At 43.9% G+C, this 222,106-nt stretch overlaps 10 protein-coding genes across 12 annotated transcripts; 8 read left to right on the top strand and 2 right to left on the bottom strand.

Annotated features, from left to right (window-relative positions):
• The first annotated feature begins 6,411 nt into the window (after positions 1-6,411).
• On the top strand, positions 6,412-15,624 carry ccnf (cyclin F). Of its 2 annotated transcripts, XM_084571080.1 has the most exons (17): positions 6,412-6,546; positions 7,352-7,506; positions 7,642-7,748; positions 7,839-7,906; positions 8,035-8,231; positions 8,393-8,446; positions 9,048-9,152; positions 9,298-9,375; positions 9,791-9,945; positions 10,264-10,428; positions 10,572-10,695; positions 10,782-10,962; positions 11,099-11,186; positions 12,774-12,873; positions 12,961-13,094; positions 13,855-14,042; positions 14,571-15,624. In XM_084571080.1, the coding sequence occupies exons 1-17, from the start codon at positions 6,534-6,536 to the stop codon at positions 15,029-15,031; spliced, it is 2,373 nt and encodes a 790-aa protein (XP_084427206.1). In that variant the 5' UTR covers positions 6,412-6,533; the 3' UTR covers positions 15,032-15,624. The 2 variants fall into 2 exon arrangements, with proteins under 2 accessions (XP_084427206.1, XP_084427205.1); XM_084571079.1 differs by having other exon boundaries at positions 7,642-7,906.
• A 5,235-nt stretch (positions 15,625-20,859) lies between these two features.
• Positions 20,860-48,589, top strand: abca3b (ATP-binding cassette, sub-family A (ABC1), member 3b). The gene is made up of 31 exons (XM_084569941.1): positions 20,860-21,215; positions 22,265-22,347; positions 24,407-24,659; positions 28,268-28,395; positions 29,920-30,085; positions 31,959-32,218; positions 32,306-32,422; positions 32,524-32,644; positions 34,519-34,692; positions 34,801-34,982; positions 36,314-36,460; positions 36,580-36,709; positions 36,788-36,942; positions 37,116-37,271; positions 37,364-37,574; positions 38,207-38,357; positions 38,507-38,605; positions 40,271-40,469; positions 41,141-41,447; positions 41,550-41,817; positions 42,202-42,406; positions 42,491-42,710; positions 43,478-43,636; positions 43,996-44,168; positions 45,483-45,617; positions 45,708-45,902; positions 45,987-46,174; positions 46,256-46,426; positions 46,529-46,725; positions 46,844-46,917; positions 47,181-48,589. Exons 2-31 carry the CDS (start codon positions 22,294-22,296, stop codon positions 47,310-47,312), a joined length of 5,127 nt encoding a protein of 1,708 aa, XP_084426067.1. The 5' UTR covers positions 20,860-21,215; positions 22,265-22,293; the 3' UTR covers positions 47,313-48,589.
• A 2,581-nt stretch (positions 48,590-51,170) lies between these two features.
• LOC311506065 (cytochrome P450 2K1-like) lies at positions 51,171-57,502 on the top strand. Its single transcript, XM_084569944.1, has 9 exons — positions 51,171-51,538; positions 51,615-51,777; positions 51,944-52,093; positions 52,218-52,378; positions 55,623-55,802; positions 55,882-56,023; positions 56,263-56,447; positions 56,542-56,683; positions 56,768-57,502. The coding sequence occupies exons 1-9, from the start codon at positions 51,326-51,328 to the stop codon at positions 56,953-56,955; spliced, it is 1,524 nt and encodes a 507-aa protein (XP_084426070.1). The 5' UTR covers positions 51,171-51,325; the 3' UTR covers positions 56,956-57,502.
• A 2,917-nt stretch (positions 57,503-60,419) lies between these two features.
• Positions 60,420-66,020, top strand: LOC311506066 (cytochrome P450 2K1-like). Its single transcript, XM_084569945.1, has 9 exons — positions 60,420-60,655; positions 60,732-60,894; positions 61,061-61,210; positions 61,335-61,495; positions 64,685-64,864; positions 64,944-65,085; positions 65,325-65,509; positions 65,604-65,745; positions 65,827-66,020. Exons 1-9 carry the CDS (start codon positions 60,443-60,445, stop codon positions 66,012-66,014), a joined length of 1,524 nt encoding a protein of 507 aa, XP_084426071.1. The 5' UTR covers positions 60,420-60,442; the 3' UTR covers positions 66,015-66,020.
• A 3,395-nt stretch (positions 66,021-69,415) lies between these two features.
• On the top strand, positions 69,416-83,875 carry LOC311506168 (uncharacterized protein; the record flags this gene model as incomplete). The annotated part of the gene is made up of 20 exons (XM_084570047.1): positions 69,416-69,628; positions 69,705-69,867; positions 70,034-70,183; positions 70,308-70,468; positions 73,386-73,565; positions 73,645-73,786; positions 74,020-74,204; positions 74,299-74,440; positions 74,522-74,705; positions 76,913-77,198; positions 77,275-77,437; positions 77,681-77,864; positions 80,540-80,822; positions 81,039-81,201; positions 81,276-81,425; positions 82,369-82,529; positions 82,638-82,817; positions 82,906-83,319; positions 83,443-83,584; positions 83,688-83,875. The coding sequence occupies 20 exons, from the start codon at positions 69,416-69,418 to the stop codon at positions 83,873-83,875; spliced, it is 3,834 nt and encodes a 1,277-aa protein (XP_084426173.1).
• A 4,037-nt stretch (positions 83,876-87,912) lies between these two features.
• Positions 87,913-92,693, bottom strand: LOC311506064 (uncharacterized protein). Of its 2 annotated transcripts, none has more exons than XM_084569942.1 (4): positions 92,547-92,693; positions 91,144-91,815; positions 89,760-89,873; positions 87,913-89,565 (listed from the first exon to the last, which is right to left on the bottom strand). In XM_084569942.1, exons 2-4 carry the CDS (start codon positions 91,789-91,791, stop codon positions 88,636-88,638), a joined length of 1,692 nt encoding a protein of 563 aa, XP_084426068.1. In that variant the 5' UTR covers positions 91,792-91,815; positions 92,547-92,693; the 3' UTR covers positions 87,913-88,635. The 2 variants fall into 2 exon arrangements, with proteins under 2 accessions (XP_084426068.1, XP_084426069.1); XM_084569943.1 differs by lacking the exon at positions 92,547-92,693 and adding an exon at positions 91,930-92,269.
• Positions 92,694-92,703: 10 nt separating this feature from the next.
• Positions 92,704-96,325, top strand: rnps1 (RNA binding protein S1, serine-rich domain). The gene is made up of 7 exons (XM_084569946.1): positions 92,704-92,812; positions 94,583-94,729; positions 94,818-95,003; positions 95,113-95,218; positions 95,390-95,543; positions 95,648-95,789; positions 95,883-96,325. Coding segments are annotated over exons 1-7 (843 nt in total). The 5' UTR covers positions 92,704-92,810; the 3' UTR covers positions 95,989-96,325.
• A 982-nt stretch (positions 96,326-97,307) lies between these two features.
• On the top strand, positions 97,308-109,086 carry LOC311506499 (arf-GAP with dual PH domain-containing protein 1-like). Its single transcript, XM_084570476.1, has 11 exons — positions 97,308-97,965; positions 99,398-99,528; positions 100,145-100,236; positions 101,003-101,085; positions 106,000-106,112; positions 106,332-106,478; positions 106,811-106,894; positions 108,144-108,206; positions 108,317-108,388; positions 108,642-108,870; positions 108,951-109,086. Exons 1-11 carry the CDS (start codon positions 97,881-97,883, stop codon positions 108,977-108,979), a joined length of 1,128 nt encoding a protein of 375 aa, XP_084426602.1. The 5' UTR covers positions 97,308-97,880; the 3' UTR covers positions 108,980-109,086.
• A 2,200-nt stretch (positions 109,087-111,286) lies between these two features.
• Positions 111,287-165,681, bottom strand: LOC311506500 (ras-related protein Rab-26-like). The gene is made up of 9 exons (XM_084570477.1): positions 165,298-165,681; positions 163,777-163,887; positions 141,831-141,872; positions 140,185-140,251; positions 133,634-133,686; positions 115,599-115,664; positions 114,181-114,237; positions 113,342-113,418; positions 111,287-111,426 (listed from the first exon to the last, which is right to left on the bottom strand). Exons 1-9 carry the CDS (start codon positions 165,481-165,483, stop codon positions 111,327-111,329), a joined length of 759 nt encoding a protein of 252 aa, XP_084426603.1. The 5' UTR covers positions 165,484-165,681; the 3' UTR covers positions 111,287-111,326.
• Positions 165,682-209,087: 43,406 nt separating this feature from the next.
• Positions 209,088-213,445, top strand: LOC311506576 (transcription factor Sox-8). Its single transcript, XM_084570582.1, has 3 exons — positions 209,088-209,744; positions 210,100-210,335; positions 210,465-213,445. The coding sequence occupies exons 1-3, from the start codon at positions 209,329-209,331 to the stop codon at positions 211,217-211,219; spliced, it is 1,407 nt and encodes a 468-aa protein (XP_084426708.1). The 5' UTR covers positions 209,088-209,328; the 3' UTR covers positions 211,220-213,445.
• The last annotated feature ends 8,661 nt before the right edge of the window (positions 213,446-222,106 follow it).

Raw genomic sequence — 222,106 nt, 5'->3', positions numbered from 1 at the left:
GGAGTGGACCTGCTGGGGGAATACGAGGTGTTTGTGTGTGCTCAAAAAATAAAAAATAAAAATAGAAATCAGGTGATCTGAGAGACTTTTAGAACTTCACCACTAAGGAACAAAAGATTTGCACATTTGGCCGCGTCAGTGCCGAGCAAGAAAACCTTTTAGAAAACTTCTAAAAGGCTTCTTGTAGCCTCAGCCTTCGTTACAAAAACAGTGGGGCGCTGACTTTCTGAAAGCATTTACGCCCAGCCTTGTGTCTATGTAGGGCACCACGACTCCACGCAAAGCAGGTCAGGTTTACTGAAGGACACTGGCCCGAGAGGACATGCCACTGCAGGGACACTTTGGCTGATCCTGCTCCTTTGCCCGGCCCCTCCCGCTCCGGTGCCTTGAGCAAGCACTCATGGAAAAAAGCTCTGACACATTCCCCCGTTTCCATCTGAACTCCGGAGAATTTCCCCCTTGCTCTCCTGCTCGCTTCTCTCCGAATCCCTCCATCCTTTGCATTCTCCATCCCCGGTTTCTGACTTGATCGCGCCCGCTTCCCCCCCCATTCGTCCGGGAGGCGTGCGCCCGGCCTTTTGACGTAGTCCACAGACGTTCATATCTCCCTCTTTGCCAAAGAAATTGTGTAAAAGATACTGACTAAAAGTGAACGCCTTTTTTTTTGTTGTTGTTTTTAGGGGTGCAAGCCCATTCTCTTACGAATTCTGACTCAAGTTCACTCTCCATGGGACTCTGGGGTTTCCCTTTCCTACACGTTTTCTTTCAGAGAGGGTGCGCTCGGCTCCACATCTGTGAATAGGTGCTTTCTTGTCGCGGTGTGGCCTCACAGGATGAGACACACAATGAGCTTTTATTCCCGTCTTAAACATTCTCCATTCTCGCGCGTCAGACGATTCACAAAGTCAAGTCAAGTCAAGGGAAGGGAGTGAATACGAAACGTATGGAAAGGGACACGCTGTAACGGCCCTCCTTTACCCTTGAGAGCGATTATCGATCACCGCCGCATTGATCCCGGCTACCAGTAAAGTGCCGCTTGCAGAAAGAAAATGTATTTATACATCCAGGGGGTAGCACTCCACACTCAATGCCAAAGAACTTTTTAAAGGCCAGACATCTAATTACAAGGCTGTATTAAACCTCCTGCTCTGTATTTTTTTTTCTGCTCATATTTTGCATTTAGAAGTTGTTTTGCATACCGAGTGCCATCCGCACTGGAAGTGAACCAAGGGGGAGAAGATGGGAGGTAGCGGTTGAATACAGAAGCAGACCCTGGGAAGGCTTTTTATTTCGTAGTGGGGAGTACCCCCTGCGGTCAGATTGTCATCAGCCCCTTTTGCTCAAGGGGAAAAAGAACCTTTATCTACTAAGGCCAACGTCAACCCTTATTGATTTCAAGTTAAACATCAGAGAAAATGCTCGTAGGCGTATTTACGAGTGCTCTCATTTTGCTATATGCTGTACTATCTCCAGATCTGTTCGTTAGGGCTTAGGCTCGCCCTAACCTAAGCAAAGGTTATAGGGGCTCCAACATATCCTCAGCGAGGGTTGCATGAGAAGAAACTCTACCTTTTGTTAATGTTGCTTGTGTCTGAGCTGCCGAGACACAGACGCAGAAGAGGAAAATACATTGTGGCACAAAGAAATACAGAAAGAGTAAAGAGAGAGAGAGCGCAAAGGGTGATGGAGAATTTAATTTAGGAGACAGAGAGCTAGAAAAACAAGCCGGGCGAGGCGCATACTGTCAGTGCCGCTCTCACGTGTATACTACACACTGACTATGTTGTACCTTTTCTTTGCATAGTTGGATTTTTAAGCTAAATCGTGCCAGTATGTATGTTACCGCTAAAAAAATAAATAATAATAATGATGACGATAATAATAATGGAATGTGACCAGATATTGTTTGTTAGAGACGTGAAGTGATTTCCCTTCTGCCTTCTGAACAATTCAAGGGAAAATCTACCTCTCTCTGCTGCGGGGAAACAAATCCCTCTCCCAGAAGACAGCCACGCTGTCCGCCTATGCTGTTCGTCGCTCCAACGGGTGACGCAAAAAAACAAAAACAAACAAAAAAAAAAAAAAAAAACGTGTTGGTTTGTGTGGCCCTCTAATATTTGGTGCTGTACATACGACTTATTTTTTATTTCTACTGTATATTTCTACTTACGTGTCAATTCTAATTCTTTATGTATGTGGTATAAATGTAAATAAATGTCACGTGAACACCTTCTGTTTGTCTGGTGCAAATGTTTTCTTGAAGAAACCCCCGCGTGACGTTGAATTTCATGGGAAATCATCCAGAATCGTCTAAAAAGGGTTGCGGCATTTGTCCTGACGGATCTGAGAGAATCTCTGGACAGGGCTAAAAATACAGAAGACAAATGGGGGGCGGCGGACAGTGAGTAAACAATAAACAAACTCTGTTTTCAACTGCGTGCGCTTTAGATTATACATTTAGCTCCGCTGAGGCTTTTTCCTTAAAGCGCAATCACACGTCTGTGATTGGCGACGCCACCTGAACCGTCCCTTCGCTTGAAATTGAGATGCTGTATATAGACGCTTAGATGCCATGTGCTGCCCTGCCAGCTTGGATGACTTGTTCAGATACTCAGAGACATGTGGGATCCTTTGGTTGTTAGGAAAACAGACTGGTCACTGTCGGCCAGAATGAATGACACCCCCTACTGGCAAAAAACAGGCAAACCTCCCTCAGCTTGACATGCTCAGAGGTGCAGGCCATAGGTGAAATAAGAAGGGTTGGGTTAAGGGGGTTCCCAAATGACTACCTTTAGGCACTCACTGAGCAGCCACAACATTAAAACCACTGTCAGGAGAAGTAAATAACATTGACCACCTGGTGACAATGCAATGTCCTGCTGGGAAACTTTTGGACCTGGCTTTCATGTTGATGATAATAAGACATGTAGCACCCACCTAGACCAGACCAGGAACCCACACCCCATAGCAATGACACACCTTGATGGCAGCATGGTTTAGGAACAACAACAAAAAAAAACGGCACAAGGTGTTGACCTGGCCTCCAAATTCACTAGATCCCAAACTGATCAAGTATCTGTGGGATGATCCACAGAGGCCCCTCCCCTCAACCCATAGGAACCAAAAGCCCCCCACTAACAACATTCTGTTGACACCACAGGACACCCTCAGAAGGTAAATGTCCATTCTCTGATGAGTCACAGCTGCTTTGGAGGCACAAGGGAGACCTACACAATATTAGGAAGGTGGTCATATTTTGCATAAACCCCACTTAAACGTCCGAAGGCTCCACAGAACATCAACAATACTCCACAACCTCTCCAGGGGCCCCTTTCTATTTATCCCATGACAGATTTCATTGGTTTAGGACTGCCTATGTTCCCTACGTTTGGTTTGGACTCATCTTGTTGTGGAAACTAGTTCATATGTCACTACTGGACATTCTGCACGTAAATATGAATATCTGCTCCGTTCAGCAGGAGTTTATTTTTGAGCATATTTCAGTTTACACTGGTAACTGCTGGGAAACTGCTGTGGGTGTGGAGGGAACCGTGTTTAGGTCTGGATAAAGGGTGGGGAGGCCAACGGGGGCAAAGTGCAGATGGGGTGGAAGCGGTCAGTCGGACTGCTAGGGTCAGCACGGATTGCAGGAAACCAGATGGGAGCAACTCATCCGCCTCTCTATCTCCAGGACTTGGCTTCAAACCCAAGCATTCAGCACTATTTGGCTTTTATTAGACTTTGAATTATACAAATCTGACATCAGTTCGGCATGCAAGGCCAGAAGGACAAAACAGGCAGCACGAAGTGACATTACGAAATTTGGAGTTGAGCCAGCGGAGGCCTGATGGCCCCATTAATGTTTTATTCAGATTCCCAAGTCAACAGCATCTGTGAATGCAAACGACAAATCTGCCTCTATTAATTTAGTCTCTGCTTGCCTGTCTGCCTGCGTTGGGTCCTGAATGATGCCTTCACGGCAGGATGCGGTTACATTCAGTTGTTCTGGCAGCGGTTTTGGAGACAGGTGTTGAGGGAAAATTACACATGTGCCTGGGCTGAACAGTTACAATTACATCATGAGCAAAGTGACAATAATATGCAGTCTGGTTATTGTAACACAATAAAAAGTGATGAGAGGATATTGGATTTAATCCACCAGGGACTTGAGAGTACAAAAACTGAGCTCAAGAGACGCTGCAAAGCGCCAAAAGTGAAAAGAAAACAAAAGGAATTGCTTTTTTTCTTAATTATCTAACGTACTTTGCTTAATTATTACTTATCTCCATGAAATTAAAGCTCTCAGGTCCTTCTGTAATGACACATCTTCCTCACCGGCAAACAATGGATACCTACGGGAGGAAATTATAGACCTGGTTGTTTTGTGAGCCCATGGCGCACACGCCGCTTTAATTATTTCCGGTTTGGGTTACGCGCACATGTCTAATTTCTTTTCCCCAGCCATTACTGGCCACTTTGTGTTTTGCTGAGAAAATGGCCGAGATTGGTTGGAGTTTCTATGGTAACAGTGCATCCAGTTGAGGATGTCACCGCTCCTGCCCCGTCTGAGGTCACTCAGCCACCGGATAATTTGATCATGCCGCACCTCCAGTATCAAATGGAGCAAGAATGACATGCCCTAATGAGGAAGAAGGGGAAATAAGATAAACGCGACGTACTTTATTCGTGATCCCGCATGCGAGTTGCCGCTTATAGAAGAAGAATGCCAACAAGTGTTGATTTAATCATTGCAAATCACATGAAACGTTAGAATAAGCTTGGGTTTTTCTTCTGTTCCTCTGAGGTAGAGGTATTATCGGGGACTGGTTCTTGTAGGTGATGATGAGACTGGGTGAGCAGATGATGTGCAGATCAATAGGGAGCCTGAAAGGTACAAATGATTACTTCTGGTAGTGCACTCTTCAAAAGACAAGCAATCAGGAAGACACTATTCAGTAAAGAGTTATCCATTTATTCACAGTGGCGGTCCAACAATGGTCATAATCATCGTGTAATTTCCTCAAAGGCTGCAGCTTCAGCGGCTGCACTGATCGGCTGCCTTATTCATTTACATCTGCTCGGCCGCTGATGAATGAATATGTTGTGTGTGTCGGTGCGCCGTGCAAAAGGGACAAGGCGACCGGGATAATGATTTCTTGCTGTGCTTATTTACGAGGAACTCGTCGATAATCTTGTCTGCTCCACCGGCCTTTTCACTTTTTTGTGCTCATGCTTTTCATTGCACATGCTTGGGTTTGCTTTGGACATCTCTCGATTAACCTTTAAACCTGCTCCAGAGTGAATAACGTATCTTTTAACGAGGGTCTGGCCTCATGTGACCATCCCCTGCTCCCACACCAGCCACTAATCACATGATCAGACATGATCAAAACAGACCCACCCCCCCCCCCCCCACCCCCCAATTACAGGTGAGTATCTGGTCACAACAGGTCATGTGAGTTTCAGGTGGGCACCACCCACTGATGTACCTAATAAAAACCTACACTGGTCCCCACTGGCCATGAGACGTTCTAACAAGTCCAGATGCCTTTGCTTCAGCTTTGTTATTTACTGCACATGCTGTACACAGTGCTACAATTATATTTCGATGACTTTTCATTAAAATAGTAAAACAGGACCCGAGAGCAAACAACATTAGGCAAAATTAAAATTGGTTTTCTGATACAGAACCAGTTTCAAGCACTTTTCTCTGCTTCATTTACATGCTTTATTGAAAAAAAAGAACAAAAACAGTTTGCAAAATTCAGCCATACTGGTTCATAAACAGAAATTAAATACTGGACAAAAATCAGGGAAGATATAAAGAAAAAATATTAATTAAAATAATAATTTGCAGAGAATAAATAAAATAATTATTACATTTACTTAAATCATTTTGTTTATAGGTTCACTGTTGAGATTAATTTTTTGTTTGTAGCACTTTCTTAAGGAATCAATCTGTCCCTTTAAACATGGTACCTTTAAAAGGTATTTCCGGTCCAACTACATTTCCCAGAGGTAGTTGCGAAAAGTGGGCTCTCCGGACGTTCCTCACAATCAGGTCAACCAATCGCATACGTGAGAGCGCGAGCGCGTACTTCGAAATGGCGTTACTTCACCCAATGAGCTCCCTGCATTTCGCAGTTCATAACAGCTGGCCAATCGGCGCGACTGTTGTTCACGGCGACCAATCAGACGGCTGCCGTGTCTCGGATGGGCGTCATCGCTCCTCGCCAATCAGATTGAATGTAGAGTTTAAACGGGTGAGCGCGGGCGGTGCTACAGCAACTTTGGGGCGGGTCCAACAAGTGAGGACGCGTGCTTGAATTTGAATTCGAGCAGGAGCTAATAAGTTGTTAAACTAATAGGCAGCTACCGCTTCTGCTGGGGCACAAACAGACACGGGAAGCAGTATTTTAACACTTAATAATATTAATTGTTTGTAAATTTTGTATGTGCGTAACGTTAGCCAGCGCCGCCTCAACGTTTAAATCGCTACTCATCGCTGTTCGAGGAGAGATCACTACAGTGCAATGAAAGCGGGTGGTAAGTAACTTTATTTAAAGTATTCTTGCTACCAAAACGCATTAATTGCTAATTGTAAAATAAGTTTTTTGTAAACATGCTGTAAGGTGATGCAGTTTCACTAATAAAACTGGAAACTAGCTTCTAGCAACGCAAACGGTGTATTTCACGGATCCCTCCTGGAAGTTAAGCTGACGTTAAGTCAAATTTTCAACATTTCTGTGGGTTTAATGTGTCTCCCCTCTCAGTGACAAGGGTTTATGGTAATAAAAAACTAAAATAAAACGTCCTACTTTGCGACATTTGCTTATAACTTAACGTTACTTTCGCTGAACCACAGGAGGGAAATTTGGGCGCTCACTCGATTTGACTTCTCCTGACGAGATACTCATCGTCGTTAGCTAGCGGTTGAAGCTCACAGCAGCTTATCATAAGAGCATGGATGCTTTTAGTTTAGTATTTTAATGTTATTGTGTATACAGGAACTTAAAAACTTGTTTTTGTACTCGGGAAGAGGGTTTTACGTGAGCGGAGGTGCCTTTACGTTAGTCGTTTTGAATGTGGAGCCCCAACCTTCAACTTGGTGTCCCTGTCTGCCTGTCTGCCAACATGCTAACCCCAGAGCCACTGTCCTGCTTTTTAAATTGAAGCACAAATATTTGTCTGGCATTAATGTGAGAATGAGCCGGGCCAGCCTTGCATTCAGATGTGAAATTCTTTTATGTGTGTGTTTATGTGTGTGTGTGTGTTTCTTGGGACACCAAATATGTGGAAGAGCTGCTCATTGAGAAGCTTTTTAATTTGTAAATTCCCCTTGTCTTTCCAGTCGTCCACTGCCGTTGTTCAAAATGCTACTCGGTTCCGGCTCGGAAGCGGGTCCGTAAGCGATCTCCGGCCCTGACCGTGCTGTCCCTGCCTGAGGAGATCCTCCTCTGCGTGCTCCAGTGTCTCTCTGCGGAGGACCTCCTGTCTGTCCGAGCGGTGGGTAGACACAGTAGTAACACTACCGCACGACCTCTGCCGTGTATGTGACATGTCACCCTGACATGTATTTGTTCTGGCTCAGCATCTTGTGACCACCTGCTTTGGACTGAGTTGTGCTGACCTCCCTTACAGGTTCACTCCCAGCTGCGGGACATTGTCGACAACCATTCCAGCCTGTGGGCCCGGGTCAGCTTCAGAGACACATGGCCATGTCCCAACACCTTATGGCTCTTTGAAAGGTACTACTCCTTGAGTCAAATAAAAAAAATAAAGTTTTACTTTTATTATTTCTGTTTGGATTCTAAGTTGAATTCTCTGTGCACTTTCAGAGCTGCTGAAAAAGGGAATTTTGAAGCTTCCGTGAAGCTCGGGATTGCATATTTGTACAATGAAGGACGTAAGTTGAACTGTTTTTCCTTCTCCCACAGTTGCACACTTACACAGGGGTCAAATAAATATAGAGGATATAACACCCCCTTGATGATTACTGCCTTTTCTCTATCTCTCTCTCTCTCTCTCCTCCAGCGCTCCTGAGCGACGAGGGCCGAGCGGACGTGTGTGGTCGAAAGGCCTCGCACTTTTTCAGCCTGGCCGAGAGCCTGCGCTCTCCCGCGGCGGATCCCTTCATCTGGGTGTTCATCCGTCCGCCATGGTCGCCCACCGGCAGCTGCTGCAAGGCCGTGGTGTTCGATCGTCTCAAGGCCGAGTGCGATGACAACGTGGTGGGTTTTGTTTCTGCCAGTTTAGACAAACGGCTAATGCGCTTCATTGTTCGCAGACCTTGAAGGGAACTCGGCCTCACTGGAATTTTATTTCGGTAAAAGTGGTAAATTTAACAGAAGAAAGGTTCATAAATGTGTTTTTTTTGTTTGTTTCTGTGTAGAAGAAGAGGGGACCCTTGCTGCACTGCTTGGCCAGAGTTTTGCAGCTGTTTGAAGTGAGTATGAAAGTGATCTTTATTCTAGCGGTCTGGGTGTGGTTGGTCCAGTTTCTATTAGCCTTTTAATCAAAGTATAAAGCAACGGAGGATCTGTTGGGTTTGTAATAATAGTTCTCTCTCTCTCTCTCTCTTAATATAGCTGCTGTTGTCTTAGGATCCTTCACATTGTTCTTTTTACTCACACCCCTAGTGCGCTTTATTTACCAGTATGACAAATCGGTATCATGAAACAAGCCTTTCATACGATCACTTTCCAGTTCGTTAGGTACACTAGTGAAAACGAATGCATTCTAATATCACAGTCCTGCACTAAATCCCCCTCTGTGACTGTCACAATGTGCAGTTCGCGCTGAAACGGGGTGGTTAAACTGCACTGAATGAAGTGTTTCTGTTATTTAACTCAGCCCACTGACTGAAAATGGGGTCGTCAAGATGGCAGAAACACATGCTGGTGCAATAGTCCTACAAACCACAGCCTCTAAAATGAAAACGCAGCTGAAACGACAGTATTTTATTTAAATTTTTTTGGTAGTGTACTAACCGAGTGTTTTTTCGGTTAAGATGCGCCATTAACATCTGGAGCTGCGTTTTTTTCCAGGGGGACGAAAGACGTTCAGATGCCATATCTATGCTGGAGGAGTCGTCAAAAGCTGGATGCCTGCAGAGCTCCTACCTGTTGTGGGAGCATAGCCGTAAAGCAGCGGTGAGTCCATGTCTCTCATTTCCTTTTCTCGGAAACATCTTTTTTTTTTTTTTTTTTCTCTCTCTCTTTCTACAAGCCCAAACACAGATGTTAATCACATTAATTGAATCATGCACTAAAACTGACCGGCTAATTTGAATTTCAGCTGGCAGATCCAGGAAGATACCTCCAGTGCATGCGAACCCTCAGGGACTACGCTGGCAAAGGATGCTGGGAGGCACAGGTGTGTGATTTAGAACAATATTAACTGATTAAACTAGTTCTTTCCAGAATTTTCAGCCTTGCGACGTCTTTCTTTATCAGTCTGCGACTTTATTCTTCTCTCCTCAAACACTTCCCTGTAATAAAACAAAAAAAGTGTTTGTCTTTTGACAGCTTATCTGTCAAGTTATTGTTTCCCTTCTGACTTCTTCATTTGTGCTGAGTTGGACGCTTTTCAGTAGCGCTCCCAGGCAATGTTTCGGGGACTTGACAATTAATCCCAATCACCGAATCACAAAACTATGACTCATTTGAATCACTTGCTCTGTAATTACGACTCAGCCGTATTGTTGTTGTAGCGCTATTCAACCAGCTGTCAAGCCTGTTTAAGCTATTTGGAAGAATTTATTTCCAATACGTTTGTCTTCTTTCTGTAGTTGTCTCTGGCCAAAGTGTGCAGCAGCGGGAATCCGCTGGGTCTGGAGCCAAAAGCCTGCTCCGAACTGGTGGCCCAGCTCTTCAGTTCCTCTAATCCAGGGTCGCGACACTGCGACACTCAGGGCATGAGACGAGGCATCAAGGACACCATGAGGTACGCAGGAACAGAAACTGCGCTGTGAAAAATGTATATAAATATCTTTGCATGCAGTCATGTGTTGCTGTTGGTGAAGATCGTCGTGAGTTGCTGTCTTCTGCTCATCCTGAGCTCCTTTTTTAGTTTTTATTATGTACAATATTACTAAGCAGCAGATGATGCAGAACACTGGCACCATTATGCAAATAAAGGTTTCTCAAGCGAGTAAATTTACCACACAATCTTCACCGTTCACTATCACGACTGATTCATTCATGTTAGCGTGACACTGCACATTAATCTTTACATCGTATTTGTCCCTCGTTCTGTGACTAGGTACATCCTGGTGGACTGGCTCGTGGAGGTGACCACCATGAAGGACTTCTCCAGCCTCACGCTGCACGTGACAGTGGGCTGCGTGGACCGCTACTTGTCTCTGCGCTCTGTCCCCAAGGCGCGTCTTCAGTTGTTAGGAATCGCCTGTATGGTAGTCTGCACACGGTGAGGATGCACACGTTGTTTTCTTAATACACTTCTGTTTTTAGCCGCATATAACAATATTTTATGATGTGTAGCTTTGGAGGGATCTCTTTTAAAAATAAAATGTAATGTATGTTAACGTAATGTTATTCGGTTCTTTTCAGCTACATCAGTAAAGAAATCCTGACTATACGTGAAGCCGTTTGGCTCACGGACAACACCTACAAATACGAGGACCTGGTTCGAATGATGGGAGAGGTCGTCTCCGTGCTGGAGGGAAAGATCAGGGTGAGTACAGCAACCACTCTAACACCTAACGGTAGGTTATTTAAATGCAAATGTATGGTTGTTGTAAATGATTTTTCTGCCTTCAGAGCCCCACTCTGCTGGACTACGGGGAGGTGCTGCTCTCCCTCCTCCCCCTGGAGAGGAGAACCACTCACCTATTCAGCTACATCTGCGAGCTGTCGCTGCTCTACTCTGCTCTCGCCGCGCCGCAGCCCGGCAGATTAGCGTGCGCTGCACTCCTGCTTACACGGGCGCTACATCGCTATGGTAATGACACTCTCATGCGTCATTTCGCGGCTTCAACGCGCCGCTGCGGTGCAGATTTCAAACAAACCGAATTTACAGCTTTAGCGTGGCGTTTACGTTCACGTTGACTTATGGCGGTGTTTTCGTCTCTCTGCAGCTCCCCTCTGGCCCTCCCAGTTAGCCGACTACACGGGCTTCTCCAAGCAAGACCTCGTCCCCCTCTCCGTTCTCCTCTTTGTCAAGTGGTGAGTTTCACACTCTCTGTGTTTACGCTGGATTTGTAGCCAAGACACTACATCGTATTTCTTCTCTTGCACAGCCGTCTCGCATTCTGACAGAGCGCATCAACACAGACGCTCGCGTCTTGCCAAAACATTAGGTACGCTTGCCAAAAAGCACGTATTCTGATAACACTCCATAATTTAATCCCCTGCAATTTAAATTCCTCTCATCTGTTTTAGCTAATTATTTATTGAATACATTCCTGTTTACTGTATCTTAGAAAACTTGCTGTCATCTCCTATGACTAGCAACATGTTTAGTCCACGTGTGCGTGCATCCAAAACGCGACGCAGAGCACCGTCAGGCCTGAAAGCTGATGTTTTTCAGCATTTTAGATTTAAAAACTTATGTCGACTGATAACAGCTGGACAGAAGCAAAGCCGTACGCAAGCTGTGCCAACTCGAGGCGAAATATTGTAATACCTCAAAGCTCTGATGCCAATTTTCAGGTTTTCTGAAAATCTCTTGTCATAACTAAGCAAAATATCTCTCTTTTTAGAAATGCATATTATTTTAGATCGCTTTAGTTTTTTCTAATATACTTAACGGCTCGCAAGTGATAAGCTCGCCTCTAATCAGAATGATATGAGTTATCGTGACACGTGTAAGGTTAAGTCTCCCCGCGATAAAAGGTTAAAGAACAAAACACAAGGTTGTCATATGTGTAGAAAAGGCATTTTCTGCCATGAATAGGTGCTGTTTCTTTTGAACCTGCCCTCCTATAGCTTTGCTTTGGGCCTGATTACGTAGTTAAGTTCTGATTGGTGCATTGAGTTTATCATAGGAAACACCTACAGCACAACTTCCTACCAAGCCGTAGCATTATGTAGCTCACATATTTTGGTCTGCGACAAAAGCATCTAATGAATTATGGGTAATTTAGCTGTAGGTTGCTCGTGTGCCTAAGTGACTATTATTTTAAAGCCCCTGCTGGTCAAAAACTGCCACTAATCACCATCCATACTGTTCATACAAAAGCCAAGTGCCAATGTTGATAAAGGGAGTTATTATGCCTCCCTTGACTTTATGTCAATATGTCGTTTCTGTCTTTCGCAGCAGGCTTAACTGATTGTGAGCACAATTTAGCAAATAAACACATTCTCCCGTCTCTTTCCTGGTATTTGCGCCATGGCTCATACATGACCACGCTGTGCTTCCCTCCCCCGAAAAGAGATAACAAGGATTGATTGTTGGTTGCGTCTGGCTGTTTTTCAGCCTTCCCACGTAGCCACATTGATTAAATATAAGGCCGTTCATAACATCTGGTGACCGAGAAGATGGATGCACGGACAGCTGCAGAGTCATAAAAACAGTATGAGGCATGGTGTGTGTTAGTGTGTGTTAGTGTGTGTGTGCGCTCATCGGCTAATCACCGGGTGAGTCACTTTGATAGGTGAGCGTTGCATCGACAAACCGTAATTCTCAAATGGGCGTGTAACAAGATTTGTCCCCAAGAGATAATTATAATGATGCATAAAACAAAGTGGATCAAACTCAATTATATATTTATTTATAATTTTTCCCCTCTCTCTCTCTCTCTCTTTCTCCAGCTTCAGTCAAGATATTCCCAAAGATTACAGGCACGTGTCTCTTACTGGCGTCAAGCAGCGGTTTGAAGATGAGGCCTACCAGCACATCAGCAAAGAAACGGTAGTTTATTTTAGTCGTTTGTCTTGATCACGTGTCTTCCTGCGGCTTGTCCGAGTCTGTGTAGTGACTGGTTTTTATTTCCACAAGGTGATGGATTTTAAAGAGCTCTGTCAGATCTTTGAAATCCCCGAGGTGGTGCCTCAGATGGAGCCTCCCAGTCCTACCGGTCAACCAGCCGACATCCACACCTTCCTGGCCTCTCCGTCCAGCACCAGCAAGAGGTAAGGCCAGCTGCTGACACACAGGCTGCCCGCTGCGGAGTAGAGCGTGGATTGTTTTCTGTCCAGCTAATTCATTTTTGTTGAGACTAGTGCAGTGCCCGTCGGAAGTATGTATTCCTATAGTGGGAGCCTACAGGTGCTGTGTATGAGGATTAGTGGAAATATTAGAGCGGAGAAAACCTATTTTACCGATATATTTTACATTTCTTATCCAAACAACGTCAAACTTAGCAGTGCACATCTTCGTGCCCGTAGCGAGACACCTGCCCAGTTTCAAATCAATCGGGCCAACGGTTCGCGAGATATGCGTGCCACAGACAGACACACAGACGCTTCTTGATTTATAGATAGATAATTTGTGTTTGGGAGTGTTGTATTGCATTTATTCTCTACTGGCATTCTACCTGCTGCTATCCTGCAGTATGGAAACACTCAAGCGGTCAAAAGATTTTAGGTAATTGTAAATGCTAAAGCTACAGGAGCACGTCAACACTGAGACATATTTTAATTCTGCTCAGATTTTGTTGCTGCCAGCTTTGCAACACACGCCGCACACAAGAAACGAGTCCCTGACAGAAACACGACCGCTGCCCCCGCCTCTCATTGCTCATTTAGCGTTGCTCATTGTGGCCCGAGCGTCCTGAGCGCCGCGACGAACGGAGCGGCCGACAGTTCTGACCAGAAGGTGTTTTTGTTCGTGCCATCTGTGAGAAGCTCTCGTGACTCACGGCCCTCCTTGTGTGCGCTTTTTCTCTCAAAGGAGACGTGACGACGGCATGCAGGCCCGCAGAAGCAGCTTCGTGGCCACGCCCACGGCCGAGCTGTCCAATCAGGAGGAGTCGCTGCTGGGCGACATCCTGGACTGGAGTCTGGACACTTCCTGTTCTGGCTACGAGGGGGACCAGGAGGGGGAGAGCGAGGGAGAGAAGGACGAAGAGGACGGTGACGGTGAGTGGAACAAAGAGAGTGGGGCAGGGCACGGTTATTCCGGTGTGATTTACGTCGTCTGTAACGCATATACACCGATCAGCCACAACATTATGACCACTGCACTGACAAGAGAAGTAAATAACATTGACCATCTTGTGATAATACAATGTTCTGCTGGGAAACCTTTGGACCTTAGACATGTAGCACCCACCTAGACCAGACCAGACACCCCCACCCCATAGCAATGACACTCCTCGATGTACAGCAGCCATCCCCAGCAGGATGCAGCCACAGGCACACACACAAAAACCCTGAAGAACAGCTCAAGGTGTTGACCTGGCCTCCAAATTCACTGGATCCCAAATTGATCAAGTATCTGTGGGATGCACTGGAACAAGCCTTTCCCTCAACCTATAGGACTCGAAGACCCCGCACTAACTAATATTAGGAAGGTCATAATGTTATGCCTGATCGGTGGAAGAGGAGAATGATGCATGGGTGGTTTCTTCCAAACATTCACACCATTTTGTTTCTTTTCTTCAACAGTTTCTATGATATCCGTCACGCTGCACCCGCTGACGGACGCGGACAAAATACAAGACCACTGCAGAGCCCTGTCCAGCGACGAAGACAGCTTCTGTGAAGCAGAGAGCGAGGGGAATAAGGACTGCCAAGGCCCATCCTTCTCCTCAGACCCTCACAGTTCAGGATATTCCTCCGTGCAGAGCGTCAGTCCCTCGTCCACGTGCTCCTCTTCCTCCCTCATCTCCCGCCTGCCCTGCACGTTCAAGACCATCACGACATCCCTGGCGCCGGCCTCCGCCAGCGCCCAGCCGGGCTTCCGCCTTCTCGTGCCCATGCAGAGGCCCCGGGGCACCTCCAGCAAGCAGGTGAAAAGGAAGAACGTGGCGGCTCACAGCGGAGGCGAGGTGGAGAGAGAGGAGGAGGAGCAGGAGGATATGGAAGGAGAGGCGTATTCCACCAGCGCGGGGTTTCTGAGCCTATAGACGGCCCCAGGTTGTTCAAGCCCATCTGCTCAGTCAGTCGTTGACCTCCAGCACTTTTTGTTTGTTCCTCACTCCTGCTAAGTCCGCACTGATCTCCGTCAAGATCAAGAGAGCTTAAAAGACGACTAAGGGATATGAATTGACTAGAAGCTTGCCTTTGTGTTAGGTTACATTTCATTTACATGTTTACAGGCATGGAGCAATAGAAATACCTCCCATCAACTCAAATCGGCTCTGAAACCACTGGAACATGGACTTGACTTTCCTCAGGACCCTGGTACAATAGTTGCCACTTCACTCATTTTTTTTACAGCCTTCTACAACAACCTATCTCAGATTAGATAGTTGTGAAAGAAATTAAACCGTATGGACTTGTTGTTTTTTTTCAGGGGGAGGGGAGAGAAAAAAAAAGTATTCATCGTTCAGATCATATTTTTGAAAAAACAGCATATTTATGTGATTACTCTGGTTATCATAGTCTCTGAAATGCACTGTACGTACAAGAATCTGTCTTGTATTAGGGGGATTTCATCAAAAGGCCGCTAATGTCGTTTAATGAAAGCGTCACGAAGCCTAAAGAAAAAAAAGAAAAATATGATTGTATATGAATTCTTGTTCAGTTTTGTTCTATGTACGTTTGCCAAAGGTACTGTGGTGGTGTCATTTGTGTTTTTATGTGGCATCTACTTAAAAAAGAGCTGTGAACTAAGTCATTTAGTAGTCTGTATCTTTTGTAGTTTTGTAACTCTACGTCGGTTGTGCTGTTAAATGATTTAATCGATATCGCTTAAAGACCTATGGCACACTAATCCCATCAGGAAGTTGGAGGAGGCTTTTGTTTATTAAGCCGTGCTGATAATCCGACTAAGAGCCGCCAAGCATTACACGAGCCTCGATACATCCTCCGAACGTCATAATTATTCATCCCACACGTCGCGGAGCGCCGGTGAAACTCTAAACACGCTGATAAGTCGTACTTTACCCACTTTTCCTCCCATCTGAATTAGGTCGAGCACTTTTATCATCACAGACGGAGCGCAATCCAAAACCTGTTTTCTGAGCTAGAACAATCAATACTAAAGCATTTTAGAATGGATTTGCGCTTCCTCCTCGGACACGAACGGAAGTTCAGACACTAAAGGAAAATGATTACTTGATGGGGTTTTTCAAAGTACTGTAGGCCTCATCCAGGACGCAGAGTACACGATGTTTAAATGATTGTGACTGACTGTAAATACGTTTTTTTTATTATTTTTTTATTTTTAAACTGTTACTCCAGACTGGTTATCGCCTGTGTTTTTATATGTACATAATGCTATATGTATAAATTGAAATTAGACAAAAGACGCCACTTCTACTTGAAATTGCTTCATTCCAAAAAAAAAAAGGCAGTTTTCTACGTGAAACAGTTTCTATTTTCTACAGTGCAGTGTTTTCTCAATAGACCTGTGATGTGAATATATCATTTTTTTTGTACCGAGTTCCAACAATAAATAATGTTTTAAAAGCCGCGTGTGATATTTTGCCGCCGTGCAGGCGCGCAGATTGATTGGATTTGCGTTTCGATCACGGTTGCCCATTAGCGAGGCAGAGTCTGGGACTAATCCCCTGGCTCGCTCCAGTGTGCTGTATTCTTTGCCCAACCAATCCATTTCTCCTGGGCCCCCCCGGAGTAGACGAAGGGTTTTCTACAATAAATTAATTAGCTGAACTGGAGATTCCCAGTCGCTAGGAGCTTGAGTTGAAGCCAGGGGTTTAGAAATGCAGAGCTCTTATGCTGTGGTCTATAGAGGAGGAAAAGGCCACTGTAATAAAACGGCTAGGATCGTTTTTTGTTTTTCTTACCCCCAAAAAACCTTATTTGGGTTATGTCAATTATGACAAACCGATATAAACCCCTCAAGTGGTCATATTTCTAACCTCTAAGACAAAAGTTACGATTCTTAGATTCAAGTAATCTCTCTTAAAATAATTTTAAACAGTGGCTTTATATTATGGAAGAGGATTGGGGCCACTAGGGGCATTATGATTTCTTCTTTTCATAATCCTAACTTTAAAAAAAGACTTTATTCTCAGACTTCTGAGACAAAACTCACAATTTTGAATAACAAATCACAACCCCAAACTTTTATTTCTTCATTTTTTTACACTCCCTCTTGCTGCAATAGCCTTGATGCCTTAAAACATCGATTTCCAAGCTGTGGTTTGGTTTGTCATTTCCAGTCCAGTGCAGTATCACAAGCACACCATGTGCTCATCATCATATTATTATTATCCAGTTAAATAACAGGTTTCGCTCTCAGTCTGTCAGGATAAAATCCAGCATGTGTTCTGCAGATTTATGGCACCAACGCCACAAAACCGAGGGATGAAACCGAGCTGCATCATGGAAATGATGGGATCCAGCCGTTCTGGAGCTTGGCATTGGCGACTAATGCAACATCTCGGCCTCTGCTGCGTTGATTTTGACCCTAATTTTTCCTCTTCCGCTTTTTTTATGCGTTTATTTTGGGAGGAGCTGTTGACTTGGTGGTTGGAAAAGCAGATTTGGGACCCTAAGGCCACTGGTTTGAATATCCTCTATGTTAATAACCGAGGTGCCTTAAGCAAGAACCTAACAAATGGATGGGTTACATGCAGAAAGCTAATTCCCTGTATGTGTGCATGTATTCGTAGCAAATAAATCGGACTGACGTTTCTTTATTGTTAACCTCTTTCCGCTGCCTCTCTCTAGGAAGTGCTACTGAGCAATCAAAGCTAGTGCCTCATAAAGGCTCATAAACACAAGCAATAAGGCAGCTAAAAGCTTGAGACGCTGGACCGTGCAATCGATTGGTGCAATTCAGCGTGCAATATCTGGTAAATACTTGGCACTGTTACCGTGCAAAATATGTCTTTAAAAATAAATTTAAAAAATAATCTAGGTCACTTATACACACACATACACACACACACAGATCTACTCCTGCTGCTAGACCTATTTGTTACTGTTGAGTTATTGTTTGAGTTATTTTTACATGCTTTATTTCTCTTATCTGCATCTTATTGTTTTTTTTATATCGTGTTTACTTCTATAGTGTTTTTTTATAGTGTTTTTTATAGTGTTTTTATACTTTAGCCCATACACACAAGAGATATGATGACAATAAAGGCATTCCGAGTCTGATATATGAAATATGCACCACAAAAATAATAATGCTTTAGGGTCAGTGCCCATTGAATTAGAGTGAAATTAATTAAACATAGCTAAGAGATTGAAAAGGTCATCTCATCAAAGCTTACTTTTACAGGCAAATAAGGACACCTTGTGCAGTTTTTCATGTTTTTTGAGTTGTTACTAAACAGTTTGTGTGCGTCAGGCTGCATCCTGCTGGGGATGGCTGCTGTACATCAAGGAGTGTCATTGCTATGGGGTGGGGGTGCCTGGTCTGGTCTGGTCTAGGTGGGGCGCTGCATGTCTAAGTAACATCCACACGAATGAACGCCAGGTAGAAAAGTTTCCCAGCAGAATGTTATTACCTTCTCCTGTCAGTGGTTTTATTGTTGTGGCTGATTGCTGTATATGCATAGTAAAGAAACCTGATTTACATTTACTTATTTTAATATGAAACGTGAATACGCACCATAAAAAAAATAATGCATGAGGGCAGTACCCACTGATCATAAAAGTCAAATTGATTCGAGATAGCTTAGAGATTAAAAATGTCACCTCATCAGTGTCGACTTTTATAGACATAAGGACACCTTGTGCAGTTTTTCATCTTGTTTGAGTAGTTCCTAAACAGTTTTTGTGTGTGTCAGGCTGCATCCTGCTGGGGATGGCTGCTGCCATCAAGGAGTGTCATTGCTACGGGGTGGGGGTGCCTGGTCTGGTCTGGTCTAGGTGGGTACTACATGTGTAAGTAACATCCACACGAATGAACGCCAGGTGGGAAAGTTTCCCCGCAGAATGTTATTACCTTCTCCTCTCAGTGGTTTTATTGTTGCGGCTGATCGGTGTATATGCACAGAAAATAAACCTGATTTGCATTTATTTTGGCTTCACACATTAATGTGAGACATGATTACGCATCATAAAAAAAAAAAAATAATGCATGAGGGCAGTGTCCATTGATCATAAAAGTCAAATTGATTAGAGATAGCTCAGAGATTAAAAATGTCACCTCGTCAATGTTTACTTTTATAGACATATAGGGACACCTTGTGCAGTTTTTCATGTTTTTTTGAGTTGTTCCTAAACAGTTTTTGTGTGTGTCGGGCTGCATCCTACTGGGGATGGCTGCTGTACATCAAGGAGTGTCATTGCTCCAGGTCTCAGGGCCAGCCATGTCTCTCTCTAACGTGTACAGTGGGTGTGAGCCTTCGTGTGTGTGCGTGTGTATGTGTTTCTACGTGTGTGTGTGTGTGTGTGTGGGGGGGGGGTGTATCTGTGTATCTCTGTGTTTTTACGGGGGTGGGAGGGTTGGGTTTTGTCCTTAGTGTTTTTAGCCTGTGTTTTGTCTTTGCTGATTTTAGCCTCTGTGAGGCACTTTGTATTGCTTTTAGTATGAAAAGTGCCATACAAATAAAATTTGATTTGATTTGATTTGATTGCTATGGGGTGGGGGTGCCTGGTCTGGTCTGGTCTAAGTGGGGTGCTACATGTTTAAGTAACATCCACACGAATGAACGCCAGGTAGAAAAGTTTCCCAACAGAATGTTATTACCTTCTCCTCTCAGTGGTTTTATTGTTGTGGCTGATCGCTGTATATGCATAGTAAAGAAACCGGATTTACATTTATTTGTTTTTTTTATTTTAATATGAAACGTGAATATGCACCATAAAAAAATAATGCATGAGGGCAGTGTCCATTGATCATAAAAGTCAAATTGATTAGAGATAGCTTAGAGATTAAAAATGTCACCTCGTCAATGTTTACTTTTATAGACAAATAAGGATAGAGAAAAATATTCTACTAAATAACCAGTGATTAAACGATGTAGAAGCATAATACCTTCTAAAAATAAATAAAAATACATAAATCAAAGTCATCTTTGACAGTAACCTCTCCTTTGATCATCACACCAATCAAATCACCAGAACTGCCTTCTTCCACCTCAAGAACATTGCCCGACTCCGTCCATCACTCTCCTTCTCTGCTGCTGAAACCCTCATTCACGCCTTCATCACTTCCAGAATTGACTACTGCAACAGCATCCTCTATGGCACACCATCCAAAACTTTAAATAAACTTCAGTACATCCAAAATTCTGCTGCACGTCTGCTCACCCACACCCGCTCCCGTGATCACATCACTCCTGTCCTCCAGAAACTCCACTGGCTCCCAGTTCCACAGCGTATTCAGTTCAAAATCCTCCTCCTCACACACAAAGCCCTCCATAACCAGGCCCCTTCCTATCTCACTGACCTGCTCCATCGCCACAATCCATCCCGCAGCCTCCGTTCATGTGACGCAAACCTCCTTACTCCACCACTCAAGACCAAGCATCGAACCTGGGGCGACAGAGCCTTCTCTGCAGCTGCCCCCTCCCTCTGGAACTCTCTCCCCAAACACATCCGCGACTGTACCGACCTTCCTACCTTCAAATCTCTGACAAAAACACACCTTTTTAAAATTGCTTTTAATGTTTAGCTCAGTTTATTGTGTTTTTGATGTTATATTTCACATTGTTTTGCTAATTTGATGTCCTTTTCATGTAAAGTGTCTTTGAGTATCTTGAAAAGCGCTTTTAAATAAAATGTATTATTATTATTATTATTATAAATGTGTCAGTGTGAGAACCCCCAGCTGTTTGGAGTCACGTGACACGCTGCTCCAGCTGGGGTCACGTGACTTGTTTTGTTGACGTTCGTCGCTGCGTTCCGAGCGTTGGTGGTGAGTTCACGAGCTTTATCCGGCTGGCTGGCTTGGCTGGTGCAATGTCATCACATCGCTAGCGAGCGGGCAGCAAACTTAAAGAAAAAGGGGGACAGAACCCGCGCAGGGGCTTGCCGACGTCCGTCCTCGCCTTCACTCATGCTACCGGGCGTCTGCGGCGTCGGCGACGGAAAGAGGGCCCGCGGTGATGCTACTTTCGTCGCCGCTGTAGGACAATAAGGAGGAACTGTTTTCACCTCACCGACACGAGCAGCGAGACAGCAGCTCGCGAAGTTCATGTGCCGAACGCCTCTTTTGTTTTTCAGGTAACTGAACAAATTCACAAAATAAAAAATAAAAAAGTCACTTTCTTTTTGATATATTATCAGCGGGATAGTGCAAACTGACAACGTGTCAGTGAGTCAGCGCACAGTATTTCTGTAATTCCTAGCTTTGTGCCTTAGATCCATTAATTTGCATTCATCGGACTCCCCCATAGGGATTGACGAGCAGCTCGATTGTCCAATCAGGAGAGAGCGAGTGCCGCGGTGGGCCAATCAGAGAAGAGGAAATTCAGTTTCTTGTGGAAAAGGGTCTCTCCCCCCAGAAACGGCTAATGTTTGCTAGCAGAAAACAAAAAAATGGTTGCTCTAAATAACATGACCTAATTTACAGAGGAAATACGTACAGTTATTTTTGTGAAATTCAGACTATCCCAGTTTAATTACATTTCTGGATTCGGGATATGTTGGAAAAAGGGACAAAAATGAGAAGGAAATACGTGAGACTCCATAGAGGCTAACATGGTTCCTGTGGCTTTACTAGTTCATATTTATTGATCACTCTCAGTGCACTGTTTCTATTTATATATATATATATATGTTAAAATGCACAGATTCTCTTGGTACTTATCTTTAATGACACTGATTATTCTTAAAAAGCTGTGTAGGTGCTTTCCATTGGCTATGTCTGCATATTAGTGGTTTGTTTTTAACCCCTTTTTTTGTTTATTTGCATGTGGTTGAGCTAAAATCAAATGAATTTAAGTGCCAGCGTGCCCCCATCCTTTTAAAATCTTAGTGTATCTATCACACCTTATTCTTTGTTCCTTACTCAACTCGTGGGTTTTTTTCTTTTTCTATCTTGTGGGAACAGTTTCTGAACGTAGCGCATGCAAAAGATGATACCGATGATTGCTCAATTTCACTTCTCTTTTCTTTTGTTTTTCTCTATTATTTTAAGAGAAACTGAGAGATCGAAGGCCTCCTACTGCCACTGTCACTGCAGCTGTTTTTTGTTTTTGCTTCATCAAACATTTATGTCTAACCTGAAATTAAAAAAATGTCTCTCTCTCTTTGTCTGTCGACCACTTTAGAAGTCTCCCCGGACTGTGTCCTGTCAAAAATGGCTATCGCAAGACAATTTGGACTCCTCTTGTGGAAAAACTATCTACAGCAGGTCAGTTGAAAGAAAGTGCACCTTCACCCCCCCTTTGGCCTGTGTGTGACCTTATTAGGTGCAGACACGGTTTGCAACTGTGTATTGTCAAGATACTGGTTCCGTTCGGTGCTAAAGTTATATGCTCACGGGGAATCATAAATACAGTACGCTGACACTTAACATTTTAGTGTCAACAACAACCTCGAGATGTTACCCAGGTACTCGAAAACGGCCTGATCCCAGCAGGTCAGTGCTGTGTTAGTGTGTCACATGCTCTAGCAGGGTCAACGTGTTGGTTGCTGACACACGTTTTTTTTTTTTTTGTACTTAAAAGGCTATATTTAATTGAAGTCACTCATTTTTACCTTTTGTCGTTTTCATTTTTTTTTTTTTTTTTTTTTACATTGCTGCGGCACGGATCACGAGACAGATTTCTTTATAGCGTACGTGTCAAACATACGGCCCGGGGGCCAAAACCGGCCCGCCAGAGGGTCCAATCTGGCCCGCGGGATGAATTTGTGAATTGCAAAAATTACACTGAAGACATTAAATGCAGGTTTTTCACAGATTTAGTAAGAGTTGTGGACATAAACCAACACTGAGACCTAGAACTAAACAGAAATTGCATTTCTTTTTCTTAAGAAATGTCCAAGTCACTAAATGTAAATTGTTAATGGTCTGGCTCCCTTGATGCCAAACTGGGCTGCATGTGGCCCCTTGAACTAAAATGAGTTTCACGTTTACTCCTACACAAAGCCTGATTTCTGCTGATATAGAGTATTGGCACATTTCTAGCTGTGTATTAGAGTCATATTGCATAATTTAGAAAACTTATATCAGCTGATGATTTCACAATGCCGCAGGCGGCTATTGAGAAATGGAATAAGCAGCCTGGTGTTCATCATGGTGGTGTTGTTTCCCCATCGCTGTCTACACTGTCTTCCTCTGGCTGCTCCAGTTGTTGTGTGGTCTTTGTACTCGCGTTTCCATCTGCAAAACACAGACCCACAGTATAAATTAATTAAGTAATCTGCTGTCTCAGAATGTAACGTAACATTTTACCTTCACAAGGAGGTTGCTGAGAGTGTAATTTGGGCCCGTACGAGCTTGTTATGAAAACGTCACGTTTATTTGGTGGTTTCCTGCTGTAAATCCGAAACCAGGTCAGTCCTCAGCGAAATGTGAGTCTGGTGACACGCGCCGTTTGGATTTCATAATGGGGTGGTTTTATGACTTGGTGTCAACCAATACAGAGAAAAATATACTTCTTCATGCAGCTGGGTAGTCCTGCCACGACTCAACAAACTCAACAAATGGTTTAGTTGCTGTTTAAAGTTATTTTTCTGTTCAAATCTTTTACATCAGACTCAGCAGTGGAATTTAAACATCCAGCAGTTTTATTGTGAACGAAATCTACTCCATGGCGCGCTCATGACGTAAAGACTATTACTATGTTGTCCCAGATGATTGATTACTCCCTGCAAATCTTTACCAGGCATGATAAATTTAATTCGGAGCGACTCTTAACCGGAATTCCTCCATTAAAAGTTTTTGGGAGAGTAACTATGGTTCCTATGAGCACAGAATTAGAATAAAATTTAAAAAAAGGCTTGAATTGGAGATTCAATAAAATCAGTCTTCAGTATTATCTACCAGCAACTCTTTTAAGAAATACTTTGTCTATAATTCGAACACTATTGCTATTTAGATGAAGTTGGAGCTTATCAAAATCAACTAGACTGACCAAGCATTCATTTCAAACTGGGCAGGTTTTAACACACAGCGCCACTGAAACAATTCAGTCAATATCCAGCAAGCATTCATGCTAAGATCGGCTACTTATTGTCCTGAAACTGTCCCATTAATCTGTAAAATAATCTATTATCCACTGTGTAAAACAATACCCAGTCATTAATGGCATAATGTCACACTATATCTATGTACTGTATTTCCGTTCGTGTTCAGTTTTCAGCGATGGTTCACAAAATTAAAAAAAAAACATTCTTTGACTCAGTTTCATCTCCAGTTTTCCTTGTTGTCTACATCAAACGTATCCCTCTCTGTTTCCGCTATGCAGAAACGTCAGATCCTGGTAACTTTGGTGGAGATACTCCTGCCCCTGCTCTTCTCTGGCATCCTCATCGTGCTGCGTCAGAAGGTTTCTTTCAAGGTCTACCCGAATGACACGATCTACGAGAGCTTCGCCGTCGACACGCTGCCGGACCAGTACATGTACATGAAGTTCATGCAGCTGGCCTACGTGCCCAGTAACTCCAGCGTGGTGCGGCAGGTGGCAGAGGACGTGCGAGGCAGCCTCGAACTCCGCTCAGGTGGGTAATAAGCTAGAATAGAATAGAAGAATAGAAATAGAAAGCCTTTATTGTCATTATACACAGTACAATGAGATTTAAGCAGCTCCTTAAAAGTGCACCCAGCGCAGCTACCGTACGGTGGAGAGGAAATGAGGCGGCATGTTCAGTAAAACAATGTGAGAAATTCAAATCTATGGAAAATCAGCAAATAACTGGAAATATTTGACTTAAATGTGAGGTTTTGTGTTCTTTTTGAGTGTAATTGCCCAACAGCACACATGTTTTATTAAAATAATAGTTTGACATTTAGGTAAATTAGATTTATTTGCTCTCTTTCCAAGAGTTTGAGCAGTTTGACTCTGGTATCTGGTTGGTATACAAGAGGTAGATGTTAGCTAACAGGTAGCCGACCGATTATCTGCGTCCCTGTTTTGTTGTTGTTTGGCTTAACGGTCTGTTCAGTCGCTCAGATCTGATGGAGAATGGAAAACATAGAATGTTAATCGTAGTCCGTTACTGGGAGTTATTAAAAAGTTGCTTTAAAATCACGATTGTATTGCTGCACAAGCTTAAGAGGGCGTTCACACAGACAGAGACCAGCAGCAGTGTGAACAGATGGACCTTGGAATTTGAATGAAAAAAATCTTTGGCCAAGCGAAGCGGGAAGGTAATAGGCTGAACTAATCTCAAAGCGATTGACACATGATGCAGCACAGAGTTTTCTCCCAACATTTACGAAAGACTTTGGTTCCTACCACCAAAGTCACCATGTTGATAGAAGGTTTTAAGCTATGGGTGAACCCAGATGAACCCAGCAAGACTGTAAGAGTCGACTAAGTCCATACATAAAGTTTCCCTCAAAAACATGTAGGTTGGTAAATATACCAGATTATTACCCAGGCAACCAGAGCCTGGACGTCCAATATTGACCAACCGTCAACTACCAGCGAATGGTTTTATATCTGGACGGGGCTTTTAAAAGTCCAGTGTGTTGGATTTAGTGGCGTCTAGCTGCGAACCTTAGTGTAAAAACCTGAAAGGCCTCTCTAGAGCTGGTGGACGACTGCAGAATCATTGTGGTGCAACATGTTGTGCACTGTGGACGAGGAAGTTCTCCTTATTTACAAAGCAGCCGCTCCTCCTAAGCTGGCAAAGGCACAAAAGTTTCTAATTGCAGGAGATTATACACCAATAAATTATCAACTATGAATACTAGAATTCATTTCTGCTTGTAGATCCACCTAAATGCTACACGCTAGCCCTTTAAAGTTAGCATTCCCAAGTCGAGCTGTTGTATCCAGTGGAAAAAAACCACCACAAGCCTTGACGACGACAACAACAGGACACTCAAGTGGGAATACTGGTTTCTCCAGAAACGGGAGACGGGCAAACAGGCCGCACCTTGCTCCTGTGGCATACTGTATCAGATGGGGATTTAGATAAGGAAACACAGGAAGTGGATACACTGAAGCATGCCAGTCGTCTCCCTCGGGGCACCTACGTTTTAATTTAATCCGCACACTCCGCGAGACACCCCTTTTTCCTCTGTGTGACGTTATCCGGTTAAACACGGGCAGAGATAGACAGGTTAGACAGGTCTGTGTCACTGCAGGTGGGTCCTGGAACGTCCGTGTCAGATCCCAGCTCAGCCATGAATGAATAATTTAACTGGTCTCAGTGTTCAGAGGGAAAGGTGGAGCGGAATCGGAAGATCACCAAACTCTGTCAAACTCAGTGTTGTAATGTTGCAGCGTTACACCCAGAATAAGGGATTACGGTTAGGATTAAAGGATAGGGCGCAGTGAAACGGCGATGTTTTTGCTGTTAATACGTTACAACAGAATTATAAATGTCTTTCAAACATCATTTTGAAATGTTGCAAAACGAGATTTCCTGTGTGAACTATATTTCATGCACATTTTAACAGATGGGTGTTTAATAAGTTCTGTAGACTGGATTGCACATGTTAGACAAACAATAGCCAAACCTGTAATAGTCGAGTGTAGAAGTAACGTGGGAGGTGAGACGGGTGATGCTAGCAACCATGCTAACGTCTCCAAACACTGGTAAAATTGCTCGTCTCGTCCGAAGGTTTGGTTTGGTTGTTTCCTCTGTTGTATCAGCCCTTGTCAATTGTACGTTTTGTTTTTTAAAAGATTTTGCAGAATCACATTTACAAGGTTTGATGCAAACTAAGTCTGTTTTCAACGTTTTTCTTTAGGAATGGACGCCAGCAATCAAAAGACCAACCAAGAATCTAATTATTTAAACAATTTAGCCGCTAGTTTCTGATCAGTATTTAACTGTCCGTCCATTATGTTAGATAATTATTTCAAAAGCTAAACGGTTAAACCACTGAATGCTTCAACCTAATAAACCGTATATTCAGTATTTGCTACAAATTCGTTATTATTACTAATTATTTACACTTTTCTCTTTAATATTTAGCCCGCAGTTTAGCTAAAAATGAGCTCATCCATTACTTTAGCTGATTATTCATCTTTATGTTTTTATACTGGTTAATGACTATGTCGAGCAAACTAACTTGGCTAGCCTTTTAATTATACTATTCTTGTTGTTGTTACTGGTTAACCATTACCTTCATCCAAATATTTCAACTGTATTTCAAGTTAACCATTAACAAAGTATCTGTTATGTGGCTATAATTTGAAATATCCACATGTAAATGGCTTTAATTCTGCATATAACTTTATATGCAGAATACTATGAGGGTGTCGTATAGTTGTTATTTGTCTTTTATGTGTTTTTTTATGTATCTGCCTAGGGACAATAGATGAAAACTAGCTATGGTGCTAATTCTAGCATATTTACATTGTGTACTTGTACTGATGTCCATCAATATGCACTGTCCCTATCTAAATAAACAATTAAATATCTAAATATTAGTTTGAACTCTCTGCTAACTAGTTGCTAACATGCGCTGTCGAATGGCATAATGCATAATATCGAGCTTATTGCTTAGTACCGTACTAAATTCACTAAAGACATGAAAATGTCTTATACTCCCCCCCCAATGCAGAACTATCCCTTTTGTGTAAGATCCCCTGTTGCTTTTTAAACTAGCACTGAACCTGTGTTTTTGGCAGCTGTTTGCTCTTTCCTCTCTGCTCTTGGCATATCTCCGTTCAAGTGTTTATTTTATGACTGTGACCCAGATTTAACCCTGCAGCCAGTGTGTCATGCTGACGCTCTTTGCCAGAATACCTGCATGCGTTCTCGATAAGTGGAATAAAACGTGGCGGTGAGAAAAACAGGAGAAAGGCTCAGTCACAAAGCAAAACAGTTATCTATTATTGACTTCCTCCTTGTGTTCATTCTCATTTCGACTGTTCAAGTTGTTTTATCGTGTTTAGGATTCGCATGTACCTCTTCCCCTTTTTTTTAAATAACCCAGCACACCTGTGTTTTTAGTTGCACTGTTTTCCCTTTAGGGTTTGACTAGTTACATAGATAATTTTGGTCACAACATTAAGTATGCTGGCCACATTTCCACCAACATCCTGCCTGTCGGTGAGAATAGCGAGCCTGCAAAGTCGGGCGGTGACAGTGTGCACAGAAATACCCCACCGCAACTAATGTCACCTTTGTCTCGGTTTCTGTTCCAGTGCGTGGCTTCGAGACGGAGGAGCAGTTTGAGAACTTCGTGAGAAATAACACCCTGTCATCGACACTTCTGGCTGCGGTGGTGTTTGAGCACCGCTTCACCCGTGACGACGAGCCTCTGCCGCTACAGGTAAAAGGCAGCATGCACGCTGTCATGCTCTGAAGCTGGTACACGGTTTAGTCTTCCTCTGAAGACCAGTGCAAGAGTCATTTTGCTAAATAGGCCACATTTGGATAGTGTTACCGGTAATACCTGTCTGTGCAGTTTTATCTGCTTCCTGAAATCCTGTTGGTTTACTTGTTTACTGGTGGTAGTTTGAAAAAAAAAAAAAAATGTCCCAACAAACATGCTTCTTCTCTTGGTGAATATATCAGCTGAGGTGAAACGTATCCTCTCCGTCCAGCAGGAAAAACCTGACTTAAGACACTAATACACAGGCTCATGCAGTCTACAGTCATGCAGTCAATCTTAATCTGTGTGTGATGGACAGGCCTTGAAGCTTTTAGATATCCCAGAGCACTCTGCAGGACAAGGAGGAGTGATGTTTTTCTACAGTTTAGGTTGAACCGTGATTCTAAGCAAATTTCTGCTCAGTTTTAATAGGCGGTTTATACTTCTGTGTTAAGTTGATGCAGAAGCTACGGCCAGAAATGTAACTATGTACGGCAGCGACGCAGAACGCAAGAGCTGCGACTGGTCCGCTTGGCAGTGGCGTGTTTCCGCTTTAGTATTTCCGCCTGCTTCTCCAGCTCCGCAATTCTCAAATCGATTGCTCTGGATCAATAAAGACTGAACACGTCGAGGAAAGATTAACTGAGAAGGTCCAGAGATACAAACATTTGTGTGACTCGTCTTATGCAAATCTTCAGCGAAAGTTTTGGCAAAAGGTTCTGTCGCCATTGTTGAAAGTGAAGCAGGAAGTGGAAAGTCGAGCGCTGCCTCCGGCACTGGCTACGTGCGTAACCTTCGGCGTCTGTGTCCCGCAGTGGCCTAAAAGAGCCTTTACTGCATTATCGCAGCCGTGCACCTGCATTCCTTTTGTCGCTTTTTCACAACACAAATGCACAAAAAGGCGATAAAAATGAACCGTTGGACGTGCACGATTCTTTGTTTGCTGACGTTTTCCTGACGCTTTTTTCTCCGCTCTGTGGACCGGTCGTTCTCAACACTTGTGTTTCACAACGTGTTTGAATGAAATGGTTTCTTGAAACTGTTCCGTAATCAAGGCGGCGAACTGCTGAGCTCAAGAAAGTGGCCTCAGATACCCCTCATCAATCAATCCAGTCTATTGTTGCACAGAATTAATGCAAATGGATGCAAATGGATTTGTGCACGAAATAGATGAATTGTACGTGCCTCCCTATTTAATAGGCTTGCTTTTAATGTTTTCAGTGACAGTCTGAAACATTTTGGTCCTGGTTGGTTTGGTCACACTATAGTTATCCATGTCTATATACATAAATAACATTTAAAAGACAGTATGGACCTATTTATTGCTTTATTTGAATAACAGCCAGTGACCAGGTGAGAGCCGCTTGCACAAATAGCAGCAAAATACATTTAGAAACCCAGTGTCGATGGCATTTCCTCTACCCCCCGCGTCTCCGGACAGCTCTGCTAGTTCTGTTCTCATTTTTTCTCTCTGATACACAGGTGAGCTACCACCTGCGTTTCCCCTTCACCCCGCGCAATGCACCGACCAGGGAGCAGTCGGAGCTGAACCCGAACAGCGACCTGGACTGGCACACGCTCAGCCTCTTCCCCCTTTTTCAAATGCCCGGCCCGAGGGAGAAGCATGAAAGGACGGGGGGCACACCGGGTCAGTGTTTTAAATGATGTATTTAACTTCTACTTGTGAAATTAGGATTCCTGTAAACCTTTTTCATTTTAACTGCGTCTCTATGACAACTACATTGAATTGTTTAGTTATATTTGTATGTTAAAAGCATTACTGCTATTCAGACAAACCAATATATATGTTTTATCTTTATTTTATTGCCATCCTGACTCTGGAGTTGTTGTTACCAACATGTCAGGGCATATGATCCCTTATCCAGTTTTAATGGTGTTTTAGCTTAAGTACACTTAATTGTCTTTTTCTGTGATTTGTCATGTTTAAAATATGCAACGATGACGACAGTGGGATTAGAAAAGACGTGGTTCTCCAAATGATGAAATCATCCTGACAGGATAATCAAGTGATGAGTTTTTAGTAGAGATGCACCGATTACAATTTTCCCGGCCGATTCCGATTTCCGATTTTTCATTGAGTTTGACCTGCCGGTACCGATTTTAGCCGATTCCGATTTCATTTTTTCTAACCACTTTACAACACACACAAAGATTTATTTTCTCTTCTTTAATAGAATATTATTATCTTTTCTTTAATAGAACATTTTTTGAACAGATAATCCCTATCACTATAAACATAGAACTATATAAATTACTCCTGGTGTGGGAAAAAAAATTAAAATAGGCCTATTTGTGGAAAAGAAAAATGTAATATTTGAGTTACATAAAAGCCTTTTTTTTTTTTTTTTTTCTTCCTAATTGTCCTTGAAATAGTGGTCAAGAACCCCCCCACCCCCAACACAAAAATGGTTTGGTCCACTGATCAAAATTTGATGTTGCCGTTTGATTTGAATATATATAAAAATATTTAAAAAAAAAGGTGGTGACGGTGAAGCTGGGACTAGTAAAGTGAACGTAGGTTAGAAACAGCGCAGCCAACGTTTACCAGCCTTGTAACGTAACCTAACAGGCTAGCTCTAATGCTAACGTCCAAAGCTTGTATAAAAGCCTGACACAACACGTTATCTTTGACAGAAACAGTTGAGTTTGGTCGCTCCGTCAGAGAGGATGAGACAGAGAGGAGAGAGATCCGGCTGCAGTCAGGTGACAGAGAGAGTGATGCGGGAGGGGCCCGCTGTCTCGGGACAGAGTCAGGCTACCGTTGAGAGAAGAGAGAGAAGATCATCTAAGATTATCTCGTCCAGGGCCCAGGCAAGACTTGTCAGCTGGTCTGCGTGTGATGCTGATGTTGCGCGATGTAAATGCGAGTGCATTTGACCGGCAAAAAATCGGCATATGTCAGACTGACCGGCCGGTCTCCGGTCATGGCCGATCACGTGAAAATTGGCCGATTCCGGTCACCAGCCGATAAATCGGTGCATCTCTAGTTTTTAGAATAACTTAACCCTCGTGCTACCCTCTTGCATGATCTCTATCTGTCTGTCCATTCGCTTGGGGTCCCAGAGACCCCAAAGGTAGCACGAGGGTTAAATATGGATTTGTGTAAGAAGGTTCTGGGTTCTAAAACATTGTCTGACTTAAACCTTTCTGTGTGGAGTTTGCATGTTCTCCCTGTGTCTGTGTGGGTTCTCTCTGGGTACTCCGGCTTCCTCCCACCGTCCAGAGACATGCTGGTTAGGTTAACTGGTGATTCTGAATTGGTCGTAGGTGTGAATGTGAGTGTGAATGGTTGTCTGTCCTCTGCGATAGACTGGCGACCTGTGCAGGGTGTACCCCGCCTCTCTCCCAGTGACAGCTGGGCTAGGCTCCAGCCCCCCCTGTAACCCTCCAGAGGACGAGCAGTTACAGAAAATGAATGAATGAATGAATCACGTCTTCCTTTAGTTACCAAACGGGTGCTATTAACAAATTCTATTATAATAATGTTGTTTTCTTTCTAGGCTATTTCCGTGAGGGCTTTCTGGCAGTGCAGCATGCAGTGGACCGAGCCATCATGCACTCGTACAACAGGACGGCCGCGTCGTCTCTGCTGCGGCACGTCAGAGTGCTCCTGTCGCGGTTTCCCTTCCCCGCCTTTATAAACGACGTCTTCGTCCTGGCCATTCAGAACCAACTGCCCTTACTACTGGTGCTCAGCTTCACCTACACCTCCCTCAACATAGTACGATCCGTGGTGCAGGAGAAGGAGAGGAAGCTCAGGGTGCGTATGTGGGCCTCTGTGTGAGCTGCAGAGAAATGAGTCATAAAACTGTCTGGCTTGTCTATTAACTGTACTTGTGTCATGCAGGAGTACATGAGGATGATGGGCCTCAGCAACTGGCTGCACTGGAGCGCTTGGTTCCTCATGTTCTTCCTTTTCCTCTCCATTTCTGTGTTTTTTGTAACTGTGCTCCTGTGCGTACGGGTGAGTTTGTATTGCAAATCATAAGCTCAGAACCGAGCAGATTTGTAAATGTGCTCGAGCAAGTCGTAACCGATCTCTGGCAATCACTCTTGTTGTTTTAGGTGAGCCCCAACGGAGCGGTGCTGACCTACAGCGACCCAACGTTGGTCTTCGTCTTCCTGCTCGTCTTCACCGTGGCCACCATCAGCTTCAGCTTCATGATCAGTGCCTTCTTCTCACGAGGTGCGTGCGTGCGTGCGGGCGTGCGCGCTCTTTCGGCTCGTCCGCTGTCTTTCTGAATGAAAATACTGTCTCTTCTTGACTGACGCTCCCTCCTCGCTGTGTGCTGTGCGCGTGGGCAGATCCCTTTTTACGCTCTGCTCTATTTTTAGACGCACAGTACGTGCAACAGTTTGCGATTTCTGAGATGTGTGTCGGGACAGGTTTTGGTCTTCTCTGTTGCTGTGAGGCACAAAAGCTGCAATGAACGGCACTGTAGCTGTAAAAAAAAGATAAATACTATTAATACTACTAATGGTGAATTGATAATAATGTTGTATGTTCATGCTACCCTGAATGCAGCGAGCACGATGTCTGCCTAAGTCGGATAGAAGTACATCAGCAGTGGTGGGGAACCTCCACGATCCCATGCCGCTTCACAAATTATTGACGTTGCATTGAGTGTGTTCACACAATCCCTGGCTTATAAAAGTATTTTTTATTTTTTTCCACTCTGTAGCAAAGCACTTACAGTTCAGAAATTCTCTCTCCGTCTCCAGCCGTGTGAAATTCGAGCCCTCTTTCTGGCCCGGACAACCCAGGCGATAAAGAAAACTATTTAAATCTCTCCTTTCTCATGTTCCTCCTCTTTTTCCCCTCCCTCGTCGCTCTCTTGCCCATTCAAAGCCTCTAATTCAAACCAGCAGCAGTCTTTCACCCTTCCAGCTTTCCCCCCCAAACAAAGCAGCTCAGATTGCAAATACTTCTCAGGCTCGGTTTCGTGCGGGCCTTCCAAAGCGGTCGCGTACAGTATAAGCTCGTAGCTTGTAGCTCTGGCCTTTTGATTGTGAGTGGTTATGATTAAGCCTTAAACCTCTTTTGTCCGCGGAGGGGGTTAAGTTAAAAGGACGAGGCTTTTAGCGGCTTCAGTGTTGTTGTTGAAAGGTGTTGACTTCCTCTCGCGTTCGGACACAGTGTGCTTCTGTTCTCTCAGTTTTGTCACCTGCACGGGCGGTTTTATATTTAATGCTTTGACGTAACGCCACCGACACTTGTTGATCTCACCCTGCTCTTCCTTTCTTCATTCTGCTTTCTTCTGCGCAGCTGCGTTGCCTCAGTGCTCACAGGCCTGGCTAAAATCATTTAAATAGCGCCAAATGTTGTTGATCTCCATGAACTGGATCCGCTAAGGGAACTGCATCGTGGTGTTATTCACCCTCTGACCTTGTTCTTAAAACATAAAGACCTCATTATGAATTGTACACAGAACTGGGTTAAGGGTTTTTGCTTATAAACGGTGATTTGTAAGAGGAGTGACGGGGGAGATGAGGGGCTTTTACGGAAAATGGGCCAAGCCGAAAGAAAGGATCATTCAGCGACCTCCTTGGCCATTTTGGAACAAAGACGGGCTATTTTCCTCCCCTCGCTGTCTTTGTGTATGCAGCTGTCTGAATGCTTCTCGCCACCCACTGATGTTCTTTTAAGCGACAGATAATGGCATTGAGTCAGAGCGTGTTCGAAGCGGGCTCAAAATGTCACATTGTCTGCAACGAGTGGTCTTCGGCGAGGTCACGCTGCTTAGAAATAGAAGCAAAAAAAAAGAAAACAACAAAACGGGACCAAGTGTCTTTTCATTCCCCTCGTTCACATCACCCATGTGTCCTCCTCCGTCTCACAGGCTTGTCCCGTCAATCAGGGAAATGTTTTTTTCCCATTAAAATAGTTATCCTCGACCTCATCAGATAACTTCATCTATAACCGTGACAACAAAAAGCGAAAAGGGCCGCGGTTGCCCGGTGCATTTCGCGTTTTTTCATACTTTACTTGTTAAACCTCCCCGTATTTGAGGCTACACGAGTCGAGGGACCTTCATTCTTTCTCTTTCTGTCTAATTTTAGCCAACGTGGCGGCGGCGGCGGGCGGCTTCATCTATTTCCTCAGCTATCTGCCTTATTTGTTCCTGTGGCCGCGCTACGACCTGCTGAGCCATGCCCAGAAGGTGTCGGCCTGCCTTATTTCCAACGTGGCCATGGCCATGGGAGCACAGCTCATAGGAATGTTTGAAGGCAAAGGTGAGAGAGAACTGGGGTTACAACCAAGTTATAGCCGCCAAACCAGTCTACACATGTGTTTTTTTTTTTTTTTTTTGTGGTTAATTGTGCGCATCTCTCCCTCTTCAGGCACGGGCATCCAGTGGTCGAACTTGTTTGACTCTGTGACGGTGGATGATGATTTCTCCATGGCCCAGGTTCTGGCCTTGCTGGTGTTTGACTCTGTGCTGTACGGGCTGGTGGCCTGGTACATGGAAGCAGTCTTTCCTGGGGAGTACGGAGTCCCTCTGCCCTCTTACTTCTTTTTACTGGTATGCTTTGAGCTCTTCTCTTAAGGCTCAGATTCAGATTCACAGGATTTCGTGAGACCCTGGCGTGGGGATTCTACCGTCTTAATAAAATCCCCTGATTATGATGCTATCTCAACTATAAAAAAACAATTTATACAGGATATAAAAAGCCTGTGTTTTCTATCAGTCACCATAATAGCGCGGATATTGGATTTAGCGTTAGCAGCTAGTTCACGTTACGTCTGAAGTCGTTTCCTCCGGGTTTTGACCAGCTCTCTGTAAATAATTGTAAATCTCCATGGTCTAAAAATCAAGAGCACAAACATCGGGTTTTAAAACGTGTGTGTAATGTCAATTTTGAGAGCAAGGTTTTCTCCGTCAGGTTAATTAAGCACAGATCAGGTGAGCGTCTGGTGTGTGTTGAGGGGAGAAGAGGGGAGGGAGGGAGCGATGCTTTCGGGAGCAATAGGAAAAACAACGAGTGCACAACGTTGTTTGAAATATTTCCTGGGAAATATGCATGGGAACCATTCATTGTATTTAAAGCCTACAAGTAGTATACCAAATAAGGGAATGGTAAATAATTCATCTAAATAGCTTCCCACCCCCAAACGCTGACAATTGTTTGTGTTCAAAAGCTTGAACTCCCGCTGCACAGGATTAAACCTGAGCTGGAAGGTGTGTCGAGGTCAAGGTTTGAGGTCTCCTCCGTCAGAGAAATGTCTTGCGTTAAAGGCATAGCTGCGCTCAGAGAAAGTGTCTGTGATACGGTGGGAGCGGAGTAGATTACGAACGAGAGGTTGCAACTAATTGGCCAGAGGAAGTCGTCGGGTTCAGCTAGTTAGAATAACAGGAAATGTCCGAGTCTGTCCCGCCAGCATAAATAAGGTTTATCTGTGTAGCAGCCACGGACGATCACGGCATGGCGTGCCGTGGTGTACACACACACACACACACACACACACACACACACACACACACACACACACACACGCGTGCGCTTTACACAAAAATAAACTGCTGCTTACACATTTCCCAGTCGCCAGGAATTCAAGAGACTGCCAACAGGGTGTGGATTAGATGTTGACGCACTCCACTCTGTGTCCATTGTGAGTGTGGGGTGTGAGATGCTGATTCTACAGCACTACAAAGTGGTGGTCTGACTCTGATTGTTAAGTGCCAAGAGGGTGGTTTGGTCTGGAAACAATCCCCTCCTAATGTAGAGTGTGCATGAATAACAGTAACAACGTCAGCCCACTTTCTCCTTCCTGTGTTTTAAAGAGTTACTGTGTGTTTCTGCTTCCCTTGTTTCCCCGTCGTGTTTGACCTTCTCTCAATCTCCTCGTCTGCAGCCTTCGTATTGGTGCAGCAGCCCTCGCATGGCTTTGGTGAATGAAAAGGAGGAAGAGGAGGATGCAGAAAAGGCTCTGAAAGGAGAGTTTATAGAGGAGGAGCCGTCTGGGCTAGTCTCTGGAATAAAAATTAAACATCTCGCTAAGGTGAGCAGCAAATCGCTGTTACTACTGCAGTGGATTATTCAGACGCTAAAGCGGCCGCTGAGTTTCTTGTTTATTTCAACTTCTGCTATTTATACTCAGGTATTTTTCTTTTTTGACAGGAATTCAAAGTGGGCAACAAGACTCGACAGGCAGTACGGGATCTAACACTAAACATGTTCGAAGGACAGATCACAGTGGTGCTAGGACACAACGGTGCTGGGAAGACGACCACACTGTCAATGCTAACAGGTTACCAATCTAAAAACACACGCACACATTAAACCTGGCACTTAAAAGTTTATTAACCCACCCGCCGTCATGTTCCAGGTCTGTTTCCCCCGACCAGTGGCAGGGCCTATATCAGTGGGTACGACATCTGTCAGGACATGTCTCTGATCCGACGCAGTCTGGGACTCTGCCCCCAGCACGACGTGTTGTTTGATAACCTGACAGTGAGAGAGCACCTGCTCTTCTATGCACAGGTATTCTCACAGTTATGCACTTACACACAAAAACACACACATATACAGTTAATTTACATCTTCTTCTGATTAATCTTTACTGAAGCTTGAATCTTTCCAGACCAGGCAAAATAGATGCTAGTGGTATGGAGGAGAGTACAATCTGTTTAGTTTATTATCTGCCTTGTATTCAGCTGAAAGGCTACGCCAAAGAAAAGATTCCAGACGAGGTGGACAGGATCATCCGTATCCTGAACCTCGAGGACAAGCGGCAGGCTCGCTCCAAGACCCTCTCTGGTGGCATGAAGAGAAAACTTTCTATCGGCATTGCTCTCATCGGAGACTCAAAGGTCTGGATTTTCTCCTTTATTTCTCCTTTATTTTTTTATTTGCCCGATCTGTGATTTATCCTCTCTTTCTTCCACCTTATACCCATCTCCAGGTTGTCATGTTAGATGAGCCCACGTCGGGTATGGATCCATCGGCGCGACGTGCCACCTGGGACCTTCTGCAGGGGGAGAAGCGCGGTCGCACCATCATGCTCACCACACACTTCATGGACGAGGCCGACCTGCTCGGCGATCGTATTGCCATCCTGGCGGGAGGAGAGCTGCAGTGCTGCGGGTCGCCGCTCTTCCTTAAGAACAAATATGGTGAGTTGCAGTAAGGGTTGCACAAGCTCAGATGTTTTACAGTCACTGTTGTGCGATGAAAGTCTAGTCGCTGATGACGCCGACTGATAAAAACAGGGTAGAATATGTAATCAGGTCAAGAATTGACCTGAATACATGAATATGCTGAGAACAGACCGCTCATGTGCTACATACTGCAGATATGTATAACCTGTATAAAAACAGGCAGCAACTCGGCACCATCAATAGCATTTAATAGTAAAATGATGCTTACAGCGTCATGGCACAGCAGTGAACAGTCAAAAAACATTACAATTAACAAAATAATACTCTAAGAAAGAACATATTAACTTCACCAACTATACTTAAAGCTGCACAGCTATGACAAAAGTATATTCTTAGTTAGTTTTTAAAGAAACTTTGCACTTTTATGCTTCAGCTTTTCATATAATCTCACTTTTTTTGAGTCTACTTCCACCAAGAGAACACAGTGCTTACATATTTAATTAGTCTTACATAGTATAAAGGCTTTATATAACATACATGGACATTAAGTGGACCTGGCAGTTTCAGTATGAATTAACTTTCTGTGAATACTGTGAGGAATTACTGCCATTAAGCATACATGCCTGTTCCTTTCATCTGCTCGTCAGGTGCTGGATACCACATGGTGATAGTGAAGGATGCTCTTTGCAACGTGTCCGAGATCACCCGCCTTGTCCACATGTACGTTCCCAATGCCACGCTGGAGAGCAGCGCCGGAGCCGAGCTCTCTTATATTCTGCCCAAAGAAAGCACCAGCAGGTGAGTGAGCCCGGTCTCTGATCAATTGTGCGACACAGCGTGTGAAGCGGCCTAATGGTTGATGTGGAAGTGTGTTGAAAAAGGGGACAACAAATTATAGAACGTATTGTCATATTTACTGACAATCAGACACGGTGGCTTCTTCTCAGGTTTGAGTTGCTGTTTGCCGAGTTGGAGATGAACAGAGAGGAGCTCGGCATCGCCAGCTACGGAGCTTCAGTGACTACTATGGAGGAGGTTTTCCTCAGGTATGAGATACATGACGTGGGTACATGTGCACCAGTGTGATCTGACTGTGAAAGAAACTCTCCTACTGCTCGGCGCATTTTCAACTAAGCAGCAGCTCCGTGCGAGGAGCAATGTGAATCGTTGTCCTGTACTGCAGGGTGGACATTTTAATATTCAAATTAAAACACGCCATTTCATGCACTGCGCAAACAAATACCCCTCCCTTTAGATGTTTAGCTTTATAACCATGTTTGAAAGCATCCTCGCTTAAGTTCTAAACAAACAAACAATTTTTTAACTTGCGAACCAAATCTTCAGTTGATATATTCCGCTTCTCACCTTTGCTCGTACATCTCGGTCCCAGCTGCCTGCTGCTCACCGATCAGTTATGTCTGATTCCCTGCGGATTCGATGTGTGTATCTGTGGCAACGAGCGCAAGAGCGCTTCCAGTCCAGACGGCTAACGCTGCATGCTGCTTCGAGTGGCGCGAGTGCAAACTCTTCTAATTGGTGCTGCCGAGGCCCCATTACTTACAAGTCACACTGAGAGTCCAGCAGTATGTCCTGGCAAATTACGCTTTGCTTCAAAGTTCATACGTGGCATCTCGAAAAGCTGCTGCTGAAAAGCACAGATAGATAGTAAGAGTTATGCCATTAAAGCTACTGTACGTTATTTAACAATTTATTTCGTTGTGATTATTAACAAGAAAGGAAACACTCGGAACAGTATTAGATCTTATTAGTCTACATTAATGCATATATAGGTATACCAATTAATGTACCCCAATGCACAAGGCTTTAAAAAGCAGTTTCTGTGTTTTCTAAAACAAATAAATCCCAACGTTTGTATGCTTTAGTTCCAGGGTTACGAGATGGAGGATGGATAGCTAGTCTGAATGTATCTGAAACTACAGTACAGGCTAAAAATGGCAGAGGGTGTGAACCTGGTTGGATCTGTCCTGCTGTGTTAAGGGGCCTTGGTCTCACTGAGAATTGAATTGTAACGCCTCGAAATAGTTTCCGTTTTTATAGATTTTCCTCTTCTCACACAACATCTATATTTCGTGTTTTATTTTTTTTAAAATGTAGACGTTCTTCTTTCGGAATCTTTTATGGAGCGTTTATACACCGATCAGCCACAACATTAAAACCACTGACAGGAGAAGGGAATAACATTGATGATCTTGTGACCATACAATGTTCTGCTGGGAAACTTCTGGACCTGGCATTCATTCATGTGGATGTTACTTAGACATGTAGCACCCACCTAGACTAGACCAGGCACCTCCACCCTATACAATGACACTCCTTGATGGCAGCAGCCATCCCCAGCAGGATGCAGCCTGACACAGGAGCACACACAAAAACGGTTTAGGAACAACTAAAAGAACCATGAAAAAAAGTGTTGACCTGGCCTCCAAATTCACAGAGGCCCCTCCCCTCAACCCATAGGACCTAAAGCCAGACACCACAGGACACCCTCAGAAGGCCAATGTCCACTCTTTGATGAGTCACAACTGTTTTGGAGGCACAAGGGAGGCCTACACAATATTAGGAAGGTGGTCATAATGTTATACCTGATCGGTGTATATAGTTTGTTTTAATTTTGCGATTTTTAGGAACCTTGTGTAACTCTTTTAGTTTTAGCCCGTGGATAAACTGATTGTGACAACCTGTGTTCACAGGGTTGGAAAGCTGGTGGACTCTAGTTTGGACATCCAGGCTATCCAGCTGCCTGCCCTACAGTACCAACACGAGAGACGCTCTCACGACTGGACCACGGACGACGCCAGCAGCATCAGCGGCCTCACCGATGTCACTGACTTCACGGACAGCGGCACGCTCATCTCAGAGGACTGCTCCAACATTAAGCTGAACACCGGGGTAAGGGGAAGTAGTGGTAAAACTGATGCTTGTGATCAGCGGCGGCTCCTGTCAAACCTCTCAGAGAGGGCGACTTCCGCAGTAATGGATAAGGTGGCCCGTTCAGTGGGTAAATTAGCAGCAGGTCCACTAGACATTGTACCGCTCACAATTACCTGGTTCATTTACTAATTAGCGTGTATTTACGATTGCACTTAGTATAAAAGAAATGGAATGGTATAACTCGCTATTTAAGTCACATTACTTTCTTTTTGATTTTACTCCCCCTCTGAGTGAACTTCGGCATGTTCCTCAGTAGTTCCCTCTCTTGGGGCAACATGGCCAGTGCTGGGGAATTTCCGATGAATAACTTGATCCCTAGCTAACTAGTTATTTTGACAGGAAGTCCTCATAGATTTCATTAGAATTTTATTATAGCATCTGCAGGTTGAAAAAATTACTCTCACGGACTCTCTCCATACTGAAATCGCCCTAGGGGACTGGCCAAGCCTGGACGCCAGCCCGAACTTCGCCCCCCTACAATCTTTTTTTTTCATATGCTTTATATCCTTTATATGGTGATGAACAGAAAAGTAACGGCAGCGTATTCATAAACATCATATAAACCTGTGGAGTTGAATTTGTTTCCCTCACACCGCTCGTGTTCCGGTTGCCGTTTTCTCCTCCACCAGGTCCGACTACACCTGCAGCAGTTTTATGCCATGTTCCTTAAGAGGGCGCTGTACAGCTGGAGAAACTGGAAAGTCATGGTGGCTCAGTTCCTGGTCCCTTTGGTCTTCACGATTGTGGCCTTATTTGTGGCGCGCACCTTCCCCAATCACCAGAACTCTCCTCCGCTGAAACTGGATCTCGGTCGCTACGGTCCCACCAGGGTCCCTGTGGCCGTGCTGCCCCGGGCAGGTCCTCTGGCCGTGGCCTTGGCGGATACGTACAGCTCCCAACTCCTTGCGCAGCTAGGTCAACGAATCAACATCACTGGTAAGCACAGTAAGAAAAACAAGGACGTGGCATTGATGAATATTTGAGTATTTACCGCCCGTATGTCTTTGTTCTCTCTCTCTTTCTCTTTCTCCCTGTTAGACTTTACTGATTACATCCTGACCCACGCAAAGAAAGAAGGCGGCAGCTTCAACGAGCACTGCGTGGTGGGCGCCGCCTTCCGTGGCATCAGATACGAAGAAGCGACGGCGTACTTCAACAACGAGGGCTACCACACGCCGGCCACAGCCCTCATGATGGTGGACAATGCTCTGTTCAAATATCTAGCTGGGCCGAACGCTTCCATCCAGACGGGAAATTACCCCATGCCACGCGACCTGTCCGAGGCAGCCCAGAGCCAGCTCACAGAGTGAGTGGAGGAACTTAACCCGTGAAAACAAGCTCCAAACTGCAAGAATGTGCTCTATTAAAGTGCAGACTTCAGAATCTCGTCAGGACAAGCAGTAGTTTTCTGCAAAAAAAAATGTCTTAAACCCAGCTGTGCACTATGTAACGTCACTAAATGTAATGCAGGCATAGTTGGAGAGCAGCTGGTGAACATAATGGAGCGTTTCATAGCTGAAGAGGCAGATATAAACCCTCAGGAATAGTTAGAGAACTAAAACAGAGTCACAAATGAGTGAAAATTGTACTCCAGGTGATTTATAATGTCGCTCTAACTTCTGGATGCATTGACACAGCGTGGTTTGGCGTGATCTGATCCGTTAATGTCACTCTTTTCTTCCGTCTGTAGGAGTAAGACAGGGTTTGCCATTGCCATCAACCTGATGTATGGCATGGCCTCCCTGTCCAGCACTTTCGCCCTGCTGCTCGTCATAGAGTCCTCCATCAAGTCCAAGCACGTGCAGAAGGTCAGCGGCGTCTACCTGTGCAACTTCTGGTTTTCGGCCCTGCTGTGGGACCTCTTCAACTTCCTGCTGCCGTGTCTCCTCATGCTGGTCAGTGTGACATCTGGATATGGAGTCAGATTGATTTTCCGTTGTGCAACTTCATGTCTTAACGTGTTTCTTTTTCTCTCTCAGGTGGTGTTCCAGGCTTTTGGAGTCAAGGCTTTCGTAGAGGACAACCACCTCGTAGACGTGCTGTTGTTGCTTCTGCTGTACGGCTGGGCTGTCGTGCCGCTCATGTACCTGCTCAGCTTCTTCTTCTCCACTGCCGCCACCGCCTACACGCGCCTCACCATCTTCAACATGATCTCCGGCACGGCCACCTTTCTGGCCGTCACCATCATGGCCATCCCAGGTGAGAGGGGACAGAATGTAAAACGGCTCCTTCCTTTCGTGCGGCGATTGTTGGAGGAATGCTACACTGTCAGACTGGTTTTCTGGTATTTCTACAACTAGTGCAAAAACAAGGAAGGTCTGATCTTTAAAGCCTTTTCTAATGTTTAAGTAAAACATGAAATGCTTCCTGAAAAACAAAACTAATCATCTGTGTAGCTTATGCACCAGTCGGCCACAACATTAAAACCACTGACAGGAGAAGTAAATAACATTGACCATCTTGTGACAATGCAATGTTCTGCTGAGAAACCTTTGGACCTGCTCTAAGTAATAGGCACAACTCCAAGAAACATGAAAAACAGCACAAGGTGTTGACCTGGCCTCCAAATTCACTAGATCCTAAGCTGATCAAGTATCTGTGGGATGATTCACAGAGGCCCCTCCCCTCAACCCATAGGACCCAAAGGCCTAACAACAATCCAGAAACCACAGGACACCCTCAGAAGGCCCATTCTCTGATCAGTCACAGCTGTTTTGGAGGCACAAGGAGGCACAAGGGAGATCTAAACAAAATGATCTCAGCAAATTCCAGTCCAAGATGTTATGTGTTCGTTTGAAGATTAACACTGCTTCTGGCATTTGAGTATTTGAGTGTGGGAAGCTGGTGAGGGATCACATTCTTATAGTTCCTGTTGCTTGTCAGCGGTGCTTAGGTGTCCTCATGGAATAAAGACTGTGAAACATGTCCTTTGTGTTGACTGCATCTTTGTCATTTTTCTCCTACAGAGTTGAAGCTGCAGGACCTGTCCCACCTACTGGACAAGGTGTTCCTCATCTTCCCAAACTACTGCTTGGGCATGTCCTTCAGCCAGTTCTACCAGAACTACGAGTTCATCACATTTTGCACCTCCAACTTTTTCACCGAGAGGATCTGCGAAACATTTAGTAAGTACTAGAATAAAAAGAGAATATAAAGGTCTTTGCTGTTTGATTAGAGGTGGTACAGTCAGTTTTTGACCGTTTTCATTATATAAGACCCAGGATAAGTAGAATTGGGTAAGATTAAGTTATTAAAACTGTTTTCTCTTCATGTACTTGTGTATTTTTTATTTTCTTCTGCATGTTGACAGTATTCTCTAGTAGAGAAGGTCCTCTTGAGACAGTGTCAACTAATGGAAGGTGAAGAGAAAAGTGGGGTTAAACACATGAATAATGCAGCCTGATGAAGCTGCAAATTGTGTTTTCATTATCCAGTTTTTGCTCAGATTTGTATCGTTTCTAACGCTGTGTTTCTCTGTTTCTAGACGTCACATACCAGCTAAACTACTTCTCAATGTCAGAGCCCGGCGTGGGGCGCTTTGTCGTAGCCTTCGCGGTGCAGGGCGTCGCTTACATCACCCTGCTGTTGGTCATCGAGCTGCAGTGCATCCGCACTCTGTGGCGACTCCTCACCTCGCTGTGCAGGAGGCGCAAGCAGGTCGGTGAACTGTCTGACTGTCTCTGTGAAGGAATTTGCAAGCAGTTTTGCAGTTGTCAAAGCAGGTTACCCTACGCCACTGTTGCAGACAGAGCTCATCGTCCTGCAGCTTAAGAAAACACATGCACGTAGACAAAACACAAGCAAGTTAGGAAAACATCTTCATCGATTTGACTGCACGTGCGCTGCAAATTAATTCTGTAACTGATACAGAAACTCAGCGAAGGGAGTGCAAATGACAACAGAACTGTTTCCAGGTAACACTAAAAAGTGTTGATCCTGACTGAGACGCGCTTGTTGTGCAAAGATTCGCGACTTTGGAAGTTTCTGACATTTAGCTTCTCATCAGTGATGTTGCAAATTAGCTTAAATGTACGTTTTGGTTGCTTCTGTTTTTCTATTTTAAACTGCCATGCTGACTCATCCTCTTTTTCAACTTTTCTGAGAACTTCACGGAAATATTGTTGTTTGTGTTACTTTGTCTGTTTGCGCATGTTGGGCTCTCTCCGCCACCTCAGATAACCCAGACACAAAAAAAAGAGCTTCTTCAGTAGTACAGGGAACAAAATAAACACTGACTAATAAAACGGCTAACTACGCCTGAGTAATTTCTGCCGCAGTCTCCTACGAGGGTGCTCCCAGTCGTCGGTTATAGGAGAAATCTAACAATTAACATTTTGATTTGTGTTTTGTGACGCATGAGACCAATGCCGAAGCCAGATGATCCGTCCCTAAGCGCAGAAGCATGCGTTGATACGTCTGTAAACTGATTATTATATCAAGGGAACAGTCATCAGCCAAAACGAACTTGATATTTACAAATCTGTTTTCCTAGAATCGATGCAGACCATTTCACGTACGGTACTCCGCCTTGTAGTCTCACTTCCTCAAGCAGAAGGAGCAGCGAGGGTCACATATCTACATCTGCATGAATCGGCAATAAGACTTTAACATTTGTAAAACAGAGTATTGGAAGCATGCATTTAGATCTAAATTAATCAGTAACTCTTTTAATAATCAAATAATATTTGACTTTTTTTCCAAGCAGAAGTACCAAACGTCTTTAGTTTAACTTATGTGGGTTTTGAATGGTTATATTTTGGATTAATTTGTAGTGAAAATGATTGTTGGGTGTAACCCCGAATACCTTTTTATAAATGAAATCTGTTTGGATTATTTCATCCCTCTGGAGACTGCTCTGTGTACTACTTTGACATATTAGATTCCTTATTAATAATAGGTTTATATACCCCAGGTGCTTATTTAAGTAGTAATATATATATATTTACCTGTCGGGGTGTTTGTGCGTCTTAGCTGCCTCTGGTAGAAGATGCAGCGCTGCTCCCAGAGGACAGAGATGTCGCCGAAGAGAGGAAGAGGGTCCTGGAGTGCCAGCCGGTAGTGGAGTCCATGGTCGGTAGCCCCCTCATTCTGCAGGAGATCAGCAAGGTGCGTGGTTAAACGCGGCTTTTGATTAAACGTCTTGGTGTGCGTCTTCGGTGGAGAAGTGAAACGACGCGTTTCTCCTCACCTTCTCAGATATACAGCAGCGGGGAGACTCTCCTGGCCGTGGATCGGCTCTCGCTTGCAGTGGGGAAGGGGGAGTGTTTCGGCCTCCTGGGCTTCAACGGCGCGGGCAAGACGACGACGTTTAAGATGCTGACGGGTGACGAGAGCGTGACGTCTGGGGACGCCTACATTGACGGATACAGCATCTTGAGTGACATTAAGAAGGTAAGAAGAAGAAGGAGGGAGAGAGATGTGAAGCAGCTTTCAGCGCGCTGAAATATGAAAGGGACGCTTATCTCTGGATCGCAGGTGCAGCAGCGCATCGGTTACTGTCCCCAGTTTGACGCCGTGCTGGATCACATGACGGGAAGAGAAACGCTGAGCATGTACGCCAGGCTCCGAGGAATACCGGAGAAGTACGTGTCTGGCTGTGTGGAGAATATCCTGAGGTCGCTGCTGCTGGAGCCTCATGCTGATAAACTGGTCCGCAGCTACAGGTAAGAAGATTTTTAGAGAGGAATCTGAGCCAAATTAGTTTTGTGCCATCGCTGACGCACTCATTTTAATCTCGCGTGTAGTGGCGGCAACAAGCGGAAGCTGAGCGCGGGCATAGCTCTGATTGGCGGGCCTCCGGTCATCTTCCTGGATGAACCTTCGACGGGGATGGACCCTGTGGCCAGGAGGCTGCTGTGGGACGCCGTTACACGCACACGGGAGTCTGGCAAGGCCATAATCATCACTTCTCATAGGTACGCTTCGTAGAATATATAAAAGCGGTTATATTGTAAAAGCAAAAGATGCGAGGGCGCTCACACCTCTACCCGTCCCTCTGTTGCGTTCTCTCCCACCAGCATGGAGGAGTGCGAGGCCCTGTGCACCAGGCTGGCGGTGATGGTCAACGGCCAGTTCAAGTGCCTCGGGAGTCCCCAACACCTGAAGAGCAAGTTCGGCAGCGGCTACACCCTGCTGGCTAAGGTGCACGTGGACGCTGAGCTGGAGGACAGCGACCTGCTGCTATTTAAGGACTTTATTGAAAGCACCTTCCCAGGTCAGACGCACACGGAGGCTTTATCTTTACAGGGATACGCGTAAAGATTACCTAAAGAAATATTTAAACCAGTCCAGTGAATGACAAATCGTCTCTAACCGCTTTCTCCTCACGACAGGAAGTCAACTGAAGGACGAGCACCAGGGAATGGTGCACTACCATCTGACTGACAAGACACTAACCTGGGCGCAGGTACTTTACAGATATTAAACTAATGCTAAACTAAGGGAAGTTAGGAAAGTTAGATTGTGTTAGATCTCCCTCTAGTGGACAAAATAGTTCACAGCAAGTTATTTAACAGACCTTTAACTGAGTCCCCCTTTGTTTTTTTTTCTTTTTTGGTTAAATTTTCACAATAACACGTTCGTCATTTAGCACCATAGATGCATCCTTTCACACCTTTCCACGTTCTCTCTCTTTTTTTTTCCCACCCCTTCTCCCACTCCCCCGCCTAGGTGTTTGGCACTTTGGAGGCGGCCAAAGAGAAATACCGCATCGAAGACTACTGCGTCAGCCAGATATCACTGGAGCAGGTGTTCCTGAGCTTTGCCCAGTTCCAGCACTGCACACAGAGCGACAGGAAGTAAGTAGGCGGGGTGGCGTGGAGAGGAGAGCGACCCCCGTCCTCTCGTTGCGTTGCACGACCCGTGCGCGCGGACTTGCCTCGGCTCACGCGCCGGAGACGGGGCCGGAGGACGGAGGACGCGGTGTACCTCCAGCTCCTATTTTTACCTTGAACACACTCAAGACATCGACTTCCGCATCTCCTCTACTGTATCACCTTGTTGTTTGTCCCTTCGTTTATTGCCGTGTGAAAGAAGAAGGAAAACTGGTTCTGAGGCGATTTATTATTTTTTTTTTTGATTATCTCAGATGTGGGGCGTTGATTGTACCAAGTAAGGAACTTCTAGTGCCGCTCCTTCTTAGCGAGGTCAAAGACAATGGCGCCACTCGATGCACACTACCACTACTTTGAATCGTGTGCGACAGGGTTTATTTGTTTTGCGTGCGTGCACTTATCATTGTTTTTTTTGTTTTTTTGTTCGTTATTTATGACTTTTATGACTTTGTTGTGTTTCCAAGAAATCTGTGCATTGTTTTGGTAAATCATCACGAGAGAATGAACCACTTCAATCTGACGCGCTTATGAAATCGTTGCACACCTTCGAGCCTTATCTAACAAATGAGGGTTCCTGTTTCTTTATGTTTCCCTGCACCACTAAAGGACTGGCCGTCCTCAAAGAGCCTCTTAATGTTATTGCCAGATGTACATGTACGTGAAGTGTTCATGGTACTAAAACAAAAAAAAATAACATTTACTCGTTTTAAACACTGTTTCGGGATCATTTATGAATGCATGGATCAAATACGACTTACGAAAATGCATGATACTGGGAGAACAGAGAGCTGCTAGCGAACATTAGAAGGCCGTCCCTGCTGAGGATTAAGCCTCAGAGTACATTTAATCCATTCTTAGCACATTGAGTACTTCTTCATTTTCACCTTTTTTGTTTTTCTTTGCCGCGGGCAAGTTGCAGCAACCGCGTGTTGCAACGAGGGTGTCGAGACGTTGCGGCGTGCACGTGTGACTGACGGACGTCCGAGTGAGATTTTCGCACATTTTTATTATTATTATTTCCTGCAGCTATGCATTTCACACATTACACCTTTGTGTGTGTGTGCGTGCATGCGCGCGTGTGTGTGTGACAGAGGTCCAAAGAGTACGGCGGCATCATTCCTGAATCCATCCAGACTTTCCTTCACGAGTTAAAACCAAGAGATTGTGCAGTCGACAAACTTTACGTGAAACTTCCTCCTTCAGGGAACACTGGGAAACGCAATAATTATAAAAAAAAAAAGAAAAGGCCTCAACAGTTCTGGAAAATAAAACTCGTCTACATACGAACACATGCCTCGCCCTAAAGAAGGAACAATCAGCACTGTTTTTTTTTTATTTTATTTCATTTGATTCAGAGCGTGCCCAGTTGATCACATTCCTAAAGCTTTGTTCATAACCTAAAGATCTTGTAAAAAAAAAAAAAAACATGTATGAATTCTATAGAAATATTTAGAACACGTGCTGGTGAGAAGTATACTCGCAGTCTCCTTGCTTTTCATACAGATTGACATCGTAACCTGGGACTGACTCACGTCGGCGTGCGAGCGACTTTTTCCCTCCTGTCGAAACTAAAAATCACTTCGCAGAAGTGAGATGAATGTATCTGCTGTTTTACACGTAAACTTGAACCGCTTCATGTGATTTACAGATATTCCAGAGAGTCACTGATGTGTTGCCTAATGAATTTAACCTCTTCATTTTGTTGCATTTGTTCACGTATTTGCACAATTAATCTCTCATTACGTGTGAGTCTTGAGACGATTGCAATGTTTAACATGTAGTCTGAGAAGGATGTTTTGTTTTTTTGTTTTGTTTTTTTTGCTGCTGTTGTCGGGGGATGGAATAATTCTGAAATGACCTGTATCATAGTTAAAAACAAAAAAAGGGAATTTATGTCATTGTAATTGTGTACTGTACTGTACCGTACCATGGAACTGACCTTGTCAACTCTGTATGTGTCGCTATTCTTTTTAAATTAAATCCTGCTCTATGCAAATGGTAGCAAAGCTGATTTTTATTTTTACTTTTTCTTTCAGCAAGTACTCTACAGACTTTTCCTTGATGTGATACACCAATCAGCCACAACATTATGACCACTGACAGGAGTAAATAAGTAAATAACATTAAACATCTTGTGACAGTTCAATGTTCTGCTGGGAAACTTTTGGACCTGGCATTCATCCATGTGGATGTTACTTAGACATGTAGCACCCACCTAGACCAGACCAGACCAGGCACCCCCACCCCATAGCAATGACACTCCTTGATGGCAGCAGCCATCCCCAGCAGGATGCAGCCTGACACAGGCACACACACAAAAACATGAAGCACAAGGTGTTGACCTGGCCTCCATATTCACCAGATCCCAAAATGATCAAGCATCTGTGGGATGATCCACAGAGGCCCCTCCCCTCAAAGCCCCCCCCACTAACAACATTCTGTTGCCAGACACCACAGGACACCCTCAAAAGGCCCATGTCCATTCTCTGATGAGTACCAACTGTTTTAGAGGCACAAGGGAGACCTACACAATATTAGGAAGGTGGTCATAATGTAATGCCTGATCGGTGTATAATAAATATGGACTGTGCAGGCTCTCCACTTTAATTTGAGGGGATGTAGGCATCACAAACAATTTTATGCACAGCACGCTATTTACAGGTTCTCAAAAGTGATTGTACAAGTGACAAAAGATGTTGTATATTTTTTTTTTTTTTAATTAATTCAGCAAGTAAACTAAAAGTGTCATTTGCATTCGGAAATTGTTGCCGTGACACCACAGCGTGTGTTCAGAGGAGCTCTCGATGCAAACAAAGAGGCCTCATCCAAAGGTTCTGAACACAAAACTAACCCAATGGTGTTAATTAATGTTTTCTGAAGCAGCCAGCTCAGCTCTGTGGCGAAGCTGATCGGACGGTGCTCCAGAGTCCAGATGCGCAGTGACCCAAAACAGACCGCGGAAGCAACCCATGGAACATCCTGCAATGGCTGAGTCAGTAACCTGATCTCAACCTGACTGGGAGAGTATTAACTCACTGAAGACGGCTAGACGTTAACGAAAAGCCAAGGCATTATGAAAAAGGGAAGCCCATTCTTTGATGTTGTTTGTGGATTTGAAACTTCAGGGCAGTCGTCGCGTGGCAAACTATTTAAAATGAACATTTCGTTTATGAATAGGTTCATTTGTCCAGTCACCTTTAAGCCACTGAAACTACAGAACTGTGTATTCAGTACCTGTAACTGTGTATCTGTATGGAGTAAAGTGTGCGTCTGGGAGAATTAACCAACAGAGACTGAAAGAATCTACAACAGAGGCTGGATTGTGCAAATTCAGGCTTTTTTTGTTTGTATCCATCCATCTTTCCTGGCCACAAGACGCAGGTCAAGGCCTGAGCTCATGCGATCTTCTTTATCTATATGCACTAACTGCCTCTTTTTCCTCGACTCCCATTGGACGCTGACAGGACATTGGGTCTGGGACAGAGTGCCGGGAGTTCTTTTAATGGTTAATGTATCACTAAATTGTTTGAATTGTTTGACTGTATGCGACACAGCCCATGCGGTCGTAACAAGTTGCACATTGACCGTAACCAAAAGGAGGTTAATAACTGCAGGTGTAAACATGAAGTGCCCTATAGACACTGTTGTACACATTGTTCTGCACCGAAACATTGACATCTGATATCTCTTAGGAAGCACAAAGGATTAGCATCAAGCTGCAGTTAGATGTCCAAGGACGTCAAGACAGAAAACGTGACTCAAACTGACCGAACAAGTTCTTGGTGTTCTTGTACTTGTTTTTGTTATCCTCCTCTGGGATGTGCCTCTCCCAGGTGTGTCGAAAGACTTGAGGGGCGGGCTTGTCATAAATACGCCTCGCTGTTGGGTTCATCCCCTGGTGAAGTTCACCAAGAGTAGAAGCAGCAGAGTGGGTCAGAGTCAAGGTCAGGAGGACTCACGCTCCTGTCGGCTGCAGAACAAATGGATCTTTTGGAGAACTCCGTATCCTCGCTCCTCTCCTGTCCCACCGCTGTGATGGGAGCCGTCGCTTTGCTGCTCGTCCTTTACCTCACCTCCGCGAGCTTCGTCTCCGAGGCTGCTCTGCCGAAGCAACCTCCAGGACCGAGGCCTCTGCCGCTGCTTGGAAACCTGCTGCAACTTGATCTCAAGAGGCCGTACAGGTCCCTGTGTGAGGTGAGTCTGCGCAGTTCGTTCAAAACAAGCCCCTTCTCTGCCATCACTTTACTTCTGACTACATTTATTCCTGCAGCTCTCAAAGAAATACGGCTCTGTGTTCACGGTGTACCTTGGAACGAATAAAGTGGTGGTCCTGGCTGGGTACAACGCAGTCAAAGAGGCTCTAGTCGGCCACGCCGAAGTGTTTGGAGACCGAGACGTCTCCCCAATATTTAATGATCTAAATCGGGGTCATGGTATGAGTTTTCTTTACAACACCTTCATTACGCTTTATCATAAGAGCACAAAAGTGAGCAAGCAAACTCATAAAAGGCATCTTTTTCATGTCATATTTCCATTTGCAGCCTTTTATAGATGCATGATTTGTGTGAGTTTAGTGCAAGCTGCTTGTGTTTCCTTCAGGAATTCTGTTTGCAAATGGAGAGACGTGGAAAGAGATGAGACGCTTTGCACTCACCACACTGAGAGACTTCGGGATGGGCAAGAGAGTCGCTGAGGATAAAATCTTGGAAGAGTGTGGCCATCTGATTCAGATGTTTGAAAGTCACAGAGGTACGGTGTTAGTACCATGTATGTGTAAAGAAAGGCACGGTGCACGGGAGCAACACACGTCTGCAGGTAGATTTGCAAGGCTTCTTTGACTGCAATGTTTTTGTTACTCATTTTATTTTTCCAGGGAAACCGTTTGATACGTCACATGCGGTGAATTACGCAACTTCCAACATCATCTCCTCTATTGTGTATGGAAGCAGATTTGAGTACGACGACCCCAGATTCATCAGCCTGGTGGGTCGGGCCAATGAATCAATACGCGTTGCTGGCTCTGCTACGATCCATGTGAGTTTAATTGTTTTTTTTTGTTTGTTTGTTTGTTTTTTACCTGATGATGATTTTAAATGAATGACACAAAGGATACTCAATAGAGTATAGTTCATTTCAAGATGAATATTTTAAACAATGGGTCATAAATACACAGGAATAAGCTTCTAAAATAGTGGTTTCCAACCTGTTTGTCCCTGTCCTCTTTCCCTATGACGACCCGTTATCAGTCAGAGTCTCCAGTCACAAGGTTTTGAAATAAACTGTTTGCTTACTGTTGCTTTCTGGGATATCTTTTTGAGCTTTTGTCAAAGATTCAAAAAGATATCCCAGAAAGGACAGAGAGGAGGAGTACGACAAGAGGAAGAACACCGTCATCCCCTACGTCGCTGGTGTATTGAAGAAACTCAGGAGAATTTTCAGGAAACACCACATCCCAGTTTATTTCAAACCAGGTCATACCCTTAGGTAAAAACTGGTCCACCCTAAAGACAAAATACTCAGGGTAATGTGGCAAGAGTAATATGGTGTACGCTGTTCAGTGCAGTGAGGAATGTACAGACTTGTACATTGAAACCAAACAATCCATCCACAAACGCATGTACCAACACAGGAGAGCCAGCTCATCAGGAAACGATTCAGCGGTCCACCTACACCTGAATGTCTGTGAAGGTTCTCAGTCATCCAGGTCATGTTATAATAATAATAATAATAATAATACCTTTATTTATATAGCACCTTTAAAAACAGCATTTACAAAGTGCTTTGACAATCAACCATGAACTACTCAGGCAAAATAAGATATATCCAAAAGGTGAATGGGGTTGAATGGTATATCCAAAAAAGGTTTAAAAAAGTCAACTGGACTTGTAGAGTTTTTTTTTTGAGAAGACATTTCACCACTCATCCGAGTAGCTTCTTCAGTTCTAGGGGACTGGTGGGAAGTTTGAGGTTTAAATAGGAACTCCTCCTGAAACTTGCTTGTTATGTTAACAACCAGAAACCGGTGCAGCTAATTCACATTAACGACTGGGTACTTACCTGTTGTTGAGGGGGGACTGTTTTTGTCCCTGTCCTCTTTCCTATGATGGTGCTCTGACGACTCTCGTCTGTCAGAGGCTCCAGAGTCAAGGTGTGAATGAGGTTGAAACTTCTTGGGGACAGAAGTTTTTTGTTATCTTCAAAGGAGTGTCCTTTTTTGGATACACCTGAAGGAAAAAGGACACTCCTTTGACGATAACCACGTCCAAATTTTAGCCAAAGAAGACCGATGGTTAGAAAGAGGAGTAAAGGAAACCATCTACGTCTGATTGGAAAAACCTTCTCTAAACAGACGACGTGGACTGAGATATAATCTGCCATCAATTTACAATACAGTTTTAACTTCTGTCCCCAAGAAGTTTCAACCCCATACACCTTGACACTGGAGACTCTGACTGATAACGGGTCGTTTGAGTACCATTCATAGAGCAAGAGGACAGGGACAAACAGTCTAGCCGTCAATGGACACCAGCTGCACCAGATTGTGGTCGTCAGCAGAAACAAGTCAAGCAAATTTCTGATGGGTAAAACCCACAGAGTTTCCTATTTAACCCTCAAACTTCCCACCAGTCCCTTAGAACTGAAGAAGCTACTTGGATGAGTGGTGAAACGTCTTCTCAAAAAACTCTACAAGTCCAGTTGTCTTTTTTAAACTCTTTCTGGAAATAGACAAAGAGAGCCCGGACATTGAAAAACAATTTAATAATATACACGCTTTTGCACCTGACAGATATGTAATATTGGCTAATTTCCCTGAATAAACAAATACGCAAGGATCAGTTTTGTCTTATTTGTGAAATTAAAGGGGAATTACCGTTTTTTTACAATCTGGACCTTATTTCTGGCATAAAATACGATTGTTTACTCACCCATATAACTATGTTATGATACGCTAGTGCCATTTCCTGTTGAGTCCAGAGTTACCTGTTATCTATTCGCGGACGTGCAGCGGTTTGTTGTACCTCTCTCTGCCTCCCCATCCTCCCGTCAACGAGCTCCTCATCCGTATACTCTGGCTCAAAACGGTAAGGACGTCCATCATGAACAAAGTCGTCGTCCACAACCTCAGAATCGGAAAAATATTCAGCCTTGTTGCAAAAAACTAGCAGTAGCGAATTACAGGTAAACAAGTCGCTCAGAGATGACATCATCCAGGTCAGAGGTTAGTAGATCAATCTACAGACCCCGGATGATGATAACAGCTAACTCCGGGGAGAATAGCACTAGCGTATCTTCACAAAATATTGGTGAAATGAATGAGTTTCGCAGCAGACAATGTGTTATTTAGAGACTGCGTTTCGATGCCCCAGTCTCTCCCACTATATGGATATACACAGATCTAAATATCGTCCGAATGACTTCAAATGATACCAAAGTTATATGGGTGAGTAAACGATCGTATTTTATGCCAGAAATAAGGTCCAGGTTGTAAAAAAACGGTAATTCCCCTTTAATGACGTCAGTTCTAAGCAAAAACTTGGAGTTGGTCAGATTAACAATAACATGTGGTCTACACTCTGATGCTTCTCAATTTAGACTTGGACTTAGACAGGCTTTATTCATCCACAAGGAAAATTGATTGGTCACCTCGGTTGCACGGTTCAGGCTTGTTCATTAGAATTTTCTTCACGAACTACACTTAAGCCCAGAGAAATTACACAAGTCGAAACCTGAACCTGAACCGAAACCTTTTTGAAAATGTGTAGGTAAGTATGGATTCAATACGAGACTGGTAAACCAGAGTTAAAACATGGATGCTGACATTGAAGGTCCTTGGCTTCCTTGGCAGGTGGAGGCGCTGTTGATTTTTTTTTTAAAAATGATGTCTGCATGCTGGGAAAAGGAGAGGCAGTTGTCCAGGTATTTGAAGGACTCAACCTGCTCCACAAGCTGACCCTGGATGTTGAGTGGTTTAAAAAGGGCAGTTGCTGACTCTCCTCTGCCCCCACAACACAGCTCCTTTGTTTTTGGAGACATTTAACTCCAGAGAGAGCTGGTTAAATGTCTGTTTCTTCCTTGTTGTTCATTGTCCCAAACACAAAACATATTCATAATTAGGTAAAACTATAAAAGGGTCATTGAGGACATGCATTTTAAACATTTCATTTGGAAAGTATCAAATTCTTTTTGATATCTTCAAACATGTCTTTTTGACATGTTTCACAGAACAACTTGAAAACCTAAATTAACTTCTTTTTTTAATCCTCTTGTTATCTCCCAGCTTTACAACATGTTCCCCAGGCTGGTCAGTTGGGTGAAAAACCGGCAGGTGATATTAAAAAACGTTGAGTTGACCGTCAGGGACGTGAAGGCCTTGGTCAAAAATCTGAGCGAGACGCTGAACCCCCAGATGTGCAGAGGTCTGGTAGACTGTTTTCTGATTCGGAAGCAGAAGGAAGAGGTAAGACGGCACGTTTATGTGGTTTAACGTGCAGTTTATAATAATAATTATATTAATATGTTGGCGTTCTTTCTCTTAGGACTCTTGTGTGCCGGACACTCACTACAACGAGACGAACCTGATATTCACGGTGACCAACCTGTTCTCTGCAGGTACCGATACCACGGCGGCTACACTGAGATGGAGTTTGCTGCTTATGGCCAAGTATCCACATGTACAAGGTAAGAAATCAGAGGGTGGGATACTTGAGGCAGGGAGTGAACATTTTGATCTCAAAGTTAAAGAGTTGGAAGCAGGAAAAATGGAAGGATTACTCACTTTGACAAGGGCCACGTTTTGGAGGCTAGACGACCGGGTCAGAGTGGAGCTGTTCCCAATCTGCAGTGGTCAATGACGCTAGCATGCTAAAGCGTTTTGTTAAAATTAATGCAGATGAAAAGCTCTTATTTTGTGCCTGCAGACCGGGTGCAGGAGGAGCTGACCAGGGAGATAGGAAGCCGCCACGTCCAGGTAGAGGACCGGAAGAACCTGCCGTACACTGACGCTGTCATCCACGAGACACAGAGACTGGCCAACATCATCCCCATGTCTATCCCTCACAAAACCAGCCAGGACGTCACCTTCCAGGGATACTTCATCAAAAAGGTCAGCCGCTTACTGCCGCTTCTGTCTTCCACAAAACGATACGTTCATTCACTTGTACCAACCTGATAAACTTGACATCTCCTATGGCCTGCAGGGGACTACCGTGTTCCCTCTTCTGACCTCTGTCCTGTATGATGAGAGCGAGTGGGAGAGCCCACACACTTTCAACCCTTCTCATTTCCTGGATAAGGATGGTAAATTTTGCAGGAGGGATGCCTTCATGCCGTTCTCCGCAGGTATAGTAGATGCAGCTTTTTCGCTCTTTATGGATAATTTCGCAGAGACGTGCATTGGACTGAAATGTTCGTTCGTCCTCGCAGGCCGTAGGGCGTGTCTCGGAGAGAGCCTGGCTAAGATGGAGCTCTTCCTCTTCTTCACCTCCCTCCTCCAGCGCTTCCGTTTCTCCCCTCCGCCCGGGGTTTCGGAGGATGAGCTGGATCTGACTCCTGCGTTGGGCTTCACTCTGCCTCCTTCGCCGCACGAGTTGTGTGCTGTCAGTCGCCAGTGAGGAGGAGATCGCTTGGATGCACTCCTATGCAAATAGTGTAATTATTGCTTTTAGTCGCACTGAGCCGCCAGCAGATGACAATTATTCAGCTGTTTATTGCAAGCTTCGTAAATCTGTTTTTACATGCGTCTGATTGGCCTAAAGGTTTTTTTGTTGTTGTTATACTTTCACTCAAGTGTATATGTGTTTTATTGCAGCAAATATATGTATAAGTGTATTTTATACCTTAGCCTTTATAACAGCCATTAGTAAATATTGGGCTCAAGCAAGTCTGGGTGATGAGTTTGTTTTCCTTCAGGTTTCTCCTTGAACCCAAGTGATATGCAGGTTTATACAGACTCTGCAAAAACAGAGCATCTGAATGTCTGTCTATCTTTCACTGAACTGAGCTTTAAAATGTTGTGCATGGGCCACGTGATGGATCAAAGCCTGGTCATACCCCATAAAAAGAAGTGTTTGGATTCTGCGTCTGCTTTCTTTGCTTTGACAGATAGGGGGCACCACTGGCCCGGACAGGCTCCGGAAAGGTTTGTGCTGCTCCGTTGTGATAAAGAATTATGGGCTGACATATCACACAGATATCTGGTTGATACCGGGACACCCAGGGGTTATGGGAACAATGAATGTCAAACAAATTGCCTGAAGAATCTCCGTTAAAGGAAACCGTTGATCCAAAGGTTCTTTTTAATGCTTTAGCATTTGCAAGTTAAAATTAGTGTGAGCTTTAGTTTCAAAAGTAATTGAAACACAAACAAAAGGGTAGGCACAACCGCCAAAGGGTGAGATTGGAGCATGGCGGCCGAGCCAGCTATTTCAATGCCAGACTGTCTATGCCAGTAATTTAGTAAAACGTTGTGCTGTTATGTAACTAAAGAAGTGAAGAGCAAGTGCTATCCTTTAAGTTGTCAGATCTGAGTCTTCTGTGAGGTGGGAGTTATTGTGGTGGTGGGTAGACCTGTGTGTCATCAGCATAGTAGTGGAAGTTGATCCCATGGTGACGGAGGATTTTGGATGAGGAGACAGATGGTGAAGAGGAGGGGACCCAAAACAGACCCTTGGGGACACCCAGCGACACACCTGAATACCCAGATTTGTGGTTACCAAGTTGAATGAACTGTTGTCTGTCTGTGATGTAACCCATGAAAGTGCAACACCAGTGATCCCAATGCCAGCCAGGCGGTCCAGGAGTAGTGGGTGAGAGATGGTGTTGAATGCTGCACTAAGGGTCGAGGAGGATGAGGATGGTGAGAAGTCTAGAGTCAGCTGTTCAGAGGAGATCTCAAAACTAATTGAAAAACAAACAAAATGGTGGGCACTGCAGCCAAAGGGTGAGATTGTGGCATAGCGGCTGAGCCAGCTATTTCATTGCCAGACTGTCAACGCCAGAAATTTGGTAAAACAGTGGTATATCCTGCAATGGCTGAGCCGGTAACCTGATCTCAACCTGACTGAGTATTATGAATCTCATTCTTTGACTGAATGCAACACAGCTCATGCGGTCGTAACAAGTTGCACACTGGTCATAACCATAAGAAGGTTAGAAACTGCAGGTATAGACATGAAGTGCCCTAAAAACACATTCGTACACATTTTTCTGCAACAAAACATTTGATATCTCTTAGGAAGCACACAGGATTAGTATTAACCTGCAATGAGATGTCCAAGGACGTAAAGACGGATAATGTGACTCAAACTGACTGAACAAGTTCCTGAAGTTCTTGTACTTGTTTGCGTTATCCTCCTGTGGGATGTGCCTCTCACAGGTGTGTCAAAAGACTTGAGGGGCGGGCAGGGCCGGCTCTAGCCCATTGGCTGCCCTAGGCGATACTGAGATACCCCCCATCTACCACCGAGGGCCACTTTAAACCACATCCATTCCATGTAATCATTCTGATATAGGTACACTATGTTGTATGTATTATACTGTCCATTTATATTTGACACATGAACTCCAGGCAATATAATGGTCGCAGAACATTTTTATTTTTAGTAATTTTGGAACTTTACAAACAACAACTGAATTAGCCATGTGGCTTTAATGTGCCCCTTATTTATACTGTACATTCTGTGCTGTCCCTGCCAAATAAATTAAAATAAGATTTAAAAAATAAATTAAAAGCACAGATCTTCATCAAACTAAGAATTGTAAAGACTTAAAATAAATAAAATGTAGGCTCTGTCTCCCTGGTCTGTGTTTCACTGGTTGCTGTGCTAGGTGTGCTAGGTGTGATCCTCGATGTCCCTTCACCTGCAGCTGTATTCAAGCACAGAGTAACCAGATCAGTGGAGTTCAAAATGAGTGAAACGATTGAGAATGAGGTTGAAAGTTGTAGTTTTACAAAGAATGGAAGTGTTAGGTCATATTTTGAGTGAATTTACATTCTCCTGAACTATAACAGATGATTATAGCTTTATTAATACTGTATGCATTTATAGCCCACTACTACTACTACTAAAACTAATAGCCTACTATTACTAACAATAACTATAATAGACAAACTTACAAGGTTCAGAGAGAGGTGAACCTGGGGGATCAGCTAAGCTTTCTTCAGGTGAGGGTCTTTGCAAAAATCTCTGGAGTGCATCTGAACATTTTAAAATATAAACTAACATTAGCATAACATAACACCACTCATCACCAACACCATTAGATTTATTACGTGTATTCACATGTATACTACTATTTACATGACCGTAAATACAATCCAGGCAATGTACTATGTGTGACATAGGCTAGTTAAAATGAACTTAAAGCTATGTGTCAACTTGTGTCAGTCTGTTCAACTTATTGTAGCTGCATGTTTATCGATACTGCTTGGAGAAATGGCGACACATGAGAACGTGCTTCCAAATGTTGGTCATCTGTCAAACATTCTTGAAAAAGTTTTAAACAGGCTAGCTAGCTCCATTTACCAAACAAGCTTAGGAATAGCTAATGCTAGCAGAGCACGCAGTGATAGTTAGCTTCTACCAGCAATGAAACGTCAACCGTCCATTAGTGACACAAAACACAATTTTGATTAATCTTTAGAATATGTCTGAGATGAAAATACATACCTCTATATTTGGCTTTCTTCTCCTCCTTCTCTTTTCTCCGTTTTCGCCCCTGTGCACCAGACAATTTGGTCCTTTTCATTTTGAGAATTCTAACTAGCGTTAGCTTGACCTTCCCCATAATATTTCCCCCCCTGCACATATAATATTTTCATTTCAACATATGGATTGGGGCATGTTTATTTGTTTTAATGAGGTAATAAGGGTTTTATTTCGCCAGGGTTTTATTCCATTTTATTTCGTTAATCAATGTTGTTAAGAGATAGGCGGGCGCCTACGTGGCCTGTACGAAGGGCCGGCCCTGGGGGCGGGTTAGTCATAAATACACCTAGCTGCAAGAACATCCCCTGGTGAGGTTCACCAAGAGTAGAAGCAGCAGAGTGGGCCAGAGTGAAGGTCAGGAGGAGTCACACACCTGTCGGCTGCAGAACAAATGGATCTTTTGGAGAACTCCGTATCCTCGCTCTTTCCCTGTCCCACCGCTGTGATGGGAGCCGTCGCTTTGCTGCTCGTCCTTTACCTCACCTCCGCGAGCTTCGTCTCCGAGGCTGCTCTGCCGAAGCAACCTCCAGGACCGAGGCCTCTGCCGCTGCTTGGAAACCTGCTGCAACTTGATCTCAAGAGGCCGTACAGGTCCCTGTGTGAGGTGAGTCTGCGCAGTTGGTTCAAAACAAGCCGCTTCTGTGCCATCACTTTACTTCTGACTACATTTATTCCTGCAGCTCTCAAAGAAATATGGCTCTGTGTTCACGGTGTACCTTGGAACTAATAAAGTGGTGGTCCTGGCTGGGTACAAGGCGGTCAAAGAGGCTCTAGTCGGCCACGCCGAAGTGTTTGGAGACCGAGACATCCCCCCAATATTTAATGATCTAAATCAGGGTCATGGTATGAGTTTTCTTTACAACACCTTCATTATGTTTTATCGTAAGAGCACAAAAATGAGCAATCAGACTCTTAAAAGGCATCTTTTTGATGTCATATTTCCATTTGCTGCCTTTTGTAGGTGCATGATTTGTGCCAGCTTAGTTCAAGCTGCTTGTGTTTCCTTCAGGAATTCTGTTTGCAAATGGAGAGACGTGGAAAGAGATGAGACGCTTTGCACTCACCACACTAAGAGACTTTGGGATGGGCAAGAGAGTCGCTGAGGATAAAATCTTGGAAGAGTGTGGCCATCTGATTCAGATGTTTGAAAGTCACAGAGGTACGGTGTTAGTACCATGTATGTGTAAAGAAATACACGGTGCACGGGAGCAACACACATCTGCAGGTAGATTTGCAAGGCTTCTTTGACTGCAATGTTTTTGTTACTCATTTTATTTTTCCAGGGAAACCGTTTGATACGTCACATGCGGTGAATTACGCAACTTCCAACATCATCTCCTCTATTGTGTATGGAAGCAGATTTGAGTACGACGACCCCAGATTCATCAACCTGGTGGGTCGGGTCAATGAATCAATACGCATTGCTGGCTCTGCTACGATCCATGTGAGTTTAATTGTTTTTTTTGTTTGTTTTTTACCTGATTATGATGAATGACACAAAGGATACTCAATAGACAGTTTTAGTTCATTTCAAGATGAATATTTTAAACAATGGGTCATAAATACACAGGAATAAGCTTCTAAAATAGTGGTTTCCAACCTGTTTGTCCCTGTCCTCTTTCCCTATGACGACCCGTTATCAGTCAGAGTCTCCAGTCACAAGGTTTTGATATAAACTGTTTGCTTACTGTTGCTTTCTGGGATATCTTTTTGAGCTTTTGTCAAAGATTCAAAAAGATATCCCAGAAAGGACAGAAAGGAGGAAGAACACCGTCATCCCCTACATCGCTGGTTTATTGAAGAAACTCAGGAGAATTTTCAGGAAACACCACATTCCAGTTTATTTCAAACCAGGTCATACCCTTAGGTAAAAACTGGTCCACCCTAAAGACAAAATACTCAGGGTAATGTGGCAAGAGTAATATGGTGTACGCTGTTCAGTGCAGTGAGGAATGTACAGACTTGTACATTGAAACCAAACAATCCATCCACAAACACATGTACCAACACAGGAGAGCCAGCTCATCAGGAAACGATTCAGCGGTCCACCTACACCTGAATGTCTGTGAAGGTTCTCAGTCATCCAGGTCATGTTATAATAATAATAATAATAAAAATAATACCTTTATTTATATAGCACCTTTAAAAACAGCGTTTACAAAGTGCTTTGACAATCAAGCATGAACAAAATACTCAGGCAAAATAAGATATATCCAAAAGGTGAATGGGGTTGAATGGTATATTCAAAAAAGTCAACTAGACTTGTAGAGTTTTTTTGAGAAAATGTTTCACGTCTCAGTTCTAGGGGACTGGTGGGAAGTCTGAGGTTTGAATAGGAACTTTTGTTACACTTGTTATGTTAACAACCAGAAACCGGTGCAGCTAATTTACATTAACGACTGGGTACTTACCTGTTGTTGAGGGGGGACTGTTTTTGTCCCTGTCCTCTTTCCTATGATGGTGCTCTGACGACTCTCGTCTGTCAGAGGCTCCAGAGTCAAGGTGTGAATGAGGTTGAAACTTCTTGGGGACAGAAGTTTTTTGTTATCCTCAAAGGAGTGTCCTTTTTTGGATACACCTGAAGGAAAAAGGACACTCCTTTGACGATAACCACGTCCAAATTTTAGCCAAAGAAGACCGATGGTTAGAAAGAGGAGTAAAGGAAACCATCTACGTCTGATTGGAAAAACCTTCTCTAAACAGACGACGTGGACTGAGATATAATCTGCCATCAATTTACAATACAGTTTTAACTTCTGTCCCCAAGAAGTTTCAACCCCATACACCTTGACACTGGAGACTCTGACTGATAACGGGTCGTTTGAGTACCATTCATAGAGCAAGAGGACAGGGACAAACAGTCTAGCCGTCAATGGACACCAGCTGCACCAGATTGTGGTCGTCAGCAGAAACAAGTCAAGCAAATTTCTGATGGGTAAAACCCACAGAGTTTCCTATTTAACCCTCAAACTTCCCACCAGTCCCTTAGAACTGAAGAAGCTACTTGGATGAGTGGTGAAACGTCTTCTCAAAAAACTCTACAAGTCCAGTTGTCTTTTTTAAACTCTTTCTGGAAATAGACAAAGAGAGCCCGGACATTGAAAAACAATTTAATAATATACACGCTTTTGCACCTGACAGATATGTAATATTGGCTAATTTCCCTGAATAAACAAATACGCAAGGATCAGTTTTGTCTTATTTGTGAAATTAAAGGGGAATTACCGTTTTTTTACAATCTGGACCTTATTTCTGGCATAAAATACGATTGTTTACTCACCCATATAACTATGTTATGATACGCTAGTGCCATTTCCTGTTGAGTCCAGAGTTACCTGTTATCTATTCGCGGACGTGCAGCGGTTTGTTGTACCTCTCTCTGCCTCCCCATCCTCCCGTCAACGAGCTCCTCATCCGTATACTCTGGCTCAAAACGGTAAGGACGTCCATCATGAACAAAGTCGTCGTCCACAACCTCAGAATCGGAAAAATATTCAGCCTTGTTGCAAAAAACTAGCAGTAGCGAATTACAGGTAAACAAGTCGCTCAGAGATGACATCATCCAGGTCAGAGGTTAGTAGATCAATCTACAGACCCCGGATGATGATAACAGCTAACTCCGGGGAGAATAGCACTAGCGTATCTTCACAAAATATTGGTGAAATGAATGAGTTTCGCAGCAGACAATGTGTTATTTAGAGGCTGCGTTTCGATGCCCCAGTCTCTCCCACTATATGGATATACACAGATCTAAATATCGTCCGAATGACTTCAAATGATACCAAAGTTATATGGGTGAGTAAACGATCGTATTTTATGCCAGAAATAAGGTCCAGGTTGTAAAAAAACGGTAATTCCCCTTTAATGACGTCAGTTCTAAGCAAAAACTTGGAGTTGGTCAGATTAACAATAACATGTGGTCTACACTCTGATGCTTCTCAATTTAGACTTGGACTTAGACAGGCTTTATTCATCCACAAGGAAAATTGATTGGTCACCTCGGTTGCACGGTTCAGGCTTGTTCATTAGAATTTTCTTCACGAACTACACTTAAGCCCAGAGAAATTACACAAGTCGAAACCTGAACCTGAACCGAAACCTTTTTGAAAATGTGTAGGTGAGTATGGATTCAATACGAGACTGGTAAACCAGAGTTAAAACATGGATGCTGACATTGAAGGTCCTTGGCTTCCTTGGCAGGTGGAGGCGCTGTTGATTTTTTTTTTTAAAATGATGTCTGCATGCTGGGAAAAGGAGAGGCAGTTGTCCAGGTATTTGAAGGACTCAACCTGCTCCACAAGCTGACCCTGGATGTTGAGTGGTTAAAAAAGGGCAGTTGCTGACTCTCCTCTGCCCCCACAACACAGCTCCTTTGTTTTTGGAGACATTTAACTCCAGAGAGAGCTGGTTAAATGTCTGTTTCTTCCTTGTTGTTCATTGTCCCAAACACAAAACATATTCATAATTAGGTAAAACTATAAAAGGGTCATTGAGGACATGCATTTTAAACATTTCATTTGGAAAGTATCAAATTCTTTTTTGATATCTTCAAACATGTCTTTTTGACATGTTTCACAGAACAACTTGAAAACCTAAATTAACTTCTTTTTTTAATCCTCTTGTTATCTCCCAGCTTTACAACATGTTCCCCAGGCTGGTCAGTTGGGTGAAAAACCGGCAGGTGATATTAAAAAACGTTGAGTTGACCGTCAGGGACGTGAAGGCCTTGGTCAAAAATCTGAGCGAGACGCTGAACCCCCAGATGTGCAGAGGTCTGGTAGACTGTTTTCTGATTCGGAAGCAGAAGGAAGAGGTAAGACGGCACGTTTATGTGGTTTAACGTGCAGTTTATAATAATAATTATATTAATATGTTGGCGTTCTTTCTCTTAGGACTCTTGTGTGCCGGACACTCACTACAACGAGACGAACCTGATATTCACGGTGACCAACCTGTTCTCTGCAGGTACCGATACCACGGCGGCTACACTGAGATGGAGTTTGCTGCTTATGGCCAAGTATCCACATGTACAAGGTAAGAAATCAGAGGGTGGGATACTTGAGGCAGGGAGTGAACATTTTGATCTCAAAGTTAAAGAGTTGGAAGCAGGAAAAATGGAAGGATTACTCACTTTGACAAGGGCCACGTTTTGGAGGCTAGACGACCGGGTCAGAGTGGAGCTGTTCCCAATCTGCAGTGGTCAATGACGCTAGCATGCTAAAGCGTTTTGTTAAAATTAATGCAGATGAAAAGCTCTTATTTTGTGCCTGCAGACCGGGTGCAGGAGGAGCTGACCAGGGAGATAGGAAGCCGCCACGTCCAGGTAGAGGACCGGAAGAACCTGCCGTACACTGACGCTGTCATCCACGAGACACAGAGACTGGCCAACATCATCCCCATGTCTATCCCTCACAAAACCAGCCAGGACGTCACCTTCCAGGGATACTTCATCAAAAAGGTCAGCCGCTTACTGCCGCTTCTGTCATCCACAAAACGATACGTTCATTCACTTGTACCAACCTGATAAACTTGACATCTCCTATGGCCTGCAGGGGACTACCGTGTTCCCTCTTCTGACCTCTGTCCTGTATGATGAGAGCGAGTGGGAGAGCCCACACACTTTCAACCCTTCTCATTTCCTGGATAAGGATGGTAAATTTTGCAGGAGAGATGCTTTCATGCCCTTCTCTGCAGGTATAGATGCAGCTTTTTCGCTCTTTATGGATAATTTCGCAGAGACTTGCAATGGTTTGAAATCTCTGTTCCTCCTTGCAGGCCGTAGGGCGTGTCTCGGAGAGAGCCTGGCTAAGATGGAGCTCTTCCTCTTCTTCACCTCCCTCCTCCAGCGCTTCCGTTTCTCCCCTCCGCCCGGGGTTTCGGAGGATGAGCTGGATCTGACTCCTGCGTTGGGCTTCACTCTGCCTCCTTCGCCGCACGAGTTGTGTGCTGTCAGTCGCCAGTGAGGAGGAGATCGCTTGGATGCACTCCTATGCAAATAGTGTAATTATTGCTTTTAGTCGCACTGAGCCGCCAGCAGATGACAATTATTCAGCTCTTTATTGCAAGCTTCGTAAATCTGTTTTTACATGCGTCTGATTGGCCTAAAGGTTTTTTTGTTGTTGTTATACTTTCACTCAAGTGTATATGTGTTTTATTGCAGCAAATATACGTATAAGTGTATTTTATACCTTAGCCTTTATAACAGCCATCAGTAAATATTGGGCTCAAGCAAGTCTGGGTGATGAGTTTGTTTTCCTTCAGGTTTCTCCTTGAACCCAAGTGATATGCAGGTTTATACAGACTCTGCAAAAACAGAGCATCTGAATGTCTGTCTATCTTTCACTGAACTGAGCTTTAAAATGTTGTGCATGGGCCACGTGATGGATCAAAGCCTGGTCGTACCCCATAAAAAGAAGTGTTTGGATTCTGCGTCTGCTTTCTTTGCTTTGACAGATAGGGGGCACCACTGGCCCGGACAGGCTCCGGAAAGGTTTGTGCTGCTCCGTTGTGATAAAGAATTATGGGCTGACATATCACACAGATATCTGGTTGATACCGGATACCTTTAGCATTTGCAAGTTAAAATTAATGTGAGCTTTAGTTTCAATAGTAATTGAAACACAAACAAAAGGGTAGGCACAACCGCCAAAGGGTGAGATTGGAGCATGGCGGCCGAGCCAGCTATTTCAATGCCAGACTGTCTATGCCAGTAATTTAGTAAAACGTTGTGCTGTTATGTAACTAAAGAAGTGAAGAGCAAGGGTTATCCTTTAAGTTGTCAGATCTGAGTCTTCTGTGAGGTGGGAGTTACTGTGGTGGTGGGTAGACCTGTGTGTCATCAGCATAGTAGTGGAAGTTGATCCCATGGTGACGGAGGATTTTGCCCAGAGGGAGGAGGCAGATGGTGAAGAGGAGGGGACCCAAAACAGACCCTTGGGGACACCCAGCGACACACCTGAATACCCAGATTTGTGGTTACCAAGTTGAATGAACTGTTGTCTGTCTGTGATGTAACCCATGAAAGTGCAACACCAGTGATCCCAATGCCAGCCAGGCGGTCCAGGAGTAGTGGGTGAGAGATGGTGTTGAATGCTGCACTAAGGGTCGAGGAGGATGAGGATGGTGAGAAGTCTAGAGTCAGCTGTTCAGAGGAGATCTCAAAACTAATTGAAAAACAAACAAAATGGTGGGCACTGCAGCCAAAGGGTGAGATTGTGGCATAGCGGCTGAGCCAGCTATTTCATTGCCAGACTGTCAACGCCAGAAATTTGGTAAAACAGTGGTATATCCTGCAATGGCTGAGCCGGTAACCTGATCTCAACCTGACTGAGTATTATGAATCTCATTCTTTGACTGAATGCAACACAGCTCATGCGGTCGTAACAAGTTGCACACTGGTCATAACCATAAGAAGGTTAGAAACTGCAGGTATAGACATGAAGTGCCCTAAAAACACATTCGTACACATTTTTCTGCAACAAAACATTTGATATCTCTTAGGAAGCACACAGGATTAGTATTAACCTGCAATGAGATGTCCAAGGACGTAAAGACGGATAATGTGACTCAAACTGACTGAACAAGTTCCTGAAGTTCTTGTACTTGTTTGCGTTATCCTCCTGTGGGATGTGCCTCTCACAGGTGTGTCAAAAGACTTGAGGGGCGGGCAGGGCCGGCTCTAGCCCATTGGCTGCCCTAGGCGATACTGAGATACCCCCCATCTACCACCGAGGGCCACTTTAAACCACATCCATTCCATGTAATCATTCTGATATAGGTACACTATGTTGTATGTATTATACTGTCCATTTATATTTGACACATGAACTCCAGGCAATATAATGGTCGCAGAACATTTTTATTTTTAGTAATTTTGGAACTTTACAAACAACAACTGAATTAGCCATGTGGCTTTAATGTGCCCCTTATTTATACTGTACATTCTGTGCTGTCCCTGCCAAATAAATTAAAATAAGATTTAAAAAATAAATTAAAAGCACAGATCTTCATCAAACTAAGAATTGTAAAGACTTAAAATAAATAAAATGTAGGCTCTGTCTCCCTGGTCTGTGTTTCACTGGTTGCTGTGCTAGGTGTGCTAGGTGTGATCCTCGATGTCCCTTCACCTGCAGCTGTATTCAAGCACAGAGTAACCAGATCAGTGGAGTTCAAAATGAGTGAAACGATTGAGAATGAGGTTGAAAGTTGTAGTTTTACAAAGAATGGAAGTGTTAGGTCATATTTTGAGTGAATTTACATTCTCCTGAACTATAACAGATGATTATAGCTTTATTAATACTGTATGCATTTATAGCCCACTACTACTACTACTAAAACTAATAGCCTACTATTACTAACAATAACTATAATAGACAAACTTACAAGGTTCAGAGAGAGGTGAACCTGGGGGATCAGCTAAGCTTTCTTCAGGTGAGGGTCTTTGCAAAAATCTCTGGAGTGCATCTGAACATTTTAAAATATAAACTAACATTAGCATAACATAACACCACTCATCACCAACACCATTAGATTTATTACGTGTATTCACATGTATACTACTATTTACATGACCGTAAATACAATCCAGGCAATGTACTATGTGTGACATAGGCTAGTTAAAATGAACTTAAAGCTATGTGTCAACTTGTGTCAGTCTGTTCAACTTATTGTTCTGCATGTTTATCGATACTGCTTGGAGAAATGGCGACACATGAGAACGTGCTTCCAAATGTTGGTCATCTGTCAAACATTCTTGAAAAAGTTTTAAACAGGCTAGCTAGCTCCATTTACCAAACAAGCTTAGGAATAGCTAATGCTAGCGGAGCACGCAGTGATAGTTAGCTTCTACCAGCAATGAAACGTCAACCGTCCATTAGTGACACAAAACACAATTTTGATTAATCTTTAGAATATGTCTGAGATGAAAATACATACCTCTATATTTGGCTTTCTTCTCCTCCTTCTCTTTTCTCCGTTTTCGCCCCTGTGCACCAGACAATTTGGTCCTTTTCATTTTGAGAATTCTAACTAGCGTTAGCTTGACCTTCCCCATAATATTTCCCCCCCTGCACATATAATATTTTCATTTCAACATATGGATTGGGGCATGTTTATTTGTTTTAATGAGGTAATAAGGGTTTTATTTCGCCAGGGTTTTATTCCATTTTATTTCGTTAATCAATGTTGTTAAGAGATAGGCGGGCGCCTACGTGGCCTGTACGAAGGGCCGGCCCTGGGGGCGGGTTAGTCATAAATACACCTAGCTGCAAGAACATCCCCTGGTGAGGTTCACCAAGAGTAGAAGCAGCAGAGTGGGCCAGAGTGAAGGTCAGGAGGAGTCACACACCTGTCGGCTGCAGAACAAATGGATCTTTTGGAGAACTCCGTATCCTCGCTCTTTCCCTGTCCCACCGCTGTGATGGGAGCCGTCGCTTTGCTGCTCGTCCTTTACCTCACCTCCGCGAGCTTCGTCTCCGAGGCTGCTCTGCCGAAGCAACCTCCAGGACCGAGGCCTCTGCCGCTGCTTGGAAACCTGCTGCAACTTGATCTCAAGAGGCCGTACAGGTCCCTGTGTGAGGTGAGTCTGCGCAGTTGGTTCAAAACAAGCCGCTTCTCTGCCATCACTTTACTTCTGACTACATTTATTCCTGCAGCTCTCAAAGAAATACGGCTCTGTGTTCACGGTGTACCTTGGAACGAATAAAGTGGTGGTCCTGGCTGGGTACAAGGCGGTCAAAGAGGCTCTAGTCGGCCACGCCGAAGTGTTTGGAGACCGAGACATCCCCCCAATATTTAATGATCTAAATCAGGGTCATGGTATGAGTTTTCTTTACAACACCTTCATTATGTTTTATCGTAAGAGCACAAAAATGAGCAATCAGACTCTTAAAAGGCATCTTTTTCATGTCATATTTCCATTTGCTGCCTTTTGTAGGTGCATGATTTGTGCCAGCTTAGTTCAAGCTGCTTGTGTTTCCTTCAGGAATTCTGTTTGCAAATGGAGAGACGTGGAAAGAGATGAGACGCTTTGCACTCACCACACTAAGAGACTTTGGGATGGGAAAGAGAGTCGCTGAGGATAAAATCTTGGAAGAGTGTGGCCATCTGATTCAGATGTTTGAAAGTCACAGAGGTACGGTGTTAGTACCATGTATGTGTAAAGAAATACACGGTGCACGGGAGCAACACACATCTGCAGGTAGATTTGCAAGGCTTCTTTGACTGCAATGTTTTTGTTACTCATTTTATTTTTCCAGGGAAACCGTTTGATACGTCACATGCGGTGAATTACGCAACTTCCAACATCATCTCCTCTATTGTGTATGGAAGCAGATTTGAGTACGACGACCCCAGATTCATCAGCCTGGTGGGTCGGGTCAATGAATCAATACGCATTGCTGGCTCTGCTACGATCCATGTGAGTTTAATTGTTTTTTTTGTTTGTTTTTTACCTGATTATGATGAATGACACAAAGGATACTCAATAGACAGTTTTAGTTAATTTCAAGATGAATATTTTAAACAATGGGTCATAAATACACAGGAATAAGCTTCTAAAATAGTGGTTTCCAACCTGTTTGTCCCTGTCCTCTTTCCCTATGACGACCCGTTATCAGTCAGAGTCTCCAGTCACAAGGTTTTGATATAAACTGTTTGCTTACTGTTGCTTTCTGGGATATCTTTTTGAGCTTTTGTCAAAGATTCAAAAAGATATCCCAGAAAGGACAGAAAGGAGGAAGAACACCGTCATCCCCTACATCGCTGGTTTATTGAAGAAACTCAGGAGAATTTTCAGTAAACACCACATTCCAGTTTATTTCAAACCAGGTCATACCCTTAGGTAAAAACTGGTCCACCCTAAAGACAAAATACTCAGGGTAATGTGGCAAGAGTAATATGGTGTACGCTGTTCAGTGCAGTGAGGAATGTACAGACTTGTACATTGAAACCAAACAATCCATCCACAAACGCATGTACCAACACAGGAGAGCCAGCTCATCAGGAAACGATTCAGCGGTCCACCTACACCTGAATGTCTGTGAAGGTTCTCAGTCATCCAGGTCATGTTATAATTATAATAATAAAAATAATACCTTTATTTATATAGCACCTTTAAAAACAGCGTTTACAAAGTGCTTTGACAATCAAGCATGAACAAAATACTCAGGCAAAATAAGATATATCCAAAAGGTGAATGGGGTTGAATGGTATATCCAAAAAAGGTTCAAAAAAGGCAACTGGACTTGTAGAGTTTTTTTGAGAAGATGTATCACGTTTCAGTTCTAGGGGACTGGTGGGAAGTCTGAGGTTTGAATAGGAACTCTTGTTACGCTTGTTATGTTAACAACCAGAAACCGGTGCAGCTAATTTACATTAACGACTGGGTACTTACCTGTTGTTGAGGGGGGACTGTTTTTGTCCCTGTCCTCTTTCCTATGATGGTGCTCTAACGACTCTTGTCTGTCAGAGGCTCCAGAGTCAAGGTGTTAATGAGGTTGAAACTTCTTGGGGACAGAAGTGTTTTTGTTATCTTCAAAGGAGTGTCCTTTTTTGGATACACCTGAAGGAAAAAGGACACTCCTTTGACGATAACCACGTCCAAATTTTAGCCAGAGAAGACCGATGGTTAGGAAGAGGAGTAAAGGAAACCATCTACGTCAGATTGGAAAAACCTTCTCTAAACAGACGACGTGGACTGAGATATAATCTGCCATCAATTTACAATACAGTTTTAACTTCTGTCCCCAAGAAGTTTCAACCCCATACACCTTGACACTGGAGACTCTGACTGATAATGGGTCGTTTGAGCACCATTCATAGAGCAAGAGGACAGGGACAAACAGTCTAGCCGTCAATGGACACCAGCTGCACCAGATTGTGGTCATCAGCAGAAACAAGTCAAGCAAATTTCTGATGGGTTAGACCCACAGAGTTTCCTATTCAAACCTCAAACTTCCCACCAGTCCCTTAGAACTGAAGAAGCTACTTGGATGAGTGGTGAAACGTCTTCTCAAAGACTCTACAAGTCCAGTTGTCTTTTTTAAACTCTTTTTGGAAATACCTCAAAGTAGACAAAGAGAGACCGGACACTGAAAAACAATTTAATAATGTACAAACTTTTGCACCTGACAGATATGTAATAGGCTAATTTCCCTGAATAAACAAATACGCAAGGATCAGTTTTGTCTTATTTGTGAAATTAAAGGGGAATTACCGTTTTTTTTACAACCTGGACCTTATTTCTGGCATAAAATACGATCGTTTACTCACCCATATAACTTTGGTGTCATTTGGAGTGATTCAGACGATATTTAGATCAGTGTATATCCATATATTGGGAGTGACTGGGGCACCGAAACGCAGCCTCTAAATAACGCAGCGAGGCTGCGTTTCGGTGCCCCAGTCACTCCCACTATTTGGATATACACCAGAAATAATTTATGCCAGAAATAAGGTCCAGGTTGGAAAAAACGGTAATTCCCCTTTAATGATGTCAGTTTTATGCAGAAACAGATTAACAATAACATGATGCTTCTCAATTTAGACTTGGACTTAGACATTATTCAGGCTTTATTCATCCACAAGGAAAATTGATTGGTCACCTTGGTTGCACGGTTCAGGCTTGTTCATTAGAATTTTCTTCACCAACTACACTTAAGCCCAGAGAAATTACACAAGTCGAAACCTGAACCTGAACCGAAACCTTTTTGAAAATTTGTGGGTGAGTATGGATTCAATACGAGACTGGTAAACCAGAGTTAAAACATGGATGCTGACATTGAAGGTCCTTAGCTTCCTTGGCAGGTGGAGGCGCTGTTGAGTTTTTTTTGAAAATGGTGGCTGCATGCTGGGAAAAGGAGAGGCAGTTGTCCAGGTCAGTTTCCAGGTATTTGAAGGACTCAACCTGCTCCACAAGCTGACCCTGGATGTTGAGTGGTTTAAAAAGGGCGGTTGCTGACTCTCATCTGCCCCACAACACAGCTCCTTTGTCTTTGGAGACATTTAACTCCAGAGAGAGCTGGTTAAATGTCTGGGCCAGGTTTCCAAAAGCCTGCTGATACTTGTCCAGAGGAGTGGTGTCAGTCAGGTGAGCCACCAGGGCCATGTCGTCCACATATCGTCCGCATATTTAAAAAGATTCATTCGATCACTGTTACAGGTGAGGGAATGAATCTTTTTTAATATGCGAGACGACATGGCCCTGGTGGTATCAAAAAGCCTTTTTGCTATTGTCGTCCTTTTTGACATGTTTCACAAAACGAATTGCAAACCTAAATTAGCTGTTGTTCTTCTTTTCTTCTTCTTCTTTTTTTAATTCTATTGTTATCTCCCAGCTTTACAACATGTTCCCCAGGCTGGTCAGCTGGGTGAAAAACCGGCAGGTGATGTTAAAAAACCTTGAGTTGACCGTCAGGGACGTGAAGGCCTTGGTCAAAAATCTGAGCGAGACGCTGAACCCCCAGATGTGCAGAGGTCTGGTGGACTGTTTTCTGATTCGGAAACAGAAGGAAGAGGTAAGACTGCACGTTTATGTGGTTTAACGTACAGTTTATAATAACAATTATATTAATATGTTGGTGTTCTTTCTCTTAGGACTCTTGTGTGCCGGACACTCACTACAATGAGACGAACCTGATATTCACGGTGACCAACCTGTTCTCTGCAGGTACCGATACCACGGCGACTACACTGAGATGGGGTTTGCTGCTTATGGCCAAGTATCCACATGTACAAGGTAAGAAATCAGAGGGTGGGATACATGAGACAGGGAGTGAACATTTTGATCTCAAAGTTAAAGAGTTGGAAGCAGGAAAAATGGAAGGATTACGGACATTGACAAGGGTGACGCTTTGGAGGATAGATGACCGGGTCAGAGTGGAGCTGTTCCCAATCTGCAGTGGTCAATGACGCTAGCATGCTAAAGAGTAAAATAAATGCAGATGAAAAGCTCTTATTTTGTGCCTGCAGACCGGGTGCAGGAGGAGCTGACCAGGGAGATAGGAAGCCGCCACGTCCAGGTAGAGGACCGGAAGAACCTGCCGTACACTGACGCTGTCATCCACGAGACACAGAGACTGGCCAACATTGTCCCCATGTCTGTCCCTCATAAAACCAGCCAGGACGTCACCTTCCAGGGATACTTCATCAAAAAGGTTAGTCGCTTACTGCCGCTTTTGTCTTCCACAAAACGATACGTTCATTCACTTATACCAACCTGTTAAACTTGACATCTCCTATGGCCTGCAGGGGACTACCGTGTTCCCTCTTCTGACCTCTGTCCTGTATGATGAGAGCGAGTGGGAGAGCCCACACACTTTCAACCCTTCTCATTTCCTGGATAAGGATGGTAAATTTTGCAGGAGAGATGCTTTCATGCCCTTCTCTGCAGGTATAGATGCAGCTTTTTCGCTCTTTATGGATAATTTCGCAGAGACGTGCATTGGTTTGAAATCTCTGTTCCTCCTTGCAGGCCGTAGGGCATGTCTCGGAGAGAGCCTGGCTAAGATGGAGCTCTTCCTCTTCTTCACCTCCCTCCTCCAGCGCTTCCGTTTCTCCCCTCCGCCCGGGGTTTCGGAGGATGAGCTGGATCTGACTCCGGCAGTGGGCTTCACTCTGCCTCCTTCGCCGCACGAGTTGTGTGCTGTCAGTCGCCAGTGAGGAGGAGATTTCTGGGATGCACTCCTATGCAAATAGTGTAATTATTGCTTTTAGTTGCACTGAGCAGCCAGCAGATGACAATTATTCAGCTGTTTATCGCAAGCTTCGTAAATCTGTTTTTACATGTCTCTCATTGGCCTAAAGGTTTTTTTGTTGTTGTTATAATTTCACTCAAGTGTATATGTGTTTTATTGCAGCAAATATACGTATAAGTGTATTTTATACCTTAAAACAGCCTTCAGTAAATATTGGGCTCAAGCAAGTCTGGGTGATGAGTTTGCATTCCTTCAGTTTCTCCTTGAACCCAAGTCAACAGTCATATTTGAAAAAAATTCTATGAAGGTTTATACAGACTCTGGAAGAACGAAGCATCTGAATGTCTGTCTGTCTTTCACTGAACTGAGCTTTAAAATGTTGTGCATGGGCCACGTGATGGATCAAAGCCTGGTCATACCCCATAAAAAGAAGTGTTTGGATTCTGCGTCTGCTTTCTTTGCTTTGACAGATAGGGGGCACCACTGGCCCGGACAGGCTCCGGAAAGGTTTGTGCTGCTCCGTTGTGATAAAGAATTATGGGCTGACATATCACACAGATATCTGGTTGATACCGGGACACCCAGGGGTTATGGGAACAATGAATGTCAAACAAATTGCCTGAAGAATCTCCGTTAAAGGAAACTGTTGATCCAAAGGTTCTTTTTAATGCTTTAGCATTTGCAAGTTAAAATTAGTGTGAGCTTTAGTTTCAATAGTAATTGAAACACAAACAAAAGGGTAGGCACAACCACCAAAGGGTGAGATTGGAGCATGGCGGCCGAGCCAGCTATTTCAATGCCAGACTGTCTATGCCAGTAATTTAGTAAAACGTTGTGCTGTTATGTAACTAAAGAAGTGAAGAGCAAGGGTTATCCTTTAAGTTGTCAGATCTGGGTCTTCTGTGAGGTGGGAGTTAGGGTGGTGGTGGGTTTGTAGGAGATGTAGACCTGTGTGTCATCGGCATAGTAGTGGAAGTGGATCCCATGGTGACGGAGGATTTTGCCCAGAGGGAGGAGGCAGATGGTGAAGAGAAGAGAACCCAAAACAGATCCTTGGGGGACACCCAGCGACACACCTGAACACCCAGATTTGTGGTTACCAAGTTGAATGAACTGTTGTCTGTCTGTGATGTCAACCATGAAAGTGCAACACCAGTGATCCCAATGCCAGCCAGGCGGTCCAGGAGTAGTGGGTGAGAGATGGTGTTGAATGCTGCACTAAGGGTCGAGGAGGGTGAGGATGGTGAGAAGTCTAGAGTCAGCTGCTCGGAGGAGATCATTGGTAATTTTGTGCTGTGTTGAGGGCGAAAACCAGATTGGAAAGGTTCGTGGAGATTGTGTCAAGGTGGGACTGTAGTTGTGTGGCTACCACCTTTTCAAGGATCTTGGAGATAAAGGGAAAGTTGGAGATGGGCCTGTCAGCGACCTGAGTGAGGTCAGCAGAGTCAGAACTGTGTTTTTTAAGGATGCGTGTGATGGCAGCCAGTTTAAGGGAGGCAAAAATGAATGCCAAACAAATTGCCTGAAGAATCTCCGTTAAGAGAAACTGTTGATCCAAAGGTTCTTTTTAATGCTTTAGCATTTGCAAGTAAAACGTAGTGTGAGCTTTAGTCTCAAAACTAATTGAAAGACAAACAAAATGGTAGGCACTGCAGCCAAAGGGTGAGATTGGAGCATGGCGGCCGAGCCAGCTATTTCAATGCCAGACTGTCAATGCCAGAAATTTGGTAAAACAGTGGTATATCCTGCAATGGCTGAGTCAGTAACCTGATCTCAACCTGACTGAGTATTATGAAGCTCATTCTTTGACTGAATGCAACACAGCTCATGCGGTCGTAACAAGTTGCACACTGATCGTAACTATAAGAAGGTTAGAAAACTGCAGGTGTCGACATGAAGTGCCCTAAAAACACAATCATACACCTTTTTCTGCACCAAAACATTTGATACCTCTTAGGAAGCACACAGGATCAGTATTAACCTGCAATTAGATGTCCAAGGACTTCAAGATGGATAACGTGACTCAAACTGACCGAACAAGTTCCTGAAGTTCTTGTACTTGTTTGCGTTATCCTCCTGTGGGATGTGCCTCTCACAGGTGTGTCAAAAGACTTGGGGGGCGGGTTAGTCATAAATACACCCAGCTGCAAGTACATCCCATGGTGAAGTTCACCAAGAGTAGAAGCAGCAGAGTGGGCCAGAGTGAAGGTCAGGAGGAGTCACGCTCCAGTCAAAGAACAAATGGATCTTTTGGAGAATTCTGTTTCCTCGTTCTTCTCCTGTCCCACCACTGTGATGGGAGCCGTGGCTTTGCTGCTCGTCCTTTACCTCATCTCCACGAGCTTCGTCTCTGAGGTTGCTCTGCCAAAGCAACCTCCAGGACCGAGGCCTCTGCCACTGCTTGGAAACCTGCTGCAACTTGATCTCAAGAGGCCATACAGGTCCCTGTGTGAGGTGAGTTTGCGCCGTTTGTTCGAAGCAAGTCATTTCTTTGCCATCATTTTACTTCTGACTACATTTATTTCGGCAGCTCTCAAAGAAATACGGCTCTGTGTTCACGGTGTACCTTGGAACTAATAAAGTGGTGGTCCTGGCTGGGTACAAGGCGGTCAAAGAGGCTCTAGTCGGCCACGCTGAAGCATTTGGAGAACGAGACATCTCCCCAATATTTAATGATATAAATCGGGGTCATGGTATGAGTTTGTTTTACAACACCTTCATTATGCTTTATCATAGGAGCGCACAAAAATGAGCAATCAAACTCATAAAAGGCATCTTTTTCATGTCATATTTCCATTTGCAGCCTTTTATAGATGCATGATTTGTGTGAGTTTAGTGCAAGATGGTTGTGTTTCCTTCAGACGCAGCTTTTTCACTCTTTATGGATAATTTCGCAGAGACGTGCATTGGACTGAAATGTTCGTTCGTTCTCGTAGGCCGCAGGGCGTGTCTCGGAGAGAGCCTGGCTAAGATGGAGCTCTTCCTCTCCTTCACTTCCCTCCTCCAGCGCTTCCGTTTCTCCCCTCCGCCCGGGGTTTCGGAGGATGAGCTGGATCTGACACCGGCGGTGGGCTTCTCTCTGTCTCCTTTGCCGCATGAGTTGTGTGCTGTCAGTCGCCAGTGAGGAGGAGAGCTGGAGCCTATCGCTGGGATGCACTCATATGCAAGTAGTATAATTATTGCTTTTAGTCGCACTGAGCTGCCAGCAGATGACAATTATTCATCCTTTTATCGCAAGCTTCGTAAAACTGTTTTGCACGATGTGAGGTGTTAGTGGTAGGTGTCTCTGATTGGCCTAAAGATTTTTTGTTGTGTCACAGTAGATTGCTTTCACTCAAGCCTATATATGTTTTATTTCAGCAAATATATGTATATGTATATTTTATACCTTAAACCAGCCTTCAGTAAATATTGAACTCGAGCAAGTGTGGGTGACGAGTTTGTCTGGTTTTGTTTTCCTTCAGGTTCCTCCTTGTTAACAGTCATCATTGAAAAAGGTATATGCATCTCTGTTAAGGGAAACTGTTGATCTTAAAGTTCTTTTTAATGGGTTAGGGTTAGGCATTTGCAAGTTAAAATTAGTGTAAGTAAAAACTAATTGAAAGACAAACAAAAGGGTAGGCACTACCGCCAAAGGTTGAGCTTGGGGCATGGCGGCTGAGCCAACTATTTCAATGCCAGACTGTCTGTGCCAGTAATTTGGTAAAACATTTTGCTCTTATGTAACTAAAGAAGTCAAGAGCAAGGGTTATCCTTTAAGTTGTCAGATTCTGTTTCTCTCTTTTCATCTGAAACTAATTTCCAATTTATTAGTAAAGCAGACTTAAAGTTTAAAAGATGTACTGCAGGAAAAACTGGAAGTTTATACAAGACCTTGTCTGTGGGTGGCAGCCAGTGGCGGTTCTACGGGGGGGCATACAGGGGCAGCTGCCCCTGTAAAAAATACATCTTGCCACCCCAGTTGCCACCCTATTTAAATATATTTTATTTATTAAAACACATTTTTTTTATTAAATGATCTATCCGTAGAAATTCAGCCCTCATCTCCTTCTATCTATCATTATTTAGTCTTTAAAATACTATTTGCTATCATGGTGGCTAGCAAGCTATACGTTATAATGTATGTTTGTTTACGCTCATTACAAAAGTTCCGGGTCACGTAAACCCGACCAATTAAATATTAAAATCAAATTCAGTCCTGTTTCCGTTTTTCCATTTTTTGGAACTTTTACTTTTGATCTGAGCCTAAAATTGAAATATAAAAAACCAGCCATTTTTTTGTTTTGTGTTAGATTAAAAAACAAATAACAAAATAACCAGTCACTTTTTCATATTTTTGATTGCCATTTGAAAATGGAAAGAACTAATAATACACGAATCCGTGTGTCATTAGTTCTTTTCCATTTAAATTCAGTATATATATACGTCTGCCATATGTTGCCACCCCTCAAAAATTCCTGCCCCCCTCTCGCCACCCCTAAATATTTTTCTAGATCCGCCCCTGGTGGCAGCATTATGCTTATTATGAAATCTGTTAGATGATGCAGCAGAAGTCAGAAGAAGGTATGATGAGGCACTGATTTTAAAGGCTCATTTAAAGTACTGCGTATAAGTATGAGTATAAGTCATATTTTAATCTGAAATTCTGAAATTTACAGAAAATTAATTAATTAATTAATGAAGAGAAGGTGGTGAAAAGGGGAGAGGTCAACTAATCAAGGCTAGCACCTGGTAGTATTTCTGCTGATCAGGAAATGCCAGAAGCTGCTGTCTCAGAGATGAGACACTTGAACTAAACTTTGACTGACTGAAATTTTGATGCCCTTCAGTGACCACCAGTTTGAGAAGAGGTTTTAAAAGTGACACTAAGAAGGCCATTTAGTGATCATTTGACTCAATCAAAAATGGATTAGTCACACGTAAACAGGTAAGCACACTCCTACAGTTATGTGTGTGGTGTCATCCTGCTAAGATGTAAAAGAGCCCTCTAAGCACTAGGTTGTTGATGTGCATGAGTCCTACAAGGTACTAAAAAATGATTCCACTGTAAAGAAAATCATCTAGAAGTGGATTTTTTTTAAAAAAACAAACAAAAAACAAAACAATAGGAGACCAGCAAAACAAACCCAAACAAGGACCCACTCTCGTGTTTCACGGACAGATGTTTTCATCTCAAAATGTCTTATCTACTTTGGTCTCAAATGTCCACAAAACATTTTCCCAGTAGTCTCCTGACTTGTCCACATGATGTTAAGCAAACTGCAGATGGGCAGAAACCTTATTTTTGGAGACAAGTGGCGTTGTCCTTGACCGTCTACCGTGCACACCATGGTTGTCCGTTGCTCATTGCACTGAATGACACCCAGAGTCTAAATTTTTGTCGTGAAATGAACGTGTAATCCTAGAAGTGCACTTCATTTGCAACTCAGATATGTAATATTGACTCATTTTCCTGAATAAACAAATACACAAGCATATTTCTATTTCATTTGTTTGACTGGGTTTTCTTTGTCTATTTTTAGGACTCATGTTGATGTTTCGAATAATTTTTATGCAGAAATGTAAAAAATTCTGAAGGGCGACAAAGCTTTGCAGCAACACTGTAAATCTATTTAGGCGCAATTTCAAAGACGATTAAATGTTTTTCTTGTCAAAATACGGCAAAAAGTTGACAATTTACATCAAATGCACCCAATTCTCTAACATTATTCTAGGTAGGATTGATTCACTGTCTTTCTGACAGCAGGTGGAGACTCTTTATCATTAACTCCGCCTACATGAATCCCAACTTCAAAACAGGACAAAACAGGAAGTGCTAGCAGACATTCAGTCATTTCACTGAGGTTTTCCTACAAGAAAAGTCCTTCACTTGATTCTGCCGTCATGTTTGAAGAAGTTCTTCAGGGCTACACTTCGATCTCCCTGTTTGGGGTCCTTCTTGGTCTCCTGGTCCTCCACCTTCTGTACTCCTACCCCAGCTCCCAAGAAAGGAGGGAGCCTCCAGGACCCAGACCTCTTCCTCTGCTTGGTAACCTGCTCCAGATGGATCTCAAAAAACTTGACAAAGCTCTTTTTGAGGTGAGAAATGTGTAAAGTGCAGCGTTGTGCAAGTTAAAAACCAAACAAGAACTAGTTCAAAGTTCAGTTGGCACAGAAGTGAACTTGATCAAGGTTCACATTTTTAAATTTTGAGTCTAAGTTCATAGACTAACTTCTGCAAGTCGGCAACTGTACAATTGTGTCCATCACGTCAACATAAGCCAGTTTTCTCAACTTCACTTGCATTTTGTTTAGCTTTCCAAGAAATACGGACCAGTGTTCACAGTCTACTTTGGACCAAAGAAGGTGGTGGTGCTGGCGGGTTACAGGACGGTCAAACAGGCTCTGGTAAACCATGCCGACGAGTTTGGGAACAGAGAGGTCACTCCCATCTTTAATGATTTCAGCAAAGGACATGGTAAGAAAACTCTTCTCTTGTTTAGAAAGTTAGCCAAGCTTGTTCAAACATGCCAACCCCTTTTTTGTTTCCAGGGATACTGTTTTCCAATGGTGACTCGTGGAGAGAAATGAGGCGCTTCGCTCTTACTACCCTGAAAGATTTTGGCATGGGAAAGAAGATTAGCGAAGTGAAAATAATCGAGGAATGTCGCTACCTGATTGAAGACTTTGAACGACATGAAGGTACCTTCCCTTAAGCATTGGACTTGGCCATTCATCACCCACTAGCAGAAAACTACCACCTACTGCTTTAGGGTCAATGTAATCATCTGAAAACACAGTCTTAACAGATTTTTGAAGAGACTAGGGGTACACACTAACAGACTGGCTTCAGGCTTTGAAAGACTAGGGATCACACACTTAACAACTGCTCCTAATGAGGGATCACAGACTACAAGATGTGTCAAACCAACTAAAGCCAATGAATGCATCAAACTCGACCGTTTCTTTGGTCCAGGTTCGCTTTGTTGCCGCACTCCCGCTATCTCTGTTCGCAATTGTTATTTCGATATTCCTGCTACTTCCCGTCGTCTTCTGACGCCATTTTCTGCCTCCCGCCTTCTCTCTTTTATTGGCTGTTGGCAACACATGTTTGCAGTTGGGTCAGTCATCAGTTCACACTACCCGACTGCATCCAGATTCGGTTCAAAGAATTCAAACACATTTGACTGCGACTGAGATCGGGTCGGGTCTGTTGCCATCACACACTAACAGATTTTTGTGCCAACTGTCGCCAAGTAGTTCAGACTGGTGCAGACTTTGCCCAACTGGGAATCATGGGTAAAATCTGGCTTATAGTTTGTCCTCAGCTTTAGATTGAGCCTTTCATGTCTGCAGAGGTCCACAATAGCCCAGAGCGGACTCACCAAACTATTTTTGTTTTGCATTTTTTGGAAGGGGAGTGGGCTGTAACTAAATCCCAACTGGACCTCTAAGGGAATGGCTTAGCTTGTTGCTCTAACTGGACCTCAATCTTCTAAATTCAATCAGCAAATAACCCAGAACAACCAGTTTATATCAGTGACATCACAATAAAGTGGGTCCATTGCAAACCCAGAGATTTCTGATCCCTATATTCCCTTAGACGACCCACACTCTGTTACTTATAATTGTTTTTTTTTCACAGGTAAACCCTTCAACAACGCCCGGGTCATTCATTTCGCTGCTTCAAATATCATATCAGGTATAATATTTGGAAAGAGATTTGAATACAATGACGCCGTCTTCCAAGCGATGGTGGAAAGAGACAATGAGACTATCCGCCTGACAGGGTCAGCTTCAATCCTGGTACTTGAGAAAAACTAAATTAAAATACACATAAAAGACTTGTGAGCGACGGCCCGTGGTCTGTAAAATATATTTAAAAGTGTTGTTAAATTATGTCCACTATCACAGATATACAACATGTTTCCTTGGCTGGGCCCTTGTCTTAAAAACTGGAGGGATAGCATGAAGAATTTGGAAATCGACAAGGTGGAGATGAACAAGATGATAGCAGAGCTAAAGGAGACTATGGACCCGGACACGTGCCGATGCTTTGTTGATGCGTTTTTGATGCGTAAGCAAAGTCTGGAGGTGAGGACCTTCTAGTAACTCCTGTGTGTCCGCTCCTGGGCTGATAATGTTGGTCAAGGAGTATTTTTCCTCTCTTTCGTTGCACTAGGAGTCCGAAATCAACGCTTCCCACTACCACGATGATAACCTGCTCTACAGCGTCATGAACTTGTTTGGTGCCGGAACCGATACGACAGGAACTACACTCCGATGGTCTCTGCTTTACATGGCCAAGTACCCACGCATCCAAGGTGCAGAAATCCATCGACAGGCTCGTTTGTGTTTGAAATGGCATCGTGAGTTTTTAGTATTTAACTTTATTTATCGTGCGCACCCAGACCAGGTTCAGGAGGAGCTGAGCAGGGTGGTTGGAAGTCGTCAGGTCCAAGCAGAGGACAGAAAGAACCTGCCATTCACTGATGCGGTTATCCACGAGACGATGAGACTGGGCAACATTGCCCCGATGGCCATTCCTCACAGAACAAGCCGAGACGTCACCTTTCATGGCTACTTTATCAAAGAGGTCAGCTACTCGCATCAGTTTAAATCAACACCTGATTAGTTTTTTTTACTTCCTGGATATATCGTCTGCATATTTTGCTTTAGTTCTTCTCTAGTTTTGCTTTAGTTTCTTTTTTGCTTGCAGGGAACTACCGTGTTCCCTCTTCTTACCTCTGTCTTGTATGACGAGAGCGAGTGGCAGAGCCCGTACACTTTCAATCCTTCCCATTTCCTCGACGAGGAGGGTAGATTCATCAGACGAGACGCCTTCATGCCCTTTTCCGCAGGTACGACAACACGTCTCACTTTGGTTCTTTAGCCTTTACAGATATTACATGCTTGCACATGCACACACAAGAAAGCTTTTAACGCTTCGCAACTATTTTTCAGGCCGCAGGGTGTGCCTCGGAGAAGGCCTGGCCAGAATGGAGGTCTTCCTCTTCTTCACCTCCCTCCTCCAGCGCTTTCGTTTCACCCCTCCACCTGGAGTTTCAGAGGATGAGCTAGATCTGAGTCCGGTCGTCGGCTTCACTCTCTCTCCGTCACCTCAAGAGCTCTGTGCCGTTAGCAGGGTCTGAGATACACATCTCCCTACATTTACAACAATTAGCCGTTAGAACAATGCTCAAGCAGAGCGAAAACAAAAACAATATTTTTTCTTCCAGACTGTCAACCATGCTAAAGTGATATGGGACTCACAATCTAAGCCGAAGGGGATTTTAGGTGGACATCTTAACATGTTTTGATCTATATCAGAGATACCCTTAAATGTAATGAAATTCAAATTGACACCTCTCTTGCTCTGAATGTAGTCCTATCACCTCAAACTAATTTCAGTATTGTGGTTTTGTACAACCCCCCATCACACAATGTTTCTTTTTACAAAGATTTGCAAGATGTTATGAAAAAGCTTGATCACAAATCAGAGATTATAATATATGGGGACTATAACATCAATTGGCTGGACAAGAAAAGTAAACAAAAATTAAAAACAATCATGCTTAACTTTCAACAAATGGTCAACTCCCCCACAAGAATAACTAGAACTAGCAAAACCTTAATTGATCTAATTTTCTCCAATAGAGAGGAACGGATAACAAGAATATATAATTTAATAACGGGATTATCTGATCATAACATGACTCTGGCTGTAAGGAAACTATCAAAAAAACGCCTCCAGATACACTATATTACCAAAAGTATTCGCTCACCTGCCTTTACTCATTCCATGAACTGAAGTGCCATCCCATTCCTAACTCATAGAATTCAATATGATGTCGGTCCACCTTTTGCAGCTATTACAGCTTCAACTCTTCTGGGAAGACTGTCCACAAGGTTGAGGAGAGTGTTTATAGGAATTTTTGACCATTCTTCCAAAAGCGCATTGGTGAGGTCACACACTGATGTTGGTCGAGAAGGCCTGGCTCTCAGTCTCCGCTCTAATTCATCCCAAAGGTGTTCTATCGGGTTCAGGTCAGGACTCTGTGCAGGCCAGTCAAGTTCATCCACACCAGACTCTGTCATCCACGTCTTTATGGACCTTGCTTTGTGCACTGGTGCACAGTCATGTTGGAAGAGGAAGGGGCCCGCTCCAAACTGTTCCCACAAGGTTGGGAGCATGGAATTGTCCAAAATGTTTTGGTATCCTGAAGCATTCAATGTTCCTTTCACTGGAACTAAGGGGCCAAGCCCAGCTCCTGAAAAACAACCCCATACCATAATTCCTCCTCCACCAAATTTCACAGTTGGCACAATGCAATCTGAAATGTACCGTTCTCCTGGCAACCTCCAAACCCAGACTCGTCCATCAGATTGCCAGATGGAAAAGCGTGATTCATCACTCCAGAGAACGCGTCTCCACTGCTCTAGAGGCCAGTGGCGGCGTGCTTTACACCATTGCATCCGACGCCTTGCATTGCACTTGGTGATGTGTGGCTTGGCTGCAGCTGCTCGGCCATGGAAACCCATTCCATGAAGCTCTCTGCGTACTGTACTTGGGCTAATCTGAAGGTCACATGAAGTTTGTAGCTCTGTAGCAATTGACTGTGCAGAAAGTCGGCGACCTCTTTGCACTATGCGCTTCAGCATCCGCTGACCCCTCTCCGTCACTTTACGTGGCCTACCACTTCGTGGCTGAGTTGCTGTTTTTCCCAAACGCTTCCATTTTGTTATAATAGAGCTGACAGTTGACTGTGGAATATTTAGGAGCGAGGAAATTTCACGACTGGATTTGTTGCACAAGTGGCATCCTATGACAGTTCCACGCTGGAATTCACTGAGCTCCTGAGAGCGGCCCATTCTTTCACAAATGTCTTGTTTCACAGTCTGCATGCCTGAGTGCTTGAATTTATACACCTGGGGCCAGGCCAAGTGATTAGAACACCTGATTCTGATCATTTGAATGGGTGAGCGAATACTTTTGGTAATATAGTGTATATCCCTGCAAAGTTCCAGAAAAAACAAGAATGGGAATCCCCAAGACTAAAATCATACAGATGGAGAAGGATATTAAAGGTATTAACTGGGATAATATTCTGCAAATGGATGATGTTGATATATGTTGTAATTCATTGACTGATAGCTTGACAAGGGTGGCGGAGAAATACACTGTGAAAATGAAACATTCACAGAGGAAGACACGCCTACCCTGGTTAAACAGTGAGATCTTCCTACTTATGAAAAAAAGAGATCTCGCCCTCAAAACAGCTCTGTCAAGTGGACTGTCCACTGATCTCCTTATTTACAAAGGACTTAGAAATAAAGTGACAATGGCTTTAAGAAAGGCAAAAGCTTCCTATTTCTCTCAGTTAATAGAGGAGGCTAAAGGCAATTCTGCATCCCTTTGGAAGCATTTAAATAAACTAACAAATAAAGAACCCAAGCATATTAAGATAAGAGAGCTAAGGTTCAGTGGACAACCCACAACAGATAGTATGCTTATTGCTACCGAGTTTAATCGTTTCTTTATTCAGTCAGTAGAGGAACTTGCTCAAAGTTTTGATCCTCTATCGCTAAATAATACTGAAAGGGAAGATTTACCCAACTCATTTTACATCAGAGAGGTCAACGAAACTAAAATCAGCAAAATATTAGACAAACTAACTATTTCAAAATCTAAAGATGTGTCTAACTTGGACACAGCCTTTATTAAACAGCATAGCTCCTCTATCATAAAACCATTAACTCATTTAATAAATCTTTCTATAACATCAGGTAGGTTTCCAGACCAATGGAAAACAGCTGTTGTCTCTCCCATTTTCAAATCAGGGGACACAGACCAGCTATGTAATTATCGACCAATCTCTATACTCCCTGCTTTGTCAAAGATTTTGGAAAAAGTTGTGACAGAACAACTAGTTGACTATTTAGAGTCAAACCAACTTCTATATCCTGAGCAGTTTGGGTTTAGACACAAACACTCTACAGAAACAGCAATCTGTTTTTTTGTTGAAAATCTCAAGAGTATCATGGATGGGGGAAATGTCGTGGGCGCAGTGTTTCTCAACCTAAAGAAGGCGTTTGACACTGTCAACCACGACATCCTGCTATCAAAGCTGTCAAAATTTAATTTTTCCAAACAAGCTCTTAGTTGGTTTGCTTCCTATTTACATTCAAGAAAGCAGTGTGTGAGGATCGACCAAAAAAAGTCGGTCCCTCAACATATTAATATTGGCATTCCCCAAGGCTCCATCTTGGGGCCGTTGCTCTTTAGTCTTTACATTAACGACCTGCCTGAAAGCTGTCCGGGGGCTGGTTGTCAGCTTTATGCAGACGACACAGTCATATACACGTCAGCCAAGACATCAAGTGAGGCAGCTGAGATTTTATCTTCATACTTGAGCAGGGTTTGTCATTGGCTTTATGATAATAAGCTTACTCTAAATAAGAAAAAGACAGTTTCCATGTGTTTTTCTATCAAAAACACACCACAATCAGAAGATTTTTGCATAAGACTGCAGGGAGAGGAAATTGAGATGGTAAAGGATTTTAAATATTTGGGTGTAGTTCTGGATTCCAGACTTAAGTTTGACAAACATGTCAAAAAGATATCTAAAACAATAAAAAACAATTTAAATTGCTTCAAACTAATTAGACATTATATACCAATCAAAGCAGCACAGCTTTATATGCATGCCATGATTTTCTCTCATATGTCATATTGTGCTACAGTGTGGAGTCAGGCCTCTCCAACTACAACTAAGCTAACTGCATCTTTGTATAATCAAACCTTAAAAATAATGGCTAAGAAACCAATAAAGTGGCATCACTGTCACATTTTGAAGGAATATAAATTGCTTAGTTTTGACAACTTCCTAATATTTTTGTCTGTCAAACTGGTTTTTAAGTGTTTACAGAACTTGGCACCAGATGTATTGTGCCATCTTTTTAGCAGACAAAATAGTGAAAGGATCACTAGGGGTACGGCAAGTGGTAACTGTAAAATATCACGCCGTAAAACCTCCTTTGGACAATCAGCCTTCTCCATAAAGGGCTCCCAGATGTGGAATTCACTACCGACTGAAATAAAACTAACCCGAGACATTAAAATTTTTAATGCAAATGTTAAAGTCTGGCTGAAACAAAATCAGAGCTGTATGCACTCTTAATGGTTCATGACTTGGTATGATTTCAGATGTATTGTACATTTTATTGTATTATGTGGTTTTGATGTTTTTCTTCTTGTTTTCTTTTTTCTTTTAAAAGCCTAACTAGGGACGGGAGTTGGAAACTAGCATTAGCTATAATCTCTGTATGCAGAACATCAGTCACACTGACTTGTTTGTAACGAGTGGAAGTGTTACTAAGTTAACCTGCATTGTCCCTATCAAATAAACTAAATTAAATTAAATTAAATTAAATTAGGATGGTGGTCATAATGTTATGCCTGATTGGTGTAAGGTTCATTATCATTCAAAAATTAATTCCTTTCATTTGTTTTTTATTCAAAAACCATTCTCAGCTTCTTCACACACCGTACACATGGAAAGAGGAACATGCTTTGGGTCTTATCCAGCTATTTATTTGTTTTAAGTCAGCTAGCATAGACGTGTGACGACACGTAAAAAACTTTACAAGATGAACTGATATAAAACCATTTTAGATTGCTGCTTATAGTAAAGACAAATCCGAGCCTAATTACTAAAGCATCGCACTGTGTTTATTCTATTGCTGCTTGTTTTGTACTTTGGGAATAAATTAATAAAAAAAAAAAAATGCTACATTACTTGTTAATTGTAAAAACATGTTTGTAACAGTACTACAATAAAAAAAAAATAAAAAATTTTAATCCCATCCAAGCCCTTCTGGTCCCCGAACACTACGTGGAATCCAAAGCCCTCTACGGTCCTTCCACTTTGATGATGTTGATCTGCTGCTCTTGTGACGAGTTCAGACTGCAGTCCTGGAAAGTCCCCGCTGAACAGCTGCTTGGGAAATCAGATGCTTTACTTTCAGGTGCTCTAAAAGTCTGAGGATGGGACTGGCTATACGTAGACATGTAGCTTTGCGTGTAAGGTGGCATGAGGGTTTGATTAGCTTGCTGCGTGTATACGGCCGCGTACGATTGTGCTTGAGGGGGAGTGTGAGTGAGAGGAAGGCTCTCGGCATTGCTACACGGCGGAAACCCATTCATGCTTGTAGGACTCAGTCCTGGCAGTTTAAAGGCCTCTACATTTTCTAAGCTATCTAAAGAGTTGAAGCTGGGCTGGGTTTGGCTGCACTGAGTGTACGTGCCTTGACTGAAGCCGAAGGTGTCTTGACTAAAAGAGGTAGGTGCAGAAGCTGCTGGCAAAGCAGAGGGTGACGGGGTTTTGTTGTGCTGCTGCTGAACACTGCTACAAGGTCCCAATTTGGAGGCAACGGTCTGCAGAGTGCTGAGGATCTGCTTCTGGATCTGCGTCTGCTGGGCCTGCTCCCTCTCCAGCCGGCACTGCTGCTCCACCAGCATCTTCACTGCGAGGCCCAAGCTGCGCACCTCGGAGCCCAGGGTCTGAATCTGGTCCTGCAAGCCGCCCCTCCCTCCGACGTCCTGGACCGCCTGCTGCGGGCTCGGGTTCCCCTCGCTGCGTGAGGCGGCCTGGCCTCCGGGGTTCTGCAGGCGGATGACGGCAGCCCCCGGAGGAGCCGAGGACGTTAAAGGTCCAAGTGGCCGGTTAAGACGAATCCCGACACGAGGAGGAGGTTGAAGGGAGCGGACGGAAAGCCCCGGTCTCTGAGTGAGGAAACGCCTGGGAGCGCCGCCACTTCCGGGTTGACCGTCCATAACAGTCTGTGGAGACGGGAGAGAACACGCCCAATTATTTGGCTTATCTGGATTCAGTTCGCTTGTGGTTATTTGGTCAAACAGGTCAAACATACAAATTCAACAATAACAGAAATAACAGGAACATCCGTCAGGTGACAAGCAGCATAAATACAGAAAAAGGTAGAACATAACCTCTGACTTTTTTGAGTTGTTCTCACCTTGTCTGTGGTCAGATCATAGGTTTCAGGCGGCTGAGGCATGGCACTCCTCAGATCAGCTCCTTGGATGCTCGACGAATCTCTCCTCAGCATCGACGCCACCTGGTGGAATGACTGTTGAGAAACAATGTGTACAAGTTAACACCGTCAGCAGGGCTGGCGTGATTTTTGGTCAACTGCAAGCCATTACATGCATGTTCTGTTCTTATAAACGTGGCGTAACCGTAGCTTGGGAAATCAGGAAGTGATTGAAGCAGCAGTGGCACTGTAACCAAGAAGCCAGACCAACTTCTACACCCACACTTCTTTCTGTGGCGCAAAGTTGGTCTGGAACCGCTCAGTTGGGAACTGATTATGCTCCGCCAAATATCTTCCAAGGACAGTCACATTGTTTGGGTTAGTTTAATGCTCTTCTGTCCATCGCCAAAAGAGCAACAGCGACGTAGTCATACATGACACAAGAGCGCTGTCGAGTTTAATTTCTTTACGGCAAAATGGCTGTGATTGCTCGTTGGACTATCCAATTGTGTGCAGAGGTATTATTTTTCTCTGTGTCCATCTTCTACTCTGTATAAATATGGACAACGTGTCCCCATTTCCATGCGTTGGCCAAACCGACTCTACATTCCCGGGGATGCGGGCAGCGCCATCTCGTGACTTTGGAGCCAGAGTCCGCGCAGTAATGTCCGAGATGGTTTTTACAACTCTCACGGTCCCGCGGGATCATTTTACGGAGCGGTCGGCACGGCAACTGGGAGTCGTCATGATGTCACAACCTGTTTCTATAGCGTCAAATAACTAAAATGAAACTTAACCAAAAAATTGACACTTGCACATGCATCAACATTATGTTAACTGCCTAAAATGAGGAAATATAATATTTGACGTGTATTTCAGTGTTTTAGTTTGGCCCAAGTCCCATCCACTAACATGGAGGAGGCAGAGCTTATGAGCTATATTGCAGCCGGCCACCAGGGGGAGCTCTACTTGCTTTGGCTTCACTTTGGAGGAGCTGTTCTGCATCCATATTTATACAGTCTATGGTCCATCTAAACAGACCCCATCATGAAATCCAAATGTTGTCTTACCAGACTCATATTCTGATAAGAATTCAGTCCAACACCGTTTAGAATCTGCAAGCAAGCAGAATCTGAAGTGTGTTTGTAGTAAATACTGAAAAAGTAGGCATAAACAATCTAGCAGAAATGAATAAAGAAATATGTCTTTTGAACATCAGGTTTGGCACATTGTTCTCTTCACAAGAACAAAAAATTACAGCAATGATGCCATTAAACGCGTTTATATATCTATTGATAGCCCTACTAATTACACAACATTTGTGCTACTGAAAACGATTATGACAAGACAACTTTTACATATTTACCTTCATCCTGTGTGACAACGCTTTATCCAAAAGTCTTTTCCGTGCGGCCAGCATTGCGCTGGTGGCTGGAGAAGGTGTGGCTCTCCTCCTCACGAATGCTCCAGAAGCTGTGAGCGTGGAAGACACAGCTCCCGTCTCTGCCCTTGTTACAGTGGACTGGGGAGCTCTCCGCTGGCTGGGCTGCGCGAGCGATGTGACGCTAACAATCTGAATGTCGTTTTCGTCCTTGTTTTCTTCCCGTTGCTGTTCTGGCCGGCCGCTTCCACTGGTCTCCCCAGAACCAGATGAATTTCCACCGGCCTCTGAATTCGTGGAAGCCTGTTTGGCAAATTCGGCGGCTGCTGCAAAGCCAGCATGCTGAGACGCCTCCCGTAGGAGGTTCTGTAGACGAATGTTACTCCAGCTCTCTTGTACCGCCCCAGTTCGTGGCTGCACCTGCACCTGCCCTGGTGCGGAGCTGCTCCCAGCCTCCGCGGGTCTGACCCTCCCCGGCGGCCTCCCTTGGAACTCCCTCAGGAACAGGTAGATGGCCTGAGCAGAGACCTTGATGTTCTCCAGCTCCAGCACAGCTTTGATCTTGCGGAAGCTCAGACCGGCCTTCCGCAGCTCCACCACTTTGTGTTTGGCGGCGTCGTCGAGCCGGCCCATCGTCTCTCACTCTCGCGCTGTAATCTGGAGAAGATCCATAAAATAAAAACCTGTAATTAACATTTAATAAAATTATAATAAATGTGAAATGAGCGCGTAAGCTGCAACCTCCTTGGAGTGGAGAGGACAGAGGACTACCTGACAACCCTTTGCCGTCTTGTAATAGAGCGCTCTCTTTACGTTGGTATCAATCATTTTAATTTCAGAGTCTCTTGGAACAAGGTTTCAGGATTTCTAGTATTTATAAAGCTTTGCTAATCGACGGTCAACAGCCCTGAAAAGCAAATCAGCATCAGAGACTTCAGATGTAATCAGTTCCTCTTCCCCTCTCTCTTCACTATTCACAGTTACAGAAATTGGACTAATGCTCCTGCTAACTGTCATTTCTTAAATGCAAAATGCATGTAAAACCTTTAAGCTTGTGTAGATCTACTACTTACTAATCACAGTTGCAGAAATTTTGGTTCCCAAACATGTGCAGGCTACTGTCTACAGTGATACACACGTGGAATAAAAATGTGAATGTTTAACTGCATATTTTGTCTTGGCAAAATTAGCAAGAAGGCAAAGTGGTTGCCTATTGTTACACGTATATTTTCGTTGAGATTAAACACACATATGCCAGGTTTAGCAAAAGATAACTCTCACACTGGTGGCAAGAATGCTGCTCTTTAACTAGCTATTAAGTTCATCTGCAGCTGAGCTAGCTAACTATGACAGCTAGCACAGTACCGTTATAAACTGTATGGACTCACATTAAAGACACGAGGGAAGCACGAATGTTTTTTTCCTCTTCGGTTAAATCATTTCAAAGTCATAGTGTGAAACATTTAGTCGCTGCATAGCTAAAGCGCGGCCATACACTCGTAAACTGACAATTTATCCTCACCAGCGTAAAATAAACAAATGAGTTGTAAGTGGCGCTCAGCTGGCTACGTCACTTCCGCGTGTCGTCATCACGGAGCGACGGTTTTTTCAGTCCACCAGTGGTCGAAGCGATTCCACCTCGTTTGGAAGAAATGTAAGTTTAGCCTTTTATTTAACTCCAATCCAGCTATTTTCAGCTTCAGCTTGTGTTCTAGTGCATGCGAAAAATTAAAATATGTTCTCCAGTCGCGTGAATGCTTTAAAAACAACACAATATCCGATAAACTGCAGCCCTCAACCGACTCCCGTGTTTTGAGGAGATGAATGAAATTCAATGGCGGCGCGTTTCCCTCCGAGGTTGATAGTCGAGTTAACTAATTAATAGAGGTGTTTTAGGCATAATATGAGCATTTTTAAACTGTATAACTGCGATCTCGTTAAATCTCCTGAAAATTTAAAGAATAACCAGTTTAGTAAATTATCGAAGGAGGCTTCGGCCCGGAGCAGAGGCGATTCTACGGTCTATAGGGGCCCCGGGCTAAAAATGTTCAGGGGGCCCCTCTAACTAGCATTCATCACCATTATCTTATTTTGGCACAGACAAAAATAAATAAATATTCACCTATTATTTATATTATTTTCAAACTACCAATAAATAAACAACAAGTAGGGTAAAATATCGTAAATTCAAAATATCAGTATTAAAAGTCTAATAAGCCATGCAGTTTCCTTTCCACAAATGTAAGGATCATTGTAAAACCTTGTGATAATATGAATATAATTTAAAAAACAGAACAATGCAAGCTTAAATAATTAAATAACTTAAGTCAAAATATCAGAAATTTGGTAAACGAATTTCACAAATGCTTACTTAGTGCTTAATGCTTTTACTTAGTTTATGTAGATTATAGGTTAATTATCACATGACCATAGGTTTGGTAGGGCCTCTTAGTTGAACAGGGCCTCTAAATGTGTTTTGCCTGGGATCTTGGCACAAGGGATTGTAACATCTTATCCTGTGTATTACTGAATGTAAGGGGGGGTTGTGTTGTGTAACTGCAGTTATTATGTCCACCATGTCCAAACACCTTTGCACATCAAGTAAATAAGTCTCTCCTAGGACGTGATTTGCATAGATCTCCAGAAGCTGTCCCTTGTAAATGTAATCGAGCTAGCATAGCTAACTAAAGTTAATTGGAATAAATGTGATACTGGTGGAAGTTATTTTGTACAAATGTCTCTCCCTAACAGTATTCAGTTAGCTAATTGTTATTGTTTTTATTATTAGTCGTCATTATCTGCTTCTCTTACCACTGTCTCGTTTTGTTTTCTCCTCTTCCTCTGTCCTTGGAGACATAACTTCTTTTTATTTTAATTCGCATGCCGTTCTCATACTTAACACTTTACAGAGACTAAGTGTGCAGAGTTGTGTCGGGTGGGGGCCTGTTAGGGAAGTCTCCCACCGCACACATTGCCACTGCTGTAGTTTAAAGTTGTAGCAGTTTCCCATCTTGCTTGTTGACAATCTGCACTTCTGACTCTCTGGTTTGTTGTTACTTTCTTACTCTCTTAATACGTTTCTTGCGCCGCTTGCTTCCTTTTCATTGTAATTTATTCAGTGTATTTACTGTAACAGGCACATTGCTAGATTGCCTTCCACTGAAGAGACTCATAGTTCACTTATAGATGCCAAAGACCTTTGTTTCATCTCAAATAGAGCTTCTGCTTTTGAATCTGCAGTATCTTGCTTTGTATCATTGTAGCTTGAAGATTTAGGGGTTGTGGACTGCTGGGTACGATCTTGAAAATTTGAAACTAAATGATTGCTTTATTCATTTATAATAGCTTCAATCTTCTGTTGCAACCTTACACCGTTCTCACTGTAAATGTTATCAAAGTAACATTAGCTTTCTTCTGACCTTAGGGCACCATCACCCACAAAGCGAAAGGAGGAGGAAAAAACTAAAGACAGAGGCAAAGAGAAGACGAGTACCAAGGAAGGAGACAAGGACAGAGGACGGGACAAAGCGAGGAAGCGCCGCAGTGCTTCCACTGGCAGCAGCAGCAGCAGGTTTGTTTTATTCATCTTCTCTACATGGAGATAAATTCTGTCCTAAACGTGCGTAGCTTATTTTTCCCTTGTTTTGATCCACGACCAGGTCCAGGTCTAGCTCTTCTTCGAGCAGCAGCTCTGGTTCCAGCTCAGGCTCCTCAAGCGGATCCAGCTCGTCCGGATCCAGCCGCTCCGGTTCCTCCAGCTCTCGGTCCTCGTCTTCTTCCAGCTCCTCCGGCTCTCCCAGCCCCAGCCGCAGACGGCACGACAACCGCCGCCGCTCCCGCTCCACGTAAGCCCCCTCTCCCTGCGCGGCTATGCTGTATTTAAACACAGCGATGTCTTTTGTTTCCGAGTCGCGTGGGACTCATTCTGTTTTTTTTTTGTTTATGATTTTGCAGCTCCAAAACGCAGAAGAGGGGAGATGACAAGGAACGTAGAAAACGAAGCCCGAGCCCCAAACCTACTAAAGTTCACTTAGGGCGTCTGACCAGGAATGTAACCAAGGTAAATTTTGAAATTAGACTTGTCTCCCAGCCCCAGCTATTTTTCCTTATTTCCTTTTGTTGTCATCAGTCTATTTCGGTTTGCGCTCTGATTCAGTCTTACATAAAGTCATTCTCAGATGGAACACGTGTTTTCTGTTAACATACATAAAACGATGTCTGGTTTTAACAGGACCACATCCAGGAGATCTTTTCAACTTACGGGAAAATCAAAATGGTTGATCTGCCGGTGGATCGTTTTCACCCACATCTTACCAGAGGCTACGCCTATGTGGAGTTTGAGACCCCTGAAGAGGCCCAGAAGGCCCTTAAGCACATGGATGGAGGTTTGTGAACATGCTCAGCTCAGCGTCTCTCTCTCTCGCTGGATGAATCGGAGCAGACTCGTATGTGTTGATGTTAAACAACTCTCCGTGACTCTTGTTAACAGGTCAGATCGACGGACAGGAAATCACCGCAGCCGCCGTGCTCACTCAGCGAGTCCGCCCTCCGCCCCGTAGACCTTCTCCCCCTCGCAGAATGCCCCCACCACCTCCCATGTGGCGTCGCAGCCCACCACGTATGAGGAGAAGGTACGAACAGTCGACCCGTAAAGAACTCCAAGGACGTTTTGCACATTTTTATGTTGCTGGGTTCTGACCATTAAGTGTGTTTTTCTTTCACAGGTCTCGTTCTCCAAGGAGGCGGTCCCCGGTTCGTCGCCGCTCTCGCTCCAGATCCCCCGGCCGCAGGCGTCACCGCTCTCGTTCCAGCTCCAACTCCTCTAGATAGACGGGTTTTCTACCTCCGTGCGATTGCTTAGATTCTCTCAGTCCTGTTGTAGTTCTTGCTATCGTCTCCCCCGACTCGCTGGGCTCACCAGAAACAAAATCATCTGCATTGTAGCTAACATGAAAAAACATCTGTATTTAGAAAAAAACCCTACTTTTGTTTTTTAAAAACTCTTGTCCTGTGTTGATTCTGAAACGTTTCCTCAGTATTTCATTGTTTCAGACTGGGATCTACAAATGTTTTCTTTAAAGTGTGACTTCTTTCCCCCCCCCAAGTGTCGGTTTTTTTAAACATTTTGAAAAATAAAAGCGCAGAAAGACAAAGATTCTGAAAGACCCTCGCTTTGTGAAACTTCTTGGATCTGCTCCTACTAGTTTAGCTTTCTCAACATGCCCTAACAGTATCTGACGAAGCATGTTTATCTTCATTGTCTATGTCAGGGATATACAGGGATTTCCCTGTATACCCACTCTACCTCACCACTACCAGCATTGGGCAAATGCCGGTAAATGCTGGTAAAAAGTCCCTGTTGTAGGCGTACTTTTGATTTAAGGTCCGCTATGATAGCAGCCCTTGCAGCTTCAGTATACTTCTCGTATTTAGCTTTGTGCAACGTGTTGTAGCGGCGACTTAAATTGAAATCTTTCATGGCAGATAACGTCTCTAAGCAGACTAAGCACATAGGTTTGCTTTTAAATTCTGTGAACAGATAACCTTCCCATTTCACCTGAAACACACACACGGTTTTCTCGATCAAGTTTTCTCTCTCCTCCGCTCTTGGCCACGGCTCAACGTCTCTTCCTCACTGGTGGAGAAGACCCGGTGGAAGCGTGCACGAGGCGGCATCTGCATTAGAGGCGCTATCTAGTGGCCAACTGTCATTACAACGGATTCAGTGGCGCAGAGGACACATTTTTAATCTAAGGGCCACTTCGAGTGAGGTCGCGGGCCATGTGCCGCCCCCGGGCCACCAGTTGCCCATCCCTGGTCTATGCCATACTTTCATATTAACTGAGCAGGGAGATGGTGAGAATTATCAATATTAACATCTATGAATGTGATTTGATGTTTAAGGCAGATTTTGAACAAAAGCACTAAAAATGTGAACAGTCAGAAAGCTATAATTATTTTAAGCACAGTACACGCAGGTTACAAACTCTTGAGGAACCAGGCTGCCAGTGGTTTTTAAAGTAACAGGAACAAACTATAAATACAATAACCCAACCTACTTGCAGCTTGCATCTTTCGGTTTCTCTTTCTGTTAGATGGACCTCTCTCCAAGTATAATAAACATATTAAAATGTATTATTTTTGCCTTAAAATCCACCAAAAAGCACCAAACAAGGAACAGATTAAAATGCTAAAGAGTCTGGTGGGTCAGATCATCTCAGGTTTTCTTTGTTATAAATCCTCTAGAAAATGTGAACATTTCCTCCATGGCATTTAATTATTGAACTGTAATTTGAAGGAAAATGTGGTTAAAGAGTAACCAGACTGTGGTAGCCAATACTGAGGCTGTGTGCGTAAATTTGGGCGTATTCACTGCGTGGGAAAGTCGAAGGCGCATATTCACAGTACACCAACATAATACCAGTGACCACTGGGGGTCTCACTTCATTCAAGGACACACACAGAGAGTTTTTCTCGTTTGTCATTCTGGTGTCGAGACGAGACAGCGTCTACTGAAGACTACTTACTGATCACGCTCCGGAGTTCAGCCGCCTTCTAATGAAAAAAATGACAGCCCTCTCGTCGGCCCTTTAGGCGCGCCGCGACGCGCCCTACGCGAACCCAGTCCAGTGCGCCCGCTGCTGTTCTACTTTCGATGCGTAAGAGTTTGAGGGTTTCAGCCGCTGAGCAGGCACCGGGGAAGAAGAATCGGTTGTTGCATCATGGAGCAAGAAAGGAACAGACAGCGTTTGAAGCAGCTTCTGGAGAAGCCCGGGAATGGAAACTGTGCCGACTGCGGAGCTGCAGGTAGGCTGGAGGGGAGTCACCCGCTGATGATGGACAACACCTTTTCCTTCTTAAACATGTTTCTATATTTATATTCTGTGTCAGTCAGTGGGATTATCTTTGAGATGTTGTGAGGTACAAACGGAATGCCGCAACTCCTTAGTGTTTTTTTTTTTTGTTTGTTTTTTTTAAATAAAAGTCTTTAAAAATCTCGATCCATAATTATATTCATGCTTCAGTGGGCGACCTTCTCAAATGTCTCTCTGAATCTAGACCCGAGGGGCCACATTCAGCTTGCGGGTGGTTTCCTTTAGCGCGTGGTCTCACACCCTGATAGTCACACCTAGTTGGTTCATGCTTATCAAATCTCCAGCACATGCACAGTGCAAACAGGTGCGGTTTGTCAAATTAGCTGTCAAACACCTAATCTGAGTCAAAGTTATTTTTCGAGATCTTGAAATAAAAATGGAGCTCCAGCGTGAAATAAGCTCATAAAGGCAATAACTTTAGTGGAAACTTACTTCAGGTGCAGTCTGCCATTATAAGAGACATCTTATTCATGCATTTTTATTTTGTGGACTTTGTTTAGTTCCTTAACAGTCACGTATTCATCTTTGCTGCAAATTGGTTGTCCGACTTTATGTGTAACCTGGTTTCTTTGGAGGATCATGGACCGGGCTGGGCGAGGGTGGGGCTGGCTGTGACTGCACTTCAGACACATCAGTGTCTTGTCTCTGCAGCACCGGTGCACAGCCTTGCATGTTCAACGAAACTTTATAGTTCTTTGTTCTCATGCTATTTTTACATTGTGTGCATCGGTTGGAGCCATTCTTGACGTGGTCTGCCTTAACAGCGGTTGAAATGCTGCAGCACGCTCATGCAACCTACTGCCTACCAGTTCAAATGCACAGCACGCATATTGACCACCACTGAAGCTGTAATTCACAGCTGATCGGAGTAATGATTGTAAAGAATTTGTCTAAAGGAGGAGCTTTATATCCATTGCTGCAACACTCCCCAACTCAGTCCAACATTTAAACGGATCAGATTAGTCCATGTTGATATACGTGGCTTATACAAAGCAAGGTGTGGATTCTTTCCACACTTGGTTTTACAATTTTTAAATCTAGGTCACGGAGACTGTACTCGAGTAACTGCTTCCTGTCTGCACTACGGCTAGCACGTGTGGGAAATGTATTATTTTAAGTGCACAGACAAATAGCGTAGTATTGGGGCGAAGAAAGAGAAAGAATAACAATGAAAGAGTGACAGAAAGCACATCCTTTATCTGTTTTATTCTATCGTTCTCATCCAAGAAGTGAAGCACAGGAAAAAGTCCATATCCGTTTCTGCTGATCAGGTCCCTGTTATCTACATTTGGTAATGAGGACTTTTTGGTCAGTCATTTAAAGTTGCTTTGTGTGTATTTGTATTTCTTTATTCTGCATTACAGACCCAGAGTGGGCCTCCTACACCCTGGGTGTGTTTGTGTGTCACACCTGCTCGGGCCTCCACAGAAACATCCCTCAGATCAGCAAGGTCAAATCTCTCCTTCTGGATCCCTGGAGCTCATCTGAGCTGGAGGTGAGAACCACTGTGAACATGTGAACATATGTGTGTTTTCAGGCCTCAGCCTCACCCGTCCCGCTCTGCTCCGCTGTGAGCATCGTTCTCTGCCTCCTGCTCTGCCCTCGGAAGAATAAGACAAGTCATCAGTATCAATTCAGCGTAGTCTGAAAGGCATGAGCCAGCAGCTGGCAGACACAACTAATATCATTGTGCGTGTGAATGCAAGGGCGCTGGTTTGTGTGTGTGTCTGTGTGCAAAATCCTTGGACTCGCAGAAACGGTTCACAAAAAGCGGTTGATTTCTTTGATTAATGAGATTAACCCGGGTTTCCCCACCGGGTGCATGTGTGAATGTGTGCAACAAAGAAGCCTGTGGTGTGTCTTGCAGTCCCTCTCAGACCGTCTTCCCCTTTTCTTCACTTGATTTGTGTGTGTGTGCTCATCTTTACTTTCCTGTCTCTGTGCTGATGCACGCTAAATACAGAGAAACAAAAGCTAAAGCATCCATCTCTGCAGGGCTACCGCACTTCGGGCAAAGCCACACAAACGCTGAGCTGCGTCTCCCTCGTTACATTTGTATGTGTGCAACCTGCTGACAGTATGTCACTTACAAACTTTTACCTCCTCTGCAGTTTATGGACTCCGTGGGTAACAACGCTGCCAATGCCAAATATGTACAGATAGTCCCTGCCTTCTTCCACTGTCCCACATACAAGGATTGCATGTAAGTGATTCAGTTGTTGATCCTGCTTTGTTCATACCTGACAGGGCCCGAGTAGGTGGATGGGTTCATATTAGCAGCACTGTTGCAGCATATTATTGAGATTTATCCTGATTTAAAACTAAAGATCATCATACACAGACAATTATAGCTTGTGAAGTTGTCTAAAGGAGGATGAAATACCTTCAAATGTTAAAGGCATTGTCAATAAAACACCACATGGCTTTAAAATTCAATGACAGTGGCAAGAAAACACTAAAACTAGAACTAAAGTTCTTCACCTATATAATGGCAAGCTTTGTTTTTTGTGCTGCAACAGTGCTAAGCACCACCAGTGGGGTTTTCTGTTGTAGTTATTGCTGCACAGACGGATGCCTTCATTAAGGAGCGGTTTTGGTTTCCCGCAATGACACGCAGAAACTCCTCCACGATAAGGATGCCAAGTTCCTGTAGCATGAACCGGAAGCAACAGTTCAGTTCGAGGGTTACTTCTTAACTGTACAGGGAGAAAAAAAAAATAAAAATGCACCACGGCAAAACGCTGAGCCGTCGAGATAGGATCGCAGAACAGACTCTTGAAAGCAATAAATGTGAACTTATAAGTGAACAAAAGAAGAAGTAAAAAAGGGTAATTTATTAGCTGTGAAGGGCTCGGGGCGCTTGGTGAAGGGTTGTGTTCTTAACAGTTACATTAAAAAGTGTGATGCTGATTTGTTGAAAGCGACACAGATGAAGCAAAGCTGAGTGCCTGTCACCCGCTGCTTTGTAGGCTCCTGCGGGATCAATGGATCCGAGCCAAGTACGAGAGGAAGGAGTTCATGTCCGTGGAGAAGCAGGAGCCCTACTCGGCAGGTGAGAATTGAACCATCAATTCCATGTTTAATGAATACTCAGCGGGCATCATTCAGACATCATTGGCCTCACTCTTGGTTGGAACAGATGATCAGTTTCTGGTTTTGTAAGGGTTTAACAAATGGGATACGCTATGTTAACTGGTGACTTTTAGAAGTGTTGGCAGGGAATGTTGTAGGAGGTTATTTGACTTAGTAATGGCATGATATAATAAATTATTAAAAGGAATCATGACCCAGAAGGCAGCGGTCCCCATGGCTCCTTTATGTTCCCTATCTGAATAAGCCTTCCCGTCAGACCCGCTTGTTAAGTATTTTTACATCTAGATGGCGCGTCACCATGGCTGAGGGCTGGTCCTCAAAGGAATAAAATTGTTAAGCCAAAGTTAAGTTACTCAATAGATATAGATATAGATATTTTATAAGCCTTATGCCATTCTTTTCTGCTGAGTCATGTTCCCACATGAATGTGTGTCCAACCAATTGTTCAGTGCACCACCAACCAAACCAGTCTCAGCTAATCAGTAATGAACAACTGTCCCAGACGGACTGGGTGTGAGCACTCAAATGCAAGGATTGATTCGACAATGTTAAATGTTATATAAAGGTGTTAAGAATGGGGCATTAACAATCTAGAAACATATATAATTATGGATTGAGCCATTAGATTCTCTTAAGATTCTAGAGTCTTCTATACCACTATAGATTCTAGGATAGGGTCATTATGTACTCTTAAGATTCTAGAATCTTCTATGCCACTATAGATTCCAGGATAGGCTCATTAGGTTCTCTTAAGATTCTAGAATCTTCTATGCCACTGTAGATTCCAGGACAGGGTCATTACTCTTAAGATTCTAGAATCTTTTTTGTTGTTTGTCTTTCATTGTTTGTTGTGCCGTTAACATTCTAGAATCTTATACTGTATATAATGTAAAGATTCCAGATTTGGGCCATAATGTATTCTTAAGATTCTAGAATCTTCTATACCAATATAGATTCTAGGACAGGGTCATTATGCACTCTTAAGATTCTAGAATCTTTTTTGTTGTTTGTCTTTCTTTGTTTGTTGTGCTGTTAACATTCTAGAATCTTATACTGTACGTAACGTAAAGATTCCAGATTTGGGCCATAATGTACTCTTAAGATTCTAGAATCTTCTATGTTTCGCGAAGGAGTTAAGATTGAGCCTGTGACATTCTAAAATCTTATATATCATTATAGATTCTAGGATTGGGTCATTATGTACTCTTACGATTCTAGAACCTTTTTTGTTGTGTAAAGGTGTTACGATTGTGTCGTCAGCATTCTAGAATCTTATAATGTATGTAATGTAAATATTCCATGTTTTGTGAAGGTGTAAATATGGGCTATTAACATTCCCAGAATCTTATGTATTATGTAAAGATTCTAGGTTTGGGCCATTACATACTCTTAAATTCTAGAACTTTTCTATGAGGGGTGTCAAACTCATTATAGTTCAGGGGCCACACATAGCCCAATTTCATCTCGAGCTGGCCGGGCCAGTAACATAACAGTATAATAACCTTTAAATAACGACAAGTCCAGATTTTTTTTTATATTTGTTTTAGTGCAAAGAAGTACATTAGGAGAATGTTTACATTTAATAAACTATCCTTTAAAAAAATTAATTTCTTAAGAAAAATAAGTGCAATTTGGACATGTTGCTGTCTGCTGTTTAGTCCTGGGTCTCAGTGTTGTGTTCTGTCCACTATTACTAAAACAGTGGACAAATTAGGAATAGCAGTTATTTTCAATGAAAGGTCGCTGTCTTCTATGTTATTTTCCCACTTTGCAAATTTGTGCTGCGGGCCAGATTAGACCCTCTGGCAGGCCGCTTTTGGTCTGCGGACCTTATGTTTGACGCCTGTGCTTTGTATCATGCAAACATTCCAGGATAAGGCCGTTGTGCTCTCTTGAGAGTCTAGAATCTTATATATTATGTACCATAAAGGAGTTAACACTGGGCCATTAACATTCTAGAATTTTATACTATATATATAGTGTGAAGATTCCAGGATTTGGCCATTTTGTACTTAAATTCTAGAATCTTACGTGTTAAGAGAAGGTGTTAAGACTGGGCCTTTAATGTTATAGAATCTTATAAATACAGTAAAGGTTCCAGGAATGGGTCATTGACGTTCTAGAATCTTGTGTATGATGTTAAGATTCTAGGTCTGCGTCAAGTGGAAGTAATATTACAAACATATTAACTATTTCTTTTTTTTTTTATCCTTTCATCCACTTTCATCCAATTGGTTGAACAGCATATTTAATGATAGGCTCGCGTTTTTTTTTTCCAGCCTGCGTCTTATTTAAATATTCTTATTTATTCCTGTGTTGATTTCCTTGTTTGTGATCATACAGACAATTGTACAGATGGATTCACTTTTGAGAAATTCACACGTTCCTGCCACTTGTCCCTAGTTGAGCAAAGTCTCGGGGGGAAACAGGAAGCTGTCAAGCATGTCACTATGTTGTGCTGATAAAAAGAAGAAGAAGAAGAAAAAAAAAAGATGGTCCACAACCATGCTTTCTATCAGACTTAATTGACTGTTTCCCTTGGTGACTTCTGTGCCGGAAACAGGAAGCCATGCAAAATAAGAGTCTGCTGACCCCGATAGAAAACTGCCTTTGTGTCCGTCATTATTAAGGTGATTGAGGTACTTATAAAAACATTACATTATGTTACTCCACTCTTTTCGTGTTGAAGCTGAGCTTTCTCATCAAACGTGTAACAAGTGTAAGGAAGTGATGTCAGTGTTCACACAGGAGGTTCAAGTTCACACGTTATGTGTAAGTCAGCATGTTGAGGAAACAGATTGCGATGTCTAAAATCAACACAGTTCCTTTTTTTTTACTAATTTGTCATTGGGCTACTTTGGTGTGCCTTTACTCTGAACTAATACGCAGCGTGAAATTTCCCTCACGCAGATTGGTTCTTTCGTTTAAAATAATGCTTTAAACCCTTACACTTAAAAAAAAAAAAAATCCACAATATTTAAGTAGGTTGAAACAACAGCATTTGCAGTTTTGCAGGAGGTGCACGGCAATCAAGTATTCCAAACTTGTTTGTATCTAAAAGGCAGATTAGGTGGTAGGTGTGGCTCCTTGGACTGACACCACGCAATCCATATATGCAATGTGCATGAAGAAACTAAAAGCCAAATCTCAGTTTCAGGTAGAGGAGAAGATAGAGCGCTGTTATTCGAGTCGCATGACTGTCCAACTCTGCGTCTCTCCGTCAATGGCCTCTTGTGTTGCGCAGTGCAGAGGTTTAGGAGCATGTGGCTTGTGTGGAACAATACCTTCTTTTATCTACAACCATTCTATATTCTAACATTTCCCATAGAGTTTAAACCAGGATACCAGCAGCGACCAGAGCGGGGACCCGTAGAAAGTCAGAAGCTGTGGTCCAAAGCTCACTTTCCCCCTCCCGGGTCCAAATCTTTGACATCTCGTCGCTACAGTGAATGACCTCTCTTCTTCTCTTGTGCCGTGTAACGCCGTTGCGGTTCAGTCTGACTCCCCCGCCTCCTCCCAAGTGGTGGAACAAAACATTCTCACTCATGAATGATTCATGAGGATGTTACTCAACCAGAAGTTTACTCCTATCTGTGGCACAAACCATGACCTCAAAAGTGTTACTTGATTTTTTCAAATGCATTTTCCCAGAGAAATTTTGGCACATTTTCCCTCTCTCAAACATTGTCTGTGGACTTTAACCGTGCCAGCGACTGACTTGTTCACTTTTCTTGAGTTACGGAGAAGTGGTTGAGTTTAGTGTGCTCTTTTTTTTTTTTTTTATAAATTCCTATGTTGAAAGAGCCTTTCAGTTATTTCACAGTGCAACAGTGCTCTAGTATTTGTCCTCTAGTAATCAGTCAGCAAAATCCATCTAAAATTTAGTTCCTCATACTATGGACTGATTCGGTTTTATTTTATTGTAGCATCAAAGTCTTGATCTGTGATAGTAGACATCCCGTCTTTATACGTGTGTAAGTCTGTGTCTGCCGTTATTCTGTGTGTATGGCAGTGACGATGCACTTCTTTCTGCAGCGCTCTGTCCGTTGGCTTCTGCTAAATATGGGCAAAGCGGCCACTGTCGAGAGCAAGACCACAAAATGGAGCCAAGATGATCTCTTTGTTTGCATGTTTAGGAGAGATTTAAAAACCACAAGACTTCTCCGCTGTCTGATTATAACCGTTTCTTCTCAGGCCTGCAAGACGAGGCCGTCCGTTGGAGCTGAATTATTTATGTGTAGTAAAAGCAGATGTGCTACCTCCCGCCGCTGCCACCGTGGTTCTAAGAACAGTGACCACATACGCTAAAAGCGCGCAGGCACACATGCGCGAGGTCGCATGTGTCTTTGTTAAGTAGTAGCTTTACAGTAAATGGTATATGGCCTTGTTTTTATATAGCGCACCTTTCTAACTATTGGTACTCAAAGTGCACAAGCACACACACTTTCACACACCGGTTCTACTCACTGGGAGCGACTGGGGGTTCAGTGTCTCACCCTAGATTAACCCTGTGGTTCGTAGATAAAGCTCTACCTACTGAGCCGCAGCCGCTTTCATTGGCCTCTCACAGCGTGCCCAGAAATACAACTTTAAATGAATGTTGATGTTTCGCTGTGTTGAAATCGGCAGTAATAGCTTCCTAACGTGAGGTTACAGGTTGTTGTGATGCGTCAAAATGACCCCCAAAAATCCACTTCTGCGTCTTTAATGGTTTTAAAGTTTATTGGAGCTTTATTTCCTCTGTTGTCTCTGTTGGTTCATTTTTCTTCTGTTCGTCTTAGATTTTTGCAGTTTGACCTGAGTTGCGTTCCCTCTTTCTGTATTCCTGTTCTTTGCTAACGGTTCGGGAACCCTTGTCGCCTTGTCCTGACAGGCTACAGAGAAGGGTGTCTATGGAAACGAGGCAGAGACAACGGACAATACCTCAGTCGGAAGTTCATTCTGTCCGAACGGGAGGGCGTCCTGAAGTATTTCAACAAGAATGATGTGAGTGCTTTCCACAGATGTTTTTCTGCCAATTTTTAATCCCACTTTGAGGGTTTGCTCTACGTGTTTGGGCAAATGTGCTCATCCCATTCTTAAAACTATTAATGTGGATAAGGAAAAGAAAGCACTAACTAGTGTTTTCCAGGATTATAAGAAAGGATGTTGTGAAAAGAGAGACAAGACTGCAACACTGACAACAAATGTCCTCCCTCTTTGCAGGCTAGAGAGCCCAAAGCCATTATGAAGATCAATTCTGTGAATGCCACTTTCCAGCCGGCTAAAATTGGCACTTCTCATGGCCTGCAGATAACCTATCTGAAGGACAACAGCACCAGGAATATCTTCGTGTACCACGAGGACGGAAAGGTGAGGTGGACTGCCTCTCTGTTTGGGGTTTCAGAGGCGACATGATGAGCAGCAGCACGTGTCCATCTAGTGGAGATGTTCTGTAACTGGGTGCAGCTGAAGTTTATACTTAATAAGAGCTAAAGGCTTTACAATAATCAAATATGATAATTGTGAACACATTGTGGATTTTTTTAGATTGAATTTCTCCTACAAAACCTTTGACAAAAGATCTTTAGTCCTGTCATGAGTGCATAGTGCTGGAGATAACGAGTGACAGCTGGTGATGTATGCGAAGAGATGATATTGCTGTGTGAATGAGTCTCTGATCTTCCTGATGTCCTGTCCTGAAGGAAATGGTGGACTGGTTCAACGCCATCCGAGCCGCCAGGTTTCACTACCTTCAGGTGGCTTTTCCCGGGACTCCCACCTCCGAGGTCAGTAAATGCTGTCATCAATGCCGTCATGTTCTTCCATCAAGCACTCAAATGTTGTTTGTAGATTTTCTAAAATGCGAGTTCAAGTAGCATAAGCGATAGATCACATTGCAGAGCTTTTGAGACTAAATGTGGCTGCCGCTAACGGTTTTGTCTGGTGTCAGTGTCCTGGATCGCTTAAACCCACATTTCTAAGGAAAAATGTCGGACAGTATTGCTAGGATGGCTAAGGTGATCCCGTTCAGTAGGTAAATCAGCAGTGGGCTAACCACATATTGTCACATTGCATTAACAATTAGTTTTTAATGTTCAAGCGAGGTAGCAATACTGCCAGTAACCACCAGATGGCAGCACTTTATCAGTTCAAAAGCCATACATACATTTTATAACACATTTAACAATTAGATGTTTTGGTCAAGTATACGTACACAAGCGCAAATGCACATAGGGTATGTTTTAGATATGAGAGCCGTTTTCTTGATGTGGTTCAGTTCAATTCACCGTCAGTGTTGCATTGCTGCCACCATATTACTGACTAATGATTAACTGTACATCATTACTGAAACATTGAGCAACAGTGGAGAGATTGCAGAACAGAGTGGTGTTCACAATAATAGCAGCAACAACCCAGGTAAAGCGATTATAAAACAGTGATAGCTTCTCTTCAGTTCGCGCTGGTAAGGTGAAGTCTCCAGGCCCCAGACACCTGCATTATCTGCTTTGCTTCACTTGAACCTGTGAAGTTTAGCACTCACTTGGCTAAAATGCACAGTTCTTAGCTGGGATTGCTCTAAACATTCACCAAACCAGTCATCCGGTTACAAGTGGTATAGGACAGAACCCCGTAATAATGTAAGCTGTGGAGTCTTTAGAGTGCCACTCACTAAAAATCAATGTGTGACTCCTCGCTGTGCATGCACCGTATCCTCGTCCTCATAAAGCATTTCATGCAACGTCGCATGCAAATCTTGAGACACAAATTCCTTTTGGTTTTCTAGCTCCTTCTTACCTGCCTTTCTTGGAGCATTTCTTAACAAGTTACAGCCACCTGTAGAGGAGTGGATTAGTCTGTGCATCACATAATCCATGCTCTAGACACAGAGCATGGGCAAGTCGCTCAAACACCAATAGTTAGATAAACAAACCTAAAAAAAAAAAACTTAAATCGAACTTTCTAAGATCCTGGTTAAGGCCGGCACACACAGAAATGCTGAATCTGTGAATATTTCTCTTCTTTTTATTTGTCTAGCTGCTGCCAAAACTAACGAGGGACTACATAAAGGAGGGTTTCATGGAGAAGACTGGTCCAAAGGTGATTTTTAAAAAAACTTTTACCCTGTATTTATGTACATTTATGTACACGGTATATTAAGGTAGAGAAGTAACAACACTTTCATGGCATCTTCTGTCTCTGTCCTGCAGCACACAGAGGGCTTCAAGAAGAGGTGGTTTACTTTGGACGACAGGAGGCTCATGTACTTCAAAGATCCGCTGGTATTAAAGATGCACTCTATAATAAAAGTACACATATATATGCTGCTATTACATAATATGACCAGCAGATGGTGCTGTACCGCTTCCCAACATTGCGTTTATGTTTTTAGAGGCAGCGCTCAACATAAAGTATTGTAGATAACCCCAGTACCTTTCGTTTGCGGTTCCCAGCACGCCAGATCCACCACCTTCTTCTTCTATGTCACTGGATTTCAGTTGAATTAAAGAAGAGCAAATGTGTATCTGTTCGTAGGACGCCTATGCACGGGGCGAGGTGTTCATCGGCAGTAAGGAAAACAACTACACCGTGCTCGCCGGCCTTCCGCCTAACGTTCCAGGCAGCCACTGGCCATTTGGAATCACCATAGTGACCCCGGACAGGAGGTTCCTGTTTGCGTGCGAGACCGAAGACGACCAGAAAGACTGGATCAAGGCACTTCAGACTGTTATCAACCGACCAATGATGCCTCAGGAGTACGCAGGTAAGTTGAAGAAAAATATTTTGTGATTTTTCTAGCTCTTTAAATCTGATATATTTATATTTTTATCTTCCTTTCTGCAGTGGAGGCTTATTTTAAGCACAAACCGTGATTGTAATAGAGCTCGAGGAACTGTCGATGGATCTGATGGAGCGCCTGAAAGCCGGAAGACAAAAAAAAAGAAAGAAAGAAAAAAGGAGCATCTCATAATAGAAGCCCTTATAAAAAGCTGAAGGGGCGACAGAGAAGGGTGAGGCAGCTTTAACCTGTTATCATTACTCCCCCCCCTTTTCCTCCACCTGTCGCCCCTCCTTACATCCTCACTCACATGTGTGTGCCAGAAGCATTTCTTTGGGGGGGAGGGGGTCACTCCACAGCTCGTGAATGTTAGCCTAACTCACTCGTCGGTTAATGTGATGCGACATTCATACTTGAAGGAGGGACCTGAATGTGCAGGACTCAAGTAGGTTTGCCTTTCCTGTAGGAAGTCAGAACTGTTGCTGCTCATGTGTTGCTCAGAAATATACTGAAAAAAATAAAAAGTGTCACACTTCTGACAGTTACATGCAAACTAAAACAAAACGATCCGCCGCCAGACTGTAATATGTCATCAAGGAGTTACACAATACACACATTATTGTACATGGTGTATGAGTACAGTTCTATTTAATTTTCAATGTATTTATTTTTAATTTTTTTAACGGCACAGCTAGCTATATGCAGCATTTAATGTTATAACGCCTTCTTCACCGCAGGTACAATAAGCTACTTAGCATTTTATTCGTGCATATTTAATCGACTAATTGTGTTTTTTCCCCAAAACTGTTTAACAATTGTGAAGCAATTTGCCGTTCACGTTCGAGCTGTTGATTCATCCAGCAGAGGGAGACATATGCAAGTTTTGAAAACCCCCAGCAACCTGACTGAACCGGTGATTACATGTCTACAAAAATGCTTAATTTGTGCATGAAGCGAAGAGAGGGGGCGTTTCTGAGTAGCACGGTGACAAAGTAGATAGATAGATGGATAGACGCCAACTGCATGTGCTGATCTGCAGCTGCACGCTCCTAACCAGGCGTGAAGACAGTTTGTGAAATGTGGTCGCTATTAAAAAACAGGTAAATACCACACGTCCTTTTGTACGTCTTTTTTTTTTATTATTATTATTGTCGTTAACATTTGGTTACAAGAAAGAAGTTACACATTGAAAGGTAGTAAAACCGAACATCAAGAGCGGGAAAAACACAAGACTATGCGGTGAGGACTGTACAGAGAGTCTATTTATATGGTTTCTACGGCTGAAGATGAAGTCTACCAAACCGACAATCATCTCTTTACATAAAGAGCAGGTTAAATACTGTAATAATTAGAAGAAACGGTAAGAATGTCTTTAAGAAACCATGGCACTGTATCCTTCTTTTATATATTAAAAGATGTATGGAAAATACAAAAAAAAAAAGCAACAATCAAAGCGGCCTACTACTTGGAATTGAAACAGAGACATTTACATATGCGTACCATATACACCAACTCTTATTTGCCATCTAAAGTGCTATTTCCCTTCTATTGAAATGTTTTTTTTTTAACATGCAGAAGAAAATTGTTAATTATTTACACCATATTTGTCAAAAAACCCATTGTGTATAGATTACTTACAGTGCGTTTGAGCATATAATATTTAACATGAGAGGTTGCGTTAGTGCCCTCTGAGACCGTTATTGAAAAGAAAAATCCAAATAAAGAGTCTGAAAACATTTTTTTTTTTTTTACTTTTCTGTTCATCTAATCAATCATAATCACAGTCATCTGATGCTGTACTCTGGATCTTCGTAACCAAAACAGCAACAAGTAAGTAGAAGTAGTGAAGTAATACATGTTCCCAAATATCCAAAGCTGAATCGTGGAAATACTTAGATATCATCTATGCTGGTGAGCTAAAACTGGCTCCGGGGAGCCGGTTGATTCACTGATGTGAACACTGAAGACACAGCACTACACATCTAGTAGTATTAACATTCATCCACGACATTCAACGTGAAAACTCTTACAAAACGTGTCTGCAAAAAACAAAAAACAAAAAAAAAAGACAGTGGACTCTGGTGGGACTAAATTCCTTTGCAGCAAAAACTGTCACAAAACGTTATACTGCAGTGTCAAAAAGATAATCATGAAGCTACATGGATGAAAACGTCCATCAACAGGGCCCGTCTTTTGTCTTCAGCAAATCACAACCTTGGGCTACATTCACAGCTACAGGACGAGGTGGGTGAGGTGAAGGGGCAGCGGGACGATGGACTACAGGGCAACGGATGGAGAAACAAAAAAGGTTTATACCTCGCCGGTGCTGACTGACTCCGCGTCTCTGATCAGGCCAGATAGGAACTCGAGCTGTACAAAGAGGAGCGATCCCACACACGCCCCCACACATACAAATCCAAAGAATTGACTCGGGCGGGCTTTTAAGACCTGCAGCAGCCGGCACCTTTCATCTCCTTGTTCACGTACTCGTGGAGCTTGAACTTCTCGCTGGGATCTTTTGTGGACCTGTGCTTCAGCTCCCTGTGACAAAGACGGAGGAAAATATAGATTCGACCATGAATTGAGGTGGTAAGCTTAAGGTTTCTCTGATGCTTTATAGAGATAAACAACATGAAAACACACAGGAAGATAACTGAGTGTCGGTATTGTACATAAAAGCAACGCGTTTATGTGTTTGACAATAATATGCCCAGGTTCACTTACTGCTCTTTTTCTGTGACTTCCTCAAATTTTAATGAGAGCTTTGTTGAAAGCCTATAAAAATTGACGCTCCTGTTATCTGCACCCATGCACTTGTTCATAAAACAGCTCTAAAACAAACACAATATACTCATAGAATCCAGGGTAACAATATGTCACCACCATTAGCCAGTAGAGGTCAAAAGTCAAAGAGGTTTTTTATTGCCCTTTCAACCATATATAGCAGGTGCAGTACATAGTGAGATGAGAGGATATTCTTCCAGGACCATGGAGCTACAGGAAGACAAGGGACTGAGCATAAAGAGAGCGTGTGCAAGCCTATAAAGACAATACAAAACAGTGCCAACAGTACGAACAGTGCAAGAAAGAGAGACAGTGCAAAGACAAACAATACAAAACAGACAGTACAAAACACTTGGGAGTCAATGCACTTAAAAGGGAACCACTGTTTTTTACAACCTGAACCTTATTTATGGCATAAAATAACGATCGTTTACTCACCCATATAACTTTGTGTAATTTGTAGTCGTTCAGGAGATATATCTGCGTATATCCATATAGTGGGAGTGACTGGGGCACCGAAACGCAGCCTCTAAATAACGCATTATCTGCCGCGAAACTCGTTCATTTCACCAATGTTTGGTTGTATGATGTCATCCTCGTTGGATGATGTCATCTCTGAGCGCCGCGACGGTCGGCTTGTTTACCTGTAATTGGCTACTGCTATGATTCGTCCACAACCTCAGAATCGGAAAAATATTCAGCTATGTTGCAAAAAACTAGCATGATGATAACAGGTAACTCCGGACTCAACGTCAAATAGCACTAGCGTACAATAACCAAACATTGGTGAAATGAACGAGTTTTGCGGCAGATAATGCATTATTTAGAGGTTGCGTTTCGGTGCCCCAGTCACTCCCACTATATGAATATATGCAGATTTAATTATCTCCTGAAGGAATACAAATTACACAAAAGTTATATGGGTGAGTGAACGATCGTATTTTATGCCAGAAATAAGGTCCAGGTTGTAAAAAAAACAGTAGTTCCCCTTTAAAAAGACCCACAAAATGAAGAATGTAGGCAGGTTAGCTGGCTAGATGTGCGTCTTTTGGCTTAGATACAGTACAGTGTTGCCACACTGGTGTCAGTCTGAAAAATAGTTATACTTTTGAAACATTGCGCATTACTCTATTCCACTTCGAACACATCCAGGCATTTATTCATCGTCATCCGCCTATCTGAGGAAGTCTTGCACCAGCAACAGGCTAAGCCAGGTATACCTGACGTCTCTGTCCTCAGCAAGGTATTCCTGTTGCGGGGTCCCATAGCAATCTAGTCAATTCTGGGTCTACCCTGTGGGTGTCCTACACATCTGGAACACATTTAGCCTAAGACTCCAGTAAGACATACCAACCCACCTGAACAGCAACTTCTAGAGAGTTAGCCAGAAAAGTTTGCTCCTGCGATCAAAAGAAACTTGGACTGCGGCATCGAAACATTTAACCTCGCCAAAAAACAAAATCAAACAAAAAAAACACTGTCTGGTGCATTGCGACTGTAGTCGACCCTAGCTGTTCTTCTCGGGGGAGTTTTTATTCTGTGAAACTATATCCAACGTCAAAAATGTACTGCAGTGCTTAACAAAGTTTCTCTTTAAATGTATGTCCTACGTGTACTGAAATACCAAACATCTCTTCACCGGTCCCATTCCCCAACACTTTCACATACTCACTTGGCCACAGCAGTGAAAGCCAGCTCCACATTGAGACCTGACCTGGCGCTGGTCTCCATGAAAGGAACCCCAAATTCCTGCAAAGCAAGTCAAAGCAATTTAACTCCAGTTATTCATGCCAGCACAGCACACACCAACACATGTATAAAACATAACATTAATAACAGCCTCATACTTAATATGTATAAGGCAGAGTTCCACTGTGAAATATTTGTGCTGTGCGTTCGTTTGCTTTGGATAAACCAGCCACAAAAAGTGATAAATGTGTCTCCAAGCTTTTTTCTCTGCAGGGGAATTTATCTCTGCAGCCAGAACTGAGATGATAACTGATGTGCCTTTTCCTCTCCCAGCCTGAATTAAGTTACTTAGTGGCATTTTATGGCTCCCACTTCTGGGCTGCTTGGCTGCTTTCCATTTGGTTTTGTGCGGCGTGTTGCGAAGCGGTGATAGTATTTGCAGCCACGGCGAAGACTATCACAGAATTTGGGACTATGAAACTGGCAACGGTGAACTAGGTTTGTGCACAGAGGCATCCGTTTATAGAGTAAATACTGATTATGAGAAGGGAGAGAATACGGATGAGCGGCAAACCTTTTTTTGTTTTATCTTATTTGCTTGGATCTGGAACCATTTCCTCAAAGCAGAAAGAGACAAAGACACCTTTCTGTGATATTCATAATCCAGTCAGTCACTCAGATCTCCTTGAGGAAAATATTTGCCTTCAGTGATCACAGACATAAGGTTTGATTTAAAAAAAAAAAAAGAAAAACTATGGAGAAAATTTGGTCACGCTGTGTGGAAGCTCAAATCCATATTTTCTTCACTTCTCAGTTCTTTACCTTAGCAAGCCTCTCGCCGTCCTCCCGCTTCACCACCCTGTCGTGAGTAGCGTCAGCCTGATGTGACAGGAGAAACAAGGTCACATAAACCAGCAGGAAGCGCCGCTATCAGTGTTAAAACATGACATGCAGTACGTCCACCAACTGCAGAGGTTCACACCTCTCTGTGTCTTTCGTCCACAGCTTATATACTGTGTAAGCTTTTTCTGAACTGATGGAAGCTCTTAGGATGCTAATTAATAATTAGCATTAGCAATTAGTGTGGTGGTGGGTGGGAGGGAAAGTAGACAGAGCTTTGGAGCAGTGACATGTGTTTTCCACTGAGAGGGAGGAATGAAGAAATACAATTAACAGGACATTAGCCTGTCTCTCACTACTCTGACTTCCTTATTAGTGTCTCTCAAACTCCACTCGTCGTCTCCACGCAGCTTTGTTCGGCGTCTGCGGTTCTGTAATTTACGAAACGAATGGATGGAAATGTCGCCACATCCATGCGAGAGAGGCGCACCTTTGGCCTCATCATGTACCCGCACGAAACAACGTTTTTTTAGAACAAAGACCACAAAGAGAGAGCGGAGCTTGCACAGTTTCTGGTTTTGCTAAACTGAAGATCTCCTCGTCTGGCGAGGTGCTTCTACTGCAGGGGAGTAACAACTGAAGTAACAACTGCCGTGTAGCATGTTGGTACGATGAACCAGTTGGCATAGCGGGTAAACTGGGAGAAAGCAGTGTCTTTGTCCTGGCCAGTGTTCTCCTGATGGTAGATTCATGAACATTAACATTAGCCTTCGTGAAAGAGGCCTTTAGTTTCTTAGACGTTACCTTGGGTACTATTATGCAGCTTGCTTTTTGTTGGTGGATCAGCCTTGTGGAGTCGTCGGGCTTTGGATTTGTGGATGCCAACAACTCCATTAGACTGTGACAAATCCTTCATTTATTTATTTATTTTTTTATTTTTTAAACAGCACCAAGCACTGAATGACGCCCGAGTGTTTTTACATCGTTTGGAAGGACTTCTGAACACATGGACTTTAATCAGACCTTGAAATTAAGTGTAGTTACTTTTGCGCCTCGCAGATATGTAATATTGGCTCACTTTCCTGATTAAACAAATGCACAAGTATAATATTTCATCTTTATGTCTTTAATTCTTTATGTCATTTTCAACACTTCTGGTTGAATAGCAAGGCTATTCGTTTCTATTCATTGTTACTATACGTGAAATAAATTTTGGGTGATCACAAAAACACATAATTTAACTGACTTATGCTTTAAATTACATGATTACAGTTGGACTGTTTCTAAATGCAAAACTGCTATATAAGAATGTTAAACGACATCATGTAAAATGGTCAAGCAAAGAAAGAAACATTACAAACGTTATACTCCATATTAGTGACAAAACCTCAGTGTCTTGCCTTGTTTCCAAGCAGCATGAGCACCACATCCTGTTGGGCATATTCGTGGATTTCAGTCAGCCACGCCTGGCAAACACAAGAGAAGACAAAAAATAAAAAATAAACAAGAGACATTGAGGCATTTCGAAAGCAAAAGACACTGCGAGCATAAAAATCTAAAAACGAACGACCCGCGACGTACGAGACGAGGAGAAATCTGTTGTACACAAATGTAATGGGGCTCAGTAAAAAACAACCTTGTCTGGGACTTGACTGGGACGACCGTGAGCATTAAATCTAATAAGGTGAGGAGGAAATGGGGAGCGAGCATGGCTTTTAGTTGATGAATGTGATCGAAGGAACAAGAGCTTTACAGACATATGAGAAAAAGGGACGGGCAAAGAGATAAAGAGACTAAAAAGCAAGAGAGGGCTACTGTTAGGGCTGCTGTAATGGACATCATCAGTTTAATCAACAGTGTCTGCAGCATCCTTTTATAACTACAGTACGTACACAGGGGAATGATAAAGCCTTTGCAGGGGGAACAAACAGCTCTCCTGACTGTACGAGCTCTGACAGCAGCTGGACCGTGCATTCACTGTTAATGAGCAATTCATTAGCTCAGGTGAACACCTGCAAACCTTCCTGCTGAAGTAAAATCCCTCGTCTCATCTAACGCATGGCGCCTAATTGCACCCACAGCGCATCACTCCACACTGGATTTCTGACTGGCTGGTGATCAATCGGTCCTCTTCTTCAGTAGTCCCGCTTCAGAGCCGCTCCCCCTCCGACAGCTCCTCCGCAATTAATTCGGGTGATGACTCCGTGTTTGTGGAGGGATTTCGCTGAGGTCACCTCCAGCCAAAGGTCATGTTAAATAACAGGAGATGAGAGGGGCGATGTATTGGCAGTGCTGCCTGCGTGTGTCAGCATGGTGGTTAGGGGAGATGTGTCAGTTGTTATTGTTATCAGCAGGCATGGATTTTCTTGTTACGGTGAAAAATACTGAAAGAGGATGGATGTTTTGTCTTTTCCAGAATAATTATTCCTTTAAATGGTGTGATGATATGAACATCCTCCTTTTCGGGCACTCACAAGCTTGTAACTGGAAAGGTCACGGGTTGTGGTGCGTTTGCTGATGTTTTTCAGAAATTACGTGAATGGAACATACACCAATCAGCCATAACATTATGACTACTGACAAGAGAAGTTAATAACGTTGACCATCTTGTGACAATACAATGTTCTGCTGCTGAAACTTGCATTCATGTGGATGTTACTTAGACATGTCCCACCCACCTAGACCAGACCAGGCAATGACACTCCTTGATGGCAGCAGCCATCCCCAGCAGGATGCAGCCTGACACAGGCACACACACAAAATCGGTTTAGGAACCACTCAAAAAAAGATGAAGAACAGCTCAAGGTGTTGACCTGGCCTCTAAATTCACAAGATCCCAAACTGATCAAGTGTCTGTGTGATGATCCACAAAGGCCCCTCCCCTCAACCTATAGGACAAAAAGCCCCACTAACAACATCTTCCTGTTGCCAGACACCACAGGACACCCTCAGAAGGTCCATGTCCATTCTCTGATGAGTCACAACTGTTTTGGAGGTGGTCATAATGTTATGCCTGATCCGTGTATTATAATTTTGTTGTATAGTGTTTTTAAATGCTGACATTCCCAACGGCTTCATCCTTTCATTAAGCGTGGTCCAATTTGGTAACAAGCTAGTTAGCTCGCTAAGCTGGCTGCTGGACAACAACAGTTGCTCTGCAGAAGCAGAAGCAGCAGCAGTGTGAGTGTTGATGTTGCCTCATTATTTTTTCATGCATTTTTAGAACACACGACTTCCCATGTCAACACGAGCGTTTGAAGGCAGCATAACAGATATTGTCTCAATCGATTATAATTAGCATTGCATGACACTGCTCGCACGCGCAGAAGTGTGTAAATAAGATCTGCATTTCAACCAGCTACCATCCCATCATACCGAAACTTCAACTCAGACACACAAAGGCCGTTACAAGCGTTACTGTTCAAGACACAGATTCATTCCGAGTTGACTTTCTACACTGAATATTTACTCCAGCAACAAAAATTGAGTCAAAAACCAAATGTACTTCAGCTGTAGTCGATTACCCTCCATCTAAAACAGAATTTTCAAAATACAGATTGAAGAAGGAAAACACATAGCGCATAAATACCTGATTTCAATTCAAGGTGTGCACCAATGCTGTGGTTAAATCCTTGGGAGATAGATGCTTTTGTGATCAGGTAGACTAGAGTACTATCTAGTTATATCGGCTACATTTGTACAGAAGAACAGATTTTCCAGGAACTGCTCAGCTGTGCACCCTTCACGCTTTGACCTATCCTCTATTTTTTCATTTTTGTTTGTGCAGCCTTTAAACCAGGAGTTAATGAGGTCAGAGAGGTCTGGTGATCCGAGAAACCTGATTGTAGCTCTGAGGTTTCTATAGTCAGGTAATGAGCTCCACCTGTGCCGAGTGAGGGACAGTTTAGAGGACTGCAAGGGGAAAAGGTCTGAACCCTTTTGCTATTCAAAGAAAGATTCGAAAGAAAGAGAATGTGCATCTCTGGTGTTCAGCATAGTGCCAAAGGGGTAAAATGTTCCGGACGTGGCTGATTTTCGTCCAGGTTTCCAATCTCGCATATCGTTTAGCCAAGTCAATTGCTTCATCTTTGAAAATGGTTTCTTTTTGGCGTTTGTGTGTCATTTAAAAAAGATTTGTGCGAGATAAGCTCCATTTGGCGGAACATTTAGCAAGATATCGGCTTGTACATCAACTTTTGGTTATTTTACTATCTCCCAACTCTGCAGGCTGTCATCCTCCCACAACAGGTCCAAGCAAACCTCTGCGGGATACAATCTGACGGCTTCCATCTGAGTGATTCTCTCCATATGCTGCGATTACCGCTGATGAACCATAGCTTGTAATCAGATCATTTGGCTGTTTATAGCGCTTCCCCTCATGGGTCATTTCACAGATATAATCATTGATTCCAGATGACACTACTTGTCGCTTATATCCGGGAGGATTAAAGTCTCCTGTTGTGTTTACATCACAGAGCAGACGATGCATGCATTGATGCCACCAACAACAAAATGGTTGAGTGAATTAAATCGGTAGACAGAATTTTAATAGGTGACAGAAAAGGTTCAAGAGTTATTTTTTGTTTTGTAAGTTTTCTTTGCTAACTGTAACAAACTGTCCCCTCCCTAACCTGAAAGCAGCTGGAAATTGAAGCCTTCCAGTTTTTGAGTTGGCTGGAGAAAAAAGGCTTCTCGACGAAAAGTAAAAGTTGTATACGAAGCCTTGGTTATGTACCGTAACCCCAGCTTCCGTGAGTATAAGCATATCCCTCTAAGAACTGTAGCTACTGTGTTTATACCGCCATGTGCGCAGTCATGCCCTGTGCCCAAAATGAGCTTCTCTTATTTCAGCAATTACGGTATATAAGGTTCAGCTTGTGGGCCCTGTAGCTCAGAGAGCAATGTCAGTATGATTAGAACCTAGTGTTACAGAAAGTAACCAACGCTCTGTTTCGTATAGACCAATACAGCTGTTGCCTTTCTTATGAGGGCAAAGTTGAATGTGGTTAATGCCCCACTGTTGCGCCAAGGTCAACAAGGACGCAACCAGACGAAAGACAAGAATATAATGTGCAATGGGCAATTTCCAAGCCAATAGCTCTTCACAAATGCTGCTTGAGGAGATTGGGAAATTAAACACCATGCTGGTCACCATGCGGCTAATGTAAACATATGGGATTATAGGAAGACCAGCAAACAAGATTGAGTCTTGGCTTTGTACTAGTGGCGGACTATGGCTCTCAGTTTTCCGTGGTTGCCTCCGTGAACGTGGCCACAGGAGTTGGCGTCTGGTTGAAAGCTACCAGATGACTTCTGAGGAGGCCGCGAGCAAATGCAGCCGTTTTGTCGCCCACTCAGACCTCTTGCCTTTTTGGTGATACCCATTCATTGTTTATGAATGTAGCCATGTATTCTGGTAGTGCACTGCATTTCAAGACATGGAGCATCATGCTGGCATCCGATCATTTGCACAAAATTCTGGTCTTTGCAGGTGCATGGTGTTTTCAGAAACATTTGCTCATGCGATACAAGAGAAGGTTTCCAAATGTGCTGCCACGTTGGTCCAAAATTAAATTCAGGAGCAGACACACCTTATGCATGGGGTATAAATATTCTGCTTTGAGGCAGCGTGGCAGCCAGTGGCCCAGGAAACACTGCCCAGATAGAAGGAAGAAAAGATTCTAATAAATATTACAAAATATACGGATAAAAAAGTGTCGCGTAGTGCAACGCCTTTCAAAATAAATAGCTCAAATGAATCGATTTTGTACCTGCCCTAAATATCGAGCAGATAAATACCAGGCTCCAAAAAGTCTAATAAACTCAGATGCCATGGCTGAAGGAACTGGGCTGGGTTCATCTTTTATTCAAGACTAATACCAGGATCTCTGGCCAACTGCTCAGGGAGCTAAATGTCAATCACAATATGGCACGGTGTCAGAGGAAGTGATAAATTTCTCTGCTCATTGCCCTGGCATTAAAGTCCCCAAGTAGTGAGGCAAATCAAATGCAGCTGGAAGTTTGTTTTGCATGTAAGGGGCCAAATTATTTCTTCATCATTCCTCAGGAGATACCTCTTTCACAAATAGCACCTCTGATTCTCTGCTCTCTAGCTCTCAGACGAATTAAAATGCCAAGTTTAAAGGTTTGAAAAAAAACTTCGCCAGTGAAGTAATGATTAATTGGTTCTCAAATATTACGTTTCATAACGCTGCAATGCCGAGCGCGGAAGTTCACGAGACGATTCAAGGGACGATAACGGCGGCAGGGAGACTGACGAGAGAGGGAGAGACGTGGCAGAGAGAACGAGAGATGGTGACAGCAAAAGAGAAGACAAAGACCAAAGGATCCGTATCAGAGAGGAAGGAAAGTATAAAGCCGGGAAGACGGCTGCTGGCAGCTGCATCGTGACACTGGCAAGACAAGTTGTCACTGGCAAAGGCGCAGTGTATGAAGGTTACTTCTGATGTTGCCCTGTGTCTGTTTTTCTTTTGTTGTCAGAAAAACAGGCCTCTGTTCTCCTCCGGGATATCAGACCAGCCAAGTCGGTTGTTGGCGCTTCATTCGTTTATTCATTCATTCCTTTTCTTTCTTTCTAGATTGCGTATGAGCGTACACACATCTGTATCTTATAAAGTAATGATTAGCTGCGTTGTGGTGTTTCCATTGTAGTGACCATGTGCTGCAAAGTAGGGCCGTCACTTTGAATTAGAAACACGATCAGCCAACTGTTGAACCGGCTCAGATTCAGAATTCCGCTGAAAGTCGCTGTCTCAGAGCAGCAGAGGCAATTCTAAAATTCAATATCACATTCAATATCCTACTTGCCTATCCGTGAACTGCACTAACAAATAAGACATGGATACAAGAGAAAAAAAACAAAGTTTGCAGAAGGTGCGCTTACTCCAGTTTGGCTGTATGGTCAGAATAATGTAATGTAAATCCATCATATTTTTTACACAAAACGGGAGACTGAGCGACTCCCTCAGTCTGATTACGTTATCTGGAAACACTTCTGAACAGATAGACTCCAAATTGGCCTTGAAGTCAACAATAGAGGTTCACTTACGTTCGCATCTCGCGATTATCTCAGATATGTAATATTGGTATCATTTTCCAAAATAAACAAATGCACAAGTGTAATATTTGTTCTCTATTTGTCTGACTGGGTTCTCCTTGTCTGCTTTCATGAGTTGTGTGAAAATACACTGACGTTTTGAGTCATGTTTATGCAGAAAATTCTTTTAAGCAGCGCTGTAAATAAATGTAAAAAATCCCCTTTAATGAAGCACTATTTGTCTCACACTGTCTTTGCCAAATGTGTTTCTATTTGTCTACTAGTGCAAGAACCTAAAAGTCAAGTGATAGATCTGCACAGCCTCACTTCCACAAAATATGCATTTTTTTTTTCACAGTTTTGGGCTAAGCCTTTCTTTGCAGTGTTTAATATTTGACACTAGAGCTCATGAATGTTTCAGCAATACATAGACACTGAGATTATTATATTTAAGAAGAAACATCTGTTGCATATTGTACTTTCTAAAAGCTCTAGTGGAAAATGCTGTTTTGAGCCCTGAGGTGTGAACGTATTCATGTGACATCTCAAACGTTACTGAATGAATTGTCCTTATATTTCTTCAGGTTTTCTGGTGACTAACAACACATTATGCCTTCTTAGGATTAGGATGATCCTATAAAGCTGAAATTAAATCCCCTCAAGGAGCCTCGGAGTTTTTAAACACATGACCCAACTTTCCTTCTGTTGCACTCCTGTCTAAAGCAGATTTGCTGTGGGTGACGATGCTATTCTTGCCAGGCTTTGATCAGAGTATTACACAGAGATACAGAGGGGGGTAAAAAAAGTCTGCTCCAAACAACAGGCAGAGTCTGACTGAGCCGACCCAGAGGAGCACGCAGAGAAAGTAGGACTTCTCCCCTGAGAGAAGGTTTAGGCAGTGACACTGTGTCACTGTCTGACATTTAGGGGAAGGCGCGGAGAAATCCCGCCACGGTCTCGGCCATGTTGCACGCAGAGACAAATCCATAAGCATGATTTAATATATTTTATAAAAGCAACAACATTTTGACTTTGTGTATCCTTCTGCGGATTTTCAGAAGTTGAGAAGAAGCCTGCTGCTAGATGTTTCAAAGGCAACATGGTGTGTATCAAATATCTAATAAAAGAATTGAGTACGAAAACTTTTGTGCCATGAAAACTTCACAATATATATATATATAAATATATAAAAAACGATAACACTGACAACAGCAGCCTTGTAAGCTGATGTCTGTGGCCTGACAGGGAAGAGAAAAGCTTTTATGTTTATAAAAGAGCAGCTGACGCGTCGTATCTGCCAGCGAACACGGGTGTGCGACGTGTCTGGATGACTGATGTGCTTTGAAAAGCTGCAGTCAGAAGCGAATGTGAGCGTGAGGGAGAGTGATGCTGCCCTCCGAGCTGCTGCTGACCTCAACTTTTGTTTGTTTCGATTAAAGGTTTACGTCATTTTTGAGGAATTTCTAAATTAAATTTGAAAGACAGCGTCTTTATGTTTAAGTGACAGTTTTTCTTTATTTCACTTTATGTTAAATCACAGTTGAAAGAATTCGAAAACAAAGCAGAAATTATTTTTCCAAGCTTTCATTTTGATTTTTAAAGCCTGTTCTGGTGAAGATATCACCGGATGTTAATGTGATTGACAAGCAGCATCTGCAGATGAATTGGTTCTGCTTTAATGAATATCTTTCAGCAAGTACAAACTTTTTCTCTCCTTGGCTAGCTCTCAAACTACGACTACAATGTACATAAGAACAAATGAGTGTTAATAACGTAAAAGAGCAACATGCCGGGTTGAAAAACTTTGCTCAAAAAAACACTGCAGTTCCTCATGTGGCCACTTGAGGCTGGGTCCAAAAGCGAGTCAATTCCCACAAACCTCCATAGAAACCATATAGCTAGTTTCCCCAACATGAACTTTTACATAACACACACATTTAAATTGTATTAAAGGGGAACTATTGTTTTGTACAACATGGACCTTATTTCTGGCATAAAATCTTATTGTTTACTCACCCATATAACTCTGGTGTCATTTTTTGTCATTCGGGAGATATTTAGATCAACGTATTTCCATATAGTGGGAGTGACTGGGGCACCGACACGCAGCCTCTAAATAACGCATTATCTGCCTTAAAACTCGTTCATTTCACCAATTTTGTTATGATACGCTAGTGCTATTCCCCGTTGAGTCTGGAGTTACCTGTTATCTCTTATCAGACGTGCAACGGTTTGTTGTTCTTTGGCCAGCTGTTCCTCTCTCTGCCTCCACATCCTCCTTTCAACGAGCTCCTCATCTGTATACCTCTGGCTCAAAACGGTAAGGACGTCCATCATAAACAAAGTCGTCGTCCACAACCTCAGAATCGGAAAAATATTCAGCTATGTTGCAAAAAACTAGCAGTAGCAAATTAAAGGTAAACAAGCTGTGCGGGGTGCACACGGCGCTCAGGGATGACATCATCCAGGTCAGGCTGCATTGCGGTGCCCCATTCACTCCCACTATATGGATATACGAGTATCTAAATATCGTCTGAATGACAAAAAATGACACCAAATTTATATGGGTGAGTAAACGATCGTATTTTATGCCAGAAATGAGGTCCAGGTTGTAAAAAACAGTAGTTCCCCTTTAAGGCATTGCTAACTTGAATGAAAGGTGGGTGCAGTCATAAATACAGCTATCTGCTTGGGTGTCAACCATCCACCTCGACTCCACTTACACTCCATCAGCATTGCCCATTTCTTTTCCATTTAGGAAACATATGGCCACCATTACGGTCAGTTTGCACATCTTTGTATTCAGTCCATGCCTACTGAGCCATGTCTCAAACAAATTTAACATTTTTTTTTTGCACTCAGTAGCTTTTCTTTGTGCTACCAAATTGACCTGTTTAAGACACCTCCTTATTTGATTCAGTATCATATGTAGATTTAGTACGAGGTGTCAGTGATTCGGCAGGACTTTATGTTCCTCGTTGATCTTGTGCGTGAAACTGATATGCACCACACGCACAGTGAGAAAAACCAAAACACTGCATCAGCAACAAATGGTCAAAGTCGAGGTGTAATTGAAAGTTCCCCAACGCTGCCGGCGCTCCGCCCCGATGCCGCCGACATTGTGAATGGATCTGTGTTTCTTCAAACTATGAATGCATGAATATAAAGTGAATATTGATGAATTGTGAAGGCAATGATATGTGAGTGTGCAAAATGTCAAGTGTCAAGCGGAAGGCAGATTCACTGTGAAGGGGATGAATGGAAAAAAGACAAAAGTCATTAACCGCCAATGTGACACCTCGCTGGGTTTTTTCATTCTCTCACACTTAGACGTGTTTTTGAGTTTTTGATATTGCCGTACACATTCACCGTTCTCATTACCGTGACAACCTCAATGACGTCTGTGACATTTTTTTTTCCCCAGAGGGGGGTGTGGGCCACGCTACCTTCCTGTCAGTCGGGCTGATGTCTTGTCATATCTTGTGAACGCAATTTTTCACATTAAAATGCATTCTTTAAAAAAATAAAAAAATAAATAAAAAGACTCTTCATTTCCTCTAGAGACAAATGTTATTTCTGTGACAAATGGCCACGATAAAACAAATAAAATCCACCTGTGTGGGAGGAGTCTGACCTCTGCTGAGACGCTTCTACTTCTGTCATTACCCACAGAACAACGTCCTAGTTCACGTAATTATCTTAATAATCTTGACATGCTGTGGGCTAATTAACAGTAGTACAACTTCTTGTACAATAAGCTGCGTAGGCGGACAGCATCAAACATTCACAGCACTGTAATTTACTTAATTGTTCTGGTTTAGTCAAGCAAACCTTCAGCATCTACTCACTCATTCATTTTAACATACTGCAGTGAACAGTATTTTTTTTATTTTTTCATTTTTCCTTTCTTCTAATCAGCTTTTAGGAACAGCCGCGTAAATGCAGAGCAACTATTAAGCATGAGTGTAATTTTATTTGGAGAAGTCCAGTGGTTTATATACCACTCAGGGAAAGTGGAGAGTTGTTAGGGACAGATAGGTGTAGAATGGTAGAATGGTTCTAAATGTCTAGAACATAGACTGTATACAAAGATGGACTGCGGAACTGCTCCTCAAAAGTGAAGCCAAAACAAGTAGAGCTCCCCCTGGTGGCTGGCTGCAGTATAGGTCATAAGCTCCACCTCCTCCATGTTAGTGGATGGGACTCGGGCCAAACTAAAACACTAAAATACTCATCAAATAATTATTTTTCAAGGATGTTTTTTGTCATTTTAGGTAGTTAATATAATGTTGATGCATGTTCAAGTGTCAATTTTATGGATAGGTTTTGTTTTAGTTAGTTATTTGACGCTATAGAAACAGGATGTGACATACTGCAGACTACCAGTTGCCATGACAACCACTCCGTGAAGCGATCCTGCGGGACTGTGTGAGTTGTAAAAAATAAAAAAAATAAAATAAGTACAGTGTATAATCCAACATTTCCTTGTAACTGGTGGAGGAAGAGCAGATCGTAGTACTGATTAAACACATTGTGGGTCTGCGTGGCTGGCACTGCCCGTATCCCCGGGAAAATGGCGTCTGTTTGGCCAAGTGGCGACACATTGTCCATATTTATACAGTCTATGGTCTGTACACACAATACCTCATATCACCTGTGTTTGGGCAAAGACGTAATAACTCTCCACACCAGCAGGTGGCAGTAGTCAGTCTGAGAAGCTTGTAATAGAGGGGAAGCTAGGAAGAGCTACAAGCCATAGCAGAAGGCTGCCCTTTCTTGAATCATGCTTAGTCTACATTTTTTAATTTCAGATGACCTTGTTGTTGTAAAAATATTTGTTTATTAGAAGATGAGATAAAGATGAAAAGCGAATAGAGCCTGTGTGCCTTCTTGACTTTCTCGCCTTATGTTTGTAACTTCCCTATCTCTTCTCATGCACTGGATCCGTAAGCCGATTGGCCAATCAGAGTAAACTGCCTCTCAGATTCACAGAGTGGTTCAGGACACATAGCTACAGACGCTCAACAACAGCCCAATACTGACGCAACACCAGACCAACACTTTCCAGTGGCTGACCATCAGCTTGGTGTAATATGACCCTAATGTTGTCTCCTCGTCCTGTCCAGTATATAGATTTGGTTTTCTCTACAGAAGACTTTCAATATTATCTTCAGTGGCACCATCTCAGTAAAATGGATAAAATGACGGGTTTAAATGTATACTTGCAAAACAACAGCACCAAGCTCTTCCCCACGCAAGTTTGCTGATTGAAAAGGCTTGAGTCATCCGTTCGTTGTTCGTGGATAAAACACATTTTTTGCTTTTGTTGCTCAGGCTGACTTAATACTCTCGTTGTTCGTGTAAAAGCCGGCTCCATTTTTTATCAAGAGACCACTATCTGTTCTGCTGCTCATACATTAAAAAAAAAACTGAAATCTGTTTTCACGGTCGTCCTCAAACAAAACCTATAAGGTCGTCCTCCATAAAAGAAGAGCAGAGATGTGATAAAAAAATCAGAAACTTGTTCTTGTCGGGCAGATAAAACACACAACATGACCTACTGCGTAATGGATGATTGAAAAGGGACATCTCGGCGCACAAAAGTATAATTGTGCACCGAGTGAAACATAAATGGCACCTAGAAAACGTAGATGTAGGAAGGCTGTGATATTGCCCGTACAAAAATGTCAAATCAGAATGAAATACTTTCCAAAAATATATATTTTTTTCCCATTGTGGCCTCTTAAAAAGACTCATATAACCATGAATATCTTTCCCACACCATTATGAAAATGTTTTCGGGTAATGGAGGTGTGAACATTGGAACATTAGCACATGCAGGTGCCTCTTGGATGATTGTTGATATAATTAGGTGTAGGCTCCAAATAGCAGAAAGGGTGCGCTTCAGCATCTGCACTTATGACAAAGTTCTCTCCTTGCCTTTTTCCCTAAACTGTTGAGTGCACTTTTAAAGCAGTAAAACACGACACAGTCGGCAAATCATATTTTTGTTCCTAGTATGTCTTTGACCTTTTCGACCCATCAGCCCCCTCATAGGTAAAGTGCTTATTTCTGCAGCTTTGCAAAAAAAAAAAAAAAAAAAAAAAGCTCAGAGAAGCATTAAAGGTGCTTTTTATTTTTATTTGGTGAGCAGGCAGAAAAGATGCGTTACATAAGCAGCGAGCTGAAGGAGAGAACATGGCCGTCCTTTTATCTAGGTTCAAGAGCTTGGATAAAGTGTTTTTCGCGATTTTGAACTCATTTTCAATGGGGCAAGTCTAACACAAGGTCACCTACTGACAATGAGACTACAACAAAAAAAAAGAAAGGATTTTAAAGAAGGTCCCCCGTTTGTTCTGTCATTGTGGAGCCGGCATCAAAATAAATGAGAAAGTCCACAGAGAGCAGCAGTGTGAGCACAGGTGGACCACACTAATATATGTATCTATAGTCAAAGATGGGTGGTAATCTACAGAAAGATAGACCAATTTACAAGTGATGTCTGAGTGGCAAGGTGATGCAGGAGGGTTACCGCATATCATGCCTTTACCCATGTGAACAGAACCTGAAGAATAATCCGTAAAGGAGTTGCAAACCTGAAACGAACCTCTTCTAAAATACCAGAGTTTCCGCTGATTATTGCTGAGTGGTATTTGACTTCATATCCCTGCATTATTTACTAAAAGTTCCTCTCATCGCCATCTGGTGTGCTGGTGCCATGACATTTAACTAACAGCTATGTGGTAGGCAGGCGGCCATTTAATTCGAAGCCAGCCCGAGCCCTGGGGAAAAGGCAGAGAGAGACGAATGAAGATGCACAGATGAAGGTTTCGTCTCCCTCATTGGTTTTTATTGCGTTTTCTACAATGCGCACACGTAAGCGTGCTGGAGGATTTGGACGCGGAGATGTGCCTCTTCACTGTTCATCATTTACCAATCAGTACCAAGGTCAGGATGTCTAATAGGGAACACCATATTTTATTTACAGAGAAAGCCTTCTAATCCAGACTAGAGGAGCCGGTCTGTGCTGTCAATATCCCAACAGGGAGTTTGTGTCTCATGAGGCTGATACAGTTGGATCGCTGCCTGACGTCTGATCAACTCTAATGCTATCAGAAAGCTTTAGGGATGCATTAAGCAATGCAAGTTCCTGACTGGACAGATTAATATATTAAAAACTATAGACAGGTACAACTAACACTAATGGAGGAACAAAGCTAGGGATTTAGTTTTGTGTTAAATGTTGCGTTTACAGCTTGCTTGGTTAGGTTCAGCACAACAGCTGGTGGTCTTGTTCACGACAGAGACAAAACACAGCATCCCTAGTAATGCAGTTTGCACAGTTTACACAAAACATCACCTTTGCATAAGCATCTTCAGGACTCAGGATTCAGCTGTCCACCTACACCTGAAGGACAAAGGACACTCCTTTGAGAACACCAACGTCCAAATGTTAGCGAGAGAAGACCAATGGTTTGAAAGAGGAGTAAAGGAAGCCATCTATGTCAAATGGGAAACTCCTTCTCTGAACGGAGAGGAGGTGGACTGAGTTATTACCTGCAATCAATCCACAATACAGTCCTAACATCTGTCTCCTAGAAGTGTTCACAACTAGAGACTTGAGTCTCTATCAAATAATGGGCCATTGGAGCACCATGTAGTGGAGGAAGAAAACTGGATCAAATAGTTTTCTCTAACTATGGGTAAGTATTTGGTTGTTAACAGACGCAAGTTTCTGATGAGCAACAACCACAGATGCTCCAATTTCTCCCCGCCACTCTTTTAGGACTGAAGAAGCTACTTGGACGAAACCTCTTCAAGAAGCTCCACAAGTCCAGTTGTCTTTGTTTCAGCTTTTTTGGAGCTATTAGGGTCATTTTAAATTGCAGTGACTAGTAAAGACCTGCAGAGTGAAGTATTATGGTAACTTAACCAATGTGGAGAGTGCGCATTGCTTTCATTAAGTCTTCCAACAAGCCAACAGTGCATTGGCCCTGGGTGAGGACGCTCTTTGTAGGTCGGAGCCTTAAACTGACAATGGCATCCTGCTTCAAAGGCCCATAATGTGTTGACCAGGCTTCCCTGACCTCCTTGCGTTATGGCGGCATAATAAACTCACACCATAGAAAAATGGTTTTGCAACTATTTGAAAGAAGACTCTCTCTCGAGCATCTTGCCAACATTGCAGCTCAGTCTCGGCTCTTAACGCGGATGGGAAATCACCCGGGTCACCAGATTTGTCAGCCAAGCCCTCTTAAATGTTGTCTTTCGGGAACTGCAGCAGAGACAACTGAATGATTCTGACTTGACAAGCTTTTGGGATTCCCATCCACAGTAAAATGATCTGACCGCCGAAAGATAGGAGCCACAGGAGCCAGGCTGCTTTTTAAAAGAGTAGCCCAGACAAATTATTTGCAACAGAAGCCTAAATGGACATTTATAGCCTCCCTGAAGCACTACTTCAGACAACAAGATTCATCACGTTACTAAATGGCTTGTGTATTTCTGCCAAGATAATGACTTGCGCTACGTGGCATTGTGTATTATATAAACAGAGGACTGACTCACGGTAACTTAAAGAGTAGTTTTCACAATCTCTAATGTAATGTCTGGAAGAAAAAACATCATATTAATCTGTGGACTTAAAGAAATGAACTCTTGTCTTAAATGTTAAATCTTTCTCCTGTCCCTGTGACGTTAATGCTTCGCTTGCCTAATTGCGTCCTCGCCGAGGAGATAGATACGCTGCACAGAGGAGCAGGACGGAGGGCAGAGGAGGGAAGATCCATTTGCCCCTCGTTTCTCCCCTTTCCTTCGGAGCGGCATTCATCACCATTAGCGTTCATTAACATGAATTAGTGCTCATTAGGCGGCGGTGCGCCAGCAGGCATCTGCAGCCTGCCGCCAACATATCTCCTCGCCGTAATAGACACTGACTGAGTGTGAGCGGTGGGGGGATGGAAGTAGGAGGGGAGGGCGAGCGGGGCGGGGAAGTGCTTTTTAATCTGTGCCTCCCACGATAACTTCAAATGTGTCTCTGGGCGATGAAAAAACTATTTGATATAACTTTTACAGTCATGAAACATAAATTAATACAATGGGGAAGAGTAAGTAATGAATTCATTTGACTATTTATACCTTCTTTGTTCAAAGTGTGACATAAAGAGTATGACTTAAATAGCCACTGATGCGACACACGTTTGACATGTTGGTCAATTTGTTCAAATTTACAGGCAGGTCCTCTGCTCTCAGGTTTTTGAAGGTATTTTCAAGGTTCTCGGGGCCGGCAATGTCACTCTGACATTCAGTCCACCTCTGAAATATCAACACCCTTATAGGATTGAACAAGATGAAATGGTGTACACATAATGATGGCTTATAAGGAAGACATCATGTTGACTATAGTGGTCGCCTTGCTCTTTCCCCCCTCTGGCACCACCAGCAGTTTGACAGTTATGGTGTTCTTTAATTGTTCTGATATTTGACAGATGTATGAGAAAATTATAGACCCGAGATGAAACTGACATAAGGGCAGCACTGAGAGGAAAAGGGGAACTTTGCCTTGGATATATGACTGAACAGCACAGTTGGCTGATGATATTTCAGATTGACTGTAGCTTTCACAAACCTCAGAGGATTCACAAGGTCTGAAGGTTTCGTCAGACCTTGTAATGGCTAAAGACATGCAGAGACATTTTTTGTGAGTGTTTCTATCTGATACTCCTAATGCAACACACCCAATATCGTGTAGGTCTCCCTTGTGCCTCCAAAACAGTTGTGACTCTTCAGAAAATGGACATGGGCCTTCTGAGGATGTCCTGTGGTGTCTGGCAACAGGATGTTGATAGTGGGGGCCTTTGGGTGCTATGGGTTGAGGGGAGGGACCTCTGTGGATCATCCCGCAAGTGATTGATCAGTTTGGGATCTAGTGAATTTTGGAGGCCAGGTCAACACCTTGAACATGTCTTCATGTTTTTGTGTCTGTGTCTGCTGCATCTTGCTGGGGATAGCCCATAGCAATGACAGCATGAGTGTCATTGCTATGGGGTTGGGGTTCCTGGTCTGGTTTAGGTGGGTGCTACATGTCTAAGTAACATCCACACAAATGCCAGGTCCAAACGTTTCCCAGCAAAACATTATATTGTCACGAGATGTTCGAGCAGATATACAGTCGACAGTAGAAGCTAATCCACTGAATCAAAAAGAACGACAGTTTGTGTAGAAGTGCAGGTTCTCTCATCAGGCTTTTATTTGGGCAGAAAAGACGAAGCCTGAACCATGAAGACAGAGGTTAAAGGCCCGTTGAAGCTACACCAGCAGAGAGTCGACAGCTTGGTTGATGGCCGACAGTTTGTCACTCCCATCGTGAACCCACATGCACTCCACTTCCTCGCTTTCGCCGTCCATGAGCAGCTCACATCTGAACTCAAGAAGCATCTTTCCTGCCTCCTCGTTGACAACAGACTGGTATCAAACAGCCCTGCCTTCCCTTAAGAAGCCATTTGGAGCTCTGAGAGGACATTTTTCTGGGGCCACTGTCAATTAAAGCATCTGAAAACTGCCTCTCTCTGCGTGCTGCAGGTAACACTTACTACACAGAGGCATGATGACACAGTGACACCAGCTGGGACAACATTAGTCCCTTGGACATCAGTAACTATGACGGAAAGTAATGGAGGAGATGGCATTTCACAGTTTTAACTGTTAGACAGACAGAAAAGGCATTTGTTTTTCTTAATTCAGTCCACTGGGTCTACATATAAAGGTTATTTTTTATTATTGATTAAAAGGTGAATAACTTGACAGTGTTTTTTCTGTAGCTCCTATCATTTGTGGTTTGGTTTGTCTCATTTCAACTTCTCTGTGGACAAATTTAGAAGTAATTTAAATTTATAACAGGACAGCTAAACTCCTAAGGGGGGTGAGGGGGGATGTTAGCTGAAAACCTGTCACTGAACGACTTGTTATGGACTCTGGTTACATTAACAGGGTCCGATTTGATAAATGGGACATGTCTGGGTGTCCAATCCAAGACTCTGATTCGATTAATAAATTGAGTTCTACAGTTTATCATTGACAGGTAATGAGATAATTAATGAAGGGATTCCTTTTGATGTAGGCTCATGTGATTCTTATCTGTTTATCCTTCAGGGATATTGCTGTTAGAGTGCAAAAAGCATGAACACTGAGCAGTTTGCACCAACAATCAGAACAGTGGTTCAGTGGGCAGCGATGCTAGAGCACCACCAGGACCCATTGGGGTCTTTCTCACCATGGTCTCCTACCTCACAGACACAAAGCATAGAGATAGTTATATTGACCAAGGTCTCTTAACTTGACCCGGTCCTCAGGCACTTAAAGGGGAATTACTGTTTTTTACAACCTGGACCTTATTTCTGGCATAAAAGACGATTGTTTACTCACCCTTATAACTTTTGTGTAATGTGTAGTCGTTTGGGAGATATTTAGATCTCCGTATATCCATATAATGGAAGTGACTGGGGCACCGAAACGCAGCCTCTAAATAACACATTATCTGGCGCGAAACTCACTCATTTCACCAATATTTTGTTATCGTACGCTAGTGCTATTCCAAGTTGAGTCCGTAGTTACCTGTTATCATCATCCGGGGTCTGTAGATTGACCTACAGACCCTGGATGATGTCTTTTAACCTGGATGATGTCATCTCTGAGCGCCGCGCACCTGCGACGGTCGGCTTGTTTACCTGTAATTTGCTACTACTAGTTTTTTGCAACATGGCTGAATATTTTTCCGATTCTGAGGTTGTGGACAAACCATAGCAGTGAGTTATTTAGAGGCTGTGTTATCGGTGCCCCAGTCACTCCCACTACATGGATATACGCAGATCTAAGTATCTCCCGAACGACTACATATTACACAAAAGTTATATGGGTGAGTAAACGATCGTATTTTATGCCAGACATAAGGTCCAGGTTGTAAAAAACAGTAGTTCCCCTTTAAGCATGGCTGCTCACTGATCCATAACAGCCGTGAGTAGTATAAGACAAATGTCCCCACAAGGACTCATAAAACAGAGCTAGCTAAATTTCTTAATAAAAGCAATGTATTTTTTCTTTTACGTAATCTAAATAACAGAGGGCAAAAACAAAATGTCAACTATCTTTGGTTACAGTGTAGGATTTGTAATACGGGTCTAATTGACGACCTAGGTCAGAGAGTTAAATAGTCCCCACGGTCAATAGCAGGAATATTGAGTTTGGACTGAAAGCAGACCATGCGACCCGTCACTAAATCACAGTCAGTTTCTTCTTTCCAATTTCCTTCGACCTTTTTGTTTGGACCCGACTGAACAGTGAAAGAAGAACTCCTCAACAAGACAAAAAAAGGTCACCTACCTGTATGTTGTCAAAGGAGTTCTTGTTGGTGACGTCGTACAGCAACAGAAGAGCTGCAAGAGGAAACGGAGTTTGAATGTAAAACCGTTTGGGGGAAAGAAATATTTCATTAAGCGTTTAACCTTTGTGTCTCAGCTCAGTTTCAAATTAAATTCCATTTGCTTTTCTTCCACTGTTGGCTCAAGGATGATTACCTCAGATCTTCTCCCTTGGCCTCATAAAGCCCTGCATCATACGGTATTTAATAGTATAATAACAATACAGGAAGACCATTACCTCGTGTTTATCTTTTCTCCATGGATCAAAAAGAGAATCTCTAAAATTAGGTGTTCAGGTTTGCAGCCCCATTTAGTTGAAAGTGTACCGTTGAAGAGTTTGTTTAATAGCTAGATTGGTTCTCCAGCATAATTTGTTTTCGGGTGTATCCATGGCATCACTTATTAATTTGCTATTCAAATGACCCAAATGGGACCTTTTAATTAGCTCTATACTAACCTGACTAGAGCCCTAGTCTGGCAAACAAATACAATACATAAATAACAGAATACATGCAATTGAGGCAAGAATCAAAAACCTACACCGATCAGGCATAACATTATGACCACCTTCCTAATATTGTGTAGGTCTTCCTTGTGCCTCCAAAACAGTTGTGACTCACAGTTATTAGTGGGAGGCCTTTGGGTCCTATGGGTTGAGGGGAGGGGTCTCTGTGGATCGTCCCACAGAATGAACCTTAATCAGTTTGGGACTTAGGGAAATTGGAGGCCAGGTCAACACCTTTTCCTGTTTTTATATGTTTTTTTGAGTTGTTCCTAAAACCGTTTTTGCTGCCATCAAGGAGTGTTATTGCTATGGGGTGGGGGTGCCTGGTCTGGTCTAGGTGGGTGCTATATGTCTAAGTAACATCCACATGAATGCCAAAAAGTTTCCAAAAGTTTCCCAGCAGAACATTGCATTGTCACAAGATCGGCAGTGCTATTAACTTCCCCTGTCAGTGTTTTTTAATGTTGTGGCTGATCAGTGCATGTGAACTGCACTCTGAGTATGAGCAGCTCACCGAGAGAAAACATATATTTGAGAGGCAGTGAGCGACTGTAAACGAGAGGAGGAATTGGCCGGGAGGTGAACATGATGCAGACTGACAGCTGTGTAATAAAGCCGGGTACTGAGAGGTGTTTCTCATTCTTTTGTTATCACTCAGCGGTTGAAGTCGGGACACAGAAAATCATAAACTGCTGCGACTGTTGCGCTTTGATTCAGACATCTCTCCACCACCTGTAGTAAACCTCCTCTCCTGTTGTTGTTTTTTGATAATAATGTCCAAAGGTAACATCCAGCCTCAGTTGATTCATTCATCTTCTGTAACCGCTTGTTCCTGTGAAGTGTCACGGGAGGGCAGGAGCCTATCCCAGCTGTCATCGGGCGAGAGGCGAGGTACACCCTGGACAGGTCGCCAGTCTATCGCAGCGCTAACACAGAGAGACAGACAACCATTCACACTCACATTCACACCTACACCAAATTTAGAACCACCAATTAACCTAATGAGCATGTCTTTGTATGATGGGAGGAAGCCGGAGTACCCGGAGAGAGCCTACGCAGACACAGGGAGTCAGCCTCAGCGGTAAAATAAAAATGAGCTAACCTAATATTATATTTGCAGTGTGCAGTGCACTGTGTAAAATATGCAGAATTTCTGTTTGGTTTTGAGCACCAGAAACAATGAACGCAATCAAAAAAAAAGAAAGAAGAATCTCATTAAACAAGGAACTTATCAGCAAATAAAGCCTCAAGGTCTTGGGGGGAAGAACAGAGGCTGGGATGAAAAGCAAGACAACTACAAAGGGAAAAGAGCTAAACCGGTGAGACGTGGAGCAGGAAAGATAAAAATCAAAACAGGGCGGGACAGCAACAGGAGATGAAGAAAAATCATAATGAGAATATATTCATTATATTTTCTCCCAGTAATGTTATTTCCCCTCATGCATCGTGGCTTGCAAGAATATTTGTGTGTTTTCCAAATTGAGCTTGAAAGTTTTCCATTAAGACATGCGGCGCTTCAAGAAACAACAAGCAACTACAGCATCAGAGCCTCGTCACACGTTAAAGGCTTTGTTAGACAGTCGCTAAACAACGGTGAAATGTTTTTTTTGGTAATCAGCTTCAATTAAACACAAATATGGCTTTCATTCAACATCAATTAGTTGGGATTTCCACTTCCTTTATTTCAAAAAGTACTATTTGCAACACAGTTACTGTTGAATTTGAATTATATATAATTTGAATATACAGCGATTGTAAGTCATCAGAGAATGGACATGGGCCTTCTGAGGGTGTCCTGTGGTGTCTGGCAACAGGATGTTGTTAGTGGGGGTCTTTGAGGGGAGGGTCCTCTGTGGGTGTCTGGTCTGGTCTAGGTGGGGTGTCTGGTCTGGTCTAGGTGGGTGCTACACGTCTAAGTAACATCCACACGAATGCCAGGTCCAAATGTTTCCCAGCAGAACACTGTATTGTCACAAGATCAGAGTCAGTGTTATTTACATTTCCCGTAAGTGGTCATAATGTTATGCCTGATCGGTGTATATCAGTCCAAAGATTGCACAGTGTGCGCATTTTAATTTGACTTCCACAAATCTAACATCTACAGAAGGATCAACAACACACCAGAAGTACAACCTCAAACGTACTTGCTCTGAGCGATCAATCAGTCTGGGACAGGACAAATGAATGGTTGTGAAAAATGACCGCGTGACAGGAGGTCATTTAAGGGGCAGACTGTGGGAACATCAACCATCCCTTAATGCTTTTTTTTTTAACCCAGTACACACTAGATGGCTTTCTGTCGATCTGAATATTTCACAGCCTTCTTCTTTCTTTTTTTTTTCATTATCTAACATCTCTTCCTGCTCGGTTTAATCTCTTTCGTAACAGATTTGAATCACTGTGCTTTTGCGTTATACGAATGTTAGAAGTGAAACCAAGATACAAGAATTCAAACTATAAAAACATCCGGATGCTGAAACAGAATTTTTACACAAAAATAGGCTGAAAAATACCTGAAGCCTCTCCACACTCAACAGTTGTTCTCCCACACACCAGATCCGCTGCCTGTCCACCCGTATCTACAATAATAGTCTCCGTGCCCTCTTCTGATCCAGTCCCTCTACCTCTGTTACACTCATATCTCTGCACCGGCGCTTCGGATTCTCTCCCTGCAGCTCTGCTCTGACCACGATAAAACTTACAGCGGCGGGAATTAGCTCCATTTATCATCCCCCTGCCTGTGTTTTATGGAGCAGTGTGTGTTTGCATGTCATAGCAGAGCGGGTTTAAGGTTGTCAAAGCACGGCGGTACGCAATGATCAGCAATAGTGCACCATAATGTCGCCGTCATTTGCTTGAAATGTCAATAACACAGCATAAAGCTGCTCTGACCAGGTCATTTGGGAACACTTTAATATTGTCGCTGTTGGCATTAAACTGGCCTCGTTTTAGCATCATTTATTATTAAAAGCTTGAGGTGTGTAGCCTTGTCGTAGCCGGTTCTTCTCAGATTTGAGCCCGGTAGCACGCAATCGGGATTTCATTATTGGTTTTGTTTCAACCGATATAGAGAAAAACAAAAATCTGTATGCAATTTGATAGTCCTACAATCAATCAGAGCCATTTGTTGTCTCCACGGAGCTCAGATTGATGTATATGTCTTTTACTGTTATGATCAGTTCCCAATGGAGCAACGCTGGACCAACTTTCCCCTATAAAAATTATGTAAGTTTGGGCCGGCTTCCAGGCTGTGAAATATGGTCCGATTGGGCAATTATGTTCTTGTCAAAAACACTGCATCTTTGGTTTATGGCCGTACAGCACCAAAACAAATGCCGCACCAAATTTCATGCAGGATTTTAAACATTTAAATTTAAAGCCGAAAGTATTCAGTGTGAATCTTAGAGGATGTGCATGAAATACTGCAGGCAAACAAAACTTTTCTCCCCCCCGCCCAAAAAAAAAAAAAACTCCAGAGGACACATTTTGGGAGCAAACAGAGCAAAGATCAAGGCAATTACACCAATCAGACATAACATTATGACCACCTGTTTGGTATTGTGTAGGTCTCCAAGACAGTTGTGACTCATCAGAGAATGAACATGGGTCTTCTGAGGGTGTCCTGTGGTGTCTGGCAACAGGATGTTGTTAGTGGGGGTCTTTGAGGGGAGGGGCCTCTGCGGATCATCCCACAGATACTTGATCAGTTTGGGATCTAGTGAATTTGGAGGCCAGGTAAACACCTTGTACTGTTCTTCATGTTTTTTTTAGTTGCTCCTAAAGCGGTTTTGTGTGTTCCTGTGTCAGGCTGCATCCTGTCTCATTGCTATAGAGTGGGGGTAACTGGTCTGGTCTGGGTGGGTGCTACATGTCTAAGTAACATCCACATGAATGAATGCTAGGTTCAAAAGTTTCCCAGCAGAACACTGAATTATCACAAGATGGTCAATGTTATTTACTTCTCCTGTCAGTGGTCTTAATGTTATGCCTGATCTGTGTATATTATTGCAACTAAGAATGAATTACCATTGAGTATAAGATTATTGCCGATTGTGCCTACAACCTTCCTTCATAAAGCTTTGTTAAACCCTCTCCCATACAAAGCAGTTAAAGCTTTGTATGCATTTCAAGCCAGATTATTGCCCAAGGTTGATTGGTATTACACAGAGATCACAAGTCACAAGCGCTTACCCCAAAAACTTGCAACAACTGCTTGTGTTGTGCGATAGGTTGACAAAAAAAAAAAAAACAAGATTGAAACTTGGGTTTGTGGAGAAGCACAGGGACAGACAGTCAAGAGTGTACACAGTGCGGCGGCAGGCTGAGAGATCAAAGCTGTGTGTGCGTTTTTGTTTGAATAAGATGCAAAAAGTTGGGAGAACCACTGCAGAAGACTGCTTTTTGCACAAAGACACCGGAGAGTTCAAAAACTCACAGACAGCCTGGTGCCGAAACAGAAGTTTGTTCACGTTAAACACAGTCAGCAGCATTTCTAGGCTTGGTATCTGCATGTTGATGTGATAAATGGAGCACTTTGATGTTACCATTAGGCTTAAAGAAAGCCTAAAGGAATATCTTCTGACTCCAGCTGTTAGGACACACAGAGGAGAAAGTGTTGAGCATTTAAAAGGTCTCGGGGTGATTAGGATGCGTGGACATCCTGTGATATGCTCCGCAGCCGTGACTTTATAAGTAATTGAAAATCCTGACACAGAGACGTCCAAGGCTACGCTGTGATGTGGCGTTCAGAGAGAGAGAAAGAGACATGTTCCCAGGCTTCAGGGCCTGAAACTGGCCCCCGCTAATAACTCCTCCGGGGTCCCTTTCGTACGGGCGGTTGGGGACAATAAATCCCGCTCTAATTATCCGGGGCTGACCACCAAACCATGACGTGGATAATGAGGATACTACACAGACGCAGATCATTTCTACTCACTAAATCATGTCGCTGCTTACACACACACACATAACCTTTCCTTGTTTAAGTTGCGCCAACTTAAATAGATTATACAGACACATGGGTCCAGATGGTAAGTCTTCCCTTTGATCACGCACCAATCCCTGACTGCCCACAGACCAAACCAAGTGATGCATTCTCCATACATAAGAGAGCACAAAATTACAAACACATACTGAAACACAGAGTGAATATCAAGTACCAGAAAAGGAGCAGAGCCACATTTTTTTCCCGCACTTCCACTGTCGAGTAAAATCCCCCAGTTTTTCCAAGCAGTTGAAAGCATTTATTTAATCTGGCAACAAGGTGAAGACTCACAGGTATGCATTCAAACTTTGGGGTGCACCAGATAACATGTCTGACTGTCAAACATTTCTTCATTTGCCAGGGCGTTGTGCACCAGGTTGTGCACATTTGATTAAATTTCCACAAAAAAAAAAAAGCACTTGCAACTCGATTACCAGCTTTTCTGAGAACCCAATGGAGTGTTGCCACGCAGAGAGAATTGAGAGTCTGAGTCAGTAATGACAACAATGTGAATAAAAAGTACACACACACACACACACACACACACACACACACACACACACACACGGTGACTCACACACGGACATATGCGATGACTGACTAGAGATCACCAAAGCCTCCCCCGAATTCTGAACGTGTTGTCCTTCCAGTCCCAAGAGACGAGTTATAAAACCCCAGCAGAGTGAAAGAAGAGCGCTCTCATCTACACCCCTCTATACTAAAGTGGATGAGGCGTAAAACAAAAATGTCATCAAAATTTCATTATACGGAAAAGAGTGCAAATAATATAAACTCTCATTAAACCGTTTTGTAAATCACACACGAAAGACAACATCGTCTACTGGATGTGCATCAGATAGCACCGTAACCCAAAACACTGCGAAGGCCACAATTATGACACCTACATATTGAGTTCCTGAATGTGGTTTCATTAAAAAAAACAAAAAAAAAAAACAAAGGTAAAACTGTAATCAAATTATCACGGAAAAGTGCGTAGAAGTGTGCACGTGTGCGAGCGTCTCACCGTGAGCGTCGCGATAGTAGGCGTGGGTGACACTGCGGAACCTCTCCTGTCCAGCTGTGTCCCAGATCTGCAGATAATGAGAGAGGGAAGATAATCAGCAAATATAAAAAGGTCTTATGTTTGTTCAGTCAGCCAGCTGGAGGCCATTGTGGAGCCGCCCATTAAAATTTACTGCGAAAGACGGGAACAAGGAAATTGAAGTCTTTTGAATTCAGCAATGAAAAAAAGAAAAACTAGTACTTAAAAGATGCACTCATTGTTTACAGGAGGAACCCACAAACAGTAACTTCAAACTGTTATAGTTAATAATTTTGCTATATACAAATCTAGCGGACGCAACGGAGCAACATTAGCATTAATCGGTGGTCATGCTTCTTTCTACTTGAAGAATATGAATCCAATATTCAGCCTAATTCTAGCTTCACTTTGATCCAACTAAATATCAGGCTGTCCCATTCACTAGCTAGTTACCAATCTTATCTCCATGCTTTATGCTAAAGGAGGAAATGTGCAATTCATCACAATGTTTGCAATAAAAAGGCTAGATAAAGCGTGATCTATGGCGGAGTAGCGGATGCATGTAGCCTATGCCTGTGCCGAGTCTGACTCGGCCTGTAAAAACACCACCTAAACACTAGTGGGCGCTGTGTCTTTTTATGCCATTTGGGTTCATATTTGTTTCTACTTCCTGCTTCACTTCCTACAATTCGAAAATTGCGGAGACGGAGAAGCAGCCGAAAATACTGTGTGGTGCAATCAAGGCTCTTGAGGTCTGCGTCGCCGTGGCGTATAGTTACATTTGTGGGGAGGTGCATGTCAAGCTACGGCGTTAGGGTCTGGGCTGTCACTGTAGCTATGGCGTCAAATTGACGCAGAAACATAAACCGCACGTAACAATTAGCTAAAAGACGCTAAAACAGGTGATTTCTCCCACACTCTTATCAACTCTTACCCTAACTTACCCTAACACACTAACTTTGGTCTCTTCATAAGAATGTTTTTCAGCACTAGCTCACATTTTTTCCTCAGTCTTGGTCATATGCTGGCTGCAAGTGGCACTTGCACATTCGTGATGAGAATATGGGAAGCTGTACGCATAAAAAACCTTGCTACCAGATAGCTATCGGCGTCTTTTAGACGTAGACTAAGACTTTTAGACAGCAGAGCCTGTTGGAAATATTATGAAAAAAGTGTATTTCTGTATTTCTATTTAAATGTCAACACTTATACATGTAGTATGTGGAACTACTTATGGGCCGACGGGTTTTGGCTTGTGGTCTTCATCAGGGTCACTGAGAATGTCAACATTTGTTTCAGTCATTCAGCATCCTAAAATTATCAGCTAAATAACTGATATTTTTACATTTTCCTGTATTGATTTACCATGCACAGAAAAAAATCATCATCTACGACCTCTATTATTTCTGAAAACACTTAAAAACTTTTATTTTATTCCACTTTCAAGGTTGACAACACCTAAAGAGGGGTGGTGCCCATTTCAACTCTTCTAAAGAACCTGATTTGAAAGTATTAATAGTACTAAATAGAAAATCACCTGACTAATTAACACTTTAATGAAGACCTCTCCATTTTGAGATCAGCTCTTGTCATTTCCTACACTAGTTGTGATAAATCAAAGTTCTTACCTGGAGCTTCACTTTGACTCCATCAATGTTCAGGACTTTATTCTGGAAAATAAAGAAAGACATTATTTAGGTGCATATACATTTAAGCACGATTCCTGGATAGCAACAACTTCCGTGTATGGATGTGTGGTCAGACGCCTGCCTGAACCGTCTCATCCTCTCATCCACCTGCCGCACTCGCGTCTTCCCTCTCCATCAATATTACATGTCTCCTCCTCACTCTGGCCTCTTTTGATGAGGCTTTGCCTCTTTCCTCCAGAGGATTAACCCCCTCTGCTCTCCCGGCCTGCCCCTCTCTTTCCCTCCATCTTAAGGAGACATTCCTCTGATCTCTGAAGCTGGCTAGATACACAATGTCCTGCAATCAGATTTACTTCACTTCAAACGATGCCAGGATTTGGTTCATGGTAAAAAAAAGATCATGGTAAAGTAAAGCAGCTAATTATTGTTAATATACCTTGAAAACGAGTTGATAACTATAACATCTTGTTCATCTACAGTACAAGATTGGTGCCACATGTTCGAGATATTTCAAAGAAAAATCCTGGAGACAGAATCTATAATCATGTCTACAACTGTGGGAGTCTGAGCTTAAACTTCATTCTCACTCTAAAAAATAAATAAATCAATAGTAGAAACAGTTACATTGGATTCCTCTCCTTAAAGAACTGCTGTAATTCTGCCAACAGTTTATTGACTGTAGTCCTCTCCACCAGATGGGAGATACTGTCAACATCTGACACATGTACGCCTACATTTACATTTACAGCATCTCAGACTTACAGGCGCGCACGGCTTTTACTGTCTCAGCCGCTCGTGTGATACTTTGGTGTGTTAGCATGCTACTGTAACACCTGCTAATTAACGCTTGTTTCCACCGAGGCTGATGGAAACAACATCAGAGTCAGAGCTACAGTATATGGCCATAAACCAAAGCACTGACATTCAATGTTGAACTGACGAATGAGTTAAAGAAACTTCAACCATTCCTCAACCAGGGATGATTGGTCATGCAACCTCTTAATGGCAACAACTAGTTCTAAACATTATGACCACCTTCTTAATATTGTGTAGGTCTCCCTTGTGCTTCCAAAACAGTTGTGACTCATCAGAGAATGGACATGGGTCTTCTGAGGGTGTCCTGTGGATGTTGTTAGTGGGGGCCTTTGGGTCCTATGGGTTAAGAGGAGGGGCCTCTGTGGATCATCCCACAGATACTTGATCAGTTTGGGATCTAGTGAATTTGGGGGCCAGGTCAACACCTCGTGCTGTTCTTCATGTTTTTGTTTGAGTTGTTCCTAAACTGCTTTTGTGTCCATCAAGGAGTGTCATTGCTATGGGGCAGGGGTGCTGGTCCAGGTGGGTGGTACATGTCTAAGTAACATCCACATGAATGAATGCCAGGTCCAAAAGTTTCCCAGCAGAACACTGAATTGTCACAACATAGTCAATTGTATTTACTTCTCCTGTGGCTGAGTGGTGTATACAGTTTTTCTACCCATTGATACTCAAAGAGCTTTACCCATTCATTGAAAGCAACAGGGTCTTCCTCAAGGACATGTTCCCGTGTGGTCCATGTACTAGGGACTGAACCACACTTCTAGATGATTTAGTTTGATGGAGCGACCAACTGACCTACAGTTTCTTCCCTATGGTTATTATCAATAATAATAACATGCGTCATTTCCTGGACATTCCCGTAATAGGATTTCCATTTTGCGTGATCCAATATCTGCCAAAAGAGGATGTCGAGATGCTCTTCACTGTCCCGGTATGCCAATATATGGATAAGGTCACCTGTTGCCACAGCAACGCTCCAAATCCCCCCCCCACCCCCACCCCACCCCACCCAAACATCACCCTTCTAGGATATTCCTGAGAACTGCTGCTGACCTTCTAATTCCCCGATCCCAGAGGAAAATGCAAGATATTCAGCCCCGACAAGATGCTGCTGATCTTCCAGCGGAGCACTTAGAAAGAGATATCGCCTTTTGTCGACGTGTCGGGCTGATCTACCTCCCCGAGAGTCACAAAGGGAGGAATGCCATACATATTCATGCGGGAACTTGAGCTGCGAGGTGGTTCGTGTGTGTGTCTGAAGTGTTCTGATAGTAATCAGGGTCTCAGAAGTGTTCCTCCTTGTTGTTGTCGTTGCTAAAAACAACCCGTAATGCGCTTAGAGGCTTCATAAATATTTAGCAAGCCAGAAAAGAGTCCCACGATAGCACCGTGGTGAGGATTTTGGGGTGGTTAGTTAGTCGGGCTTGACTGCACTGATAGTAATGCGTGAATTTGACAAGAGGAAATGCAGACTTAATGATCTCTAAGCATGGACTAAGCAGGATACAACCTCCTGTATATGAGCAGCTTATACTATAGGGCTATACGAGCCAGGATGGGGTATTAAGGCTTCTCAAGCTTCTACATCTTTCCGGCTGACTCAGCGTTGCTCTGTTACAATTTACTCACAAGAAGCACAAGAAACCTGCACCGCTTTCAGGTCAATTTAATTCCCCCAAGCTGCAGCAAACACCCTCATCTTCAAATACAAACCGCTCAGCCAGACACGGGATGTTAGCCGTCTACTGCTCATGCCTTTCCCCCAAAGGTTCCGCGGGTGAGAACGCACACTCGGTGAAGAATGACTCTATAGCAGCGCTTTGCAAGGGGTCATAAATTCCAAATGTATGAGGAGCCGTCCAGAGGGGGCCGTGAGGTGTGAGCCGATAAAACATTAATGGCCGCACCGCGAGGCGACTAACAGGAGCGTGACGTCCACAGAAGGGTTACGCATGAAACAGATTTGTAGCACTGATGGGAATAACGATAAACAGGCTGCATGACGCCGTTCCTCTGCGCGTCTACATATGGCGGCTTGGCCTCAACACGTCCAAATTTTAAGTGGCAAGCTAAAGAACCAAGGGGAGCGACATACGCAGAGGCAGGGCTCTCTACGCTGCACTCAACCCAACGCCTGGCTGTCAAGTCTTCTAAGCCATGTCGACACAGACGTAAGTAGACGCTCGCACATGCTGCACAGAAAAAAACATTCAGCCCCATCCCGCTCCATTTGTCTGCTTCAGTCAGTCAGGCACAGATTTTACCAGCTGGTTTTCAAAGATGCTTGGACATAATTATGGTACTTCGAACAGCTTACAATTCTTCCCGTCCTTTCAAGTCGTAGCAGCGTGGCGCAAATTACAATATTTGTCCATTTCCAAGCTCTGATCATAATTGGCTTAAAAGCACTGCACCTCAAAAATCAGTGAATGGAACGAGCTTTCATTCCTGCATCCGTGACATTTATGGCCATTAATAGCCCCATTGTTATCTCAGTGGAATTGTTAAGTTAGTGTTATTGCGGTTGGACGCTATGTGTGAAGTGGAGCTTTTATAATGGGGCACAAGCGAAGCCGACAGTCCCATCTCTGTGGGAGGCCGATTACAGATTTATTTGTGTGCGTTTTAAACCAGAATTAGTCATGCTTAACAGACACCCTGTTATTAATACTTAGGTGAACATGTAGCACCTCCTCTTCTCTCCTAGGGATACAGCTTGGTCAGCACTTTTAAACCGCAAGATACTATTTCACAAATACTTTCAATTAAGGCACGCTGGAAGCTCTTCTGGATACAGAAGTGGCACAATAAATCACACGACGCACATATAATGCAACCTATAGACACCGTGGGATTCACTACGGCTACAGCGACTGTGTAGACCCTAGCGCCGTAGCTGATGTGCAGACCGCAAGAGCTGTGATTGGTCCGCTTGGTAGCAGCTTGTTTCTGCTTGTTTCGGCTGCTTCTCCATCTATGCAATTTTCCAATTGATTGTTTTGGATCAATCAAGACGGAACACATCGAGGAAAGTTAACTGAGGAGATGTGGCGATATTTGATAAGATATTTGTAAGACTTGACTTCGGCGAAATTTCAGCATAAGTTTCAGTTGCCATCGTTGAAAGAGAAGCAGGAAGTAGAAACAAAAATTAACCCAACTGGCAAAAAAGACACAGTGCCAACTAGCGTTTGGGTGACGTTTTTACAGAGCGAGTAGGTCACGGCGTCTATATCCCGCAATACCCTAAAGAAAGCTTAAGAGCTAAGGACAGCGTTCAGGATCAACCAGCATCAAATAACAAGCCAAAAAAAGCAAGATGCGCACTAATAACGCACTAATATGACGTGTTACTCATACGCAATTAGATGACGGCGGACTATATCATCAGTGTAAGAGCTGGAACCTTCCCATTAATGACTTTCTCACTTGTGTGATTTCAAAGTTAATTGACTGAAAGGTTTGAGCGCTTCACTGCAGCAAAAATGCAGTCCTTCTCCTCTCTGCTGAAGCGACACACAGCCAGTCTGTGCTTCTTCTTCTTCTTTTGCTGTTTGTCTTTTCGCTTCTCTCCCGTGTGCTTTTAGGACCCTTCCTCCGCCCTGCAGCAGGTGATTGAGCGTCCCCCTGACGCCATTCGTTTAACAAGGATAGAGGGAAGATGAAGACATTTGCCAGTGGGCTATTCTGGGCAGCAACTAAGCTTCTACTGTTGTTGAGTTCGGTACCTTACGCTAAAGGAAGGAACATGTATTATATGTTGTACCTCATGTTTTGGTTTGTTTAAAGTCACTCTTGGCTTGAGGTGCTGCTTCAGTTGATGTTTGGTTAATCTATTCAATTCATTTTGGTTCTCTGATACGTTGTTCCCAGTTCCCTTTTGGTCGATTTCACAGTCTGGCACAAAATGTTTTTGAACACAGCAGAGTATATTGTAGGACAGGGGTGTCAAACATATGGCCCGGGGGCCAAGACCGGCCCGCCAAAGGGTCCAATCTGGCCCGCGGGATGATTTTGCAAATTGCAAAAATTATATAGAAGACTGCAATTTTTCAATTAAAGAAAAAGTTATTTGTAATATGTCCACTAGGGGGCACATAACAAAACACTGAGACCTGTAACTAAACAGTAAATGGCAGCAATGTACTGAAATTGAACTATTTTTTTTAATTAAATGTAAACATTTTCATAATGTTATTCTTTGCACTAAAACAAAATGAAATCGTAATTTTTTTCTTATAGGTAGTTACGCTATGATGCTACTGGACCGGCCCCCTTGAGATCAAATCGGGCTGTATGTGGCCCCTGAACAAAAATCAGTTTCAGACTTTCAAGATTTATGCTTCAAGAAGTGTAAACCTTCAAAATATATTATAAGAAGCAGATTAACGATTTACCTGGAAAGCTTTGCCATCTTTTACATCAACTTCTACGTCTTTCAGATTTAAATTCCCTCATGGTGGAAAAAAAACACCTGCTCTGTATTTGATCTTTCATCTCCAACATGATGCAACATGTTCACACTTAGAAACATAGAAACCTGAAGCCGTCACACGCAGCATTTGTGATGATAATGAGCCATTCATTATTCAGCTGACTGCTGCGTGAGGGAGTCTTGACTCCTCTGAAAATCTCCCCCTTGATCTTTCACGCATAAAATCAAAAACAGCCAAACAAGGAGCAAACAAGGGCAGGGAGCTCTTGGCTGGAAATCAGCTTTATCAATTTAAATGATGCTCTTTTTATCAGTCAAACGTGAATATATATATGAACACACGTGCATTACACAACGTATTTTACACTAAAAGGAAAGTGCTTGCAAACAGATGCTAGACTGAACACTCTTCTCTGCTCACTTTTGTCAGACAGTTCTTTTTAGTTTGGTCTAGTCGCAGAACGGTAAAACAAATCCTCAGAGGCTAAATGCTGGTCAGATTTATTGCAGTTTTAAAAAATGGCAAAACATATTCCTGAAATCCTCTTGCATTTTTGTGAAACTACAAAACAAAACAAAACAAAACTGGACGATCGTAAGCGATCATAAAGTGGTCCATGCCGTGGCGAAGTCATCCCCAAGCGGGAAGCAGAGGCATAAGTCACCAATACCCCCCACTATAGATCGTATTGCACCAAACTTGGTGGGCTTCTAATCATCCACAGATTATTATTATTATCTTTGTCCATAATGATAAATGACAAGTTTGGGGAGAGTTGAGGAGGAGTTGATTTTAATTTGAGGTGCAATTTTTTCAAAATGGCGGAAAGTAATGGCAGGCGGAAATGGGCATGGCCTAGTCCATTAGAACCAGGGCTATATAAGGAATCAGAGGGAGAACGAATTTTGTTTCTAGGTCACACAGTCTCCAGATATGAGACAAAACATAAATTGACTTATTATAGCGCCATCTAGCTGTAGGCATGTGTATTGACGCCTTGGCAAAGCAACATGCTAGGACTTCTACCAAGTTACCAGGTTTGATGCCTTTCTCCCTTGCAGTTTGTCCTGGGCAGACACTTTTAGGTACGCAGAATATAAGATAAATCATAATAATATTAATAAGTAAAATCGCAAGAAAATCAATAGGGATCCTGCAACTTCGTTTGCGTGGACGCCTAAAAAGACCAAAAACCAGACTGAGCCGCACAAACCTCAAACTTAGCAAAGTCTAAAACCCGATCCACAAACGAGTTATTTCTTATGAGTCAAACGTTTACCTCAGATGAACGCCAGAAGCCATAAAATACAGATAATATTATACTTATGGCGAGTATGATTCATTGCCCAAATCTAAAATTGCTTTATTGTTCGCTGTAATACAAGACTGCAATCAGATTTTGAATCAAGCCCCAGAGTTTGAGGCGAATGCAAATCCCTGGATTTCTATTACACAACTGTCAACAATGAAGAACAGAAAAGGCTCAAATTGCTTTGTTTCACGGGGCACTATTTAATAAGCATGCTGCGCAACCCTACCTGTAATTGCAGGTGCACAATAGACCGCGGACAAAGACTGGCTTCATTGGCATGCTACGACAAAACGGTTTGGAGTGTTTTGTTTGTTAAAATCTGTTTTGAAGGAAATGTTTATGCTCGGTTTTTAGAGCTGCAGCGGTAGAATCTGATAACATCTGAACGATTAACTTCTATAAACGGAAAAAGCAGCAAATAGAAAACAGCACTCGAGTCAGACGAGTCTCATTACTTCAAAGAAAACTGATCAATCTTGTGTTTTTCTGCAAGTGTATAGAAACACTCCACTTCCTTCTGCTGTACCTTATGTCACCGGCTCTTCTTCTTGTCGTCCGTCCAGTGATGCTCCCATTTTCCAACGCTCCTCTAGCACCTCTTTCATGCCATGTTTAAATATTCATGCAGCTCCTCGGGGCTCACCTCTCCAGATCCCAGTGACATTAGGGCAGCAGGTGGCAAAGCTGCTTGTCATTAATTACAAACACCTCCCCAGGCAGAAGTGAACCTAACCCTCCCCCCCAACACCTAATACTTTTAATTTAGTTAAGGCTGGGGCTTGTGTAAAACACATTTAATAGCTCGGGCCTAGTTATGGAACCAGACGGAATAACAACCTGTGACAATCGAGCAAAGTGACACACACACACACACACACACGAGTCCCTGTTCTTCTTCACCGATGCGTACCGTTCCCTTGCATTGCAGCTCATAATTCACCCTAATTCAATTCATTTTTCAAGAAGATGAATAAAAAAATAAATTAAAAAAATGACGGCCTCTTGCTGGCATGATTGTGCTTGGCACTTTAATTGCACCCACTCAGAAAATGCAGGCGGGCAGACAAACTGGCAGGCGGGAGAGTGGATAATGGAGAAATCAGTCAACCATCCCTCCGCTAACTACAAAAAAAAGGAAAAAAGAAATACAATGAAACCATAAAACGTATGGACACTGGAGGATCCAGTGAGAGACGGATGCAAGAAGGACAATTATCAGCGAGCCGACGGACTGTCAGCGACTGTCCACAATGACGGCGGATGTATCGAAGGCGAGCAGAGGAAGATGCAATCATCAAGTCACGGCGTGGTTTATATGATGGGTCCGTTATCGTCCTCTCTCACATGCCAGGACTGCCTCTTTCCCTGCTGTCTTATTCTGCCTCTCTTTTCATTACATTCTCTCTCTAAAAATAAAAAAAGACATTTAACAGACACCCAACAGTGTCTTCTGTGGTTTCTGTAGCTCATTGAGCCATATTTTGAAGAATTAACTAGAACATTCTTGTTTCCCCATAAAAAAGTTTGCCATTTAGGAAGGGGTTTAAATTTAGAAAAGTAAAAAAGTGCTCACTTTGAACATGAGTTAGGAATTGTAATGTATCAGCCACAACATTACAAACACTGACAGGAGAAGTGAATAACATTGACCATCTTGTGACAATTCATTGTTCTGCTGGGAAACTTTTAGACCTGGCATGTGGATGTTACTTAGACATGTAGCACCCACCTAGACCAGACCAGGCACCCCCACCCCATAGCAATGACACTGGTTGCTCCTTGCTAGTCATGCAAGTTTCTGATGAGCTACAGCCACAGATGTTCCTGTTTAAGCCCCAACTCTCCACCAGTCCTTAGGAACTGAAGAAGCTATTTGGACGAAACGTCTTCAAGAAGCTCCACAGGTCCAGTTCCACTTGTTTCAGCTTTTTTTGGAACAACTTGGGTCATTTTAAATTACAGTGACTAGTAAATACTTGTAGAGTGAAGGATTGTAGGAATTTAACCAATGTGGAGAGTGTACATTTCTATCGTTAAGTCTTCCAACAAGCCAACAGTGCGTTGGCCTTGGGTGAAGATGCCATTTGTAGGTTGGCGCCTTAATTATGACTTACATTATGACCACTGACAGGAGAAGTAAATAACATTGACCATCTTGTGACAATTCAATGTTCTGCTGGGAAACTTTTGGACATGGCATTCGTGTTGATGTTACTTAGACATGTACCACCCACCTAGACCAGACCAGGCACCCCCACCCCATAGCAATGACACTCCTTGATGGCAGCAGCCATCCCCAGCAGGATGCAACCTGACACAGACACACAGAAACGGTTTAGGAACAACTCAAAAAACATGAAGAACAGCACAAGTTGTTGACCTGGCCTCCAAATTCACTAGATCCCAAACTGATCAAGTATCTGTGGGATGATCCACAGAGGCCCCTCCCCTCAATCCATAGGGCCCAAAGGCCCCCACTAACAACATCCTGTTGCCAGACACGACAGGACAGCCTCAGAAGGTCCATGTCCATTCTCTGATGAGTCATAACTGTCTTGGAGACACAAGGGAGACCTGCACAATATTAGGAAGGTGGTCATAATGTTATGCCTGATCGGTGTAAATAATGAACTATTACATCAAGTAACAATCTCAGCCTCCAAGCCTCTATCAATAGCTTCATTTTGACTCCCGTTGAGCGATAGTGTCATGCCAGTGAAAGTAAAAGCTGCACAATCAAGTGTACTTTTGTAAACAGAGGACAAACAAACCTCGGTTGTTGGACGACAACACAGGAGCAAAATTAAAATCAAAAACATGCAAACACAGTGGTACCAAAGCGCTACCTAGATTTTGCCTCCAACTGAGTAGCAGTCATGAAGCGATGACTAACATCCACTTGTTGCGTGAGTCACTCTCTCAGAACCATCTGAAGACGATGACCTCATGTTCGTTGGGACAAAGCATCTTTTTTTTTATAGCCACTGCTATAGGACACATCAAAATCGAGTGCATAACAATGTACTCCGAAAAAAAGGTCGGCTATGATGTTGCAGAAGATAGAAGTGGAAGGCAGCTAGTGTCAGCTAGTTTGGGGGCGTATAAGTACATAAACACACACACTTCTTCAAGGATGAAGTCAAAGTGATTCACATCGTGCTTGTTCTCATTTAATCTATTTCAGAGTGCCATCGCTTTAAGGACGGGCTGGCTCGTGACTCAACGGCGCAACAGACAACAGCTCCCTCCATGAGCATGTGTGGCTGTGTATGGATGTGCATGGTGTGCGTGTGTTTGAGTTATGTCACTCGAGTCCCACGCTAGAGCTGCAGTGTATGATATATTTCATTAATGATTCATCTGACTAATCGTCTCAGTTAATTGTCTGGTGGGTAAGACGTCAATGACCGCGATTCAAACTCTAAAATGGGTCCAAACGCAGTGTCCTACACCGTTAGAGGACAATATCCGATGTAACTGAATTTCCGAATGCTTTATTACGACCCAAAGTACTTTCCAACACAGGCATGAAAAATCACATAAAGAATTAATCCGTGAAGTTAGTCTCATTGTTTCAGGTTTATTATTTCACAAACTCTCAGGGAAGTTTGTGAAATAGTCACAAAATGTAATGATTTGATTCATGCCCCGGGACACAGTTTTCCTTTTTCTTCCTTTTTCTTTTTATGAGGCAGAGCGCACTGTATTTCAGTTGGTAATTATCTTCCCATCCTGCAGCATATACACCAATCAGGCATAACATTATGACTGCATGCCTAATATGGTGTAGGTTTCCCTTGTGCCTCCAAAACAGTTGTGACTCATAGTTATTAGTAGGGGTCTTTGGGTCCTATAAATTGAGAGGATGGGCCTCTGTGGATCATCCCACAGATACTTGATCAGTTTGGGATCTAGTAAATTTGGAGGCCGGGTCAACACCTTGTGCTGTTCTTCATGTTTTGTTTTTGTTTAGTTGTTCCTAAACCGTTTTTGTGTGTGTGTCTGTGTCAGGCTGCATCCTGCTGGGGATGGCTGCTGCCATCAAGGAGTCTCATTGCTATGGGGTGGGGGTGTCTGGTCTGGTCTAGGGTGGTACATGTCTAAGTAACATCCACATGAATGAATGCCAGGTCCAAAAGTTTCCCAGCAAGACACTGTATTGTCACAAGATGGTCAGTGGTTTTAATGTTTTGGCTGACCGGTGTAGTATTTAAAGTTAAGCGGCTGAGAGCGACAGAAAACAGTGGCAAAAACTAATTTAAACAGCAACTGGATATATAATCTAAGATAAGGAATTAAGCAGAAACACGCAGCCCAATCCAATGTGTATCCATGGACACAATTTTATTTCCTAACTATTTCATGACCTGCCGTGAGGCTATGTTGCGGTGCCGCATCTCAGCTGATTGTGCGCACTATTTCTCAGTTGCAGCTTGTGTTTTAAATCATTTTTGAAACCTTCGGAGCAAATATCAATCTGCCTGCATTCCCGAAACGTGGCGACTAGTAAGCAGACGGTGCCGTTTCTCACAAAGGTTATACGCCAACAGTGATGTAAGAGAGACAGTTAACAGGGTCTGGCTACAGTCAGTTATGAAAGAGGGAGAGAGAGAGACGGAGATGCATCACGAAGGCGTCCTGCCCGGATCTCCCCTGGTTCATTAACAGTTGCCACATCTGTTGAGCATTGTTATCAGTGTGTGTGTGTGTCTGAACGTGCTGCATAACGTGTGACAGAACGGAAACCACACCAGCATCTCACTTCATGATTTAACACATGCGAGGCAGAAAGACACACCCCCTCATTAATAATCTATTGATGGGGAGATTTATATTTCATAAAAGATTTTTAACGTTTAATCCCAATTCCCTTTTTTTATTTTAACACACATACCTCCCTGAAAAGATAATTGAAATTAAATAATTTAATCCAAAAACGACTAATTTAAGATGAGCAAACTGACCGTAAAAAACATTTCCACGCTGTTTGCACTCTGAGCTGAGGTCAGTGCTATTGACAGCACACTGAGGACGCACTGTTTACTGCAGCCCGACCAAGCCGCAGGAAACACAAGCCACGGTGATGAATCACACGTCGAGCCGGGACGACTGGCGTGGCATTATCGGGGTCGGGGGTCAGAGCAGAAATCAATATTTACAGTTCAAGGTTCATTTAGTGCGACAAAGGGGCATCGACCACCTCAAAGACGTTTGTTTCCTCCTTGGACATTACAGTTTGTAATGAACTGAGTGTTAAAGTCAGATGGAAAGCTGCGTTTACGTGGACTCCAGTATTCCACTAATACTATAATTGGAATAATAGTGCAACATGCATAAAAAAGAACAGATCGGGAGGAGTTTTCGACCCGACTGAAATGGGTGGCACCGATAAAACGTTCATTTCACCAATATTTTGTTATGATACACTAGTGCTATTCCCCGTTGAGTCCGGAGTTACCTGTTTGGGGTCTGCCTGTCTGACCTGGATGATGTCATCTCTGAGCGCCGTGCGCACCCGCGACAGTTGGCTCATCCGGGGTCTGTAGGTCAATCTACAGACCCCGGATGATGATAACAGGTAACTCCGGACTCAACAGGAAATAGCACTAGCGTTTTTTTTGATAACAAAATATTAGTGAAATGAACGAGTTTCGCAGCAGATAATGCGTTATTTAGAGGCTGCGTATCGGTGCCCCAGTCACTCCCACTATATGGATATACACAGATATAAATATCTCCTGAACGAGTGCAAATGACACAAAAATTATAAAAATAAGGTCCAGGTTGTAAAAAACAGTAGTTCCCCTTCAAACAAATTCAACGTCGCCAATAAAATTGGGTAAAACCACTTTGCACACGTCAAAAACGTCACATTCTGAGGTCTTGTTCCATATAAGTGGAATGAATAAATGATAAAAAAGACTCAAACATGGGCTCAAAGTGCAGCCTACAAACCTAAGATCTAGGAAAATGTGGAAAACGTGAACTAAAGTGAGGGCGAGTCTCACGCTGAGCTGCTCTGTTCCTGTGGTCAGCATGCCGGATGCAGGAGGCATGGGTGGGTGTCGAGGCCGGAGTGACTTTGACAAGGGCAGGGTGTATTAGACAGAACATGTCAACTTAACAGGACTTCTGGTGCTATAGTCTTCGTGACAACTTGGGAACTCTTGTAGAGATCATGGCGCGGCGGGTCAGACATGTTCAAGTGGCAAAATACAGAGTAAAGCTGGATAGAACAGGACGTGTGAAAAGAAGTCTATAATCAGTGATAGCTGGTTCCTGGTGGTCCTAATATTTATGCTGAGCAGCCTGATATCTGCAGCACCACACTGACATGAGGCAAATGGCAAATCCACAGTAACTTTGACAAGGAATCCCTCCCTAGACACATGGACACCTTACTCCGTAATTAAGGTGAGAGGTTGCATCGTTATAGCACAGTATATGGACGAATATTCTGAACCCCTACTTCTCATTATATTTCCAAAGACATGTAAAGGTAAGTGTCCACCGCTGAGCTTCTAGACAATATAATTTAATAGCCGCCTTTGTGACTCTCTCCCACCTCCTCCGTCTCCATCTCGTCACTCTCTGCAACGGCAGGTGGGTTACACCCATCGCCCCCGCCACGTATACGCACTTGGACACTGTCTGCATGTTAAGAATAGATTTATTTCAATTATTCAGAGTATTTTTGTTCATAGGTGGGTGAAAGGATAAATTATGAATCAGTCATTTCCGGCTGGCAAATGCTACAAACTGAACTGTGTGTTTCAACCAAGAAAATGAAGGTTATTGGACGAGTCCAGCCTCCGAAGCTGCTGCTGCTGCTCCAGTTTTAGCAGACATTAAACTCAAAATTCATGTGTCATTTCTGTACAGAAATAAATGCTAGGTGAAGTCAGTGAAACTTCTCATTTAGAGCATTTGGCTTTTATCCTAATTAGGACAAAAGTGGGCATGCTCTTAGGGAAGAGAGCGCCATTCGATGTAATTAAATAAAGGAGCACAGTGTCTGAATGCAACCCCCCCCCCCTTCCCCTCCCCCCACGTAAGGTCTTCTCAGAGTCTGACAATTAAAATGTCGAGTGAAGATTTCGCAGTCGCCTGATTCATAGACCCCCGCCTCCACATACATACCAAGTACACCCAAAAATAACATCAGAGAATAACATCAGAGGAGAGAGAAATAAAAATCAGTGGGGCTGTCTGTTACATGTAACCCCCCACCCCACCCCCCTTCTGCAGAGAGGGCAGCAAAGAGCATCCTCTTTTACATGCACTTTCACTGATATGTTCTTTTTATAAATATAGGACTAGATGTAGAAACTAGATGTATTTCCATTGGCTCACCTATAACAAACTCGGGTTTCTCTGATTGTAATGACACTCCACTCACATCATGTATTCCCTAATCATCTCATCACCTAACCCTAGTGCTTTTGTGTGGTTGTACCCAGGCCAAATGGTTAGATCGACACATCAGCATAACTTGGTGATTTATGTGGTTTGGTAAAGTAGGAGAAGTGACTAACACCGACCATCTTGTGACAATTAAATGTTCTGCTGGGAAACTTTTGGATCTGGCATTCATGTGGATGTCACTTAGACATGTAACACCCACCTAAACCAGACCAGGCATCCCCCACCCCATAGCAATGACAACTCCTTGATGGCAGCAGATTCCAAAGCAGGACGCAGCCTGACACAGGCACACATACAAAAACGGTTTAGGAACAACTCAAAAAAACATGAAGAACAGCACAAGGTGTTGACCTGGCCTCCAAATTCACTAGATCCCAAACTTATCAAGTATCTGTGGGATGAACCACAACCCAAAGTACCCAAAGACCTGTTGCCAGACACCACAGGACACCCTCAGAAGGTCCATGTCCATTCTCTGATGAGTCACAACTGTTTTGGAGGCACAAGGGAGACCTACACAATATTAGGAAGGTGGTCATAATGTTCTGTCTAAGTCCTGATGTCTACGCTAGATTAAAAATAAGCTCAGTTAATTATGAGGGGGATGCGGATGCTTGCACTAAATATCAAGGCAAACCGTCCAATTGCAGCTGAGACCGTCAAAATCACAAATGTCAACTTCATGGTGGTCAGCAGGCGACTAAAGTCTGTGGGATTCATCCGGTACCTGTTAGTCCGTCCTTTAACAGTTGAGCTACTTCCTCCTGGATCAAAGTGATGGAAAGACCAACCAAACCGACATTACCATCCATATGCTAGCAGCATGGCTAAAAACAATAAACACCTCCCTTAGATGTGAAGCATGGTTACCCTCATGTTTCCTCTTGCTGCCATTTAGTGATTCAGTCCATGTGAAGTCCATCCACTGCAACTGCAGATGACAAAGTCATCTTCCCTAATGTTGGTCTGCCAATGTAAATCATTAAGATAAAGGTCTGGTGTACAATACAAACTACAAACAGGATTAGATGAATTAGTATGCCAGATGTGATCCTCGTCCCTTAAACCCGTCAGCGACATTTTATGGAGCACTCTGAAACCGAGCGCTCTCCGTAAATCACAGGGAGTCTTTTTCTGGGCCGCGGAGTCTGTTGGAACTGACTTCACGCCCAGAATCAAAGATATTTATACATACTAGGGGGGTAGAAATGATCTCCGACTACATATTTTTTTGTTGTGGACATCACAAATAAATATGAGACGAGCTACTGCACACGTTGTTCAGACATCGGAGCGGGAGCAGGGGAGGGAGCTGTCAGCTGAGGTCAAGGGTGATCACGTATCTCAATCAAAGAAACACAACGTGTAGAATGAGACGAAAAGGTGAAAAGAGAAGCTTCATTTTTATTCTTTAACTGAAAATAACACAGGTTGAGCTGGAAGCATTTCCTTTTAGTGTTTAATGTCTTAGCATGTTACTAATTAGCACTAAAAAACAAAGCAGATCGAGGCTGACGGGAATTCAATTCAATTCAATTTTATTTATATAGCGTCAATAATAATACAAATTGTCTCAAGACGCTTTACAAAATTCGGTGTGAAACCTCCAGAACAAGCCTGAAGGCGATGGTCTTCTTCTTTTGCCTAACGCTCATTCATGGAGCATAGGCCGTTGATCACAGTCCACCAGAGTCCTCTATCCTGGGCTTTCTTTTCTAACTGTTTCCATGTCATACCACACTGCTTCAGCTTCAAGGTCCCTGCAACAGGTGTTCTTGGGCCTGCCTTTCTTCCTTTTGCCTTGTGGGTTCCATCTTTCAGAGTGTGTGGCCCATCCATTCCCACCTTCTTCTCTTGATCTCCTCTTCCACTGGTGGTAGACCAGCTTTCCACCAGAGATCTTCATTGCTTATGGTGTCTGGCCAGCGGATGCTCATGATCCTCCTCAGGCAGCTGTTGATGAACGTTTGCACCTTCATCGTTGTGGTCTTGGTCGCCCTCCAAGTCCCTGTTCCGTACAGTAGTACCAGCTTGATGTTAGAGCTGAAGAGTCCAGATGTTCTTGAGTTGGATGAAGGCGACGGTGGCAAGGAAAAACTCCCTTTTAACAGGAAGAAACCTTGAGCAGAACCTCAAGCTCATATGGAGAGATACATCTGCCCAAGGCCGGCCGGGAAGAGACCGAAAAGAGAGAGAACAGAGAGGATAGGAGGAACGAGATATTCTCAAGGTATTCTGGGAACCACAAAGACCTTCGCAGAATTTAGATGAGAGTCTGGAGAAATGTTTCTCAGCGTGCGGGGAGGTAAAAATCTCTGGTTGCATAAGCGATCCGTCACTTGGGGCAGAGCAGACATAGCTGACAGCTGAGAGCAGATTTCTTGTCTCTCAGTCGAGGTGGGAAGTGGTGCTCTTCTCTCCACCGATGCACTCATGTCAAATGAGGAAGCGTCACCACGCGAAGCAGATCGTGAAGAGGGAAGCTCATCTCTCGAGTACATCAGAAATAAGTGGACGGTTTGTTGGAGTAATTTCGTTAATTGGCTTCTCTCTGAGCATATTTGCTTCTCCTCTTCTCCCTGGAACAGTTTCTCCTCATTGTCTTTGTCCCTTCCTCTTAATAATGATTTTTATTATTATTGAATTGGTACTTTCTTTCCAAATGAAGACATTTTTTATTTTACCCCAGTAATGGACACAAAGTCTCCTCTCAAGCTGCTTGTACTGCTTTTTGGAAATCACTATATTTGCAGCTCCGATAAATTCACCAACTTCCCTGCTGCTTTTTTGGAAAGGAGGTGCTGAGCCGAGAGCGAGAGAAAGAAATCTTTGCCTCCAGGCTGCGACATTTTAAACGAATAAACGGCACATCACACGTATTTTTTTATAGCAAGAATACGCACTGAACGCCAAATGGGACGTCACGGATATATGACGGATATGAATAATTACAAGTGATGTCTCTTTTGGAGTTTGGGGACAGACTCTGGCAGCCTTATGCGCCACAGGAGGAGCTCGCAAATGACACATCTGTAGCATGACCATCAATTTCTTTCTTTATTTCTAATAGAATTTGTGCTGGAATTATTAGTATAGTAGTACAATACGTATATTCAGACTCAGACCCATAATACTGCAAATGAACAATTAAGCGAATAACAGGTATGTTAACTGGTTGAAGACAGTCCCAAACTACAATGCCTAGCTGTCTAAGCTGACTGAACCAAGAAAATAATGACAAAATTACACATGGATATAAGTTTTCAGAGTAAAAAGTGGATTGTTCTATTAAAATAAAAACAAAAATCAATGAATCCATGCAATGGGGAGCATGCAAACAACATTTTCTTGTGTCTCTGAGTAATGATAATCGACCACGGTGTCATTTCATTTTCTTGTTGGATTAATTGGAAAACAAGTGGAACAGACCTCAGCCTAATATCTCTGAAATGAAAAGGAAGACTGTAGAGGTCGATTTATTGCAGCAGGTGTGAACCAGTTTCGAGGCCGCAACTAAAAAACAAAAAGTTCTTAGAGCGAACTCTCCGCTGACACAGTTTCATCGTCTATTTTATTGGCAACTAATTAAAAAAAATAGATAATTTAAAAGAAGCAAGCGCACCTCACCTAATTCAGAGGAGGTCCAGCCAGTGCTCACTGTTCACCGAGGTCACCTGAGTGCAGTGAATTTGTCCTCAGCAGCTGAAGTTCAGTGGGGATACTGCACCAGGCCTCGGACGGTTTGTTAACACAACAGGTCAAATTAAGCCTTTATAGGGCGAGGAACCATATTTGGTAACTTCCACACACATTTTAAGTTGCGTCCCCGTGCGAAAATTAGAATTAACCTAACAAGCATGTCTTTGGACGGTGGGAGGAAGCCGGAGTACCTGGAGAGAACCCCTGGATATGCCCTGCGTAGCAAGAGCCTGATGACAAGAATCAAGCTTGGAGGAGTCTTCTAACAGATTATTTCTTGTTTCTCCTCAGAACTGCAGACCTGCCTCTGGTTATAGAAGAAATAAGTATCATATTCCACATACTGGGAACCCTGAACCCTGAAGAAGTCCATAACGACGTGTAAGAAGCGGCGCAGTATGTGTAGATTGGCTATAGAGAGGTAGAAAGTAGTGAACGAGATGCATTAAACATGCAGCATGAAGAACACCTCGGAGGCCATTTGACTCAAAAGAGAAATTTGGCCTGAGTCGCAAGAGTCATTTACACCCACCTGGCGCCTTTCAGATGCTGCTTGTGCCCTCCTGACTGAAGTCCAAAAAAATAAAAAAATAAATAAAAAGCACTCAGTCGCACACGAGCCAGAGAACTCTTCCGTATGAGGCCTATAATCAAGCATAAAGACAGGCTCTGCTCTCCGGTCCATCACGGTCACTTGTCCATCAATTAGCGCCGGCGTTACTGCGGCAACGGATGGCCTCGACAACTGCGCTTTTTACCGGAAGCGTACTGTATTATTCGCTGGCTCTCTGGGATGAAATGTAGCATGAACAAACCCCAGAAGACGACTGGGTTTTACTACCTGTAAGTAAATGTTATATTTCTTTTAATTTCCATTACACACACACACACAACAGAGTCATATGGCAGTCTCTCTGTTTGATTCATTAGGCAGCTATATTGGTGAATCTGCATCCAATTACCCTGATGCGCCACAGGACCATATTCCTATTACTGTTACTACTATATATCAGTCTGAATGAGATTAAAGAAGGTAAGCGCTACATGCATGAATAACATCAGGTTTCATTTTTCACTCTTTACATGAGTGCACAGGTGTAGGGTTAAATTGTGCACTGGTGTTTTCTTTTTTTTTCTTTTTTTTTTTTTTTTTAAGGCTAACAACGCGCCAGCGCAGCGCTGTAATCCCGAGAACATGTTGCGGTTTAAACGAGGACTACAGTAAACAAGAGGGGGAAGAAAACATCTTGCATCTCGCTGGAGCTTTGAAGTGGGAACCGGATCAAATCCCCATACGAGACAAATTGCTTTTCTTTCCCACCAACTAAAAGGGGATCAAAACCGCCTTCCCTAAAAATAACGATCACTCCCCCGTCTCTCCGTGTATCCTCCGTGGGAAGACAAACACCGAGGGGGCCTTCAAGTTGTTCCTGCTCGGCAGAAACTTCGGGTCTCTCAACTTCTCAAACAAACTTAAAAATTAACGAGCGTGCACCTGAATACAGTGGAACTGAACATGAATGCGATCGTGAACATGCATGTCACGTCTAGTTTCACCCATTATGTACACAAACTGTCAAATAAATATGAAAAATAATTGCCATCAACTCATACACTGACCAGCCATAACATTATGACCACCTTCCTAATATTGTGTAGGTCTCCAAAACAGTTGTGACTCATCAGAGAATGGACATGGGCCTTCTGAGGGTATCCTGTGGTGTCTGGCAACAGGATGTTGTCAGTGGGGGGGCCTTTGGGTCCTATGGGTTGAGGGGAGGGGGTCTAGTGAGTTTGGAGGCCAGGTCAACACCTTGTTTTTTGGAGTTGTTCCTAAACCGTTTATGTGTATGCCTGTGTCAGGCTGCATCCTGCTGGGTGTCATTGCTATGGTCTAGTCTGGTCTAGGTGGGTGCTACATGTCTAAGTAAAACCCACCTGAATGAATGCCAGGTCCAAAGGTTTCCCAGCAGAACACTGAACTGTCACAAGATGAGAGTCAATGTCATTTACTGTACCTCTCCTGTCAGTGGTCATAATGTTACACCTGATCGGTGTATTTCACTAGTACTATAAGACAGAACGCCAAACAAGGATCCATGCAGAAGTGGAACGGGAGGACGACAGTAATATTATTCATCTCACACAGCTGTGTGCTTCACTGCAATTAAATAATAAGTCAATACGACAAAGGAGCCGACTAAGCACTAAACTTTATGAGTTTCCTCCCCTTTCCTCCATTAGAGGTAAACGCAGCAGGCGGAGAGGGCCGATGAAGCCGTCGCCCTTGCTTAGATAGGCCTGAGTGTGCATCAGCGCCACAGACTGTGTTATCAGAGACGTTACATAAGTAAATAAATCAACTGCTCATCCGCCCACGAACTCATCCAACCCACACAGAGGGCTATACAATGGCTGGATACTTAAGCATCTCACACACACACACACACACACACATAATGGTAGTCTATGTGAGTGCTGCAGTTCAAAGAGTATGTATATTGTTGAGTTTATACAGAGTAAAACGCTTTCAACATTTTACAGATACGTTGATTAGGCAGGAGAGGTGCAGGAGATGAGTGCCGTGGTCTGTTCTCAGTCCTTAGAGAGTCCTACTGCATATGTGAAAATGCCTCTTGTTGCTACTGGTGAAGTGCAAATATATTTAAAAAAAAAAAAATTCTATTATATTTAAAAAAATAAATAAATAAAAAATCTGGGGGTGTTTGGAAGAGGCCAAGCAGACCTCTTTAGTGGCTCAGGGCTACATTAGCTGCTACTAGCACAATGCTCCCAGAAGTCAAATTGCATTGTGGGTAGAAGTAGGTGCCGGGATCTGACAAAAAGATATTTTTGGTAGCACCGGATCGATTTTTGTGCTTTTTTTTTATATAAACTGTCTATTCCGAATTGTGTAACACTGCAGAAACGTAACGCTAAATCTGTGGATTCATCTCAGACAGTCAAGACAATTCACAAGAGGTAACAGTGGGCTGCTAGATTAGACCCAGCGATTGAAAGTGAGTGCCACGTCTGAACTCGTGGCAGATTTCTGTCTCTCGAACAGTTAAACACCCAAATGTGATCGTTGGAAACATAGACTGTATAAAGAAGGATGGCAGAACAGTTCCTCAAAAGTGAAGCCAAAGCAAGTAGAGCGCCCCCTGGTGGCTGGCTGCAGTATAGGTCATAAGCTCCGAGTAAAATATGAGTCAAATAATTTTTTTTCAAGGATTGTTTCTGTCACTTTAGGTAGTTAATATAATGTTGATGAATGTTCAAGTGTCAGTTTTTTGGAAAAGTTTAATTTTAGTTACTTATTTGACGCTAAAGAAACAGGAAGTGACATAATGGCAACTACCAGTTGCCTCGCCAAAAAAAACAATACAATGTACGATCCAACATGAAAGGGGAACTACTGTTTTTTACAACCTGGACCTTATTTCTGGCATAAAATACGATCGTTTACTCACCCATACAACATTTGTGTAATTTGTAGTCCTTCTGGAAATATTTAGATCTGCGTATATCCATATAGTGGGAGTGATTGGGGCACCGAAACGCAGCCTCTAAATAACGCATTATCTGCAGCGAAACTCGTCCATTTCAACAATATTTTGTTATCGTACGCTAGTGCTATTCCCCGTTGAGTCCTGAGTTAACTGTTATCATCATCTAGGGTCTGTAGATTGCATTACTAACCTCTGACCTGGATGATGTCATCTCTGAGCACTGCGCGCACCCGCGACGGTCGGCTTGTTTACCTGTAATTTTCTACTGCTAGTTTTTTGCAACATGGCTGAATATTTTCCGATTCTGAACCATAGCACCACCCGGATCCCCGTGAAAATAGCATCAGTTTGGCCAATGCAAGGAAATGGCGACACGTTGTCCATATTTATATACAGTCTATGGTTGGAAAAGACCAACAAGTTTCTTCCTGGCTGCCCGTGCTGTGAGACAATGGAACTAGCACATGGCAGACGCCGTTATCACCCAGGGAGGCTAAAAAACTAAAGCATGTCAAACTAATTTAAGAAATCAATATCTTATCTTGTGAGACTTCTGAAACGGGAAATACTTATAGCTCCGGGGCAAGTAAAGACACTGAATGGTCGTGGAAAAATCCCATTAGCACATGGCCCCGTTTAACAAGAGGTACTAAACGTGAAAGCGCACGCATGTGGGGAATTTGCCTCGTTGTACAGGCCCGTTTCGTTTAATTTAAACTCACCCTGAAGTCTATCCCGACGGTGGAGATGAAGCTGCCGGCCAGGAACGCTCCATCTTTGAATCGCACCAGCAGGCAGGTTTTCCCCACGCCGGAGTCTCCAACCAGCATGACCTGCAACAGGAGAACAAGAGGGACCATAACTCAGGCAGGAAGGCTCAACTGTGAGGAACAAAAATGCACAGTCGGAGGTGTCGGTGCCTGACGGTTTGTGCTCCGAACATTTGAATTATTACTTGACTAAATCCATCCTTGGTGCCCGGTCGGCGACAGGGTGTACGCTCATTATGGTTACCAATGGGTGCCCTTGGTTCCTGCGCACAACTGTCACACTTGGTTGCATTTCACTCATGCTGAACAAGCGGCCGTGCTGGGCTAGGTTAAATGTTTCATGTGATTGCTGTTATCAGGTTAGCCGAGGGACTGGGGGGGACTTAAGACTGCGGAAAAAGAAAAAAGTGCCTCGCAGGTCCGTGGAGGAAGCAGATTCGGTAAATGAAAGACAGAGGAAGAGGAAGGAAGGGATGTACCGCGACAAGGTCAAGGAACAGATACACGACGTTGCAAGGGGGTTAACAGATCTTCCCCCTCAAGGAACTCTGCATCTTAATCGTTGCATGAGTGTGCAAGGGGTGTATCCTGATCTCTCGCTGCTCTTGTCTTTTATATTTAAATGCAATCAATTTCTTTAGTGATTCAATGCAGATTAATGATCAGAGGGAGCAGTAAGTGGGCACAGTTCCTTTATTTCAAATCAAGTAGTGGTAGATACCTTGTGAACAGGTAACCTGGAGACTGCAGGTTTGCAGCATTAAACCAAATGTTAAAGCAAAACTTGACTTTTGAAAACACCCAAAGTTTGGATACATGCCCTGATGCAGTTAATACTGCTCCTCAGATATTATATGCTCATTAAAACTGGAGAATGGGACTTTTTCTGTACATTGTGAAAATGATAGTCCTTCAGCCTGACAAAAAACAAGTAATCAACCAAAAATATCCTTCATAAGCGGATTAAAATAATCGATTTACTTCTTCAACAACAAAAAAGAACATAAAGGAATCGCTGCCTTCACATGAAACAGCTGCTTCAAAAAAAAAACTAAAACTAAACAGGGAGTAGGTGGCACAAGTCCCTCGGAGCCATGTTGGGAGTACACGCTGAGAATCAGTGGGTGTGAGTCTGTGTTTGTGTTGCGGTGAAGCGGCGGCTCTACGCAAACATGTGCTCGCGTCTCGCTCCATAAAACGCAAACCTGCGCCGCTCAGGTGTGTGCACGTCCAGCCGGGCTGCGAAACAGCGAATTGTTTGTGCGTCGGTTGTTTCCAGGTCATCCATCCCGTGTTTATTGACACAGCTGTCCTCGTGCAGGCTCGCTTGAATTAAAAGGTCGCCCGTGAAGCGGGAGACAATAAAAAAAAAAAAAAACCCAAACAGAAAAACAACTCACGCAGCGGGGGGATCGAGCAGGGCACGCGCGTTTTTAAATGCACAATACTACTTTTTTGCAGCGCGCAGCTTACCTTGAAAGCGATGTCGTAAAACTCGCTGCTGTTGCTGATGGAGGGTCTGCTGGGGTGGACCACCCCGTTCATCGGAACAATGCTCGGGCTGCCTCTCGCAGATTTCCCGGTCCCCTTCCCGGCGGGGCTGCCCGCGGACGGGCTGCTGGCCGCGGCTTTGCCTTTGACTGCCTTCTTGCGAGACATTTTGTCAAGATCTCTCAAAACTGTGAATCTCAGCAGAATCAGACAAGCAAAAGCACTCGAGTCTGCCGAGGGGTCGGTGCAAAAGAAACAAAAAGGGAAAAAAGTTGCAGCAGCAGAGAAGTTAAACGAGCTGGTTGCTGTTTTTTCTTCACCTGCGCGCTGGGAGCATGCTCCTCAAACACCTCTCGACTCAAAGTGTAATTGTCGCGAAACGCAACATGCTCTCGCTTCCGTTGTTGATCCGCCGCTTCCTGCTCCTGACAGCTCGCTCTTCCTCAGGACAACAGCTTCGGCGCTGCGCTTTGGAGCGGCAGCAGTTACATGTGATGTGGCACCAAACTCCACCTTGAGCGCACAGCGATCGGGGAGCGTGGGCAGTGACAAATAAAACAAGTTTTTTTTTTTTTTTTTTTTTTTAATCCTCACATTTGAGATGAACTATACCACATTTAAAACAAACATAGAAAAATGAATCACTGTCGATGATGTGGATGGATGGAGGGCACAGAACGCTGTCCATGGTGCTGAAGAAAAGAATAATCTTCATCATTATGCATATACTGTATTTTGCTGATAGTCAGAAACATTTGGATTGATTAATCCAGTGCTCACAAACCTTCATAATAAATTGCAGGATACCTACTGATCAGCCACAACATTAAAACCACTGAAAGGTGAAGTAAATAACATTGACCCTCATCTTGTGACAATTCAGTGTTCTGCTGGGAAACTTTTGGACCTGGCATTCATTAGTGTGGATGTTACCTAGACATGTAGCACCCACCTAGACCAGACCAGACCAGGCACCCCCACCTCAGAGCAATGACACTCCTTGATGGCAGCAACCATCCCCAGCAGGATGCAGACAAAAACGCTTTAGGAACAACTAAAGAAAAAACGTGATAAACAGCACAAGGTGTTGACCTGACTGATCAAGTATCTGTGGGATGATCCACAGAGACCCCTCCCTTCAACCCATAGGACCCACAGACCCCCCCACTAACAACATCCTGTTGCCAGACACCACAGGACACCCTCAGAAGGCCCATGTCCATTCTCTGATGAGTCACAACTGTTTTGGAGGCACAAGGAAGACCTACACAATATTAGGAAGGTGGTCATAATGTTATGATCTATGAGATGAGGTTGAAGGGAATTAGATTAGAAGACATTAAACTTTGACTTTACTATATTTCAGCCAAGAAATAGATGCAATAACGGTGATGGTTAGTAGTAGTAATGTGGAACTGAGGAAATCTACTGAATCCCATGAGCCACCTGTGGAACACGCTGGAGGTGTGATTTCAACACTGCGCCACAAGAGGGCGGTATGGGAACATAAACTAGAAAGTCACTTACAAAACAGCACAACGATAATAATGAAGAAGGTTCAAGTCAGTCTTTAGACCTGAAGTGATTGAGTATGTTTCTGTCCCCCAGAAAATAAATGTGTTTTTTGTTATATGATGAGCTTTAGCAATTTGGAGCATGGCACGGTTAGATTACAGTTTGGAAAACAATCTTTTCCGACATGCATGTCACACATTCCCAATTAAATTGAAACCCATCGGTTTAATATCAGTGATAATCTCTGCATAGGCCACGGTTTTTATCCCCCACGTCCCACCAGCCTTAGAAAAGGACGGTCGCTTGAGTCTCTGTGACTCTACCCCTGTCCCGTTCTAACTCACAGCACAGCTCATACCCCGCGACATGGACGATGTCACTCCACATATTGTCCACATTTGCAGAAAAGAACATATTCTGATTAGACCCTGATCCTCTGCGGCCGGTAATGAGATGCTGTGTTGCTCCCCCCCCCTCTGTAATCCAGTCTGTTATGCAATATGAAATTTATGTATCGTACAACTGTGTTTCTGTTCAAGTGCCAGCCTGTCCAGGCCCATTAGTATATCCTTGAAGATCATAGTCCAGAGACCTGGTTTGATTCCCACAACATGAGACTGAAGCGAGCTCGTATTACTCCCGACCTTTGCAGTGAGCCTTATGAATAATACTTGGCTAAATTTTCACAGAGGTTTTTTTTTTTTTTTTTTTTTTTTTTTAGTGCGTTTGTTCTTTTTTTTTTCTTTTTTTTCTCCAATTTATCAGATTTGAAAATAAATCCAGAAACAAACAACGCAGCGGCAACAAAACAGGCTGAGTCATGCACACGGAAAGGTCATAGTGCAGCGGTGGATGAAAACGCAGCGCGTTCACCTCTCGCTGGATCTGTCAGCGGCTTTAGTCCCAATTTCTCAGCTCACCGCCATGTGAGAGACATTAACTGTGGTAAACGTTTGATGTCAAAATCACATTTCAGCGTAATCTAACATTAAAGCACCAAACATGCCCTGTTCCTCTTTTTTTATTTTCTTCTTTTTGCACCAAGTTGGAGTTAAAGATGGTGACCCGGTGTCCTGCAGGTCGGTTGTAAACACGCAGACACATGTTGCCCCTGGACGCTGCTCCTAAATCTGCTGCCTGTCAGCGGTTTTTTATTTTTTTACACCGTGCCCAACGTCATGCCCCGGGCAGAGAGCGTTGGTTTGAAGGGGATACAAACCCCCCAAAATCCGCCGACCCCCACGCTCAGCTCCCCTTCGACAGCTGAGATTCGTTCTGCCCCCCAAAGCAGCTGTCTACCTCGGCAACAGCTGGGCATTTTGGAGGGAATAAGCGACGCGGATAGTCGCTGGAATCCGTCCCGGGTTTCAGAGAAATTAACAGCCTTGTCAAGATTAGTTAAATATGCTCAACGACCGTACTGTACGTTGCAAAGCGATAATGTATAGTTAGTGTATCATGTGCTTAGGTTTTTTTGCCTCGGGGTGTCAAAATGCACGGCAGCAGGAGCACATAAAAGGATCCGGATAAAGAAATCTAGCTTCTCTTTGCTAAGACTAACAAAACGGGTTAAAGCCCTTCTTTTAGTGTCAAATACCGCGTAGCAGTGGATTCACGATGCACTCGGTCGCTTCAGCATGCTAATAATCACCCTTAGACGGTAACTCAAGCAGTGCAAGTGCAAGTGCAATGTGCTCGGTCGATGTGCTTTGGAAAAACAAAACAGAACATTATGACCGGGAACATAAGGCAGACAGAGGGTGGATGCGAATTCGCGCGTGCATCCGTGTGCCCAGCGCAGAAAGGTCACCAGGCCCTCGGGGTCACATCAATCTGCGGGCACGCCCAAACGCCAGGCATTTGTCAGTTTACCCAGGGTCAGGTGCCCCCCCCCCCTTCCAACTCCGAATGTGGGCAGGGTGGCGTGCGGCAGCCCGGTCAGTCGCTCAAGCAAAGTCGGAGCAACTGTTGATCTGTTGGCCGCGCTTTCTCTCAGCTGCCCGTGGCCCGGGTGCTGCTCGGAGGGAGGGAGGGAGGGAGGGAGGGATGGATAGAGGGAGGGAGGGATAGAGGGGGTGGTGGTGGCGGGATAGGGGGGGGCATCCTGCCAGCCTGCACTCCTGTTTGTCAGGCTTTGGCGAAAGCAACCAACAGTGGACTGGTACTGCCTGGCACTTATTCGCTCCCTCAGGCGTCTTAAACAAGGAAAAGACACAGCGTGTGTGTGTGTGTGTGTGTGTGTGTGTGTGTGTGCGTGCGTTTGAGACAGAGAGAGGAGATTAGAATTCAATAAAACAATTTATCCAGTTATATCAGTCATGTCTTAATGAATGACATCCAGAATAGATTATTGTATAATATTACAGGCATTGTGTTTATCTCAACTACATCAGGGAGGCCTTATTTAGACTTTAATTCCATAATGGCCGTCATGAAAAATCAGACTTTTAACCCCAGAGCACTTATCCCATAATTGTGAACAGTACGATGCCTATCATGTCCATTATGAGTTTTACGAGTACCTCAAAAATCAGCCACCACTGGACAAGTTAAACAGCTCCGTTTGTTCGTTTATTTATTTCACATAGTAGCTCTCGGCCGCTCTGTCTCGTGACCCCTTAAAAATAAGCACTGTAGGTTCAGACACTGGTCATGGAAGGCAACAATAACATGTATAACTGTGCGTTCACTTCCTGCTAAATACCTCACGACCCCTCCGCGTCATCTTGTGGCCCCTCTCGACCAAAGCTCTCGACCAGGGGTGCGCTGGCGATCGTTTGAGGCCCCGTGGAAAAACAATGAGACAGTGGGCCTCAATCTGGCTGCATTTTGGCACAAGGAGGCCCTGCAGTGCATTGACAATACTTCATATTTCCCTCATAGGGGCCCTCTTCTATCTATCCTATGGCAGATTTTGTCAGTTTGGACAGGAGGGGGGCCCCCCAGAACCTGAGATCGTCACTGCGCTTGACCCTCGGAGATGGACATGTAACAAAGCCGTTAAATAGTGAGGATGTTTTTAGGTTAGAGGAGAAAAGATTATTATTATCTGTCGCTTTTGACATATAGCACTTGTAATTCAGCTGAATTTTTAATGCAGATTCATCGCTGGGTTTAAATATCACTTCTGAGGTAATGATTTATTAACGTCTCTTCCGAATTTCAACCTGAGAAACCAAAGCGAAACTTCAAGAAGCTCGGTGCCTCCGTGCGTCCCGGAGAAAGCGGAAAGGAACGGGCTCTCTGCAAAAACAATGTGGCATGTTTGCACAAAACTGCCTCGGCCCCGGCGGTTCTGCTCGCTCTCGCCACATTTTAATGTGTCAAACCAGCGAAGCCAAGGCCCCGACTCCGAATCTGTCATCGCACAGAATGTTTAATTCTCTTCCCCCTGCCCCGCAAGGAAAGGTGACAACGTTAATTGCCTTTCCGAAGACGTCACCGCGGCATCCCGGTGTCACGCTCGCAGTTTCCACCTCTGTTTTCACAGTTGACGCTTTATTTGTTTTTTGATGTTCCGTATTTTTTAATTTCGCCGTAACCCAACGGGGGTCCGCGTTAGGGAGGCCTCGGAGAGCTGTAGCGAGGTTTAATCTGAAGTGTTGAAAATAATACGCGCCCAGCCCTCGCCGGACCCTTTAAAAGATCCAGACGTAAGAGCCGGAGCCAGGATAGCAGAATGGAAAAACTCCACGCGGTAATAACCACCGCCAGGGGCCCAATTTTCCCCACTGTATCTGCTCCTTATTTCAGCCTCCTTGTTTAGCTGGATATGAGCCTTTTAAGCTAAATTCAATCTAAACGTCTTCTCTACACTGAAGCCGACGGTCACTTTTGTGCCCAAGATGTCACCAGGTCATCTTGAAGAATGAGCTACTTTCACAAGTGATGTGTGTGTTATCCGAGGGCCGGGCATAAATCTTTGCTAATCCAGGCTTCCTGCAAGCAACAGTGTGGCTGTAGTCTGTTGCTCGGGGTTATCAGATTTATGACCTCGCGCTTGGTGTTGCTGTCTCGCAGGAAGCATTTGGTGTCGCACACCGAAAACACGCCGAGCCAGCACGGGAGTGATTTCACACACCGCTCCGGAGCTCCAGGGTCCTAACATTAAGCCGGTCTGCGAGACAGATCAAGATGGACTCTTGGAGCGGGAAGTAGACAGGGGCGTTAAAGCAGACAAAAAGCAGAGATTCACAACGGGGCGGGCCCAAATCGCCCGGTGCCATTTCAATCGTCTCCTCGCTCTCAGACGCAGAGCAGATTGAGTTTTAAGGTGGCCGTTATTTTTCCACAGCTCAGAGGACGCCAGGGTAAAACACGGGCTTCCTCCCTTAGTGCTGCAGGAACCAGAGGTAAGCACCTCTGAATGTCTGCGCTCAGCTGGAGCGACGACAACAACAACAAAAAAAAAAGAAAAAGACGACGGCGCACACGTGTAAAACACGCACTTTTGCATGCAAGCTGCGGCCCGAGTGTGGGCACGCAAGCACCAACTGGAGGGAGCCGTGGTGAGCGGGAAAAGGTGTGAGCAGGGAAAAAAAAAAAAAAAAGTGGTGTGTGTGGGAGAGTGTGAATGTGTCTGTGTGTGTGTGTGTGTGTGTATTTGTGGAGTTTTTGCAGTTGTGACAGCTGGGATGAAGGAGTGGAGGCGGCGTGTGTGATTGGAGGAGGTGCCAACGGAGCAAGTGTCTCTATATTTTCATCACGCGCGAGTTGTGTCCGTGTGAGGATGTATGTTCGCGAACAGAACGTACATCTGTGTTTGTGTCCGTTAATAGACGCATCTCGGCGCAATTTGGTCCGAATGTACAGGACGGCCTTGATCCCGTTTCATGCGAGTGCAATATATGTAAACGATCATCATATGTCTCCTTGTGTTTGTCATTTTTTTTTTTTTTTTTTATGGCAGCTAAATGATCAACTTTGCCCGTATCTCTCTCTGTCATTCATCCACCCAGACGCCCGACCGGCCGCCCACACGCATCCAGTTTCGACAGGCCTCTGCAACTACTCCTCCTGCTGCTGCTGCACTTTCACTATCGTGGAGATAAACTGAAATAAAAACAACTTCACGGGCACAGTTGCGCAGTCCTCAGGCATACTGACAGCAGTTTTGGACTACTTGTTCCAATAAAAACTGCAAGTAGTTTTGTCCAAACTACTTTGCGCTTGGAAATAAAACTCAAAACTCTCTGCATGGCTCGGTAATAACCGTAAAAATAAATGCTCAGCTGCAGATTGGGCAAACCGAACCGTCTTTTGCATGTTTTGGACATTGCACCAGTGCGTCCACCTACTTTGCATGTGACTGTTAGCGCGCTGCGTAGGTGAAGTCACCCCGTTTGCCGCTGTAGTAACGAGCCATGGCAGCCGCTGCAGGAGGCAGGAGGCAGGCAGGCAGGCAGGCAGGCGATGATGAGGTCATTCAGCATGCAGGATTAAGGCCGTGACAACTGGCGCTGTGGCCAGTGCCAGTGCTGACCGGGGCAGTTGTGCAGTGAGCATGGCGCTGCGGTCCCAGCTCAGCACCGACATTACCCCAGTGTTGTTTTTTCATTAGCTCGGTGCTGGCCCAGGGTGCCGTGCGGCTTGCCAGGCCCACAGCGTGAACCCGCAGTTGTTGCGAGGCTTACGGGTCCCCCTTCCCTCTCTCTCGCTCCCTCTCTCCCTCCGCCTCTATCTGCGGTCACACTCTGTGACCGTGGAATAAAAGATCAGGTTACACACCAAACACACTCGTTAACTCAATTATGCAAGCCTTTAACGCTTTGATGTGCGGCCCGATAACGCCGGGATTACCGAAGGGACAGATGCCGCATGACCACAGCGGAGCTTTGTTGCCGCATGCCTCAGCCGCGGCCGATGAAAGACGGACAAAATGGACTGGTGAGGGCCCGGAGTAGGACCCACTTACAACATGAAAGGGCTGAAAGACGGGGACAGGCGCTGGAGATGCCAAAGTGGACGAAAGTGCACTTTTCTGATCTTAAAATCCGAGCTTGACATTTGAAGTGAACAAGCCTAAAGTGGCTTGAAATGGATGAAACCGTTCCAAATTCACTTTACGTAACATCTGGTAAATACATGTAACAGGATGTGCTACGTGTGGCTCTAAATTAGGTGATTTCACTCTCCATTTTCAGTTTGGTTCACTCCACATTCTCCTTCTTTCGCTGATGAAAATGCATAAAACGCAGCAGCTACGGCCTTTATTGGTTCCCCACTTATTTTTCAGTGGAGCTTGGACATAAACCTAAAACCATTAGCGGCACCACTGAGACCAATTAGCAGAATGTAGCCAAACAAACCTTCCCTTGCTTTTACAACTTTTTTTCTACCCTCCCTTCGTCCAGTCCTTATATTTCTCTCTCTTTTTTTATTTTTAATGTATTAAACTGAGTCACTATTTAAAGGGCCTCTTTTGGACAGTCATGTGATTTATTCAGGATGACAGCACTTTGCAACTGCGGGGACGCACTACCACCCACCCAACTTAAACGTGACGGCCCCGCTGATGTCCATCTCCCTCACAAGCACCAGATGTGGCTTGATGTTTGGTCCTGATGTTTGTCGGAGGACTGGGTGGAGGAGCTCGGCTGGAAATTTTCACCGTCGCACACCAACAGTTCCGTGACACAGACAGCCAAAACTCCTCAGATTTAATTTGGATTCAGCTATTTCAGTCCGCCACCCGTGCTTTGTCAACGCTACACGCTAAATATCATTTGATTTAAACCGCACTAGTCGTCTGAGGACAGTGAGAAAAATGTCCCACTAGGTGGCAACACAGTTGCAGACTCACATTATAGAGGCAGACCAAAAAAAAAAGCACCTGTGGGTCAGTTCACACTCTCCCCCTGCGATCCTCCAGTGTTGTTAGCAGCATGTTACCATCAAAATATATTTCCATTACACTCTACACAAGCATAGCAAGTATAATGATGAAAGAGAAGACGGTTAAATCTATGTTTTTTGCAGCTGATTAGAGATATGGATGACAACTCTTGAGCAAAACCAAAGAATTCTGAGCCTTGTTTCCATTTTATTGATATAATAATCTAAATATACACGGAAGGTCATGTTATTGGCAGTGAGTTGGAGACATTTGTCTCAGCAAGGGACAGGAGGACACTGGACAAACTGCTCTCCATCACGGACAATGCATCTCATCCACTACGCCAGACTACAGAGGGACAGCGGAGCTCGTTCTCCAACACACGGATCCAGCTCCGCTCCCAGAGTCAACGCTACAGGACATCTTTCGTACCGTTCTCAGTCCAGTTGGACAACAACTCACCTTTCTGTAACAGATAACTCCATGTCATTAATGCTAATGGACACTACTGCACCTTATTATCATTCCTATGTATATAATATATATTCTTACGTCTCTATTTCTTGTACATTTGTTCATATGCCAATTCTAATTTTGTTTTATTTTACTAGATTGTACTTTTTTTTATTCAATCTTTCTATTACTTGTGGTTCTTAGGAGTGTTTTTTTTTTTTTTTTTTATGTGCAACTAAGCTACAGTGACCAAGCAATTTCCCTCGTGGATCAATAAAGTTTATCTACGTCCACGTCTAAGGTCATTTGAAAACTTCAAAATGGAATCATGCAAATTCGGGCAGCCGGCGATTTGTTATAGTTCAAGATGTGAATTCTGTTCCAGTACGTGCACTCCTCTCTGCGTCTAATCTCCTTTTCCTTTGCATTAAAAACAAAACAGACACAGCTGGCGCGAGCTGACGGGCGGCTTTAAACTTTTATCTTTATTTGAACGATCGAAAAACACTACGGGCACGCAGCACATTTAAATCACAGTGCACAGCGAGACGTAACTGTTTCGCTTTTCTTTTGGATTAAATATGCATGCAAAATATTGAGCATTTTTAACATTTAAAAGAATTTTTGTTTACTTTTAGTTTAATTAGGTGAAATTTGTATTATATGTAAAGACAGGTTGCAGAAATTGTGCACACACGGCTGCACCTACATCAGAAACAATACTACTAGCCTACACCATAATATCATTGTGTGGCGGCAGATTAGGATTAGACCAGGATTGATAAACCCTCTGCTCTGCCTTCATCATCCTCAAAACGTGGATCAGCAGACACAGAAAACTTGATTCGCCGTATTGATTTAACGTCCACAGTTAGCAACCGACGGCCGAGCCGTTAGCGGTGGTTATTCTTGACCCCCTCACCTTTTCTTTTCTTTCTTTCTTTTTGTGATCCGAGTCCCCGTTCTTCATCCACGGCCAAGAACAACAAAAACACCGTTTGATGTTGTCAAGCGAGATCTCTTTCTTTCTGCCTTTCTTTCTTTCTCCGTCTGCCTGGAAGTCCCCTTCTCCTCTTAAACGCGACCAAATGGTGTCCTATAATTCACGTTGTGCATGTGCATCATTTGAGAGCAGACTAAACCCAGAAGCCTGACCTTGGGATTTTCTGCGCCACATGAAACGGCTGTCACATTTAATGTAAATGTATGGCCGATAAATTAACAATAACACGGATAAACAAAACAGTGTCAGAAAATAAAAATGAAGTCAAGCAAAGGCCGTAAATCAGCGGACTTGCGAGCCCCATGAGTGCAGCTGAACGGTACTGGGGATGCTGCGGTTTGCTTGCATCTCAAAGGGACGCGGAGACGATGACAAAGGACGAAAGGAATGACGTGGAAATAAGATAAAGTGGGCGCTGAGACATGGGAGAAGTAGATGAGAAAGGGGAAGAGACACAAAAAGAAGGAGAAGAAAAAAAAAAGGGAGCACGAGGAGAAGAGACGAGCCTGGAATCAATAATCTGTTTTCTCTAGTCAGGCTGAGGAGGGGAGAGCGAGGGAGTGAGGGAGCGGCGCCTGAGGACAACAGACCGCATCCTTCCTTCCTGCGAGGCAACGTGGGGACAGGAAGGGCCACCAGGGGAGGTCACTTGGCCCGGCAGAGTCACTTCCTGTCGAGGTCGCCAGGCGTCGGGGGATAAGTGCGTCCGGGTCACGGGAGGAGCCACCTGTCCACGAGACCCCCAGATGTTGGCCTCAGCGGATCGCCAGGTTGGGGATCGATGCGCGAGGGAAAGCGGGGGATGGGAGCAGGAGCAGGAGTCGGCGCTCGCGAGGTGAGATGGCACCGTTCTTGTGTTAGCGTCGAGCTGGGAGCCTGGAGTAAAGAAATGACGTTAGAGCAGACGGCAACAATCAAACGCTTTATCTATATAACAAAAAATTTAAAATAAAAATACTACTTTGAATCCTTTTGCTCAGTTTTTAAGTTCTTCTGCAGGAAAACGGCAAACTAACAGGCCTTGCAGTGGTTTTTGAACGCACCCTGGTGTTTCCAAAGACTACATCTCATTATCAGTTTTTTGATAAGATAAGAAACAGTTTAATTTATTCCACAGTGGGAAAAATAGGCAAATCATCCTGGAAAGAGGGACTTTTAGAAATGAACTTGCTAATTCAGCGCTAACTAAAGACCTTAGGACGCGTGCAGAGCGTTTATAATGAATATTGTTAATCGCAAAACAAAAGGAGTGTGTGCTAGATGACCGTTCTAGCACAGAGGCCTGGAAAACCTTGTTACTGTGACAGTAAGAAAGTTGTGTTCAGGCCGGTGTGTGTGTGTCTGTGTGCAGACCTGAGTGTGTCTCCGAGTGTGTCAAGCTGACCAGAAAGTGTTGGCAATTTCCTTGAGATGCAGAGCTTCACCGCACTCCCCAGGGGGAAGGCCAAATAAACCTCAGATGTGCAGCAGGATCTGTACCCCCCCACCCTCCACCGCCGCCACCACCTCCTCCTCTTCTTCTGTCTCACCCCCTTCCGAAAGACTCCAAAGACTACAGAAACACATGGGAGGGAAGAAGAAGAGTGGGATAAGAGGACAGGGGAAGGCACGAGGGAGCGAGAGAGGAAAGGGGAAATTTCAACAGTTTCTTTTTTTTCTTCTTCTTTTTCTAAAATAATGCGATGTAAGTTGTCATCGTCGTCAGCTCTGGGGAGGTTTGCAGATGTTTATCATGTACGAGTGGGGGGGAGGCGGAGGGGGGAGGGGGGAGGAAAAAGAAATCTTAAATTGTTCCGTGATGCGTCCAGGGTCACAAGTTCAGCTCATAAAATTCACAAATACCCTGCGAAAGTGTAATTATGGACGTTAAACTCCGCGCCGTGGGCCGCGAGATTTAACCTCACAAACCCCGGGGCTGGATCGCTTGGGCTGGAGGCGAGCCGCGTGAGGCACGGACGCTCGCTGCGAGGCCAGGGCCGTCGCCTGGAGACCGAATCCAGGGACACGTTCAAGGGTTGCAAATTTCGCTGGAGCTAAAACCTGAAACTTGAGGCCAGTTTTCCTTCATATTTGCGTGTTTACACCAGAATCGTTGTTTCTTTTCCATTTACAAAGCCTCGCCTCTACACCGGCTTCTAATTCGACCTGATTAAGAAACGAGGCGGCTCTGAAGGAGATCTTTTCCACCTTCTTCACCTGCAGTCGAACCTTAACCGAGCCGTTAATAAGGCGCCTCTGTCGCACCCACTTTCTGACCACAATGGGCGCCCTTTGAGGACTCTGCCACACACATAGACGCATACATAGGCACCCGACACCCCGCCCAGCTCCTTCCCGAGAGTCTTCAGGCAACATCCGTGTGTCGACACACACTGGCGGGTAAACAAATACGCCCGCCACCGCGGTGTTTACCTTTTTACAGAGTGGCTATTAAACTACCCCCATCCCATGAGCGCAACTGGCTTTTTTACTCCTACGCCGAAATTAGAATTGGAAATAATAGCGATATAAATCAAATAAATTGAATATAAACCCAATAAAATCGTGCAAAATTTAATTAAAACATGCAAAATCTAATAATTACGGACGCATTCATGCTATGAAGCATGCAAATGGTCCCTATACGCCACAGCCTATGCGCATATATAGCGTCGCAGGAGTGCACATGATCGAGCTGAATATTTTCCAGGGTGGAGGAAATGGCTCCAAGACGCAGTATGTACAGAAAGCGGGGAAAACACATATGGATCTTCATCTGCTCACAATATCACTATAGTATCAGGACACGAAACAGAGAGTCTGTCACGTGTGCGGTGTGCTCCTATATCTGTGTCCGCGGTCTAGCGCTGCCAGCAACGGATAATCAGACTGAACCGTGTGTTTGCTGACAAACAATCAAAGACGCAGATGTCAATCTAAAGGCTTCCAGCTCTCGTCTTCGCGTCTTTATGAAACACCTCGTGGGAAAGAGGAAGCAAGTGAGGATACGTGTCTTTAGGCCTTTAAGAATACGTCAGCAAAGTCCGTTTTTCTTTTTCCAAGAGTCCATAGTGTAGGCTCCATGGTTTCCAAGCTCAGCTCCCCAGCGCTGCCAACCTTTTTGGCAATCTCATCAACCTCATGCCTTCTGAGCCTTTTCCCAACACTGGTTAATACTCTAAAAAACGTCAATATGCCCAGTAAGTCCTGCTCGGTTTTTTGGGGGGGTGGTCGTAAAATGTCACTGCTGCGAACACGCAGCGTGCTCAGAGGCGCGTCGCGCTACAGCCCAAAGCTGCAGGAGTCTAAACAGGTTACCTGCCAATCCCAAAACCAACTTACAAAACCACAGCAGCACCTCAACCCCCAGCTCCCGCTACCTTTATTTTCCGTCTTTCGACTTTTTCTGTTTAAGCAATCATCATTTTTACAAGTCTGTGCGCGGCGAGCGAGCGCGAGAGGAGCCGTGGCTAGATATGAGCTCGCGATGGATGTGGGGTTGCTTGTGCCGTACCCAGACTACTGGGCTCACAGTGGGGAAGTATCCGTTTACCCCAGGTCTCCCCCGCTCACTCTGACTCTGGAAGGACGCCTGTAAAGCCAAAGGGAGGGCGGCGGCGGCGGCGGTGGTGGTGAGGGGGTGGAGTATATGTGTTTCCATTACGACTATTGCGCCCCCCGAAACACTAGAAGCCTCATTTTGGGGATCCAATTTTATTAAATCAAGTGTGTGACAACACTGGGCTGTTTCCACAACATGAGCAGGTACGGTGGGTGTGAGGTGCGCAGACAAAGTGCTCTTTGAGTGCTGCGGTCAGGCGTTTTGCCAGACACCTTTCCACACCTAGCACTCGGGGAGCCTTATTGAGAGCACGGGCCGAGCCTGTCATTGCCTTCACCATTATTGCACTCAACACATGGCCGAGAGCCTCTGATAGCTGTTGCTACCAAGAACTCATTTTGAGTGCCTGTGTGTGTTTATAGGTAGGCTGAATGTTTTTTTTTTTTTTGCTTCTGTCGGTGCCGGTGTGCAGGCACGGCGAGCCCTGCTGCTGCACAACCGATCCCGACTTTACATCATTACACTCCGCCTGCAGTTGCTTCATTGATGAAATATCCAGACCTTAAAATAAATGAAAAGATCAGGTGACAGGTGTGTGTCTGACCTGCAGATGCATAGTGGGGGAAAAAAAAGAAAAAAAAAGTGAGACAAGGGAGCGAGCAAGACGTTCTACTCCAATAGAATCACTGAGAGGCTGCAAATCATAATGAGAGTCTAAGTAAATAAATAAGGGGAAGAATATTTATTTGATTTCGGGGAAGCTGGAGCCATAATTCACGTCTCATTGGACTTGGCGCCGGTGGTGCTGTGGTTTCCAACATGCTGGAAGCCTCCTCCCCACCAGGCTCTACTCTGCTCAGACTCAACTCCAGGACAACACAACATGCAACTGCTAGCACCCTGTAAAGCACGGCAAGGAAAGAAAGCGCAGGCCTGCAGAGAGATGGGTCTGGGTCACGGTGTTAACGTAACCGCTTGCAGGCCCGGGTCACATAACAGCTGATAAACCGAACATGAGTGTTGTCGCTTTTTTTTCTTCTATATTGTTAAGTTTGGGATTGCATGATGCATCAGAGAAGAATAACGAGGAGGGAAAAGCTTATTCACACATTCTTGCACGCTGTCTCTCTGCAACAGGAGGTCTGTGAGAAAACCACTCTTATTTCTGCTTGGATCCTAATCCCATCCCTCCTTCGCTGGCTGTCGCTTTGCCAGTTGAACAGTGTACAGGGCGGCTGCCATTTTGGCAGGTTGAGTCTTTTCCCTTACATACTTATTAAAAGCTGATTTTCCCCTTGGCCCAAATTTCCCCAAACAAGGTGCGCTCACTCGCTTTATTGGGCCTTAATATTCTGGGACCTGATTTAAAAGGGGAGGAGAAAAAAAAAGAAAGAAAGCGGTTTGCCGAGAAAGCTGGCAATGACATCAATGTCACGTCACAGCCAGATATGATTATGCTAATATTCATTCATTTGACCACAAGTGCATAAATTCAGACTGCCCGTTCCACCCACTATCTCGCGCACACGCTCTCGCCGGGCCGCCGCACGGAGAAGCCCACATGCAAATACCGCCAGGGCGCGGCGGTGACGATAAGCGATGGGAGACAACAAGTTTACAAATTAGCTCGTGAGAGGGCTTCGCGTGCTCATGCGGCGGAGTCAGCCGGTGTCACGTCACACGCGGACGACCGAAAAAGAGCAGTTGCCATGGCGATGTGTCTGGGCGGACGCGCCGTTAACACATACGTGCACTTGCAGAGAGAGAGAGAGAGAGAAAACACACGCACACACACATTCAGAGAGCGAAAACAAGACACATACGTGCACAGACGCCCAAGAAAGAAAAAAAAAATACAACACACAATTGGCTGCAAGCGCGGTCCAAATGGTAATACTTCCCCGGGTGAGACAGCACCCTCTGGCCTGTGGGGCTACGACAATGGGATCCATTCTGCACTGTTCAGAATCCTCCCTCCTCCCCCTCCTTGCTTATGACTAATGACCTCGGGGCAAGGGTAAGTTAGGGTTGAAGGTGGCGGGTGAGGGGGGGCTGCTGCTGTCACCGAAGATGCCAAGATAACAACATGATCACAGGATTCAAACCCGGCCTCTGTTGAACCCTCCAGCAGCAGCGCTTTAAAGGACACGACACGGTGCTCAGTATGAAAAATAAAATCACACCAAATAAGAGTCAAAGTCCCGTTAAAACAGCCCTAGCATGTGCTGTGTCAGTCACCATCTGTAAGCAATACTTTCAGTGATGTCCCTCAACTGATGTGTGAGGAAGTTATAAAAAAAAAAAAATAGAAAACTTTGGACGGATGAGGGATAGTTCGCTGGACAGCATTTGGCGCTTTCGGGTGCGCATGCCAGAAAAGTGCTGAACATGTGTCGCCATGAAAAAGACATTCCACATTACGGGTACGCAGACAGGGCAGTTGTCACATCTCCCTCTCAATCAAAAAGGTTTCGGCTAAAACCCACCGTATCGCGTTCCCATCAGGAATACTTTAAATAGGCTGCAGGGCCCGTATGGCTGTCTGAGGTTAGCGCATGTATCACTCAGCTGGAGAACGGGAGGGAGGGAGGTGGCTCGAGGCCAAGCCTAGTTGAGGGAAACGTGTGCGGGGTGTGGGGCCCGGAGCCAAAAGCCTGAGCCGGAGCACACAGATGTGGAGGCACTGACGGATGTATCTGCGACAGATGCTAGCTTTGCTCAAGCATGTGCAGCTGTGTGGATGTGCACACGTGTGTCTTATGTGTACAGTGCTCATGTGTCCGCAGTCATATGGGTTTGTTGGTGTGTCCAGAAATGATATTCTGCGTCAGGTAAATGCACAAGTTCAAACTTAAAGGGGAGCTGCTGTTTTTTACAACCTGGACCTTATTTATCGCATAAAATACGGTCGTTTACTCAACTCAACTTTATTTATAAAGCACTTTAAAAACATCCGCAGCTGAAACAAAATGCTGTACATAGGTGAGACAAACTATAAAAAAAACAATAAAACAATAAAAATAATAATAAAAAAAACAATAAAACACTAAAAACAATAAAAGCACTAAACCAGAGCAAAAAAAAGTCTCATGTCTCATGCTGGGTAAAAGGCCAAGGAATAGAAATGGGTTTTAAGACAAGTTTTAAAAATGGACTCATCCATATAACTTTTGTGTCATTTGCACTCATTTAGGAAATCATTAGATCAATGTATATGCATATAGTGGGAGTGACTGGGGCACCGAGACGCAGCCTCTAAAACTTGTTCATTTCACCAATGTTTTGTTATGATACACTAGTGCTATTCCCCATTGAGTCCGGCGTTACCTGTCATCATCATCCGGGGTTTGTAGACTGACCTACAGATTTGTGTAATTTGTAGTCCTTCAGGAAATATTTAGATCAGCGTATATCCATATAGTGGGAGTGATTGGGGCACCGAAACGCAGCCTCTAAATAACACATTATCTGCAGCGAAACTCGTCCATTTCACCAATATATTGATATGCTACGCTAGTGCAATTCCCCGTTGAGTCCGGAGTTACCTTTTATCATCATCCAGGGTCTGTAGATTGACCTACTAACCTCTGACCTGGACGATGTCAGCTCTGAGCAGCGTGCACACCTGCGACGGTCGACTTGTTCACCAGTAATTTGCTACTGCTAGTTTTTTGCAACATGGCTGAATATTTAATAAATAATGTGTTAGTTAGAGTCTGCGTTTCGGTGCCCCTGTCACTCCCACTATATGGATATACATTGATCTAATTATTTCCTAAATGAGTGAAAATGACACAAAAGTTATATGGGTGAGTAAACGACCATATTTTATGCTATAAATAAGGTCCAGGTTGTAAAAAAACAGTAGTTCCCCTTTAAGTAATTAAGGCACTTCATAAGCCGCAAATGTCCAAAAGAACAAAAGCCAACGAGTTCACAGGTACCGCATGTGTGACAGCTCACTGCCTTTTGTTGCTGTTGTCAGTGCTCTTCATGGCACAGAAGGACAAAAGAGTGAATCAGAGTGTGAGCAGTATCTGCACCCTGCTGGGTATTTGCGCCCATGTGCAACTGCTGTAAGTGTAATCACGCTTTGTGTGGGTTACCGCACGCATGCCCGACATTGTCTGCGCACATATGTGTGTCAGAGAAGCGCGTGGTTGAAGGTGACGTAAGCCTCGCCGGGGCTCGGGACCACTGCTTCAGCTGCACGATGGCGAACAGACCCAGGTGAGAGTGGCGTGCGATGGCTTCTTCAACTCACGTCTAACGAGTTTCAGGACCCGTGTTGTGCACGTAGCTCACTGCGGCGCTAATGATTACAATTTGTCCAGCCGTCTGATTAAGGAAGCCGCTATTAGAGCGCCGTGCTGCACTTTAAATTTTCCTCAACTGGCTTGGCACAGGGGGGCTTTATGGGCACAGGTGATGGAGTGTCACTGAGGAATAGCTCTGCACCATCAAAGCTCTAATGATCCTAAATAGCATATGCATGCACTTTACAGCTGGGCAGCTCGCAGAAAACCAATAATTATATGTAATGTCATTCACTAGGTGCAGTAAAATACATACATTTTGGAAAGAGAAGATTAGATTGTGGTGTTAGGCACCCAGACAGGAAACAAAATTGATTTTTACAGGGAAGGGGCACCCGAAAGTAATTACTTATAACATAGGTTGAGGCCCGTAATAAACAATTACTCGGATTACACCAGCGTTGTGCCTCGTAAACACTGCGGTTCGGAGCTACACCTGAGTTCTTTAGCCGGCTGTCTGCTGGCTGGGCCAAAGCCGCTACCTCATTGGGGAACCATGTCAGAGTGCTTGGCAGTCCTCCAGCCAAGGACGCAACAGGTTTTCTCAAACGCTTTCCTCGTACTATACTTTTTAAATTATCATTATTATAAGGGGAAAGTTTGCTAATGGCAGCGCAACTGGGCAGACTACGCCATAAGAGACAGATCCGTGGTTTGCAATGCTCTTTCAAAGAGCTGAGAATCGTCCACAAGCTAACTGCAGGCCATGTGGCTCCTGATATCCTGCGCAAATGCTCTGCTCCTCTTCCCCCCAAAAGACCAATAAAACAAACAGCGTGGACTCCACAACACACTTGCCCCCCCTCCTCCACCCCCGAGGAGAACACACTGAGCGACTAAACGCTCTCCATCACGTTTTCTTTCGCTCCTGCACATCCTCGTCCCTCCCCTCGCTGTAAACTAAATCATTCCTCCTGTCTAACCTCGTTCTGTATCTGTAGATAAATGACAGGAGAGCAAATAAAGAAAGGGAGAACAGTGATAAAAGGTGGATGAAAGGCGTCGGTCCGAGATAACAAATTACGACCTTCCTGCACACAAACATCCAGCTCCTTCCTTGTTCGGGCTTTCAATCCGTGCGTCCTTTCTCCTTGCCATCTTTCCTTCTTTTCGCCCCTTCTTTCCCGTCCTGTGCCAGTAGGTTTGACGCCGGAGCGCTCTTTACTCCTCTGCGTCATCTCCACGCCTGCTAGCCCGGACCAGCAGCCGAGGCAGCCAGCACCCCGAGTCGGAGCCAGGCGGAGTGAGATTAACATGAGCCTGCAGTCATTACGCTGTTCATGAACCGTGTCCAAAGCAACAACTTTTATAGCACCTGTAACCCACCAGCTAATCTGTCTGACACCCCTGGCTAAATAAACACCGCAAATGCCACTCCAAACACACACACACACACACACTTACACAACAGACGGATGTTAACTTTGCACACAAGCGGTTTGCAGGCACTGAAGTAAAGCAGGCATTTCATTTAGGGAGCAAATCACCTTTCGTGCAGGAGGTGCAGAGAGGCTTTACGATTGATTACATGTTTACTGACCTTTAACCTTCGGGACGGATTCTCATGTGGCGAACGGCAGCGTGCTCACACACTGCGCCAGACCCCTCTCTGTCTCCGCCGACACACCGCCACCTCTGTTTTACCAATCAGTCAGCGCTGGGGCTAATCAGTAAAAATAAATCCAATAAAGCAAAACGCAGACCCCTACATTTAATTACTGGAATTGAGATGTTGTAGGAGAGCATGCCCGGGCCAACGGACATACTGGCCCCTTTATCGACAGGCACTAATTGCAGCCTGTGTGATTATACAATTTAACTGTATTTAACTACATTAATAGAGCAGAATAGGGCGCGCGTAATCTTTCGGAAAGCGGAGATGTATATAATTGAATAATTTGGCGATGCACCGGCTGATAAGGAGAGGAGCAAAAAGGAGCGGACTTCTCCACGTTGGTCGCAATCCCCTGCCATAGTCTTCTCATTAGGCGCCAGTCAAAGAAAGCCTTGTGGTGGGGTTTTGCCATAAGACGGTGACTAGTGCTCTGTGAGTGAGAGGACAGGAATGATTGTGTTCCCAGGGAAGCCCGGGGGTTAAAAGGTCAACGGCGGTGGAGACTTCCCGGTAGATCGTGGATATTTTCATGAAACTGAAATTCATTTTAAGCTGGGAAATCAGTACGTTTGTGCACATGCAAGACTCCTGCCATTCAACAATGTGTAAACGAAGGCGTGAACTCTCTTTACTGTGATTTCTCTTGTGCAAAACCTCCCTGATCGTCTTTTAAATTGCTAGATTCAGCTTTATGAGGGAAACACAGATTAAACAAATTGAGGTTTAAAGGTGCAGATGACTTCTAAAAGCGGATAAAATATGTTTGTTGCGCTGACCCTAGGATCAGTCCCTCCCTCGTACGGTTGTCCAACTGAAACAAGAGAAGAATTTATGGCCAAGGGGAAACTGCCGGATGGTCAGAATGGACTCTGTTGCCCATTACTGTCCAATTTTCACACCCATTCACGGCAATTATGCAGAGGTGACAGTATGCTTTCCACCCTGTCGTCCAGTACGGCCAAACTCTTCATTTTCAACATGTGGTAATTTTTAAAAACTCGCTCTGAATGATCGTAACCCAGCCTCACATGCCGTCCCCACTGACAATTAATTCGTTTGAAAAGGAACGACGGCTCATAAAAACTGCCGAACAATGAAAACAATATGAAGATGGCGGCCACGTTGCAACGTAACTACAGAGCCGGGAGACTTCTCCGGCCCAGAGCGGAGCAGAGAGGCCCCGCACGCGGAAGTGTGGGTGATCATCCAGCAGACCAGGACATGTGGTCGGGGTCGAGGGTCATCTATCTTCAGTTCCCCCGCACTGCTGCGCACAGGAAGTCCGACTCATCGCACATCGGGCGAGCGCGCGCACACACAGATGTAGAAGGCGTGCGCGGCGAAATCCCCTGGTCGCTCCTCCAGGGCTGACCTAGTAACAGTCCCCCTGCAGCAGCAGCCGTGTTCTCAGCACAGAGATGACCTGCTCCTGGAGCTCGTAAACACGGGCCACCCAGAGTGAGAGCAAAATAGAGGAGGGGGGGGGCTGCACTAGCCTAGAGGCTGCTCTGCACCGGCCAACTGTCATGTCCTGTGACCTGACCTGCCAGACCTTTAGCTGTAATAACACACACAAGTCACACACACCCACACACACAAGCAGATTTTGTTCCTGCTGTTACAAAAGCTTCCTTAAAGTGTTTTTTAGGTGCACAAATCATAGAAACACGACACCAAGGGTTTCTTCCAGAGTCATTCTGGTGAAAAGAAAAGAAACCTGTTCAACAGGTTAAAGAGGAAGGGATTGAACTTCAAACACGCCTCAAACTTCACTGACAGTGTGACAGGTGGCACAGGCGATGGTTCCTCCTCGGATGCTCTCATGCAAATATCCAGTCAGGTGAAGGAGGAAGTGCACCTGTTAACTGGTTAACCTCTGGTCTGCATTTGCACACTGTGCCTCGGCTTCTCGGCGAGCGTCAAACCAACTTTGATGATCTCACCGTTGTTTGCCAGACCTAAAACGCTAACTTACACGATTTATTTGCATAGCTTAGCTCATATCTGTGTTTGGGCTGCAGTTGTTTTTTTTTTTTATCCTTGTGACTAATAAATAGCTTTTTTCTCAACAGCAAGCTGCAGAATGAGGCGCGAATGTAGGCTGCCGCTGTGTTTCAGAAGTTACCAAATGAATAACAATATTCTTTTAGCTTACAAAAACGTCTATAAATGGCTCCTTTCAAGGAAACTTTTTGGCCTGTCCAGAGTTTGCAAACAGAGGTTGCTGTTAGACAGAGCATTGATTATTTGCAGAATGTGTTTGGTACTGAAAGATGGTGGTGGTGGTGGGGGGTGTTAGATGAAATAACAGTGTGATGGCTGTTCAGAATCCCGCCCCAGACACAGACCTTCATTAATGACTAGAGGTCTGGTCATGAACTTGCGGCCTGGTCAAATAATGAACGTATTTGTGGCCCGGCAAAGAAAAAAAAAAGTCACTTAACTTCGCTCCTTCTCTTACTTCTTAAAGTAGCAACTGGAGGCAAACTGTTACGCTCCGGCTGATTTTGTTAGCGTATTCCTTTGAGGGTTATCTTATTTCAACTTATCAGTGCCTCAGCAGATGTGTTCTTGGTCGTGTGAAGCACCAGATGTGCCGGGCACCTGTAGCGTGCCGTCAACACTGAAGAGAGGACCCAGCAGGGCCAGGCAGGACAGTAGAGCTTGTCCGGGGCAGACACAGATGCACAGGGTCACACAGGGCGGCCATTGTGTGGACGCCATTTATGCGCAGACGCACACACATGCATGCGCGCACGAGCACACACACCTGGGACTGGGATGGGGAGGCAGCGGCAGAGTGCCACTTTGTTGAAATGAATCAGAGAGCCAGCTGCTGTCTTGCTGTTACGGGGATCCACCAGTATATCTGTCCACGCTGGCTGTAAAGCTGCAGAGGTCAGGGAGAGGCTGGCGGACTTGGGGCCGTGACACACCGAGCCGACGGTCGGCTTTTTGTCTGCGTTGTGAAGTCTGAGACTGAATGTGACCCTAATTTTTTGAGCTGTGTCCCACACTGTTCAGTGTTTTGCAGTGGCAGAGGGAGATCATTCTGATTGCTGTGCAACTTAATTAGCCAGTGAACGAGGTCCCAACGTACCCATCTGGACGTTCAAATGTGCATTAATATTTTCACAAGACAGTTCATCTAGAATGATCGATTAACTACCTGACTTCTTAGCCCATCTCTTTTGGTTTCCTCTTTTGAACTACAAATACAGATTACTATTATTCCAGCTGTTGGTGTAGGCGACTACAGTCACCCTTTCCTTTATGTGGGTTTGGTGCCCCCCTGCATGCCTGTCACATATACTGTAGCCCGTCACCATTACCGAAAGATATTGCATTCAAAAAGTAAAGAGTTTTAAATTAAGATAAAGCATTAAGTCACTGACTGGAGACGTAAATAACGTGAACAATTCAGTGTTCTGCTGGGAAGCTTTTGGACCTGGCATTCGTGTGGATGTTACTTAGACATGTAGCACCCATATAGACCAGACCAGGCACATCCACCCCATAGCAATGACACTCCTTGATGGCAGCAGCCATCCCCTGCAGGATGCAACCACAAAAGCGGTTCAGGAACAACTCAAAAAAACATGAAGAACAGCACAAGGTGTTGACCTGGCCTCCAAATTCACGAGATCCCAAACTGATCAAGAATCTTTTGGATGCATTTGAACAAGTCTGATCCACAGAGGCCCTTCCCCTTAACCCATAGGACCCAAAGCCCCCCGACTAACAACATTCTGTTGCCAGACACCACAGGACACCCTCAGAAGGTCCATGCCCATTCTCTGATGAGTCACAACTGTTTTGGAGACCTACACAATATTAGCAAGGCGGTCGTAATGTTATGCCTGATTGGTGTATATTTACATATATCAGATGCTGACCTTTTAATCAGCTTGATCTTGACCTCCATGTGAATGACCATTGTCTTGTCTTTTAACTTGTTTCATCTGTGGAAAAGTAACTGTCCATGCTACCGTTTTATATAATTTAATCTTGTTGCCAGAAAGGTTTGATTGTGTGCTGGTGAATTAAATTTGCAAGATTTTCAAATCGGAATCCATCCATGAATCCCTGGAATCTATTTATAGTCGGAGCGCTGTGACTAAGCGATGAAACATCAGTGAGAAGACGGCATCAGAGATCAAATCTGCATAAAACTAATTCAGTTGTTTCCAACCAACTACAAATTCATACTGGTCTTTGCGAAAGCTCCAAAATCAAAGGAAAGGCCAAAAACAGAGGCCGCTTTGACACGAACTCGCCAATAAATAGAAACCCGATATGTGTGAGGGGCGACTGTGCAGGGGCAGAGAGGAGGTGTAGATCCGATCAGAGGTCAGAGCCGTGCTATAATTCAATGCACCATTTTTCGCCATTGTAGCAATTGCGGGTGGATGATAACGACATTCTTCCCGAGCTCAATGCCCGGTTTAAAAATGCAGATGTCAGATAGCCCCCCTTCTGACCATCCGCTCCGCTCCTCCACTCTTGATCTCTCCACTTTGATTTATTCATTTTCTATGTTGGCGAGCCAGCCAGGACAATGCCGTCTTTCATAACCGAGGCAGTGTTCCCACTACCAGCACCCTGCAGTACCCCAGAGTCCCTCATCTACCAGGCTGATCCGATGGTAAGGGAACACAGAAAGAGAAGTCATATAGGTTGATGTAGGATTTCTTTTTTTTTTTTTGCAAAGTTACACATTTGGCTCCTGTGAATGGTTAAAGAGATGTAAACTGTCAACACAGCAGGTAAAAGTTGCAGGGTCTTGGTTCTGCACAAGCTGGGAGGAAGGTTAGACTTCCTCTGGGACCTTAAGCTCTTCAGTGTATTTAAATATATAAGTGTCAGTTCTCATCCCAAGAAGCAGTCAGTGTGGGAGGAAAACATGGAAAGAGAAAAGAGGGACACGAGCTGGAGGGAATGACGGAGGAGAGGGGAGTGCAGGCAAATGAGGGGGTGGTGGGGGGCGGGGGGGTGGGGGGGGTTGGAGGATGACCAGGGGTCACGTTGCCTCCCCCTGTGCTCGCTCTCTGAGGTGCACGCAGGGAGGCTGCCTGCATAGTCAAGACTCCTGCTTAGAAAGACGGCCTTTCTTTTCTGCAGGCTCTTGCTAATGCAATTGAGAGAAATTAGTATAATTATGCTCCATATTGCAGATTGAGGAGGCAATGTGGCCCGTGGGACGAGGACAGGGAGGGCACGCTAGCGTGGGTATTTGCTGACGGGAATAACTAATTCATCAGCTACTTTTGCCATTTATCGGAGTACATTCTTGCATTTATGACATTACAGCTAATCAAATAAAGAGGTCCTGGAATGCTGCATCTTTCTCAAAATGTGATTCTGCTAATGTGAAAATGACTTCCCCCGCCTCCCTCCCTCCCTCTCTCTACCCGCTGCAGCCCTCGCATCAACCACATCCAGTTGCTTTGCCCACTTGGCTGCCACCACACCGGGCAGAGGAATCCATCTGGGCTAAGTGAATCTTAAAAGTTTGTCCCCCCCCTGATGTCAGTGCCAGCTCTGGGGCCATTGTCCTCCGTTAAGTAACAGCTGCACATACGAGGAAACACATGCGAACGCGCTGCGGAGGACGGATCAATCAGATGAGTCCACTATGACACAGATGTCCCAGATCCTGACACGCTTGTGCAAGAGAAATGTTAAAAACCCAAAATGCAACAAAAGAAATCCGTGCGACATGTTTCCATGCTTGACGTTGGCTTTGGACCTCTGGGAAGAGGCGCAGGAGGGGATCTTCCAAGCCCAAACCAGAAATATGCATTTGTTACCACAATTTGCCTCGACGTGGTTTCAGCTTTACCATTATATATGCAACTGTGGCAATCAAGAGCGTTTTATCCAGGGGTCAAAATGAGGTCCTAAATGATGGGAACTAAGAGTGAGAAAATGTGGATCCTGCTTAATTTCCAAAGACGTATGGCAAACTGGAGATATAATGAGATCCAGATTCACAGGAAATGATGAGGATGATGCGATGATAATGTGTGTCAGTTTTGACCTTTAGGAGGATCTCCTCTTCCTCAGGTCATCCGTTCGGGCCCCGCCCTTCGGAGACGGGGGGGGGGGGGGGGGGGGGGGGACCAGTGGGGGGTGGAAGAACACCATTTGATCCCCGCTCCAGAGAGCACAAGCCTACACATCATCTATATCCTGTTTGGGAAATCAAGCCTTTTGAAAGCCGTTTCACAGCTCCCAGTGGCATCATCAAAGACCCATGCGAGACGAGATCGTGCAACAGGACGGGCCCGGAAAACAAGCGACTGCTTTTTATGATCGGAGAGTCCCCGCATATGTAATTAAGATTTTTTTAAGAACAAAGTTTGAAAGAGGATGAAAAAGCTGCGTTTTAAAATAAATATCTGCGACGAAAAAAAAAAAAAGAAAGTAAATAAATGAGGGGAAGTTCTCAGCAGAACACAAAGCTCACGTCCACCCACGCAGACGTCCGCTGATCATATATTCAGGATAGTATTATTTTTATTTTTTTTGGGAGTAACAGGTCAAAAAACAGATGAAGCCTGGATTTAGCCCTTTATTATACGCTGGCGTCATGTGCGTTGGGTGCAAGTGACAAGACTCACACACACAGACAGAGAGAAAAAGAAAAGGGCAAGACAACATAAAGTCTGTTCAGACCAATAAGCTGAGCAAGTGGTTTTAAAGCAAGAATCTAATTAAACTCAGAAGAACAAGATAAAAGGCCTGTGAAAGAAATAAGTGACAAATTTGATTACAACCAGAAAACAACTTCGATTGAATGTGAATGACCCACTTTGGAAACAAGAAACATACCCAGTGAACTAATATTTATGGGCAACAAAAAAAAAAAATAATCCCCAACAAAGAAATCATGTCAGAGATTATTTAAATGTGATGTCACTTTCTTTTCAATAAAATCAGCTGAAAGTAGAAGAACGTGTGAGAGATTCGTCGTCTAACAGCGAAAATTAACTTTAAAATGAATGTGAAAATATCAAATATATGTTACTTATGCTGCAGAGGATGTGTAACGAGCTTCACCAGTAAGTGATCATTAAATACACCATTTACCCTAATCATTAAATCATATTAATACAACTTTAAGCATTAATTACAACAACAACAAAAAAAGAAAAAAAGTTTCTTGAATGCTTCAAGTGAATGAAAATGGTTTGAGGGAACATTTACGCTGGAGATTTGTGGCAGTGCAGTGTAATAAAAAATTTTGCGACCAAAAGGGAAGAAAAAAAAGATTGTCAAGATTGTCGAAACACATAATGTGGGCCGTTAATCAGTCACGGAGCGGAGGGAGGCGGCTCCCTCAGGAAGCAATTAGCTGTGTTGGACCAGTTGCTAATAAAACACTTGGGTTACAAGCTACCCACAGCCCAGCCAGGCTGGACCCACGGTATTTCTGTTTGACTGCGTGTTTGTGTGTGTGTGTGTGTGTGTGTGAGTGTGTGTGTGGAGGCCTAACAGGTAGACAGAGGAAGCCACAGTAGCAGCAACTGCGACGGCATGACAGTCTGTCAGTTTCAGACGGCGTTAAGGAGTCCACCCATATCAAATATTCACCCTATGTCCATGTGACGATTGGCTGTATAGAACTCATAATTCATCTCTATCCATCTGAATTCTCAGTATGTTCCAAGCAGCCTTACATTCGCCACAAGTTCGCCTAATTACACTGCTGCGCCTTGTCCACATTTTTTTTTTCCATCATTGAAATAGTGATGTTAAAATCAAATCAGCTTTTATGGCCGTATGTATGTGCACATATATATGTCTCTATATTGAACCCATCGATTGAGTGTCAGCCATGCAAGGCTCCCACGGAGCAGTTTGGGGGATTTTAGGTGCTTTCTCAAGGCACATCAGTCATGGACACAACTTCCTCACCCGGAAAGTTCTGCAGTAAGCTGTGCCCTTAGCTGTATTTCTGCAAAATAATGAACCCAGATAATATATTATGGCATGCTGGTATATCAGAAATGTTAAAAAAGAAATGGTGCAAAAGAGAAATCCAGCACAGAAGAAGGTTGAAGCCCAAAAAATCGTGCACTTTTAACAAATTAGTGAAAAAACAGCATTTTCATTAGGTGTTTTGCAATTGTGTGGTCTCTCCCACGTGGGAAAAAAACTCAACCATCAAGTTTGTGTCCAGACTTAGTGCAAGTTGGAACCACATTTTCAGAAGATCTGCAAAAGAAAATGTGAGTTCATGTGTGTCTGTTCACTAATAGTAAGGAGCTTTTTGTGAAAATGTTAGTCTTTCTTCTTCTTATGATCTTATTTCATTGTGATTTTCTTTTATGAGGGCAGAATAGACATCTAACTGTTAACTAACTAAACTAACTAACTAAAAGTAAAGACAATCTGAGAAACATTTAGCCCGCATTTAGGGTGGTGGAAGGCAGAAAACCATGTTCTCAAGATGGGAAGCCACGGGCCTCGGAAGGGAGTCTTTAGAATCCAGAATAAAGCGGCCAGCAACCACTAAGAGGATCCCAAAAACCACCTCTTGCGGTGTGGCGAGTGCAGCACTAGATTGGGTTTCAGCTCAGCATCCCGGGCCCTGCAAAATCTCTAGACACTAGACACAACAAACCCATTTAGGAAACAAAGCGCAAGAAATGCCAGTTTAAACTCTTCCCTGCGGCGAAAGACGGGGCCAGAAGAGATAGAGGGAGAGGAGAGACAAAAGGAGAAAGAAAGAAGAAAAAAAAAAGCAGGAGGAGGTTGAGGATATAAATGGAAGTACGTTGACAAACTGTAGACAGAAGGAGCTACTCTGAGCGTTTAATGCCCGCGGTCCAGCGTCCAATGATTAGGAGGAATCTGTTGAGAAGACCGGTTGCCGACAATTCATGTGGGACCTTAAACTCCACTTGGTGTTTTTTTTTTTTTTTTTTTTTGAGGATTAGTCGCCACAAAAGTTCCCATTTTTCAGATTTGGAGGAAGGTGTTAACTTGTGAAGATTAAGAACAATATTCCACATGGCTCACAAACCTAAACTAAAACGTCCTCCCAATCACAACAACTCAACGGCTCATTACTCACTATGGCTATTATTTAACAGTATACTAAAAGAAGGGTAATTAGACTTGTTGGGTTTCTTGAGTAGCTTCCTCAGCTTTAAACAACCGGTAGAAGTTGGGGGTTGAATTAGGGACATCTGTGGGTGGTGCCCGCCTGAGACTTGACATGACATAACCTGTAAATGGACAAAGTTGGACAACACTGGTTCTCTTATGACCCATTGGGGAAAGAAAAAAAGGAGTTACAGGTGAGTATCTGGTCGTTTCAGAGCCTAGTCATGCTAGTTTCAGGAGGAGAACCAAAGGAGCTGCTTGGATGAGTGATGAAATGTTTTCAAGAAACCCCAACAAGACCAGTCTCTTTGGATATGCCAGAACCTGGATGACGGAGAACCTTCACAGAGATAAATGCTTCGTCATATCTTTCATTCTCACTTCTTGGTTAAAGAGAACCTAGACCAAGTGGCTTCTTCAGTTCTCAATGACCAGTGGGAAGATTAGGTTTTTATTCGAAATATCTGTGGAAATCAGTTGAAATTCACATGACTAGGGTCTGTTAACAACAAGATGCTCACCCGTGACCGGATCAGTTTGTTTTGATCCTCCTTTTTTCCCTTCAGATTCTGTAAGTACTCACCGAAGCTTCTTGGATGAGGAAGCAAAAGTCTAGTTGCCTCTGCGTGAGTCTTGTTTTGGACATACCTTGACCTGGGTGACTGAGAACCTTCACAGAGGTCATTAAAGATTGTTTTGGTTGTTTGGTTAAAGGGAACCTTGACCCGAAGAGGAACTGCAGCTAAGATACTTATCAAGCCACTAAAACGAAGGCTTTGTTGAGTTTACTTTGAAATGTTTTCACCACTCAACCAAGTGGCTTCTTCAGACTGAAACAGATATTCATAATATCTGTGGGTGGTGCACACTTGAAACTAACACGATTAGGGTCTTTTAACAACAAGATACTCACCTCTAAATAGACGAATTGATTTTGATCCTCCTTTTTCCCCCTTCAATGACTCCAGATTCGGTGAAGCTTCTTGGATGGGGACGCAAAAGTCTAGCTGCCTTTGTCTGAGCCTTGTTTTGGATATGCCATGACCTGGGTGAACCTTCCCAGAGGACATTAAAGATTGTTTTGACACATTTTTCATTCTCATTTTACCACCTCCATTACACTACTTGGTTACAGAGAACCCAGACCCAAAGAGGAACCGTAGCTAAGATACTTATCAAGCTACTAAAACGAAGGCTTTGTTGAGTTTACTTTGAAAAGTTTTCATCACTCATCCAAGTGGCGTCTTCAGTTCTAAATGACTGAAACAGATATTCAAAATATCTGTGGGTGGTCCACGTTTGAAGCTAACATGACTAGGGTCTTTTAACAACAAGATACTCACCTGTAAATGGACGAATTGGTTCTGACCCTCCAGATTCATCAAAGCTTCTTGGACGGGGACGCGAAAGTCTAGTTGTCTTTGTCTGGGCCTTGTTTTGGATATGCCATGACATGGATCACTGAGAACCTTCACAGACGTCTCTGATTGTGCTGTGAAGGAATTCACTCAAGCCGTGATTTTATTTCTTTATTTTTAACACCAGAGATGACTTGCACTTTCTGCAACCTTCTAAGACAGACTAGAAAGTCCGTTCAAATGACTTCTGACAGACATGACGCACCGACCGAATGCAATCCTTCACGCTAGACAAACGCGAACACAAAGGCGGTTTACAAAATCAAATCTGAGACTGACTGACCAAACTGGATGTAATATTGTATTTGGTACACCTTCAGGGTTTGAGAGTAAATCGAAAAACATGCACATCTGAAATTAACCAGCGTTTTAAGAGGATACGCAAAACTGAGGTGCACTGTTGACATCCACATCTGACGCTAATTGAAAACTTTCCTTTTATTTGGCAGAATGCGAAAGCCGGCTGAACTCCGGAGAAGTATATTTACTTTTAGTTGTTTAGACCGCACCACTGCTGAGCATTTCCAGTTATTACCTGACTTCCAGAGCTGAGGACAAACTTTGCTAAAGCTGAGTTATGGTCGTGCATCTCTTAAATGTGGTGTGAAGTCATTTGTTGTGGGAACGCGTGCATGTATGCCTTAATACGCATGGAAACCGAGGTGTGTCTGCGAGCCAGATTTTCACACGCTGTGTGGTCCTGCCTCTAGAGGTGAGGAGAAGAAGAACCTCACCCTTCGTCAACACAAACCGGAGAGCTCGTTCTCTGGAAACTCTGCGGAGATCCGATCTGCTAATCCCAGAGAATGACTCAACGTGAAGAGAGAGAGAGAGAAGGAGAGAGACCCGAGAAATACTCTTTCAGACCTCAGGGAGCCAATAACGGGCCAGATAGTCCCAAGAAGGCGGGTATGACAGAAGAAATGAGTCAGCAGATATTACAGTCGGATGATTTAACAAGCATAACAGAAGTGTCCTGATGTCTGAAGATGATAGGAGTGTGAGTGTAAGGGGAAGACCCAAGGAGTGGCAAGATCAGGGAGAAGGTGGGGGAATGATCTGGGACATTCTCCTTCTACTTCCTCCTTCTCTCCCCTCCTGATCTGATCTCCCCAGCTTACAGCCATTAGCCAGGTTTTCTTTTAGGACAGGTGCACACTCAGGAGCTGGGTGATAAAGAGGAGCTAGGTGCATTCAGAACTCAGACTTCATCTTCCATGTATTCAAGCATAAAGAAGTCATGTTATAGGTGGAAGGATAATTAGGCAACAGACAAATGTTCAAGACTAGATATTATAATTAATTTCACTCCAGATTTTACTTATTTTTTATATTAGTTTTCATATGAAAGCCGATTACATCTTCTCCGATTTATAATCTCTGGGTTAACCGCAGCCAGAGTCATTTCCTCCGAAGGAATCGCACGCGGCCAATATAAATTACCAACATCACAATTAAATCACTCAAATAAAACAGATATTAGACAGACCACGTTGTGCTCCCCGAGCGCCACGAAAAAAAACCAAGGAGCTCGCCGCTTCACGTTTTTCTCCGATTTAAACGGCCTGTAATTACTTTCAGTCTCGGCGAACCGACTTTGGTTTTTACAGTTGTAAGCACTTAAGGAAAATTATATTCTTGGCACCTGAATCCCACCGTGGCACATGCTCCGCTTCCCAGGTCCACACCAGACTGATCGAAAAAACACTGGCAGCTGGACTGTGGCACCCACGGTGTTTGGCAGGCGACGGCACGCAGCAAATGCAGAGAAACCATAAGAATCATTAAAAAAAATGAAGAAAAAAAAAATATCCAGACACGCTGTCTGTCTGCTTTCCTATTTGCATTCTCGCTGTAAGTTGGGGGTGGGGGGGCAAAATAGGATGTTAATGGGTTAAAAATTAAAGTGAGGAAAAAGAATGAGTGATTCTAACAAAGGGAACGACTAATGTTGAACACCAGACGATGACAACAGGAGTTGTTCAAAACAAAACGATATTTTTTACAGACACTACAGTCAACAAGTTATTCTCCAAGCTGTCATCACTACTACTATAGAGTAAATGTTTTCTACAGAGAAATATCTCTGGGATTAGATTTTCCAGAGCTGGTGACAGATCTGCTTTACATATACACACACACACATATATATATATATATATATCTGTCTTCCGCTTGCATGTGCATGAACACAATATGTTCATAGTTAAAAGGAGAGGACAGGCTTCACTTGCTCAGAATTGCTCCGAGCACTTAGCTAGACATATAATAGTTTAAATTGTCACATTTGTGACTTAAATAGAGCCTAAGTCTAACTTTTGACCCTTTGTAAGTCTGCCCTAAAACTGCAATGTGATGCAAATGTTCAGTTTTGCATCTTATTTTGCATTCAAAACTTCCCAGCTTGCTGTGACAGCTGGAGAATGCACATGCATGGCGATGCAGAGCCAGAAAAGAGAGAGTGACAGCTTTGAATAACCAAATAAGTTCGGTTTACCTCTATGCATTTTCCATATTGCCCAGGACTTTTTTCAATGCAAAGTGGCCCACTTGGAGCGATGCCTATCGCAACACATGTTACCGTGGCTGCGGAAAAATAGGGAAATGAATGGTGCAAACATGACAGTTAGCACTGGTGTAGACTCTTTACTTCCCTGTTCTACCGGAGTTCAGTTTGGTTGTTTGCATGTTTGTTTCTTTCACACACGACGCTTAAGTGTACAAGGTCACAAAAAAAAAAGATAAGCAGGAGTTCCTACAGTAGGAATGAAACAGTATATGCAATGCAGCGCACTTTCTGTCTTTCTCTTTCTCAGAAACACATGCACAGAGAATAATATTCTGCCTTGTTTGTGCTGTTGTCTAAACACATAATAGTCGTGGACCCCCTCCTTCAGCTCCTAACCCAAACCCCCCAGCTGTGTCTCGGGGAGGTGAAACCCAAACCAGAGTGCAGAGAGCTCTCTCAACTCCTCAACCTCTCAACACATCCTCAGCACTACCCTTTGAAAATAAACCACACCGGCAAGCCCCCGTCTCAAACTCTCGCCTCATATGTGAGCACACATGCCCCACACTCTGCTGGGAGCTCTTTGGAGACTTCCCCGCTGCTGTTCCAGGAAGCAGATGTGAGAATGGCGGCGATCAGGCGTGATGCTCCACCAGGCAATGTGGAGGCCATTACTCTTCGCAGCGAAGACGTGGAGGAGAGTGAGAGACATGGCGCATCTACTGCCGTCGAACAAGGCCGGTTGACACGATGCAACGCGAAGATAAAACGCGTCTGATTAGTTATGCATCAACAGCATATGGCTTCACTTTATCAGACTTCAGAAACGTGGGCTGGACATAGATTGCGGGGCTTCAACACATTTAACGCGACGAATGAACCGATGTAAATGAAGGTAAGTGACAGTGATGGCAAAGTAATTGGCCACGAGAAGTAAAAAAAGCAAAAAAAAAAAAAAAAAAAAAAGGAAAACCACTCAAACAATAACTTCCACACACCCACGGGTGAGCGGAGAGTTGATGAAACATTTAGTGATTTGATATAAACCAGCGACACGTTCCTGCAGCTTCCCACACTCTGAAACATGTGGAGAGATGCAGCTCCAGATGGCCGAAAGTCTGCATTTTTTAGAGATCCACCATCTAATGACGACCGCTCTCCGACGCAAATCGTTATCTGGGCGAGTTGAGAAACAAGGGATGATCCAGAAAGTGCTGTTTTTGTTCTGTTCAGTGAGACAGATAAGAAAATGAAAGAAGATAGTAAAGTCAGCAGGGGCAAATGTGAGATGGGTGCTGAGATGGGAGTGATATCACGATACCGAACCTGGCGTCTAGATAAAAGCTATAGCTACGTGGAAGACGGTGGAAGACAACTGAACCGTGACAAGAAATGAAAGTCATTCAGAAATAATGGAAGAAATGACAAATGGATGATTCTGGTAACGTATAGCTAGCATTTCTGAGAGACGGAAGGAACATTTTTTGGGGCAAATATGGCTCGCAAGTCTGACATGAAAGAAGAAATATCAAAAGACGCAAATGTTTCCCACGAAACGCTGATGGAAGTCGACGGTTCTCGCCGGAGAAAAAGCTGGTGGGACTCTAAAGTGACAGGGACGTCTGCGAGTGTCTCAAGGCAGGAATACTAAGTGTTCGGGACAGAGGGCTCTTTCAGCATACAGGCCCGCGTATGAAATGGCATTTTCAGGGAGGGACAGACCAACTTATTATCAGTGGGGCTGAATTATTGGGGGGGGGTTGGGCACTCCAAGGTGTGGGGAGGATGGGGGGGACCTTGTGCGTCAGAAGCCTCATTAGGAATACAGAGAGACTTAAGCGCTGCTGGAGTAACATATTTCACGAAGCTGAAGGGCCAACTCCTTCACATCCAATTAGCATAGCTCTTGTATGATTATCAAAAAGCTTGCTTATGGAAACTGGCGGCCGAGGGGACACATATGCAAAGCGAACACAAAAAAATTCATCTGTAATCTGGTTTGTGCCTCACAGAGAATGCTCATGCGAAGGGGGGGTGGAGAAGAAAAAGCAGCTCGTCTGGAGCTGATTAAGAGCAGAGATGGAGCTGATAAGGCGATTTTGAAGTTTTGTAATACTTCTACAGTTTTACAGTATATTCGGAAGATTTGACGGCAAAGCAAGAAGTCGGATCCGGGCGTTTTCTGCCGCCCTGGCCCCGCGGAGAGGATGGTAGCGACACCTGATCGGCCTCAACAAAAGCGAGAACTCTAGCCCCGCGCCACTTCCTCTCCTCCCTTTCACTCCTTTCCTCTCTCCATCTCCTACCACCTCTTTTTGAGCCGCACAAAGCCGGATGAGGGTCATCTTACCAATGTCCCCTTTGTGATGCAGAAATCCAGCATTTTGGCAGCGTCCTGACCTGTTAACATCTTAACCTCACAAAGCCGACAGGATCTTCCTCTGCCTTCTGACTGCGGCGCTCGGGCGGCCGTTACCGCTGTCAGTGACATTATAAAATGAGGCAAAAGCCTGCTATTAGCATAAGGCCTCGGTAGGTTTGCGAGTTAGAATAAATGGTGTGGTTTCTGCCAATAGTCTCCCACAGTATGAATGATTCTTGTTGTACACGCTCGCTTGAGTGGGCAGTATTTCCAGCGGGGCAGTCCTTTGACATGTGCATGTTTCCGTATTGCCGATTTGTGGGTGTTACTGTGTTTGTATTTTGTCATGGTACACTGTTTGTGCGTGCGCTGCGTTGGGGAAGGGGTGCACTGAGGATGTGTGTGTGTGTGTGTGTGTGTGTCCGTGTGTGTGGGGGAGGGAAGGCACAGGCTCTGCAGCCTGATATTCTGGGAACAGCAGGGTGGCGTTGTTGACCCACCTGCTCCCTTCTCTCTTCAGCTGGATCTAGTCGGATTTCAGCAGCTGCATCCCCTCACAAAGCACCTCTTTGTAATCTTCCCAAGGCGCACAAATACAACTGCAACCAGGAGAGGAGAGAGGAAGGAGGAGGGAAGATGGACAGTGGAGACAGAGAGAGGAAAAGGGCGGTAACTGTTATGTTTGGTGTGCACCAGTGTCGATGAAACATCATCCCGTATCTATAGGTACTTACAGTAGCAGGCACTCTTTTAAAGGCGTCATCTTTTGCCGCCAACAACAACAACAACAACAACGACAAAAAAACAACTCACACCTGTGCACAGGAACCTATGCAAAAGCACACACCGTGGTTTGCCAAGTGAATATCATTTAAATAAGCTATTTAAAAAGGTGTATGCAAAACATGTTTGCAAATGAATTGGCAAAAAAAAAAAAAAAAGAGAGAGAGAAAGCAACAAACTGCCGCACAAATAGAAAGTTACAAGAGCTGAGAAGTGTGGCCCATTTGTATCCCATTAGCAAAATTTCCCCCTGGCACCCTCGCTCATAACGGAGCTCACGCCTCTGGAATATGCTGTGTCACATGCATGTCATTCTGCACTTCACACTACGCAGACAGAAAAAAAAAAAAGAAAAAGGCAAGGCTCCGTCTCTCTCCACCTTCTCGACCACAAAGCCGATGTCGATCGACCCCAAAAACAAGACCCCTCCCCACCCTGTCTCGGGCGATTGGTCCCTGTAGCCCAAACCCAGACTCGCTGGTGGCGCAGGAATGGAGACGTTATTAGGAGATTAACTACAGCAGCCCACTTTACTGCCATCATAAATATATGTACCTGAGTTTGAGGCTATAAAGGCACCAATGGAGCGAGAATTGGGCTGTTGGGTAGGGGGTAAGGTCATTGGTTCTGATTAAATTTGGTACCAATTTAACCAACGGACAACTCACGGGCTGCAAAAATGGGTCTGGGCCACATAAATACCAATGCAAGCGCGCATATGCACATGTTTCCAAGAGTGAGGACTCGGCTGTTTCATTGTTAGGTTACAGTCATTGTCAAATTATCATAAATTCCAATAAACAAACCTGAGGACCACATAGGTCCAAAATAAAAACGCAAAAATCAGTCATGCTAATCAAGAATGATGTATTTTCATATAATCCACAATAGGAAGTTTTATTTTTTAAGCAGCATTTTGTTAAATGAGGGACCCTATAGCTAAAATAGATTTATATTCTGTATAAAATATATCCAAAGCTGTCCCTCGGGTGGCCATTAGCTGTAGGAGGAAGGCGGGTATATCTAATAGCCATTTAATTTTGCATAAATAAGTTAAATTAAATAGTAAAGATATTGTTCTTTAAACTAAACACAAACCAAATAATGATCTTTAAACGTGACGGAACAGAGAGCAGAGAGAACAGAGACACGCCAGCACAGAAAGGTAAGCCAAGGTGAGTGTGTTGAGTGGAATCAAATGTTGGTGATTTGACCATCTTCGGCCGATATGTAATTTCATCTACGCACTGATAGCCCTGAAAGCTGGAACAGAGTCACCAGTGAACAGAGGCTTGAACGGTGAACTTCACTATGATGTGATACTGTGGTTTAGCGATACGTGCCGGTTATTGAGTGGACGGAATAACTCATCAGAGCAAAAGCAGCTACTCGGATAGATTGGTGTTACTACACAGCAGGAAGTGTAAAAGAGTGCTACGTGTCCAAAGCAAACAACTTCCAGTGAAAGTTAAATTCCTCTGTGAACGAAAAGGTCAGAATTTGTGGTCGACCCGAAAAGACTACGTCCTTTCTGCTCCACGAACAGGCTACAGTGCTTCAGTGTACTCTTTTGTCCCCAGCTGGAAGTCTGCACCTCTTCAAAGTGAACAGGAAGTGACCTCGGTGACCTTGAACTCCTACACCATGTGATCTGAATCTGTACACCACCATGCAGCCAGGGGCGCACCGTCGGTGCAAGGAAGAGATGCAATTGCTTGGGGCGACATTTTGGCTTTTTTTTTTGCACTGACAACCATAAACCCCCCTCAAACCTCCACAATACTCCATAACCTCCCCTAGGAGCCACCCTCCATCTACCCCATGACCAGTTAGGACCGCCTATGTTCAGTTTGGTTTGGACACTGGTCAATGGGACCACCACTGCATCCAACAATGGCCCGCATTTCCATGGCAACCCAATGAGCTCAAACATCAGTGTTCAAGTTCTTGATTAGTCATCCGGTAAGTATGAAGGCGGTGCCTTTGTGTAAAGTGAACGCTAACCACATGAGATGCTCTTCTCGCTTTGTTGCTTTGCATGTCTGCAACAGTCAGGTAAACAGTTGCAAATGCCGAAGTGCCTGGTAACCAGGAAATACCCCGTGTACCTACAACCACTGGAAACGGTTTGCAACTGCTTCCTTCTTTTCCCTGCCTTAGGCAAGCCATGTCTATGCAACAGTTGGTAGGGAAGCTGCACAGCGTGCCGCGGATCAAGAATGTCAGCCCAGATTAGAAAGTGAAATGTCACGACAAATACACAAAAAAATAAATAAATAAAGCATGGCAACCTTCTACAAAATAGAAATGCAGGTTGTGAAAGCTCATCCTCTTGTGCATTTAGTCATCTCGCTGAATCATCTTCATTGTTTGGGCTCCACAGCGCCAGATATGACCGCAACAAGAGATCGAGTTGCATTTCGCTGGGAAAAGGTGAGCAGGTTTCACACACACAGGAGTACATACCATAGGGTAAAATGGCGCTGCCCTGAACTGGAGTGACAGCAGTGCTCGGCTACATGCCCCGACCCAGGCATCATGATTCAATTTGAGCATTTTTGACAACAGATCTGAGGCCCTGCAAGCGGAGTCTGTGAGCATGGTGTTAATTTACATAATGTACATAGTGTTGCAATGCCGCTTTCAGTCAGTGTTTATGGGGGCTCGATAACGGACAGCTTGTTTGCAACGTTATGGGGATAAAGGGGAATCCAGTCTTTATCTTTCTGCTTCAAGGTTCTTCCTACTCCTGTAATATTAAGAGTTAATCGATAACAGGGAAGGCGTACAATTTGCATACGCAGTACTTTTAATGTACCCATTAAAAGCTAAACACAAACCAGTTTTGAGATGTGCAGTAAATTAATACCCCTCCCCCGCCGCCTCTACCCTCCCCATCCCCCGTCAATCCATTAGAATGGCTTCAGGGCCATCACATCACGTATCACGTTCATTCGTTCATTCCTCTTCTGTAACCGCTTGTTCCTGAGAAGGGTTGGAGCCTACCCCAGCTGTCATTGGGCAATTTAGAATCACCGGTTAACCTAAGGAGCATGTTGATGATGATTCGAACCCGGAACCTTCTTGCCATGAGGGATCAGTGCCAACCGCCTTCGCTACCGTCCCGCCCATCATATATCACGCGTAAAATAACAAACTCATCGCAGCGATCGCGACACACGCGCCCTTTTCATGCGGTTTGCAGCAGGTGTGCCGACGTGTTTCTCACTGCAGCGACTCCATTAAAGGTTACAGACAGGCTGGAGACAGACAGGCTAAGAGACAGACAGGGCTAACTGCTGCTCATAAACATTGAAAGTCTTGGCCGGGACACTAAAAGCCTAATTGGAGAATTTGATCCACTTCACCAATAATCATTTTAATAGCTTATAAATTTTCCCGTTACATATGAATTGTGCACAAGAGGCTTAGGTTTCATGCTGTGCCGGTCTGCTGCGTGCGCTGTGTAAACATGTGTTTGCGCGCGCACGTTTTGCCCGAGCCTCATAAAAAAGGGGCATAAAAATGAAGGCCGCAAAAAAAAAAAAATTGCTTTTTTTTTTTTTTAATTCTTGTTTTGATTATCTGTAAATAAAAAAACAATGCGCCGCAGTTATCTTAGCACTGCGAGGCAAAGTCGCCACAGCCAGACGAGTCCCCTAAATAGTCCTGGCATTGTGGAGCAGCCTCCCATTTCCCGTAAAGTCAAGGGGTGGGCTGTCTGTTCCCTCACCGCCCCTGAGCCTTGTCCTGAATGTCTACATGTCCCGCACCATCTAATTCACGCGCAAATTAGGGAGATGATTTATGAGAATCAAGGATCAAAAAAAAAAAAAAGTAGACAATGTGGAAAACTGAGCGCACCGCAAGTTTTATGCGGAACAGCTGTTGTGAAGATGACAGGGAAGAAAGAAAGAGAGGAAGAAAGAAAGGAACAAGGGGGTGCAGATCAGAAAGTGTAAAAAAACAAAGCAGAACCCGCATACACTCTTCTTGGCACAACGCTGGGACAAGATAAACCATGGGAAGTGTCATCCTTTGTGAACATCTCAGCATTTAAGCTGTCATGTCAGAAGAAAATAACTTGGAGTGGACATCTCCACTGTGCGTGGAGGCTTGCTGATCTGCTCTCCACTAATCGACCCTGAGCTTCACTTCTGGGCAATTTCCAAACAGGATCTCTTGTCGACAGCTACAACCATTATGTACTTCACAAATGTACACACGAAGTGACTAGCGTGCGTGAAACCCTACACAAGCAATATACCTACTGACAGTTCCCAGATCAAAGATTTCCAGAAAGGCCTGCGGCAAGCTAGACAATGAGGAACTGACTTAACGTAATCCCTCCGGCAACCTGCTACTACAACAGCTTCCAAAAACTCCCTGCGCTTAATGTCTAATTCATGTGAACATACAGAGCTATCACGAGTAAAACCGCTGCCTCGCAAAACAGTTATGTGTCAGGGAGAAAACACAGCAAATAATCTGGAAACACTTGAGCCTTTTTTTTTTTCTTTTTTTTTTATGCTCCTGACATTAAAAACTGAATGTGGCCGAGGGCCAAACACACCCAGAGACGTTTTGGACTAATTGTTTCCTTCAGTCTCAAACACTCCCCTCTCAATCTCTTCAAAACTCCCTTCCGTGCAACCCCTACCCCCTCCACCTCTCTGCGTCTGCTAATAGGTTTAAATAAAACCTGCAATTGGTCCAGTAAACCCCTCATTATGGTGTTTTAATAGAATGAATTTGGGATAGCGCGAGGTCAGAGGTCAATGGGAGGTCCTAACACGCAGCAGCTGTCATGGGGGTTGGACCGTGATTAGAACCAGTGGAGTCAAACATCCCCAGGTCCTCGACCTCGCTAAGTAGACAACCTGGAAAATACATTTGGCCGCAGACCAAAATGGAAAACATCCACCATCCAAGTTCCAGAGGGGGTGGGATGAGTAGGAGCAGAAAAGTTGAGCGTGCACATCCATCACTGAGTGTTTGCTTTAATGTGCGAGCGAACCTGGGTGAAAATTTCAGGATGCAACAACACCCGGACCGTAAAAACCGGGATTTTCTAGTCGGACATATCCTGTCTGAGCCTTTATCCTCGTCTTCCACTTGCATTTTACTGCGACAATAAATTCTGCGCTAATTACCTTCTTTCTGTGTGCGTGAAACCAAGGATAGAAGTGGTCTGGTTGATGTGGCGCAGGGGTGAAATATGGTTTGTTAGCAGCCCGGGAGCTTGTTCCACATGTGGTTATACAGCGGTCGGGACCGTCTGGGTGAGAAGGAGGGCATGCCAGTCTCCGCAGTTCAGCAAGTTTACACTGACTCAGTGTGCAATCAGCGAGATTATTTAACAAAATGAAGGCCTGCTGTTTGGGTTTGGGTTAGGGTTAGGGAGCTGTGGTGGCCGCAGAGACAGCTGTGCCTCATGTGGGAAATAGTATAGAAATCCTATCGGGACTCTTGTGGCGCAAAAATTTATACGTCGCGCACAAAAAACGTGGCAAAGGCTGGCATGCGATACTGTTTTCGGCTGCAGGGCAAGACTCGACGAGCGTCTCGTAAGACTGTTTTAAAGTCTTTTCTATAAGGTACAGTGCTGCGCCAATTTAAGCGCTCAACATGCTCCGTCCAATAACTTGGCTTGAGTGAAGAGATATGCCTAACTGTATTAAAACACAGAAGCAGAGACCAAAGGGGGGCAAAAATTCCTGTGGGTGACTGCGTAATTTAATTTTGTATGAACATTAGAAGCCAGAGAGTATAATTTACATGTGGGGTAGAAGTGACTAATGCCCAGGAGAAATGTTCTGCTCTGCAAAAGGCCTTCCCAAAAATCTGAAAATCTTTACCTCCGTCTTTCTTTCTGAGATGCAGCAAAATTAAAACCTTCCTTCATTTTCCGGGACACTTAAGGTTCATGTGCGGTTGCCTCTCCTCTGTTCCTCCTTCCTTTTCTAATCATGAGCCCAGAGCCCACAAACTCTGGCCAGAGTTTCTCCCCACAATACAGGGAGGCATGAAGAGGGAAGGCTGGAGTCTTTTTGAGCCCGTCTCCTCCTTCCCGTCTCCTCCTGTCAACCCGAAAAAAACCGAGGCAGCTTGGGCGGGACCTGACGGCGGCTGTCACTCACGGCGGCCTGGTTGGTCTTCATTGTCGAACACTTGGAGAGGCGCAACCGAGCGAGCTGCAGGGGATTTATCCACCCGTTCCCGCGTCAAAAGTGCTCAGCCTCACTTATAAACAACTACTGCATGCTCGCTTTAATTGCTTCTGCGACATGTTGAGACCGAATAAACCACAGCGTTCAGATTAATACCAACTAATTTGTTTGTTTTTCTGTCTTTCTGCAGGCTACTTCCACCCAAATGAAAGAATTTCCATGAAATTTAATGTGAAGACAGAAGTCGTGCCAAGAACAGTTGATTCGGTTTTAAAGGTGATTGAGAGCAGGGATTTCCAGGATTACATGTGATACAAATAAAGATTTGATTGCAAGTACAGAGGCGATGGTTAAACGGTACAGAAAATTGAGAGAATCGAGTCTCGGGAGATAAAAGTCAAAACTTAACAAACTGTGCAGATGTGTTGGTGTTGAAGTGCTTCAGCATCACTGTACGTCCATCCTGTAGTCTTATATGGCGACAGTCGCGTGCATGCATGCATGCATGCATACAAACATGCGCACACTCCGTTAATACTTTTCCATGTGTGGAGCGAGAATGAACCGAGACTCATTCACGTCGCTGCTGCACACACACACACAAAAACACACCCACATGCATGCACACACACACGCTGAACTTGACCCTGTCAGTTTCTAGCAGCTGCTTAGAAAGGAAGAAGGGCTGACCGAATGAGCTGTTTATCGTTTGTGACGGAAACTTTTCCACTAAACAGGATCATTTTTATGGCATTTTATTTTTGAAAGACATCAGATACATAGCTGTACCACAAGTCACTGGCTTGATCATTTTTTCTTCCTTACACTATTGTAACTAACATAACAAACTGAAGTCTTCTTACCTTACTGTGCAGGCCGTCACCTTCCTCGCAGTGAACCCTGTGTGCACAGACCACGGTTTCGGCTATTTCCACTTCTCTGTTCAGCCACCTGCAGTGTGCAAAGCAAACTGCCGTCCAGCACAAACATACCTTGTCTTTTCAGGGAAGGCCCGTGATAAAAATCATCCCACAATACATGAACAAAGACACCTTTAACAAAGGCCGTGATTCAATCTTATCTCCCGTGCTCACTGTATCTTCAGTGTCATAAAACTAAAGGCATGCTTGGCACAGGGGGGTGAGGAGTGACCTATGGATCGCGGCGGGAACAAATTAACTCCCCCCGTCTGGAGCTGGAACATTTATTAATCCTGTAGCCGGGCTCGCACAGGCCTTTGAAGTTTTGTTACTTAACTTAAGGTAACTTATCAACCATTAGCCAGGTGTCGGCGGTGCGGTGAGGCTGCAGTTCTGCAGCCGTGCACATTTGTTTAGATTCAAATTCAGCTCTTCACCTGGGTTGACACGCAGGCGGCGACGGATTCAAATTAAATGCGGACATGAAGAGTTGAACATGCACAACGCACTTCACCTGCCGAGAACATTGCTGCATGATTGCTATGATCAGTGATGAATATGCATTTTAAGGAAAGGAAAAAACTCCAGCTCTAGTTTATGGCAGGGAGTGTCTTCCTCTCTCTGTGTCAGCATGACAGGCCGAATGTGAATTGTATAACTGGTAGGATTTAAAACCTGCCTTGAATTCTACCATTCTGTTATTCCACCTTAATATAAATCTTGGTGCACGCCACAACTTTTTCTGATCATCAGTTCTTGTTAAGATCGAGTTCCCTTGAACTCTCAGATGTATGCTTTTGTAATCTTTGACGGAAACATATATTCTGCCAACTTATTGGTTTTTACCTCTATGAATAAGTATAAATAAAAGTATGCATACATCAAGTCATATTCCAAAATGTTAGTTTTAAATGCAGACGGTGGAGATGGTTTCTGCGTTTTAAAACAGATGAGAGCAAAGAAACTCTGGATTCACTACATTTTCTGACAGCATTATAAAATTGTCACACAGAACTGTGTCACCATGAAAAAAAAAAAAAAAGAAAATCATTATAATAATGAAGGCCACGAAAGAAAAAAAGAAAAAAACAGAACCAATGAGGAGAAAGTGGTGATTTGCTGCAGCCAATCCCAGGCGGAAGGTGTGGTGACGATTTTAAAACACCGACTCAAGTTGCTGCAACATGCAGCTCCTCAGTTCACATTGTGCAGCACAACTTTCACGACCGCACCCCCCTCATGACAGCCTAGGAAAACGAGACAAACAAACAGGAAAGCTGAGGGGAAAAACAACGGACTCGCACTGACTGAAACTGTTTGAAGGAATTTACTGTGGCGCACCGTGCGTAAAAGGCGCACCGGTCGCTTTGTTGAGCGCTAGAACTCGGTGCTAAAGAGTTTTTTTTTTTTTTTTTTTCTCGAGTTTTTGGATTTTCGTCTCCGAAGGACTGAACAAATAATGTTAAAAATGACAGAGGAGCACGACAAGTGTGTCAGCGACCAGCCGTGCAGCCCGTCGGGCTCAAACAGCTCCATGTCCCAGGACGAGTCTGACTCCGATGCTCCGTCCTCGCCGACGGGCTCCGACGGCCACGGATCCCTGCTCGCAGGTTTGGGCAAGAAACTGGACTGTGAGGATGACGACCGGTTCCCAGCCTGCATACGGGACGCGGTCTCTCAGGTGCTCAAGGGATACGACTGGTCCTTGGTGCCCATGCCCGTGAGAGGGAACGGGTCCCTGAAGAGCAAACCTCACGTTAAGAGACCCATGAACGCGTTCATGGTGTGGGCGCAGGCGGCCCGCAGAAAGCTGGCGGACCAGTATCCACACCTGCACAATGCCGAGCTGAGCAAGACACTGGGGAAACTTTGGCGGTAAGGAAATCTTTTATTTAACATCCAAAGAAATGCAACAACAGTGCAAAACAGTATTGAAGTATTTGAAAAAAGATTATAAGGAAAAAAAAAAAAACGCCAAATGGAGGCTGCAAATTTGAAATCTGAAGCGACTATCATTTCATAAATAAGATTTGAAGTTACAGCAGTAGTAAATCATTTAGAAAATACCGTGAAATCCATTTTATTTGCATTTTGTACCTGCCCCCTTTGAAATTAAATAAAAGCTGCAACTTTAAATATAACAATTGCACTGAATTTTTCTTAAATCTTTCTTTAGTTTGACTGAATTTCATTTATTTACTTCTTCTTTTTTCTTTTTTTGTCACCGTAGCTTGCTCTCAGAGAGTGAAAAGAGGCCGTTTGTAGATGAAGCAGAAAGACTCCGGGTTCAGCACAAGAAGGATCACCCAGACTACAAGTACCAACCACGGCGAAGGAAGAACATGAAACCGGGACAGAGCGACTCGGACTCAGGAGCAGAGCTGGCGCATCACATGTACAAAGCCGAACCGGGGATGGGGGGACTGGCGGGGATGACTGACGGGCACCACCACCCTGAACATGCAGGTACGTTGTCAAGTTTGGCTGGCTACCGTGTAGAGGAAATAAACCGTGTGAGGAAATAAATAGTTCATGCATTTATAATCCGGCGTGATCAGTCCTCACACTTTATTCCTGATGTTATTTTCCTTTCAGGGCAGCCCCACGGTCCACCTACACCCCCTACCACTCCTAAAACAGACCTGCACCACGGCATGAAGCCGGATCTGAAACACGAAGGCCGCCGCCTTGTCGACAGCAGCAGGCAAAACATCGACTTCAGCAACGTAGACATCTCTGAGCTCAGCACTGATGTCATCAGCAACATGGAGACCTTCGACGTGCACGAGTTCGACCAGTACCTCCCGCTCAACGGCCACGCCTCGGCCTCCTCCGCCCTGGCCTCCGACCACGGCCACGGGCAGGGTCCCGTCCCCGGAAGCTCTTACAGTTCCTCATACAGCCACGCAGGCGGCAGCGGGCCAACGTGGAGCCGAAAGAGCGCCATGTCATCCTCCTCTCCCTCCGCCAGCGAGGTGGGCCAGCACCGTCTCCACATTAAGACGGAGCAACTGAGCCCCAGCCACTACAGCGAGCACTCCCACGGGTCACCCTCACACTCCGATTACGGCTCCTACAGCAGCCAGGCCTGTGTCACCTCGGCCACGTCGGCCGCCTCGGCTGCACCCTCCTTCTCCAGCTCCCAGTGTGACTATACTGACCTCCAGAGCTCCAACTATTACAACCCTTACTCCGGCTACCCTTCTAGCCTCTACCAGTACCCTTACTTCCACTCATCCAGGCGGCCCTACGGAAGCCCGATCCTCAACAGCCTGTCCATGGCTCCAGCTCACAGCCCCACCGCCTCCAGCTGGGACCAGCCCGTCTACACCACACTGTCTCGACCTTAAGGGGACCAGAAAGTCTGCACCAGAGACTCAGATTGATGCACTACTAATGAAGGAAGTAAGGAGGCAGGCGGAGAGGTGCGTAGGTGCTCGTAGGCTGCCTGTGACCATTTGAACACGAAAAAACAAACGCAAGAAAAAGTGCCTGCTGATTTTATACAAAGCTATATTGTTGCGACGAAAACACACTTGTACAGACTTTTTACAGAGAAACTGTGTTGTCGGTGAGCCAAACTCCTCCATGAGGACATATCGCCTACGCCTACATCCTGTGCATCTCCCTTCTTTCCAGTTAAAGACTGCACGTGCGTGCACACTCGAGGTAAAGCAGAGGCCTGCCACTGAACTGCGCAGGCTCAAACCGGTTTGGCCCAACTCCGTTTCGAAGCCGGTGCATTGAAGAACGAACGCGGGGACCAATTATGTGAATTTGCGGTGAAATTTGCATTAGTGGCCAGAGATATATCGCAGCACACCACGTGCATCAAGTGGATCAGTCTTAAATAAATGGCTCCTATGAATCTAGTGTCATTTTGGCATAAAAGTCTTATATGTATTTATGTTTATGCATATTGTTTTTTTTCTGTTCTTAAGTAGATGAACACATGTAATGTGGGTTTGGTTGTTTAGAGTACTGTTTGGCTTTTAATGAAAATAAGATAAATTAAGTAAAGGACAGTAGTAGAGTGCATTTGGTATTATTATTCCGTTGAAGACCAATTTCCAGAAACATCTCCATTCCAAGTTACAAGCGAAAACAGACAGGACCAACAGACTCACACAGGACAGAACAGGTGTCTGAAATCTATGCTTGGCAAATCGCGATTAGTCATGATCTAGGGTTAAAGGAAATGGGGTAAAATAACACCGCACACTCTGAGTGACATGTCAGCTGGACCTCCTGTATATGTCGACGGACGACACATGAATATGTTTATGTACGTGTGTGTGTGTGCGTGTCGGGGAGATAACGTGGCGTACAGATGCATGTGTGAGCCACTTTCCTTGGGAAAGAGATACGTCTCCCGTGACACAACACGGCACCAAATGAGACACAAAACTACTTTTTACTGCAAAAATGATCTCTGGACTTGCTCAATAAAGAGGATTTAGGGTTAAAAAAAAAAGTGAACGTGAGTGCGTGTTTGCCCATATTTGCATCATCAACCATCAAGTGCCAATTCACTGCTGCAGTCTTTGCATAAAACGTTTTTTCGTGCCTTTCTAACGCTTATTGTCAGTATTTCGATATGAAATGGAATTATTAACAAACTTTCAGGAAGCACAACAATCGGGTAATCCGCTCCAGAGGCTCCGACAGTACAACTTCGCTCCTGATCACGTCCTTAATTTGACATCATTCCTTCCGGCCTCGACTTGTAACGTTCTGTGGCGCGCAGTTTGAGAAACGAGTACAGAGCGAGCAGCGTACACTTTTGTTGTTTTGGGTTTTTTTTTCTTCCTTCCGTCCACAGAACCGTGTTTTGTATATCATTATGGTGTATCATTTTTTTGGGGGGGAAAGGCTGTGAAAAATGATTGTTGTTCTATTAACTAGAGTTTCACACACGTGCACAGCTAACTCATTCGCTGGCCATTTTTAAAAAAACAAACAAATAAATAAATAAAAGATACTTTTTTTCTCCATAACTTGTATTTGTCGTTCTTATTTATTTGCTCTCGCTGCTTAATTATATCTGGAAACGATTTGTGAAGGAAATCTAATAAATAGAATTCATTTAATCCAAGTAATCAAGCGTTGTTGGGTTTGCCTTTGTGCAGGCTGGATAGCAGCTGTTCATATTAGCCTCTAAGTGTCTTAACATCTGCACTGTGAGAGAAATATATAATTAACAACTATTTACGTGAGTAATTAAGCCTTCACAGGAATGTAATTGGAGGGTTGCAGAAGTTTATACGCATGAGATTTTATTCTATAAAACACCGTACCGTATGTCGAAACGTAACATTTTTATCATTTGTGCCTTTTTTCTGAACTTTCAGACCTTACGGGGTCTTAAGTTGACATTTCATTTGTGCTCGCCTCTATCGAAATAGTCCGATTTTTTTTTTCTTCCATCAAACCACCAACGAGAAAGGAATGAGGCGAGATCCTATCTCCTCTGGTCCAGTGGGTAGAATGCTCAAGTTGTCCCTGGCATGCATGCCAAGCAGCCGTCCCTAACCAGCCCAGGGAGAAGCCAAGTGCCAGGGCCGCGCTGCTGAATTTTAATGATTCATTATGCTGTGGAGGGGCCCCATTGTGTCCCTTTATCCGGAGAGCTAGAAAGGAATTAATTGGACAGAAAATGGAAGGGCAAGGGGAACTGACAAGCCATTAAGAGGGTCCTGAATGGATGATTAGATGCACACGGGGGAGGATTTCCCCCCCTCGCTGTCTCATATCACAGCGCTCCACAAACAAAAAACAACAAGAACAACAACCACAATGACCACCGGACCAAACTGCAGAAATAATATCAGTGCACATAATCTGTAGATAATAAAAGAAGATAATACCACAGCAGATGGGGCGTGGGTGGCTAAAGAACGACTTGTTGTTTTTCTTCCCTCAAACTCTTTTTTTTTTTCTTTTTTTTTTTTTCACAAGTGTTTGCCAAATACTTTCAGGAGGAACTCTTGAGAAAGAACAGGAGTGAATAAAAGTGAAGCAAAAAGGCTCTTCAGGGTGCTTGGGTCCTGTTTCCCTGGAACTTGTCCACAGTTTCTGATTGAGCCTCTTGAAAGCCCTACTGTAAATAGCTTAAAAAATGGACTGCGATGAGGGAGGGGGGGCTTTGCTGTGAGTTATTAGCTCTGAATGAATGAATGAATGAATGAATTAATGATTTTTTTTTTTTACACTGCAGTTGCGATCAGCTGCAACGCTACGTACTCCTCGCTCGCGTATATACGCAGAAAACGCGGAACGCAAATGAAAATATAATTTATTTGCGTTTATTTTGCCTGCGCTGCATTCCAGCTGTCAGATTTATTGTTGATGGAGGGAAGGGCGTTACTGGCCAAAGCGGGAGTCGTGGTCCAGGGCCCCGGAGGACATGAGGGGAAAGCAAGATGAACCCCAGGAAAACTGGTGCTTCTACCACCTGACCACATCCCATTGTTGGGAGCACGATAACTCGCCTGGTAATAGTCTCATCCTGCCTAATGAGCCTGGCTGACTCGGGCCATGTTTCGGGGGGAAAAAAGAGGGAGCTGGGAACTGTGAAAACCCTAAGAATGCGAGGCTGATTTGCAAGGGAAATGAAGTGGACATAAAGCATGGTTATTGCCTGCTGCTGAGTCTGCCCATCCTCATTCCACTTGATGAACTGACTTTCTTTCAAGTTTACTGAATCCTCGTCCCGCGTTGAGCTAATGTCACGTCACTGTCTGAGTTTTATCCTGCAAAAAAACAAAACAAAAGAAAGAAGGAAACACATGCCCTTCACCGAATAACCCGTAGCTGTATCCACCTAAAACTTTTTTTTATTTTTTGCCGTAAAATTGAATAACACCGTACACATTTGGAGCCCTTGTATTGGGCTTATTTCACTGTGTAATTTGCAACAGTTTGAGTGCTTGCATCTGTTTAGATCAAAGTCAAAATGGCTCGCAGCAGATCCTTAAACAAAAACTGTCCCTCTGTTACCAAAGCAAACACATTAAGCGAAATTTTAGCTGCTCGGCCCAAGTAAATAACTTCCTGAGGCTTATTTTGTCTTGTATCCCTCTTCTCTTCACTATATAAAGGAGTCTATTTTATTACTGGTGTGTCCTGTGTCCGCCGGGCCAAGGAAAACAGGGTGGCAGACAGAACCAACACTGACCTGCCCAATTTTAAAGCGCCACTAAATAGAGGCAGGCTCCACTAAGGTCATCTGCGACCGGAGAGCGGTGCACATGCGTCAACCGGTTCCCGTGGGCTCCCGTGAAGCAAAAGTGAGACGTTTGAGAAGCAAAAAAAGAACTTGTCTGAAAAGATTGCAGATTGTTGGCGCTTAAAAGGAGCGAAACACTTCTTTGCACATTTTAAAGGATCAATAAACTAATCTCCATGAAAACTTTGATATACTGAAATTTTAAATCCTTTGCTTCCATCGGGCATAAAACAATCTACTGTAAAGCGAATATGTCCCAGTGGAGTGTCTGATTATGGTTGTTTACTGAAAAGATAATCAGACCTAGGTCTAAAAGTATTTGCAAATAATTCTCTATGTCTGTTTCAACTTGCTCGGTGTGCCAGATGGGAGGGATTACCGCGCCAGGGAAAGTCAGACAGTGTCAGGTTACTTTTACTACTTCTAATGAATTAAACTTTCTGGTATTGAGAATGAATAGCACATTTCTGGAAATAAACAAATAAATAAAGACACCTTCTCGTTAGAGTATGTCAAAGGTTAGATATTACTTGAATCGACGACAAATATACGATTACAAGTGTGATTTACAAACTCTGTAAATGTTAATTGTGCGATCTGACAAGAAAGAAAGAAAGAAATAAAGAGAATACAGCAACAATTTGACATCTGGTCGTGTTCTGTTCCCTGAACAGTTGTCCACAGTCTTTCACTTTCTTTTTTCATTTGTTCTCTCCTTTTCACTTTTCTTGGCACATCTCAATTGTGAATGGGGTGGCAGCATAGCTGCTCATCTTATTTCCACAGCTTTAAGACTTGTTGATTAGTAACTGAGGCTGTGTTTTCATTGTCGCAGCTTTCTGCTTTTGTTGAACCGTGGCGCCGTTCCATCATCATGTTCTCTCTCTCTCTCCCCCTCTCTCTCTCTCCATCTTTACTTTAAGTCATCCCATCCCAAACCTTTTCCCTTCACACTTCCTGCCTTCCTTTCTCGTGAGGCCGAGTTTTCCGTCTCCCGTCGAGACCTTTGTTGATTGACGGAGCAAGGAGTTATATATATGTTACAAGTAGAATAGAAGTGACTGTAAAAAGTGTGTAAGTATAAGTCAGATTATCTATTGTGTGGTAAACTATGATAGTCGCTGCATAAATAACCCCGTGCGTAATTTTAATATAGGCATTATTTACTGTACATACTCACATAATTTAAAGTGACACAAGCAGGGGCTTGACGGCTACCGAGACCCGCAATAATTAATTCAAAATTGTTATGTGAGTGAAGGAATCTCTGCTCAGTCTGATGTAATTAGGGATGATGAATTAGCATATTATTGCCCCCCCTACACACACATTGTTACCCCCGTCCCACAGCCCCCGACACCCACACAAGCACACACAAGTTGCACTCTTCTGTTACCATTGAGACGGAGAGAGAGAGAGAGAGAGAGGGAGAGAGAGGGAGAGGGAGAGAGACTGAGGCACCAGCATGTACAATCCTGTAAGACCCTGGAATGTCGAGTGTGGGAGGAACATTTGCCACAAAATTTTCATGCAACTGATGCACAGAGGTAGGAGAGGAGACAAGGCGAGAGAGAAAGAGCGGAGGGGGAGAAAGCAGTGAGCGGAGAAAGAAATTAAAGGATTAGGGGAGGAAGCAAACAGAAGGCTGGAAAGTCTCAGGTAGAAAGAAAAGAGGGAGAGGAAAAAAAAAATATATATATTTCTTTTGTTGTTTGCAGAGCGGCTTGGCAGGGAGTGCAGCAGGGACAGCAGGACCAGAGTTTTAAATGTTGCTCGGTGTTGGCAGAGCCGTGTGTGAGTGCACTCTGTGGGAGCACCAAATCTTGTTGCCCAGCACAACATGGCGACTCAGACACAACAGCAGAGCCCATCAGAATCCATTCTTTTTTTTTAATTTTTCCTGCAAGTGCATATATATATATATCCCGCAAGCCTCCAGTTCTCACAAGGCTATACACTGTAGTGCCATGAGGAACGCATTTTTAAACCGTGTCTGGGATGCCACGCTTTTTCTGGTTTTCGGGGCCGTGCTAAAACGGAAAGTACACCGCAACATATTAGGTGACCGTTGCGATATTTGTTTAATATGCATATGATCAGCAACACATGTCCATCCGCTCACACTTGATAGCGTTTGTGGTATGACAAAGAGCAGGGTAAAGAGGGAGACGGGGAGAAAAAAAAAAAAAAAGGGAAGAGTTTGTTCCCCCATGTGGTTTTGGCCCGTTCTCAGGGACCTGGAGCCGTGCCAGCCTATCCTTGGTTCAGCCTTTGATATGGATGGGATTCATTATGTAACTGAATCTATTGTCAAAGAATAAAACAATATGGGGCCGGTAGGAGTGGTGTGTAGTGTGAGGACCTAAAAAACACAAGTGACTGAAAGGGCATTCACGCCGCCCTCTCCCACCTTAACCGTGGCGGCCCTGGTTCCGCGAGCACAGCTCCCTGCTTTGGGTTTGACTTAACAGCGGTGATCTAGCAGGTTTCTCACTTTGCAGATATGTTGAAATATGTTGGTGCTTTCAGGATCAAATCTTTCCAGGATTCATTCAGCCTTTTTTTTTTTTCTTCCCTTTCCATTTTGTTTTTGCATTCACATGCCTGCAAAGAGTGAAACTACAAAGCCTGATCTGAATTATGGTGATCACTATCAACTCCGAAGAACTAAAGAAGAAAAAAAAAATGGGTTGCATCAAACAAATTCTCTCTAGTGTACAGTACATGAACCTACTTTCCTCCCCGTTGGGGCTTTTCCTCTTACGCAACACAAAACTACAAATGTATCAGGCTTAACATCAAATGCAAGAGTTGAATTTATCTAAACATGGCCGCAACAAGGTAAAACAACCTTGACGCTAGTTTTTAGGTTCTCTTGGCGAGAGCCTCTTTTGCTTGGAAGGCGGGACCGAGTATGGATGGTGAGAAAAAGCCGTAGCTTTTTAGTGGTCAGCCGAGTTCATTATGGATGAGTTATGGTGAGAGCAACAAACCCCAGAATGGTTGCAGAGGTCACCCACTGCACAATGCTCTGGCGCCTCCAACCCAACATCGAGTCCCTGACCGTCGCTTGCTCTCTCACACACACACACACACAAGGAGACATAAAGTTACAGAGAGAGGGCCCCCGAACTGTGGCTTGAACTGCGGCTTTAACAGCGTCTGATAATGTCGTCCCCGTGTGATTTGACTGCAGCAGCGAAAACGCTGCCCGATGCAAAAATGGGCGCAGCGAGTTATATTTGGACGGGCAGAGGCTGGTGGTCATTTGAATGAATGGAAATGAGATCGCCGTGTTTGGTGTTTGAGGGAAAGATATTGTGGGGTGAAAGATAGAGCGTGCACATGCTTTACGTCATGCTAGCTTGTAACACTCCTAACTTGGTGCTTTGCGATGCAGGTAGTGCCAGGAGGAAGTAATGACTCAGAGTATGTTAGCCGTCTGAGAAGGCCAACCTTGACCACAAACAGCCTGTTATGCAAGACAGGGGAACGACTACTGTCTGTGGTTTGCACCTTTCTCTACTCCGGTAAAGGGTCTGTGAGCCCCAGGCAGAGACTGGGAAAGTACGTGTGCTGTCCATCCAGTACAAACTAGCAAAATCTGTCATATGGTAGATGGAAGAGGGCCCTTACTGGCAACAAGATGTTGTTAGTGGGGGCCTTTGGGTTCTATGGGTTGAGGGGAGGGACCTCTGTGGATCATCCCACAGATATTTGATCAGTTTGCGACCTAGGGAATTTGGAGGCCAGGTCAACACCTTGTGCCGTTCTTCATGTTTTTTGAGTTGTTCCTAAACCGTTTCTGAGTGTGTGCATCCTGCTGGGGATGGCTGCTGCCATCAAGGAGTGTCATTGCTATGGGGTGGGGGTGCCTGTTCTGGTCTAGGTGGGTGCTACATGTCTAAGTAACATCCACACCAATGAATGCCAGGTCCAAAAGTTTCCCAGCAGAACATTGAATTGTCACAAGATGAGAGTCATTGTTATTTACTTCTCCTGTCGGTGGCTGATCGGTTTATATGCATGATATTTATGGTTTTGGTTCAAAATCACCATAAACCGGAACTCAAACGTCTTCCTGTTTGAATATTCACACTAGTCAATAAGCATACTGGTTACACAGAAGTTCAATAAAACCATTTCAGTCTGATGCGTTATGCTAAAGTCCCTCATGACCACACATGTCTCCTTCAGAAGTGTCTCCTCAGTTCTTCCGCCAGGAGTCAAAAAAAGGGATCAGCTTTTTTTTTTTTTTCCCCCATAGCATTCCATTGTCATCTTACACTTTAAATCACATGTCGCAGCTCAGCGAGACGCATTGCTCTCCACGAAGACGGAAAAATGAAACTAGCAATTTGTCTTAATGACAGAGCCATGGTGTGAAGCTATGAAGTAATGACTGTGTCATATTTTAAAAGGTCTGTCACGAATATATGAGAGAAAAGGACAGGAAGAATGACGTGGGGAAATCCTGCTTTTGCCAGTAAGACAAACTATTAACTGCAGCGGCTAATAAGCTTGAACCCTGACCCCTTATAGGTAAAGGCCTGGTGTAAGACTGCTCCTGGAGCTGCCTAACAGGTTTTATGGTTTTTATGTAGGAGGGGCGATTTAAATGGGAATATGCAAAAGTTTTCCAGTGACAGGAGAGGATGCTGTAGGTTGTTAAAGTAACAGAGTCATACTCTTATTTAAGACATGCAGTCGGAAATTATGCGACAACAGGACTCCAGTTACATCCGCACAAAGCTTCATTTACTTCACCAGATAGAAACTCTCCTTCAAGTGTGCTCCTCTGGCAACTACTGTTTACCTTTCAGCTAATTTGATTCGGATCTCTTTATGTTTAGTTAGAAAAAATATCCCCCCTTCTTCTATGACAACTCGCGGACGCCGAAGGTTTCCGAGGCTGCAAAGGAAACACACTCGCACAAACTGAAACACACACGCACAGCTAGCCAGGTAGCTAGCGTTTCACTATCTGGCAGCGCTGAAGTGGGGTAGGACGGCGCGCGCGGGGATTATATGATCGAATGTGAAAAGCGATCCGTAGTTTGGGAGGATGACTTTTTTAATAAAACAGACCTTTCACTGGTTTGCGCTGTGATATCCCTGAGAAATGGTGCTCCCATTGCTGCAGGGGAGGTTACTGGAGGTTAAAAAATCCACACACTAATGGATGAAACCTCTGGAATAGGCAGAAGAATTTAACTAAATTAACTAGAGTTCTAAAATATATCTGTATTGTTCGGTAAGCAAAAGAAATAAGACGGGTTATAAGGTCTTTTTTAGCGTTATATAACGTTATTAGTTGTGCTTTTTGTGTGATGGTAAGACAGATGTCTATACTAAGAAATCTAATAGGGAGAGGTTAATAGGCTAGGCTGCTTTATGACTACAGCCCACTGTGAATCATGGCTGGTGCGCTTTTAAAACCCTCGAATGACTGCATCTGCTGACCTCAAACTCTCCGGCTACACTGCCCACATATAGTTTTAGTCATTGTTTTCTTTCTTTTTTTGGTTAAATACCGTCATATCTGTGAGATTTCAATCGCAGTCCTTTTTTTTTTTTTTTTTTTAAATGAATCAATAAACAGTGTTTTATGGTTTTGTTCAAATTCAAGATACAGGTTTGTTCTCATGTCTGCCTCCTTGATTCTTCAATAAACTACTACAGCTGGCTAGCTCGCTTTATTTATACTGATATTTGCGGCTGCTAGTGAGTCTGTATTTCTTTAATTTTCCCGACAGCTCTCTTTTTCTAAGCTTTTCTTCCCTTCTTTTCCAACAATATAGCGAACATGCATTAAGCAAGTCTGTGATTTGTGTGTGTGTGTCCACGCACATGTAAACGTAGCTGCTCTCCCAGGATGGGATTAATCCCAAGGTGGCAGGAGTGGAGGCAGAGCCAGCACATGTGCAGATCTTTCAACTGCGGTTTGCGATGTTTAGACTCGCTTCGTCAGCACTTCTTGAACCCAGTCCAGAAAAGCTTTCACTCGTCCACAGTTCTAGAGCCCATCTGCACCCTGAAGCCAATCTCTCTGCCCCAGAGGACTGCGCCGTCACCATATGTATATATAAAAAAAACAACAAAATTAATACATGATCACTGAAATGTGCTGCTGAGTCCCTCCGAGGTGAAAGAGGACAGCCTTTTGTGATTTTGTGGAGATTTCTTTTTTTCTTTTTGCCCTGCAGGGACTTTCCAAATATCACTCATGATCTTTCATCACAAGGCGCATTGGCGGGACCACGACTAAGGTATCACTTGCTTTTCATCCCAACTTCTTCTACCCCCTGGCCGCCCCAACTCCCCTCTCTCTTGTCCCCTGTTCTCTTCTGAAAGTTCTCCAGGGCACCTGATTTGGCAAGCAAAACAAGATGCATCCTGCCAGGAAAGCTGAGGGGATTTCCCCTAAAATTGCGGACTGTAGTCCATCTCTGTCAAAATACAAGCCGCAGTCACATAATATCATCAAACTGCACCCGAGAGGATAGGAAGATGCATGCACATCACATGCTTGTTTAACCAAATATTTTAAGCTAATACATTTAGCTTAGTATTACAAATCTCATTTCAGTAGAGTTGCTTTAGCGCTATGTTTTTGACACGTCGTAAACTATGTGATGATTAGGAGACATGTTTTCTTTTCAAGACAGACACCTTTATCATTTGGGTGCACTGATACCGTACATGTGCATACTGTATATAACGGACCAAAAGGACGCAGAGCTCTCCGCTCTCTTTCCTTGTGTTTCCTGCACCTTTGCACCTTCAGTTAATAACACCAGTGGCCAAACACAGGACAACTGCTCAGCACAGTAATAACTTTTGCTTTCTTGGCCCTTGCAGCTGTCCGGTCACCCAGGTCCTCAGTTCATAACAACAGCTGAGGCTCAGGCTCTTTGCTTGCTGCAACCTCCATGTCACGAGTGCAAACCTCAAGTGTAATCCCCTCATAGCTGCCTCCCTTTGACTGCCCCTCCACACAAAGGAATCT

The sequence above is a fragment of the Chelon labrosus genome (assembly GCF_963514085.1).
Source record: "Chelon labrosus genome assembly, chromosome: 21".
Lineage (NCBI taxonomy): Eukaryota > Metazoa > Chordata > Actinopteri > Mugiliformes > Mugilidae > Chelon > Chelon labrosus.
The sequence above is the reverse complement of the archived record's forward strand: the minus strand, read 5'-3'. Positions and strand labels throughout refer to the sequence as shown.

Coding starts and splice junctions, on each gene's coding strand:
- ccnf (XM_084571079.1), top strand. Junction 9,376..9,790: donor AAGGATGCTGGGAGGCACAG/GTGTGTGATTTA, acceptor TTCTTTCTGTAG/TTGTCTCTGGCCAAAGTGTG. Junction 9,946..10,263: donor GGCATCAAGGACACCATGAG/GTACGCAGGAAC, acceptor TTCTGTGACTAG/GTACATCCTGGTGGACTGGC.
- abca3b (XM_084569941.1), top strand. CDS start 22,294: ATGGCTATCGCAAGACAATTTGGACTCCTCTTGTGGAAAAACTATCTA. Junction 24,660..28,267: donor CAGCCTCGAACTCCGCTCAG/GTGGGTAATAAG, acceptor TTTCTGTTCCAG/TGCGTGGCTTCGAGACGGAG. Junction 34,693..34,800: donor AGGAATGTTTGAAGGCAAAG/GTGAGAGAGAAC, acceptor CTCCCTCTTCAG/GCACGGGCATCCAGTGGTCG.
- LOC311506065 (XM_084569944.1), top strand. CDS start 51,326: ATGGATCTTTTGGAGAACTCCGTATCCTCGCTCCTCTCCTGTCCCACC. Junction 52,094..52,217: donor GATGTTTGAAAGTCACAGAG/GTACGGTGTTAG, acceptor TTATTTTTCCAG/GGAAACCGTTTGATACGTCA. Junction 52,379..55,622: donor CTGGCTCTGCTACGATCCAT/GTGAGTTTAATT, acceptor GTTATCTCCCAG/CTTTACAACATGTTCCCCAG.
- LOC311506066 (XM_084569945.1), top strand. CDS start 60,443: ATGGATCTTTTGGAGAACTCCGTATCCTCGCTCTTTCCCTGTCCCACC. Junction 61,211..61,334: donor GATGTTTGAAAGTCACAGAG/GTACGGTGTTAG, acceptor TTATTTTTCCAG/GGAAACCGTTTGATACGTCA. Junction 64,865..64,943: donor TTCGGAAGCAGAAGGAAGAG/GTAAGACGGCAC, acceptor TCTTTCTCTTAG/GACTCTTGTGTGCCGGACAC.
- LOC311506064 (XM_084569942.1), bottom strand. CDS start 91,791: ATGGGCCGGCTCGACGACGCCGCCAAACACAAAGTGGTGGAGCTGCGG. Junction 89,874..91,143: donor CGTTGTCACACAGGATGAAG/GTAAATATGTAA, acceptor GTTTCTCAACAG/TCATTCCACCAGGTGGCGTC. Junction 89,566..89,759: donor ATGATCTGACCACAGACAAG/GTGAGAACAACT, acceptor CCGTCTCCACAG/ACTGTTATGGACGGTCAACC.
- rnps1 (XM_084569946.1), top strand. Junction 95,219..95,389: donor TGACCAGGAATGTAACCAAG/GTAAATTTTGAA, acceptor TGGTTTTAACAG/GACCACATCCAGGAGATCTT. Junction 95,790..95,882: donor CCACCACGTATGAGGAGAAG/GTACGAACAGTC, acceptor TTTCTTTCACAG/GTCTCGTTCTCCAAGGAGGC.
- LOC311506499 (XM_084570476.1), top strand. CDS start 97,881: ATGGAGCAAGAAAGGAACAGACAGCGTTTGAAGCAGCTTCTGGAGAAG. Junction 106,479..106,810: donor TGTACCACGAGGACGGAAAG/GTGAGGTGGACT, acceptor CCTGTCCTGAAG/GAAATGGTGGACTGGTTCAA. Junction 108,207..108,316: donor TGGAGAAGACTGGTCCAAAG/GTGATTTTTAAA, acceptor TCTGTCCTGCAG/CACACAGAGGGCTTCAAGAA.
- LOC311506500 (XM_084570477.1), bottom strand. CDS start 165,483: ATGTCTCGCAAGAAGGCAGTCAAAGGCAAAGCCGCGGCCAGCAGCCCG. Junction 140,252..141,830: donor GAGTCAAAGTGAAGCTCCAG/GTAAGAACTTTG, acceptor CATTATCTGCAG/ATCTGGGACACAGCTGGACA. Junction 115,665..133,633: donor ACTCCTTTGACAACATACAG/GTAGGTGACCTT, acceptor TGTGTTTGCCAG/GCGTGGCTGACTGAAATCCA.
- LOC311506576 (XM_084570582.1), top strand. CDS start 209,329: ATGTTAAAAATGACAGAGGAGCACGACAAGTGTGTCAGCGACCAGCCG. Junction 209,745..210,099: donor ACACTGGGGAAACTTTGGCG/GTAAGGAAATCT, acceptor TTGTCACCGTAG/CTTGCTCTCAGAGAGTGAAA. Junction 210,336..210,464: donor CCACCACCCTGAACATGCAG/GTACGTTGTCAA, acceptor TTTTCCTTTCAG/GGCAGCCCCACGGTCCACCT.